This window comes from Arachis ipaensis, chromosome B3, assembly GCF_059453495.1.
Source record: "Arachis ipaensis isolate K30076 ecotype BB chromosome B3, ASM5945349v1, whole genome shotgun sequence".
NCBI lineage: Eukaryota > Viridiplantae > Streptophyta > Magnoliopsida > Fabales > Fabaceae > Arachis > Arachis ipaensis.
This window is the reverse complement of record NC_142438.1, coordinates 131,329,970-131,601,015: the sequence shown is the minus strand read 5'-3', so window position 1 is coordinate 131,601,015 and position 271,046 is coordinate 131,329,970. Positions and strand designations below refer to the sequence as shown.

Here is a 271,046-nt window from a genome sequence, read left to right as displayed (position 1 = left end):
TGTGATCAAAGTTGGCTTGCCATTTTCTCCCCAAATTCTTCTCCTCTTCGCCAAAACCCTACTGCTTCTTTTCTTTCATTCAAAAACGAAGCTTCTGCTTTCTTTCAAAACATGAAGAAAGCTTCTCTCTCCCTCCGTGGCTTATACGCCACTTTCCTTTTATTTTTTTTCTTTTTAAAACTTGTGGGCCCCACTTGATTGGGGACCCACCAACAAATCTCCCCCTCACCAACTCAAGTGGGGATAGGCTGCTCTACCAAGCCCGCCTTCTCTTTGCAGGAATCAAACTTCACTGCAGGTAAACTCTTAGTCATCATATCTGAACCATTATCATCAGTATGGATCTTTTCAAGTGCATATGACTTCATTTCAAGCGCTTGACGTATCCAATGATACCTCACCTCTATGTGCTTCGATCTGGAATGAAACATCGGATTCTTGCTGAGATGAATAGCACTCTGACTGTCACAAAATAACACAAACTTCTCTTGATTGATGCCTAACTCTTGTAGAAATTTCTTCATCCACAAGAGTTCCTTAGAAGCTTCAACAACAGCAATATATTCTGCCTCTGTAGTAGACAAAGCAACACATTTCTGAAGTCGAGATTGCCACGACACAGCTCCCCCTGCAAAAGTCATCATATAACCAGAAGTAGACTTCCTTGAATCAAGATCCCCAGCCATATCTGCATCTGTGTAACCATCCAACACAGGTTGGCCACTTCCAAAGCATAAACAAACTCTGGAAGTACCATTAAGGTATCTGAGAATCCGCTTCACTGCTTGCCAGTGTTCCTTGCCAGAATTAGAAAGAAACCGACTAACAACTCCAACTGCATGAGCAATATCCGGCCTGGTGCAAACCATAGCATACATCAAACTACCAACTGTAGATGCATATAGAATCTTCTTCATTTCCGCTTTCTCTTTCTCACTTGTAGGACATTGCTACGAACTCAGCTTGAAATGACTAGCAAGTGGAGTACTAACAGGTTTGGAACTACTCATGCTAAACCTCTCTAAAACCTTCTCAATATACTTCTACTGTGACAACCACATTTTCTCATTCTTCCTGTCACGAGTGATACTCATGCCAATGATTTTCTTTGCAGGATCCAAATCTTTCATAGCAAAGGATCTGTTCAAGTCTTTCTTAAGACTTTCAATCTTCTTAGTGTCATGACCAACAATCAACATGTCATCAACATAAAGCAAGAGAATTATAAAATCACCATCAGAGAATTTCTTAACATATACACAATGATCAGAAGAAGTCTTACTGTACCCATGACCTTCCATGAAGGAATCAAACTTTGTGTACCACTGCCTTGGCGCTTGCTTCAACCCATATAAGCTCTTCTTCAACTTGCATACAAGGTGCTCCTTTCCTTTAACCTCGAAACCCTCTGGTTGCTCCATGTAAATTTCTTTATCTATGTCACCGTGAAGGAATGCAGTCTTCACATCAAGCTGCTCAACCTCTAAATTCAAGCTAGCTGCCAATCCAAGCACAACTCGAATAGAGGACATCTTCACAACTGGAGAGAAAATCTCCTCAAAATCAATACATTTCTTTTGCTCAAAGCCTTTCACAACCAATCGAGCTTTGTACCTTGGCCGTGAGACATTTTCATCCGCTTTCAATTTAAACACCCATTTATTCTTGAATGCTCTCTTACCCTTCGATAACTTCACCAATTCAAAAGTATGATTCTCATGCAAGGATTTTATTTCTTCTTGCATGGCCTTCAACCAATCTTCCTTATGCTCATCAGACATAGCTTCATGGTAGCTCTCTGGCTCCCCAGTCTCAGTGTTCATCACATACTCATGAGGAGAGTATTTTTCAGAAGGATGACGCTCTCTAGTGGATCTTCTCAATTCAGGCTCAACTGGTGGTTCAAGTGGAACTTCAACATCTGGCACCTCAGGTTGAGGTGTAGGTTCATCATGCAAATCATCACCATCATTATCAACTTGTACATCTCCCCCATCAACAGGAGGTCTAGTGGAAGGACCAGGTTCATCATCAACAGAACGTCTAACAGTTACTGTTGGCTTATCTGTCTTCTCAAGATCTTCAATAGTTTGGTCTTCAAGAAAAATCACATCTCGACTTCTAATTATCTTCTTGCTCACCGGATCCCATAATTTGTAACCAAAGTCTTCGTGACCATAACCCATGAAGATACACTGCTTTGACTTTCCATCAAGTTTAGACCTTTCATATCTCTTTCATATCTTGGAATGTGAACAAAAGCTCTGCAGCCGAACACTCTCAAGTGACTATAGGAGACATCTTTCCCTCTCCAAACTTTCTCTGGAACATCACCATTTAGTGGAACTGAAGGAGAAAGGTTGATCAAATCTACTGCAGTCCTCATTGCTTCACCCCAAAAGGATTTAGGCAACTTTGCATGAGAGAGCATACACCTGACTCTATCATTGATAGTGCGATTCATTCTCTCTGCAACTCCATTATGTTAAGGAGTCTTAGGAACCATCTTCTCAAGCTTGATCCCATGTCCTTTACAATACTTTTCAAACGGACCCCTGTATTCACCACCATTATCTGCTCGAACACATTTCAATTTCCTTCCTGTTTCTCTTTCAACACTTGCATGAAAGTGTTTGAAGATTCCGAGCACCTGGTCTTTAGATTTCAAAACAAAAGCCCACACTTTTCGAGAATAATCATCAATAAAAGTAACAAAATATGATGCACCACCTAGTGTCTTAGCATCCATAGTGCAAACATCAGTGTGAACTAAATCTAGAACATGTGATCTCCTATGAGGTCCAGAACTATGAAATGATACTCTAGCATGCTTTCCAACAAAACAATGAGTGCAAGTATTTAAAGTTGTACCTTTCACTGGAAGTGAGTGCTTCTTGGCCAAGACGCTTAGTCATTTATCGCTTAAGTGACCAAGACGTATATGCCACAAGTCAGAAGAGGAATCATCAGCTACATTCACATCTTCTTTGCACAACTTTGCTTGCAACTGGTAGAGAGTAGTGAGACTATTGTCTTCTCTAGCAACAATGAGAGCTCCTTTGGTAATCTTGCATTTTCCACTACCAAAAGAAGTGCAATACCCCTCTTGATCCAATTCCTTCACTGAAATAAGATTGAACCGCATATCTGGCGCATGCCTAACATTCTTCAACTGCAACTTGCATCCCATGTTGGTTTCAAGTCACAAATCACCCATACCAATGATATCACACACTCCTTTATCTCCCAATTTGATCTTGCCAAAATTTTCAGCAGTATAGGAAGTGAAAAATTCACGCCTCGGAGTGACATGACATGAGGCACCAGAGTCCATAATCCAAGTGGAATCATCACAGACAAGATTCACATAATTTTCATCATATGTGATAAGAACATCTTCATAAACAATAGCAGCAGTTTCTTTATCACTATCTTTACCTTTGTCTTCGTTTCTTCCTCTTGATTGTTCTCTTTTCAAGAACCTACAATACCTATTGATATGCCCCGGCTTGCCACAATGGTGACAAATGAACTCCTTTCTTGGCTTGTACTTTCCTCTTGACTTGCTTCGACTCTCTGACCTGTCAGAACTGTGAGGTTTTCTACTTTGACTTCTCCCCCGTGACTCTGAAACAAGTGCTTCTGACTGGGAGGAGGCATTAGTCAAACCTCGCTCTCTTCTTCTGGCTTCTTCATTCAACATGCTCTCTTTAACCATTGCTAACGTCAACTTTCCTTTTGGAGCTGAATTAGTCAGTGTCACAACCAGAACTTTCTAACTATCAGGCAAAGAGCTCAACAACAACAAAGCTTGCAACTCATCATTCAAAGTGATTTCATTATTTGTCAGTTGGTTCACCGTCTCCTGAAAAATGCTTAAGTGCTCCGGCATTGATTTACCTTCAACATACTTCATATTGACAAGCTTCCTGATCAAGAACGCTTTGTTTTGCACATTCTTCCTCTCATATAACTCCTTCAACTTCTTCCACATCTTCTCAGCATTCGTTTCGGTGTCAACATGTGGATACACACTAAGATCAAGCCATTGCCTAATCAAAGCAACTGCCTTCCGATTCAGCTTCTTCCATTCAGCATCGGATTTAGTACCTTTGGATTTATCCCCTTCCACAGGATCATACAAGTCCTTGCTATACAACATATCTTCCATGAGGGTCTTCCAAATTAAATAATTTTGGGAATTCAATTTGACCATATTCGGTCAATGAGTATTTTCCTCCATTTAATCAGCACAGAAATAAATAACCAAAGCTCTGATACCACTTTGTTGGGAAAATCTCAACAAAGGTTAAAAAACAAGAACCTGTCTAACAGCGGAAGCACCAAAAATAATTTTCCCACAACATGTGCGATTAAATAGGCAATACCAAAGATACTCCAAGCAACAATTATAATGGCAGAAATTAAATAATCAGACACCAGAATTTTAACGTGGGAAAACCCCCAAAAGAGGGACAAAAACCCACGGGACCTAGTCCAGTAAAATCTTCCACTATCAGAATAATGGATACACAAACAGTATTCCTAGTGACACTAGGGCATCTCAACAATCAACAAAATACATCATCAAAAGTGATGGAATCAACATAAATTCTCCACTAAGTAGGTATCTCAAAGCAAGCAAAAGAGAAGACAATATAGCTAGCAAGTTATATCCTAATGTTCATCTCTACACCAGGAATAACATATTAAAATTTCATAAGAAATGGAGCAAGTTTACCAAGTTATGTGATCAAAGTTGGCTTTCCCTTTCCCCCCCAAATTCTTCTCCTCTTCGCCGAAACCCTACTGCTTCTTTTCTTTCATTCAAAAACGAAGCTTCGGCTTTCTTTCAAAACATGAAGAAAGCTTCTCTCTCCCTCCATGGCTTATATGCCACTTTCCTTTTATTTCTTTTTTTTTTCTTTTTAAAACTTGTGGGCCCCACTTGATTGGGGACCCACCAACAATATTGTTATCAATATATATTTTCTTGATTTTTTAAACCCTAAAATCTGTACTTTTGTTATGTCAAAATACATTTGGTACATAATTCATACTTTATCTAATACACTTTATCAAATAGAGAGAGAAAAAGACAAATAGGTTTTTGATTTTTTGTTCCACGTACATTTTTATTTCTCATTATTTAAAAATATTTTTAAGTTTCTAATCTCTTTAAAAGTTGAACATATATATTCCTTCGTTCATGTGAGTCCGTCAGACAGAAAAGTCTGATATGATTTTCGTTGTGCTAACGTGGCCGTTATAGTCTTATAGATGCATGCGTAGAAGAAGAGTTTTTAAAACGGAACGACGTTTTGATGCAGGGATTCAAAACTTCTCCCAGCCTTTCTATGATTCTATGACTGGATCTCTCTCTGTTTCTCTCTCTCACTCAGCTGCCTTTTCCTTTCTCTCAGAATCTCGCTGTCTATCATCATCACTACCTCAAGTCTCCCTTTCTCTCTCCCGCTCAGCACTCTCGATGCTATCCTTCTCTCTCGCTCTCAAGGTAACAAGCCAGCAACGACATCCATGATAGTCGCTGCCGAGATCAGCCTTTCAAGCTCGCGTTTGTCGCCTCCCTTCTTTCAGTCTTTCAAGCTCGTACCGTCACCTCCCTTCTCTCTCTCTCACCCAGCCTCTCAGATCCCTTCTCTCAGCCTCTCAAGCTCGTTGTTTGTTGCGTCACTTTTCTCAACCTCTCAGCAGCAGCGACATCTCTAGAAATGGCAGGTCCCAACAGAGACTTCTGCGTTGATATGCTCCTCTTCTTTCAGCATTGATCTGCTGCTCTTCTCCTCTTTCTTTATGAAAAATTTTGAATCTTTGATTTAGGAATTAGGCTGGCATAAAGTCTCTCCTCCCTATTAGCCTTTTTTAAGGAATTCTTTTTTTTTCTTTTAATTTCAACTAATTAATTTATTCTTGAAATTAATGAATATATTTTGTGTTGATTAAATTTGATGTTGTTTGATAATAGAAAGATTCTGGTTTAATTTGATGTATTTTGTAGTATGTAGTTGTAACTTATTTTAAATTAGAAACAAATTTTATGGAGAACATTATTATTAAACCCTTTTGAACAAATTTTCAGCTAATTAATTAGTTATTGATATAGATAAATGTGTTTCATGTTAATTAAATTTGATGTTGCATCATGAATCATTCAGGATTTAATTCATAAAAAATCTCGCTAGGTAGTCAATAGAGTATTTGTACAATGTGTATAATGGTCTGTTTATTTGGCTCAATATGAATTAAAAAAATGAACATCCAAAGTAAAATACTACTAATTTCTCAAACACAATACACTCATATTATCTAGAATAACCATCCGAATATCAGGAATAATAAACATTTGATATCTTACTGAATCGAACATCTCTAAACTCTTATCGTATACATTATACATATACTCTATTGGTGAATCGAACATCTCTAAACTCTTATCGTATACATTATACATATGCTCTATTGGTTCCTATACTTCCTGATTGTGTATATCCTCCCAGCTCCCCATCCAAGCGAAAGTTCAAGAGCCCAACTCAGTTTTTCTTGTACTGTTTTATTCTCTTGTCTTTTCATAAGACAATTCTACAATAAAAAATATTTTGTGAAAATTTTTTTTTTTGAAAGTAAGAGCTCAACACTTAAGTGGATTATTGTAAAACAAATACAAAAACGATAAAAACATGATAACTTTTATGTCATTTTTGATATAACTATCAACAATATGAATTATTTATAATACCATTCCGTACCACATGAGAATGATTGTTTCACACAGTTATCAATTTCTATTGTCTTGCAGTGAAATATAGCATCATTTCTGCGTAGCCAAATAATCCATAAAACTGAAAAGAATCTAACTAGCCAATACTTATTCCTCTTTTTTTTTATTGGCACTGATCTCCAATACTATTTTATTCTCTTGTCTTTTCATATGACAATTCTACAATAAAAAATATTCTTTGAAGAGGATTAATATATATATATAATCAACTTCAAAAAATTAATAAAATAAAATAGTACACTTTTGTAAATAGAAATTTAATTATCTATAAAAAAAAAATTTAGTTCTTCACCATTTCTCCTCTGTAGCGTAACATGCACCCTTCTTTTATGTGTGAAGCTAGAGACTGAAATCTTTTGCATAAAAAACCCCGAATGAAAATAAACGGTTATTCATATTTTCTATTTTATATGCACACAAAATGGATATAGAATTTCTCAATGGCGATTATTCTTAAATGCTAGAAGCATCTAAGGCTCATTCTTAAATGCTCCTTATTAAGTATGGAGTGCCGCACACCTTGTGAATTTATTAAATCTAAACTTTTTATTTATTATATTTTATTTGAATGGTCTGAGTTTAAAAAGATAATCTGTTAATGAGGTTAATCATTTTTTGTACAAGTTTTAGATTTTTTTTTATAAGTCTTAGATATTGGGCTGAAGTTCAAAATAAAAAATAATATATAAATATTAAAAACAACATATCTATACAAAAAAAAGTTATTGGACTTTAAAATTAAAATAAATAATACATAAAAAAAATTAAAAATTCATGTACAAAATCCAGAAAAAAAAGATATATTAGAATCTTAAAAAATAATATTAAATATATATTATGTATATAATATTAAAATTTAAATAAATTTTGTTTTGTGTATAATAAAATTATAATATAATATATAAACACAATGATAAAAAATTTTGTGTTATATATATATATATATATATATATTAAAATTTAAATAAATTTTATTTTATGTGAAATAAAATTATAATATTAAATATAAATACAATGATAATATATATATATATATATATATATATATATATATATATATATATATATATTACAATTTTATTTTGTATGAAACAAAATTAAAACATTAAATATGAACAGAATGATAAAAGATTTGTATTATATAAATTTAATTAGAAAAATATATATACAACGTAAAGAACAAACAAACACATAATAATTTTATTTTGTGCGAAACAAAAATCCATATAAAAAATATTTATATAATTTTTTATTAACAATTTTTTTTATTAAAATATGTTATTTTACTATATTTATAATATATTATTTGGAATAATTATATTATTTTAGTTAATATATATTATTTAAAAAAATATTTAAAATTTATTATTTTGTATTAAGAATATTATTAAAAATATATTATTAGTTTTTTCTTAAATTAACATTTTTTTCTTTGGTTTAAATACTATGACAACAAAAAAATTTTACGTAACTGCGTCTACTCAATAAATATTATATTCATTTATTTTTATATTGCATGTAAAATAAATAATTAATGTTTAAAAAAGTTAATAAAAGAAAGAAATATATTTTTTTTTACCAACTCTTAGGCTATGAAGCACGGATTCTCCCCTATGGTGCCGGCGTATCCGTGTCGGACACGAATCCGACACTGACACTCGACGGATACTTCAAACGAGCGTATCGTGACATGTCTTCTTGTGGTGCAGAATTTTGGTGAAGCTGTCACGAATCCAAACGAGTCCGATCCAATTTAGAGCTGAAAATTTGGTATATGTTCATACTAATCTCCGACTTTTATCTAGAATGAGTGAAGATTATAGAAAATGAGATACCAACATGTGGGACTTCAGAGTTGATGACAACAGTCCAGATCTAAGTGAAATTTCGTATTTATCTTTAGATGAACCAAACATAGAAGCTGTGGTATTTGCGGATGATGGACTTGGAGGAGAAGAAATTGATACATTTTCTGTTAGCGAGATGGCAATAGTAGATTAAAATTTTTTATTTTTTTTAATAATTACATAATTTTTAGACTTTTTTATGCAACTATATTTCCTCTTATATTTACAATATGATATTTTATTAATTTAATATATTATTTAAATTTTAATTCACAACGTATCCTAAACGTGTCGTATCCAATTTTTTATAAAAAGAACGTGTTGGCGTATCCGTGTCGTGTCGTGTCCGTATCGCGTGTCGTATGGTGCTTCCTAGCTCTTAGGTGAATATAGAGAGACTATGTCATTTGAATTATAACTCGTTGGCAAAGAAAGAAATATTCTTAATTATATATTAAATAGAATAATTATTTATTAGGCTCATTTTTATACAAAATTTTTTTTCTTAGTTTTATATCTGTAATATTTTATACCAATTAGTTTCAAAATTTAATTATTTTTTGAATAAATTAATAAAAAAATAATACAAATAATTGTTTAAATATAATTGTATTTTAATTTTTTATTCTATTACGTACACGTTGAGGATAATTTGAAATAAAAGATAATGGACTTGTTGTAACCACCATATATTTTGTGCTTTTGACTGAGTCGTCATCTGAGAATCATGGCGTCTTCATGGAGACCGAAATTCTTCTACAGAATTGCTTTTGGAGTTAGACAACTAGCAGCGGCTACAGATATACGTCTTCTTTTTCTATGACAGTAATTTTCGGATTTTAAAGGTCATTTATGGTAGAAATGGAATGTGATGAGTTCAAGAGCGTTAAAATCTATGGTTAGCCAGAACAATAGTGGAAGCACCTGCCAGCAAAAAAACAGTAAAAATGTTTGAAGACATCACATCGACAATAACAGAATAATTGAGGAATTCAATCAAAATTTCCTGAGTACTTTTGTGGTGTAAAAGTCGTAATGTGTTAAATGAGGGAATTAATTTTTTTTGTTAGTGCATGTTTGTTTGTTTAGCTCATAACAAAAAAAATAATAACAATAATAAATAAATTTAATTTACCTGATAACTTTTAATAATATATTAATTTTTAAAAAGTGCTACACTCCCTATTTTACCTGGAGTGCACTAGCTTTAGCCAGCATCTAAGGTAAAACATAAAAAGGATCGTCCAAGAAAAAAAAAATTCTGTAACGTAAATATTAGAAGCATTTAGCATCCAAGTGTAAGAGGCACAAAATATTGAAAGGTGTTTGTTACGGTACAATAATAAATTTATACGTACCGATATAATAAAAACATGGATAAATAACAAAATGCCACGTGAATTATATTATCTCCGTCAGCATTTAATTTTTATTTGTTTAAAATATATATCTTAACATTATTTTTACTAAAATGCCCTCATAATTTAATAAAAATAAAAAATATTTTTTATATAAATATATGAAAAAGACTTAAATGTCCTTTTTTATGTTAAATAAAAATTATCATTTTAAATTAATTAAATTTTAATATTCAACTAACTTTAATCTTATATTTTAAAATCTTAAATAATTTAAAAAAATAAAACAAAAACACATGAAAAAAAACAAAAAAATAAAAAAAAGTTGTTCATCTAGCTGCTTCGTGTTCTTCGTCTCCTCCCTCCTCTTCCTTCTCTCTGCTAAAGGAGAAGAAGAAGAAGCCCTCTAACCCTAAACATTTTTTCTCGAGCTTCAATTAGTACTGTTTCTGTTGGATCCACAGAGACGGCGACACCGGGGTCTTCTGCTTCCTCTCTTTTGTCAGAGCTGCTCACCATCTCCTCTAGTTGTGCGTGGTTCGAATCTGTTGCAGCTGCGAGAGACGAAGCCCGTCATGTACCACTGCTTACTGCTTGCCTGAAGTTTTTCTCTGCTCTGCTCTGCTCCGTTGCACTGAAGCGCAACAAGTCCATCGCCGTACCAAGAAGATCCCGCTCTCTCCTCGACCCCGCTATCTCTTCTGACTCCATGATTGCAAATTGGTGGCAGGGAAGCAAATTGGGGCTGGGATTTTGTTAAATATTAGCATGCTTTAGCCTTGCTCATGCAATTATTAATTGGAATTTCTTTGAACGGAACATGATTTTAATCACATGATTGTCTGAATTTTAATAACTTTTTTGTCTGAATTTTAATCACTTTTTTTTTCTATTTGATTCAATCTCTTTATTTTGTTTCTTTGTTCTTGTCAATATAATGTATCAATGCCTCTGTTATTGGGATTTCTCTGTTTTGCCAAAAATCTGTAGTATGGTGAACTTTTTGGTTTCATGGATGCTTACTTTTTTTCATATTTTAATAAGTATTTATGTGCTTAGAAGAGCAATTGACTCTGGTTACAAATTCGGATTGTTGGTGGAATGAATGCAAATTGGGACTGGTTTTCTAGTTGTTGGTGGACTAGCCTAGCTTGCTGAATTGATTAATTCATTAATAGAAGGGAGTGGTGTCATAATCTGCATTGACTCTGAAACAAGAAGTGATGTCTCGATTCCTTCAGATGAAGTTTCACTCTTCATCATACATTATTTTATATTTTTCAACATTAAAGTCTGATTGTATTTCAATCATTTTGCACATATACATTACACGTATATTCAAAAGAAAACACTGTCAAATCAAATTTTATAAACCACACTAGTAGTTAATTTATATTACGAAAAGAAAGTTAAATTTGAATACGTTTAGTTTCATTTCATATTGGAATTATATATTTTGAGAACATTATACCAAATACGAGGCATATTTAATTTTATTTTAAGTAACTTTAATTATTCTCTGTGAAATGTGAAGAAGGGCAAAAGAAAAAAATGATAAAGGAGTACTTACCCCCCCTATTTTGAGGAAATAACAAATTTAGTGAAAATTTTGAAGAGTAAACAAAATTTCTAAAATGATTTCGTCCCAAATAAGATTCTTCTTAAATTTTAAATAAAAGTCATGCATTTTCACGCTACAAAACCCCTTGTAGGAACCAAGACTTGTGGAGTGTCATCGAATTTAAAATTTCATTACTAAGACTATAGCGCAACTATAGAATTACATGTAATGTAACCAAAATAAAAGTCTTAAATAAAATAAAACCATAACTATCGAAATTAAGATAGGTCAAATGAAATCTCCATGTAAGATTTCTTCTTATCTTTGATTTCCAGTTTCCTTGAATCCAAAGGCATGGTCTCCAATGTAACAAGTCCCTTCTATTTTTAATTCCGAGTACCTTGGCCTCAACCAAGACTAGGAAACTATTCACTTTTTCTTAGCTTGTTAACATTGTTGGATTTCAAGCAGAAAACCATTAGGTTTAATTACTATGTTAGTCCCTATAGTTTCGCAAAATTTTCAATTAGGTCCCTATACTTTTTTTCCTTTTAATTGAGTCCTTGCACCAAATTTTTTTTTTTAATTGGGTCCATACACTTTTTTTTCCTTTTATTTAGGTCCCTATACCAATTCTTTTTTTTTTAGTTAGGTCCCTATAAAATTCAGCCAATTACTACTAAGAAGAACTTAATTGAAAAAAAAATTTAGTGCAGGAACTCAATTATAAAGAAAAAAGTATAGGGACCTAATTGAAAATTTCACGAAACTATAGGGACCAACAGAGTAATTAAACCAAACCATTATAAATGCATACTCATCATAGCCATTGTTACTGCTTCACAGTTTCCTGCTAGAATCAAAGCTTCAAGCTAAGATCAAGGCCGTAGCGTCCTGCTTTGTGCCGCCCGTGATGTGATCCAGGTGCATCCCTCCCCAACTCTGGATCCTTAACTTCTAAGAAGTTATAGAAAGGCTTATTGTCTGATGCATTTGATCCTGAACGATAGTTTGAGTCATCAGTACTATCCGATAAAGTTTCAAAACCAAATGTATAGTTAGACACACAAACTATAATTAAGAAAAATTGTCCTTCATTGTTCTAAATCTTTGGATAGATAAAAAATGTACAAATTTTATCTTATGAGAGGAGCATTTGTTTAATTATTTGCTTCATTCCTCAAAAATATTGATACAATTACTAAACGGAACCAAAGAGTTAAGAATATTGACCTTCTGAAATTTCTTGTAACTTACTTCCATGACTTGATTGTAAGTTAGCATATTGCCCTTGGAAAGAACACCTTGAAACAAATGCATAGGTAGTGGTGGTGGATGAACATCATGATGAGTCGCAAATGATGAAAAATTTGCTTGGCCATGTACGCCAATGTCAGAATTGAATCTTTTGTTGTTGAGATCCAACAACAAAAATCAATAGCCAAGAACTGAATCAATAGCTCGGCAAAGAAATTTGGCCGGTAATTTCTTTTTGAAAAATCAATAGCTAAGAACTGAATTAATCATTGACCTTAATAGCATCAAGGCATCAACTATAACAAATCAAATGCCTATATGGAATTAAAGTAAAATATGCATTACAAAACCTACTCAACTAGAAGAAAAGATACCTGTTCTGAAAGAAAAGTGATTCCACCATGGTTAACCATTTCATAGGTCTCTCCAAGGATTGGATTAAAAGGCTTCCATGTTCTTTGGTATGCATAGTGAACAGATACAGCCCATGATGCTGTGATGATTAATGAATTACAAAAGGTAAAGAAACAGTCGTAAAACACATGCATAAGTCATATCAATAAAATGTTTAAGCTCAAATGATTTACATTGTTGATTGATCACATGTCAACACTAGTTAAAATGCTACATAGAGGTTCTTGATTTCATTCGCCTAAATCTTTAACTATTCCTCCACTATCTCCAAATAAAATAAAATTATTGTATAGAAGGATTAAAAGGAGAGAAAACACTCACATGCATACACAAGCCGCATGTATAGATCCTCACACTCATCTGCTTTATCAAGCAAGTGGGAGTACTCCATCAACTAGTCCAAACACTTTGAAGTTCAATGAAGCAGCAAAAAAGAAAAGAAAAAGAAGCAATTGAATGATGGTAAAAATTGAAGCTTTCACAAACCTCGGCCATTTTCTAAAGCATAGTCATAGGTTCAAATTAACTATGATAGCATCTAATTAACTCTTTTTTCTGTCCATACAGGAAGATTGGGTGTTGTGTAGGGTGTTCTACAAGAATAGAGAAGTTGGTGGCAAACCTAATAGCATGCGAAGCTGCTATGATGACACAGAGAAACTGAAGGAACCGAGACATCACTTCTTGTTTCAGAGTCAATGCAGATTATGACACCACTCCCTTCTATTAATGAATTAATCAATTCAGCAAGCTAGGCTAGTCCACCAACAACTAGAAAACCAGTCCCAATTTGCATTCATTCCACCAACAATCCGAATTTGCAACCAGAGTCAATTGCTCTTCTAAGCACATAAATACTTATTAAAATATGAAAAAGGGTAAGCATCCATGAAACCAAAAAGTTCACCATACTACAGATTTTTGGCAAAACAGAGAAATCCCAATAACAGAGGCATTGATACATTATATTGACAAGAACAAAAAAACAAAATAAAGAGATTGAATCAAATAGAAAAAAAAAAGTGATTAAAATTCAGACAAAAAAAAGTTATTAAAATTCAGACAATCATGTGATTAAAATCATGTTCCGTTCGAAGAAATTCCAATTAATAATGGCATGAGCAAGGCTAAAGCATGCTAATATTTAACAAAATCCCAGCCCCAATTTGCTTTCCTGCCACCAATTTGCAATCATGGAGTCAGAAGAGATAGCGGGGTCGAGGAGAGAGCGGGATCTTCTTGGTACGGCGATGGACTTGCTGCGCTTCAGTGCAGCGGAGCAGAGCAGAGCAAAGAAAAGCTTCAGGCAAGCAGTAAGCAGTGGTACATGACGGGCTTCGTCTCTCGCAGCTGCAACAGATTCGAACCACGCACAACTAGAGGAGATGGTGAGTAGCTCTGACAAAAGAGAGGAAGCAGAAGATCCCGGTGTCGCCGTCTCTGTGGATCCAACAGAAACAGTACTGATTGAAGCTCGAGAAAAAAGGTTTAGGGTTAGAGGGCTTCTTCTTCTTCTCCTTTAGCAGAGAGAAGGAAGAGGAGGGAGGAGACGAAGAACACGAAGCAGCTAGATGAACAACTTTTTTTATTTTTTTGTTTTCTTTTCATGTGTTTTTGTCAGAAATTATTTTAAATATAGAAATGGAGATGGTGTTTTGGTTGAATATTGATATTTGAAGTGTATTACAATATTGTGGAACTCATTCAACACGCCTCCCACGTGTTGCACTACGCCCCCCACGTGTTGGCCAATACGCTGCCACGTGTCCAACACGCCCCCACGTGTTGACTTTTCACCTACAAAATCCACCCATCTGTAATTACACCAAATACTCCCATTTCCCAAAAAAACACCAATATTTCTTCAAATTATTTAAGATTTTAAAATATAAGATTAAAGTTAGTTGAATGTTAAAATTTAATTAATTTAAAATGATAATTTTTATTTAACATAAAAAAAAGGATATTTAAGTCTTTTTCATATATTTATATAAAAAATATTTTTTATTTTTATTAAATTATGAGAGTATTTTAATAAAAATAATGTTAAGATATATATTTTAAAAAAATAAAAATTAAATGCTGACGGAGATAATATAATTTATGTAGTGTTTTGTTATTTGTCCACATTTTTATTATCATTCTACCGTAGTTGGTACGTTGGAGAGAAAAACGAAGAGGGATAAAAATTGCTGACGTGGCAATGATGATAGCATGCATAAAGTCGACATCTCATTGCATCACTGTATGGATTCTATTATAAATAGTTCGTGAGTTACTGTTCATTGTGGTTGGTATCTTCATCGCAGAGAGTTCAAGAACAAGCGCTACCTCCCGTAGCACAGGTCACTCATCTTCTTCCCTTATCTCACTTCTTTTCTTCTAATTAAAATTAATTTTCTTACGCCTGATAATCTAAATATGCGTGATGATAATAATAGGGGAAATCAAAAGAACAAGCTTATTCCTTTTTTTCTCTTCTGGAATATCTGTTTAGTTTTTTTAACTTAAAATTAGCTGTTTAATCGTTACCAGCATTTCACGTTTCTATGATGGAACTCTATGTTCTCAACTGTTCGAAGAGCGTAATGACCTGTATTTTTTGTATAGTTTTTCCTCATGTTAGTTTGAGATTGATGATGTTTAATTGCATGTGATGGATTTGAAAGATAATGAGTGCTGAAGGAGCCAATAAAGATTGCCTAGCGTGGGCTGCAAGAGATTCATCTGGAGTCCTATCACCTTACAAATTCAGTCGCAGGCATGTTCATCTTATATTTTGTTCAATCAAAGTCCAATTTCCTCCTTTCCCCCCTTTATTATTTAATATCCCCAATTCAACCAAAAATGGAGGGACAAAATAGTTCCTTAAGATTTGATAGACACGAATTTGTTCCTCAGTAGACAAGAGCTTCCCTCTTGATTTTAGCGGGTATATTAGTCTTTCGTATATATGTACGCATTTTGTATGGAACGACTAATCTTTCACCTTTTATTTATTTTTTTCAAATAATAAGCATAAATTTGTTATTTTGAAATCTTGAGGGGAGTTTTTTCTTTTTTCCTCTCTGTTTTCTGGTCAGGAACGAGATTTAGGGTTTACTCTATTCTTTTTTGGCTCTTTATTTTCATTTTTATTGTGGGTTAGGGGTGATGATTGATCAGGTTTGCTTTTGGTTTGAAGAAGTACCAACTAATTATTTGCTTGATTTCTTGATCACATGGCAAATGATGGTTGCTCAGGGATCTTGGGAATGATGATGTTCACATAAAAATTACCCACTGTGGGGTTTGTTATGCTGATGTTGTTTGGACTAGGAATAAACATGGTGATTCCAAATATCCTGTAGTACCTGGGTAAGTTGGCTGATTTTGCTGTATGTAGAAATGAATAGCCTATTTATTTAGACTAATCTTTTTGCAATATTTTGTTTGTCAGACATGAGATTGCCGGGGTTGTGGAAAAAGTTGGTTCTAGTGTCCAGCGTTTCAAAGTTGGTGACCATGTTGGAGTAGGGACTTATGTCAACTCATGCAGGGATTGTGAGTATTGTAATGACAGACAAGAAGTTCATTGTGTGAAGGGAGCAGTTTATACCTTCAATGGCGTTGATGTTGATGGAACAATTACAAAAGGAGGATATTCAAGTTACATAGTAGTCCATGAAAGGTGAATTTAGAAGATGCTAGTTACTTGTTATATCTGTTATGAATTATTGAATTTTGTCTTTGGCTTCCTGAAATCTCTTTCAATGATGTATACATGTTTGGTCTTCTGTCGACAGGTACTGTTATGTGATACCTAAGAATTACCCATTGGCTTCAGCTGCTCCCCTGCTATGTGCTGGAATTACTGTTTACAGTCCCATGATGCGCCACAAAATGAATCAACCTGGCAAGTCTCTAGCAGTGATTGGTCTTGGTGGTCTTGGTCATATGGCAGTGAAATTTGGAAAGGCATTCGGGTTGAATGTAACAGTTATCAGCACCAGTGTATCCAAGAAAGAAGAGGCCCTGAGCCTACTCGGTGCAGATAAATTTGTTGTTTCAACTGATAAAGAGCAAATGGCGGTAAGAATTTCACCGAACATGTATCAAGTAACCTTTTCCTTAGATCATGAAGACACTATTGAGTTATCAATTCTGCTGCTTCATTTTTCTGTAAAAAATCAACACGGATGAGAATTATTATTTCCTATGCAGGCACTGGCCAAGTCTTTTGACTTTATAATTGATGCGGCTTCCGGTGATCATCCGTTTGATCCTTACATGGCACTGTTGAAGATATCTGGTGCTATGGTCCTGGTTGGGTTCCCTAGTGAAGTCAAATTCAGCCCTGCTAACCTTATTCTTGGTATGTATAGCTTTTCAGAGTATAGAAAATTCTTTGTTAGAATGGTGCAATATTTTGTTTATGCATACTCTCACTTAAATAAATAAGCTTATCTTGGTAGCTTACAGCAGTGTTAGGAACCGGTGTAAATGCATAATCTTGTTGGCAGGTATGAGAACCATATCAGGGAGTGTTACTGGTGGCACAAAAGAGACACAAGAGATGATTGACTTCTGCGCCGCAAATGGAATTCACCCAAGCATAGAAGTGGTTCCAATAGAGTATGCAAATCAAGCTCTTGAGAGAATGATAAATAGGGATGTGAAATATCGGTTTGTTATAGATATTCAAAACTCCCTAAAATAGGTCCAAAGAAATGAGTATACATGGTTGTGGACCGACCTCTTTTTATATACATGTTGGAAGATTTGGATAAATAATAAAAATACTGCCCATATCATATTTTCTAGTCGGCTTTTGAGTTTCTATTTCTCCGCTCCTCACATGGTTTCAAATCAGTAAGGACTGAAGTTGAGGACTGCGAATTTTGAATGTCTGGGACATGTTGAGAACTAGAAAAATAATTCGTGTGGTTTTATTATCATATCTCATAAGTAAAAGATTCTAACTATTTTCTGCCAACTTTTATTATTATTATTATTATTATTTGAAGGCGGTCTCATTTGATACGTCTGTATACAGTTGTGCTTGTGCAGATTGGCTACCCAAGCAGAGTATGGGTTCACCTTCTTAGATAATCCACCACTAGAGAATAGAGCTAGCCAAGATGTAACCCCTTCAACCTTAGATTTTCTTTTCTCTTGGGCCTAGGCCCGGTTAGGTCACCAAGACAAAAAATATGCTGGCATGGGATCCACGTTGATTAATAATACTACAACCGTTATTCGTCAACGTCAACGCCGTATAGCTATTAACAGGTAAGAATGGGTGGCTTGCAATCTCCAAGGGTAATGTGTGTGTTGAGTTTCCAGAATCTAAGTAACTCGTTACATAAACTTGCTAACGATGCTGTTATCGATCTTGTTGATATTGATAATCCCTTATGGATCCTCCTTATCATTCAACTTCACCAGTTTTGATCCCAACAACAAGGACATAGTGTATGAGCAATCTGCATCACCAGTGACACCATCAATCCAACTCACAAGAAACCGGCAAGACGCTACCCAGGGTAGCAGCACTGGTCGTGCCACTTACTACCAACCCATGCACCTGTGGGACAAAGCTTCAAGGAATCTCACACACTTCACAACCCATTTCTCCTTCATCATTGATTCCCAGAATCGAACTAACTATGCAGATGGCTTCGCATTCTTTCTTGCCCCTAACGGCTCGAAGCTCCCGAATGCGGGGGGAGGCACCTTGGGTCTCGTACCGAATAACCAGACACTCAACGCAACTGAAAACCCCTTTGTGGCTGTGGAGTTTGATATCTTCTCAAATGTTGAATGGGATCCACCAGCAGAACATGTCGGCATTGACATCAACTCAATGAGGTCTGCAGCTAACGTCACATGGTTCGCTGCGGATAGCATCAAGCAAGGGAAGCTCAATCAGGCTTGGATCAGTTACGATGCTACTTCCCTCAATCTGAGTGTCACCTTCACTGGCTCTAGCAATGGCACCACACTGCTGCAACATCTATCTGCCATAGTGGACTTGAGAACTTATCTTCCGGAATATGTTACCTTTGGGTTCTCAGGTGCCACGGGAACTTCATTTGCTATACATCAAATTCTTTCATGGGATTTCAACTCGACTTTGCAAGAACTACAAGTCATTGCAAATCCCCCAGCAATGACTCCAAGCTACCCACCTGTAGTTACCGAAAAGAAGAAAGGGGCCAACAACACAGGACTAGCAGTGGGATTGGCTATGGGCGGGGTGGTTGTGGTTTTGGGTTTGGGCTTGGTTTCGTTTAAATTGTGGAAGAAAGGAAGTGATGATGAAGAGGAAGATGATCAAGATTTTGAGGAGCATATGGGGGACGATTTTGGAAGGGGAACCGGGCCTAAGAGGTATTCATATGCTGAATTAGCACGTGCAGCGGATAATTTCAAAGATGAGAACGAGCTTGGTCAGGGTGGATTTGGAGGTGTCTATAGAGGGTACCTTAAAGATATCAACTCGTACGTTGCTATCAAGAGGATATCAGAACATTCTCATCAAGGAATAAAGGAATTCGCGTCGGAAGTAAAGATCATTAGCCGGCTTAGGCACCGAAATCTTGTCCAACTGATTGGTTGGTGTCCGAAAAGGAAGAAGCTCTTGCTTGTATATGAGTACATGCCTAATGGAAGCTTAGATGTTCATCTTTTCAACAAGCAGAATCTGCTGAGATGGACAGTTAGATACAACATAGCTCGAGGCTTGGCGGCCGCACTGCTATACTTGCACGAAGAATGGGAACAATGTGTTGTGCATAGGGACATCAAATCAAGCAACATCATGCTGGATTCAGAGTTCAATGCCAAACTTGGGGATTTTGGGCTAGCAAGGCTTGTTGACCATGCAAAAGGCGCGCAAACCACGGCTCTAGCCGGTACTCTGGGCTACATGGCTCCCGAATGCAATACCACATTCAGGGCTACTAAAGAATCAGATGTGTACAGTTTTGGAGTTGTGGCATTGGAGATAGCGTGTGGAAGGAAACCCATCAAATATAATGCTCCGGAAAGGGAAATCAATATTGTAGAATGGGTGTGGGGTCTCTATGGAAGTGGAAGAATTCTTGAAGCAGCGGATGAAAGGCTAGATGGAGATTTTGTGGAGGAACAAATGAAATGCTTGATGGTTGTTGGGCTGTGGTGTGCTCACCCTGATCATAGAAGCAGGCCTTCAATGAGGCAAGCAATTCAAGTGCTTAACTTTGAAGCTCCATTACCCACTCTTCCATTGAGTTTGCCTGTCCCTACCTATGTTCACTCGTCTTCTAATTTAGCTCCATTCAGCATAGACAATTCTTCAGGGGATGTCCAATACCAGACCATGAGCTCCACCTCAAACTCAAACACAACCTCCTCCGGTGTCACCACAACTTCTGATGATGTATCTCCCTCTAAGTCACTTCTACACTCGCGGCAACATACATTAATGAAGTAAAGTGAATGTTTCTTCTGTCTTTTCTTTCTTTCTTTGCATAGAGGATTTTTCACTTGCTTTCTTTTTTTGGGTTTGTGATGATACTCATCTAATAATTAAGGCCCTATGAACCATGTAACTTGAAATAATTGTGATTTAATTTCTATACAGAAATTTATGAAAGAATGTTATATGAATATTTTAAGGAAATCAACTAAAACTCTACGAATACAAATAATACAGAGACACTTAACTGTTAAGTCTTGAAACGTAAATGATAAGGATAGGTGGTTAAGTGGTTATGTGGTTTGATTGAAGGAGGATGTCCCTTTAGGTGATTAAGTATAATAGGCGTTTAAGGGATAGTCTTCTTGAGATTATGTGTTGTTTGTAATTTGTCTAAACAATTCTCCCCTTTGGATCGAGAGTCCTAACAATAATCGAAAAAAAAAAAAAAAATCTAACTTTATTAAAGACGGATGAGAACAAAAGGTCATATACAAATTATATACTCAACATAATTAACTAATTAAATGAAAGTTAAATATTGACACAGAAAGTTAATAAATCATGTCCAAATTAACAGTAGAATAGAATATGGACGTTTTAAAAAAATGTTTCTTCATAACATATTATCATCACCTTCAAGTTTTATCCTCATCTAAACAGATTAGTAGAATAAACAATGAAGAAGAAAGTTCTTGGGATAGGATATATATACTGAAAGAACTGTTCAATCTAACTATCTAAGTGCATTCGGCAAGAGTCTATTCATCCCTAAGACTTTGGCAGTTCTTGGCACAACAATGGTTGGAGAAGGGAAACAATCACGGAGCAAACTATATCATACTTAGGTGTTAGGTACTAAAACTATATATCCAAAGCATAAATATTTGAACCTTCATTATTGTAGTCGCGTCATGGATGATGTAGTCTAAGAATAGAGGGTGGAATCTTCTTGCAAAAGTATTAAGTTGACAGAAATGAACATATTTTGCACTCGGCTTATATAGCTAATTGTTAAGAATATAACGATATATAAGACCAATTCAGAATTGGAAATTCTAATGAGATCATAGTAAGATGGTTTCATTTCGATGGAATTAGAGTAATATTTTAGCGAATTGTGTGTAAAGGAAAATACTTTGCTATGGAACCTGAGAATCTGGCGGAAACATATTGGTCATCACGAAAAGTATCTGTCAACTAGTGCAGATAGATTCGCAACACTTTGGTACCGTTACTGTAACTAGCAGTGAAGGCAAGTTACCTCTGGAAACTCAACCTTCATCCAAGGATCATGAACTTTGTGTGGAGATTGATGAGGAACTCCCTCCCAACAAAGCTTAATCTTCAAAGGAGAGGTATGAATTGTCTAGCTCTTTGTCCTAGATGTTATCAGAGAGAGGAATCTGATTTGCACTTGTTTAGAGATTGTGATTTCGCCCAAAGATTTTGGTTTTTGACATCCCTTTCTTTAAGGCCAGAGATGGGGAACCAGGTGAGTCTTCAAGCATGGGTTGAAGATATGCTAAAGGTTCTAGATAGAGACCCAAGAGGTTTTTTTTGCACGTGTTTGCATGCTATCTGGAAAGCTAGAAATGCCTTAGTTTTTGAGTATAAACACATTGATTTGGCCGAGTTAGTAGAGCTAGCAAAAAAGAATTTTGTAGATTATGGCCTGGCTATTTCAGCTGCAACTCTTGGAACCACAATCTCAAGTAGAGAAAATAAGGGCGGAAACTCCTCGTGGTTGGCTCCTCCAAATTCTCTGAAGATTAATACAGATGCTGCACTTGTGGCAAACAAGATGGCTGGTGCAGGGGCTGTGGTGAGGGATTCGGATGGTATCATTCTTGCTGCAGCAACTTGGAGAATCGATTCGAGTGTGGAACCTCATGAAGTCGAAGCTCAAGCTTGTTTTTTAGGTATGCAATTAGAGAAAGACTGCTGTTTTTTGGATATTGTGCTTGAATGTGATAACTCTGAAGTGATTCTAGCTCGAAAGAATGCAAGGGTGGGGGACAATTATTTTGGTTCTTGTATAGCTGATTGTTTCAGCTTGATTAGCAGCTTTAGATCAGTGAGTTTTTTGCATGTAAAGAGAGAGAGAAATAGAGTGCCACATACTTTAGCTAACCTTGCTCTTACCAGTCCTAATTTGTTAGGAAAGCACTCTTAATATATAAACGTAGATACATAAGTTTACTCATATTATTTTTAAAATATTTTTTTTATTAATACTATGTCAACAACATCGCTTACTTGGCAAAATATTAGAATCAACCACTTAATTTTTGTCAAATCAACTATTATTTCCAAATAAAAAAAAAATATACAAAAATTTGTAATCAAATTTGTAACCTACAAAGACATTGAATCCATATCCATATATTTATTATATCTTACCGTTATAAACAATACAATAAATTTATAACTCCAATAATTAATTTATTAATTCCTATAAATAACTCATTAAATATAATAAATATTCACATTACAAATGTAATAATAATATTATTAATCATAATAAATCTTACGTTATAAATATTCAAATTTTATACTATTTGAACTACTTATATAAGTTTCTTGTCACTATTTCTTCAAATGACATCAAATTTAGCACAAAAAATTTATTTCTGAACTACACAACATCTCAAACTTACTCAATGGAGCATTATTTTTGGACAATATCACCAAACAAAAAGACAATTTGTTTATCAAAGCTCGCGTGGTTCATTTATGGGAAACATTAACACCCACAAATGAAGAAGAGTCTCTTTGCTTAGAAATGATTATATTAGATGAAAATGTACAAAATAAACATATTTATTATATTTTTAAATTGAATTTACGAAAAAATACTTTAACTATTTTTGCTTTTTATACTTTTTATATTATTTTATAATACTTTATATATAATTGTATTTTAATATGTTAAAATTATACCTCTTTTAATATGCTATTCATTATTCTTTTATAACTAATTATGAACTATGATTTACTAACACAGTAGGGAAGGGAAAGTCTATACTATAAAAAATTTAAAAATAAAAAATACAAATAATTTGTATAGGCTAATTAAAGGTATAATAAAAGCAAATTTTTTACTCACAATTGTTGTGAAAGAAATTAAAGATCCAATTTTGAACATTTTTTAATACTGTTTTGAATTTGCATCACTTGAGACATTATCTGACAGAGTGGGTCAAAAAAAAATACTAACAGGTAATTTTATTTTATACTATTTCAATTATTCTTATTAAAAATAACTTATTAAAAAAAATCTACACATTTTTGTTCTCTTTATTGTAGATGTCATTGAAAAACTACATCAAGAGATTAAGAAGAAAGAGAACCATACAAATTCAAGACACATCTTCGGAAGAAAGATATACATGCAAAGATGGAACAAACAACATAATAGAAGAACATGCCTTCACAAGAATCTCGACAGAAAGAAGAAAGCAACAATTCTAACAATAACTAATAAAGAAAAATGAGGACGAGTGCCACATAAGAAGACTAAATCCATCAACTAAAACAAATGCAAAAATCAACCTACCAAATAAAAATGTCACTTTATAATTTATACAACTCCAACATCCAAATATTTTGTACTACAAATTGATGAGTTTGGAAAACTCTAATTTGATTTTACGATGAACAAACATTATTAACTTAATTAAATTACAAAATTGTCAATATGATTCTTAATTCATATGTATTAATTGATAATTTTGTTATGCAGGATATATGTACTCTAAAGCCAAAAAGAAAAGAAAAATTGTTGCAAGCCCAAAATGAATTTTACATTCAGCATTGGTTCAAAAATTATTTAAAGTGTGGCTGATTTATTATTCTTTATTGGGCCAGATTCAATCATTACTAGTATTAGCCCAATTCAAATTTTAACCTAAGGCTTGGTCCGAAACCAATCTTAAGAGAAAAACAAATGCTTTGCTTCATGCTTCCAACGGATCTCATTTCTTTATCATGTGATGGAATTCAAATTTTATTAAGTAGGGTTAATGCAGTCTTTGGAACCATGAGAGAGAAATTATGATTGATTAGATGGTTGGCCTTAATGAAGGCACGCTACTCAGCAAAGAGGGAAGCAAAAGTAACTCATTTTTAATTATTTTTGTTCAAACTCATTTAATTACTTTTCTTTCTACTCTCTCCTCTCTCTCATCCCTCTTCTCTATTCGGTCATATCACAGAGGAAACCATAGAAGCTATGGCAAGCTACCGTAGAAAAGAAGAAGCAAGCAACAAGACCATTGTAATGATGGCAAGAAAAAGAAGACAAAAAGTATGTTGTGGCTGAGATTTTCATCACATATGGTAAAATTTGGTGAAGAGATCTCAGCTTCTCCAAACCAAAAATGGAAGAAGAAGATTTTGGTCAGAGAAAGAAGATCTCAGAAGGATGGCTCGTCTCTACTTTTGTGTTCACTCATCACAGATGGTAGCTAGGGCGGCTACGTGAGGAAGGAAGCAAAAGTGGAGTAGGAGGAGCTGTCATACATCAAGAAGCATCAAGGGTTAGGAGTCCTTCTTGGAGAGCACGTCAAGTTGGATGGCTCAGATTGATGAAGCTTGATGTAAAGAGAAGACTCAGAGGTAATTGCATGTTGGTTCTAGCATTCGATTATCTCTCCTCTCTCTCTGACCGAACCGGTTTGCATGAAGAAGAAGAAGTTTAGCTTGGTTCATTTGGTTTCAACCGTGGAGTCTTTCCCTCTATATATAAGGGAGAACAGCCAGGGTTTGAAGCAAGAAAAAGAGTGAAAGCACAGTGTTTCTATAGCTACCTAAGCTAACATATGTTCTTCTCCTTCAATGCGTTTCATGTTATATTTTTCTGTTTAATTTTGTCTGTCTTGAGTCTCATGCAAAAAAGCAAACAGTGAGGTTTGTATGAAAAAGCCATAGAGCGGAAAAAGGCAGAGAATGTAAAATTAAAATAAAAAAGTCATAGATGTCCTTAGAGGTCATTTGTACATCTGTGTTGTGTTTCATGATTCTGTGGGAATCTCCTTGCAAGTTGGGTTAGCACTTAGCAGTTGAAAGCTTGGCTGTGACCAAGTCAAGTTTAGGATTGGGGTTTGGATTCTGGACTTGTCCCGGATAGGAAGGGTAGTTCCTAGGGAGAATTGGTGTTTGTAATCAAGAATGATTATAGTGAAATTCCATCATTGTTGTGATGGAGACTGGATGTAGGCTGCATTGCACTAGGCAGCTGAACCAGGATATATCTTGGTGTGATTCTCTCTTTTTCTTCTACTCCATTTCTATTTCTGCTACATAGGAGATAAAACCAAAAATATCTCGTGCCGGGTGACGAGATAAAAAGAAAAAGTCTCGTGGCTGGGTACGAGACAAAAATAAAAAAGTCTCCAGAAGTTGTTTCAAGGACTAGCAAGTTACTAAGCAAAAAAAAGGGGCTAAGATTCAACCACTCTTCTCTTAGCCACTAAAAACCATCACAAATGATTTAAAATAAAACACCTTTCAAATTTAACTTTAATTTACACATATTTAATTTAATTCTACAAAATGTAGCCATTTTTAATATTTTTTTTAACCAAAAGAGCTCAAGCCATTTTTAATATTTATTATATACTATCATTAATTTACCGTCCGCGCATTGAGCGGGTCTCATCTTAGTATTTATAATTTGGCATATTTGGATTGTCTTAGTCCAATGATGGTTAATTAGTAAAGAATTACCATTATTACTTCTTATTGAAACCAAGAAATACTTGGTACTTAATACTGGTTATTTTAAACTGACTTGCAAAAAATAAAATTCATTCTGGGCAAATCACCCATATAAACTAAGTTGGGAAAAAATTTACGTGATTCAACCAAATCAATAATTGTTACAGAGTTTAACCAAAAGGACATTTCTATATAATTCGAATTAGTCTAATTCGAATTTCACATTCACGGTAATTCGAATTTACACACATGCACACAAGCACTAATTCGAATCATGGTGATTCGAATTACACACACGCTATCCATAGTAATTTAAATAGGACAGCTTCGAATTACTCAAGAGTTGGTGCCCATAGTAATTCAAAAGAGAGTGATTCGAACTACACACATTTTGTGATATAATTTGCAATACCTTTCTGTCTATTCTTTTTTTTTTTTTTGAATCAAAACAAGCTCAACACATTAGAGTGGAGCAAACAGATAAACATATCATAGTTGCATACAAAAGAAACTCTATCCTATGGCATCTCCTCATAGCCATCAACCACCAATAGAATGACATGCATTCCACTCGTTATAGCTCGACAACGCCCTCATTTGAATGATCTCAACACCTGCTCTTGTATTATTAAAAATTCTGGCATTTGGTTCCAACCAGACGTTCCAGATTACTGCAAAGAACGCTACCATCCACGGCTGCTGATCTTGCTTCTTATTGCGCAAACCAACCCAACTCTCAAACAGGTCTTTCATGGTTCCAGGAAACTACCCATGGTCTACCAAAAGACCTCAACCAAGTGCACCACACCTGCCATGTGAACTCGCAAAGAAAAAATAAATGCTCAACAGATTCAACCTCCTTGGCACACAAGACACAAATATTATCACTATGGATAGAAACTCCCAGTCTAGTCAATCGCTCCTTAGTATTAACTCTGCCAACTAGCACAAACTGTCCGAAAAGCTCAACTCTCGGAGGTACAAAACCTTTGTCTATTCTTTTATTAAAAAATTAATAATTTATTAAAAAAATTAATAATTTAAAAATTAAAAAATATATATTTTATTTCATGCATTAAAAAAAAGCTAACAAAATATTTAATTACGAGACTTCTTTAAAATATTAATGAGCTATCAATTCGAATTTCATACAATACTTTGTTGCCCATTTTTAATAGCTCATGAATATTTTTTAATAAATTATTTTAATAAATTTATTTAAATTATATGGTGAGATATTACATGATTCAAATTACGCATGGGGAAGTTCGAATCACTCTCATTCGAATTATACGATGAGCAATTCGAATTCTATATAATACTCTTCTGTCCATTCTTGATAGCTCATGAATATTTTTTAATAAATTTATTTAAATTATACCACAAAAATATATTTTATTCTATACAAAATAATTTAAAAAAATGGCTTAAAAGATGTTAGGAGTACTATAAAAATTTGTAATGTCCTAATGACTTAGGACATTAAAAAAATACTCTACATAGTCAATAATAATTTAGAAATTAAAGAAAAAATATTTTTATCATGTATTTACCTAAATCACTAGAATATTACAAACTTTTATAATACTCATAACATCTTTTAAGCCATTTTTTTAAATTATTTTGTATGGAATAAAATATATTTTTTTAATTATTTTGTATGAAATAAAATATTTTCTTTAATTTTTAAATTATTATTGACTATGTAGAGTATTTTATTTAAAATTTGAGTACATGCATGTATTTACCTAAGTTATTAGAACATTACAAATTTTTATAGTACTCCTAATATTTTTTAAGCTATTTTTTTAAATTGTTTTGCATAGAATAAAATATTTTTTGTAGTATAATTTAAATAAATTTATTAAAACAATTTATTAAAAAATATTCATGAGCTATTAAAAATGGGCAACAGAGCATTGTATGAAATTCGAATTGATAGCTCATTAATATTTTATAGAAGTCTCGTAATTAAATATTTTGTTAGTTTTTTTTAATGCATGAAATAAAATATATATTTTTTAATTTTTAAATTATTAATTTTTTTAATAAATTATTAATTTTTTAATAAAAGAATGAGCAGAAAAGTATTGCAAATTATATCACAAAATGTGTGTCACTCTCTTTCGAATTACTATGGACACCAACTCTTGAGTAATTCGAAGTTGCCCAATTCGAATTACTATGGATAGCGTGTGTAATTCGAATCACCCTAATTCGAATTAGACAGCACTAATTCGAATCACCCTAATTCGAATTAGACAGCACTAATTCGAATCAACCTGATTCGAATTACATGCACACTAATTAGTTGATTTGAATTACTGTAAATGTAAAATTTGAATTAGACTAGTTCTAATTACATAAAAATGTCTTTTTGGTTGAACTCTGTAACGATTATTGGTTTGGTTGAATCACGTAAATTTTTTTTCAACTTAGTTTACATGGATGATTTGCCCGTTCATTATCAAAAGAAATAAAGGCAGGATAAAGACCTCAGTCGGATGAACTTTCTTTGTTGTGGTACATAAATATTTTGTAGAATGGGTGTGGGGTCTCTATGGAAGTGTAAGAATTCTTGAAGCAGCAGATGAAAGGCTCGATGGAGATTTTGTGGAGGAAGAAATGAAATGCTTGATGGTTGTTGGGTCTTCAATAAGACATGCCATTCAAGTTCTCAACTCTGAAGCTTCCTTACCCACTCTTCCATCCAAATTGCCAGTACAAACCTATCTTGATGATTTCACAGTGCATTCATCATCATCATCTCTTATAGCTCCTTCTTCCATTATTTACAAATTTTTTTTTGTCTTGGTGATGTTTATTTCTTTCTTTCTTTTGCATATGTTTCCACTGCCCTTTGTGGACACTATTAATGGCATTTGTCTGTTGCTATAATTTGGTAGCCGTATCTGAATAAGAACAACTGTTTCAAATTTGTGCACAATTGTTATCCAAGAGTATAGGGTTTATAATGCAATTCAAAAAACTGTCATGATTTGAATATTCAATATCCCCAAAGGAACTAAATTAACACCGTCGGTCTCATTAGCCATATGTCACAACCACCTTAACTAAGTAGCTGGGTAGGATAGAACACGCAGCCAATAAAGTAGTCTCAACTATGGCAGCGAGCCTATATTTCTGGGGTCTCTTCTATGGTGCCTAAAAAATTCAAGCACCAAAGAATTTCCAATATTTTTGTAATGCTTCTCATTTATCCTTGGTTAGCCATAGCAGTAGTCAGTAGAAGGGGACATAAGGGACATTGGAAAATAAATATACGTAGACACATCTCGTCAAAGATGAAGGGCCATGCAGCGTTTGTTTTCAAAGACTGGAATTATATTTGATAGTCAATTTCGGAATACAAAATTTCAGTAGTTTATTTAATTTTTTAAATTCTAAATTTACTGATAAATTTTTATATTTATTTTAAACTAAATATAATATTGAGATATAACTCAATCAAGTATATTATACATCAAATACAATACAAAAATTTAATTTAGTCAATCTTAATATCTCTTCCAAATGCATGTGCCATCAAAGGAGTTAATAAGACAGAGGAGGATGGTTGGTAGACACAATGATGCTTGAATCTATCTTGAAGCACTCACTACCCCATTGTACGAGTTCCTTATCTTTTACGGGTTCTCCAATCTGCCCCTTAAGCCATAGCTTCTTTATTTTTTAGAGTAAAATAACAAATAAATTTCTAAAAATTTACACTTCGAATATATTAGTCTTTAAAAAAAATATCAATAAATTTTTTTAAGATAATAGATAAAGACACACTACCTTTAAATTAGCCTTTATGATTAAAGTAGAAGATTTTAATTTAAACTAACTTGTTCACATTTGTTATCGTAGAGAGTTTTATTGGTACTTTTTTTTCTTTCGGGAACCAATCTGCCCAAAATATAAACTCTGGGGTTTTATTTATCACTTTATTAAATTTCTTATTACAAACTCAGTAATAAATGCTCACTGTCACTGAGTCAATCAACAATAACGTGGAAGCTTATGCATTGCAAAAGAAAAAGAAAACCCATTCAAAGCTACAGCAGAAAATTAAGAGGGAAAGACCACAACACCAAGAAACCAAGTCTTCTCAACCACCGGACAATTCTAAATTGTTCATACCACAACTCCCTCTAAGTCGCTTCTCTACTCGCGTCTGTCTTTCTTTCTTCTTCTATGCATTCCCTTGCCCATTGCAGCTTTCTTAGAGGGTTCTTGCATTCACTAGCTTCAACCAAGATACAATTGAACGAGTCTCCTTAGCCATGGCAGCATCTCATCAACACTACTGTGATAACAAAAGTTATCTTCTTTCTTGTTTCACCTTATTCTTTCTAGCTGTAGCATCAAGTGCAGCTCCAATAGCATTCAACTACAAGACATTTAGAAACATGGGAAACACCTTAAATCTTACAGGAGGAGATGCCTCTCTGGACATTAATAATGGAGCACTCAACCTTACTTATTATGGGACTGATAGCCTTGGCAGAGTCAAATATCACAAACTGCTGCATCTTTGGGACAAGAAAACAAGCAAGGCCACAGATTTCACCACACACTTCACCTTCTCCATCAATACACCAAACAAAACCTACAATTCGGATGGCATCACTTTCTATCTTGCTCAGCCCAACTTTCCTCTTCCAACTCCAAGATTTGGCGGCGGCATTGGTCTCCTGTCACGTGCTCAGATGCTTACTCCAAACTACACAAGCAAAGATCATTTTGTGGCAGTAGAATTTGACACCTTTGGCAATGTCGAATGGGATCCCATTCTTGGATATGATCATGTAGGTGTTGATATTAATAGTATGGCCACTCCTTACACTCGAGAATGGTTCACTAGCCAGGATGAGAGAAAATATGATGTTGATATCACTTATAATGCTACTTCAAATGTTCTGGCTGTGTTTTTCACTGGATACAAAGATAACATCACAAGGATTAAGCAGCAATTATCCGCTGATGTGGATCTGAGAGAGAAACCACCAGAATGGGTTGAATTTGGCTTCTCTTCCGCAACCGGTATGTATTATGAGTATCATACTCTTTTCTCGTGGTCCTTCAACTCTACTATGAACTTGGACTTGGACTTGGAAGCACACAGCAGGGACAATAATGAAAGAGCAACACACAAGGACAACAAGGGTAATCAAACAAAAACCGGAACAATCATAGGGGTTACTATTGGTGCATGTGCTTTAATTGGTGTTTTTGGGCTAGCTTTTCTTATGGGATGGAAGCTGAGGAGGAAAAGAGGAGTGGAGAATGTAATTAACCTTGCAATGGACAGAGATTTTGAGAGAAGCACTGGACCAAGGAGGTTTTCCTATGCAGAACTTTCTAGAGCAACTTATAACTTTGCAAATGAGCATAAAATTGGTAAGGGGGGTTTTGGGGAAGTCTACAGAGGATTTTTGAGAGACCTTAACATGCATGTTGCCATCAAGAGGATATCTCAGGGATCTCAACAAGGTGTGAGGGAGTATGCATCTGAAGTCAAGATCATTAGTCAACTGAGGCATAGGAATTTGGTTCAACTCGTTGGTTGGTGTCATGAGCAGAATGAGCTTCTACTGGTTTATGAGTTTGAGGAAAATGGAAGTTTAGATTCTTATCTGTTCAAAGGTGGGGGGTTATTAAAATGGGAAGTAAGATACAACATTGCTAGAGGCTTGGCTTCAGCTTTATTTTACTTGCATGAAGAGTGGGAGCAGTGCGTGCTTCATAGGGACATCAAACCCAGCAATGTTATGTTGGATTCCAATTTCAATGCAAAGCTTGGAGATTTTGGGTTAGCCAGATTGATGGACCATGAAGCAAGTTCGAAAACAACGAATTTAGCAGGAACATTTGGTTACTTGTCACCGGAAGCTGCAACGAGAGGGAAGACTAGTAAAGAGTCAGATGTATACAGTTATGGAATTGTTGCATTGGAGATAGCATGTGGAAGAAGGGTGGTTGAACAAAATGTGAATGAAGAGCAGATATACTTGGTGGATTGGGTTTGGGAACTGTATGGCAAAGGTGATATACTTAAAGCAGCAGATCCAGGATTAGAGTTGGGAGCATTTGAGGAAGAGGAAATGAAGAGGCTAATGACAGTTGGGCTTTGGTGTACTCACAGTGATTACCTTAAAAGGCCATCAATGAGACAAACACTTCAAGTACTCTATTTTGAAGTTCCATTGCCAAATCTCCCATCACAGGGTACTGATGCACCTAACTCTGTCAGATCTTTGCTTCCTGAGAATAATAGCCAAACACAGCCTTCAACTTCTTCAAGCAGTAGCACCTTCACTGTTGGGTCTACACACTCCAACAATAAGGCTTCTTCTCAACCTCTACGTACATTCTAAGTTGATATCAATATATCACCTTCAGTTTTTGCTTTTTGATGTTTTAATTTCCAATTTAAAGTAAAATTCTACACTTGTGCTTGTCTTTCGTACTGAACCAGTTCTCTTTCTCTCTACTCTTATTATTTTCCTTCTCTTGCAACATTGCATTGGAAACTCAAAATGCCATTATCGCATAAAGAATTCTTAACTCACAAGCATAATAATGATTTATGAATTCATAAAGATGGATTTATATTATATTTGTTTTTGTTGTGAATCCATTTTGCAAGCTCATTCAGATATGATTACTCTTCTTTTTATCATGTTTTTGGCTTATTTGACCTGAAATGAGACTCACTTATTGGTGGTAATTGCTAATTCATAGAAAAGCACGTTCCATTGACTCCCAGGTCTTGGTCTTTGTACCTGCTATAATAATTTAATAATAACTGCCAATGGCCAGTTGCCATATTTGATGGAAGGGGTGTTTCGAATGCTAAACAGTGACATCAACTTGCGGTTTAATAATGCTTTATCTAACCAATTGTTAAAAAAAAATCAGAAATATCTACATCACAGCATTTCGGTTCAAAGAAATTGCTTTTTCTCGTAGAGGGAACTAAATTTTCTTTCTTGGTTACTATTATCCTCCAACATCTACATCAATCTATCAAAGTAAAATTTGTGCTTCTAGAAAAAAAAACCTATAAAATATTACGAAACTTAAGATACTGATTAAGAAGAATTAAGAAAAACTAATTATTGTTCATGCAGGGAAAACTTGCAGCAAAGCAAGTTGGCCTCGTTGAGGGTCCTTACACCTTATATTGTCTCTCTTCCTTTCATAATGAATCTTCCATGAAGCTTCTATTATATGGGTATATATTTTAGTTATGGAAATGTTATGTGTGTAAATGCAAAGAAAAGAAGGAAAGTTTTTATTGGTAAGCTGTGATTTTTCTTTTCCACCATATACACTGGTCATTCACATGTGTGAACACTCTTTTGGCACAAAACTTGGTTCAGCAGCCACCGAACCTCACTATTCAAAGTACTGTCCTAGAGATTGAGATCATCCATTTTGTTCCTAAACATGGCGGTTTCATCCATTTTGTTCCTCTACGTAGTCATCTTCCCTTATTATGCATCATCCTTAACCTTCAACTTTACCAGTTTTGATTCCAACAACAATAACACCCTAAGATATGAAGCATGGGCAGAAGCAGAGGAAGAAACTATCCAGCTGATAGGAAAAGCGCACTTGAATAACAGCATTGGTCGTGCAGTGTACTACAAACCCATGCACCTGTGGGACAAAGCTTCAAGGAACCTCACACACTTCACAACCCATTTCTCATTCATCATTGATTCCCAGAATAGAACTAACTATGCAGATGGACTTGCATTCTTCCTCCGCCCCAACGGTTCCACTGTCCCCAGTGCCACGGCCGGAAGAACTCTGGGCCTCACTGTTGACAACCAAGACACATTCAACATAACTGCAGACCCCTTTGTGGCCGTGGAATTCGATATCTTTAAGAATTATTTCGATCCGCCCAATGAACATGTGGGTATTGATGTTAACTCCTTGAGGTCTGTTGCTAATACCACATGGTTTTCTAAGGCTAACATTAGGGGAGGGAAAGTCAATGAGGCTTGGATCAGTTACAATGCTACTTCCATGAATCTTAGTGTTGTCTTCACTGGTTTCAACTCAGCCACCAACACTACCATGCTGCAGAATCTGTTTGCTGTGGTTGACTTGAGAGAATATCTTCCTGAATATGTTGCAGTTGGATTCTCAGCTGCCACAGGAACTTCTTTTGCTTTGCACAAAATTCTCTCTTGGGATTTAAACTCAACTTTGGGAGACGACATAGCGAAAGCAGAATCCCCTGTTGCAATGAATCCATCTTCCAGTGCAGCTCCCAATCAGAAGAAAAAGGCCAGCAACACAGGACTAGCAGTGGGATTGGGAATTGGTGGAGTTGTTGTGTTTGTTGGGTTGTGTTTGGTTTTGGTTGGATTGTGGAAAAAGTGGAAGAAAGGAAGTGATGAAGAGGAAGACGATGATCAAGATTTTGAGGAGTATATGGGGGAGGATTTCGGAAGAGAAGCAGGACCCAAAAAGTATTCATTTTCTGAATTAGCGTTTGCAGCTGATAACTTCAAAGATGAGAATAAGCTTGGTCAAGGTGGATTTGGAGGTGTTTATAGAGGGTATCTCAAAGATATCAACTCCTACGTTGCCATCAAGAGGGTTTCAGAACATTCTCATCAAGGAATAAAGGAATTCGCATCGGAAGTAAAGATCATTAGCCGGCTTAGGCACCGAAATCTTGTCCAACTGATTGGTTGGTGTCCGGAAAGCAAGAAGCTCTTGCTTGTATATGAGTACATGCCTAATGGAAGTTTAGATGTTCATCTTTTCAAGAAGCAGAATCTGCTGGGTTGGACAGTTAGATACAACATAGCTCGAGGCTTGGCGGCCGCACTGCTATACTTGCACGAAGAATGGGAACAATGTGTTGTGCATAGGGACATCAAATCAAGCAACATCATGCTGGATTCAGAGTTCAATGCCAAACTTGGGGATTTTGGGCTAGCAAGGCTTGTTGACCATGCAAAAGGCGCGCAAACCACGGCTCTAGCCGGTACTCCGGGCTACATGGCTCCAGAATGCAATACTACATTCAGGGCTACTAAAGAATCAGATGTCTACAGTTTTGGAGTGGTGGCATTGGAGATAGCGTGTGGAAGGAAACCCATCACATATAAGGCTCCGGAAAGTGAAATCAATATTGTAGAATGGGTGTGGGGTCTTTATGGAAGTGGAAGGATTCTTGAAGCAGCAGATGAAAGGCTAGATGGAGATTTTGTAAAGGAACAAATGAAATGCTTGATGGTTGTTGGGCTGTGGTGTGCTCACCCATATCACAACAATAGGCCTTCAATAAGACAAGCCATTCAAGTTCTCAACTTTGAAGCTCCCTTACCCACTCTTCCAGCGAAGTTGCCAGTACCAACCTATCTTGATGGGTGAACAGTGCATATCAGAGCATAAGTTCTAGTTCAAACACAAACACAAGTTCTTCTGGTATCATCCCAGCTTCTAATGATGTGCCTCCCTCTAAATTGCTTCTGATAAATTCAGTGTTTCCTTTAGCGTATGTTTTCATTCACATTATTTGAGTTTGTTATTAAACTTTGATTCAATTCGGTCTTATGAACCATAACTTGATATAATTGCCATTTGTAATAAAAACTTATGTGTAGCAGAAGTGGAATTGTTTGTTTTCTCTGAGTACTTGAATGAACCAACCCTTTCTGGGAACGTTCTTGCCTTGTGGCTGGTAGAGTTGAGCCACATCCTTTAGCTATATATAAATAAATAAAAAAGAAGAATATTAGTAACTTTTTGGGCACCAAGTAGTCCTTTTCTTGGCCTTGGTTTTCTTGTGAGGTTTAAATACGTACGAAAGGATCTACTAATGCAATGGAATATAACTGAAGGAGTTTTAGGATGTGTACATCAAGAATAATGGAAAACATTTCTCACATTTTATTTTGTCAATGTGATCGAGAAAGGCTTTCTAAATTGGAGTAGTTGACAAATCCATGTTCGGGGTCATTAATATCTGCCACGGATTGGAAGTCATTGTAAAAGAAATAGTCAACTATTATTAAGAACAAAGTGTCTTTGATTGCCATTTGTCACAAAACCAAATCTACCTGAAAAAGTTTATGAATTATATACAAGTTACTGAAGAAGATCAAGTAAAAGCCAAGTCTTTAATTTGTTTAGCCGGCAGCAAGCAGCCCCTAACGGTTTTATACCCACCAAGATCACAACTGTCATACTCACACATCACTTGTCCTGCTGCAACATATATCTGCCATGGTGGACTTGAGAACTTAACTTCCCGAATATGTTACCTTTGGATTCTCGGCTGCACAGGACATTTGTTTGCTATACATCAAATTCTTTCATGGGATTTCAACTCGACTTTGTACAATCAAGAAATACGTACTCATTGGCAAAAAATTTGGAAAAATAGGAGACTCGAACCCACAACCTCTTAATTAAGTATGGAAAATTTATGCCATTTGAACTATTATTTATAGGCAAAAATATGTGGTCCTTGATACTAATTATTTTAAGAATTTTACCATCTTATATTGATTAAACATATCATAAAAAAAAAAATTATTTTTTCAAAAAATAATATTAAAACATTTTTTTATAATATACTCAACCAATACCCTTGGATACAGGATATCAAAACCCTTGTTTAAAACACTTCCAAAGCTTAAGATTCATTATCAAACAAAAGACCCTCAATGAAACGAGGTTTCTTCTTGTGATACATAAATTTTTTTGTTCCACCGTCACAAAGTAAAATAAAAACTAACGTGGAAGCTTACACTTACGTCTGGAAATAAAGTTGTTATTTATTTATATTACTTTTTCAAGTACATTTTTTATATATGCCTTTTATTTTTTAATATAAAAATAAATATAATAAGAAAATTCAATGGATATGCATAATTTAAAAAAAAAAAAAAAAGTGTAGAGTTTAAGGTAAATCGCAAATCTTGTTTCTAGAGTTACAAGAAACTAAATCGAGCGGTGAGAATTAATTATGAGGAAAGAATTATCCAAGTCCATCAAAGTCAATAATGGATGCTCACACATTCGCCTAAAGTCAAATCTGGCAAAAACGATGTTGAACTGTTGAAGATTATAAGAAATATCTAATCTATTCAGAATTAGCCACAAACATGACATCCCCAGAAGCAACATTCATAATCCTGTTGGCTCTTATATCTAATGCAACACCATTAGCATTCAACTACAAGCGATTCAGTGACACCATAAACACCTTAAACATTGTCGGAGATGTGTATCAAGATAACGGAGCCCTCCAACTCACTGAATACAAGAAAGACAGCCTCGGCAGAGTTACCTATTACAAACCTCTCCATCTTTGGGACAACAAAACCGGCAAGGTCACAGATTTCACCACCCATTTCAGCTTCTCCATCAACACTCCAAACAAATCCTACGATGGCGACGGCATCACCTTCTATCTAGCAGAGCCCAATTTCCCACTTCCAGTTCCAAGAGACGGTAGCGGCATTGGTCTCCTCAGCCGTTATGAGCTGAGTAATCCAAACTACACAAACGAACACCCGTTTGTGGCGGTGGAGTTTGACACCTTTGGCAACGATTGGGATCCTCCCTATGATCATGTTGGCATCGATGTTAAATCTATTGCCACTGCTTTCACTGCAGAATGGTTCAGTAGCAGGGATGAGAGAGGATATGATGCGGTTATCACTTACAATGCAGCTACCAACAATCTAAGCGTGACATTCACTGGGTACAAGGATAACGTGACAAAGATCAACCAGAATTTATGGAGTAAAGTGGATATGAGAGATGTGTTACCAGAATGGGTTGAATTTGGGTTCACTTCTGCAACTGGGTTGTTCTATGAGTATCATACTCTTTTCTCATGGTCCTTTAGTTCCAGTTTGGACTAGGAAGAAGCATTCAGAATTTATCACGGAAACATGCCTATATACACATAGCAATAGCATATAGGGAGGGAGTTAAATGATTTCACAAAATAAAATGAAGGTAAATGTCTTGTTCTGTTCTGATGGTTTGCTTCTTCATGTATCATAGTAGAATTGCAGTAAGATAATGTTCAGATTAACACCTTTAGCACTTAGCAGGAAAAAACAAACATATATTAAAGAATGGCTTCTTCTCAACTTTTTTAGGGCCTTGCTGAAAACTTTGCTTCCATTGACATCCCTTACTAAGTTGGTATTTTGGCTTTGGACTTTCGCCAATTTTGTTAAGGCGAGTATTTACAAGAAATTGGTTAGAGTAATTTTCATACAAAAAGCATAGCTAAACATTATTGGATAAAGTAATACGTTTAACTACATTATTTAGAGTTTAATTTTGATGTAAACTGTTTTACACAATCATGCAATTACATGTGAAGGGTAATTATTTTTATTGATGTGACATTATATAATTAAATATACGTGTAAAATTATTTTACAATGACAATGGATCAAAATTAAATTCAATTATATAACATGATATGTTTCATATCTCAATTATCATATTTATATAAAAATTAATTTAATCATGTTCATTAATACCATAAAAAAGTCCTGATGGCCATTGGTTTCTTTCTTCTCCTCTCTACCTCAGCACGAAACGACCTTTCAAGTCCTTACGTTGAAGAGTCATCGCTACCGCTAGACAATAGTAGTTGAATCATAAAATAAAGCAAAACAAGGTAACAATAATAAAAATATATTTAATTAATATCAGGTCAAAAGTGACACAGTATGTAATAGCAAAGACTTTATATGCTAAACAAGAAGATACTGATAAAAAGAACACGGTTGGTTTATTAGTGGTCCTTTTCAGCTTTTGCGTGTGGACTATGTAGGTAGCTGCTTGGTAATTGGTATGAATAACCCTTCTGTCTTGGACTGAAGAAGGCCAAGAAGGTGGGTAAAGAGTGAAGACTTTAATTAGTAGTAGTTGCTGAGGACGGTGGATAACTTAAAAAGACATTATATCACCAATATAAATGTGCTATATCAAGATCTTAACCCCTTACCCTGAAATACCAAAAAACTTTCTTTTAAAAAAAGATCCATGGTTCAGTACTATTGTGAAAAGAGTTTCTTGCTTGCTTCTTTTCATGTAATATTAGTTGCAAGTATTGCAACTATATCACATGCACAAGAACCACTGGCCTTCAACTACGATCAATTCGCCGACAGAGGAGATACCTTGTATACTTCCGGTGATGTCTATGATGATAATGGATCCCTTCAACTCACGGAGCAGAAGAAAGATAGCTTCGGCAGAGTCACATATTACAAACAGTTTCACCTTTGGGACAACAACACAGGCAAGGTCACAGATTTCACAACCCATTTCACTTTTTCCATCAACACCCCAAACAAATCCTACGATGGCGATGGCATCACCTTCTACCTAGCACAGCCCAGTTTGCCAGTCCCTGATCCAAGAGATGGCAGTGGCATTGGTCTCCTGAGCCGTGATCAACTCTATACTCCAAACTACACAAAAGAACATCCCTTTGTGGCAGTGGAATTTGACACTTTTTCCAATGATTGGGATCCTCCGTTTGACCATGTTGGTATTGATATAAGAGATATCAGGGGTACTTACACAACACAATGGTTCAGTAGCAGGGATGAGAGAGGTTATGATGCTGTTATCACTTACAATTCTAGTTCCAACAATCTGAGTGTGGCTTTCACAGGGTACAAGGATAATGTCACAAAAATTGAGCAGCACTTATCTTGTGAAGTTAATCTGAGAAATGTTCTGCCAGAATGGGTTGAGTTTGGATTCACTTCAGCAACGGGGTTCTACTTTGAGTATCACACCCTCAGCTCATGGTCCTTCAACACTAGTTTGAGCACTCATGAAGCAAATGACCAGAATAGAAGCAAGAAAGGCTTGGTGATAGGGCTAGGTGCTGGTGCAGGTGTTTTAATATGTGTTTTAATGCTGGCTTGTTTTATGGGATGGAAGCTGAGGAGCAGAAAAAGGAGAGACAGTTTTGATGTTGCTATGGACAGAGATTTTGAAAGAGGCACTGGACCCAGGAGGTTTTCTTATGAAGAACTTTCTAGAGCAACTAATAATTTTGCAAAGGGACATAAAATTGGAGAGGGAGGTTTTGGTGGAGTTTACAAAGGATTCTTAAGAGATTTGAACATCCATGTTGCCATTAAGAGGATATCTCAGGGATCACAACAAGGGGTGAGAGAGTATGCATCGGAAGTCAAGATTATTAGCCAACTGAGGCACAAGAATTTGGTTCAGCTCATTGGATGGTGTCACCAGAAGAATGACCTGCTGTTGATTTATGAGTTCATGGAAAATGGAAGCTTAGATTCCTATATATTCAAAGGTAAAAGCTTGTTGACATGGGAAGTAAGATATAACATTGCTAGAGGCTTGGCTTCATCTTTATTGTACTTGCATGAAGAGTGGGAACAATGTGTGCTTCATAGGGACATCAAACCCAGCAATGTTATGTTGGATCCTAATTTCAATGTGAAGCTTGGAGATTTCGGGTTAGCAAGACTGATGGACCACGGGACAGAATCGAAAACGGCGAGTTTAGCTGGAACAATGGGATATCTGGCTCCTGAAGCTGCCACACGAGGCAAGGCAAGCAAAGAGTCAGATGTGTACAGTTTTGGAGTTGTTGCATTGGAGATAGCTTGTGGAAGAAGGATCATTGAACAAAATCTAATCGCAAATCAGATCCACTTGGTGGATTGGGTTTGGGAACTGTATCCCACAGGTAATCTTCAAGAAGCAGCGGATCCAAGATTATATGGTGTTTTTGATAAACAAGAAATGGAGAGGTTAATGATTGTTGGACTTTGGTGTACTCTAACTGATTACACTATGAGGCCTACGATAAGGCAAGTGGTTCTTGTGCTTAACTCTGAAGTTCCATTGCCCACTCTCCCATCACAACTTCATTCTTCCAACTATTTCGTCCCAAGGACAAGTTCTGCTTCTGGAAATAACCAAAGCCATCCTTCAACTTCAAGCAATAGCTCTCTCACCACGGCGTCTTCACAGTCTAGCACCACTGCAACTTCAGAATCCTCTAAACTTCTAGGAACATGATGTTCATATTCTTAGCAATTTTATGATTATAATTATTTCTTTCTTTTCAACATGAAATTGTAAATAAATGTTTGACATTTGCTGCTTTTATATATTTTACCCAATTCATTTCTTCAATCGCTTGTATGTCATCCAGTCATTCTCCTAAAACGAAATTTGGCTCTAGGGTGTTGAAAATTCCGGAAATTCTTTACATATGTTTAATCCAATGCTCTGTTTTTTATTTCTTTTTTCTTTTTTTTTTTTGTTTTTCCTACGACATAAAAGTGTATTTAGTTTGTGTTTTTATTTTCTGTTTTTATTTTTAATATTTTTTATTTTTTTAAAATTTTGTAAAAAAAAGTGAAAACAGTAAAAAATATAAAATCCTGTTTTCTATTTTTATTTTTTTTCTTCACAAAATTTAAAAAATAAAAAATATTAAAAATAAAAACGCAAACTAAATGTAGCCTAAAGATTTAGACTCTTATTGCCATATATCATTAGCCTAAACTCATTGCAACACAATCCTTTTGCCAATTGTTATTTGCTACCCTATGCATGGGTGTAAATATATCATTTGTCAATTTACGAAAATAAGATATTTGACTTTTAAAATTACGAAAATATAATTTTTGCAGTTTGGATACGAAAATATCTACAAACCGTAGAAGTTGCATTTTCGTAATTTTAAAAGCCAAATATTTTATTTTCGTAAATTGTCCAATAAATAATATACAAATAATGTATTTAATATAATCATTAAATTCATAAAAAAGAATACATTTGTCTTTGATTTTTATTAGAATATACCTAATAAATTAAAATAATTATATTTTATATAACTATAAAAATTTAATATAAGAAATTATATTATAAAAAATATTATGTTCAAAAATATTATACTCAATTATTAAAAAAATTATTTATTTAGTGTTATAAATGGATATAAATTATTTTTAATATTTTCAATAATAAATTAAGATACATATGTTTTACTATGCATATTCTTGAAAATAAATTCATAATTTCTAAAATATATTATTAAATCACTAAATCAACTATTTATATATATATATATATATATATATATATATATATATATATTATTTTATGTATTTTTTATTAAAATAATCAAAATTATCGTAATAATATAATTAATTTTTTTTACCGCACTGTAGTCAAACTCTTATTACGCATACCAGCAAATGAAATGCTCTCTTTAATTATTGCAAGCCACTTTCATTTAACATCTCTATAAAAATAATTATTAAAACATATCAAATAAATAAATTAAAATAATTATATTTCACATAATTATAAAAAATATAAGAATTTCATTCTCATGAGAAGATACATTTTATATGTATATATAATTGATTCATTTGAGGTGATGATATGGATTGTGGAGGTTCCGTGGGAGTAGAAGACTTTAGAATTCTTGGATGTGGGGATGATGAACTTTTCCCTTTATAAAATCAGTTAATCTGTGCCCTACAAGTCCTATATATCCTCCACCTAAACACACTACTTTGGACCATCTTATCTTAGATAATAACAGCAGCAATAGGATGAGGACAAAGAAATTAACGGATGAAGTCAAACTAGTGATAGAAAGAAGACGATTCATTTGCAAATTCAGGGAGGAATATGTTAACCAATTGGCTTTGGCAACGTGAAGAGCTGAAATCCTCCTCCGTGGAGATCTTACGCGTCTCGCAATAAACAGAATTGTATATTTAATGTCCCGCTTCACCTTTTGCTCTTCACCTTTCTAGCATTCTCAAGCCTGAAGCCACTACCCATGGCCACAACATGTCATCAGTGTTATCACAAAAGTTACTTGCATCTTTCTTTTCACGTAACATTGTTCACACTCGTGATATATTATCATCACCATGCACAAGTAGAGGCAGAACCCTTATCCTTCAACTACCCGGATTTCAGTAACCCGGGATACACCTTGACCCTTTCAGGAGAGGCCTATCAGGACAACGGAGTCCTCCAACTCACCAAGTTCCATACCAAAGATAGTCTCGGCAGAGTCGTCTACAGCAAACTACTACATCTCACAGACTTCACTACCACTTTCTCCTTTTCCACCAACACCCCAAATAGATCCTTTTACGGTGATGGGATCACCTTCTTTCTTGCAAAGCCAGATTTCCCACTTCCTGATCCTAGAGATGGCAGTGGAATTGGCCTCATGAGTCGTGCCCAAGCGGGTAACTCAACCTACATAAACCAACATCCATTTGTGGCCGTGGAATTTGATACCTTTTCCAATGACTGGGATCCTCCGTATGCCCACGTGGGTGTGGATGTTGGTTCTTTGCACAGTATTTGCTCTAGACAATGGTTCCAGGTTTGGGACGAAAGAGGATATGATGTTGTTGTCACTTACAAGTCTAGCACAAACAATTTGAGTGTCACCTTCACCGGGTATAAAGATAACATCACAAAAATTGAACAACACTTGTCTTGCGATGAAGTTAATCTGAGGGAAATCTTAACAACAGAATGGGTTGAATTTGGTTTCACTTCAGCAACAGGATATGCACCAGGGAAGGATTTTTCATACGAGTATCATACCCTTAAATCATGGTCCTTCAACTCTACGGACTTAGAGGCGCAACATCACAAGGGTAGAAGCAAGAAAGGTCTAATTATAGGAGTGACCATTGGCGGTGCATGTATTTTGGGGCTACTAGCTTGTCTTTTCAGTTGGAAACTGATGAGGGGGAATAGCGGCTTGGAGAATGCTGATGAGGTTGCTATGGACAGAGATTTTGAACGACGCACTGGTCCTAGGAGGTTCTCCTATCAAGAACTTTCTAGAGCAACTAGCAACTTTGCAAACGGACATAAAATTGGAGAGGGAGGTTTTGGTGGAGTTTACAGAGGATTCCTAAGAGACTTGAACATCCATGTTGCCATCAAGAAGGTTTCCCAGGGATCTCAACAAGGTGTGAGGGAGTATGCATCTGAAGTCAAGATCATTAGTCAACTGAGGCATAAGAATTTGGTTCAACTCATTGGTTGGTGTCACGAGCAGAATGATCTGCTACTGGTTTATGAGTATGTCGAAAATGGGAGCTTAGATTCTTATCTGTTCAAAGGTAAAGGCCTATTAACATGGGAAGTAAGATATAAGATTGCTAGAGGCTTGGCTTCAGCATTGTTATATTTACATGAAGAGTGGGACCATTGTGTGCTTCATAGGGACATCAAACCCAGCAATGTTATGTTGGATTCTAATTTCAATGCGAAGCTCGGAGATTTCGGGTTAGCAAGACTAATGGAGCACGGGACAAGTTCGAAAACAACGGATTTAGCAGGAACATTGGGATATCTAGCTCCTGAAGCTGCAACTAGAGGGAAGGCTAGTAAAGAATCTGATGTATTCAGTTTTGGAGTAGTTATTTTGGAGATAGCATGCGGAAGAAAAGTGATTGAACAAAATAAAATTGAAAATCAGATATACTTGGTGGATTGGGTTTGGGAACTGTATGGCACAGGTATTGTTCTAGAAGCAGGTGATCCAAGATTGTATGGTGTGTTTGATAAAGAAGAAATGGAGAGGTTAATGATTGTTGGCCTTTGGTGTACTCACTCTAATTACGTTATGAGGCCCAAGATTAGTGAAGCTGCTCGTGTGCTTAACCATGAAGCTGCATTGCCCACTCTGTCATCTCAAGAACATGATGGCTCTACGTTGCTCTCAAGGATTCCTGCTTTTTCTGGGAATAACCAAACACAGCCTTCTACTTCAAGTAGCTCTGTCACTGCTGGATCTTCACAATCGGGCAGTGCAACTTCACAACTCATTTCTCCATCGTCTAAGATATTGCACACACGCTAATTATGTTGAAATTCATGTACTAATCTAACTAAATTCTAATGTGTTTCTCTCCTTCTTGTACTTTTCACAAATGATATATGCATTATTGTGTGTGATGTGTGGGTAATTTCAATCTTCCGACATGTCCTAAAGCTAAATTAAATTGAGAATTCAAAGACAGACGACTAAAGATTTTTCAATCGAGAGTTCATACCTTTAACGTCAATTCTTGAATCTTCTATGGTGGAAACTCAGGGGTTAGCATGCAGTCATAATTAAACAAGAAGCTAAAACTACTAGATTTTAATTGGATGGTCATCATACCCCAAATATTCAATATTGAAGAAGGAGAATGTGCAATCGTAATCATTTAAGAACATCTATTCAATAAATAAAATTGCTTTCAATATAAAATGGTACAATAAACAAGAGTTACACAAATACCACATCATTCTTCTCCTATTGGTTCCATCCAAAGTTTAGAATATCCAAGGGATATGGTTTCTGATTCCATGTCATATACACACCATTCATCAGCTCTAAAGGCCCTAAAATAGATGCAGTTCTTCCTGCATCCTACTTCACTTGCCAACACAGACATGCTACAATTACTCCCTACAAACAGTGTTCTTTCCCCAAGGCTCTCCAACTTCAACCAATAGAGTCTAGCCAAACTGAGTTTATAAACCTCAACATGATCCACAGTATGCACTGAAGATTTTCTTGATACAAGATACACAAGCAAGATGTCTCCATCAGATTCAAGTAGATACTCTCTGAAATGGTTTGAGGAAACAGAAGGAATTGCCCTTGTTGCACTCAAACTAGTTATTTTAAAAACAGAATCAACCTCCTCTAAAATTGCAAGAGTACCCTGCAAACTCAGAGCATAAAACTTACCTTTAAATCCAATGGCATTAGTGAATTGCATAATAGTCCCTGACCTTCCTTTTGAATGTGGCTCAGTAACGGTGCAATCTTGTTTAGTCCATTGAGGCTCCTGTGTATTCCAAGCACCAGATCCTCTGTCTAATTTGTAGAATGCAAAAGCTGGGTGACTGATTCCAGTTAGCACCATAACCGTACACTTTCGATCTTCTGGCGATGAAGAAAGCACAGAAAGTATTATTGGTACCCTAGCATCCCAGAATGGTAGATGATACCACTCTCTATGTATAGGATTCCACAGATTGTATATAAAAAGCGGTTCTGACTCAGCCACCAAGATGCCATTGGAACACCCTACATAATTTTTCCATGGATACCTTTTGGGTTTAAAGAAGAGCCTACACCAACACCCCCAGACAAAATGTGAATATGAAGTACTGATGCAGTCGCGGCGAGCAACATGCTGACGGTACTTCTCAATGTTTTCTCTGTGGTGATTAGAGAGGTGGAGCCAGGGGAGTGTGGATTCTGGATTACAGTTTCTTGGTGCTGTTCTCCATGACTTAGTTACACCCCCAAAATGGATGTTATTCTCTAGATTTGGGAACTTTACTTCTACTATGTTGAAAATATGTTTTGGAAGATCTGGCCATGGTGTGGAATTGTTGGATTCTTTGCCACCTGAATTTTGTTGCTTCTTATTCATCCCCTTAGGAGCCATTGGAATTATAATGATAGGATGATTGTTATGACTTGAGAACTCAGATTGAACATAAGGTTTGTGTCCCTAAATAACAAGCACATAGACTTGATCTCCAAGAACACTAAGATATTCTAATCATTAGAAAAGAGATTTACACTTCATCAACAAGAAAGAGGTGTAGACTGTAAAGATCTTCCTTGGGCAATACGTTTGGCGATATAAGTCAAAGATGATGGAATTCTCATTTTATATTATAATACTATAATATTATTTATTACTTGCTTGGTTTAGAGATAAGGACAGTGTATTACTATTCATGCCATAAAAAAAAAAGACTTCATATCTTTGAAAGCATGTTGATTTTCTGAGTCTGTCAAGATATAATTAATAATTAATCTGGTTAAAAGAGGAGCATAGTTTCAGGGATCTGTCTCTTACGGGTCGTAGCACATTGCCACATTCGTTATTGTAAATTATGACTCAGTAGGAGTTAACTAGGAATTGTGTCGTTAGTAAATTGTATCTTCCAAGATTGAGGTCTGAATTTTATAAAAATTTTTGTATAAGGCTATAAGCAGTCCAAATTTTACTGTCTATTCTAAAAAAAAAGAAAGAGTATAATATGATTAATACAAGAATTTTTATTGGAAAAATAGTTAAAATTTTGGTAACTATTTACTTAAAAATAATTAAAACAATCTTTGTAAGTATCATATCAAATATCGAGTTTGATACATTAATGGTATAAATTATTTTATAGTATCATCTAATTACATTTATTCATTTAGAAAATTATTTATATATTAATTGTTGAAAATTAGTTATTTTTGATTTAGTAATACATCATTAAACACACATAAATTTGTGTTTGACCACATTGTCCTAACATTTTATATTCTCATATAATCATATCTAACTGCATTTAATGCATTACTTTTATAATTAAAGGGTTTATCTGTTAAAATTATAAATTGAACATTTTTTATTAAAAATATAAAAAAAATTAAATTTTTAATATATTTATTTTGTATATATTAAATAAAAAATTTAAAATTTTTCACTAATAATAAACTAATTATAAAAAATATTATTTGTACACTAAAATTAGCTACCAATGTATTTGTATATAAATAGATGTGTAATTTAATTTATTTTCAATGTGTATTTATATTTTAGCATATATTTTATAATAGTGACTGATTTTAATAACTACTTTTAGTGTATATGTAGCATAACTCACTAATCATATATCCTTAAAACATATATTAATTAAACCCATAATTAAATTATTACAATATTTATTACTTTAATGCATGTTTTAAAAATTAATTTCACTGCCACTACAATTTATAATGTCACAATTCAATTGTTTTTTTTATATGTCGGTATGTTGGTATATATAAAAACAAAATGTTATTTTGTATACCTGTATTGTTTAATTCTATTGGTAATATGTATTTTATATTATAAAAATGTTATTTATATTAAAATTAGATACTAAAATTAATTTTATATATATATATATAATTTAATTTATTTTTAATATGTATTTTATATTAATAATTTTGGTGTACCCACGATGTATATAAAAATGATGTAATCTTATATGATAATGTTTCTAATAAAATTATAAAAGTAAAAGAAAAATAAAGATGGAGGATAAGAAATGTATTGTAAGAGTATGTTAGAAAAAAAATGATGATTAAATAAAGAAAAAAGAAGATGGGAAATGCATGGGATAACGAAGAAAGGCATGACCAAGAGAATCTCTGAAATGGTCCAAGAAGTAACCATAAAGAGAAGACCACCCATCGATTTGTCCGCCAACTGATCACCATCACCATCACCACCACCGATTCACGATTCACCCAATTCAGCCTCAGATGCTGACTCTTGGGCTGATTCCACCCTCATGACTTTCGCTCCCGCCTTCAGCTTTCTCACCGAACTCGGATGCGGCTACGTCCTCCTCTCCTGCTTCTCGCGCCTCCTCAACCTCCTCGGCATGTTCCTCATGCTCACCTTCTGCATTAAGTTTCTCCGCTTCGCTTGGCACGCGAAGAACCACTTTCGCTTCTTCTGCGATTCCGGTGGCATCCCCAGATACCGTATCATCCTCGATTACGACACTCTTCCAGAACCTCCCAAGTCCAAGGTCGCCGAAATTGACCCTGCCAAATCCCCTTCCATCACCGGCCTTTCTCCCTCCAAGAGAGGCAGTCGAGGCAACGCCTATTCCGAAGAGGCATCGGACACCGAGAGCTTGATTGTTGATGAGGACGACGTGTTCGACGTAATCTCTCTCAGGAGATTGGTCAAGATGGAGCGCCGCAAGGCCAATGTCGCCTGGTCCGACCTCGAGAAGGAGCGCACTGCGGCTGCCTCCTCCGCCGAGGAGGCCATGGCCATGATCCTCCGCCTCCAGAACGAGAAGAGCTCTGCCGAGATCGAATCCAACCAGTTCCGGAGAATGGCGGATGAGAGGCAGGGGTACGAACAGGAATTGATTGAGGAGCTGCAGTGGACCATCAACCAGCATGAGATTCAGAAGAACATTCTCGAAGATCAGATGGGAGTTTACAAGGAGGAGCTGAAGCTATACATCACCGAAGAGGAGCTAAGGGAGCTTGAGCGGCAGCTTGAGGTTGAGTTTGGTTTCGATAATGATGATGTTGGACCACCCCATGACATATACGAGCATGAAGCTGAAGGTGATGCTGATGATGAAAACTCCGGCAATTTTAATGGTGATGAAAACAGCGGTGATGTTGATGTTGATGAGAATAGTGACCGCGGTAGTGTTATTATTGCAGATGATGATGATGATGGTGACTATGATGGTGGTAGTGTCGTTGCAGATGATGACGATGGTGGCAGTGTTGTTGCAGATGATGACGATGGTGGTAGTGTTGTTGCTGCAGATGATGACGATGGTGGCAGTGTTGTTGCAGGTAATGACGATGGTGGCAGTGTTGTTGCAGATAATGACGATGGTGGTAGTGTTACTGCAGATGATGACCATGGTGGTAGTGCTGCTGCAGATGATGACCATGGTGGTAGTGTTATAGCAGATGATGACGATGGTGGTAGTGCTGCTGCAGATGATGATGATGATGGTGGTAGTGTTACTGCAGATGATGACCATCGTGGTAGTGTTACTGCAGATGATGACGATGGTGGTAGTGTTGGCTCAGGTGATGACGACCCAGAACCAGAGGATCGTTCGGATCATGCAGTAGTTAGCTCTCCTAAAACCCAATCACGGGAATTGTAAGTTTTTTTTTGGAAAAGATAGATACAGAGAAAATGCTTTTTTGCATTAGTTTTTGTTTTGAACTGTTTTGGTTTCTCAACTGTAAATTGTATTTACACATAATTGAGTTCATCAATAATAATGCTGAAGGCGGCTTACATAGATAGATATACATTTAATGTGTGTGTATATTTGCATGCTCAACTTTAAGGTTTACATATAAATTTAGTGGGGCACTTTAGGATCTGATGCTTTGGGGGTATGTAATCAAGTACTGTGCATGCAATGGGTGTGGTGGGTTAGTCTCTCTTACCTTACTGGAGTATCTGCCAATCGGGATTTTGGAGGGGAACTGGGAAAGGACGAGTAAAAGGGATGTCCCTTTACACTTCAAACAACACTTTAAGCCTTTGATTTTGGCTCTTCTTGCTCTAGATGTCCTCACAAGATTGCTAACTAGGATCTCAAAGTTCTTACTTTGTTCTCGAGTACACTCTACAAAGATAGTTTCATATCACAGTTTAACTATGATGACTGAATTGCGTTGATCAACTTGTGTCGCAAGAATCTAAATGCTTATAGGCTGGGATATGCTGTTGACAATGATGTATTCGCCCAAAGTTTCAGGTTTACTTGTCTAACTTTGTTTCATGAATTGCATATTTTTAACACTATGCTGCACGGATTATTTCATTATTTGAAGTAGACATATTAAATTAGTAAATTAGCCTCAACTGCCAGGTTTATTGGTTTGTGTGTGATGAATTTCATAGAGCACTTAAAATTGCAAGGGGCAGCATATCTATTGGTTTAATTGCCGGCAACCAGTACTGTGTATGCCGTGGCTATATTTACTCTATATGGAAGGACCTTTTATTCAGTTTGTGTTCTCTCTTTTGCCCGGGGAGAAAAGAGCACAAATAGGGGAGGGTTAATCACACGCATACTTTGGGGAAATAACTGCAGCATGGATGCCAGTGTTTTTTGCATACGTTATTTTCCTTGTACAAAGTTCTTTATGCCAGATGATATAAGCTGCTTCTCTTAATATCAAAAGCAGTACAACCAAGAATCATGAAATGGGGTTCTTCCAAAAATACATGGTAACAATAATAATGCAATACCATTAAGTGTGTGTTTGGATTACCGTCCCGTTTACATAAAATTGATTTTGCAAACTTGATTTTGATAAAAAGTAAGTTTGTGTTAAAGTGATTTATGTTTGGTAATTTTTGTATCAAAATTGATTATAGTAAAATAAATGTTGTTGGCTTATAACATTCAAAATCACTTTTAGATAAAAAATTACTAAAATAGACCTCAACTTAAATAATTTTTTTTATATTATCCTATCATTCTAATTTAGATATTTAAATAGATCTTATTAATCAATTTTATAATAAAATTAATATTTATTTACTAAAATAAAAATAACATATAAAAATAGATAAAATATATTTTTAAATAAAAATAAAATAATATAAATTTTATATATATATATATATTACTAGAATAAGAGTACGATGTAAAAAAATATAACATATTTGATATAATCAAATATGTTATATTTTTTTACATCGTACTCTTATTCTAGTACTCTCAATAATCTTATTCTTAATATTAATTTGGAATCCAACGTTTATGATTTTATTATTATCTATGATTAATTTTTTATTTTATTTATTTATTTAATAGAATCATAATCTATGTTATAAAAAATTACACTAAAACATAGTATATGAGAATTACAATTATAACAGAGAGTACTAATAATAATAAAAAAATTAAATATTTACTTTATAGTAATTGAAACAAATCTGAAAATTTTTTATGATCTTTTTATATAGTATATTTTTAGTATTTTTAGTACTATTTTTTTAGTATGCTATAATTTTTTACTATTATTATTATTTATAGTTAATTTTTTGTTTAATTTACTTTACCTAATAGAATCAATAAATCATATTATAAAAAGATAATAACAAACATAATACACAAAAATCACAATTATAAAAGTGTATAATATCAAGCAAACAGTTGAAAAAAATAAAAATAATAAATAATAGAAAAATAGAGCTTATATAAATAGAAATAACAAGAATTTTATAAATAATATAATAACATACATGAAGTATAAAATTGGTAAAAGATAAATAAATGGTTAGTATTTATGGCTAAAAGCTCGTTAGGAACACGCAAAAGTTAAAAATAGTTGCTTCTTGTAAATGTTGGTTTTGGTAGCAAAATCACTTCTGCGTTCATGAAAAAAAATTTGCCAAACTAAAAGTTGAAGCTTTCAAGAAGTCTAAACGTGTTTCTTCTCTTCCAATGAGTTTCCAAACACACCCTAAGAAGTTGTGTTTACACCCGCTGTACGATTTCAAAGACTATGTTCCTGTCCTTCCAAATCTCCCAATCGTGAGATCCAATAGGAAGAGGTATTGTGTTGAAGGCTGGAGCTATGCCTGCCATCCAAATCAACAAATGCCCAAAATGATGAGGTTGCAGGTACACAAGCAGTGACCCTAAATAACACTGCGGATAGATCATAGATGCGACCCGAGACATACTGCATGCAAAGTACAATCAAGACCCATCTTTTGAAATTATATTCAAGTTTTTGGGCTAGTGCTAATTTTATCAACAAAAGAAAAAGTATATATGAATGTTTTATATCAATCATCAAATTATACACCAATAAAGCCTTCTAAAAATATTTGTGCCTGGTGTTACCAAGTTACAATATGAACATACTTGGCAAAATTAATTGCTAACCTATAGTATAATCGAATCAATTTGTAACAGCATAAGATTAATATATAATTTATAATTTATAAGATTTAAATTTTTTAATTGACGACGATAAGTAATAATTAACAAATCATTAAACCTAATACTAGGTATACATCAAAATTACTTACTAGTATAAAATATATGTTAGAATATAAAATAATGTGTAACACGTATTAAAAGTGAATTAAACAACATATATATTTAAATATAATATATCATGATTAATTTTAATAACTGATTTTGATGTATATATAATATTTTTTAACATTTTAAATATAATAACAGATAATTATATATTCAGATAACAAAAAACCATTATGTTACATTAAGGAGAAAACATGCAATGAGCGGAGGAGAGAGCGGGAGAGAGAGTTCGAGGAAGAAACACAATGAAGAAGCCGGCAATGCTGGCGGCAGAGATAAGGGGGAGAGTGCAGGGGTTGTATCTGGGGACAAGGAGGGATTAACTTGGGAGAGATGATCAGACTCTTAAAGGTGTCTTTTAGAGATAAAGTGGTGGGCGCTATGACAGCTAAGACTTTCACATGGGCAGAATCTCTTTCTGGAGATAGCATGGTTGTGGTAATTGGAAAGCAGGGAGACTCCACACCACCACGTGTAACTTTTTTGGAAAAAAGCTAGGTCTTCTTTGACTGAACCATATATGGATGCAGTGGTTATTAAGGTGTTAGGAAAGTATTTCAATTACATAGCGCTTCTCCACAAGCTGAAGGTCATATGGCGCCTCAAAGGTGATTTTTAATTGTTAGATGTTGGGTTTGAATATTTCATGTTTAAGTTTGATCTCTTCGAAGATAGGAAGAGAGTGCTCTTAGGTGGTCCTTGACTGATTGCGGAGTTTTATGTGGGTGTAAAACCTTGGTCCTATGATTTCAGACCATGTGAGGCCTCTTTTGGATCCACCATGGTCTAGATCCGCATCTCTGGACTTCCTATATGGTACTACCAGGAGGAGGCAATGATGCGCATAGCAGCGACAGTAGGGAAGCCAATTAAAGTTGACTTGGCTACAAAATCGGCAGAGAGAGACAAGTTTGCGCGGGCATGCGTTCAGATTGACCTCGATATGGCAGTGATAAAGAAAATAATTGTTGATGACTATGAATATGAGGTAGAATACGAGAGTCTCCATCTTATTTGTGGGACGTGTTCATGCTATGGTCATGTAGCAAGGGAGTGCAAGAGTGCTTTTTCTTCCATTGATGAGGATGTGGAAGTAACTATTTTGAATGAGAATTATGGGAAGGAGTCGCCGAAAACCGACAAATTGCCGGAGATGAGGAATGTAACGGGTGATAAAAAAGGGCAAGTTTTTGAATTTTAAAATAATAATGGTGAGGAGCAAAAGGATAGGGAAGGTCCGGATTCTTTGGAGACAATTTCTCATGCAAATCACGTTGCTTTGGCAACAAGTGATGAAGAGGAGGGGTGGACCAAGGTGATTAAAAAAGGAAAAGGTAAATTGGGTTTTAAAAAGGGTGGAGCTTCATATGGGCCATCTTCCAGCAAGGTCCACAAAACTAAGAAAGGAATTACCTTGAATTTGGGCTAAAATAAACAACTGCATGCACCCAAAAAAAATATTGCCAAGAAAGATAAAAGTGAAGAATCCTCTGTACTAACTAGTACGGAACAAAACCTGAAGAAGGGCACAACCTCTCGAGTGTATACTTCTCATTTCGGAATTGATAGAAAAAGATTAAGACCGGCGTCCCTCCAAGCATCCCCGGCGGACAATGACCGAGTTGATGTGGGGTCTAAGAATGGCGAGAAGCAAACCGTGGTGGAACAAAGAGATATTCAGATTGGGGCGAAGGCTGAGAATTAGAACCCCTTTTCTCTATTTTTCTTTGATATTATTGTTTATGGATAGTCTTAATATAATAGTTTAGAATATTAGAGGTGCTTCTAACAAATTGGCACGGGTTCATTGCAAGGAGCTGGTGAGAAAATACCGTCCTACTTTTTTCATTATTGTGGAAACACATTCACCTTTTCAGAATCTTAAAGTGTTTTGGAAGAAGCTGAATTTTTATTCTATTGTTATAGTGGAGGCTACAGGTCACAAAGGAGGTATTTGGTTTCTCTCTTCTATTCTAAATATTCCTTGTAAGTTTATTAGTAGTTTTGATCAATGTCTTACTTTTGAATTTTGCAGAGGCAATATAAATTGGAGATGCAGTGCGGTGTATGCTAATCCCCATTTTAATAGTATAGTCCTATTGTGGGATCATCTTTTATCTTTGGATTCTTTTTTTGATGGTCTGAGGCTTGTGCTTGGAGATTTTAATGAAATTTTAAGAGAAGATGAGGTCAGAGGTGGCTCCTTTTCTGTTCAAAGGGCTGAGATCTTTGCCTCTGTCCTAGAAGATTGTGGCTTACTTGATTTTCGTATGATTGGTAGGAGCTTCACTTGGTATAGAAGAATCCAAAATTATAGAGACATAGCAAAGAAGTTGGACAGGACTCTTATTAATAGTTCTTAGCTTTCATTGTTTCCAGAAGCTTATGCAGAAATTCTCAGTAGACTTCATTCAGACCACTGTCCAATCTTAGTGAGATGTGAAGGTTCTCCTCAACTCAAAGGTGCTCGTCCTTTTAGATTCCAAGCTACTTGGGCTACTCACCCAGCATATAGACAGGATGTGCAGCAAAATTAGAGGCATGGATCTTGGTGGGTAGCTGAAAATCTTCACAAGGTGCAAGAAGGTTCTTTGGATTTTAATTCCAAGATTTTTGGTAATATTTTTGTGAAAAAAAGAAATCTAGAGAAGCAAATTGAATCCATCCAAAAGAGGCTTGAGTCGGTTGATTCTCTTTCTCTTAGAAACAAAGAAAGGAGCTTACAGATGAGTATAATTGCATTCTTTTTCAAGAAGAAATATTTTGGTTTCAAAAGTCCCGAGAATAGTGGGTGCGTTTTGGAGACAGGAATACAAAAGAAGCTGTTTTTGGTATGAATTCCTTCAAGGCTCCAGGCCCGAATGGTTTTCAAGCTTTTTCCTTTAAAGAGTATTGGCCTATTGGGAGATTCTTGGTTTGGATATTTGGAGGCTTGTTCAAAATGTCTTCACAGGTGGTTACATTGACCCTTTATTTATAGAAATCCTCATAGTGCTTATTCCCAAAGTGGAGGTACCTAATTACATGAAAGATTTCATGGCGATTAGCCTGTGTAATGTGGTGTATAAGATGATCACCAAGGTTTTGGTAAACCGGCAACGACCTTTTTTGACAGATATCATTGGACCTCTTCAAGGCGGTTTCATCCAAGGCAGGGGTGCACCAGAGAACATCATCATTGCTCAGGAGATTCTCCATTTCATGAAGAAAACAAAATCGCGCAAAGGAACATTGGCCTTTAAAATCGATTTAGAGAAGGTTTATGATAGGGTTGATTGGAGGTTCCTTGAACATTCCCTTAGGGGTTTCCCACTACTACTATCAAACTAATCATGTCTTGTGTCCAAGCTTCTTCTCTCTCAATTCTTTGGAATGGCAGCAGGTTAGATAAGTTAGTCCTAAGATGGGTCTCCGGCAAGGAGATCCTATGTCCCCTTATTTGTTTGTTATCTGTATGGAACGTTTAGCTTGCTATATTGCTAATCAGGTTGATATGGGTATATGGGATCCTGTGGCTGTTTCTAAAAGGGGACCTAGGGTCTCCCATCTTATATTTGCTGATGATTTGCTACTTTTCTGCAAAGGCAGGAAATCCCAAGTCCAAGTTGTCATGAATTCTCCCAACTTATTTTGCAAAGCTTCCGGGATGAGAATTAATTTGGATAAATCTAAAGCTCTTTGTTCCAAGAATGTTTCTAATCAAAGGAAAGAGATGTTTACCGGAGTTTCTGCCATCAGAGTCACCCAGGATCTTGGGAAGTATCTCGGCATCAATCGTAATCACTCCAGGGTGTCCAGAGCTTCCTTTAATAGTGTCGTGGATAAAATAAAGTGTCGGCTTGCTAATTGGAAATGGCGCCTCTTGAATAGGGCTGGGCGGCTCTGTTTAATTAATTCAGTAGTGGCCTCTTTACCAGTTTACCAAATGCAGGTTTCGTTCTTTTCTATCAATGTCACTAATAAGATATCTTTGTTAATGCGCCGATTTCTTTGGAAGGGCCAGGTTGAAGGAAGGTATATGAGTCTTGTTAATTGGAGGACAGTAGTCACCCCGAAGAAGTTTGGTGGACTTGGGATTAGAGACCCTACTTGCGCCAATATAGCACTATTAGGCAAACTTGTCTGGCAGTTTTTTCAGTGTCCAGAAAAACTTTGGGTTCAAATGCTTTCTACGAAATATAAGAGTAGAGGCTTGTCCTCCTATAAGAATGCTTCCTATGCTTGGACAAGTATGGTGAAGGCTTATCAAGATCTAAAAGAGGGTTTTTCTTGGTGTATTGGTTCTCTAGATGGTTCCTTTTGGTTTGATTCTTAGAGAAGAGAATGTGCTGTTACAAATGAGTTGTCATATGTCCACATCGCAGATACTGACCTTGCTATTGGTGACCTTTGGAGAGATGGTTGTTGGAATTTCAATGGAATTTACACTACTATACCTGATGTTTTGTCTCTAAATATAAATTCTTACATTCCTGATGTGGAATCTGGAGACATAACAGGTTGGAGATGGGATGCATCAAATTCAAAAATTTACTCTTTTAGTAGTGGTTACTCATGGCTTTGCAAGCACAAATATGGATGGGAGGAGACTGAAGAGTAGCTCTGGCTTTGGAGAACCCGGTACCTGAGAAATTCAAATTTCTTGTTTGGCTTTGCCTCTATAATGCTCTTCCAACTGCTGTTTTTAGACATCATCGTGGATTTTCTTCTTCTGATTTATGCCCACGTTGCTCTCTAGCTTTAGAAACTATTCTTCATTGTTTATGTGATTGTCCAAAAGCTAGTGCAATTTGGCAAACTTTACAACTTAATGATGTTCACGGTTCATCCTTTAAACAATGGATATCTGAATGGAAAAATGTCAATGTTACTCTTTTTTTTTCTCTGGTCTCTGGTGGATTTGGAAAGACAAGAATAATGATGTTTTCAATCCTATGAATTCTTGGCCTTTCAATAAAGTGTTATCATTAATCTCAGCATCTGATAAGGAATTAAAGTCTTTGTTTTCTAAGCTTAACGGTGTTCATTTATCTTGTCCGAGCTCATCTTGGTCTCCTCCTCCTGGGGGGATGTTTAAGATTAACAGTGATGCTAGTATCTATGGCAATTGTGCTGGCTTTGGCTGTATTATCCGAAACTCCGATGGTGCCTGGCAAGGTGATCGTATTGGGGTTCTGCCGCTAGGAACGGTTCTTCGTTGTGAGATTTTTGCTATTTGGAGGGGATTACTTTTGGCTTGGGAGGCAGGGTACAGACAGGTTTCTTGTGAGACAGACAGTTTGAAAGTTTTTCTCCTAGTCCAAAACCGTTTTACTAACATTCAAAGTATTAATCATGATTTGGTTTTTAAAATCCATGATATTTTGACTTGGAATTGGAGAGCTGATGCCAAGGTAAAGTGAGACAGACAGTTTGAAAGTTTTTCTCCTAGTCCAAGACCGTTTTACTAACATTCAAAGTATTAATCATGATTTGGTTTTTAAAATCCATGATATTTTGACTTGGAATTGGAGAGCTGATGCCAAGGTAATTCAGAGATCAGCCAACCATGTTGCAGATGCTATGGCAAAGTTTGCAGCAGTGAATAATATTCCCTAAGCTGAGTTGTTGGAGCCTTGGGATGAGTTTCGCATCTTACCTACAAAGGACATAGCTGCTGGTTTTTAGGGAGTTTTCCTCTCCTTTTTGTTTCTTTTGTTTTCTTTGTTTTCTTTTCTTTCTTGTCTAGTCACAAAAAAAATATAATAACATATGATTTTATAATTAATTATATTAAGTGTACATCAAAACTAGTTATCAATTTAAAATACATATTAAAATAAAAATATACATAATAATTGATTTGATAACTAATTTTGGATGTGTATATAACATTTTTATTATATAAAATAATACAAACTTTTAATATTAATGTTAGATCTTGCTAATATGTATGTTAACAATATAATTTAAAAACACTAAAAATTATTAAAAATACTTTCTTTTTTACATTGTTAATATAATAAACATATAAAAAATAAAAAATTTCTATTATTATGATGTTAAAATATACTTTTAATACGCACAAACTTAAATTCATTAACCTTATATAATAGTATATAAAGACATTTGATACTTATTTATGGATTTCAATATTTCAGTAATCATTACTTATTTTCGCTTTTCGCTTTTCTCTTTCCATTTTTTTCTCAATCCAATAATAATTGAGTAGTTATAATAGTTGGAATTTCAATTTAATTTTTAAAAATTGTTTATATTACAATTTTAAATAAATTGATTAATTTTACAAAACTTATATTTAGACTCGATAATTTTATTTAGGAAAAAGTATAGGTAGATAATGAAAATATTAAATAATGTGAATAATAAATATACCGAATGTTTAATTTAATAGATATATAAATGATTATATTCATTATTTTTAATTGAATAGTTATTTTTTTATTTGATTTACTCATATACAATTAACAATGGCTAAATATTCAATTCACTAGGTATACAGACTTATTCTAATATTAAAATTTAAGAGATAATTTAAAAGTGGAATATTTTTTTATTTTATTAAATAAGTCATTGTTTATCTAACAAAACCCATCTATTTAAACTTTGTTGCGATCTCTTGTTTTGCATATTTAATTTACTTTTTAAATTTTTAGAAAATCTTTGAATAAAATTATATTTAATACTCCTACTTGTTATGTGATTGAATCTGATTTGGATGCTTATCAGTTTATTTTGTCGTTTCTGGTTTCTATAAGTTGAAACAGCTTCGCGATTAGCATCACTTGGGACTCGAGAGGGTCGAGTGTGACCAGTTTTAGCTTCGTTTATCGCTTCTCACTCCCAACTCTCAAATTCTCATATCCTTGATTTCTTCTTCAAACACCAAAGCACGATTCACAGCAAGAAAATCCCGATGTTGCGGCTTTCTATTCAACGAGGTAAGTGAAACCATTTCCTGCTCTTTTGTCTGGTTGCCCGATATAAATTGTTGATCAATCATTAAACTCTGGATTCTGATCAGGAAAATGTTTGATTTTTCATATTTGTGCAGTGAAGAAGTTGAACATTTTGAGGCCTCAGATCTTTGCTTTGGGAAGTTCATATATGTCAACGGTTGCTCAGCCATCTGCCAGTAAGCGCAATCCCCAGGTAACCTCAACTTTCCATTCCCCATCAATAAAGTTGTATGCTTTTGTTCATTTTCAATCACATATAATTAGTGACCTATAATATTTAATATTACCCTACTGTATTATTTGATTTAGGTCCCATGTTAAGTTCATGTTGTATTATGGCATAAGGAATTTCTGAGTGAAATTTAACAGTTTGTTAGAAGTGGATTTCACATAATAAACATTAAGCTCCTGTACTGTCGGTATATTTTGTTTTACATCTCATTCCCCTTTCCTCTATTAATTGCGTTTTATCAGAGGGTTCCAAATCTTATTGGAGGCAGTTTTGTTGACTCCAAATCATCATCTTTCATTGATGTCATAAACCCAGTAAGTGTGGTTTCGAAGATAAATTTACAGTTGAATATTTGTTTATGGTTTTGAGCAATGCAGACTTATAATGTTTCTATAATCTGATCACAGGCAACCCAAGAAGTTGTTTCAAAACTTCCTTTGACTACAAATGAAGAGTTTAAAGCTGCTGTATCTGCAGCAAAGAAAGCATTTCCATCATGGCGTAACACTCCTATTACAACACGCCAGCGTGTGATGCTGAAACTTCAGGAGCTTATTCGTAGAGATATGGTAGGCATTTTAGAGTGTGATTGGGTTCTCACATTTGTTTTCAAACATATAGACACCAATGGCAGCACAACAGCTACCATGAACGATTTATTAAGTATAAATGCTTACTTTTTAACTGCTTTAGGATAAACTTGCACTGAGTGTGACCACTGAACAAGGAAAGACATTAAAGGATGCACAAGGAGATGTATTTCGTGGTTTAGGTTGGTTTTTCTATATTTTATAGTGAGATAATGGTTGATCTGAGTGATAGTTTTGGTGATGGAGTTCTCTGAATATTTTAATTTATGTTTTCTAGAGGTTGTGGAACATGCTTGTGGGATGGCAACTCTACAAATGGGGGAATATGTTTCAAATGTCGCACATGGAATTGATACTTACAGCATTAGAGAACCACTTGGTGTCTGTGCTGGTATTTGTCCTTTCAACTTCCCTGCAATGATTCCCTTGTGGGTAAGTGTCTTCTACTTTTGATGTTGATTGTGCTTTTGTCTTAATTCATCATTTCATCTTTGACCTTGTAGTTATTCAGTACTCCTTTATAGTTTATTTGGTTGACGGTCGAATTCATAAAAATGTTTAATCTATAGGAATATCTAGAAACTTTTAGCCGTGACAATCTTGTATTTGTATATCCATATTATTGTATAGAAACATAGCATATGTATTATGTAGTACTATATTGTGCATGATAACAGATTCCAAATCTCTACGATCTATCTGCAGATGTTCCCAATTGCTGTTACATGTGGTAATACCTATGTTCTAAAGCCATCAGAGAAAGATCCAGGTGATTCTTGCTACTTCTTTCTACTCCCATTGGAGACAGTTTTTGGTACAATATAGAAGTGCACATTCATCTGTCTGCTTTCATAATTCATCACCTTTGGTTATAAGGTGGTGATGATTAAATTTCATTGTAGTTGGATGCTACCATGCTGTGGAATATAGTGAGATTAGTATTGGTTGTTATTTGAAATTTTGTTTTTCCAGGTGCTTCTATAATGCTAGCTGAATTGGCATTGGAGGCTGGTTTGCCGGAAGGTGTCCTAAATATAGTCCATGGAACGCATGTATGCATCAGTTTTTTTTTTTTTTATTATTACTAAACGATCTTACTTTATCTCTGTCTTGTGATATTTACCTGGTAAAGTTACTTAGGGTCTCATTTCGGTATTTGACAATCTTACCATATATTCAACAAATCCGATATGAAACTGTGCAGAATCATGAATGTTTATGCTATTATGATATATTCAAGTGCAAACCACCTGTTATTTTTTTATCTTTCTTACTGATTGATGTTCTTAATCATGCATTTGCTGCAGGATATTGTGAATGCTATTTGTGATGATGATGACATCAAAGCCATATCCTTTGTTGGTTCAAATGTTGTAAGTCATCTAGTAATGTATATTTTTCCAGCTCATACTTTTTGTCTACCTACTTTTTTGGACCCTAAAGAAAATATTGAGCCAAAGTCAACTATGTTGCATGTTTGATAAAATTGAACCATTTTGATGGTTTGACTGTTCTTAGATAGAAAGAGTGATAGAAGAGGTCAATTGATTTAGACACTGAAATTTTGCAAATGACAGCTCCTTTATATTATTTGTGCTTGTTTGATGATATTATTTTGTGTGGAAGGCTGGAATGCACATATATTCAAGAGCAGCAGCTAAAGGGAAACGTGTTCAAGTAGGTGCATTTCACTTTTACTCCCCTTTGTAAAATTATTGGTTTATGCCCCCCATGCAATGATAGGAAGTTGGACACCTAACAAACTTTTATCTTCAGTCTAATATGGGGGCCAAGAATCATGCCATTGTCTTGCCAGATGCAAATGTTGATGCTACTTTAAATGCTTTAGTTGCTGCTGGTTTTGGTGCTGCTGGACAAAGGTGCATGGCTCTCAGTACAGTTATTTTTGTTGGAGGCTCAAAACCTTGGTAACATACACTATTCTCTTTCGATTAATTTTTTTTTTTTTTTTTACAATTTCTGTGATAGCATCTAACACTGACACAATATTTGAAGCTCCTTCTCTGGTTAGGATTTTTTTTCAAAATGTGCTGTATATATCTGTCGTGTGCCGAACTGAATAATCACTCTTATTTTACTACAGCATAAGCCAGCTTCTCTATAGAGAAGGTTTTTTTTTTTTTTCTGTGATCAAAATTCTGAATATTTTTACTTTAACTCAAATCTTAGTGTGATCAGTTCATTGTTCGCTAGAGAAAAGACTTACTGATGATGCAGATGTATGAGGAGATCAGTATTTTTTTTTTTTTTGGTTTTCAGAAATCAACTTTAATGATGTACTTGAAATATATATTCAAATGATTACATCCTTCACATATTTTTCCAGGGAAACTAAACTTGTTGAGCGTGCCAAAGCCCTTAAAGTAAATGCTGGAACTGAGCATGATACTGACCTTGGTCCAGTCATCAGCAAACAGGTTTTCTTTATGATTCTGCGTTTACTCTTCTCTGGGATGTGGGTTTGAACTTTGAAGTAAAAATCACAGTGGCTGATCTTCATAGTATCGTTTCCGCACCAACATCTTTGTATACTTGGTTTCACAGGCAAAGGAGCGGATACACAGATTAGTTCAATCTGGGGTTGACAGTGGTGCCAGACTACTGCTTGATGGAAGAAATATAGTGGTAGCTTTTCTGCCTTTATATTGTTATTTTTTTCAAGTACTCCACATCCTTATTGGAAATAGAGAATAGGTAGAAAAGCATAAAGGGGGCGAAACAAATATAATTTGATTTGGTAGGTAGCTAAATTCATGTGTCAGTTAACCATTTAAATACCGGGAAGAGAAATAGAGCCTTTTATGCATGTATCTCTTTTGCCACAACCTTTCCAAAAATTTCCAAGGTTGTCGTGCTTGGAAGAAAATAATAAATATGATGCCAAAGTGACTTAGCACACCAACAGAACTCTTGGCTTAACTTTGATATCCAGATTTCTGTTGCTTATTGATTTTTGTAGCTTGTTTTCCCCTGATTTGACTATATTCTCATTAGCAATAAAGCACCGTCAAATGGATAGTATAATGGAAAATGTAAAGAAATATATTTTGGTTCATTATTATAATTTATATTCCATTGGCTGTTTGTATAAAGATAGAGCAGTGCTTGCCTAGGCCTCTGTTTCACCTATACGTGTTAGGTTCTTTTTTAACTCATTATTTTTTCTCCCTTTTTTTTTGGAAAAAAAAAAAAATCCTAATGCTTATCCATTCATATATGCATGATAAGTAGGTACCTGGATATGAGTCTGGAAATTTTGTTGGCCCAACCCTCCTATCGGATGTTAATGCCAACATGGAGTGCTACCAGGTATTTTCTTATCAATCTCTAAAGCTTCTACTGAAATGAATTTCATAGAGACCTGAAGTTTTAATTTATATCCAAGTATTCAACTTGACTGTATGTACCATGGTCTGTGCAGGAGGAAATTTTTGGCCCAGTTCTTCTTGCGATGGAGGTAGGTCTATTTGTCACTCTCACCCTTCTTATAATGGGAAAATAACAAAAATTCAATTCTTGTAAAAGTTTCCCTGATTCAAAGCAATTGACCTCCCAACTGATTATTGATGTTCAAATTGTGGATAAATGTTTCTAAACCAAAATATTTTCAATTAAAATAATTTTTTATTTTTTCTTTAGTTTTATCTTTTCCTTTTCGTTTAACAGATTCATTTATCTTGAATATTTTATTCTTGTTTCCATATAAGGATGTACTGATTCGGTGTATTTCTGCTGTCTTTTTATCATCAGGCTGAGCGCTTGGATGACGCCATAAACATTGTCAACCAAAACAAGTATTTGGTTTTACAACACCTTGTTTGCCTTTGGTTAAACTGCTTTGTTCCTCGTTCTGAAATCTGAACTTGACAACAGGTATGGTAATGGTGCTTCAATATTTACTACCTCGGGTGTTGCTGCAAGGAAATTTCAGACTGAGATTGAGGCTGGACAGGTAATGTTACATAAGTGGTTCTTAGAAGTTCGAATTACAGTGTAAATGAATTTCAATTATTAGTATACACATTGGAGTCTGCTATTGCCTACTTCACCAATTGATGACTTTCCCTTCTACCACATTAAGAAATGCATATAGCAATGTTATGGATCACGATCCGTTACTGTATTTGCACCAGGTTGGCATCAATGTCCCTATTCCAGTTCCTTTGCCCTTTTTCTCATTTACTGGCAACAAGGCATCATTTGCAGGGGATCTCAATTTCTATGGTAGAGTGATTTATCTCAAAGCTGGCCCTTCCGTGCTTATTTATTTAGGAGGATTACATTTTGTCATTTTACTCGTGATATAGGCTTGAATTTGAATTTGATATTGTTTGTTGCAGGCAAGGCAGGAGTTAACTTCTATACACAGATCAAAACAATAACTCAGCAATGGAAGGATTCTGCAGCTGGTGGTGGCAAGGTTAACTTGGCAATGCCTACCTCTCAAAAATCTTGAGAACCTGAGCATGAAGAAGTACATATTGTTTCTGAAACACTTGAATAAAATCAATGTTAAGGTCTCATGCTCTTCATTTTCCTTGTTTTTTCTACTTCTCATCTCACATATCTCTCGTTTCTGCGTGTGGACTACATGATTTTATGGTCCATGATAACAAATCCGTTTCTTTTTACTGATCGGAATCAAATCTAGCAAGTTTGATCCAAAAGTAATTGAGCTTGAAGGAAGAGGGGGAAAAATAAAAAGCGCTTCCAAGATGATGATAAAATCACAGTAACATGCATGTCATTAACCTTAATCATGTCTAAATGACGAATCAAATGCTAAGATGTAAACACAAGGAAGCGGTTAAGGTGATAAGTAGCATTTATCAATGGGATGTGGAAAAGAAGTGAAGTAAAGAACTACATTTATAAAACCAACTTGATGAAACACTGCATTCTTGATTTCTTGTTCCCAAACCACCCACTTTAATAGTTTATTGGTGACATCTCATTATCTATAGTGATTGCAGGGCTAGAGCTAATAATAACTTGCGCCATCTTTAGTTAAGTAGAAATTATTTCCACCAAAGTGTTGAAATCCTGAGCTGCTTTCCCATCTGGCTTAGCTGCAACTTCCACAATCTTCTTCACCTTAATTGCATTCTCCCTAATCTTGTTGCCTTCTTTATCCACCAGAATCAGATTCATGCTTTTAACCAACCTATTCTTGGTGATCACCCTACCTTCGACCAGGACCCCAATCTCCCAAGCATCCTGCACCATTCTACCAGTTATTCCTTGATCTCCAAAGAATGGTCTGCATATCATAGGAACACCATTGCAAATGCTCTGAATCACAGAGTTACAACCACAGTGAGTCACAAACACTCCCACGGAACTGTGTGCCAAGACTTCAGTTTGAGGAACCCAAGGCACTATTTTCCCCCGCATGCTTGTCCTCTCAATAAACCCATTTGGCAAGACACTCTTGACATTGTCCTTCAGCGACCATAGAAATGGAAAGCCACTTTCCTCCAATGCCTCCGCCACCGCCATCAACTCATGAGGTGGTGGTGCCACCACTGTCCCAAAGGAAACATACACCACTGATCTAGCACCTTGTTTATCCAACCATGACAAGCACCCAGTTGCGTCTTCTTCAGCTGATGATGGTGATGATGCCAACAAAGGTGCAAGGTAGAGCAAAGACTGCAGCTTGGATCTCATGTCTTGAACAAACAATGGTGGGTCTAATTCCTCAAAGAAGTTCATGATCACTGCCTTAGCTTGAGGCAGCATGCTACCAAGTGAAGCTAATGTTTTCGAAAACAGCGTCTCATTCTCACCACCATCGATAACATCCTGTGGCAAATCTTCAACGCGGACCATCGACAAACCAGGTAGAAAATTCCCCAAGGAGATTGTTTCTCCGACAGTGGCATTGGCACAGTGGTCCCTTATGGCGTGAGTGTAAAAATGAGATGAGAGTGTGCATGACATGGCAAGCCAAACGGGAATCCAAGGAACATGAAGGTTCTGTGCAACAATGAGAGAATCAGGGACAAAAGCATTAGAAATGATGCAAGTGACTCTCTGCTTTGTGTCAGCAACTGCCAAGTCTATGCCCTGTTGCAAGTTGTGTGGGCCAGTTTTGAGAAAAAGATCAATCTTTTCAACTGGGTGGGAGCCCAGAATGTGACCCTCTGGGATTCCATCACTGATGCTATAGGCCTTTATGTTATCCGGGATATTGTTGTTGGGGTTTGAGAAAAGAATTTCATTGGATTTATGAGTGCCAATGAATGAGAATGAACAGTTTGGGGCTGCATGAGCTAGCTTGATAACAAGGTTTAAGAGAGGCTCAAGGTGGCTGCCAAAGGGGAAAGCAAAGACCGCTACATGTTTGTTTTCATCACCTCTTGAGTTTGTCATCATAAATGTGTATGTGGGTTTAATCAATCCTTAAGATGTTGCTGTTAATAGGGGGCATTTTATTTATATATACATTTCATTTGATGGGGGAATAGTTCAGTTGTAGAGGTTGGTGGTTGAGCACTCTCCACTCTCCAGTCTCCGCAGCATTCGACCGTTAACTTGAGCTCCTTTGGAGGTTACATACTTACCATCGATGCCATTGGTTACTTGGCTAATATTGATTGATTTCTTATATATATATTTGCCATATCTCGCAGTTTGAAAGGCTAAAAACTAATTCGCTGCAGATTTAAACTCTATTTAAGGGTCTGTCGCGACTAATGAGTTGTTGTATACATAAGACGAGATTTGAACTCCCGCACTTGTTTGAGTAGATAAGTGAGCTCATCATGGATAATTTAGCGTAATAGGATATTAGAACAAAGCTAAAAATTAAAGGTCAGCTAACGTGCGCCTTAAACACAATTGTTAAAGTTATTAATTAAAAAAATTTATAAAAAATATAAAATTTAAGTTTTTAATATACTATTTATAGATTTATTAAAATAAAATAAAAAACTAAGATTTCTGCGAATAAATCTTATTTGTCCATTTAAGAGTTTAGCTAAAACCCTAAAAATTATTCCTTGAATTCGTACACAAATCTAAATTTAAACAAAATGTATCTATTTAGTCCTGAATATGGAAAGGTGTACCCGCAACAACTTCTTGCTCCCAAGTTGATCAATAGTATTTGAACCCATCTATAATCCAAGTTAGACATAAATGATAAAACAGCAACTAACCCAACTCCCAATAAGTAATTCAGATCCAGAATTTGGGAAACACTTCGCTATTTTATATAGTATTTTTTTTTCTGGTTTTATGTGTGTAATAAATAACATGAAATTAAGAGTAATTATCTAAATTAGTTTTTAAAATTTTTTAAAATCAAATATTTAGTCTCTTATATTTTAAAAATAAAATAATCTTTAACAATTTTAAAAATAAAATAATTTTTAATGTTTATTCTTATTAGACAATATAGTTTTTCTTTGTTAGTTATTAATAGTGATTATTGGCGTAAAATGTTAACTCATATACGTGGTTGTTAATTGTTATATATGTGAGTTGGACAAATTAGTTTTCAGAATAAAATACAAAACAGTATCCAAAAATTTTAAAAAATTTCAAAACAGTTCTTGCAAAATTTTAACAATTTCAAAACAATCTCTTTAAATATTTTTAATGTTTTTCAAAAATTAATGTCTTATAATATATTTATTAATTAGAACAATAAAATATTATTCAAAAATATATAATAAATAAATAATAAAAAAACAAAATATATAGTAAAAAATTATTTTATTTATTAACGCTAAAATATCATAAAAATAACATTATTTAATTATTAACTTATGTATCTATATTGAGGTAATATAAAAACAATAATAATAACAACTAAATCTAACAAATAATTGCATTATGAAGACTATTATTTATATATCTAAACTCCTAAGATATTAACACTAAATAAACTTAAAAAAAATCATAAGTGAAAAAAAATCTAATTTTTCTTGGTATAATTGTTAATAACTGAATAGCAAAAATAGTTTTAACTACAAACCTATTTTATGCAATATTGCAACTTCTAAAGTATTATCTTAAATATTTGCACAAATATTATCAATTGTTTATGTAATAAATTTTATATTAAATAAAAATTCTCTTATCTCTTTAAATTTTAAACAATACTAGCTCATTCTTTTTTTCATCATTAAAAAATAATCATAGAATATAATACATACAAATTAAATTAAATGAATATCTTGTATGATAAAAAATAAATATAGATTTATTTATTTTAAATTATTTTTAAAATAATATATTTTCAAAATTAATTTATAATTTAGAATTTAAAAATACATAAAAAAAATTTGTATATATAAATAATTAAATTTAAGATAAATAGACCAAAAATTAAAATTTATTAATATAAAAATAATTATATATAAATAATTTAAAAAGATTATTTTAAAATTTTTTAGAAATTATTTTTTAAATTTTTAAAAAATTATTTTATACTTCATTTTTAAAAACTAATTTGTCTATATCGCTGGGTTAGGTAATTATCCTGAAATTAATCAGTGGAGCATAAGAGAAAGCACCATAGCCTTCTGCTATTTTGTTGGTACACGTCATAGTCTACCGCACACTCTGTCCTCTTTTTTTTTTTTTTGGTGACTACTCTGTCCTCTAAGATAGAAGAAATCATTTTCTTCTCCATTATTAATTGCTTGCATGTTGGGATCCACCATTCTCACATCTACCAAAATTCTTGATTCATGGTGAAGAGCCTACTTCCATGGATAAAATTGACAAAATATTTTTCCTCCTCAATCCATGGTTGTTATGAGTTATCACACAAAGTCACTATCCGTGGAAATTAATAGAATCAAAACTTGTTTATTAATGTAATTTAAAATAATAAACTATATTTCTAAAGGAACTCATTATCAAAAAAGTGTTTTAATGCTCGATCACATCATCATCTGAACTAATTACTGTTAGCGAGTTTAACGTCACATTATCTTAATCACCTGTTGACTAGTTTTGATAAGCCTCATATTCTCAAAAATGTCATCTGTGCCATATTTTTGGATTTCGTTCCTTTAAATTACCATAAGATAGAAAACCCCTCAAACTAGCTTTATTTTAAGTTTAAAATGAATATCATACCCTTCAAAAATTAAATAAATTAAATAGAATATTTTCTTGAAAAAAAAAGTGAATTGAATCTGGCCATTATATATCGAGTCTTCCTAGAGAGTCAATAGAATATTTGTACAATGTGTACAACAGAAAAGTGATATTTTAAGATAGTCACCCATATTAGTGCAGCTGAACTGCTACGTGCCGCTGGATTATAGATAGGAAAGCGATGCTCTTTTTTAATCACGTTTTAAATAAACATTATGGTTCCACCATTATTTTTTATTTTTTTACTTCTTAAATGATAGATGTAGTACAAAATATTTTTAGTGTTTTAATTTAGTGTTTGTGATAATTGCTACTACTCCTACTTTTTAACAACTAATTTTGTTGGGATAAATAGTTAAATTAGTTTTTAAATAATTATTTATTTTTTAAATTAATTCTTGAATATTTTTTTAATTGAATTTATTATTAAAAAAATGTAAGATATGTTGGGATAAACATGAAATGAATGTCCATTTATCAATTGGGTGGCTAATAATCTTTTCCATGCAAAGAGATTTATTTTCAAGGCAAAATGAAAGTAAATGAAAGTTGAAATCAAAGGCTTGTCACCAGTATAAATAGGTGAAGTCTCGCTTGTTTTATACACAGCAATAAAGCATTCCTCTCTCCTCTTTTACTATAATATTCTTCTTATACACTAATAACAATTCTCTCTCTATATTTATATTGACTTTTCTTCTCTCTTTCTTTCATACGTTACTACATATATATATATCATCTCTTTTATATTAAAATAGTAATTATGGTGAATATTACTAGAATTATTTAATTATATTTCATATTTATATTTGTTACCTCTTTCTTATTTATTTATTTAGTTATTTTACAACACGTTATCAGCACGAGACTCTGATCAAATTTTTAGGAAGACTCAGGTAACAAATTTTTATTATGTCAAAACTCTCTCATCTTGAATTTAATGCTCTTGATATATCTGGAAACAATTATTTATCATGGATATTAGATGCTGAAATCCATCTTGATTCAATGGATCTTGGAGATACCATTAAGGCTGAAAATAATGCATCCCAGAAGGATAAAGCCAAAGCCATGATTTTTCTTCGTCGTCATCTTGACGAAGGATTGAAAAATGAATATCTCACATTAAAAGATCCTGCAGATCTTTGGAAGGACCTTGAAGAAAGGTATAATCATCAAAAAACAGTGATACTTCCTCAAGCCCGATATGAATGGACGCATTTGCGTTTACAAGATTTTAAATCTATAAATGAATATAATTCTGCAATGTTTCGAATCACCTCACGAATGAAATTGTGTGGGAAAAAAATAACTGATCATGATATGTTGGAAAAAACTTTCTCAACCTTCCATGTCTCGAATGTGCTCCTACAGCAGCAGTATCGAGAGAAAGGGTTTAAAAAATATTCTGAGTTAATTTCTTGCCTTCTTGTTGCTGAACGCAACAATGAGTTGTTATTGAAAAATCATGAAGCGCGCCCAGCTGGCGCTGCCCCATTTCCTGAAGTAAATGTGGCAAATTACCCCAGAAGAGGTAAATGACAAGGTTTTAATAATAAGAAAAATTATGGAAGGAAAAAGAATTATGTTCAAAAGAGAGGATCTCACCAGAAGTGGGATAAAGAAAGGAATATCGGGCAGAATAAATCAACAGAGGATAAGTGTTTCCGTTGTGGTGGAAAGGGCCATTGGTCACGTACCTTTCGTACCCCAAGGCACCTAGTCGATCTTTATCAGGCATCTTTGAAAAAGGACGACAAAGGAAAGAAAACAAATTTTGTTTCAAATGATGCTGAGAACTCCACCACTCATTCTGACGTATCTGGTTTCTTTGAGGACCCTGAAGGAAATATTGGCCATTTGACCAATGATGGAATAGTTTAATATGTGAGATTGTGAAGTATCTATGTAAATAAATAATGTAAGGAACTTATTGTTAAGTTTTATTTTCTATGTATTTAAGTTTCAAATGTGATGTACATAAATAATGAAATATTAATGTTTATGAATTTTGAAATTATTAAATGTGTCAAATTTTAAAATAAAATTTCAGTATATGACATTATTTTATGTATAGTGTTTTTTTTAGAAAAATGATTCTGATCAAATATTCAATTTAACTGTGCATACTGCTCATTTTATTATTATTTGTTTTTGAAGAAAATGGCAAGGATATGTAATGAAGATGTATGCCTTGCGGATAGTGCAAGTTCGCACACCATTCTCAAAAGTGATATATATTTTACCCATCTTGTGCCAAAAGAAGAATGTGTTAATACTATTATTGGCTCAGGCAATGTGATAGAAGGCTCCGGAAGAGCTATAATTTTGTTTCCTGGAGGAACAAAATTTATAATAAATAATGCACTATTATCTACCAAGTCTCGAAGAAACTTGTTGAGCTTTAAAGATATTCGCCGAAATGGATATCATATTGAGACTATGAATGAGGGAAGTCACGAGTACTTATGTATCACAACTCATGATTCAAATAAGAAAGTTATATTAGAAAAGTTTCCCTCACTTTCATCTGGGTTATATTATACCAAGATTAGTGCAATTGAATCACATGCCATTGTAAACCAGAAGTTTACTAGCCCAAATGAATTCATAACTTGGCATGATAGATTGGGTCATCCGGGAACAACCATGATGAGGAGAATTATTGAAAACTCTCATGGACATTCACTAAAGAACCAGAAGATTCTTAAAACTGGTGAATTTTGTTGTGCTGCATGTTCTCAAGGGAAGTTAATTTTAAGGCCATCACCAGTAAAGATTGGATTTGAATCCCCTGAATTCCTAGAAATGATTCAAGGTGATATATGTGGACCTATTCATCCACCATGTGGATCTTTTAGATATTTTATGGTCCTAATAGACGCATCTTCAAGATGGTCACATGTGTGCTTATTATCTTCTCGCAACCTGGCATTTGCGAGACTACTGGCTCAAATTATTCGATTAAAAATATAATTTTCAGAAAATCCAATCAAAACAATTCGTCTTGATAATGCTGGTGAATTTACTTCCCAAGCTTTTGATGCTTATTGTATGGCTAATGGAATAAGTGTTGAACATCCAGTAGCTTATGTTCACACACAAAATGGGTTAGCAGAATCACTTATTAAGCGCCTCCAATTAATTGCTAGACCCTTGCTTATGAGAACAAATCTCCCAACCTCAGTTTGGGGGCATGCTGTTTTACATGCCGCAGCACTTATTCGTTTGAGGCCAACGAGTTATCATCAATTCTCTCCTATGCAATTAGCTTTTGGCCAGCAGCCAAATGTCTCCCATTTAAGAATATTTGGGTGTGCGATATATGTTCCCATTGCACCACCTAATCGCACCAAAATGGGACCCCAAAGAAAATTGGGGATATATGTTAGATATGATTCTCCCTCTATAGTGAGGTATCTTGAGATACAAACTGGTGATGTGTTTAATGCCCGGTTTGCGGATTGTCATTTTGATGAATCAAAATTTCCAACATTAGGGGAAGAGAATAAGCTTCCTGAAAAGGAGCTTAACTGGAATGCATCATCATTGATGCATCTAGATCCTCGATCAGGGCAATGTGAACTGGAAGTTCAAAAGATTATACATTTGCAAAGAATAGCAAATGAATTGCCTGATGCATTTTCTGATACAAAGAGGATAACCAAATCTTATATACCAGCGGAAAATGCCCCAATTCGAATTAATGTTCCAGTAGGACAAGTAGCCACTGAAGCAAATTCACGCCAGAAGCGTGGCAGAACGGAAAATGCCCCAATTCGAATTGATGTCCCAGTAGGACAAATAGCCACGGAAGCAAATACACGCCAGAAGCGTGGCAGGCCTGTCGGTTCCAAAGATAAAAATCCTCGAAAGAGAAAAGAGGTAAATACTATTCCTATTGAAAAAGACATAGTAAAGACACCTGCAGTTGTCCAAAATTCTGATATAACGCCAGAAGGCGTTCAGGTACCTGAAAATTGTGAAAATGATGAGATCTCGATAAATTATGTCTTTACAGGAGAGAAATGGGATCGAAATAAGACAATTGTCAATGAAATATTTGCATATAATGTGGCATTAAATATCATGCATGAAAGTAAGGATCTTGAGCCAAGATCAGTCGAAAAATGTCGACAAAGGAATGATTGGCCAAAATGGGAAGAAACCATGAAGGCTGAATTAGAGTCACTTGCAAAGCGTGAAGTCTTTGGACCTGTAGTCTGTACACCTGAAGATGTAAAACCTGTTGGATATAAGTGGATATTTGTGAGAAAACGAAATGAGAAAAATGAAGTTGTGCGCTATAAAGCCCGACTTGTGGCACAAGGTTTTTCACAAAGGCCCGGTATAGATTATGAAGAAACGTATTTCCCTGTAGTGGATGCGATAACATTGCGCTATTTGGTCAGTTTATCTGCATATCATAAACTGCATATGCATTTAATGGATGTGGTAACAGCCTACTTATACGGCTCATTAGATCGGGATATCTATATGAAAATCCATGAAGGACTAAAGATATCTAAACCATCTAGTAAATATTCGCAAGGGTTATACTCAGTCAAATTGCAAAGATCTTTATATGGTCTGAAACAATCTGGACGAATGTAGTATAATCGTCTTACTGAGTATTTGGCCAAAAACAGATTCAAGAATGATGATATCTGCCCATGTGTTTTCATAAAGAAAACTACATCTGGGTTTATTATAATTGCTGTGTAAGTTGATGATTTAAATATCATTGGGACTCCTGAAGAGATTCCAACAAATTATAAAAACTCTAAAAGAAGAGTTTGAGATGAAAGATCTTGGAAAGACTAAGTTTTGTCTCGGCCTGCAGATCGAGCATATAAAAAGTGGGATCTTTATTCATTAAACAACATACACAGAAAAGATCTTGAAAAGATTTTATATGGATAAGTCACATCCCTTGAGTACCCCAATGATTGTAAGATCTTTGGATGTGGAAAAGGATCAATTCTGTCCTAAAGAAGAGAATGAAGATATCCTTGGTCCTGAAGTACCATATCTTAGTGCCATTGGAGTGCTAATGTATCTTGCTAATAATACGCGACCTGACATATCATTTGCGGTGAATTTACTAGCAAGATATAGTTCATCTCCAACCAGAAGACATTGGAGTGGAATCAAACAAATTTTTCGATATCTTCATGGAACGGTTGATATGGGATTATTTTATCCCTATAGATCCAAGTCACAAATAGTTGGCTATGCAGATGTTGGATACCTGTCTGATCCACATAAAGGGAGATCTCAAACAGGATACTTATTCACATATGGTGGTACAGCTATATCATGGAGGTCCACGAAACAAACGATAGCAGCAACCTCCTCTAATCATGCTGAAATACTGGCGATTCATGAAGCTAGTCGCGAGTGTTTTTGGCTGAGGAGTCTGATTCAATATATTCTGTCATCATGTGGACTGATTGATCATAAGATAGCTCCAACTGTCCTGTTTGAAGATAATACAGCATGCATTGCTCAACTTAAAGGCGGATACATCAAAGGTGATAGAACTAAGCATATTTCTCCCAAATTCTTCTTCACCCATGATCTTCAAAATCAAGGGACAATTGATGTCCAACAGATTCGCTCAAGTGACAATCTGGCAGATTTATTCACAAAATCACTCCCAAAATCCTCCTTTGAAAGATTGGTACATGAGATTGGAATGCGCCGATTTCGAGACATTAAATGATGTCGGCTAGAGGGGGAGACTGTACTCTTTTTCCCTTGGTCAGGTTTTTTTCCCATTGGGTTTTTCTTGACAAAGTTTTTTAATGAGGCAGTCCCCATCACTAAAGGATATTGTACTCTTTTTCCTTCACTAAGGTTTTTTCCCACTGGGTTTTCTTTAGTAAGGTTTTAACGAGGCATAATCCTTAATGGGCATTCAAGGGGGAGTGTTGGGATAAACATGAAATGAATGCCCATTTATCAATTGGGCGGCTAATAATCTTTCCCATGCAAAGAGATTTATTTTCAAGGCAAAATGAAAGTAAATGAAAGTTGAAACCAAAGGCTTGTTACCAGTATAAATAGGTGAAGCCTCGCTTGTTTTATACACATCAATAAAGCATTCCTCTCTCTTCTTTTACTATAATATTCTTCTTATACACTAATAACAATTCTCTCTCTTTATTTATATTGACTTTTCTTCGCTCTTTCTTTCATACGTTACTACATATATATATATATATATATATATATATATATATATATATATATATATATATATATATCATCTCTTTTATATTAAAATAGTAATTGTGGTGAATATTACTAGAGTTATTTAATTATATTTCATATTTATATTTGTTACTTCTTTCTTATTTATTTATTTAGTTATTTTACAACAAGATAGTCATGTTTATTTTTTTTTATTTTTATTGTTAATGGCATCAAAATTTATTGATGTAACACATTAAATAATATTATACTAATAATTTTAATTGACAGCTAATATAATAAATTTATAAAATTAAATTTAATCAATTCAAATTAAAATATTCCAATATTTTAAGATTTTTTTTTCAATTAGATTTTAATTTATCTAATTCACAATAGATAATTTCAGCATTGACAAAAACAAAACTAATTTTTTTTTTACCTAAACAAATTAAACATGGTGGCCTACAAGATTTAATTTTCAACGGTAAGATAGTTTTCTTCTTCTCCTTTAAGATAATAATGTTAGTTAGAATGTTCATGGTCCGGTCCAAATGTTCGATCTAAAGATTTGGTCCAGTCTCAAATATTTTAAGGATTAATTTTATATGATTTTACCGGGTCTATGATCGAATAAGGATCTCAAAAATAAAATCGGTCGTTATTTTGGACCGAATACAAGTCAATGCGAATCCGACTTTACTCGACTCATGTGCACCCTAAGGGAACTAAAAAAGATATATATGTTTTAAATTAATTTTAATATTATGTTATATTAATTATAAGATTATTGTTTTATTTTTAATTATACTTGTTGAATTAGAAAATAGATCAAAGAAGTATCAAATTAGAATTTATGAAGAAATTCAAGTTCAAATATAGATATCAACTTTTCAGTAACAAGTTTCTTCTTTATAAATAAGTGCATCATAAATAAATTTTTTTATAAATAAATTTCTTTATAAATTATTGTTAAAGCTTTAAATACCCCGTTTTCATCCACTTTGAACCCAGTATAATTGTAGCCTGAAAATATTTATGTTTCATCGGATTTAGAATCGATTTAAGGTCTAAAAATAGACCCGGTGTATATTTAAGGTCGGATTTAAATCAGGACAAATCCAATTTTATCCGACTTATGAACACCTTTAATGTTAGTTTCTTTTTAGTTATATTATTAATGACGTCAGAATTTGTTAATATAGTATATTAAATGACATTATAATAATAGTTTTAATTAGTGGCTAATATAATGAATTTATGAAATTAAATTAAATTAATTTAAATTAAAAAATTTTAATATTTCAATATTTTTTTAATTAAGTTTTGATTTGATCTAATTATTTTTATCATGTTAACAATTAATTTAAATTTTTAGATGTGTATTATAATATTACTTAATATATAATATGAATAAATTTTCACACCGTCAATAAAAAATAATAAAAAGACTAATATAATTAATTTAAAATTTTTTAAAATAAATTTAATAAATTTTTTTAAATAACCAATTTAAAAAATAAAAACGATTAATTTTTCAATAACGAATTTGGCTATTTTATTAATTTTGTAGTGTATAGTAAAACATTTTTGTGCATCCATATTGCTGGAAAATCCACATAAGACGTGTTCGAATATGGACCAACAAGATGGTTTATTATTCTACGAGAGACAAAGTCATTAACACACAATAATAGTATGAATTTTCATCTTCTAAATTTTAAATTTTATTTTAAAGAGTAAAATTTGATCTCTTATCATTTATTTTATAAATGGAATAAAAAAAATATGAGAGAGAAACCATCTATGAAGCACGGACACTTCGCTGAGTTATCGTGTCCGCGTGTCAGACACATTTCGGACACGACACTCACCGACACTCGTCCGACACGCGTGTCTGCTGTGTCCAACCGTGTCTTAATAAAAAATAAAAAATTCTTCTCCAGACACGTCTGGACACACCTAAATACCATCACGTGTCCGTATATCCAGTCTTATTCTTAACATATATTCCTAAAATAAATTTAGATATAGTATATATTATTATTTATTAAAACAAAAAATATTTTAAATACTTAATATAATTAAAATAAGATATTAAAAATAATTAAAATTTTTAATTTATATTTTAATATCAATAAAATATCAAAATATCATTACAATTTATCTAAAAAATACTTTATATTTTATATATATGCGTGTCCCCGTATCATGTAAGATTTTAAAATTCGTGTGTCGGCGTGTCCCGTGTCGTGTCGTGTCCCGTGTCCGTGTCAGTATCCATGCATCATAGGAAACATTCAAAGATAAAAGATCAAACTTTATTTTTTAAACTAAAATTCAAAATTTAGAGAATCCAAATCCATAATAATACTATCATATAAATCAAATTAAATGCCAAGAAAATGCAAATATCTCGATCATCACAACTCACAAGCTCTTTAAATGTACAGGTTCCTTCTTTTGGCTTTTAAAGTAAAAAAATTAATAAAATAATAAATTAAAAAGTTAATTATTTTTAAATTAAAATTAAAAAATATATCTTATAAAAATTATAAAATTAATAATAATTAATTTTTTATTTTATTATTTTATTAATTTTTTATTTTAAAAGATTTAGTTTTTTTTATATGTGTTTTAATAATTTTTAACGAGTGTTGACTTTTTATTATTCGAAATGAAAGAATTTAAAATTTTTAAATTTTAATTTATTTAAATATTCTAATTTAAATTTACTTTATTCAAAGCTATTATTTGATTTATAAAATGTTTTATTTGAATAACGAAAAGGTAAAAAGAGTTAAAAACGAAAAGAAAAATCTAATGGACCAACAGGTGTATCTTGCTTTAATTAAATTAAATTTTATTTCGCTTTATATTAAAAGTATAAATTAAAATTCTTTCTTTCGCAGAAGTCTTTTTAAGAAAAAAATATACTGATAGCATCTTCATATTTTATTATTATTGCATATGTATTTTTTTTGAAATAGAGAAAGTTTAACACATTAAAATGGAGCAAAACAAACAAACATAAAAACATAAACGCTACAGACAAAGCAACCAATCTCCTTACACCTTCGACTCAGCTAACAACTCCCGAAAATATCACAGTCATACCACTCTTTGTAACTCAGCACCGTCTTTGTTTGAATGGAGTCGATACTTGCCCGTACATTCTTGAAAATTCTGGCATTACGTTCCAACCAGATGTTCCAGATCACTGCAAAGAACGCCACCATCCACAGCTTCTGTCCTTGTCTTCTGCCGTGCATGCCAATCCAACTCCCAAAAAGATCTTTCATGGTTCCAGGGATAACCCAAACACTACTAAAGGATCGCAACCAGTAACACCACACCTGCCATGTTACCTCACATCGAAGAAATAGATGCTCAACATTTTCTACCCCCTTGTGGCACAGGACGCAAATATTATCACTATGAATATCAACTCCTAATCTAGTCAATCGCTCCTTAGTATTAATTCGACCAACTAGCACAAACCATCCAAACAATTCAATTCTTGGGGGTACCAAGCCTTTCCATAGTGCACTGGTGAAGTTATAGCTCGTGATCTCCTCTGACAACGTCTCCGTTTGGATTACCTGCATAAAGGACTTCATGGAAAAGACACCTATGTTATCAAATTTCCATACCACAGTATCCTCGTTTTCAGGTGACATCCTCACTGGCCTTAGTCGCTTATGCAGTTGATGTACCAGTTCTAGCTCCCATTGGAACAGCTCCCTCCTCCATTGAAAGTTCCATATCCACTCTAATCCATCCCAAAAACCACAATCCCCAATCACAAAATTTTGTTGGCTTGAAATAGAGAAGAGTCTTGGGAAGTTCACTCTCAGTGGACCACCCTGAACCTAATTATCTTCCCAAAATTGGATTTTCCTACCGTTGCCGACTTCCATTGCCAAACCACTAACCATTTTATCCTGCACCCTTTGCTCTTTGATATTTAGCTGGCAGATGTCCTTCCAAGGCCCCCTTTGACCGGTACAGACTGATTTGCTAGCATTACATTAGGGGACAACTTGTTGCAAGAACAGACAATCTTTTTCCACAGCGGGCATTCTTCCTTCGAAAACCTCCACCATCATTTAAACAATAGTGCTGTGTTCCTAAGCACCACATCCCCCACCCCCAAGCCCCCAGCCTTTTTTCGGAGCCTAGACCAACTCCCACTTGACCAACGAGATGCCATAGGTACCGTCCTCCTTACACCACATAAAATGCCTTTGTAAAGCAATCAGCTTGGTCGCCACTACCCGTGGCATTTTATACAAGCTAAGGTAATAATTGGGCAAGCTATTCAGGACTGATTTGATAAGAACAAGCTTACCTGCTTTATTCAACACCTTCGCTTTCCATAAGATGAGCTTCTGTTCCACCTTATCTATTAAACCACTCTTCCACCTTAGTCCATGACAACAATAAAGATGTCTCACGGCCCACAAATTCAGCCCAACAGAATACACAAATTAAATTATAATTTAGTCTTTATCTTATCTTTATCTTTATCTTTATCTTTATCTTATCTTTATCTACTTTTATCTTTCATAGGCCAATACTCTATATATACTTAGTTTTACCTTCATAATTTACAATTCATTCAATCAACAATCAATAAAATTTCATCTTTTCTTTTTCACAATTCTTTTATTTTCCCATTCTTTCACAATTTTATTATGGTATCAGAGCTCCTCTTGAGCTCTGCTGACATCCATGGATCAAGGAGAAAGGGCACACCAGTAACTTCATCCGGAGCCTCTTTTGGACCTTTCGTCGGCCCAACACTTTTCTTTCATGGCACTTCCTTTCAATGAAGAAGCTCGTCCTTCAAACCAACTTGAGTTTTTGCCAAGCCCAACTACTCATTATCTTTGTTCTTTCAATACCTTTTCTACTGTTAACAATTCTTCAAATCGAGATTCATTCTTGAATACTTGGATCATTGATTCTGGTGCCACAGATCACATTGCATCAAATTTGTCTTGGTTTATTTCTTACACACAAATTTCTCCTATTATTGTTCATTTACCAAATGGTTCTCGAACTACTGTTTCTTATAAAGGCATCGTTCAATTTTCACCATCTTTGGTTCTTCATGATGTTCTTTATTTACCTCATTTCAACTTTAATATTATCTCTATTTCAAAAATTACTTCAGCACTCATATGTGAACTCACTTTTTCATCTTCTTCTTGCACTCTACAGAGCAACAATTTGGGGACAATTGATTTGGCCAGAATGAGAGAGGGATTATATGTCTTTGAACCCAATTTCAGTAAAAATTCATCCACTACACACTCCATAAATTCTATCCAATCTCCACCCATTACACCTTCCAATATATGGCATTTTCGTTTAGGACACCTTTCTGGACAAAGACTTAATCATTTACATAAATAATTTCCTTTTATCTCTATGCATCATGACGAGGCTTGTGACATTTGTCATCTTTCTAAACAAAAGAAACTTTCATTTTCTCAAAGTTTTAACAAAGCCAATGCAAGTTTTGATTTATTACACTTTGATATTTGGGGTCTGTTTCGACAAAATTCTATTCATAATCATAAATATTTTTTTACAATTGTTGATAATTTTAGCCGCTTTACATGGGTTACTTTATTAAAATCAAAAGGAGAAGTACAAAATCAAATAAAAAATTTTATTACTTTAATTGAAACACAATTCAACTCCAAAGTCAAAACTATTCGTTCCGATAATGAACCAGAATTTATTTTACCTGATTTTTATGCTTCAAAGGGCATTATTCATCAACGTAGTCGTGTTGAAACTCCTCAACAAAATGGAAGGGTAGAACGCAAGCATCAACATATTTTGAATATAGCTCGTGCTCTTATGTTTCAATCTAATTTACCATCATCTTTTTGGTCTTATGCTGTTAGACATGCTGTTTATTTACTTAATAGAGTTCCATCATCCGCAATTAATTTTAAAACACCATTTGAAATTTTATTTAATCATCCACCAAATTATCATGACATTAAATTTTTTGGATGCTTATGTTTTGTTTCTACCCAAATGGCAAACAGATCAAAATTTGATCCAAGAGCCAAAAAGGCTGTATTTATTGGCTTTCAATCTGGTTTTAAAGGGTATATTGTTTATGTTTTAGAAGATAAAATAATTGAGATTTCTAGAAACGTGATTTTTTATGAAAAGATCTTGCCCTTAGTCACAAAAAATGTCCAATTTCAGACACTCAGCCCAACATTGCCAAACACACCTTCTCAAAAACAAGATTCAGTTAGTCTTCCAGTTGAACCCTCACCTATACCCATTGACCCAATTCCACCTAGTTCTTTATTTTCTCCAACAACCTCTCCTTCTTTCTCACTATCGTTTCCTAACCAAGTTGAACCCATGACCACCGAATCACTTTCAACACTAGACACCAGTCCACCATCACCTTCTCATCCCCCGTCACCTTCTTCACCACCTGAGCAACCCCATCCTCGTCATTCCGACCGGCCTCACCGACCTCCAGCATATCTCTCTGATTACTTGTGTAATTCCTCTCTTATCTCTACAAATCAATCTCCCTCAAAGTGCAAGTATCCTTTGTCTTCAGTCATGTCTTTTTCTTCTCTTTCATCTTCACATAAAAAGTTTCTTTTATCTCTACATTCTGATATTGAGCCAAAATCTTTTAAGGACGCCAATCAACACTCTAATTGGTGTAGTGCTATGAAAGATGAGTTGGATGCTCTTGAGCTGAACAAAACTTGGCGTCTTGTTGATTGCCCTGCAGGGGTTAAGCCGGTTGGCTGTAAATGGGTCTATCGCATCAAACGTAAGCCTGATGGTTCAGTTGATCGATATAAAGCACGCCTTGTGGCTAAAGGGTTCACTCAAACTGAAGGTGTTGATTTCTTGGAAACTTTCTCCCCCGTTGTCAAGCCTGCCACTATCAGATTAGTTTTGGCATTGGCCTCTATGAAGCATTGGCCTATACATCAGTTGGATGTCAATAATGCTTTCTTACATGGGGATCTTTTTGAGGATGTTTATATGACTCTGCCACCCGGATTTATATCTCCTCAACCGAATCAATGCTGTAAGCTACTAAAGTCACTGTATGGTTTACGACAATCTAGTCGTATGTGGTATGAGAAACTTTCTCATCTTTTGCTATCTCATGGATATCAGCAGACCTCATATGATTATAGTTTATTTGTCAAATTCATTGGTGATCAAATTTCTATCCTTTTAGTCTATATTGACGACATTGTTCTCACTGGTAATTCCATTTCTGAACTTGCTGCCATTAAGTCTATTTTGCACCAACACTTTCGAATTAAAGACTTGGGCCCATTAAAATATTTTTTGGGTATTGAAGTTGCTCAATCAGAGAAGGAAATTTGCTTATCTCAGAGAAAATATTGTCTTGATCTTTTGGAGGATTCTGGTTTATTAGGTGCTAAACCTGCCTCTGTTCCAATGGATAGTACCACAAGACTATATCAAGACAAAAGTCCCCTGCTATCCGACCCTTTTGTATATCGTCGTTTGGTTGGCCGTCTTATCTATCTCACCACTACTCGACCGGACATCATGTATGCTACTCAACAATTAAGTCAATTCATGGCATCTCCTACTGAATCTCATCTTCAAACTGCCAAGCATGTGTTACGACATCTGAAAACTAGTCCCGACAAAGGACTTTTCTTTCCAAGGGAATCAGAAATTTAGCTTCTCGGCTTCAGTGACTCTGATTGGGCCGGATGTCCTGACACTCGATGATCTTTAACAGGTTATTGTTTCTTCTTAGGCAGTTCTTTAGTCTCTTGGAAGACCAAGAAACAAACCACCGTTGCCCGCTCTTTCACGGAAGCAGAATATCGTGCACTTGCCAACACAACTTGTGAACTTCAATGGATACTAAATGTGTTACAATTTTTACGCATCTCTCCTATCCGCCCACCAGTTTTATATTGTGATAATCAGAGTGCTCTTCATATTGCTGCTAACCTGATTTTTCATGAACAGACCAAACATTTAGAGGTTGATTGTCACTTGGTTCGACAAAAAGCTCAAGCTGGAGTGATGAAACTTCTCCCGATTCCCTCTTCTGGACAACTAGCTGACATCTTCACCAAGCCTTTGTCTCCTCAACTCTTCCATTTTAATCTGAATAAGCTTAGTGTTCTTGACATCTTTCATCCTCCAGCTTGCGGGGGCGTATTAAATCACTCTTCCACCTTAGCCCATGACAACAATAAAGACGTCTCACGGCCCACAAATTCAGCCCAACAAAATACACAAATTAAATTATAATTTAGTCTTTATCTTATCTTATAATTATCTTTATCTTTATCTTTATCTTTATCTTTATCTTATCTTTATCTACTTTTATCTTTCATAGGCCAATACTCTATATATACTTAGTTTTACCTTCATAATTTACAATTCATTCAATCAACAATTAATAAAATTTCATCTTTTCTTTTTCACAATTCTTTTATTTTTCTATTCTTTCACAAATTTATTATTATCAATGATTGGTTTTCACGTCTTCACTGCATATGTATTAAACAAAAGATCTGATTCAAGTTCAAACCGTTAAGGAAATATTCAACATATTGTGAATGAGATCAAAATCTCACTTCAATCTTTAAAAAACAAAAGAAATCAATCATAAACAACGTTTATTCCATGTTTTGTTTGTTACAATATATAATTGCAAAATATGATGTGACTCTTTCTTCTTTCGTTAGAATAACGAGCACAAAGTAGAATCATCAATAATATACCCAGTGTATTCTAAAAATTCTTATTTATTTTAACGAGAAAAAAAAATTCTTCACATTTTATTTCCTTTTTACTTTTCACTTTCTCTTCTCTTACTTTTTAAAATAAATGGCCAAGATCATTTCTTAGAATAAAAAAAATTAATATTCCGTATAATATATAAATAAGAATTTATCTGTGTATTTCCTCACTTTTGATCGAGAATATTTGTGCTTTTGCGTTGAAGAAACAAAAGAAATAATTGTTAACTTATTATGCACTTTGTGTAACAAAAGTTTTACATATTCTTTGTACTTTATTGTACAAACTTCTTCTCGTTATCACACTATTGCAACGATAAAAAAAAATAGTGACTATATATTTATGGCCAGAATTGTGTTTACGTAAAGAAACAGCCATACAGGCTCAACTATTGAGATATGTTTAACTAAAAAATCAATTTGTTTTTAATATAAAGAAAAAAACAGGTTGGTTTTGATTTGATTCAAATAAACTATTTTTTTAAGGGATTTGAAAACAAATCAATTTTTTTGAACCACAACACAATACATGATTACATGTTGGTCATTAATCCTGCATGAGTTGATGTGAAAACAACTCTATTTTACTCTTGAGTTTCTGAAAATAATAATAATAAGTTAATCGTTATTCCTAAATTATAAAGAGCGTTACCTTTAATTTCGCCAATAATAGACAGCACTACAGCAGTGATAAGATTATAATAAGGTGAAAGCAATGAAAAACCAAAAGATTCGGAACTCTTGAAACAATTGGTACACTTGATTATACCATGGAATCGGATCCCATTTATTACTACGAATTTATATCTCTATCAAGAACAGATTCATTATTAGGTATTTTACCCCTTATCCATAATTCCGGCCACATTCATGTTGCCGCTTAATCAAAACTATATGCTGTTGTTGTTGTTGAGTATCAAGTATCAACTATCGACTACGGAAAAAAAAAATAAAAAAATAACGGCGTTTACAAATGCAGTCTTGGGGTCAAAACCACGACTCGCAAGGCAAGGGTCGTTTTCCTTTTTCATTCCTTCTTGGAGTAAGGATAAAAATGTAATAAAGTGAAAAAAGCATGGGCAGTTTGGTAACACCGGCACTGGCTTTTAAAAAGAGGCTTGCCATTGGCAAGAGCTCAGCATAAATACACCTGACGAGAGAAAGAGAGAGAGAGAGAGAGAGAGAGAGATGGAGGGAGATGAGGAGAAGAGGTACGCGGTGTTGCTGTGCGCAGAGGATTCGGAGTACGTGAGGAAGAAGCACGGAGGGTATTTTGGGGTTTTCGTAAGAATGCTGGCGGAGGCAGGGGAGACATGGGACGTTTACAGGGTGGCCATGGGTGAATTTCCAGACGAGCATGAGTTGCCTCTCTACCATGGCTTCGTTATCACTGGCAGCTGTAACGATGCCTATGCTAATGACACGTGGATCCATGACCTCATCAATTTGCTCCACAAACTCAACTCCATGAACAAGAAGATCCTCGGCATTTGCTTTGGCCACCAGGTAAGTGCCAACTTGTTCCTTTCATTCCACCCGCATATTACATATTGCCACGTCCAAACTGCAAGAATCGCTACTTTCATATACATAACCAATCAATTACTCAATTATTCTTTTAACCTTTATTTAGAATAAATTACCATTTATATCTATGAAAGATAGAAACGCTCACAAATGTATTTATATAAGAATAAAACGACAATTGTATTCATGGAAGATAATTTTTGTGTACCAAGAATATGCTAACAGACCAATTGTGTAACCAACATGCGAGTACAAATAGTAATTTATTCTCTTTATTTATTAAACAAGTTAGGATTTAGAGATTCAAATTTATGATAACAAAATAATGTTAAAAAAATTAGTGAATATTGGTTGAAAAAAAAATTGGCTTTTTAGTTAAACTAAGTATAAGTATATGTTTGCGTGGTTATCCTTTTGGGCCTCCTTTTTAACTTTGTTTCATTATAATTTCACATGTTGCTGTTCATACCCAAGTTAGTTAGTGACGAGACATGTATATTTTGATTTTTTGTTTAAATAAGTACATTTGTACATATCCAACCTCATGGCCCACTAGTTAGTGTCATATTTAGTTAATGAATTTAGCTCAAATGAATTATGGATATATTTTAAAGAAATTTTAATTAAAATACATCCTTAATCTGCAGACGTTACTTTCAAAGAAAATGTATCTTTTACTATATGGTAATATACATAATGCATATTACATCAACATCTATTTATCTTAATTCTGAATAATATTTCCGAAATGAAACTGGCCAGAATTCCATACATGATACATCGCCTTTATTTTTTTAAATTGAAGATTGCTTTATAGATTGGACGGGTATATATTATGACGTATATGATAATGTTTGCCAATGTATATATAAATCAAATTGTTTTTTAGCTTTTGCTTGTGAAGGTTTTTATATTTGTATTTAACTATTTATGTACCAAAATCGCATCAGATACTTGGGCGTGCATTGGGAGGGAAGGTGAGTCGTTCTCCGACTGGTTGGGACATCGGTGTCAGAACCATAACCTTGTCTTCTTCTTCACCATTGGCACTGACATCTCTCGACATTCCATTAAAGCTTTCTATTATTGAGTGCCACAGGGACGAGGTGTGTGCATGCATAGTGCATATGTGTCTAAATTATTCAACTATATTACGTATACACTAAAATCAGTTACTAATATAAAATATATGTTGAAATACAAAATATATATTGAAAATAAGCTACCTAACACATATATTTATACACAAATACACTATGACTAATTTTAATATACAAATAGTATTGTTATACATTATTATTATTATTATTTCCATCAAAATTAAATAATTATTGTCTCATGTATATGTCTACCCTAAGATTTTATAATATAATTACGTGATGATAATATGGGATTTAATTATTTTAGGTAAGAGAGCTGCCAGCTAAGGCAGAGGTGATTGCTTGGTCAGAGAAAACTGGAATTGAAATGTTTAGATATGGAGATCACATTATGGGAATCCAAGGTCACCCTGAATACTCTAAAGACATTCTTTTGCACCTTATTGATCGCCTTCTTAATAAAGATTACATTATGGTATGTTACCAGTGCCATCTTCTATATATTTTAATTCTATATACACACTTCTCTGGCTACAAAACAAAAATTAATGTGGAGACTATTTGAAAAATTAAATTTGTTAGTGACTAAAATATTCTACAAATTCTAAGTATGATTTGTAATATGACAGGATGATTTGGCTGTAGAAGTAAGGGAGAAAATTGCATTTTGGGAGCCAGACAAAGAAGCATGGAAGAGGATCTGCGTTAGTTTTCTCAAGGGTCGGTTGTGATAAATAATTAACGAAACAATAATGCATACTTAATTAAGGAAAGGGCGGGTTTTGTAAATAAATGATATATTAATGTGGAAGAGAGATGAGATCTATCATATAGGAGTAATTAATTTAAGAAAGGGAAATTATGTCAATTTCCACTAATGCAAGCACAGCTACTCTTGCATATTACAGAAATTATGTAATTGCACATCAATGTGAAATTAATTAACTAGGGGAATAAAACTACCTTTACTATTATCAATCTTGAATTGGACTAGTTGGTGAAAAGTAGAAATGCGTGCTACTTATGAAATCATACCCATTGTTTGAAACTTGAAAGCCTTATTGCACATGCATAATAATACTAGCTATGATACAACTGTGTGAGGTGATAAGCCACACTTTGCCAAAACGAAAAACTCTCAGGGAAGTTTTCTTAATTAGGAAACGCAAAATTAATTAAGAATACAATGTGCGTCTTTTATTTTATTAACCACACATGTTTTCTCTTACTATGAAATAAAAATCATTTTCTTCCTGATGCCGTCTATAAAAGTTGAATGAGTGAATGAATCTAGAGGCTACATATATAATATATATAACTAACTATACCAAAATACCATCCAGTATAAAGTTTCATTCTCTCCTTTATCTAAATCTAAAAAAATTCACAAAAGGAATTTAATAAACGGTAATGCAAATTATGGTTATTTTTGACTAATTTTCTTTGGTTACCAAACATTTTTTTGATACATCTCATCTAAACCAATCTATTAAATTCATTGGATACATCTTATCTAAACCAACCTGTGTGGATGGATAGAATAATATAATTACACCAACCATGTGAAGACTTAGGCACCACTTAAATAAAGATCCCAAAAATGACTTTATGGTAAAGACGCCTACGTGGCAAAATTTAAACCATACATTCTAAAATCACACTTTTCACTTAAAACCGTAACTTTTCACAAAGAAAAGCGTCACCTAATAAAAAAAAAGTAAATTAGAAGATTTAAGAGAAGAAATAATTAAATTATCAAAATTAATAGATCAAAAATTAATGATTTTAACTAATGTTAATTGTAATGACACCGAATTCTTAAAATCAATACAAAATGATTTTTCTCAAAATCTTTATTTTACTATAAGTTTTATTGAAGGACATCAAAAACCCGAAAAAACTTATTTTTCACACGGAATTTCAAAAAAATGTTACCATGAAAATGACTCCCCACATCTTTATCATACTTTTAACCCACAATTAAATTCTATAGTAGATATGCTTGAAGAAATATTAGTATCCATAAAATTTCAAAGAAATAAGGAAAAAGAGAATCCCAAAGAAGAAAAGTTTCAAAATATAATCAACGTAACAGATTTAAAAGTAAAACCACCACTGAAATTATGAATATTGAAGAAAAATTAGAAGAAGTTACAATGCTTTTTAAACAATTAAAAATGGCTCAAGAAAATAATATTATGGAACAGGGATTTCAAATAGAAGAAGAATTAGTAAATTCTGAAAATATAGAAAATGAAGAACACATCCTAGATTATTCAAGTGATGAAGAACCAGCAATTCCAATACAAGTAAAAAATGAAGCTGGAACATCTAAGAATAATCAATCTCAATTTAAATGGGAAACGGGTTTTGATAATTATGCTTTTAAAAAAGGGTTTATAAATAAAGATTCAAAATATACAAAAATACCATCAAAATACGTTCCTAAAATCCAGGAAATGGAAGGAAAAAGAATGCTTGACTTAGACTGTAAAAAGAATGAAAAAGAAATTTTCGAAAATTGGTTGAATTCCTTCTTATTAGAAGCCTTTACTAATCCAAAACTTAGTGAATTATCTGGAAGAGATATTTGGAATTACATAGGGTTTCATACTAAAGGAACTATAAGAGATTATATGACATCAATAGAAAACCAAATAATAGAAGAATTAGCAACAAAAACAACAGCTTATGATAAGATATTATATATAATGATGATTCTATATAAAGAATTTTTTGGAAAAAATATTATAGATCATAGACAAGAAGTCTATAATAAAGAATATCAAGAAGCAAAAAACCATTTAGCTAATATTCAGATATATGATCTATGTAATGTGGAGTCTTATATATGTGAATATAGAATACATTATTACAAATTAAAAGAAGAAGATAAAAATCATTATCTTAGTATGTATATAACAAAACTTCCATATCCTGCTAATGAATTTATAATGGGAAGATTTATAAGAGAAATAAATAGAGGGACAATTGAAAATAATTTTGGTGGAGCAACCTCTGCAATAAGAGAGGAAATAAAAGAACGTTGTATGCAAGAAGCAACTCAAAAAAGATTTACAAATATAATTAGAATTTGCTCTCAGGATAATGAAGAGATACCCCAAAAATATGGTCTTAGTAAAAATTTTCAAAGAAAAAAAAAATATCAATTTAGAAAAAGAAAATACTATCCAAACTGGAGAAAAAAAAAGGTATTTTAGAAAAAGAAATAACAATAAAAATAAAAGACAAAAAAATGACTATTGCCCCAATAAAAAAGAAAATTGTAAGTGTTGGTATTGCCAAGAAGAAGGACACTATGCAAATGAATGTCCAAAAAAGAAGGATAAAAAGGATCTTACTAAACAAATAGAAATTGCTAAATCTTGTTTCATGGAACCATTAGAAGAATCTGATGATAACTTAGACTATATTTTTGAATATGTCTCAGAAACAGACTCAGAGGCTGAGTAATAATGCCACATTTATTACTATAAAAATAACAGAAAAGTTTATAAATGCTTTCATAGATACTGGAGCAACACAATGCTTTGCTAGTACAAATATAAAACTTGATTGGAAAAAATTAAAGAAACCATTAAGAGTTAGAATAGCTGACAAATCAATATATAAAATTGACCAAAAAGCAGAGATGGCTGAAATTTTTATTCAAAATTATAGGTTCATTGTTCCATCTATATATATGTTAGATTTTGGAATGGATTTTATCATAGGAAATAACTTTTTAAAGCTATATCATCCATTCATTCAAGAATTAACATATATAGTTTTAAAAGCTCCACACGATTCTTCAATAAATCAAAAATCAAAACGTATAAAAATACCAACTACTACTATAGATAAGATCTTAAAATTTAAAATATTTTCTATATTAGAGACATGTTATTTAAATTTATACTTTCAGATAAATATTCCAAAAAATAATCTTGAAATAAGGATAGAAGAACTTTTGGATGAAATTTGTGCTGAAAATCCTTTAGATATTAAAAATACAAATAACGAATTAGTAAGCATTAAATTAAAAGATCCTACAAAAGAGATAAATGTTCCAAATAAAATTCCTTATTCCGCAAGAGATAGATAAGAGTTCTCATTAGAATGTAGAGATCTTTTGGAAAAAGGAATTATAAGATTAAGTAAAAGTCCTCATGCGGCTCCAGCCTTTTATGTCGAAAACAATAATAAAATTAAAAGGGGAAAACGAAGAATGGTTATTAACTATAAGAAGATGAATGAAGCAACTATTGGTGATGCTCATAAACTTCCAAGAAAAGATTCTATTTTAGAAAAAATCAAAGGAGCAACTTGGTTTTCATCTCTTGATGCAAAATCAGGATATTGGTAACTTCGTTTAGACGAAGAAACAAAGAAATTAACTGCTTTTACTTGCCCAACAAAAGAATCAACAAGTGTGTTGCTCTATGAATGGAATGTATTACCATTCGGATTAAAACAAGCCCCAGATATTTATCAAAGATTTATGGAAGAAAATCTAAAAGAGTTAAATGAATTTGTTTTAGTATAGATTGATGATATACTAATTTTTACAAAACAGGATAAAGAAGATCATCTTAAAAAATTATTAATAGTTTTAGAAAGATGTAAAGAAAAAGGATTAGTTCTTAGCAAAAAGAAAGCAAGAATAGCAAAACAAGAAATAGAGTTTCTTGGATTAATTCTATCCACTCAAGGAAAACTAAAACTTCAACCAAATGTTCTAGAAAAGGTAAATTTATTTCCTAATAAAATAGAAGATAGAAAATAATTACAAAGATTTTTAGGGTGTATAAATTATATTTTTGATCAAGGATTTCTAAAGAATATAACAGAATACACTAAAAACTTATTTCCAAAAATAAGTACTAAAAAAGAATGGAAATGGGATGAAAAAGATAGTATGCAAATTCAAAGAGTTAAAGAATTATGTGAAAAACTTCCAGAACTTTATATTCCAGAAGAAAACGACTACTTAATAGTAGAAACAGATGCTTCAGACATAACCTGGTCAGGATGTCTAAAAGCTAAGAAAGCTATAAAAAGTTTGGAACAAGAAAAAGAATCACTAGATTCTAAATATTCCCCAAAGGAATTACTTTGCAGGTATATTTCAGGGACTTTTACTCCAACAGAACAGAGATATACCACTCATGAAAAGAAAACTCTAGCAGCAATTAAATCTCTTAAGAAATAGAAAATTGATTTACTACCCAGAGAATTTACATTAAGGACAGATTCAAGTTACCTAACAGGTTTCATACGATATAATTTAAAAGTTGATTATAATCATGGACGATTGGTAAGATGACAATTATTTTTGTTACAATATCCAATAAAAAATGAATATATTAAGGGTGACAAAAATGTTATTGCAGATACATTAACAAGAGAATGGAGTTCGTCTACAACGCATTAGATCAAGAAATTCAAAAATATGAGCAAGAACTCGAAAAATGCAAGCATTGTCAGCAAATAAGGACACAGATCCAATCCCTCAAGAAGGCCATTGAAGCAATGAAATCAACACAACAAGCAAAACCATCAGAGTTCAGCCAGCTAAGCATGGTGGACAAATCAGGTGAAGAAAAAATTTCAGAAAATAAAACAATTGCTGAAATTATTAAAAAATCCACCCAAGATAAAAAATATTATGTAATTTATAATGGCCCCATGAAAGGAGTATATGATGCCTGGGAAAAAGCAGCACCATTCACACATCAATCAAGGATAATTCATAAAGGAGGATTTTTAACACTGGAAGAGGCAAATGAATCCTTCAGGGAATATGAAGCTCTTCATCCAGAGCAAACCCTAAAAAGAGCGGATAAAGCTCCAATTCAAACCCAGAGAACAAGGATAATAAGAAACATTCCTACAAAGGCTGAAATCAAGGAAAAGAAAAGGGTCTGTAGATCAAATCTCAGAGAAACCCTTAACATAGTCCTGAATTGGACTGAAGAAAAAAGGGTAATTTTGGGATATTATCCTATTGCCAAAGAACAGCTAACAAAGCTGGTTATATTTCCAGATGCTTCCCCATCTGATACCTATCAGTTTTTCCAGTATGGATTAATTGATATAATTTTAATTTTTAATGATCTAAAAATTATTAGTGAGTTTCCTGCAGGATTCGTTGATGCAGTAAAGAGATTTAAAAATATGATTGACAATATAAATCTAAGGGATATATCCCTAAAATTTACAAACAGTCAACCTATTTTTAATGAAGAAGAAGAATGCTTGGTTCCAGCACACCAAGTAATATTCATGTCCGTCTTTCCAGGAAATTTTCAGCCAATTGATCAGATTCAAGATTTAACAATTTACAGTCATGAAGGAAGGCTAGCCAGCACATTAGCAAGGGTCTTTGAAAGAACTCAAAAAATAACGAAGGAATCTCACACAAGGATTAATTATAAAAGTAGAAATACTCTGCTTGTGTCTAGTAAAAGAAATGAAATTGAAGAAAGAGAGATGAGACTCCTGGTGGACTTTGAATCAGCATTCTACAACCTATCTGGACTTTTAGAAAAACTCTCTGAAGGGATAAAGAGGAATCTCTGCTATTTGATAAAAGACAGAGAAGACCACAAATGCCAGCTATGTGCCTCAGAAATATATGAAGAAAGCAATAATGAAACGGAATCAACCCACATGATAAAAAAAGATGACAATGCATCTGAAGCCCACATGATAAAAGAAGAGGACAGTGCATCTGAAGCATCCCTCAATATTATTGTATAAATGACGTAAGTGCTTAGGTCATAAGGCACCAACAATGTAGCTGGTGCAAGATAATAAACAATGACGTAAGCAATGACGTCATAAGAAGGGTAAGGATGGGAATTGTCCATCAGACCCAACCATTATAAATAGATTGCTTAGGCAGTTGTAAGAGGTATCAGACAATAGAAAGCAGAAGGCTAAGAGTACTCATATGCTAGGAGAGCAAGGAGGAAGCTGCCGAGGCGATTCTATAGTCTGAGGAAGAATTCCCTTAGGAAAAAATAGTTCTAAACTCCCCTCTGGAGTTAGTATCTACAATCTCCCCTCTGGAGATAAAAACACCTTATGTAAAATATACTAAATAAAGGAAGTTTTTCTCCAGAAAGGTACATCTTCATCCTAGTCTTTCAATTATGAATTATTTAGAAAGTTTAGAATTAACAGAAGAATCTGATTATTATAGATTAACTGCTTTATTAGATAATGAAAAACAGGCTGTTCTAAAAACAGAATTAAATCTCAAATCAAATGAAAATTTTAATAAACAAAATCCTTTAAAAGAAGTTTTTAATAGAAAAAATATAATATACTATAGAAAAATTCAACTTGAAGCCCCTATAAAGATAAAATTCGCCAATGGAGAACTTGAAATAGCTTTGATAAATGATGAAGAATTGAGTAAACAGATTGAGAAAATTAAGGATCAACAAAAAAGATCTAAAATTGGATGGATTCATATTAGTACTATACAAGTCTTAATCAAATCTACATATATGAAAGGAATTAATTCTCCAATAAGCCTAGCAATCTATGACAAAAGAATTACTGATGACCCAATAGATCAAATAATTGGAATTGTTCATGGAAACTTGGCAAACGTAAATGTTAAATTCAATGCCCATCTTGGATACGCTATACCTTTATCAACTGAAAATCTTGGAAGATCTATAAGTTTGACTTATAAATTTCACAGAAAGAATCTAATGGAACAAGATGATGAACCATTTTCAATTACATATGCAATAAATTATACTTTAACAAATAGCCATCATAGTATAATATTTAAAAACAGAGAAAAAATTTATGTCGATGAATTATTTCAGAAAATTATAAAAACAGAAATACCAAAATATAAAGCTATTGAAAACCCAGTTCTATTATTAAAAGAACCATCATAAAAATTAGTTTCATCGAATTTTCAAATAAGAGAATCTAAAATTAATAGCCCTTTAAGTTTATCTAAGTTGAAGATTAAAGAAGAAAATTCTGAAATAAACGAATTAACAAAAAAGGTCGAAAAATTAAATGAAACCCTAAACACTAAATTATGACAATAAATAAAGAAGAAATATATGTAACTTATCAAGACAAGAAACAAGAGCTCTTTGAAAGAGAAAATCGTTTGGATTATTTACAGCTTTCTGAAATAAATCAAAGATCATTTGAAGCTCTAAAAATAATTTATGACAAGTTGAAAAGAGAAGTTGAAGAACTAGAAAAATTAATAGAATCTCTAGAAAATAGTGATGAATCGATGATAGAGTTTGCAGAAATTCTAAAATAAATAATGAAGCATAAAAAGGTTAAAAAATCAAAAAATAAAATAAAAAGAAAAAGGGCGGAAAAATTAAAAAGTAAAATAAAGGAGTATAAAAGGGAATTAAATAATCTTCAGATCGAAATTGATGACCTTATAATAAAAAGGATAGAAATAAGAATAAATATAAACAAGTTGGAATTAAACTTAAAAAATTTATAAATGCCTAGAAAATCATATTATGACTTAAAAGAATTAAAGCTGTTGAAAGAAAAAATGGAGAATGAAGTTGAAAAATTAAAAAGATATTTAGAAACAACAGAAAGTGTAGAAATAAAAGAAGTTTTTGAGGATTTGAGAAATTATATTAAAGAAAAAGACAAACAGATAAAAGATTTTATATATAATAATCCATGCAAAAAAGAATATTATAAACTAAAACAATATTGAAAAACTATAAAAATGAAATCAAAATTATAAATATACATCAAGGACTAATAATAAATAATCATACAAGAGAAATAGTAGAAATGGTCAATACTTTAGATTATAAATTTGTAAATTATTTTTATCAAAATCCTTTAAATAAAGCACCACCAATTGAATCTATACAAATTATAAACTTATTTGAAGTAAAATATGAAGAGTTAATAGAAATTTCGAAAAAGAAATTAAAAGAAAAATTGACTTTAAAAAATTGGTATCAGAGCCAAGTTAACGATTAAAGGTAACACTTTCTCTTTAAGCAACACTTTTAGTGATACGCTTTTAAATCAATAACAACCACAAAATAAAAAACGTCTTTACAAAAAGATGAAAATGGCATCTTTATCGTAACATCCCCAAATAATTTAGCCTTAATATAGATATGTTGTACATATATTATAGCGCGGTGGTTTTAGGTATAGATTCATCATGTATGCGTGTTTAAGATCCATGTGTTATGGATCTTGATTTTATACGCGACATGATGATATGGAGTACTAGTGGGACACATCTCAGACGATATGTTTTTAGTTAGTTTGTACTTTTGATTTATCGAATATATTAATTTATTAGGTAAAATGTATTTTTTGTCCTTAAACGCAAAAGTTTTAAAAATATTTTTAAGTTTTATTTTATTTCAATTTTGTCCCAAAAATTTTTAATTTGCATCAAATATACACTCGACGCTAAATTTTCAAAAAATTTAAAACCAATTTAACAATAATGTATGAAAATTATACTTGATTTGTTTGTATTGAAGGTTGTTCTTATGAAATTGTTGTTGAATTGGTCTTAAATTTTTTAGAAAATTAGCCGTTAGAGGTATATTTAGGGATGGTAAACGGGCCTAAACCCGTCGGGCTGGCCCGCGTAATCCGCCAAAAAAGATGGGCCGGGCTAGAAAATTGGGACCGCCAAATAGCAAAAGCCCGCCTAACTCGCACCGCTTAAACCACGGGCTTTGGCGGGGCGGGGTGGGCTTTCCCGCCGGGCTTAGTGTTTTTTTAGTGAGGGAGTATTTTTACATTCTTTTTGCCAAAACCTAACTTACAAGAGTATGAAGATAAAAATTGAGTGGTTTGGATTATGTTTATGTTACTTTGGAGACAATATTTATAATTATGTTTTGAATTATGTTTATTTTGTTTTGGAGAGAATATTTATACTTATGTTTTGGATAAAAACTTGGTTTATAATTATGTTTATTAGATATTTATAATTAAAAATATTTTAATATTTATGAATATAAAAAATATAATTTTTTTTACCTTTAAAAATTATAAATTTATTAATATGATTGTGAAATTAAATATATTATTTAGTAGTTAATAGTAAAAAAAAAAAAGAGGAGCTTTGGCGAGCTTAGTCCGCCAGCCTGTAGTTAGGCGGGGCGGGGTGGGATTCTAGGACCGCCTCACTAGGTGGGGCGGGGCGGGCTTCCCCGCTTGCCACCGCTAGGTATATTTGATGCAAATCGAAAATTTTTGGGACAAAATTGAAATAAAATAAAACTTATGGGTATTTTTGAAACTTTTTTCAAACTTCAGAGACAAAAAATATACTTTAACCTAATTTATTTTGGTGGATAAAAAAAGAGTTAAGTACGATTTTGGTCCCTAACATAGAGGTCGAAAATTTATTTCATCCCTGACCTTTTTTTCGCAACAAAATGATTTCAAAAGTTTCAGTTTGTTTTAAAATCGTCATTTCCTTTCCTTTCTTCTTTCCTTTCCTTCCCCTTCTTCTTCCCGAATCCCCCCTCTCCCTTCCCGTTTTTCCTTTCCCCTTTTTTCTTTACACGTTTTCTTTCTTAACTTTTTAAAAAATTTTTTATTAAGGATAATTTGATAATAAAAATAAAAAATTTGATAAAAAATGACGATTTTAAAACAAACTGAAACCTTCGGGATCATTTTATTGCAAAAAAAAGGCTAAAGACAAAATAAATTTTCGACCTCTACGTTAGGGACCAAAATCATACTTAACCCATAAAAAAAACTATAATAATAGCAAAAAATATCACATTTACATCAAAATTATGGACAAAAGATCTCTCACTTTTTAATATATATATATATATATATATAATCAATTTATAATTATTAATTATCAATATAAATTTGAAACATTAATTAGAAATAATAATTCACATATGAATATATATTAAGTGATCACATGCAATGCTACTCTTTTAAAAAATTAGATATAATCTTCGTTATATTCACTCAACTTCCTTTTGCATTAAATTTTTTTTCCAAAATATCAAGGTTGTCACCGAAAGAAAAAATTTATCGTACATTCCCTTACCTTATTATTGGAGGATTATATTAATCATGGAACATTGGATACTAAAGATTTATCTATATCAATAATCCAAAAGAATTTAGAAATTATAAAATTAAAAACACAATCAGAGGTACATTTTCTTAAATTTACGTATCTCTTTATTTTAAGTTTTAAAAATGCAATTTACACATTAAAATTAATTATTAAAATTAATCATAATAAATATATTTATATATAAATACATATATATTTTAATTTATTTTTAATATATATTGTATATCGATAATTAATTTTAGTGACTGATTTTAGTGTGCATTTAGCGTCATTGTTTTAATTTTAATAAACAACTCACCTCTAACTAACCTTAGGTTATACTATGATCTTCCCATCTAAATGATTACTTGAAAATGTCCTTTTCGACTTCAACTTATCCCATCCAATTTTTATATTTTATTGGAATATTTGATGTCCAAGGATTCTTACCGGAACATTTTAAATGCGTTTATTTGTACTAGTGTGTCATGTACCAAATTGTTTTAAGGTTTTGTTTTTATGGCTTATTATCTTATGACAGTAGTGAAATTCTCTTGAGCCTATTATAGTTCAATTATCGAATTAAAAACAGTTTTTGATAGTTTTCTAATTAACATAGGTTAAACAATACGATAATAACTATGACGGTGACAGATATAAAAAAAAAAAAAATTTAGAAAATCAGCAATTTTATTAAAATTTGACTAATATTTAATCATTAAAAAAATAAATAATTTCACACCATTAAATATAATCTCACACTATCAAAAATACTAATAATAACTAATTAATAGCTATAAATTACAAAATTAATTGTCCTTAACGGTCCTCCTAAAAAAATATAGATGATAGGAACGATTATAAACACAACAATTTTTTTTTTATTATTATCTTGATGTTGGGGAGCCAAACTAAATAAATAATGAAGAAATATACACATAAGTATAACTATAAATTATATGCGAGGATCATCCGTATGAATATTGAATACTATTAATGATTATTGCCTTAAATTAGGCTTTGGGCTATTCCGATTTCTAACTTCATTTCATGTATGCTGCGTGCTTTTCCATTATTGGATGAGTTGTCATCAAATGTTTATTTTGTCACATATTTAGCCAGAAAAAAAGAAAAAGCATGGTGTGGTTCTCCCAATGGATCGGTTGGCAAAGTCAGCAATGATCAGAGACTCGTACCTTATAATAACGCGACTTTGATTATTGTTATCAACAACTTCTTTTAGTGGATAATTACATAGATTCCTTAATTTAATGTAAATTTATGTTTCTGTCTTTGATTATAATAACGCGACTTTGACTATTGCTGCTATCAACAACTTTTTTTTAGTGGACAATTACATAGTGTCTTTAATTTAATGTAAATCTATGTCTCTGTCTTTGATTATAATAACGCGACTTTGACTATTGTTGCTATCAACTTCTTTTTTTTAGTGGACATAATTACATAGATTCTTTAATTTAATGTAAATCTATGTCTCTGAACAATGAGAACATGAGATGCTCTCTATATAAGTATATATAGACTTTCAAAATTTAATTATAATCGTATATTCTATAAAAAAAATGAAAGGGAACCAGCGGAAGCAGAGATCAATTGGACAAAATAAATAAAATAAAGGAGAATCATGGAATGACGAAGAAAAGCATTAGTGTATGTTGGAGGCCGATAAACATGCATGTTATCAATTATATACATTTATGGTTTATTTTTTTATATTATTAATAAAAAAGTTTTTAAACAGTTAGTTAGTCATCTATTATCACATTTAAAATGTTTAATTTTTGGAACAGATAATGTAATGAGATTATTTTTATAATTAACGGTTCACCTACCAGGATATATTAAATTAGAATCTCGCTATTCGGAGTGTGTATGGACCGACCCGATCCCGAATAATTTAGAGGTTATTTTAGTGTGATTTCACTGGGTCTATGGCCGGATAAGAGTCTCAAAAATAGACCCGGTCATTATTTTGGGTTGGGTCCGGACCATGGCTCGGGTCACCCGAGTTTGGCCCGGTGGTCCGGTCATTATACACAATTAATATTTTGTGTTATTAGTGATGGATGATGGCTATTCTTATGTGAAATTTAAGTATTGTAAACCTTAATATTTTGTATTATTAGTTATTATAAGACTATAAGTTAATATTTTATGTTTAAAATGCATAAGATTTTAGACTAATGCATAATATTGTGTTATTTGTATTGATTTAAATATTTGGTGTTATTAGACAATATTAGTATTGATTATGGTTATGCTTTAATTTTAGAGAAGAGTTGGTTCTTGTTATATTTTTCTAAGTGAATTTTACCATGTCAAATAATGGTTGGAGTCTTAGAAATTTGGATATTTTCACATGTTAGCTTATAAGAAGGTATCAAGGTAATGTAATGTTAACGACCCAGTTTTCACCCGATATAATCGTGGCCCGAAAGTGTATAGGTTTCATCGGGTCTAGGGTCGGGTTCGAGTCTAATAAATATTCTCGGTATATATTTCGGGTCGGGTATGAGTCACATCAAACCCGGTTTCACTCGGCCCATGCACACCCCTACCTACTAGGGAGGGAGCCAATAAAATATTTGTACAATATGTACAATGGGCTATTTATTTGGCCCAATATGAGTTAAAAAATAAACAACTAGGATAAAATACTACTAATTTCTCAAACACAATATACTCATATCCAGAATAACCAGAGTACCAGAGATAATAAACATCTGTTATCCTACTGATCGAACATTTTTAAACCCCATTATACACATTGTACAGATATTCTATTGGTCCTATATTTTCTCATTAATTAATTAACCATTATTTTGGTTATATCTCAAGGTAGATCTTCTTATCTTTAATTTTCCCAACATCAACTACCATAAAGCTAAGAAATGTGAGAATAAGTAGTTTGCATCTGATGGTCTTATTTTAGTGATAAATAAAAAGTACGGTATACATTAGAGTATGATAATAATTATGATAAAATAAATGCAACATATGTGTTGGAAACTTGGAATAGTATATTTCTTATTTTCTTCAAAGAAAACAAAAGAATGGGCTTAACATGAATTAAAAAAACAAAGTGCTACATAGGTAGGCAAATATATAAGATAACAAGATCCTTTGTGAAAGGAGAGCACCACAAAATAAAGAAAGACAATCGCGTAAGGAAAAACGTTGATTGAGTGTATATATGTCTCTCCGCACAAAGAAGACACAATAACATAAGAGAAATCTGATCCTAAACAATCAGAATTCACAAAGTAGAGTGCATAGTCCACAAAGAAACAATAATTAAAGGAAAACAAATCAACCACTTCCAAATCACTACGCATTAGAGAGAAAAGGAAGAGGAAAAAAAAGGCCTCTTTCTAATAAGGCTATTTGACCTAACTGAGCCTTACTTTGATTCATGTGTGTATGTATATAGACAAAAATTTCGTAATGGTTCAGTTTGATGGGCGCTTTAATTTCCGCTGAGTAGTAAAATGCACGTAATTTATGATCTCGCTGTGTAGTCCAATATAATTTAAGACCAATGCTATATAATCGTAAATATTATTATTTTTAGTTAACACTTAATAAGTAATAATTTGTATTCATGTTTATAAGAGTTTTATAAAAAAGTTATATAATTTATATTTATATTTATTAAAACTAAAATTTATACACATTAATCAATATAATTTATATTTATATTTTTTAAAATTTATACACATTAATTAATGTATTTTATACTAAGAATTTTTCATCATTTAAAGGAGCAAGAGAAAACCACGAGAAATGGAGATAGAAAGAAAAGGGTTTTTTATTCGTTTGAGGCTTTCATAATGTATGGGCAAAGTGCTATCAATAATTTAGTGTAAAAAGGAAGTGCTCTCCTCTTCCTCCAAAAGAAGCATATAGGTTTGTCCACAAATTGCCGAGACATAGTATGGGAAGGAAGGAAAAATTGCCAAGTTTGGTAAATTAACCCAATCAAAGTTGTAACGGTGGCAAAACTTTATGATCATAAAAGGCATGCATCAATCATTTTTGGCTTCATATAAGATTGCAAATCAGGAACTCTTGAATTTTTTTTCCATCGTTAAAATAAAATAGAATTTAATTAGAATACATTATCAATCATATCTCAAGGTAAATATTTGCAATGATATCCTCGCCAAAGTTGGCCAACAACAAAATGAAGATTCAAAACTTATTACACATTGTAGGTGAGTCCAATCAAATATTTCTTTTTCTTGTGTTTTTTCTTTCTTTTTTTTAACTAAAATTTTTTATAATTAATCCTGAAGTCGTTGGACTAACTTGCAAAGACGAATCCAGAAATTTGATAAAAAAAAATTGAAAATTAAAATATTATATAATTAAATATAATATTATATATTTAGTAATATATACTCATGCTTAATGTTTTTTAATTAAAAAATACTAATAAATGCTCGTTATATAAAAAAGTTATCTCAGTTCTTATTATAATTTTTTTATTTTGAATTTGATAAAATATAAAAATTATTTATTTTTTTAATTAGTTTATTTTGTTGAGTATTGTTTACCTAAAAGTGGGTTGTTTTTTGGACTTAACATGCTAAGTTCCTTTGGGGCAGCGTTCAACGTCTCTTGGTGCCGCTGTTTTAAATTTTTTGTGAGGAGATGGAGAAGGTATCCGCAAGGAATTTCGATACTTAAATTAGTAAGAGTTTTAAGCAAGTTTTTAGTGGGAGTGGATCCTCTCCAGTGGAAACAAAATAATTGGATGGTGTCCAGTGTTTAATCTCACCCTTCATTGTTCTCTCTCTCCTATTTATTTTTTATCCCACTTATAGAATTAAAGGTGAGAGATCACACTTTATTCTCTTAAGTGTTAAAAAAAATAGAGAGAATCCATTTCCGTTTTTAGTAGGTTGGGTTCTCCATATATCTAAGAGTGTTTGTTTATTTATAGTAGAAAAGATAATTATCTTTTGAGAGTAGTTCCACCTTTAACAGTGGATAACTGTTCCTTTTTTTCTAGAAAAGTTATTGAGATTTCTCTTCTAAATAAATGAGAGATATCTTAGAAATTAATTACCTATCAAAATAAGTAGAGATGAGCTGCCGTCGTCGCGCCCGACTTCTATGAAGTCGGATAGGTATAGTAGTAGTTGAATTTACTGAGTGTGCCTCTATTCATTTAGGCCTGTCTATATTTTTTGAGATAGAATATAAACAAATATTATTATGACTGTACGCTATATTTTTATACTTCAAATCATAAAATAACATGCTACAAAATAATATAAATAAGTTATTCTAATAACTTTGTTATATGTATTTAAAATATATTAATAATAAAATATATAAAATATAATATTTTAATAAATTTACTTAATATATTATAATTTTATTATCATAAATAAATAAATAAATTTTAAAATAATTTACTTTTATGCATGTACTATAATATATAAAGATTTTTCTAACATCTAATTAGATGTTGATAATATTAAAGTATTTTTATATGATAATAGATGTGAGAATTAAGAGAAAAAATATTTAAAAAAAAGTGTAAATATTTAAAGATTTAAAAATTTATTTAATCGAAAAGTAATTGAAAATAATATTTTTTTAATCTAAGGATTGTTACTTGTTTTTGAATTTAATAATTTAATTATTTATATAAGATAATTATTTATTCTATTTTTTAAATAAAAAATAAAATTATATAATATATAATAACTTTATATAATTAAAATTGTGAACTTCTGTTAAAAAAAAATTAGGAGGGCCAAGGCCCTATGCTCTTGGATCCGATCTTGCTAAACTTAGTTGAGGCCTCAGTTGGTAGAAAAAAACTCGCAACTCCTTGGGATTATTCTGCACTTGAAAGAAGAAGTAGAAAAAGAAATAAATATAGTGATAATTTGATTCTTCATTGTCGTAGTAAATAGTAGAATAGAGAAAATCGAATTTGTTTCTTCGTCTTTACAAGAAATATGAGAAATTCACTATTTAATTAATTAAAATAAGTAGATTAGATTGATGGGCGAACGAGGGAAATTGAACTCGCGCATGGTGGATTCACAATCCACGGCCTTGATCCACTTAGCTACATCCGGCCGAAAGAAAAACTTTTCTAGACTACTTTTTTTCAAAATGACTTGGTCATGTCACGGATATATTTATACCATCCCATTTTTTTTTCTTTCTTTAGCTGTTGAGTTTATTTTAGGGGTGTGCATCGTCCTAAGATTGTTTCATTATAGTTTTTTTCTGTTTTGCATTTTGGGGCCCGTTGTCTATAAAAACAAATCAATATGTTATATTTCTTTCACCTACTGTTTAAAAAGTTATTCAAAATCTTATGTGATTAACAGACAGTATAAATTAGTTTTATAACAGTAATCAGTGAAAAATTGACATGTCATTTATCAACTAGTTTTTATAATTAAAAAAATAATCTAAAAATAGATTATATGACATTATAAATTTATGTCAAATAGTTTTTTTTATCTAACAATAACTTTTTCAGCTAAATACATTCCCTGTATGCAGCAACTAGTTATTGTCTCTTGAGTTTTACATGCATTTATATTGCACTGCACTTACTTTTCTTATTGACGAAAATAGAAGTTATTCATAAGAGATGAATCCCAGAATAAATCACTAATGATAGTCAACATGAGACTCTCTCAAAAGGGAAAAAAAAAAACGAAAAAAGAAAAAAAGAAGAAGAAAATATTCTAAATCTGAGAGAAGATTACTCCTAAAACAATAACAGTAGTCTTAAAAGTTTTAAAAACAGAAGTTACAGCAAAAGAGGATTAAAATAGTCTGAATTTGCAAGCCGTCTAACAGTTAATATTTCTGCTATATATATTGTACCGAACAACATCCATACATACTCTAAAGGACACTATGAACAATTTCTGACTATTTAACAAAAAGGATAATGGTATTATTAATATACATTATCATGGATGTTTAATGAAAACGATAGTGGAAACTGTGCAAGGTCATATACGCTCCCCTTATTCTTTGCAGGAGCCTGGAACATTGGAAAAAAGGAAAACTCTAATGTAAAAATGAGCAGTGACCAACATTCAATAACCATTTTATTCAGAAACGGTAATTGAATGTAAGTCTAGCTTCGGCAGTCAAGGGTTCCAAAACCCAAAAAATTGCCACAGCTTAAACAAATGAAAAAATAAAAATGGCTCAAGTCAAATTCCTTTGAGATACTACCTACAAGGGCTTCAGCTAGCTTCATACGTCACACATGCGGGAGGGAAAAACTTACATATATGCTCCCCAACTTCCATTTGAATCTAAACTTGATCTAAGTTCCCCAGAATGTGAAGATTTCTTAAACTTCTGGTTATTGGTTGAAGCTGAATAGTAATCTCCCGAACTATACATTGATGAAGTTGGCAGTCCATGAATTTTAGGCATGCCAGCTGATTCAGCCAAACTGTATCCTCTTTCTACTGTTTCGGCTTCAAGTGGTAGTTCGTCCAAGTCCTGCCAATAGAAAGTACAGTCATCAGACAACAGAAAACCATGGCCAACGATTAAGGGGAAATCAAGGCTAGCCATTATTATGGCCTAGAATATAAAGTGAAACAACATTCAACAACTTGAATCAACGAGAACCAAACTAATTTTATGAAACAATATATGAACCCAGTATGGATGCGAAGTTCATGTTTACACCAAAGAACATGAACACCTTCACAGAAATCAAAGAGACCAACCATTAGAGAGAATCAAATATGTTGTAAAACAGCACACAAACAGACCAACGCTGACCAAATTATGAAAATCACCCACCCTAAAAGCCTGTTGAAAGGCACGGAGAAGCTCTTGGCATCGTTTTCTTTTCTTGGCAATCTCCTCAGGTTCTTGCAACATCTCTTCAAACAGATCCTCTCTGGTACGTATGTAACACGCCAAACACAATCAGCATACAAGAGACAATTTTTAGATGGACACCAGAATCAATCTGAGTTAGCAGGACAAAATCACCATCAGTTACCTGTACAGCTTTTGAATGAACACATTGTGTAGCTCTCTCTTGGTATTATTTACCTAATCAACATTATGTTATGTTACTTCATACACTTCAAAAGAACTAGCAAATAGAATCTCATAGGATGCTATGAAAGTCCATAGGCTCCTGGCCCAAAATAATTCCACACAAATGATATACTGATATCAACAAGAGATGTTACAAGAATTACAACATTTATAGCCATGCTAAAGACAAGGCTGCCTACAAGCAGTAAGCTTTAGGAGAAATCATCTAATGGGTTTTAAATTTAAAACCTTCTATCAAATATCACCAACTTTGATAGGAGAGAGATGCCTTAACGTGGTATGCTTGTGCACTGGGCTGTCCCATTTTATTAGGAAAATTGGGAATATGTATAATTTTGTATTTGTGTACTAACATCCTTTTCTATTAGAAAGCAGATCACAAATTTCTCACATTTTTATTCCAACATCTAATTTGAAAACAAAATTTTGCAAACATTGAAATAAAAATATGAAGTACCAAGAAGTGCATAATTGCTTTAGGAACAAGATCCTCGACATTTTTCCTGACAATGTCATAGTATGATGTCAAAAGCAACTTTGTTACTGTGATTTCCATAGCTTCTGTCTCCGAACTGCTCTCAGATGGCCTCAAGACAGGAGGGGGCTACAGAAACCAAAGCACATTGAGAATAAACAAAATATGTGTGCCTGTGTGTGTCTGCATGGAAGGTATTGATATAGCTAAAGATGATATGCCAATACATATCTGCATACCTCTCTCAATTGAATGATGGAGAATGATAGCTCCATACCATGAACTGGTTCAATATGTTGCTTACTAGCTGTATTCTCCTTCACAACTGGACGATTGTCACCATCACCAAACACGAATGGGAGCCTCCAACCCAATCCACCACCACTAGCGTTTCCTGGAGATAAAAAGCCTCAAGCATAAAAAAATTTAACACGTCTACTAGACAAATTCAACCATCAAATAGAAAAACGAATTACCGGAAGGTATCACTTTTTCAACATCTGAATGAACACGGTTGCCCTGTGTTTTATCAAAGATGTTCCAGAACAAGAAACTAATTTAGCATACCTTGGTTTCTAACTAAAGAAACACATACATATCTTGGTTTAGGGTTTAGGTACATATATATAACAGGATAAAGTTACACACCGGATCAATCACAACTCCATTAGGTTGTCGTGGAAGAGGAAGCATACCTCGTGACTTCCCATTTCTTTCGGATGCTGGTCCCTTATCAGAGTCCAGAGCATCCTATTGAAAATTAATAGGAAAATTTTAGAACAAGGAAAAGAGCATAAATTTTTGTTCACAGCTAGCATGAAAAGCATGTAGCATAACTGGATAAGAGTCCATAATAAGAATTATACCTTCACTTGAGCAACTGACAGAGAAACTCTAGAATTCTTCATCTGTTGCGCTGCAAGTTCTAATGCCTTGCTTCCACCAATAAAATTTGGGTGGGAAGTGTTTATGTAATCCATCTGTATATTCAAGTAGTTGGAACATGGACTAAGACATGATGAACATGGAATAAGAAGTATTCACTCATGGGGCATGGAGTGTTAAATTGTTCTTGTAAGTTCCAGAACATAATCAATATTCATTCTTAGAATTTTCAAGCAAAAGAATACAAATCATCAATACTTTGAGATGGCACACCAAGCCATGACTGACCAAGCAAGCAAGCAAAGGGTAAAACTCATTCCAATAGAGATGAAATTTATGAATCCCATCAATTTAAAATCTTAAGTGAGACATATCTGAATAAATGAAGGCTTCACTTTACACCCAAACTACTTCATTAAGAATTAATTAATAAATGACTCATTCTGTTCAGCAAATATCGAGGATTATGGAAAACAGGAACTGTTTTCAACAAAAATCAGAGATACATGAAATAACCAAAGTTGAAATTTAGAAGTACATCAACAGTGAAACTACTATAATTTCCATTCCAACATTTGCCTTCAATATCAATTATGACATAAATCACTTTTAGTCGGGTATATTTAAGTTATGGCATGAATAACGCAAAGGTTATGATTTATGACATCAGCAATCAAGGATGATGACATAGTGAAATCATATCTAAAATGGATTGCATAACTGAATTTGAGCATCTACTATTTTTAATTGCAATAGAAGGTAGAGATAGTATGCATTTATCCATCATAGTTAAATATCTTGGCGAACCTCCATTTCTATCAGATGTGCAATCATTGTCTCTGAGGGAGCAAGTCCTTCTCTTAAGAAGTTCCCAATAACTTCATCAATGCGCTTTCTCAGGAAAGGAAACCGCTGCAGTTCAGTGACCATACAGCGGTGGCTGATCTGGAGAAATAATTTTAATTTGGTGCATGCTTGTAAGATAGTAATGAGAGAGAGACAATGGCAAACATCAAACATACCTTCATTAATTCATCATATATAAACCTGGCACACTGAAGGCCTGGATCCAATAGACGAGATATTTGCCTTTTTATGAGGACTTCAAATGGGACCTAATTAGTTGAATATAATTGATAAGTATGTTCTCAAAATTGAAGGAAAGAAAAAATTATAGGATAGAAATGTAGTCTCAACTAAACAAATGCGAAACAAGAATCAATAAAAATCAGCTTTAACTCCGGAAATTTTGAAGATTAACATCAATAAAATAACAGAGTTTAAAGACCTACTTCTGGAACAAACAATGCCGATCTAGGTCCAGTTGCATTGTGTATGGCAGTACGAATATCATCATCCGACAGATCTTCACATGGATCCACCTCCTGCAGGATAACACAAAGTCACATAACATAATAGGACTGAGCAACTAGCTCTCAAGATATAATTTCTCAAGGATCAAAGGCCACATGAGGCTGTCACCCCTGATGTGTGTGTTATGTGTGGAGCAAAGAAGTTGAACAATTTATGGACACTACTAGACATTATTAACTACAAGTTTTCACACTTAATTTTAAAGCTAGATAGATGGAAAATAGTATCTAGATAAATACAAACATTTTTATAATAACTAACTAACTTCAGAATTCTGTTTTTAAGTTAATTTCATACTAATTTGTCACGCGGTGCCATAAAACTTAGAAATATCCATATCCTCGTCTTTGTGTCACTTTATACCTATATCTCATTTCCTATTAGAGCTTTATGCCATATGTAAATACCAGATTATACCTCTAAACTATTCACAAAGATGGATTGGAAAATATAGTGAATCCTTGCCCCACCAGATAGCTCGGAAGTGGACATCTCTTCGTTCTTCCCGTCCACCATGGAGGAAAATGCTGTTTTCAACAAGGAAACAAAATATTGATAAGATTGAAGGAGCTAAGAAATGTGAAGGTTGAAGAAAGGATAAAAAGTCAAACAGTAGAGATAATTAGGTACCGTCACAATATTTTGAAAGGATGTTCAGGAGAAGAGCACCCTGACCAGCCTATTGGAGATAAAGAAATACAAGATAACATAAGATAAATTTCCCAGTGAAAGAAGAAAGCATGTTGCTTTTATTTACAAGGACTTTATACAGTATATTTAAGAAGTCATAGGAACACTTCTGTAATTTTGTATATTGACACATGCCTTGGACTCTGTGAGATCTCCATAGCTTGCATGCTCTTTGGCAAGTGCAACCAACGAAGTGCTTATACGAGCTCTCAGACCTGGTAAAACAGTCTTTATATGCTGTGCAAGAATCTGCAGAGATATGTAAAGAGAAAATATAACAAGTTTAAGTCCAGAAATCACAATCTTATAAGAATTTATGGTTTGGTCTTGCAGGATCGGTCTTTCAGTAAGAAGATAGACACAAATAAATAACAAAGCTGATTTGTGCTTTCAAGGTTGCAGATATTCTACCTGGTTCAATTTCTTTGCCAATTGAGGAATTCCACAGCTGTCTGCTAGACCACTGTATACCTACAAACAGAATAAGAAAAATAAGTGACTGAAGAAACAACAGCATCAACAACAACAATAATAATAAGTGGTGCATCCTTACAGGACGACTGCGGAAAAACTTCTCTTCAGCAACAAGAGCATCCTTTATACTTCGATTCAAGAGAATATCCTGGTTTGATGAGAGAACATAGACAACTAGATTTCAGCAAGACCAGCATGCTAATCAAGGAATTTACTAGGGCCTTCTTTTTTTCTCTAAGGAAGATCAATGCTCGTGTGCACAAGTGTATTTAGTCACTTATTTGAACAGTTAGAATATATGCACGGGACAAATGTACCAAAATCAAACACTCTCTTCACCATAGTATGATTGTGTCATTACCTCCTGACAACGATTTACAACACCCACATAACCAAGTCGAAGAGGAACAACTTTTCCTAGTAACAGATTCCGGGCATCAGTACCCCTGTCCATGATATCTAACTGCAGGACAGGCCATACGAGCGCCTAAGCTTGTTAGAACTTGGAAATAACATTATATATTTCACAAATGTATGTTGGAAGAGTATACTGGACCTTTGTGATTACACCAATCGTTCTATTTCCTGCAACAGAACAACAAACAGTTTAAAGCAATCACAGAGATGTGAAAAGAATAGAGCTTAAGGCATTAGGAAGCAAAAGCACACCATCTGGATCAGCAATTCCTGCCATCTGAAGAGCATCTGAATTAGCCAAATCCGAATTAGCTGGTGTGACAGCTAGAATGAGACAGGAGGGAACTTTGATATATGACATGATCATTGTTCTGATTCGGGCTTCGATATCAGATGGCTGGTCACCAACAGGAACCTTTGTTATGCCTGGAAGATCAACAAGTGTGATATCCAAAACATTTGGAGAAAAAATCTTTAGACGAATCTGCTTATCTGAGACTCCTTTATTATCTCCTGCTTCTTTATCGGTTTCAGCCTATAGATAATAATAATATAAAACAAAGTTAATCAAGGAAAATATACAAGTTAAAAGAAGCAGCAAAGAAAAGACACTTAATGGACATTTATCGCACAGTCAATACCTTACCAATCCATCAAGAGTAATGCACACTAGACAATAATTAGTTTATCATGGCATAAGAAATTCAAAAGTTGATAAACGGAAATACACAAGTTAAAAGAAGCTGTAAAGGAAAGACAATTAATCAACAGAAAGCGCATCATCTGTGCCTCATCAATCCATCAAGAGCATTACACAGTAGAGAACATCCAAAATCACAGGCATTCCAAATTCAGCTGTTTCTATTTCACGAGCTTAAACCCGGTTAAAAAGAGCAGCTAGAGAAAGTAACAAACCTTCAAGCAAAGACAGCAATAAGCCGCCAAAAGTACCGATATCATAGTAACTAACAGTGATCATCCACCAAACATCACATTCAAAACCCACACACACTCATTTTCCTCTAGTTTGAAACTGTGCATTCACTCAACCATTTGTTTGCTCCATTTCATTGTTTATAAACCCAGAAAACTACAGAACATCATCATCATTAATTCATTACAACTTCATCTCATAATCACAGATTCAAAATTCAGCAAGAAATAGAAAACATAGAATAAAATAAATTTTAAACAAGAAAGAAAGATTCATTCCAACTCAAAGATAATGATGAAAATGAAAATACCTGAATCTCCCTGCGAATCTGTGAGAAATCATGGAACCTCCTGCCAGGAAGGTGGAGAAACTCTCCAAACTCCTCTTCGGTGCCGTCGGGATGGCGTTTGGTCTGGACAAGCTGAAGAACGAGGGGCCGCCGGGTGCAGATGTCGTTGCCGCGGGGAAGGAAGTCGCGTCCGACCAACGCCTCTAGAACGCTCGACTTACCGCTGCTTTGGCTCCCTACCACCGCCACCTGCGGCAGCTCGATGGTGTTCTGTATCCCAACGCGCGAGAAAATATCCTGCAGCCTGTTCACCAGAGATATCACCGACGAGCCAAGCGGAGCCGGTGATGACGAGGAGGACGACGACGGAGGAGAAAAGGGAACACCGTGATGGTCTTCGGCCATGATAGGAGGATGATGATCGAAAGCAAAGGGTTAGGATTTCCGAGAGAACGGAATGGTGGTTGTTGTAGAGTGAGTTCTGAGCTGTGAGGGGGTTTTTTGAATGATACGAGTTTGATTTCAGAGGAAATTTCTTGCACACGAGGTAAGAAATGCGTGCAGTGAACGTTTTTTTTTTTTTAATTTTCTTTTTCTTGCATTTTATTTTATTTTTTTAGAAGACACATCTATTTTATTTTATTTTTACAATTATTTTTAGATATTTAAATTTTATTTTATATTATCACATAAGAATTTTTTTTAGATGGTATAATCTTTTATTTTTGTATTATGTCATAAAATTTTTATTATATTTTCATCTCTTCGTAATAATTCATCTTTATATAATATCATATGATGTTTTTTAATATTATTTTTTTTAATAGTCATAATTGAGTTATAAAAATGGTTTCATTCTCTATTATCAAGTTTATTGCTTTTTATGATAGATGTTGGGATAAATATAATTAGTGCATTAGTCATTTTTAGTTTTTTACTATTGATCGTGTATAGTTAATTAGGTACGTCCACCATGCATTTTATGTTTTACTAACAAAGTGCATATTCAAGTATAAAATAGTGCGAGGCTGAAGAGAATGTTCACCCGGTGAAAAAGGATAATTTCTTGTGTGTGTAGTGGTGATCCTAAATCCTAAGCTGAGGAGAAGATATTGTTGTTGCAATCATGAATGTAGAAGAAGAGGTTCAACGCCTCAGAGAAGAGATCAAGAGGCTCGGTCAGGTCCAAACAGATGGTTCTTACAAGGTCTACAATTCGGATCTTCTTTTCTTTTGATCTTCCTTATCCATATATATAATAATATGGAATTCCAATATCAAAATATTAGTCATTTCATCATACTTATGTATGCAAGCATTCTAGATCTTCTGGTGATATAAATGGGATCTTAAATTCTTAATAATTTTAATTCGCTAATAGATGTTCATGTTCATTCATTTGTATATCTAACTATGGATCTAGGTCTACCACTCGAAATGAAAACAGAAGGGGTGATAATCAGTTCTGGTTGTGCCAAATGCATGAATTTTACTTGATAGTAATAGCCAAGAAGATAGTTTTATTTTTCTTGGGAAAGCTATCATTTCAAGTCTCCGACGTATAGATTTGATTCATTATGTCTTATGAAATTTTGAAGCTGACAATGAAGTTGAAATATCCAATGACAAAAATAAATAAATGAAAAGGACTGCATAAGTAGTGCATAACTGTAATCGAAGTCTTGACAGAGACCTGAAATTTGTTCTGTTTGAATGCTATAAACTGTCTCACACAGTAATTCACTAGAAAATATAGTAATCAACAAGTGCATTGTGATATTTTAGTTGGACAAGTCCATGACGATGTCAGAGCAAATAGCAGTGAATTTATTTGCCTGTATATGAGCATGTATCATGTATGTGTAAGTTTCATGTCATATACCCTAATGCATTGCATAATCTAAATGACCACAGTATGGCTTGTATTATGAAGGTTACATTTGGAACACTATTTAACGATGATCAATGCGCAAATATATTTGAAGCACTTGTGGGAACGCTAAGGGCAGCCAAAAAACGGAAAGTGGTATCGTATGACGGAGAGTTACTCCTGCAAGGAGTCCATGATAATGTGGAGATCACTCTTAATCCTACCCCTTAAGCTGCAGCTGTTCAATTGTTACACTTTGGCCTTGAATGCTTTTTCCGATTGGGTCACCAACTTGTTTTAATGATTCATTTAACACTAATTTACATGATTGTGGATATGCGTTGAGATGTTTATCTCTGGTTCACTATACGTGGGTGATCTTTTTGACATGCAATAATTCTCAACATCGATTTCCTTGATTTTATGGAACTATTAGGAAGCCTTCCATTGAGTATTCACAGTGCAAAACTGCTATATTACTTTTTTTTCTATTTAAAAGAACACTCAAATTTTAAAATTAGTGTTTTGACAAATCACCGCTCACAGCGTTTAAGGATTGGCGAAGAACAATTGACATATGCTTTTTTGCTTTCCTGAGATGTGAGAGATCATTAAAATATTCATCGAGATATGTTCACGCACATTAAAATGTGGGGTAATTAAGCCAGTTCAACTAGATCAACGAAAGATGCGGCAAATGTTGATTAATGGAAGGCTTGTTGTTACTGACTACTGAGGTAGATATACCCCAAACGTTAACGAGGTTCCAGTCAGTACACTACCCTTCAGTGAACTGCATCAGACATTAATTTAGCAAATGTTTACTGTAGTATACATGGCCTCCCTATTTTCCTAATGTAGTAGTGTACATTGCTTCTTTTAGGTGGGGTAAAAAAAATAATTTAAAAAAAATGCTAAAATAACTAAATCAATTTGAAAATTAATGGGATATTAATGAGATAGTCATCATGAGGGTGATCCATTGAGAATAAAAGCTTGGAGAAGGCTTTCTGCTGCTCGAGTTTCGTCAAGCGTACCAGATATCACGACAGTCCTGTCCCTTGTACTGTGACGCGGTTCCTGGACAGTAACCTTAGCACCTGAAATCTGATAAAAGAACAGAACACATTTAAGAAAAAGATGGTGGGGGTTGGTAAAAATAGTCTACACACCAAGTATAGAGAAGAAACACGACATATACTTCTACCATAAATATCAAGTGATTTAAGAACCATAACTTACTTTTTCTCTATTGAAGGCTAAACAAAAACCAATTATGAAATCAAATTAGTGATATAAAAAAAACACCCTAGTAAGTAAAAGAACAAATCAAACATATGCCCATCATATATCTCAGGGTAGGTACCTGTCTCAGTTGATCCAAATTGCTCCCATTTTCCCCGTATACAGAGCCAAAAACATCATCAGGAACCGGAATTTCCACAGTTCTCTTGGTCACCGTGGTGGCTTTACTCCCACTGCAGAGGAAAGATGAGTATTAATAACCACTTCCATTACTCTATCAGAAATTGCTTCCTCTTGTTCGTTTATTTATGTTTTCTTCAAACATATATTTTTGCTAGTAAAATGTTTAGAGTGAGGAGAAGCCTCTTCCTATTCCATAGGCCACAGCAAATAATCAACCTAGGCAAGCATTTATAGAGGGATGATCACCTATCAATCACATTCTTAGATGGGAACCTAAATATTTAAATATGCATTAGGTCTACTAAGTGAATTAATTCACTATCAACACAATAAAATGTTATAGTAGTCCACGACTTACCTCAATGCCAGGGTTCAAAATTATGCAAATGACCAATGATAACAGAATAGTCAATATTGAAGTTTTTTAACAGAACAATAGAGAGTTAGAGACTAATTCCATGTAATGGTTTGCCACCAGAAAGAAGGGGACATGACACCAGAAAACTGGTTTTCTAAGAACATATGACAATATGAGCTCATCAACAAAAACCAGCAATCTCATACAAGTACATGAACTGATCATATTTTAAGGGTTGTGTATGCCACCAAAAACAAGAGGGAGCATACTGATCCATAAATAGCACTTCATACTAATCAAAAATATATGCAACTACAGTGTGCATCAAGTGACATCACCAACCTGCCATGTTCTAAGCCACCTTTTCGAGAAGTCAACCCCTTGACAACATCATTGGTGCCTCTAGAATTTATTCCAGCCACTCTCTGCAAACATATTTAATCATATACTAAAAGGAGATCTTGAAATGGAACAGAAGCCAGCAGAGAAAAAGCAATATACCTGTTGTGGCCATGACCCTGGTGAAGGATGATCTAAATTTGGATTCAGTGAAAGATGATCTAAGCTTTGGGACAGAGAATGTGTACCTAGACTATGAGGAACACCAAGAACTGGTGGACCTCCAAGAGGAATATGATCCCTCGGTCTCCCATAGAGATTGGTCTCAGCTGGTACAGAGGAAAGATTCCGTACTCCAGCACTGTTTCGCACACTAACAAAAAGATTATCCCGCAGTCGACTAGTTACATTATGTAATGCATCCTTAACATTTGAAAACTCTCCTGATATCTGGCAACAAAACACAAATATAGTAATTAACAAATCCATAAACATCATTGCAAGATTTGTCCTGATGAATTCACTGCAAAAAGATATTATAAGTTTTTTATGTAAATAGAAATACTCTATGAAATACGATGTTTCTCTTGTCAACTCCAAATATGCTAAGCCATATAAGTGAAACTGAATGACACTGGAGACCATGGGGTATCAATCAAGTCACCTTTATCTCTTTTGGGAGTCCAAAGATTAGATGAAACATGAAACTGAAATATGAATACTATTATGGTTGGTCGGTCAATGATAGTTGGGCTGCAAGCTAAGGGGAATGGAGAATAAACAGCTCCTACTCTAAGATCAAACCCTCATTCTCCATGAGAGACAAATTTGGCACTCAAAGGAAAATGTTTTGTTTAAGGAAAGGAAAGAGGTGTAACTGGAAGTAAAAGGAAATGGTCGGAAGATGTATGGCTTACATTTTCTTTTTGAAGATAAGTCAAGGTATAACTGGCACCATTTAAGTACACAAAATAGCAGAAAGAGTGATGAGAAAAAGAAAACTGTTCAGGCCTAGGGAGGAGTTGGTTTCTTTGCATTATAAGTTACACAGAATAATGTAGTGAAGAAATAAGAACCATTCTTCAGCAACTCTTGATTGAGCAATGCCAAATAAAGAATCATCTCCGCACCTGAACAACATCGTTATCTGATACACACTTTGGAACTTGGTTGCCACCAATTATTCTTATGCTAGTCCCTGTTGCCTTCCGCATTTCCGATACTATTGCTCCTCCTTTCCCTATCAAACAGCCCACGTGGTTTGATGGGACTACAAGACGTGCAGTAACAGACAACTCCTTTTTAAATCCCAAGTCTAGCCCTTTCTCAACAATGCCTTCTACTGACTTGGAGAAAACAAGCACAACAGCCTTCTGTGCTGGGGAATATCTCGTTTCAGGATTCTGCAAAGAATGGAGCCATCAGGAAAAGAAAAGTTAATAACTATAGAAAATATGATAGAATACAAGCATACAACTACAAGATGCAAGAAAAAGTAAAATAAAAGCAATTGCATTTAACAAACCTCCATAGCAGTAATAGTAATTAATCTATCCTCGCAATCAGGGAACGGAGGAAAAATATTTATATTGGCTCCTGTATCACTCTGAAGAGCTCTTACAATACTGCCACCTTTTCCAATCACAGCACCAACCCTGTCATCCGAACAAAGAATTCTAAACATAACTTCCTGCTGAGTTGCTTTTGGATCCAAGACTGGTGCTCTATTGACTTCAGGGTGCCACGTATGAACTCCATTGGAATTGAAGTTAGAGCCTCCTGACAAATTCGATAATGCCGATGTCCTTTGCCGCAGATCAGTCGAAGTCTCATGCAGAACTCCGGAAGCTCCATGCTGAACTACTTCATAAGGTCTGCTTCCCATCGTCTTCATTGTTTTATCGACTGAGGGAGAATCTTGAAGCCGACGAGAGACTGCGAGAAGGGCCTTCTTTACGGATGAGGCACAGCCTTCTACCTAAAACAACTCAAAAAGGTATTTTCTCAGCATAAATAGCATACAATCCTCATTAATCCTCCATCCTAGTGGTTTATCTTTACAGCATTCATAATCCTAAACAATCAAATCCAATAATCCAAAAGCCCTACTCACACTTCAAAAACGCTGCTCACAATCAAATCCAGTAATCCAAAAACCCTACTCACATGCAGAATCTCACAATTCAGCACAGCAACGCTACTCAGACACAATGTACCATCATGCAACAAAAAGGAAAACTCACTGACCTCAACAATCTCATCGGAGGGCGCAGCGCACGCCGGCAAACGGTCGTTCAAAACCCTAATCTTGCATCCGGTGTCCCTCCTGATCTTCTCCACCACCTTCCCACCCTTCCCGATCACGGACCCCACCTGCGCCGCCTCCGCCAGAAGACGGCACGACACAACCCTCTCGTCGTCCAAACACGAGCTATCACCCTCGGCTGCGACGTCAAGTATCCTCTCGAACACCTTCACCAGCGCCTCCTGCGCCTGCGAGACCTCCTCCGAACCGTCTCCAGCATCGCCGTCACCGCCATTTCCGCCGGCGGAGGAAGAGACTGGCGCCACCACGAATATGACCCGGTCGGGGGACTCTTGCGGGGCGTCTTCGACCCGGATCTTGGCGCCGGTGGCCTGCTGGAGCGCCTTGATGACGTTGCCGGACTTACCAATGATGCCGCCGATGCGTGACGCGTGGCAGAGTATACGGAAGGTGGCGTGGCGGGGAGGCGGTGTAGGCTTGGACTTGGGGGCTCTGTAAGGCCCGTTAGAGTAGCTAGGTTTCGGATTGGAATTGGGGTCGGCCATCGGAGCGATACTATGTCGTTTTGGTGATGGAGACGGATAGCATGTTGCCATAATCGCCTCTCTCAACTTCACAATATAAAATATCTGCCTGCCACTAGCTACCAATTCTTCATGTTCTTCTTCCTTCTAGAACTCCTCACTGTTACTTTTTATTGCATGGTTTTGTATTTATTTGCATATTTTCTTTTATTATTTTTATATATTTTCTCCCTAGTTGGTCAGCTGGTGGCAGTGGAAACAGATGACGATTGACGAGAGCTGCAGAGATTAGATTACTCATTAGAGCAAAACAAAGGGAGAGTGACACCGAGATTCATGCTAAAATGCGCGCGGTGAAAAAGCAATTACTGCGGTTAGTGCCACTTATGGAATATTTGATGAATATCCATTGTGTTTTGCCCCTTTTTTAGTTGTAATCTTTTTTGGCGGTCAGGATGTAAATATTGATATGCTCAAAGCCATTTCCACTATTAGTATTATTCTATATATGTGTACAATGACGACGCATTCATTTAGATTACTAGGTTTTTTTCTGAATATTGTAAGTTCTCTGCTAAATATACCATACCATGCAATATTTATGCTATTGCTGAATGATATAGTTTCACCAAACTCTGCTACTTAAACCAGCCAAAGACCCAAACAGATCAAAATAAGATGATAGATGACATATTAATTTATATCCCTACAGTGTTGTAAGCAGTGTCCATAGTCATCTCAAGGAAGCAGAGTCAAGAAAAGTGAATAGCAAGAGAAGGGAAAAATATATTTGCATCACAATTCCTGAAGCAGATCGGATTTACACCAATGTTGAAAACTTTTGTGCCACATTATCAAACCTCATAACCTGGATTCACTCTTTGTTGAACATCGTCATAACTTTCTAGCTCTTCCATATCCTCCAAACTCCCCAAGAATAGAGGAAGCCTTTGGTGCAATTTAACTGGTTGAAGGGAAAGAATTCTATTTTTGCCATCAGATCCTCTTCCACCAGCCTGCTCTACAATGAAACTAAGAGGGTTTGCTTCGTACACAAGCCGGAGATGATCCCTCGGATTCATCGCCACGCCCCCATACATCAAAGTTCGGTGGAGATCAGCCACCAGGGAACATATATACCTAGCTGAATACTTCTTTGGATATTTACCTTTTCCTTGTCTAATTGTGTCTATATACCGCCTTAATCCTTCAGGCCAATCAAAATACCGAGCATCATTCACCGAATAAATTTGCCCTGTCAAGAACATAATTTATCAAGCATTAAATCTTTAAGCTATATACCTCAAGTTTTATACAGAAGTATAGAAGAAGAGATAGCAATGAACAATGATACTCAACAGCAAACCAAAGAAAGTAAAGTTGATACATAATAAGGGAGAATCAAATGTTAAGTTATAAACAACTAGCAAATTAGTAAGGACACTATCTACACTTGTTACCACGGCGAGGAATTTCGATGCTTGGATTCGTGAGGATAAAGTCTCCTGTTGAATGATCAAGAGTGAATGTCTGAGATCCGGAACCAAAGGTGGTACACAGTATAGTTGCAGATGAATATAAAACATATCCAGCAGCAACCAGCCTACTTCCACTTTGGAGCGAATTCAGCATAGCTTTCTCCTCAGTGGGTAGATCATCTAGTTCCTCAAGGCGCTTATAAATACCAAAGATTGTACCAGTTGGAATTGATGCATCAATGTTTCGTGAACCATCAAGGGGATCTGTTACCACCACGTATGGACCATCGTCACTTATCCAAATTGGTGCATCGTTTTCTTCCGAAGCCATAACAGCAACTTTTCCAGACTTTTGGAGTGATGATAAGATAATTTCATTCTGTAGTAATACATGATGGAAGTACTGATTAATAAACTAACTTCTTAATTCCTTGATATCCTGTTAGTAAACGAAATTGCATAGCTATGAACAAGATAAAATGGCAAGAACAGAACTTAAAACTGAATTACTTTACAGGATGTAATCCAAAGAACACAATAGCTTTAAAAGATTTAAGTATATCTCTCTATCAGCATTCAAAAGATTGGCAATTTGGCTGCAATTCTTGTGAACTATATTGGAATTAATTATGCACATGGCAAAAGTCATGAATTGAAACTTGCAAGTTCCGAGACCTGGAAGCATATAGTTATGTTTCCACTTCCATCTCATGTCTATCTTAATTGGAAAACACATAATTTTTTATCCAAAAGATGAATGCAAATGATGATTAACTCCGTATCCGTTCGGTTCTTTTTTAGCCCTCTCATTTTCAAGCATACCATATTCAACCCAATTAATCAACTACACTCTCAGAAACAGAAACCACACAGCAGTATCAATCCCCCAAACCAAATTTGGCACCAAGTCAATCACGTGAAACTGAAGGATTATAAAATGACATTCGATTTAACTATTTAAGTAGTAGTAATCACAGAAGGAAGACTTACCGAGACAATATCAAGAGGCTTAGGAGCATCCCTATCTGAACCAGCAGCAGCACCAATACCCTCTTGCTTGCCAAGGCTGGAATTGAAAGGAGAAGCCACAAGAGTTGCAATTCTCTTGCAAGCATATTGTATGTGATCGAGCAACACCACCAAACCATCTTCCACATTTATTCCTCTTTTGCCCACATATTCGATCAGTGTAACAAACCCATCATCAACTGCATACGAAGAAGAAGAACCACTTAAGGCAATCACTGATCTCATCCCCGACCCAGAAACTGAAGGCCTTGTTCTTGGTCTGCAAAAATAGCTCACTGGAAAAAGTTGAGCTTTTGATAACAAAGTTTGAAACTTTCCCCGGAGACTGGGAAGTTGGTACAAGGTTGTTGATGCTGACTGCATATTATGTACGGTTATCTGAGCTTCATCAAAGTGTTATCCTTTGATACAGTTTCGGTGGTAGATAAATCACTACACTGGAAAATGAATTATTTTATGGATATCACTAACATGTGTCGTGGTATATGATATTATTATTAGAGTAAAGTATTGTTTTTGTCCTAATGTTTGGGGTAAATTTTATTTGTGTCTCTAACGTTTAAATCGTCCTATTTGTTTCCATAACATTTATAAAAGTAATTCAATGTTATCCTACTATCAATTATACTAACAAATCAGATTATATTTTTCAATTATTCTCACTTGGATTATTCATTCTCAATTAAGTCTCACTTGGATGTGTTCGATTTTAATATTATACCCACTATTTATGTTTAGATTCAAATATGTCCCTAGAAAAATGAATTATGTAAATGTTGTAGGAATTAGTTTTAACATTTGATGAGCTATTTTTCGGAGTAGATCATCAATTCTATCTTAGACATTTATATTCTAATTTCAAGAAGAGATTTTTAAAACTCAAACTAAAGCGCTCATGATGTGTAATTGATGGCAGAATAACATTGAATCACTTTTACAAACGTTAGGGATACAAATAGGACGATTTAAACGTTAGGGACACAAATAGGATTTACCACAAATATTAAGGACAAAAACGATACTTTACTCTTATTATTATTAGTAAAAAATTTTAAATTATTTTTAATAAATATAAAATAAATATATTAAAATTTTAAATTTTTTATATTTTTAATATTTTTTAATTTATAATTTTAATACATATTTTTTATATTTTTAATAAAAAAATTTTAAATTATAATTTTAATATATTTTTAAAATATAAAATAGATATTTTTTATTTAAAGAAAAAACATATTTTACTTTTTAAGTAAATTTAATGTACAAAATACGAGTATAGGCGAAATTTGAGTGTAATTATCATATAAAATTTTATTATATATTTTAGTATTTTTATTAGTTAAGTTTAATTAAATTCATTTAAATTCAACAAAAATTGTTGAGAAATATACACGTAAAATTACATTTTTTTACGAGAAAAATAATGCCAAAATTTTTAACTGTAATATAAAAATTGTTTAACTTTAACATAAAAGTTTTTTTAATTTTGATATTAAAATTTTTTAATTTAATGCTGCAATTTTTTTTATTCTTTTTTTAGTGCAGAATTTTTGTATACGTTTTTTTTTATTTTTTTGTATATTGTAAAAAAAATAAATCAAATTGCATAATTCCTTTTATTTATTCTTTTTTTTTATTTTTTTAGAGAATAAAATAATAATAATTATATGAGTATAAAACAAAAAAAAAACTGAAAATAAGGAGGAAAATGAGTTGATTGAAAAAAATATATAACAGAAAAATAATATCAAAATTATTAACCGTGAGTTCATATCATAGAAATTTTTTAATTTTGACATCAAAATTTTTTAATCGTGCCACACAAAATAGAAAAAGAAGAAGACGACGATAACAATGACGCCGACGTTGAAGATGAATTGTACAGAAAGAAGAAAAAGAAATAAAAGAGAGAAAAACGTGACATAAAATAAAAGAAGATGATGACAATGACAATGACGATGACGACAATATTAAAAAAGAATTGCACACAAAAAAAAAGAAGAAGAAAAGGAAGAAGAGGAGTGGAGAAAGAAGTGATGATAATGATGGAAGAAAAAGAAGACTGTGATAATGATAACGAAATAAAAAGAGAGGAGAAGAAAGTGGAAGAAAAGTAGGTGATAATGAATTAATGATGATGATCACGATAATAACACAATAAAAGAAGAAGAAAAAGATAAGAAAAAAAATATTAAAAAAATGCACATACGTAAAATTAACTTTGTTAGATTTAGTTAAGAAAAAATTTGGTTGTTTAATATTTCTGCTAATATATATGCTAAATATTAATAATACAATTGGCGTAATAAATTTTTTTTTGGTAATTGTTAGGGTTAAGTATGATTTTGGTCTTGAAGTTTAGCGCCAGAATCGAAACCGTCCCTCATCTAATTTTCGATTTAAAATCGTCATTAACGTTTTTTTTCGTATTAAAATCGTCCTTTTAATTTTTTTAGACAAAAATACCACCACCACCACCACCACCACCATGGATAATGGAATCATAAGAACTCAGAACCAAAACCCACCACCATCACCACCACCCACTGCTACTCCATCATCATCTGCATCACACCAACCAAAACTCAAAAAATCAACATCATCATTGTCATCCTCATCAGAACTCAGATCTAAAACTCAAATTTAGAAAAATAACCCCAGAATTCAAACTCAAAAAATCAAGAACTCAACTCAAAAAATCATCATCATCATCAGAACCCATAACTCAAAATCTAGAATTCAAACTCAGAAAAACAAACACAAAACTCAAACTCAAGCAAACTCAGAAGAAGCAGAAGACGAAGCAGAAACAAAGATCGAAACAAGAAGCTGAAGCGGCGAGGCGGCGAGGAGCAGTGGCGAGGCGACAAGAAGCAGCAGCGCGAGTCCTTTTCCCTCTTCGAGTCTCTCTTTGTCCGATCTCTCTCCTATGGTGTGGGTGGCTGGCGCGACGGTGAAGGTTGGGCGAAGAGATGAGGGCTGGGCGGTGAGGCGGTGAGGGCTGGGCCTGGCGGTGAGGCGCTGGGCGCGGCAGTGAGAGCTGGGCACCGCGGTGAGGGGCTGGCTTCCCTTTTCCCTTTCCCTCCCCTCCCCTCCCCTCCCCTCCCCCTTACCCTTTTCCTCCCCCCCCCCCCACAACACTTTTTTTTTTTAATTTTAGAGAAAAGGACAAATAGGTACCTGACCTTTTGTCCCGCAGACATTTTTGTCCTTGACTATTGAAAAATACTTTTAAGTCTCTGACCTTCACAAAACTTGGACGGATCAGTCCCTCCGTCCAAATGCCTCCGTCAGGGACTAATCCGTCCAAATGCCTCCGTCAAGGACTGATCCGTCCAAATTTTGTGAAGGTCAAGGACTTAAAAGTATTTTTCAATGGTTAGAGACGAAAATGTCCGCGGGATAAAAGGTCAGGGACCTATTTATCCTTTTCTCTAAATTTTATAATTTTTTTTATTAAATCAGGGGGTAGTTTAGGAATAATATGAAAAAATTTATTAAAAAAGACGATTTTAATACGAAAAAAACGTTAAGGATGATTCTAAATCGAAAATTAGAAGAGGGACGATTTCGATTCTGGCGCAAAACTTTTGGGACCAAAACCATACTTAACTCTAATTGTTATAATGATTAAAAGGTTGTGTTTAACTTGTTAAAAATATTAAAATTAATATTTAATTTAAAAATATAAAAATAAATTATTTTTAAATATTTAAAATTTATTATAATAAATAAATTAAACAAAAATTAGCTTTTTTTATTTTTGGTAAGCATTGATTTCTTTACGTACATTTATTTGTGTGTTTAGATCACTAATTTGTTATCCAAAGTGAAAAATGAAAAGTGATGGGGTTTTATATGGATTTCATTGAGGGAAAAAAAAAGGTTCCTTATTTAATTTGGTAATTTTAGAAGTCATGTTAAACGGATGTGTTATCTCCAAAATATTATTAGAAAAAAAATTAACAAATATATTTGTGAGATTATCTCATGATAAATTCAACATATAACTTCTTAAGTATATTCAAACAAAATATAATAAAACTAACTAATTTTTTATTTTATATTTTAAGATACATCCATCATTATGAATTTATTAACTTTTATCTGAGTATGCCAACATAAAATTTCTCAGTATATACACCCATGCAATCAGATTTGTTAAACAATTTTTTTTTTAAATATTGAAACTTATAAGAATTTTTTGAGTAAACAAGATATATTTAAATAAATTTTATTCAACTACATGTACAAAAAAAAACTATGAATCTGTACGTATTTAACATTTCACAAAAAAATTTATTATATTATTATAAATAAATTTAGTTATTCATTTATTATAAATTTGACTATTTATTATGACAATTTTAATTATTTTGATAGTTAATTATTTAATTAAAAAATATGTAAATTAATATGAATAAATATACGTAAACACATTGAAGTTAATTTAGTGTACGATTTTTAGTCTATATGAAAATTTTTATTTTTGTACCATAATATAAAAAAGTATATAATGATTAAATATCAATAAAGGGTAAGGCAATATAGATATGAAAAAATCTAGAGAGTTAGCAACTTTGTTAAATTTTTGCCAACATATAACCAGTAAAAAAAAATGAGTTATTGGATGAAATCTCACATCAATCTCACATCATTAAAATCATCATTAATAATTATTTAATAACTATAAATCACAAAAGTTGGTGACCTAGCATTCCCTATAGATAGTGTGAAATGAATCACGTTATGCCAATAATGATACTAAAGAAGAAAAAGTGTGTGGAAATGCGGATCAAAAGAAAGATATTTATCGTCCTTATCAAGGTTGGAAAACTTGTTTTGACTCTTCTAATGTATTGAGTCACGGTCACGGTCTCACGGATTACACTGAGAGTGAAGGAGACTTGAAGCCACACGACACTCTCTAACAGGGGTATTGGCAGTGCAGTTTGATTCAATTATTTAAAAATTAAAAAGTCGTCCCGATCCAATTTTATATTAATTATTATATATGAAGTTATATACGAAGAGACGTATCTGATTTTTTTTTTTAATACGGTAAGAGACATATCTGATTCTGATGTTAGTGTTACAGTAAACTGAATACAAGTGCAGGAAAGGGGAGTATGGTGTCACAAACAGTTGAGCTCCTCAAGAATGAGATTCCTCTGGAGCAGGAGTCAGTGGTATTAACCGAAGCCACTGTCAATGGTCTTGTTCTTGTGGACATCATAAATGGATTCTGTACTGTTGGTTCTGGAAATCTGGTACTCTTTATTAACTAGTATTCAGATTTGAGACCCTGCATGTGTGTTTGTGATTGATTTACTTGCTTTTCAGGCTCCAAGAGAAGCCAACAGACAGATATCAGGGATGATCAATGAATCAGAAAGGCTAGCAAGATTGTTCTGTGAGAAGAAATTGCCAGTCATGGCTTTCCTGGATTCTCACCACCCTAACAAGTCAGAGGACCCTTATCCTCCTCACTGTATTGTTGGAACTGACGAATCAAATCTTGTTCCAGGTTTACCAATTGTCAAATCTTGTTTAGCTTTCTCTCAATAGTCCAAATGATTCAGGCATGACATGACATGGCATGATCTATATAATTTTGCATTGAATTGCAGCTTTAAGATGGTTAGAGAATGAAAGCAACGTTACAATCAGACGAAAGGATTGTTTTGATGGATACTTGGGGTCGATAGAAGAGGACGGTTCCAATGTTTTTGTAGATTGGGTGAAGAAAAATAAGATCAACACAGTGAGTAATTTGTGATTGTTTCTGGCAAAGTAAACTGCTGATTTTTTATATCATATCATTACAAGTTATAACCACTGATGTAATGCATTTTATTTTGTTGCTTGGATTGGGAAGCTGGTGGTTGTAGGCGTATGCACAGATATCTGCGTGCTGGATTTCGTGTGCTCAACCATGTCTGCTAAAAACCGCGGCTTTCTGGAGCCTCTAGAGAGCGTGGTGGTGTATTCGCGTGGCTGCGCAACCTTTGATATCCCACTTGAAGTAGCCTATGACACCAAAGGAACTCTAGCTCATCCTCAGGTTTGTATATAGAGTAATGCTACACATCTAAATCTTTTTATGAACAAAGTCCAACCAAGTTACATAATAAAACTTAGAATAATGCTAGCCATAACTGATTTTTTTTATGTTAGATTAACTTGATTGGACTTGATTAACAAAAAGACTTAGATATATAACATTATTTATGTATATATTATACAAACAATAGAAAATAGACATGATAATTGTAAAAGCTAGGGCATGAGTTTAAATTTTGATGGCAGGAGTTTATGCATCACGTGGGTCTGTATATGGCCAAAGAAAGGGGAGCCAGGGTAGCAAACCAGCTGCTGTTTGGTGTGGCAGAGAAGATATGATTTGGTGTGTGCCTTTCCCTGGATAAAAATCTCAAATACACTTATCTAAGGTTGGTGAGATTTATAAAACGTGCAATGTAATTTAAGCAGTATGAAGTTGAGTCAGGAAGCTCCCCTAAGGTTGAGATGTAAAATATGTTGGCAGTCTCAGGAGACCTTTTGTTGTGAAATCAAATAAATTTCTGTAAAATAATATGAAATGAGAAGGCTTCTCAATTGTCACTTAGCATGAAATATAAAGAAACTTGACAAGGATCGAAGTAAACTCATACAGCAGCAGTTATTAAAACCGAATTAGAACAACTGAAAACTGGTGAAGCAATCAACAGTTTGATTTGACTTGGTTAAACTCAATCAAACTCGTACCAATGTTCTTGCTAGCTAACTCTGATTCCACAGACATGGATGCTCTCCAAGGTGTAAAAATAATGCTATTTGGATAACCAAAGATTTCAATCATCCCAACAGAACTACGATATCAACCATGCATACATTAACTAAGCATGATTATTTATAAATTAATGATACATGGCTGTATTATAATTTTTAAGAAAAATTAGAAATAATATACAAAGTTGATGAAAGATACCCTGTGAAAACAGCACTTCCATAACACATGGAATGAATAGTGACTAGTGCTGATACTTTGAACCCCTTGTTTTTCATTCTATAGTTAGTAAAGGTTCAGCAGCCATGCTTACTATAACCAGAGTTAGTGCAGTTAGAGCTAGAAAGGTCCTCAAATGCCCAAATTTCAATGCTGCTTGGAAGGAGGTTAATAGTGAAAATCTTCTAAACCTGTAAGAAAAGGAAAAAGAAGGAAAATCAACACTGAATAAAACTGGTATCCAGTATCCACCGGAGAAACGAAAAATCCATGAAATAGCTATTAAATAATTGAACACTAGATACCTTAACAGCAGACGCTGTATTGATCAGTATATCTGCCATTAAAGGCATAAGATCTCACCAACAATACTCCCGAATATGGTGGCGCAAAACTCGGACCAGTTAGCAACTCAGAAAGGGAGCTTGGTCACTGGTTTAGCCAGTGAATCACTGGTCAAACAACATAAGAAACAAACAATTTAATAAAAGATATTTGTATATTGGAATGGAAATTCATGTTTCTTTTTAATATAACATATTAAAAAAATATCAGTTTATAGATATGTAGTAGCAGTAAAGATCTGCCTTTGATACAAGGAAATTAACGTATTTAATAACTCAAATCACTTTTGACAGCAAACACAAATTAAGTTATACCAGTTAAACTTCATGAGCTATCTACTATACCAGTCAGGATGCTTGATTATCCAGTTCATCGGCTCATTAGACCAGTATAATAAAAAAGGAGAAAGAAGAAGTTGCAGAAGATGAATTGATATCAGTGAATGCTTTCATGACACATAAACCTTAAATGTAAAGAACTTACACCAAAAAATCAGAATTATTTACATGTCTCTGACATAATGACAAAGCCCTATTGTTGAAGCCTAAGCCGATTGAAGAATACCAGAAAATGATATTCAGGGGCCCAATACACAAATCCAACAACAGGCCCAGCTTTTATGTGCTGCAAAAATCAACGAAAGACAAGTTGAAAATACAAGTTTGTTACATCAAAGTAATAAAGAATAATTTCACAATGGAATTACAGTAACAAATATTGAACAAATGTCACAGCTGTGATAAAGACAAACCTTTCCATCTAGAATTACAAGTTCACCATCAACCCACCGAGGATTCTTAAACCCTGGCTCAGCCAGCCTCCCTTGGCCTTTATAGCGAGCAACCTATAGTGTCAACAACATCAGAGAAGACTACAGAACAACAATCATTTTATCTCTTCCTTTAAAACTGGAAAGTAAATAAAAAGTTTGGAGAGTTTTGTTTTGTGGGATTGGGGGGTGTAGAAAGCAGTGAGACTTAATATGATCCCCTTGTAACTGGGAAACAACCGTACCACTCCAAACTCTTCAGGAATTATTCCTCTATGAGGAAGTTGATACCTCTTTCCAACTTTTGCGCGAAAGGCGACCTAAAGTGATCATAGAACACAAGCAATCAGGTGTATAATATAAATGACATGTTAGCAACATAAGTGAAGCTGTTTGAACTCATCTTCCTACTATACAAATCATCACCAGCATCACCAATTCACAGTGAGGGTATGAAATTTTTACTTATTTATTTTATTTTATACACAATTAGTTCAATACTACATTACACTTATCAAGGAATATTTCTTATTTATTGAGGAAAAAATGTAATTATAATAAGATTGCAAATACTTCATTACACTTATCAAGGAATATCTCTTCATTACACTTAAATAATATTAGATTTTGTTAATGCTAAATGTATATTTTAGAAACAGTTTAAACCGAGATTCAGATGTCAGCATATTTCAAAGCACCAACATTCATCATTCAGGTTGACAGTCAAACATTACATTTTCTACACATGCAGGAGCTTTAATATCACAAAATTGAGAAAAAAAAAAAGATATATACAAAAGAATTTCAAATTTGTATATGCAATGAAATAAAATTTCCAATATTACCTGACCAGCTGGTACATAAGGATCCCCAGTTAGTTTCAAAGCCTCAACATACTCATAAAATTCAAGATCTGAAGGCTCCTTAGACCCACTTTCCTCTTGCCATTGACCAACTCTACGCCTAAGTTGAATAACTTCAGAGGAGAAAGGTCCATGTGCACCAATGTAAAGACCTGATCAAAATGAAAATATTTGTTCCTCAGTACAGATTAGAAACCCATTTCTGGCAGCTAATTTTTAGCACCTCATAACAATCAAATTGACAAGTGCTCTAGTAAATCACCATTTAGAGGATCCAAAGAAGCTGGTATTTCAATACGATTGAAAGTTGTTGTCCCAGATAATGGCTGATGATTTTGTGCCTGACTTAAAGTGAGATTTATCAAGTCTCCCACCTCTTTGAGCACCTAGAAGATTGAACGGAAGAATTATGGTCTACGAAGCTTTTGGATGAATTTAACAACAGAATGCTGACACAACGAAACCAAATGTGGCAAATAATTAGAAATTGCAGTTCCACTTCTACTACTTAGACCTACCTTTGAAGGTACCTTTCCCTTCCCAATGAATTTAGCAAGGTCAAACATAACATGATCAACTTTTCGTGGACCTTGCATCCTGGTTGATTTATCTGATAAAGATTTCCCTTTGTCATGGTCACCCTGCTGATTGACTTCCTTTTCAACAGTAAAGGAAAATGAACCACGTCCCTTCATCTCCAACTTAGCAGGAACTCGAAGCAAATCCCTAGTGGGAAAACTGCTGGAAAGTTTCTGAACAAGACCACGAACGACAATTTTGACTGCAATTTCATTTTGTTCTTCACGTTCAAAAGTTCCCAGATCATCATTTATTTCAATCTCATCATCTCCCTCTTGGTCAGTTTCAGACTTAACATCTGCCAGTTCCAGACTTCCTGTATCATTGTCTTGCTCCTCATCTTCATCTTCATCTTCATCTTCTTCTTCATCTTCTTCTTCTTCTTCTTCTTCTTCTTCTTCTTCTTCTTCATCATCATCTTCATCATTATCCTCATCCTCTTCTTCCTCAATTATCTGCTCAATCACCTTAGATATAATATCCTTGTCTACTTTCTCTGGGTGTGTAACCTTGAAAATCTTCACCTTTACGCCAGGAATCATATCTTTCATGACATTTTGAAATCCAGGCATTCCCTCGGCTGGATCAGAGCCATCATTTCTATCATCAGCTGGATCTTCAGTACTCACAACAAAGAGTTCACTTCTATCATCAGTTGACTCCACAGAACCCAATCTCTCAGAAGCGCTCAATGCTTTAGGGGAGGTTGTTGGGGGACCATGGAAGGCCCCTCCTCTTCTCTTCAAGTACACAGCCTGAAAATTAAAATAAAACCCTGCTGCATTACTGCAAATGGACAATAACCTTTGAATACAGTAAATTAAAAAAAACAAGGTATCAGCAAAAACTTAAAACAGCAAAATCGAAACAGAACAGAGAACGATGATTTGGTTTGAATGCTTAACAAAAGAAAATGAATTGGAACCATTTAGTTATTATGGATGCCGTTAACTAAGTGGACTCTACATTCATTTATACCTATAGAAGACATATCAAGATATCGAGATCTCTATCTAACTGAGAGGTGAAATGAGCAAATTAGGATGTTTCAACACTGCAATATGGTCAAGATACAATTTTCCCATGAAATCAATCTTCAGTAAATCCCTGAATTTATAGTGATAAGTTGAGAAGGGATGACTTACTACTATTTACATTATAATGATCCAAGGAGAAATTGATGGAAATTATAGTGATAAGTTGAGAAGTGATACCTGAGACTTGAATTCACCTTTCTTATCCATAGTAAGAAAAAATTCAAATAGAGGAACACCAGCACCAGATGTTGCAAGTTGCCTAGAAAAATATGTGACAGGGTCAACACTAGAAGACACACCGGGTAATAGTAAGACTGCCTAAAATATACCATTTCAAGCAACACCTCAGAACACATCAAGAAGTAAACTGTTTGAAGATAATAGATTATTTGCATAAGTTATAAGATAGATTTCATATAAGTGAAACACATGGCACTAAAAATGGATGTAAAACACGCAGAGAACAGCTGAATACAGCTTTATCTAATTACAACCTTGGAATAAGACTCCTAATCTATCAGCTTCACACATTTCAGAACCTACCCTCCCCAAATAACAGTTTTTCATGTTATTTAGGGAAATCCCGTTTCCTAGATAATTACTTCATTCAAAACTGGATCATTTTGTAACTAACCTGAAGTGTTCATTAATATGAACAATCATGACAATAAATTGCTGGCTCATCCAAATGGTCAAAGCTTATAGCTACAGAACCTCATAGCAATTTAGATAATACTAGGTTATAAATTTCACACAACAGTCAATGTTAGCAAAGAAATACAACATATATTATGAATTTTCACTACTAAAAGACAATTAGAAAAAGAGGGAGTTGAAGTCGCAGAGTTAGAGGAAAAAACAGCAGACAGAAATAGAGCAGAAAGGAAGTGTATAGAGTCTGATAAATTTTGAATGAGACTCGGTGATAATAGAGTACACCCATGTCTATATTATAATACAAAGGGAAGGAAGAGACTGGTGGGAAAATTAGGTACAGTATGGTTAGTCAATTACACATAACAGCTGTTACATAGGGTATGATTCTTAACATCCTAGCTCAATGAAGTTGAAGAAGCGTAGAGTTAGAGGTACAGGAATACTGCCCCAAATATTTTGACACATTTCCTTGGCCAAAAAAGTATTTTTATACTCTTTATCAATGAAAGATAACAAAATTCCTAACATGGTTATAATCATCAATATAAAGAAAACTACCTAGGACTATAGCTCCTTGCAACATATCTTCCGTGCTCTGGAGTAATGCGTATAATTAGACCGTGTGGATCATTAAAGTCTTTTGAACTACCAGCCCACCAACCCACCTGTGAAGGAAAATACATAAACTTTGAATAATTTTACAGGTTAAAGAGACATTACAACATTACTGGTGAAAAAATAAGATGCTAACAATAACATTGCAAAATATTGCAGTACATAAAAAAAGTCAAAATTTGAAGGGGGAAAAAAGGACAATACGCCAATTCATAAGTGAGTGAAATTTGAAACGTAATAGATCCAAGTAGTAAAAGAATTGCACCACTAGAACATTGGAAACCAATAATAAGCAACCCAAATATACTCACAATTCATAGTCAGTAAAGGATCAAGGGAAGTAAGGCTTTGTGGTGAAAACAAAGTTTAAATCAAACTACCACCAGTTTAAACAACTACTAGTATTAACATGGTCACACTTTGAAATCACAATCGACATTCTATTCTATTCTCATGATGAAGTAAAGATGTATTCGAGTTGTCATTAAACAAATTCCATGAGAACTCACAAGTCCAGCACCAGCTTCATCTCTTAAAAAGGCAGCATCACTGTATCGCTCTTCCTTTATGGCACTCTGAGAGATTAGAAAATAAATGTTATGCATTAACAAATGGTGTATTAGAAAATATGTTATAATAAAGATTTTACTTGTCAGAAAAGCATCATTGAATTAAAATTTCTTACATTGAGATAAGACATCACTCTTCCAACACTGTCATTGGTTGAGGCAGCTGCAATTGCCACCTTAAGCCTGGCAGCATCTTCATAATCCTCCAAATACACTGCATCTCTTAACCGAGCCTGTGGAGCACAAACCAAAGTAGCAATTAAACATTATTAAACCAGACAGCACATGATCGAATTACAAGGGGGATTCAAAGAAATCCTCTTTAGTATTGCGTGGGAGTTCGTGCACTAACAATTAATAATAGGCCTCTTCATTGAACATCATGGCTTTGCCATTCAAAACAAAATCCTTCACGACTGTTATTAAATAGACGATTGCTTAGAAGTAAATGATTTCCCATTTTGATCAGTCTCTAGCAAACTAAAGTAAAGGGCTAAAAAATCGTATGGTAATGGAAGCAATCATTGACATGATTGACTCTATTCTAAGCTTACAATAGCAGCTGACTGCTATGCATAATGCATTACTTGGTTGCACCTCTATTCCACAGAAGGGTCTCATATTAAAGAAAAAAGCATCTCCATTCATTACTTGGAACCCAGATATTAAAGCCTTGAAGAATACTTTAGTTTAAATGATACAATAATAAGCAATGCTGGTACACTATAGTCTAGCTTTAGGATTTTGTGCACATGCTATTAACCAGCTCTCCTTTCATATTAACCCTAATTCTACACAAGACCATTCCTCGCAGCTAAATTAAAAAAGTCCAAAAGAACATATTTTTAACACAAAATTTTGTTTTTACCCAACACACACTAAAAATCAAAACCACCCTCTTTTTTCTAATAATCGACAGACACATCAAAATTGATTTGGGCACCTTAAGAATGGTGAGGAGACGCTCCTGCTCATCGACCTCCTCGAAATACTGCCGCCATCGATCCCAATCCCACTCTTTCTCCTTCTCACTACCACCCTCAACCGCCGCCATCGCGGCATCGTCTTTCAAGAGCGAGCTGATGAGAGAATCGAACTGCTTGATGGCGTTACTGACGAAGTCCTGGACCATGGAGTCCCATCGGATGTTGTTTCCACCGCCGCCGGAGGTGCTGTTAGCATCGTCGGAAGCGGAGGCGTTGAGGCAGCGGCAGAGGGAATGGGAATTGGAAGAAGGAAAAGGAATGAGCGAGGGCCTTCTGAGAGTGAAAGGGATTGAAGATTGCTTCTTGTGGTTTGGGAAACTCAGCTTCGGAGCTGTGGGTGCATACATGGAAGCCATGACCATGACACAATTTCTTCTTTGCTTCGCTTTGGTTTCAGTTTGAGGGTGAAATAACAGTGAATATGTGAATGTGAATATTTTCTGATATTTCTTTTTTTTTCCTCCTTTTAAGTAGTTTTGAGAGTAACCACTTAATAATATTAATATTAGTGGAGGAAAAAATTGGAAATATCTAATACCGGAAAAGAGAAAAAATTGTGATTGTGGGAGAAACTCAAAACATGAGGCTATGAAGCTGACTGTGAAAATTTTGTTTATAGATGAGAAAAGATTTGTTTTAGGATAAGGATGAAACTGCAACTGCTGCTGGGATAGCTGTTTTTCTTCTCTCTAAATTCCAAAACATATTTGTTTTCCATATGGCCCCTGAAGTGTTTGGTGTGTTAAATTGGAAATCTTTGAGTTAACAGGTGGCAATATGGAATTAATATTGTATTCAGATATAAGTTGTGCTAAGACCATTGATTAGGTAGGCTAATTTTTTTTATATGGAAGAAGATGGTGTGTAATTCATTATTATAGATAATTGGTGTGTTCTTTTTAATATGAACTTTTTTTTTTAATTTTAAGTAATAAATTTGACCTTTAAATTTAAAGAAGTATAGAAATTTGAGGGTCAGATTTTATAGTGTTACAAATTTGAGAAAATCTGATTCTTAGATTTATATATTTAAAAAAATTTAAAATAAAAAATTCAAATCTGATCCTCAAATTTGTATTTAAAAAAAAATAAAACCACAAATTTAAAAGATTTGTAGCATCAAAAGAAAAAAAATTAATATTCACAAAACTGTTCTTCAAATTTATAACCATCCACATAAAAAAACACACCAACTCTCCACATTATTTAAAAATATCACCACAATCCCAATAATAAAAATAAAAAGTTCTAATTAGGTAGGCCTTATGTTATTTGTCACACTCATCATATAATTCATATTCATTTAAAAGGGCGAATTTTGATAAAATTTTCTTGCACCCATTATAGAACATAATTTACAACTAATATTTTTTTACAACAAAAAGATTTGGTTTTTGAGTCCTTCAAAAATAGTGTATCATTAGCTATTTTCTTAATATCCTTACTTTAATTAATTCAGTTGATATTATTGGGAATTGCCGAATTGGATTGAATTGGTTTACATTTTATATAAATTTTAAATATTAATAATTTGTAATTTAAAAATTTTGAAATTTTGTAATTTAAATTATATATTATCTAAATCATTCTAGTTTAAATTAGATTGAATTAAAAAAAACAAATTCAAATCAATACAATACAAATTATAATATTTTGAATAAAATTAGCTTGAAAAATAAAAAACATCAATTTATTTAAAAAGAAAAAGATCTTCACTCATGAAAAGTATCCAATTCTAGGTTCTAGCAACTTTTTTTTTGTCATAAGTTTTTTTAGCAAGCCTCGTAGACTTTAAGATTTGGGCTGTGTGAGTTGAGTTAACACAAAACAAGGACCACAAGTCCACAACTATTACCCCGAGGTCCACAAACCCCCCCTATAACAAACCTTGTACGTAGCCAGAAATGGAAATTCTTTTGTTTCCTTCTCTCTATCTTTTCCTGTTTCCAATTTCATGCTTTTGAAATTCTTTCTGGGAACTGGTTTTATTATTCCAATATGCAACATAGAAATTTTATTTGGAGTTGCCGCACTTGGCAATCTCACGGCAGACCACAATCTAAAGAACTAAAAAAAGCAGTGAAACACATAATAATTTGTAGTTTAGGACCATATTACATAGATTACAATTACAAGGACTTCTTGTGCAACAAGGGGTCACTGATTATCTGAGGCTCAAAGTCTGGTTTGACATAGTGAGCTAGTGTATCGGCATACATATCGTACCTAGCAGTCATTCTAAAGCCCCACCGGTCTTTCACCTGTCTGCACAAGTTGAGATCCATGTCTGTGATTAATAAGCCATCCCTGTTCCGGGACAGAGATGGCGTGCAGGATGAATCTGGTGCTGAAACATGGCTTGATCCATAAAAGTGCCCGAAATCGGCGTGCGCTGGCTTCCCGTCACCAGAAGTAAATGCATTAGGGAATGTCTCAGTCCCAACACGATTGATTGAAGCAACAAAATAACTATTTGCTATTGCAGCATTTCGTGCCTGAAAAACAGTAACACCTTTTTAAACCAAATCTCTACTGAAAAAACAGTACAAAATCAAAATAGAAGGTTAGGCAGCATCTTTGACGTAAGCTAATTATCTCATTCATTAGTCATTTAAGAACTGATTTCGTTCTGATTATTGACTTATAGGCATTAGCATCAGATCATAGCTATTGCCACATTATGCCACAAAAATGTGCCAGATTCAATTTAAGAACCAGAGAGGTTTAGAGTAGTTTAGTTAATTATAGAGCAACTGACCTCTATTGGCCACATTGGTTCACTGAGTTCACCCACAGTGGCAGAAGGGTTGAAAACAATCTCTGCACCATTTAGGCCAAAGGCTAACCAGTTTAATGGATGGTGCCTACCATAGCATATGTTAATGGCAATCTTTCCAAATGCTGTTTCAAATACAGGGTGGCCAGTATTTCCTTCCATATAGTATGTGCTTTCATTGAAGTCTCCAACTCTTGGTATATGGTTCTGCCAAGATGTTACGTGTTCATGACATAGCCACAACAGATGCATTAGCAATAAAATTAGAAACATAAAGTTTATGCAGTTACCTTTCTATGCTTTCCTATTACATTGCCGTGATTTCCAATTACAACAGCAGTGTTCCAAATAACCTCTCCATGGTTAATATCCCTCTCAAGGATTGGACTTATAATAACCATGTTATATTTGAGGGCAAAGCATTGCAAAAATTCGGTTGATTCCCCATCAACAGGTTCTGCAAATTCACACCACCTCTTCTCTCGTGTACAGAAGGCAAATGGCATCATCCATGCTTCCTGCAACGAAAGTATATAAAACTATTTAAGACTTCATATCACAGTATAAATCAAACAGTAAACATTCATAGTCATGAAACTTACTTGCAAGCATAATATGTTGACTCCTGAAGAACCAGCAGCTTCAATGATTGGCCTTAGTTTATCAAAGATAGCCTTCTTTTGGTTTGTAAAATGAGCAGTTGTTGGAAGGGCAATGGAGTTCTGAATCAAGCCAACCCTCACTACACGAGGTTCTCTTAATAGTTCTTTGTCAGCTTGAAAGCAGAAAGCCTGAAAGATTCAACTTAAAATCATCAGAGCAACCACTAGTACAGCAGAAATAGCCAACAGAGTCTCTACTTTCTATTCTGACAAAAAAGCCGTAGTTAATTAATGCATTAATCTAAAACCATCTCACAACAGCCAGAGAAGAAACAAAAGACTAGTCATTCCCATGTTCATAGTCCATGGAGTGAGTACACACGACAGTGGTGAAAACTGGATAGATAAAATGTTCAACAAGTTGACAAAAGTAAGTACAACTAACACATCTCTTATGTGAAAGAATCCAACATTGTCTTATGCACTCATTTTGTGTATTCTGCATAAATGAAAGAATCCAACATTCCATTCATACCTGGAGGTCAAAACCATGCTCAGCAGAGAGAGTGGAAGCTAATTCAGGGAGAACAACTGTTTCAAGTGGTTTTCCACAATTAAGACCAGTAAGCAAACGGCTCACTTCCTGCAAGTATATGTATGATCCATTTTGAAGAAGCATGAACAAAGATTAAAATGCAAGAAAATACAAATCATCAATCGAATTTTCCAAATTGACGATGGATTTAGGGAACCAACAAGAAATGCAAATTTGGTCGATTTAACTAAGGGAAAAAGAAAGGAATGGTAAGGGTATTACGTGGAAGAGATGGGGTTTGAGATTATCCTTGAGAAGCCGGTGAAGTGAGTCGTAGCCACAGATTGAACCCTTCGAATCATCTTCATTGCTCATCACTTGTTCTTCTTCTCTGTGTTTGGTGTCGTCCATATCTGCTGCACGCTCTCAAATCTCAATCAGCGTTGGTCAAAGATTAGAGTGAGAGCTGATTACGCATCTTCTTCGTTGGCAACACTCATCATAATTCATACACATACAATTGAATAATTCTCCTAATGAATTAGAAAAGAAAAAATATGGGGTGACAATCATTTTAGAATATAATATATATAATAAAATTTAAAAAAATAAAAATTAAATTAAAAATTAAATTATTAATTATTTAATTTTTAATTTTTAATTTTAAAAAATTAGGATGAGTATTTATGTTTTTTTGTTAAGTTTTTATTTGTTTTTTCAGTTACATTAAATCATAAGACTTATGTGTTAAATTATATATATATTTTTTAATAAAAATTAAATTATTAGATGATCATAGTTATTTTTTCTATTTATTTATTTTTTTTTTATTTTAATGGTCAATTTAGTATGATCATTTTAGTAAGTATGCGAATGGTTATTTTAATTTTTATGTAGATGATTATTTTGATTAGATTGGATTTAGTTATATATAATTAAAATATGTTGGAGGTTCAATTTACTAGATACGCGAATAATTATTTTTGGAATACTGATAGGGAGATAATAAAAAATCTTGACAATATGTGCAATGTGTTGGTTATTTAGTCCAGTAGAAATAAATAATAAAAACCCATGCACATCCAATTTCAAATTTCAAATTTTTAAAAATTTCAGTTAGTTATTTTAAAAAAATAACCATCCGAAATCCTAATTTACCCCATTTCATTCCAATATTCTCTTCTTTTTCAACCGGCGGCCACCCCACATTTATCAATAATCATTCCACTTTATAATCGCTACTTGGCTTGTCACATGCCATTCACCCTTAATAAAAATAATCATCTGGAATAAAAATAAAAAAAAAATATAGGTAGACAATAAAAATACTAAACAATGTGAACAATAGATATATCGGATGTTCAATTTACTAGGTGTGCGGATGATTATCCTAATATTAAAATTTATGTTGGTAATTTAGAAATATAATGTGTTTTTTTTATTGGACTAATTTTAGAGTTTATTGTTTATATTATTCACAAAAGTTATCGTCTATCTAATAAAGTCCTTTTCAAAAATACGGTGGTATACGATTACACACAATAAACATATATTTTGTCTCTTCAAAAAGTTGATACACGAATTTTTTTATATTGGACACAAATTTTTTTATTTATTTTTACCTTTAATATTTTGTAAATTTTTCAAATCTACCATTCTTCCGCCAACTGTTCCTTTCTTATCCTTCACTCTCACCAATATGTTGTTTTTTAATATAAGTAGGATTTATGTATTCTGTTATGTATTATTTACCAAACAAATAAAATATATATATATATATATATATATATATATATATATATATATTATGTCTATATCTATTTATATATTTGTGTTTATATTTCATTTTCTTTCACTCATTACCAAAACTGCCTAACAGAACTATTCTCATGCTACTACTGAAAGGCTGGTCATAAAAATAAAACTCTTGTTGCATCTTCAAGCTTTCTTTTGACATCCAAAATTGACCGAGAAAAAAATCATATGTACTCTTCAAATCGAAGGAACACTCACTTTATTTAGCTGGTCATTAAGTGTTATGTTGACGAACTGGAGTTTGGATAGAAGTGATTTTATAGAATTAATTTTGGGTAGAAGTGAGTTTGTGTTAATATGATTTATGTTTGGCAATTTTTACTAAAATTGATTTTGATAAAATAAATATTGTTTGAATAATATTAGTTAAAATCACTTTTAAATAAATAATTAATTAATTACTAAAAAATATAATATTAAATTATAATATTATTTTTTAAATATATTTAATCTTTTTATATATATTTTTAGTATTTTTTATATAATATTTTTGTATAGTACTCTATTTTAATATTTATTTATAGAATTAAAAATAACATATAAAAATTGACAACTTTTTAAGTATTCTTTTATAGTAAAAATTAATATTTATTTATTAAATTAAAAATAATATATAAAATAACATATTTTAGTACTCTTTTTAAGTACTTTTAATAATCTTATTTTTATTATTATTTTAGATTCTAATTTTTTACAAGTTATATTTTTATTATTATTTATAATTAATTTTTTATTTAATTTATCATTTATAATAAGAACAATAATACATATTATAAAAAATTAAAATAGTAAACAGTGCACAAAAATTAAAATAATTATTTTAATATTTTCAGTATTTATTTAAAAAAAATAATGGAATAATCAATAATAACTAGTAACAAACCTAAACGTACTACACTTGATATGAGGATATGAGGATATGAGGTACTAGATGTCGGTTTTGGCTATTTCTTAGTCAAATTTGATCTTTTGGAGGATAGAGAAAAAGTTATCCTTGGAGGACCATAGATGATTATTGGTAATTATGTTGCCGTTAAACCTTGGAGTTCTTCATTCAGACCTTGTGAAAACACTTTTGGATCTACCATGATTTGGATAAGAATCACAGGTTTAAACATTAATTATTATCAAGAGAGAGCCATGAAAATGATTGCGTCAGCTGTTGGTAAACCGATCTACATCAACTTAGCCAGACGAGGGGAAAGTATGCAAGAGCATGTGTGCAAATTAACTTGGGACTTCCAGTCATAAAAAAAGATTCAAGTTGATGGTCATATGTATGACATAGAATATGAGCACTTGAATTTAATTTGTAAAAAATGTAGCTGCTTTGGGCATGTAACAAGAGAATGTGCGAAAGAGAACAACAATGGCATTGGGAAGGAAACCATGGTGAAGGAGAAAAATTTGCCGTCACTATTTCCGGTGGATAACAACGAGAAAACGGCAGAAGGTAGTCAAATCCCAGTAAAAAATCAAAATTCAACTTTTGAATTTGGAATTAATGCCAAATCAATTCCAATTATGGAGAAGCATGGAGCAGCGGGTCTTGTGCATGATAATTTACAAAAATCACGCATGGATAGGGATACTCAAGCAAAAGAGGGTGAATGGGTTACAGTTAGTAGAAAAGGCAAGAAAAATGTGAGTAAAGGCCCCAATGTGGTGCCAAAAAAAGCCAATGTAGCAATATGCTCCAATTTGGTGAGTAAGAAATTTTCTTTTGGGTCTAATAAAATGCATGTTGGATCCTCATCAAATGCAAAGGTAAAGCCTTTATCAAATGTAAAGGTGGAGCCTAAGGAAAAGAAAGATCCTCCATCCACGCTTGGCTCTTTGGGAACAACTCAGGTGGCTTTCAAGGATCAGAGTACTCCTTTCTTTAAAGCAGGGCACAAAAGGCAGCGTCCTATTTCGCTTCAAAACTCATCTACTGAAGCATTGTCAACAGATTCTCGAGTACAAAAAGAGCTTGATAAAGCTAGTGCAACAACAAACTTGGAGAACCAACCTCAACAGAAGAATGATGGTTCTGCGACGCAAGTCCACCAGAAGACAATTGGAGACAGGGGTCCATCCACGTGAGGTAGAATGATTATAAATTCCAATTATTTAATTTATTTTTATGGATTGTGACCATTTAAATATTATTAGTTGGAATGTAAGGGGGGCGTCAAATAAGATGTCTCGGGTGCACTGTAAGGAGTTAGTACGAAAATTTCAACCAACTTTTTTTATTTTGGTGGAAACTCATATTGTGTTTGAAACTATGAAATAATTTTGGGGGAGATTAGGCTATTATCCTGTAGGGATTGTAGATGTTGTTGGACATAAGGGAGAAATTTGGTTCCTCTCTGCTAATTTAAATTTTTTTTGTAAAATTCTTTGGGCTATGAATCAATGTGTAACTTTGTAAATTGATGGTGGTGGGCGAAGATGGATTTGCAGTGCGGTTTATGGCAGCCCTCAAGCCACTAATAGAGTAGAATTATGGAGTCATCTGCTTGATATTGGTTTGTGCATTCGGGACCATGGGTGGTGGTTGGGGATTTTAATGATATTTTGAGTGTTCATGAGGTGAAGGGGGGGTAATTACTATTTGACTCGCAGTAGTGTCTTTGCAAGTACTCTAGATTCTTGTGGTCTTTTTGATCTGACAACCTCTGGAAGACGGTTTACTTGGTTCCGTAAAATTCAAGGAAACAGAAAAATTGCAAAGAGATTGGATAGAGCTTGCTGTACTGTAGAATGGCGTCTTCTTTTTCTAGAAGCTTTTGTTGAAGTTCTCAACCGTTCTCACTCTGATCATTGTCCCCTACTTATCCGATGTCAAGGAGTTCCTATCAAGAAAGGAAACCGGCCTTTTAGATTCCAAGCGGCATGAGCAACGCATCCTGATTACAAGGCCATTGTTCAGAAATCTTGGAATAGTACAGACTTTGGCATCCATAGAAAGTTGTTGGGGGTTCAAGAAGCTTCGTTGGAATTCAAATCTACGGTCTTCAGCAATATTTTTATTAAAAAGAGGGAATTGGAGGCTTATTTGAATTGTATTCAACAAAAAATGGAAGCTGACGATGATCCGATTTTGAAGCACAAAGAGGAAGAATTGAGAGCTGAGTATAATCTAGTTTTGGCCCAGGAAGAATTGCTTTGGTACCAGAAGTCAAGAGATCAATGGGTTCGGTATGGTGATAGAAATACTAGCTTTTTCCATATGCAAACCATCATTAGAAGAAAATATAACAAGGTTCTTGGGTTGCTGGTCAGTGATGGGTCCTGGTCTGATGATCCGGAAGTTTTGCAAAGAGAGGTTGTTCATTTTCTTAAAAATATTTTTTGCTCAACTGAGCCTGTTGAGGTTAATTGCATGGGAGAAATTTCTATGCCATCTCTTAGCCAGGATGCTTGTGATAATTTGTCTAAACTAGTAACAATGTTGGAGGTTAAAGAAGCTCTGGATAATATGAGCTCGTTCAAAGCTCCTCGACCAGATGGTTTTCAAGTTTTTTTTCTTCAAGGAATATTGGGATGTGGTGGGTCACGAGGTGTGGCGTACTGTTCAGAAAGCATTCTTAGGGGAGACTTTAAGCCATTCTTTGTTGGAAACTTTGATTGTTCTTATCCCTAAATGCGACCCTCCAACTAGATTGAAGGATTTTCGGCCAATAAGCCTTTGTAATGTAATTTATATGCTAGTGACTAAAGTGCTGGTTAATAGATTACGACCTTTTTTGGATAAGATTGTTAGCCCAACTCAGGGAGGGTTTATACATGGTAGAGAAGCGCCTGATAATATTATTGTAGCCCAAGAAGTTCTTCACTTTCTTAAGCGGACAAAGTCTAGAAAAGGAGTTATGGCTTTTAAGATTGATTTAGAAAAGGCTTATGATAGAGTTGATTGGAATTTTCTTGAGCACACTCTTGAATCTTTTGGATTTCCTTCTCTAATTATTCGGCTTGTAATGAATTGTGTTCAGGCTTCAAATCTTTCCATCCTTTGGAATGGGAATAGATTGGACAGCTTCCAACTTCGCAGAGGGCTCAGGCAAGGAGATCCAATTTCTCCTTATTTATTTGTTTTGTGCATGGAGAGATTGGCATGCTTCATTTTCAAACAAGTTGACGAGGGTATTTGGGATGGTGTGGCTGTTTCTAGAGGAGGACCTAGAGTTTCTCACTTGATGTTTGCAGATGACCTCCTCCTTTTTTGTAAAGCGAAGAAAAATCAAGTTCAGAATGTTGTGCACACCTTGGAGTTGTTCTACAAAGCTTCAGGTATGAAGGTTAACATTGAAAAATCTAAAGCTATTTGTTCTAGAAATATCTCTAATAGAAGGAAGAAAATGTTGTCTGGTGTTTCTCATATTCCTTTTACTAGTGACCTAGGCAAATACTTGGGGGTGAACCTTAATCATCCTCGAGCTGTTAGGTCTATTTTTTTCGGACTCTTTAGAGAAGATCAAGAATAGGCTGGCTAGTTGGAAAGGCCGGCTCCTTAACAGAGCAGGCAGGCTTTGCTTAATTAAATCTGTTGCTTCTTCTCTTCCTATTTATCAGATGCAAGTGACTCTTTTTCCTACTTCGGTTTGTCAAAAGATTGATTCTATGCTTAGACAATTCTTGTGAAAGGAAAAGGTGGGGGAGCGTTGCTTAAATTATGTCAAGTGGAGCAAAGTTGTCACTCCAAGAAAATATGGAGGCTTGGGAATTAGAGATACACAGTGTGTAAATTTTGCTTTATTAGGAAAGCTTGTTTGGCAATTACTGCATAATAATGATAAGCTTTGGGTAAGAATTATGTTGGCAAAATATTTATCTGGGAGGTCTTGCTTTTCACCTAATTTTTCTAATAATGTTTCAAGCACTTGGCGAGCGATTTATAAGACAATAGAAAAGCTTCGTGTTGGTTTTAATTGGTATACAGGCAGGATGTTTCAATCCTTTTGGTATCATGCTTGGCGACCATGTGGAACGCTAGCTCCTTTGGTTCCTTTTGTGCACATCTCTGATTCTCACTTGAAGCTAGAAGATGTCTGGTACCATGGACATTGGCGGTGGGATATTCTTTGCACAATGATTCTGGAAGAAGTTAAACTTGATTTGATGTTCTCTGATCCTATCAAGCAGGCAGGAGATAAAACAGGTTGGTTTTGGACAAACTCAAATACTCTCACCTACTCGACTAAAAGCGGGTATGAATGGCTATTGAAGAAGAAATTTGGCTGGAACGATAATGAAAATTGGCTTTGGCTTTGGCGCTTGAGAATACCGGAGAAGATAAAGTGTCTGCTCTGGCTTTGTCTCAACAACGGAGTTCCCACAGCTAGTTACCAGTTTCAAAGAGGTCTTGCTACTTTTGATTTTTGTCAGCGATGTTATCTTGCTCTAGAAGATATTAACCACTGCTTTAGGACTTGCCAAAAAGCTCGTCAGATTTAGATTAGATTAAATTTGGGAATGACCGCTGAGGACTCTAGTTTGGATTTTGTGTCTTGGATTCGTTCTAACCTCAACAAAAATGAGTTTCTCTTTGCAGCGGCCTTTTGGTGGATTTGGAGGGATAGGAACAATGACATCTTCCATCAAGATGATCCATGGAATAAGGAGAAAATTGTTCACTTAGTTCAACATGCTGCTCGCGATTTCTCTAAGGTTGTTACCAACCAAAAACATATTATTCCTTCCTCTTTGCAATATAACTGGGAACCACCTCCAATGAATGTCTGTAAAGTAAACTGCGATGCAAGTGTTTTTGAAAATGGGCAATTAGCTGGCTTTGGATGTATTATTAGAGACAGCATGGGAATTTGGATGAAAGGTTGTTCTGCCAGTATACCTCTTTCTAGTGTTCTCTCTTGTGAGCTTCATGCTATTTGGAGAGGGCTTGTTATGGTTTGGGATTGCGAGTGTAAAGAGGTCATATATGAAACTGATAATCTTGATGTGTTTCTTCTTGTTTCGCGAGGCACAACCAGCATGATTACGAATGACTCTGATCTGCTTGACAAAATCAAAGAGATGCTTCAGCACAATTGAACAGCCACTTTAGTGCTCATCCAGCGTACAGCAAACAGAGCGGCTGATTTAATGGCTAAGACTGCTACTTTAAACAAGCAGGTGTACCTAGAGTGGTTACAGCCCCCTAATAATTTAGACATTATTATTAGAGAGGAGTGCTACTCTTTCTCTTAGGTGTTTTTTCTTTGTGTTATGTTCAGTCACAAAAAAAAAAACTAAACGTACGTTGAGTAAACGTAGAAGCTATAATTTCTTTCTTCTGGTGAACGAGCTTTTGGGATGCAGAATCACGTTGGCGTTCAGAGAAGAAAAGTTGCCAAACATCAAAGAACAACGTTCAAAGTACTGAAACACACTTTTATCCTCTCCAGCATGTTTCACAAACACACCCTAACTCATTATAGAGAAAGCACTTCACGACCCCAAGAGCCAACAGGGACATATTCGTCCATACATACTTCACTAGTCATTACAAAACAAATACAACCTTGACAAATTGTTCGGATTAGGAATATTAGGTGTTACGCAAAATACAAGTTAAACCCCAAAATGGTCCCTGAGATTGACGTCGTGCACTAAAATCATCTCTAAGATTCTAATTGCACCAATTACGTCTCTAAGATTGAAAAAAGTGCACCATATTAGTCCCTAACCCATTTTCCATTAACGACGTGATGACATGGCATGATAACGTGGACTGTAAGTGACACGTGTCACTTCATGATTTGGCAACATGTAATGGTATAATGATGTGGTGACCAGTGACATGTGGCATGCTTACGTGGATGGTTGTGCCACGTGTCACAATGTTATTTGGCCACGTGTCCATTTGTGCCACGTGTCGCAACAGTATTCGTCCACGTGTCATCCATTATGTCATCGTTGTATATGCACCAAATTAGTCCATCACTTTGCATTAAGTGACTCATTTTAGTCCCTGAAATTGAATGTCATGCACCAAACTAGTTCCTTCACCAGTTTTTTCTCATTTTTTTCTATAAATTCAAAATTCTCAATATTTTTGAATGCATTAATTTCAATTCTATTTTTTCACATGTTCTTCAAATAAAAGTTTTTTTATAAAATATTTTTTCTCTTGCGAATACCCTAACCGCCAACTTGAAGTTAACGTGAAGGCTTTTCAAGCACCTTCACTACCATCTCCGACCTCTTTCAGTACTTTTATAAAATATTTTTTTTCTTGCGGATACCCCTAATAACTGCCGTCTTGGAGTTGACGTGAAGGTATTTCAAGCTTCCCTCATTACCATCTCCGACCTCTTTCGTCTAGACTGCAGAGGTCAAAGATGGTAGAGAGGGTGCTTGAAGTGCATTCAATCTAGCTCATTTACACATAACGAAAATATGTATTTCATAAGGAAAAAAATGTTTATTTTAATTATGAATTTCTTGTTAAAAATACATATTTTTTTATGAAAAAAATGTGTCTAATCAATCATATAATTATTTTTTTATAATAACATACTTATATATTACAAAATTTACCAATGTTAAATTATTAAAAAAATTATATAATTAAAACTAAAATCTTAAAAATTTTTATGAAAGCACTTGTATTTAAATGATATATAAAAAAATAGAATTGAAATTAGTGTATCCAAGAAATTAAAATTTTAAATTTAAAAAAGTTGAGAAAAAACTAGTGAAGGGACTAGTTTGGTGCACGACATTCAATTTCAGGGACTAAAATGAGCCACTTAATGCAAAGTGATGGACTAATTTGGTGCATATACAACGATGACATAATGGATGACACGTGGGCGAATACTATTGCGACACGTGGCACAAACGGATACGTGGCCAAATATTATTGTGACACGTGGCACAACCATCCACGTAAGCATGCCACGTATCACTGGTCACCACATCATCATACCATTACACGTGGCCAAATTATGAAGTGACGCATGTCACTTACAGTCCACGTCATCATGCCATGTCATCACATCGTTAACGAAAAATGGGTCAGGGACTAATATGGTGCACTTTTTTCAATCTCAGGGACGTAACTGGTGCAATTAGAATCTCAGGGACGATTTTAATGCACGACGCCAATATCAAGGACCATTTTGGGGTTTAACTCCGCAAAATACAAAGGAACACCTGATAATTTTTCTAAATTATTAAGTCTAAATAAAATAGAAAGAAGTTTCAGAAGATAAAAACATGGGGTTAAGTACTTTTTTTCGTCCCTAAGGTATGAGGTCAAAATCAAAATCGTCCCCGACTTTTTTTTCTTATTAAAATCATCTCTAACGTTACAAAACGTTATAAAATCATCCTTTTTTAATTTTTGACTAAACTGCCCTTAGTAAAAAAAATTAAAAAACCCTTCTTCTCTTCACCCAAATCCCACCCATCCCTGTTTAGCTTTTTGCCCTTAATCCACCCACACGAAGAAAACAAAAATCAGAAGGGGAACACGAGGGAGAGAGGAGAGAAAAGAAAGGGGGGAGGAGGGACGAAGACGCCGGCGTAGATAAAGAGAGCTTGTTGGCTAGGTGCAGCACTAGCCTTCGTTCAGCCTCTTCACAGTGCTGCGCCTCCAGTCTTCCTTCTCTTCGTGCCGCATCGTGCCTCCTAGTTCTACCTCCTCGCAGTGCCGGCTTGCGTTCTTCCTCCTTGCAGCGTCGTGCCTCCGTTCTGCCTCCTGTAGTGTCGCCCCTCCATTCTTCTTCTTCGTCGTGCTACACCCCTTTTCTACTTCCATTCTGCTCTTTTTCTCTTTCGTTGAATTTCTGATTTTTTTTAAAACAAAAAATTGGTTTATTTTTAAATTTTTTTTGTTGTAATTGATTCTGCTGTTATTGAATTTGTGTTGTTATTTCATTGTAATTACTAATTTGTAATCGTATAATTTTTGTTGTTGCTTATTTCGAATCTGAAACTGTGGTAATGATTGCTGAATTATTGTTTAGTTTGAAACTTCTGTTGATTTATTGTGGTTGTTGCTATTGCTGAATTGTTACTAGTGAGTTGTTTAAGTATCAAAAAAAAAATAAATAAGAGAGGGTTCAGGTAGAAAGAAAATGGTTGGAAACAGTGGGTGGGTGGATGGTAGTGATTTGGGTAGAGTTAAGATTAGGCTTGTGATGGTTTTGTTGCGGTAAGAAAAGAGAAGATCAAGGCAGTTGTGTGATGAAGATGGCCAAGACTTCCTTCTCTTTCTCTGTTCTTCGTTCTTCCTATTTTTCTTTTTTTTTTTTTAATTTTTGAAGAACATATACATACTTGATGCTGGATTGTTGCTAATTTCGTGATTGTTGATGTTAGATTGTTGATTTATTTTGTGATTGATGTTGTTGCTGAATTTTTTTATTTATTTTGTGGTTAGGGGGTAAACGATGAAGGAGAGTAAAAGTCTTGGAGAGAGAGAGAGAGAAAGAAGCTTGGTGATGAAGAAGGGGGTAAGAGGTTCGGTGATGAAGAAGGGGATTGGGGGTTACTGGGTTAGTGGTGAGGGAGAAGGTTTTTTTTAAGAGTAAAATTGTCTAAAAAATATTGTTTATGGACAAAAGGATGATTTTTTAACATTTTGTAACGTTGAGGATGATTTTAATAAAGAAAAAATGTTGGGGACGATTTTGATTTTGACCCAAGACCTTAGAGACGAAAAAAGTATTTATCCTTAAAAACATGCGTATTAATATACATAGAATTTGTTTAAGTGTCATTAATTTGTTCAAAAAAATAATAAAAAATATTTTTATATTTTAATATATTTAATAAAATTTTAATATATAAAAATAAAAATATTAAAAAATATTTTTAATATAATAAATAAACAATAAATATTTTTATATTATTATATTTAAATATAATTATTAAATAAAAAATATTTTTATATAAAATATCCAAATCATTCAAATATTTATTTATCGTTCATATCTTTAAAGATTATTTTCGTCTGCACAATAAATTGAGATAAAATTTTACTATTTTAATAGTTTATCCTTAATAAAAACTTTTAAATTCTTATTTTAATAAAGGCATAATAGATATATTAAAAATTTAAATTTTTTGATTTTTTTATAAAAATATTTTTATATATAAAAAAATATTAAGTACTAAATGTTTTTATTTTATCTGATATTTAAATTAATGTTAGTTAATTATTTGTTTTCTACTAAAATTATTAAGTATCTAAACATTTCTTTTATATATACTAGCAGCTCAACAGGCACTATCAGCCACTTTTCTATTGTTTTTAAAAAAATAATTTTATTTTTTGTTAATATATTATTTATTTTAAAATTTATTAGATAAATATTTTTTTATTATTTTAATATTAGCATGACCTTATTTATATCATATTTTGTTAAAATTAAAACTATTATAAAATATTTTTAAAATGTTAAATTATAAAAACACACAATAAAGAGGTATATATATATATATATATATATATATATATATATATTAAAAAATAATGATAATAATATTATTCTGATTAAAAAAATAGAGATTTTTTTGCATCTTTTATATGCTAATCAAATAATCAATACTATAAGCCAAACAAATAATATTAAATTAATTAATTTTTTTACAATTTAAATTATTTATTTTAATTTAATTATAAACAAATTTGCATGTATTTAAATGTCAGAACTCTACATCGTTAATAATTTAGGAAATAAGCATATCAATATTTTAACAAATCATTGGTAGTTGCAAATTTTTTTTGTGCGTCTCTTTTATGTCAATCAAATAAGAATTTAATTTTGATGTTCTATTAGTGTAAAATAGTTTTACACGTGCATCTAATTATGCAACGCCATCAAAATTAAATTCATCAAATAATCAGGGCTATATGCCAAACAAATAATACTGTGAAATACAAAATTACTAAATTTTTTGTTATATAATTTATTTAATTTAATTTAAAAATAAATATTTATGTACTCTAATTTTAATTACAATACTTTACATAATCAATAATTAAAAAAATAATATCATTAAATACAAAGTAGTTTAAAAAAATGAGATTTAACTAAAAGGTAAATATTGATGCACTCAAATTTTAAAAAAAATTCTACAAAATCAATAATTTAAAAATTTAAAAATAATTTTATCTTATACAAAACCGTTTAAAAAATAAAAATGAGTTAACAAAATAATTTATGAGTGTTCTTCAGTTCATTATTGATAGGTATATACATGTAAAAAAAATTAAAAAACAAATATCATATAAAAAATAATTTTTTTTATAAATTAAATTGATGAGAGAAAACTTTGTCTGTGAAAGACAAATTAAAAATATACAAGAATGAATACTGGTAAGTAAACTGAAGATAAAGGAAAATGAAGGTGGAAGTTATGCATGAAATTAATAACCGCAGTAAAACGGTATAAAATTTGTATTTGTAGTGAATGGAAGTGAAAAAATATGGAGATAATACAATCGTGATGTTGAAGGAAGGAGAATAATGACAACCGTAATAATATAGAAAGATGCACTTAATGGTGAGAGGAGAAGCACTAAAAATTGAATAATGAGATAAAAAAAATTATAACAGAATAATGAGATCAAACGGTTGGTATAAAGTACTCACAAAGAATATACCTAAAACAAAATGATAAGATCCATAAAAAATTATTTATCACCTCTAATTATTTTTTTCCTCCTTTCATACATGACGTCGAAAATCAACATTTGGCATAGTCGTTATCTAGTTAAGAAAATCACAAAAACTCATCCAAACAATTGTTACATAGAGAGAAGCACATTCAGAATTGGAAAGAGAAATAAGAAAAATTGAAAACGGAAAAAATTAATTAAAAGAATAAATTATTGGAATAAAGAATTGAAGGAGAGGTTACGGTTCTTACAACTATTAATGAAATACATAATAAAAATGAGATAGAAGAACATGCGTTGCTGTTAACGGTGGAAGGTCTTTTATTTAAAGTAACTAACGCATGTACGGGAGAATCTCTATTATTAAGGGCAATATTGAAAAGTAAATTTGGATACGAAAATTCTGTCTCGACATTATATATACTAGCGGCAGTGCCTGTTCAGCCGCTTTTTCTATGGGATTTAAAGTTGATTATTTTAATGATTTTTAAAATGTTAAATTTGAATAACTTAAAAATAATAATATAGAATAGCTTATGATAATATAGAGATGTTTAAATTAAAATAATCATATATTACCTATCTGTAAACAATAACAATATGAAAATGATTTAATTATAATGAACACATACGTCACTTATCTACAACTAACATAATCCATAAAATAGTAATTATTGTAACTAGCGGCTTAACAGGCACTGTCGTACTTGTTCAGCCGCTTTTTGTACGGGATTTAAAGTTGATTATTTTCATAATTTTTAAAATTTTAAATTTGAATAACTTAAAAATAATAATATAGAATAACTTATGATAATATAGAAATGTTTAAATTAAAATAATCATATATTACCTATCTATAAACAATAACAATATGAAAATGATTTAATTATAATAAACACATACGTCACTTATCTACAAATAACATAATTCATAAAATAGTAATTGTTATAAGGTGAATGTTATTTTACCCTCTCTAAAGTAACATGTAAGTTACCATCTTTGATGTGTCATATTTTAATTGGGTGTTATTTTAACCTGAGTTACTTTAATCTCATGAGAGTTAATAATATGTTGGAAGATGATGACAGAAGAAGAAAATGAAACAACCAATAAGACGATAATACTTAGGAGGCACAACGATGGCGACAAAGGAGTGGAAAGGAGTAAATGCAATTAGAGAGAGTTAGAGTACCTTTTCTGGAAGAATAATTTGGGAAGAAAAAATAAGACACCCAATGAGACGGTGATGTTTGGGAGGCGTAACGACGACGATGAAGGAGTACAATGGGAAGGAGTAAACGTAATTAGAGAAAGTTGGAGTACCTTTTCTGAAAGAATGATTTGGGAAGAGAAAATAAGACACCCAATGAGACGGTGATGCTTGGGAGGCGTAATGACCACGACGAAGGAGTGAGGAGGAGTAAACGCAATTAGAGAGAGTTGGAGTACCTTTTCTAGAAGAATGATTTAGGAAGAAAAAACAAAACACTAATGAGACAGTAATGCTTGGGAGGACGACGAAAGAGTAGCGAAGGTAACTCAGGTTATAATAAACACCTAATTAAAATATGACACATCAGATAGGGTAACTTACATGTTACTTTAGAGAGGGTAGGATAACATTCACCTATAATATATTATCTTCTTCTATCTAACTCAAAGTCATAAAAATAAATATAAAAATATGATTATTTACAAAAGATGAGCCATATTCAAAAGTCATATTTTCTTCTTTGTTTAGGGACTTTTTTTTTAAGTGGTAAGCTAAAGTACGGATTTGTATTTGAAGAATCTTTCATGTGCCTGCAAAAAGTGTAAAGAAGAAAAATAATTATGTCTTTTTTTGGAAATTATAGATCAAACTATAAGTAAAAACGTTAAGATAAACCTAAAGTAATTTCTGAATTTGTACCGAGTAAAAATTTTTAGCAATTCCTCATACATCTCCTTATCAATAAATTCTTGAGCCTTGAAGAACTACAAAATTTAGAAATCAATAAAATATACCATATGCCAATACAAATTTCATTATATTTGAACGACAATTTAACAATAAAAAAAGAAATAAATTTGAATAATTTGGGTCTTGTCTGCTTTAACCGTTTCTACCCAACCAATAGAATAAATTGAAAGGGAATTAACCTATTAGATAACATATGATTATGATTACTAACATAGAAATAGAAGTATGTATATTTAATGCAATTTTGACAGTAATTAATTTAAAAAATGGAAATGTTTGGTAACCAAAGAAAATCAGCCAAAAACAACCATAACTTGCCTTATTTAGCATTCATTAATTGTTGCGATAATTAATTAATGCTAAATAAGGCAAGTTCTGACTATTTTTTTTTGTTTACCTAGCATTACCCTTTAAAAAATTACTTTATTGTCAATTGGTTTGATTGATGCAATTGCTTGCTCATCTTTTCATGCACTCCAAAGACTTTGGAATCATTCTTCCTGTAATTGATATTTGTTAATATATTTTTAGTATATTTAGTATGTCTTAGCTAATGATAATTAGTACGTACCTGTTGCGTAAAACAGATGTTCAAGTTCGTTGTCTTTATTTCCTGGCATATATTGATGAGCTCCTTTGAAATCAAATTGTCTATTAAAAAAATATAAGTCGTTAGTCATCAATAAATTGAAGTTTGTATACAAAAATATCTATATCAATGAAAAAGATTTAAAGATTAAAATTATATGTAGACTGAATTGTACCAAGAAGTAACTACACACACTTACTAAGAACATAAATCACCTGTGGTGAAGGTAACAATATTTCTTTGAAAACTACATTTCTGGTAAATTCTCCACTTGTTCCATCTATTTTTCCTTCTTTAACTAAAATTTTTGTTGTTGACTGAGAAATACTTTGAGACATAGTAACATATAATTGGCCATGACTAAACACATGTTTAGGGAGATAAATCCCTACTTTATGAATGGTATGTCCTTGTGATTTATTTATTATTATTGCAAAACTCAACCTTACAGGAAATTGCTTCCGGATAAGTATAAAAGGCAATCCTGAATTCTCTGTGGTTTTGTGTTTTATCCGAGACAAGAAAGCTCTTCTTCCACAGTGATTAGCGGGTTAAAATTTCTACATCCAACATGTTTTGAAAAATTTCACGACACCTTGTACCATTGCATAAGTCAGCCTTATAGTCTATGTTTCTCAATAACATCAAAGGTGCTCCTTTTTTCACCTTCAACACATGAGGTAGCAACCCGCCTGTAAAAACTGAGTTAAGGTATTCTTGTTGATATAAATTATTAGCATCTCCTTCTACCTCATCAAATGAGACTAAATTTTGTTTTTCTCCTGAAAACTGGTTGATAATTATATCATTAAGTTGTTGCACATAATGATTTTTTGGCATCAATATTGCCCTTTCTACCATGTAAGAAGCGTCCCACCCATGAGATTGTAAGTTTGGAAATATTTCTTCTATTAACTTGTGTAATGATGTTTCACCCTCCTACGGAATTGCCATATTTTCTTGTATACAAAGTCTTTATGTATGTTGGGCTCAATTCCATCACCAATGCGCATAAGATACTCAGCAAAAATATGATTATTAGAAGATCGCATATTTTGTCGCAAATGGAGAATTTTAGTGGAAGCCCATAAATGAGACTTAACTATAGAAGCTGAAATCATTTGTGACTTACTACCTTTCGCTACGACAGGTAGTACTAGGCGAAAATCTCCTCCCATCACCATCACTTTTCCTCCAAATGGCATATCGTTTGCTAATATGTCTCTCAGAGTGCGGTCTAATGATTGCACCGATTCTTTATTTGCCATTGGTGCTTCATCCTAGATGATTGCCGTTGTTTGTCTAATCAGCTTTGCAATATCTGATTGTTTGCTTATGTTGCAAATAGATGATAGTTCTGCATTAATTGGGATCTTAAACCTAGAATGAGTTGTTCGACCCCCAGGCAATAATGTTGTAGCTATTCCTGATGATGCAGTTACCAAGACAATATGACCCTTATTTCTCAATTCTGCAATTATAGCTCTGTAAAAAAATGTTTTGCCTGCTCCTCCTGGCCCATCAACAAAGAACACTCCACTTTCTCTTCGATCAATTGTATTCATAATGCACTTGAAAGCTTTAGATTGGTCATTGTTCAATCTTTCTATGGAACACAAGTCTTCCCGGGGTACTTCGACCGACAGTTCTTCTTGTATAACTCTGGGTATCGAGTTTTCATTGTCATTTTCATGAGTTAGAGCTGGCAAATCATATTGTGTAATCTGTTTTCCATGCTACAGGAGTATATCATTTATATCTATGAGTAGCCGATTTGTGAACACTAAGGTTGTTGTAGTGCTGGATGACGGATAATCATCCACCATATATGAAAAAATTCATCCCATAAGCTTCTTACATCTGTAGGCTCACAAAATATTAAGATGGTTGCAAACAACCTTCGTAAAGCACATGGCAATCGTAAAACAGAAGCCTCAACCAAACACACACGGACGCTACTGTCACTCTCTAACAATCCTCGGTGTTGAGTAGATTGCTTGAAGGACGAATATTGGACCCCATTCACTGTTAGCAAGTCATCCCAACTGATTGGTCCTCTGACATTAGATAACAGAATACGCAAATAGAATTTTTCTCCTTCTAAAGGTAATACAGTATATGTAACACCCTAATTACCCTAAGCCTTACCTCTAGCCGTAAAGCAAAGGTTAATTAAAGGTTACGACTATTCTAAGGCTTATACATATTTATATATAGAAGGAAATAATATATTCTAGAAGCCCAATGAAGGATTAAGCTCAAAGACAGAATTACAAAAGCGCGAAACGTTCACACGAAGCTAACGCATAAGACACAAGTTATAGATGCAAGAGAAAATAACATATATAGATATAAGAATATCATAATCATAAGGAACTAGCCGCAGCTTGCGGAGTTTAAGTCGACTAGTTACAAATAACAAAATACAGAGTTTTAGAGTTAAAACAGTTTATACAATTTATCTCTCAAGTAAGCCTCTAAGGCCATAAAGTCTAAAACATAAAGGGTGAGAGAAAATACTACAACAAAATAAAACAGAAATAAATCGGAAAGAAACCATACTCCGCTCTGCCACCATGTCCGCAATTTCACTGAGGTGAGTTACGACATGCATCTGAAAAATAACAACAAAGTATGGAATGAGAACTGAAGGTTCTCATTATGGTAACAGTGCTCAATAATGTAAGATGTAAGGTTCCGGGACACCGAAGGCAATCCTAGAACTTCACACCAAACAGACATTCCAGCTTAAACGAAATAAATAACTTAAACCGTAAACAACAAACATGGTTTTCTAAAACTTAAGGGATTTCTAACTAAAACTAGCTACCGCTGTCCCACAGCGTTCACCAACCTACCCTCCGTGCGATCCCATCGCCATCGCCTGCCTAACCTCCTCAGCACCAGACAAACACAGATAAAGCAAGCGAGTAAAACACAAGTAGTAATCATATATAACAAGTAATTCAAGAAGCAAGTAGGCATATTATACAATTAGGCAAACTCAAGTAATCAAAGCAAACAAGCACATAAGAGATGCATATGATGAATGTCTATCCTATTGGCTCGTGATATCACTTGTCGGTCTGTAAATGCCAATCTGACACATCCTCCGGATGCAGCCTTTTCTGCCACGCCAGAGATATAGTGCCCTGCACACTCATGCAGTAGCGAGTCTGCTACGTCAGAGATATAGTGTCCTGCACACTCATGCAGTAGGGAATCTACTACGCCAGGGGTATAGGCCCCGCACACTTCCTGCAGCAAAGAAGGAAATAACCACAACAAATCATGCAGCAGAAAAATCTGCCACACCGGAGATATAGGCTCCGCACGCTTTCAACAACAACTCGTCATGCAGCAGAACATTCTACTACACCGGAGATATAGGCTCCGCACATTCTTAACAACAACTCGTCATGCAGCAGAACAATCTGCTACGCTGGAGATATAGGCTCCGCACACTCTCAACATTCATCAAGATCATCATTTCTCTTCGAGTCCTCGACTTATCACAACCATCATCAATTTATAATTTTCATTCCGAACTCATTAGTTCATCAGTTCCTCAATTCCAGTACCATCTTTCTTTTTCACTCCACTAAACCCATCCTCAGTACACCACAAACATAAACCTCTGTTTGCTAACTTTTCAAAATGACATCAAACTAAATCTCTAAAGTTCTTTCCCAAGTTCTCATACCCAAAATTATGTCCAAAAGTCTTAAAATGGTGTCATAGAAGCTTATAATCTTGTTAGAAAGGTGAAATAGTTGAAAACAAAATTTAAATTTGAGAAATAGGGCGTGTGCGTACGCACAGAAGTGTGCGCGCGCACGCCCAGGAAAAGTTTTAAAAAGTGTGCGTACGCACAAGTACAAAATTTCTCAATTCTGTTTGCTCGCACAAGATGTGCTAACGCCCTCAACAGACTGCCCTTCCCAACGTGTACATGCGCACAGGGCTGTGCATACGCACAGGTTGTAAATCCTCACTGGTTATGTGCGCGCACAAGCTGTGCTAGCACTCTAAACAGGAAGCCTTTCCCTGCCTATGCGTGCGCACAGGTTTAAAATTTCGCAGGGTTGTGCGTGTGCACAAGGCTGTTCGTGCGCACTTACCAGAAATCACAAAATTCTGCAACATTGCAGAATTTCAGATTTTCAACCCCAAACTTTGAATGATCATAACTCCCTCTACAAAATTTCAAATTTTACAAACTTTATATCGATTCGAAGAGTTTTCAATGAATTTCAATTCTAACCAAATTTCGACAACTTTTGAAAACTGAGGTATAAGTTATGATCAGATAAAGTTCACCAAAAACCAACTTTTACCAACACTCACAAAATCTCAATTTACCAACTTTCACAAACCACATTCAACCAAAACCATACCAAACTCCCAATTATAACACAATCTACCCTCTTGGGTCACCATTCATCATTCACATCAATTTTTCCATCACATTTCATCATTCTCAATCTCAATTATCAAACATATAACATTACAAATCATCAATTACCATACGACACTTTCATCAACATAATCAAATCTCATTAATTCATCATAATTCATCATACCTCAATATTCAACAACTCAATAACCATTTTAATTCAAACCTATCCTATGGGTCACTAGTCTAAGTATCCATGAATATTATATACTACATAGAGGAAACTGAAACCATACATTGGCCGATTTTCAATATGAACCAAAACTCCAAATGAGCACAAGCTAAGCTTTCAACTACAAGCAAGTCTCCAATCACTCCAACAAGCATCAACAATCACCAACAAGCTCCAATATTCAAGCTAATATCACACATGTTCCATAAATCAAACATAGGGTTTCATATATACACAAAACCACAAGAGATAAAGTGTGCTCATCTTACCAAAAGAGGACTGGGTCAAAACCCAATAGGAATCAAGTGCTAGAGTGTACCTAAACACCCAAAATCACAAGATTTCACTTAAAAGCAAACCAAAAACTCGAAATTCACAAGGGCATGAAAACTGGGCAGGGAATCTCGAGAAACTTACCACAAGACTTAGCTAGAAGTGACGGGCTCAGTGAGAGCTTTGCGTAACCGCCGACGGCACACGAATCGGAGCACCGTAGCTCGAGTTTTGGTCAAAAGAGTGAGGAGATGAATAGTGTTTCTTCTCTCCTTTCCCCTCTTCTCTTGCAGCTGTGTTCTGTGTGCGTTTGAAGAAGAATGAGCTGAATGGGGCTCATTAAAGAGGGTTTTTATATGTTGGGTTTAGACCCAACTTGGGACTGGTCTAACCCGTTAGCGTTTTTATCCCGTTTGGCCCAACTTTGGGCCAAACTTTTAAAATTAATGCCCATTTTTCAACTTCTAATATTTTTCTAAGGTTTTTTACTGTTCCCACTTTTCTCGCACGGCACCGGGCAGACTTGAACCGGTTCAACCGGTTCGACTGCTAGTTCGCAGTTTTTCACGGTTTTTTTAAAAAATACATTTTCTAACTCAGAAAAACCTACTGAGTCCAAAAATCATATTTAAATCCCCAAATTCTCATTCTAACTTTCCAGAACCTAATTTGGGCAATTAAATTATTCTATTCTAGTTAAACGATATTTTGTGAAAACTCCGGTTCTTACAGTATAAATTCGACCGATGAATCTCCTTGTTGTGCCAAGTGTAATACTCTGGAATTTTCCTGTACAGAAGATGCCTAGATTGTTGGTCCTCCTCATGATTTAGGGAAAAGAACTCAGTGAGCATTGTTCTAGAGAAATAATCATCATTAAGTATTTCAGGAATGGTTTGGTGATCATAGAAGCTCACTTAATGTTGATTTAGCAAATGAAGTTGTAACCTTTCCGCTGATGGATACATTCGGTAAAGGTTAAATTTAAATATTCTCCAACATGCCTCTGGAGCAGCGATCCATCTTGCATCAACAAACTGTTGGACCTTGTCAACATTAGAACTGTTGTGAACTTCCATTGCAACCCGGTCTGGACCCTTGTAGCAACACTTGTAGAGATACTTTATACTCTTGATACTACTATATATCTCAACATTAATATGGTAATTAGGGGTGGAAACAGGCCAGGCCAGGCCAAGCTTTACTCTTAACAGGCCAGGCCTGTAATATAGTATATTGGCCTTAACTTGGCCTGTAGCCTGGTATAGACTTTTTAATGAGTATTGAGCCTAGCCTGTTGTTAAATCTGGTCTGGCCTGAAGCCTGTTAATAAGCCTATTTTTTTTTAAATAATAATTAAATTTAAGATATAATTTAATTTTTAAAATTATAAAATATAAAATAATAAATTTATGAATAATATTGATACAAAATAAAGACAAAATATCAATAAATAACTACTATTAATTAAAAAAAGATAATATATATGAATATATTTCCACTTGACTACTTCCAAAATATGTAACATATCAAAATAAAAGAGTTTATCAATATCAAGAGTTGTAACAAACCAACTAAACATAACATCAAATAAAAGCTAATAACTACTTAAATCAAAATACAGTAAAGGAAATGTTGGCCAATTAATCGATTAACCCTCTAAGCTTGCAAGTGATTTAATCTTCATGTTCCAACACCTTGAAAAAAAAAAAGCAAACATACACATATCATTAGATTTTTAAATAATATAAATGCAACAAATACTTAGTCATATATCATGAAAATTCAACTTTATTATTCTAACTACTCACATCATACCAATATCAATGTTTTCACATTTAAAAAGAGAAAATATTCTCTATAACATAGATACTTAGTCAAAAAGAGAAATATTAGAAAGTTGATTTTTATCTTTGGTTTTTTCTTCAAACCATACTTGTTCCGAAGCCAATCTCCTCCACAAATGAGAGCTTCAATGGACTCTTGATTTAGTCGAGAACGATATTCATCAATAACTCTTCCTCCAGCACTAAATGAAGACTCTGAAGCCACCGTTGAGACAGGAATTGCTAGTATGTCCGTTGCCATTTTAGATAAAACCTTGAATTTCAAGCTATTATTTTTCCACCACTCCAAAGCACTAAAAGACTTAGAATTGCCTTCAGGAATGTAAGCACTCTCATCAAGATAAACTTCTAATTCTGATTTTGTTGGATGAATGGCTTCTTTTTCTCGAACCATATTCAACATTTCATCAATTCCACTAATTTCAGAACTAACCACGTAGAAGAAGCAACTAGACTATTAGTGTTAACTCCACTTATTATTGTCTCACCATGACACTTTTCAGCATATTCATCATATATTTCTTGCAATGTATTCTTCACTTTTTCAACATTTTCAGCAGCCACATGCTCAGGTTTGTAAATTAAAGGAAAACAGAATTTAATAACATGTAATTTGCACCTAGGATCCAAAACACAAGCAAGAGACATTACCATATTGCATTCTCCCCAATATTTGTCAAACTTTTCTTTCATTGAGGTTGCCATTTCTCTAATGAAGGAATCTCTATCTTCAATAGCATCATCAATTACTTGTTTCACTCTCCAAACTTCAGGAAGGTACAAGTTTGCAGTAGAATACTCACTACCAGAAATGACATGAGTAGTAAGATTAAAATTTTTTAAAAGTTTGCAAATCTTCTCAACTTTCCTCCAATCCTCTGATGATGGTTCGTAATTGTAGTGAGGTTCTCTTTCCTTATACACAGGAAACACAAATTTAAACTTCAAAGCCACAGATAATATGTTGTAAGTAGAATTCCATTTTGTGGGACAATCAATGATGAGTTTTTTCTCCTTCAAACGCTTGTTTTCAACAATCTCAATAAATGTTTTAAATCTTGAATCATTAAAATTGACATACTCTCACGAACTTTATGAATAATACCTTTAATTTTACCTAGCCCATCTTGTACCAACAAATTCAGAATGTGTGCACAGCACCTAACATGAAACAAACTACCACCAATAGGTAATGAGTTGTTATCTGAAATAGTATCCTTAAGAGCCCTTAGACATGAATCATTATAGGAAGCATTGTCAACAGATACTGAGAAGACTTTGTTTTCAATTCCCCAAGTCTTCAAACACTTGAAAATAGCATCCACAACATCAATGCCACGTCTAGGAGCAGGTACCTGAACAAAACTCAAAATCCTTTTTTGAAGATTCCATCCTACATCAATAAAGTGACATGTGATAACCATATATTCAACAATTTGATGGCTTGATCTCCACATGTCAGTTGTCAAACTTATCTTTCTAACACCTTGTAACAAAGCCTTCAATTGTTTCTTTTCAGCCTCATATATTGCCAAGCAATCACTTCGAGCAGTTTTGTGAGAAATTTCATGAGATTCAGAATTGGCATATTGGAAGCCCCACATCCAAACTTCATCCTCAATAATGCTGAAAAGATGCTCATGAACCATAATTGCTGTAGCAATTATTTGTCTCATCTTCTCTTGAGAATATCTTGCACCTGGTGTCACAAAGGGATTAACACTTGAATTGGAAGGTTGAAATGGAATCAATGGTTGCTTCTTTTGTGCAGCAACATGCAATCTCCTTTGTAAGCAACTACTAGAATGCCTCCATAAATGTGAAGTACTAGCTCCTTTTCCAGCGTAAGAAAACACTGATTTGCAATACTTGCAAATAACTTTTGTACCTTCAGAACTTTCAACTTAATCAAAATCGTCCCAACTTGGTGAAGTCTTCTTCCTTTTTTTGTAACAATAGTTTCATTACTACCATTTTCATCAATGACTGGTTGATTTGTAATAGTTGTTGTGTGTGTTGGTGCAATGCCAGTATCTATTGTTGGCATTGTTGGTACTGACGGATTAATTTCTTCTCCATTTAAAGAAATAGAATTTGCCAATGGATTACTTGGAGTTACAGATTCAGCCATTTCTAAAGCTTATTATAATACCTAAACAAAAATTAACAGACAACATTATCTCATAATTTTTTTTGCTTTCATCATATCAATGGCATAAAGTAAGAACCTTTTAATGAAGAAAATAATTGATAAAATTTTATATTAAAAAAAGTAGAAATAATATCACAACACAAATAAAAAAATCAAACTTAAAAAAAGATCTTTGACAGAATAAAATCCTAATTGATGAAAAATAATTAACATTATAACAATAAATATAAAAAATAATAAAATAAAAAATAATGACATGAGAAAGAAGAAAAAGTGCGTACAGTCAAAGGAAGAGAAGATGAAGAGGATGATAGATTGGTAGCTGGTAGGAGCGTGTAAAGTGGAGAAGAGAAAAGAAAATGACCGTGTTAACGTGTATTTCTTTATTAGTGTGGAGGAAAAGTTTTTAGAATTATTTTATTTGATTGACTTTTGATATTCCAACATCAAAGATTAAAGATATTAGGAAAATAAAAATACACTTATATAATTAAAGAGATAAATGGCTGAGTGGATAAAGGTCAGGCTAAACACAGGCCAGGTGCCACCTGGCCTATTTCCACCTCCTAATGGCAATCATACTTTAGTAGTAGCCAAGGGTTGTACGGAACTACCCATCTATTGTCAACTGTGACATTTTGGTTAATTGGTACTGGTGTGTCGAATCGTCGCTTATATTGCGGATATGAGTCGTCACCTCTTCGTGTTTCTGCTGTGAACTCTTTTGGGTAGTTGCGTTTACATTGGCCATTTTTCATACAGGGTGAAGATTGATCAAGTGTTCCGCAAGGACTATAAATCATATGTTTTAGCACTGTATCATGTAGGTGTGGTTCTACTTCTTTAGATGGTATCTCTGCACGTACCAAACTATCATAATGCTCCGGGTCAATTAACTTGTCATTGTTTTCTAAGATTAGCAACATATGTACATGTGGCAACCCTCTTTTTTTAAACTCAGTGACATAAATATAGCTCTTCACCTTTCCCAAGACACCCTTAGTAATTACATCATCTTTCAGTTGTTCAAATTTGGCTCAAAAAATTCTTGTTGTTAGATCTGGACGATCTTGTGGAGTTTGAACTGGGTTGAGTTCTGAAGTTATTTCAGTCCAAGATGGATTGCATGTCATTGTGAGAAAAATATCTGGCTTTCCCTCTTTAAGAACAATCGCCATTCCATCTTTATATCGTTGGGTCATGTCGCAATGGCTACCAATGAACGACGATGGTAATATTGTTCTTTTTCTTCCAACATTTTCTTGAGACAAATATAGAGAGAAATATTATTAGTTTTAATAATTATTTTAGGTAATTCTTAATGATTTACGAAGTAGCAATTAGATATAACAATATTTACCTGCATTGGTTTCTCTTGTGTGCAAGGCATCTTGTAAGCCTTGGTATAATTCAGCCTGTAATTTCTTCTGTCTAGTTCGAACCATCTTAACTTTCCGGTTTCAATTTTTACATAGTTATCAACAACATATTGTTGTAGTAGTCGCCCTGCTTGCAATACGGTGGAATGATCATCGAGACGGATCTACAAATTTTAAGAATTTGCAAAAAAGATTAGATACATTGAACAATTTTTTGGCAGAATTTTATTGAAGTCTATACTGTGTAGGAAATGGGGATTTGTACCTGGAGCATATAGCTATTATATATTCGGCATGATACTTTGACACCACTTTGACTTCGAGCATTGATATCCTATCCATGAGTTCCAAATGAAAAAAGAAAAGGATATTGTAGTGGATCGTAATAGCCAATGAATTCCTGAATCCTTCGTAGGCTACCAGTATGAGTTTGCACCTTAATATCTCGCCGACGAATCATTATTTCAATGTCATCGCCAACAATTATAGATGGTACCTGCGACGCAGTTGGAAGACTATATTGTGGCTGATTAGCAGGTCGCTCTCTAATGATCAAACTACACTCATGTACATCTGACCGTTGTGCAAGCTGGCGAAACTCATGGAGAAAAGGATTATACCAGTGTAGCAATTGTTGTAACTTGAAAACCAATGTTTCATGTAGTTGTGTATTCTTCAGCATCCTATTCTGCAACTCGTGCTCAGTATCATATATGTACAGTTACATAAAACGTGGTCGCGTGCCCTGATCCGAATAAAATCTCCCTATACTGTGATATATTGAGTCTTGAGCATGAAATGTATATATACCACAACCTGTTATAGCTAGTTGTTCGTATATGTGCACACCACACGAAGTGAAGGAAAATACATGATTGTATCCACGAATATGTTTTCTAAAATGATTTCCTTCTGCAAAGGGGTCCAAGAAGATTTCAAGTAATTCCTGAGGAGCATTTACTCGGGGAAAAAAGACTTTTTCCCCATTACAGCACATCTCGAACGTTTCATGGTGAAATAGGCGTGTGCTACAGTAATGAAATGTCCTTGGGATTGGTAGCACAGTTCGAATTATTGTTGCATTATCTTCTTGAAAATTTCGAGCACAATTGTGGGATGCTCGAACATTTTGTCTAATTTCTGTACTCGTATTAAATTTACATATATTTGGTTACATTCATAATGAAAATCAGAAAATGATTAATTTTGTAACAACTAAAAAAATAGTACTTTGTTGATTATAAATACAAAGAATTACTTCCATTATAGTGATCATAAAAAAGAGATAAGTAACTATCAAATATTTAAGTGATGTTTCAATAATTTTTTTTAATTTTGTTACACTGTATAATATTGTGATGTTGTTTGACTTTATTTTTTTCAAATTTTGTTATTTAGATGTATTTAACAACCTTAATTATAAAATATTTTATTTTATTCTTTATAAAGATTTTTTTATTCGTTAAATAAATGTTTTTATTCTTTTAATTATAAAAAAATATTATTTATTGTGTAGCAAAATAGTTTTATTCCTTTTTTAATAAAATCATTTTGTTTAAAACCTTTTATTCGAAACTGTTATAACCAAGTTAAAACCACATACGATCTATAACAACATTATAGTATTTTAAAAATTTATTATTTCCTTGTTCCATTATATGTTTTTGAGTTATATGTTAACATTATATTTGTTATGGACTATTTTTTTTTAGATTAAATAGTCAATACAATATAATTTGTGTCTGAAATAAATAAAATTTTTTTTAAAAATGCTATATTTATATATCATAATTTTTTTTGTATAAAGTTCTCAGTTGCATCAGTTGTCTTATATCATTTTTTAGTTAATTATCTTATATAGGGTATGATAATTTTTGTCTTTAGCTAAATTTTTTAGTTTGTATGTTTTGTTTCATATTTTAAATGTTTAGATATTACTGGTCAAAGTAATACAATTGAAGATAATATTGGTTTATATTTTATTTTTTCTATTACTTTTAATAATTTTTATTTTATATGCTTTCGCCTAGAGTTATCATTTTAACTTTTACTATTCATTTTATTTCCTAAAATATATTTTATTAAATTATTTTATTTTGTCATATTTGTGTGAATTATAACAAAACGATTCAACAAAATATAAAATTTTTTAAATTAACTATTTTTTATTTTTGCTAAAGTTTACATATTTTTTATTTTAATTGACAAATAAATATTTTAAGTATCATTTTGGTTTTTATAAAATTTTTGTATATAGATTTTAATTTTTTTTGTTAGGCACTGTCACTCTTTTTTTATAATTGGTTCTTGTAATGATTTTAAATAAATAAATTTTTTAACATCAATTATGCTCACACTTAATGTTTACTATGAATACAGTAATATGCTAACATATAAGGATAAAATAATAATTTTTTTATAAATTTATTTACCTATTAAAATTGTGTCACAATACTAAATATATAAAGAAAAAAAAGTAGAATACTAACTTGTTATTTTTTCTTCACGTCTACTGTTTTGATCAGATCTATTTCCATAAATTTCTGATAGTATGTAAAAAGAACACATTAACAAAATTATAAAATTGTTCAATGAATTAAGTTTGTACAGTATCAATAGTAATTGAGAAGTTACTTTATAAGAAACAAATTATACAAAATTAAATTGATTGAAAGTAATAGAATACATAGAATACCCATTAATATCATAATTATCCAAACTCTGAATAACTAAAAAAAATAGATAGTGAACGTAAAATATAAATACATGATAGGCCGTTTGAGTTCCTGTAAAAAGTTACCATTTGAAAAATGATTCAAGTGTAATTGTATAATAGATTTATTAAGTGAAGAAATTATCATTTATAATTTACAATGTTATATATATTGATTAAAAATATTTGAACCTTTTTTGTGTATTAAATAAAACGTTTAAAAGAATTGTAGAATATTAAAAAAGATATGAAATGTAAAATTCTATTAGATATTAATTGGACCACTATTATTATGAGCATCTGAATAATAGCAATTGTATTATTGAAATGACAATAATGTATTTTAAATGATTATATTTTACAGTGTATAATTATTCTTTAAGATAAGTAATTCGTAAATATAAAATTTTTATTAAACTGGTAACATAATACTTATATTAAAAATAGTAAATTTATCAATTTAAATTTATGTAGTGAAGAAATAGCCACTTCTGATATATCTATTTTTTAGAAGGAAAAGTATAAAAAAAATATCAAAATTATATGCAAATTTTTTTTGTTATACAATGAAAAAATTTAAGTTACAATTATATTATTAAACATATATCTAATATAATTTTTTTTAATGATACGGCAGGAATATTTTATTTATTCTTATAATAATATTATTTAGGACAATAATGAAAGGTTTATTGAATCAAAATTTAAAGAAAAATAAATTACTATTAATTAAATAAATATACAGGAGTCCTACCCATATTTATTACCATTCGGTCTATTACTTGAATCAGTTTCGCTTTTATTATGAGTATCTAAATATTTAAAAAATTTATTATTAAATTAAAAATAATGTATGTTGAGAACTTAAGAGTACATTCGATAGATAAATTATAGATAAATAGTACTAAGAGTACATTAACATAGAGATATTGTAGAAATAATTCAAATTAAATGGCAAACTAAATTGTAGAAAAAAAAAGTTTAAAAAAAAAACCAGAATTATCCACTAAGTTTTTTGTTACAGAGTCAGAAAATTTAATAATAAATATATTATTAAACATTGAACATATATATTTTTCTTATAATAATACAGTTATAAAAATTTTATATGTATATAATATTATATTAAAAAATTATTAAATTATCTAATAATTGAGATTATGATTATGTAAAGTACATTAAGACAATATAATAATATCTATAATAATATTATTTAGGCCAATAATAAAAGATTTATTGAATCAAAATTTAAAAAAATAAATTATTATTAATTAAATAAATATAAATATACAGGATTTCTACCCATATTTGGACCATTCGGTATATTACTTGAACCAGCTCTGTTGTTATTGTGAGTATTTGTATATTTAGAAAAATTATTATTAAGATAAAAATAATATAATTTGATAATTTAAGGGTACACTCAAGAGATAAATTATTCATAATTAGTACTAAGTACAGTAACATAGATATATCGTAAAAAATAATTCATATTAAATAATAGGGTAAAGTACTAAATTGGTCCCCTATGTTTGGGCGAAATTCTGTTTTAGTCCTTAAGGTTTAAAGTGTTCTATTTGAATCCAAAAAAGTTTCATATAGCATTAATTTAGTCCCGCAGTGAGGTCAAATATAAATAATTAACGGAATATCCTACATAACAACAGTACAAGAACAAAATCGATAATCTGAAGAACAAGTATAAGCTTCAGAGGCACAAAATCAACCGTTGATGCATCAATACATTTATTTATTATTTTTCTTAATATATAAATAAAATATTTTCTATAGAACTAAAGAGAATGATAAATAAATGTATTGATGCATCAACGATTGATTTTGTGTCTCTGGAGCTTGTACTTGTTCTCCAGATTATCGATTTTATTCTTGTACTGTTGTTATGTAGGACATTCCGTTAATTATTTAACTTTGACCTCATTGTGGGACTAAGTTGATGCTAAATGAAACTTTTTTTGGATTCAAATAGAACACTTTAAACCTTAAGGATCAAAACAAAATTACGCCTAAACATAGGGGACCAATTTAGTACTTTACCCTAAATAATAAACTACCAACATAAATTTATTAATGGGAAGTATAACTTAGAGTACCTGATACAGAATATTGATGAGCAGGTGTGTTTGTGATATCTTGTAATGGTGTTGTCATGTTAGTTCCACTCGATGTATCGATTTGTTTTCCTCATCTAATACTCTCTCGGTAACTGGCACGCCTTCTGGAAAGGTGTTGCTGCCTCTGTTCTTCGCTCATATTTTGTCTTTGTTGCCTGGCATAGTCTTGCCAAGTTTGTCGACCACTTCCACGTGAATCTTTCATTGGTATGTTGTTAACTGTAATTAATCAAAGAAACATATAAACATAATTTTACACTTTTATTTAATGACGAAAAGTAAATTACAGTAGGTTTTACGTTATATTTAAGTGAAGTGAGAAGGATGCAGGAGAAGATGGATGAGAAATGAAGGAAATTTTTTCTATTATGGAGTAACCAGTAATGTGAAGTGAGAGAGATTAAGAGGAGAAACTGGTATCCTATTAGTTATTATAGATGAAGATGAAGTAGTGAAAATTTTATAACTGACCTATACTGAAGTATTATGCAGTAACATGAAGTGAGAGAAATTAACGGGAGAAACTGGTATCCTATTAGTGAAATAATTATAGAAGTTACATTGACGTGAATGTGAACGTGAATGAAAATGAAGTAGTGAAAATTTTGTAACTAACAGTAGGAAGGATAAAAATGGAAAAAAATTTTGGACACTAAAATGAGTTTTAGCATTATATATTGTTATAGATATATGACTAATTAGTAGGGGTGTTCGCGGTGCGGTTTGGTTCGGTTTTTGAGAGAAAAATCATCCGATCCAATCGTTTAATTAAACTGCGGTTCGGTTTGGTTCGGTTTTTTTATCGAAGCCATCCGAACCAAACCAAACCAATTAAAATCGGTTTGGTTTGGTTCGGTTTGTTCGGTTTTTTCAGTCAATTCAAAAAAAATACTACCATACTATTTCACAAAGTCATAACATTGAAATTGACAAACACAAATACACAATAGCTAACCAAGTCTTGATCCAATGAAATTTAATGACAAAAAGAATTCAAATACAACAATTAAAGAAAATGTGAGATAAATTGCAGAGACCTTGCTAAATTCTATGGTGACTTGTGAAGAGATGATGCAATAGACCTACTTCTTGCAATTGAAAGAAAGGGAAGATTTTGCTAAACACTGCTTCTCGGTGGTTGTCCATCTGAAAGAATGAAGTCCATCAGATATAAAAAACTCGCAAGAAAATCTCTATACATAGCAAGGTACCAACTGCAAGCTACTAAAGCTATAAAGGAACAATAACTTGCATTTTTTACCCCATAACTCTTATTTGGTGAGCCAAGACAACTATCTTCCAAACAAAGAAATAAGATAGGAAATGGAAGGAATAAGAATTTAATTAGAATAAAAAAAAAGGCACTCACCATGAATTGAAGAAGCCCTGTGAGTATGCTGCATTCGTAAATTAGAAAGTTCAGTACAGACCATTAGAAAGCTGTATAGAAAAGTAACCAACATCTAGTCATCTACAACTACTCTCAGATATAGGTTACTTGTGTAAAAGCATATAACCACAATCCAAAAGTTAAATGAATAGATTAAAAAACAAATCACATAATGAAACATCATAACTAAAATCAATCTGACTTTGAAACAGACCACATAGGATTCCAACTTTCAGGATGAATTGCAGGAGCAGGAGCAGCAAAACACAGAAATATTAAATCAAAACCAGTATCTCATAATATTAACTGACTTGTGCTATACCAGATAAAAGAACTTACAATCACTGAACCAGCAATAATAAAATAACAAAAATATATGAATTAATTCAGAAGAAAAGCATGCTGCATAGGTCTTTAGTAGTAGAAACTTCAATATAAATTAAAAACTATATAACAAGGAACACCAGGCAAAAAGGGTAAACTACCCATAATCCAGAAAAGGGTGTTAAGATTTTTACAGTTGTGAAAATGAGCCAGTACCAAGCTCACATAACTGAGGAGCTCTAAAAAGTAGCCTTTGTAACTGTTCCAGTGTTATACTTTTATTAAGCTTCAAAGTCTTCAATGATTTGCACCTAGTAACAAGCTTCTCAAGTGCATCAAAATTTACATCATTGTGAAGGATGGAAAAGTTCAGTGCTTCCAGCCGATGTGAAGCTTTTCGGGAAGCAAGTCAACCAATTATCATTTTTAAATTTACAAAATCAAGAGCAGAAACACAACAGCAACTAAATTTACAATACATTGAATAATAAATTAAATACAACAATAATAATTAAAAAATCAGAAGCGAAAACACAACAACAAATACATGGAATATTGAACAATACATTGAACAATGAACAGTGAACAACAACCAGAAGCAATTTCAGTAATTTAACAACAAATAAAGTAAACAATGAACAACAACCAGCAACAAATATACACTGAAACGGACATTGAACAACAACGAACAACAATCAGCAATAATAAAACAGAAATTAGTCAAATTACATACCTAACTCGGAGGCTCCATATATGACTTGAATCAGTGGCTGGGTGGCTCGGTGTTGCGCTGTGTTGTGGGTGGCCAGAAACGCAGCTGTACTGCTATGGGTGGCCAGAAACGGTGCTTCGGGTGGTGGCGTCTCAACGGCGGCGGTGTGGTGCTGTGCTGCCGTGTCGAGTCGGTCGGTGGTGGCTTCGTATTGGCCTGATGTGCGACGGGCCGAAGGCTTCGCGGTGGTGGGTGGCTGGGTGCGCAGGTCGGCAGGTGTGGCTGAGTGCACAGGTTGGCAGGTGTGGAGATTTGGAGAAGAGGGAGCGATAAGTACTGACTAGGTTAGGGATTGGGGATTTGGGGGTTAGGGTAGACGCTCACACTGGGGATCTGGGTCGCGCAGTTTCGTTTGGGGGGTGGGGGTCTGGCCGTCTGTTGGGGGGAGGGGGTTTAGTAATGTTTAGGGTTTTTTTCCCTAACCGATTCAGTTAGAGTTTTCAGATTCAAAACCGAAAACCGAACCGAATCGCACAAAAAACAGCAAAATCAAATTTTTTTCGATTTTTTCGGTTATCGGTTAATTCAGTTTTTAATTTTTTCGGTTCGGTTAGTCGGTTTAGTTCGGTCCGGATCGGTTTTGAACACCCCTACTAATTAGGATGGCATTCTTGTGATTATATAAAATTGTATATATGTTTGGACTTGGTGCATGGAGTTTCAAACGGCCCAACAACGATTCGAATCTCAGAGTTTAAAAATATATCTACCTAATATTTAAATTAAGGACTTTGCTAGGTAGATAATGGCTTTTGTGAACAATGAACTCTAAAATTAGCCCAATAAAATAAAAATACACTACATTTTTTAAGTTACCCACTTAAATCTTAATATTAGGATAACCATCCGCACACCTAGTGAATTGAACATCCGATATATCTATTGTTCACATTATTTAATATTTTCATTGTCTACCTATATTTTTCCTTAAATTAAATACTTTTCTTATCTTAACCAATAAGATAAGATAAGATAAGATAATAACACAAAATAGATAGAGGAGAGTCAAAAGCTCTCTCAAATACGTGACACACTCATAACCCTCACTTATACCCCTTAAATTCGTTCTGACTCAAGTGTCAGTATATTTTTACTGTTATCACCTCCTATCATTTCAGAGGTCCAATCGTGTCATCACCAAAATTGACAACCGACGAGTCTTCGGTCCTTCCATCAATCGATATCAGCAAAATCTTGTATAATATTTAGAAATAGAAATAATGCATACATTACATATCTATCTGTAAGGTATACAACTATAAATTTTAATTTCCTTGTAAATATAACGGTATGACGCTGCCATGAAGAGATATTATTATAAGCAACTAAGCATTATAAAAATGTGTCCAATTAGTGAGCTAACAGAAGTTCTGTTCTTCATCCTTCCACTTTATCATATTAGAGATTTTTCATTTAATATTGTCATTTGTTATTAGAGTTTTCATTCAATTGATTTGTGGACTTTAGAAGTGAGTTTTTAATTGATTTGGAGATTTTGATTATATAACTCTGAAGTTGTTAAAATAAATAAGAATTTCACTTAATTATTGAGTTATTAAAATTTACTAACTCACCAAATTTGTTAATTAATTTGTTTTTTTTAAAGAAAAGATCAATTGACAATTAATCAATTAATTTGAGTTAGTCGAGTGGTTAATTTATTTATTTGTTTAAATGTTAGAAGTTCGAATCTCACCTTACGTATGTAGTAATTTATTGGTCAATGATGAGGTAAATACCAAATCGGTACCCGAAAGATTCTAGCGCTGACAAAAATGGTACCTGACTTTTGTTATTGACAAAATAGTCCCTAAAAGATTTTAAAATTTGACAAGTGTGTCCCCAAGCTCGCCGGAGCAAAACTCTGGCAAGCACAATACTAACATGGCCACCATATTTTGGTGACCTGGCAAACCATCCCCAAACCCTAATTCCTCCCTCCCCAACGTAGACTCACCCTCCATCTCCCTCCCCATCGCAGCCCATCCCCTACCCAACGCAACCCCCTCCCCCTTCCTCCTTATCGCAGCCCCCTTTCCTCTCCCTCCCCATCGTAGCCCCTCAACACAGACTCTCCCTTCACTTTCCCGCCCCATCATAGCCCCCTTCCCTCTCCCTCTCATCGCAAATCATATAAAGGCACAGATAGAAGCACGCACAACAGAACACAATATCACAATTCAAATTACAATCTACCAATACCATTTGCATTTCTTTCCAAATGTATTACACTATTCCATCAATTATATTAAAAAAAGAAAAAAAAAATAAAAAATTCAGTTACAAACCCCCTCCCCCAATTTCTTTCCCTTTGATCATACATCCAAATTCTCCATTTGAATGCTGCTCTTGAGGGGCACATACATTCTGCACCAACATAGTAGATGAACAAATTCACAATCTGACCAGATTCACAATGACCAACACACCCACAATAACAGCAAAAAACAACAGAGGAAGAGAAGGATATCGATTGCTATAATAAGCAAAACCAAAAAAATCACGAAGACAAAGTTATAGATGAACATCAAAAGAGTGACCCAGAGATAAGTGATTAACAAACGCTTGAAGACTTTGGGAATTGCAAAGACAGTGGAGGAAAAAGAAACAGCTTTATTGGTGTAGAGGGAAGTGACGGTGAAAATGACGACAGTGTGGAGAAGAGAGAGAAGGCGAAGAGGAAGAGAAGGTAGCAGAACTGGATTGTGAGGAGAAGAGTCCATTCATGGTTATCTTGGAAAGAGTCCTATAATATAGGTTCTGAAATTGAGCGAGGAGTGGGTGTGTGAAGAGTGAGTGTGCGAGGATTGCGAACGAGAGAGGAAAAATTAGGGTTAGGGTTATGAGGGAGAACGTCTTCGATGATCTCTTTGGAATTGAGATTGATTCTCTCAAGATTTTTGGGATGTTTAGGAATTGCAGCTCCTCTGGTGCTAGATCCATTATTCCTTCTTCTTCTTCTTCTTTTTCTCAGATTCTCGTTTTGGTTTGTGGTTGCTTTGAAGGGATGGGATTTTTTGGTTTGTGATTGCTTTGAAGGAATTGAATTTTGAAGTATCAGATTTTTGTTCTTTTTCATTGCAGAAATGAGATGAGATGAGATGAGATGATATGAGAGAGAGGGAGAGGAAAGGGGGCTGCGATGGGGAGGAAAAGAGAAGGGAAGAGTGTGCGTCAGGGGCTGCGATGAGGAGGGAGAGGAAAAATGGGCTGCAATGAGAGGGAGGGATTAGGGTTTGGGGGGTGATTTGCCAGGTCATCAAAATACGGTGGCCATGTCAGCATTGTGCTTGCCAGAGATTTGCTCCAGCAAGCTCGGAGACACGCTTGTCAAATTTTAAAATCTTTTAGGGACTCTTTTGTCAATAACAAAAGTCAAGCACCATTTTGTCAACGCCAAAATCTTTCGGGTACCGATTTGGTATTTACCTCGTCAATCATTAATATAGTGTGGATCTTAGCCACTAGACAATTGTTCGTTGGATGTAGAATTCGAATTTCCAACACTTCTTAAGTAGTCTAATGAACTAATGACTAGACCAACTCAAATTACTTTTCGGCCTAATTGTGTTAAGTGACTCATGAATTTTTTATTAAAATTAAATAAATATAGAATTTACAAAAATACATAAAATATAAAATAATTACTTAAATACACAACGTACCACATGTCGGATGCTGAGAGGATAATCCAATCATATACGTATTTTAGGTACTGAGACCTCAAACTACGACGTAATGAAAGGTTTATGGGTGCACCCGGGATACGTCTCACGTGGAGAAATGGGTACTGAGCACCCGAGATTCGTTCAAATGCTTATTAGGGTCTCATTACTCGAGATACGCTCAAATGCGAAAAACATGTCACAACACCCGAGATATAATCAGAGACAAATTAAGGCCACAGTACCCGAGATACGTGTATTATGGTCTACGTGTCTCTGCATGCACCTTATATATCTTGAAAAAAAACTCTACATATATATATATTCTATGATCCTCAACCATACCCTCACAATACATTATTTTCTCTCTTCTCTCTCTCTTTATCATTCAACTTTGTTCACATGGATAATAATAATTTTTTTGTTGTTGTAATTTATCCCAATAAAATAGTAAGAAAAGATGATGAAAGAGTGATTTTTTAGTCTAATTCAACTGTGATTGTGCACCAATCTTGTTGATACCCTACATGCGCTAAAGATTGTCATACTGAGCAACATGGAGGGAATAGGTTCCAAGGAGGTTGTACGGGTTACATATAGATTTTTGCACGCGCTTTCGAGCGGTGGATTTACCAACAGGTTATTCTAGCTTGAAGGGGATCAGCATGTGAGGGTAATGTCCGACATACATGCAAGGCTAATGCCACAACATGTGATAGAGTGGTATGTTTCACTTCGTGACGTGGTTGTTAGTGGTGGGTCGTCCTCTTCAAGTCCTCAAGTAGTCCTGCTGGATGCAAGACAGATCCTCAACTCGCTGATCATCTCCCTCAACCTGCCTCACGCGCTGATCATGTCCCTCCGAGTCGGTCTTTGAACATCATCTCGAGCACGTCTCCTAGCCCGTCGTCTCCAATCTGGGCATCTAGTGAGAGCTATAAGTCATATCTCTGTCTCGGGACAGTAGGGGGATATCAGCAGGTGATGCTATACTTTCGAATTAACTAGGATGCCCTCCCCAGATAGAAATTGAACTCTACGTGTTTGTTGTCACCATGTTCAGTACTCATGTGTCGAACGAAGATCAGAGATCCTATCAATGGTCACCAAATGATGTAGCTGGTAACATCCCCTAAACAAGTGGTACTAGTCATAATGCACGTCGGACTACCAGACATCATTTTTCCTCGTCATCTTGAACAGAAACTTGCCGACATTGACAGGATCTGCTAGCCTGTGCTGTTGCCTCCTGGGCTATCTTTTCACTTTGTCCACATGATGAAACTCTAAAAAGTGAAAGCAAACGAAGGAGACAACAGACCTCCAAATATAAATCTCTTCATCACTATTAAGTCAGTCAGGAGTAATCTAATGTAACTAGTGATCCTCATATGATGTCCATCGAAATTAGGTAAATCGCATAAGGTACAATAATTAGGAACGAATCACCAATGCCTGAAATAAAATAGAAAATAAAACATCTCGTACCTGATCAAAGGTAAGGCCATCGATACAACGATGTAAACTCTGGATCCTGCTATTGTGGCGACCACTGTTTTGTTGTCCTAGTCTTGTCAACCTACGCACAATAAAAATAATTAACAGCAAAAATTAATTATTTACAATAATTAACTTTTTTAACTATTTATAAGATGTTAAATTAAAATTTTAACAATAAGTACATATCTAGCTGCAAGTGAAAATCTAATGACATCATATCCCGGCGGACAAAATGATGGAAACCTATGGTAGATCCTGGAGACAACAAGCGGCATGCACCCCACAATGTCAGTCACATCACACCTAATAGCAGTGTAGAGTGAGTGATACGTGTGTACCAACAGTGCAGACCCCCCAAGACAACTGCCTGCAACGATCGAAATCTACCAGCAATGGTAGCCATCTCAAAAGAACAAGTGTAGTTGACTTGTTAAAAAAACCTGGCGTACTTACAAAGTGTATCCAGATCTGCCCCAGGTAGAATGTGTGAAACCTTGTTACTCAGCCAGGTCATACTCAAACTGAAAACCTGCTTTCTATCCTTTGATTGTGGTGGCAGCCTCTCGCCAAATAAATCATCGGCTCACTCCTACGTGGGGTTTCCATGGTACTGCTAGAAGTCTTTGGTACAGTCCCCAATCGGCTTACCCTCAGTGCGCAGACCAAGATGGTAAACAACATCTTGAAGCGTAATGCTGATCTCACTCCATAGAAGGTGGAAGCTGTGGGTCTCAATCCTCCACTGCTCGACAAATATAGAGATAAAAAGATTGTCAAACAAAAAATCCATCAACTCTACTCCATGTCCAAATTTCACCTCCCTAATATAAGGCAATAGGATGTTCGGCGCCGGGGGGGGGGAGGGAGGGGGGACCAAGGTCACATGGTATAGCAACAGCAACCAAGGCCTCTGCAAGTGTCACAACATTTACTCTTGCAAATTAATTTCGTCTAAAGTCTAAACCATTATATATGTTTAATAATTATTAAATATTGTAAATCTAATAGATAAATATCGTAAATAAAATATTATATTTCATACAACATTAATATTCATTACTAATATTCACAGTATTAAATAAAAAAAAAACATGAAACAAGATTAAAAAAATAAATTATTCATGTTGCACTATTTTAAGCTAACTAATAGTCTTCTAGATGATATGAATCCAACGATAAGTTTTAGTAAAAAAAAATGATCTAACAACTATTTTATTTGAATAATATATTTATTTAATTAACTAATGAGTTATGCTACACATACAAGTCTTTTTAACTTACAAGTCTTACAAGTTGGGTCAAATCTAACAAAAACTACATTCACCCACTGAAGCGTGATAACACACGCGTCACTCAACCATTTCCAAAGCGCGCTCTCACTCACCATTATGGAAGACACTTCTTCTTCTTCACGTTCCTCCTTCTCCTCCTCCTCTTCCTTCTTCTTATTCTCCTTTTTCGTTGCGTTTCTCCTCCTTTTTCTTCGCGTGTTTCATCTTCATCGTTGTTTTTTTTATTATCGTTGTTGTTGCTGCATTTTTTTCTCCTCCTCTATCTATTGATTTTGCAATATTATATTTTTTTCTTTGTTTGATTTTTTCTCCCAAAAAGAATTATAAGAAAACAAAATAAGAAGATGAGGAAGAAGAAACAGTAGAAGATGAAGAGGCAATAGAAGATGAAGAGGAGGAAGAGGAAGAGTTTTGAATTATGCAGAACTTATTAGAATAAAAATACACCCAAAAATTCTTAAAATATACCCAAATATCTTCGTATTACACCCAAATATCTTCGTGTTACACCCAAATTTGCTGCAAATACAGAAAAATATTTTCTCTAATACTGTGTTTTTTTCTTCTTCTTTTTTTCCTTATTTCTTTCTTTCTTTTAGTTAAATGAATGTAAGTTCATCATCTTTCAAGTAATTTTGCAGCATTATGTGTTTCTTCTTCTTCTTCTTTGTTTGATTTTTTTGTTTTTATTCTTGTTAAGAGAGTAAAACAAGAAGAAACTTGAGAAGGTAAAATAAAAAAGAAAAGATGAATAAGAAAAAAAAAAGAAGAAAAAGATTGTGATGATGATAAAAAAAAAAAGAAACAGTAGAAGATGAGAAGGAGGAAGAGGAAGAATTTTGAATTATGCAGAACTTATCAGAATTAAAATACACCCAAATATCTTCGTGCTACACCCAAATTTGCTGCAAATACAAAAAAATATTTTCTCTAATCCTGCGTTTTTTTTCTTCTTTTTTTCGTTATTTCTTTCTTTATTTTAGTTAAATGAATGTAAGTTCATCCTCTTTCAAGTAATTTTGCAACATTATGTGTTTCTTCTTCTTCTTTGTTTGATTTTTTTGTTTTTATTTTTGTTAAGAGAGTAAAACAAGAAGAAATTTAATAAGGTAATATAAAAAATATGAATAAGAAAAAAAAAAGAAGAAGATGGTGATGATGATAAAAAAAAAGAAGAAACAATAGAAGATGAGAAGGAAGAGGAAGAGTTTTGAACTATGCAGAAATTATCAGAATAAAAATACACCCAAAAATTCTTAAAGTACACCCAAATATCTTCGTGTTACACCTAAATATCTTCGTACTACACCCAAATTTGCTGCAAAAATTTTTTTTCCTCCAATGCTATATTTTTTCTTCTAAATTGAACCACACCTTAGCCTTGGATTCAAAACGATAACCAATTTTGTTCTGCTTCAATTGACAATCTGAACCTGAATTATTTATTATTTTCAACAAACGAGATAACTGATGATAAAGGAGAAAGAGAAAACGAAAAGAGGAGAAAAAATTTCAATGAAAAAAGAAGGAGGAAAAGAAGGAGGAGGAAGAGGTGGTGTTGACGACGATAACGATAGAGAAAAATTACGAAAAAGAAGAAGAAAAGGCACGTAGAAAGAAGAATAAGGAGAAGAAAAAGAGGAGGCACAGAGAAAGAAAAAGAAAAAGAAAAAAAGGCACAGAAAAACGTAAAAAACGCTTGAATATAAATGACTTGTATGAGAAAACGCTTGTACGTGGAGAATAACTCTTAACTAATATATTCATTTACGTTTGACTATTATATTTATTTAAGTTAACTTAAAATTATTTATAAAATGATTAAAACCTATTATACCTATATAAGTTAATAGAACTTCTAACTAATAAATTTAAAATACCTAACACATTAACTAAATTAATAAAGCCTAAATACATAAACTAATTATTTACCAAAAATAAAAGAAGAAAAAAAACTAACCTCAAAATCCAAAGCTCCAACTATGGCTCAAGTCGCGTCGATTAAATATATGAAAATTTAAAGACTCAAATATAAGGTGTTACAAAAATTTTTAAAACTCTTTAAATACATGAAAGTTTTGGGCTACAACCAATTTATATAGGTCTCTGACTATATTTCTGAGAATTGTGACTCGTTTTTTGCGTTTAAGCGTATTTCGAATATTAAGACCCTAATCAGCATTTAAACGTATTTCGAATGTTCAGTACTATTTTTCTACGTGATATATATCTTGAATACATCTAAGATATATCAGTCTTTTATTATGTCATAAATTCATAATCCAAGGTCTCAGTACCCAAAATTCGTCTATAGAAAAAATCCACTAACTCATTCATAGTTGAGTATTGTAAACTCGATTTTTTTAAAGGAAAAGTATAGGTAAACAATAAAAATATTAAATAATATAAATAATTGATATATCGAATATTCATTTTACTAAATGCATAAATAATTATTTTAATATTAAAATTTAGATAAATAAATTAAAAATATAATATATTTTAATTTAATTGATAATTATTCATACTGCTTACAAAAATTATAACATAACCTTTTTTTAAAATAGACGCAACGAAACTCCAAAGTAGGAGTAAGTAGTAACACTTTGACCATTTCCGTTGGATGACTCAACTAACCTAACTGTTCCAAAAATGTGGATTCAATAAGCTCTCACCGCCAAGTGGTGGGTAAATCGGTAAATCCAAAACAGCGCAACCACCACGTGTCGCTTCATCAGCTCATTGGCTGCTCAAGAATCAAGCAATCCCGCTTCCAATGCCATCCCATCCCCCATTCAACACGAAAACCATCTTCTACTTGTTTCCAACGGATTCCCTTCATTTTCTCGCTCGAGAAAAATGTCGAGAAACGGCGACGTAGAGCAGGAGAACGCTCCCACAGCTGAATCGAGCACGAGAACAAGACGCAGAGGAGACCCTTTCTTGATAGCGTGCAAGGGCTTCAGCTTAGTCACCTCTTTGGCTGCCATTCTCTGCATCGTCGCTAACGCCCTCTCCGCTGTGCTTTCCTTCAAACACGGATCAGATGTCAGCTTTCAACTTCCACTCTCTCCAAAGTTTCTCTCCTTATGTGCCAATCCATGTTTTCTTCTATTAATACCGTTCGCTTTTCTTTGCGTTTCAGTTTTTCGATGGAATTTTTCGGTGTTACGCCGTGCTCATAGCGTGCTTTGTGGTCCTGGCTGAAACCGAATGGAGTTTCATCATGAGGTTCTCCAAGGTGAGAGCTTTCTTTGTTAGCTTTGTTGTGCCCTGACTTCCATTCATCGTGTTGATGATTGAAATGGTTTTTGTATTATTGCTGATAACATTGTTTTTACAATCTAATTTGATTATTCTATTCAACCCCTTTTCAGGTTTTGGAGTATTGGGCTGGTAGGGGTATGCTGCAGATTTTGTATGTCTTCACACTTCTGTGACGATTGTCTTTTGATGCCCAGTTCCCATTACTTTCTAAGTTAGCTTTGGTTATGTTTATTTTGTTATATGCACTGGTCATGTTGGTTTTAAATTAAACAAGTTGTGTCACAATTGCAGCCGCTATGTTGCTGTTGCGGTGCCTTGAGCAACTCAGCAACTGCATCGCAGCGGCAGGGGGGGGGGGGGTTCTAATGTACATTTCTGGCAATTTCACACATTGCAATGCAACTGAAACCGCAATTTAACAATTAGTTAAGCAACTATGTTTTTAAGTTGTCACCTGGTAGAAGCTTATTAGCCTGATAAAACTTGTTGGTTTAAAACAGGAATGAATAATGATGTTAATTTAATTGTATTTTCCACTAATAATAAGTGTTATTTTTTTACCTTTGGTAAATAAAACGTTATTATTTATTGAATTACACTGGGTAAATTAGTGAGTACTGGAATTCATAAGCTTGGAAGATATTTATTTACTTCATCATACTTAAACTCAGTAGTTTGGTTTCTGAATGCTGATTTTGTGTTTGCAGTGTTGCAGTCATGACAAGGGCTTTCCCTGACTATTTTGGGGAGCGAAGGGATCTTGTTCTTTTTCAGAGCATAGCGAGTTATTTGCTTCTTGCATGTGGTCTGATTTATGTTGTTTCAGTAAGATCGTTGAACAGAGAAAACCAAGAGTGTATTTTTTTTCCCTTTTTTTTGTGCGATATGTGATTTATACCAAGCTGCTGCTCAGTAGTAAATTCTTGATAAGAGAAGTATGATTTATGGATTTTTACTAATTAGTTTGACAAGTTTTAAATTTTAATTGCAAGTTTAAATTCCTTTTAATCTATGCCTTTTCTGTTGATTTGACAAGAATATTTGATGGTCAATACGATATTATCATAGCGAAGTGCAATATTGTAGATTGCATGACCTAAACATGTCTGGTTCTTTATACTTCTGAAAATAGTATTTTCATTCTCAAATGTTCTAGATTGCATATTCAAAACTTCATTTCGTACTTTTGAAAGAAAAGCAAAGCTGATGTCACTCTTTTGTTCATTTTGTTTCCATTTGAAGGGAGCCCTATGCATTGGTTTTCTGAAACGCGCTCGCCAGAAGCAGCAGATCTCAAGAGAGCAAGCAGCAAAGGATTTAGAGGTAAACTTCTATGTTGAGATGTTATGGCCACAAAATATTTGCATGTCTGTAATACTTGCCTTTCCTTAGTCACAGTGTGTTGCACTAATTGAAACATGAAATTTGATACTAAAAGTATGATTTTTGAGTTGGAGGAAACATCGTTATGACATGCTTTACAGATCTTAGAATTTTCCTTCTACACGTCAGATCTGGATATTGAAGATTATTGCATATAATCCCTCCTGGAATTGATGCTTGGCATTTTCACATTTGAGAGTCTGGCTGTAAATAGTACACCCAATGAAATTGCTGCATTTGAAACTTGAAAGTAGTGCTCACAGGACTACATGTATAGTTCAAATAGATTTTATATGGAAGGCTTGCAAATTCGCTGTTAGTTTGTGGTGCTTACATTCTAATAGACTTGCTTTTGGAGTTTAGGCGCAATACTAATTCAATAGAATAGATTTAGTCTTCAATCTTATGTGAGAGTATTTGGATACTTTTACAAAGATATTTTCTTCTTCTTCTTACCTGTACTTGCTTGCTTTCATGAACATCTCCAGGAGTTGGAACGGCGCAAAGAGGAACTTGAACAACTGCTCCTTGCAGAAAGGGTGTAGTCTGAAATTGAGTCATAGTAAAGATACCTGTGCCGCAGACTTATCAATCTTTCATTTTTGTTATTGTTGTTGCTGACAGATGAATTGTTTTTGTTCATTATAACAATTGGATTATGTTCGTGAAGTGCGGGTTACTAATCTTTTCTATTGTGTGTAAATATGTAAAGTAACATGTATATTTTTGTTTCAACTTCCAACTTCTATTCATAAGTTTTAATCCAATGTTAACTGACGTTAGATAATAAACACCTCAATTTGTTCAAAAGAAGTTTGTTTTGTACATTACTTTCGAAGCTGTAATTGACTAAAGGAATATCGAGCATTTTGAGACATTCAACGAGATATATATGCAACTGTCATATTAAAATTCTCCAATTAATGGATGCAGAGTATTTTAATATATGTGTGGTTCACAAATCACAGTTAAATACACACAAGTTTCAACCGGACATTTCATTCATGAATTTGAATTATCTGCCTTGTGAGTTGATACTCAGATTACTATTTACCCCGTTTGTTTTTGTTCTTTGGTGCATTCCAGTTCTGAGAAAATCTTGTAAGTCCCTGTTTGAATGCCCCAAGGTTTACCCCATTTGTGACCAAGATGCTCGTTACTCCCAATTCCGAGACCTGTCATAGATGTCAAGAAAATCTTAGAAAGTTAATTGGTAAAAAAGAAAAGGATAGATGTGAATGTTACCCCTTGGATGTTGTTGTCATCATCATCAAAGAAGAGCATAGAGTTATACGGGACACCAGTCTTGGAATGAATATTCTGTAAATGATCTGTTTTGTTTCCCCAGTTGTAAAATATTTCCTGACATGAGAGAGAAAGAACACAAGAGTTAGACAACACAGGGAACATGAATGAGAAAGAGAAAGAGATAGAGATTGAAGAATAGAGACCTGGGCAACAAACATGGAAGTGATGTTGAGTTTGTTAAGATAAGTTCTGGCTATGTCGGGGGTTGGTGATTTAGATGCAATTGCAAGGTCAACCCGTTTGTGTTTGAGTGCATGCATGATGCCCTTAACTTGAGGAAACAGATAAGGTGTGTCACTCTTGGAGCGGCACTCACTGGACATCAATTTGATGTGAGGATGAATCAGAATATAATATAAATAGTCTTATAGTGATTCATACATACCAGTAGAAAGGCCAGAGAGTGTGATCAAGATCAAAAACAACCAGCTTAGGAATAACTTGGAACACTCCCATCAGCTGCACTGCCTCCGCCTTCACCTTCTCTATGTCCTCCATCTCCCCGAATTGTGATGATGCATGCCCTTCATACACCACTCTTTTATATGGATAGAGTAGCTATCCTTCGTCACATTTTTTTTCTAAGATTATCCGAATAGAATTTTTTATGCTTATTTCACCCCACTTTCACTATACCTTATGAACTTTGATTCTCAAAGATACTTTAATAGAGTTTTTTTTTTTTTCTTTTGGGCCACCATTTAATAATTTTAAAAGCTTAAATGTAAAATATACATAAGTGAAAGTTTTACCGCAAATTACATAATTTACTCTAAAATGTATATGAATATGTGAACATTTATATATTTTTTTTTTGGTGACTATATGAACATTTATATATAATTAAAAAAAAAAGCATTTTGAAGAACATTATTGTTAAGCAAAATCTTTAAAATATTGATTTCCTAAGTTTTGGAGAAGAACATTATTATTTTATTATTATATTATTGTGTTACCCAATCAGTGACAGTGGTTGCGGTTGTGGACTCCATGCACCTCCCCGGCGTCATCTTCTTCTTCCTTCTTCTCTCGATACAAACAGGGTAACGCTCTCTATTCCCTTTTTCTTCCTTCTTCTTCTTCCATGCCGCAACTACATACTTGCTTCTATTTTCTTCCTTGTTATTCCGCACCCAATTGCTTCTGCCTTCACTGTTATCCACTTCATTCCTCTTCCCTCTTCACCTTTCTGCAACCTTTTTTTCTTTTTCATTATTTTTTTATGATGATAACCATGTTTTCAACTAAGCAACTCAGGAAGCTTCTAATCTTTGTTTTATGTATTATTAGCTGCATTTTGGCTTATTCTTTATCTGCATTGTGTATTAGAAGGATAAAAGAAAAACAACATGATATCGAAACTCATTTTCATGTTTAACGCTCCAAATCTTGTTGATATTATGGTTTAATAAATGATGCTCATGTGAATCGAAGCTCCTTTTAATTAAGCATTTGAATTTTTGCAGATTAGGAAGAGACTGAGAATTTGTGCAGCTGGTTCACAATATCTGTGTTCATCTATTAAAAATGGCTTGCCAAATAGGATCTATGTGGAGGTTATCAATTACAGAGAATGGATGCATAGAAAAATCGTGTATGGCCCTCGCCAATTCTAGAGCACACTGCTGTCGCTGCGAGCCAAGCTGTGGTATTTTAGGTCTAAAACTTGGCCTAAAGTCAGCGCCATTTCACCAGAGCTGGTAAAATTTGAATGCCTATATCAAGTTTTAGTTTTCAGCTGTTAAGATTGTGCAACATTCTGTTACGAGGGTGATGAATTAGCAGGATAAATAATTTCTCTTTTCAAATTCGACACTTTACCATAAAATGTTCTTCGGTTTCATAATAATGGCTGCAAGAAAATTATATCACTTCGGGTGTTTCTCATCTTATTGAGGGATAAACTGGTTATTTCTGTAACCATGTGATAATGATTGTCTTTCAATTCATTGGCTCAGTTTCCTTGGAAGAAGAGCCCGCTGGAAAATAGCTTTTGCCTTGAACACAGGTGGAGTGCCTGGTGATGGTGATCAACAAGGCCTCGATGATTCCAGTTCCGGTTTCAGTGGTACTCGATTGAGTAGGATACTGAGTGCAGGTGGTAGACAACTTCTAGAAAAGCTGAACTCAGCTAGAAAGAACCTCCCCATGAAAGTATTCTTGCTACTTCTAGGTTTCTACACAGCAAATGCTCTTGCTACAATCCTTGGACAAACCGGTGATTGGGATGTTCTGGTTGCCGGTGTTGTGGTGGCTGCGATCGAGGGAATTGGTATGCTGATGTATAAAAAGCCGCCTAGTGTGAGGACAGGGAGGTTTCAGTCTTTTCTTATGATGATGAATTTCTGGAAGGCTGGCATATGTTTGGGCCTCTTTGTTGATGCTTTCAAGTTAGGCAGCTAAGGATACCCAAGGCCTATCCCTGTTGTTGTATCATGGCCCTTACGCAATATCTTCTGGTATGAAATTTTAGAATTCAATTGCCTGTGTACTGATTGGAAACTAGGATAAGGTAAAAGAAAATATCGCTGAAATGAACTGAGCAATCTAGGAGAAGTTGGTTAATCACATCCTCAATATCATAATGATCACATTATGTAGTTGTACAATTTTTGGAACTAAGTTATCATGTTAATAAGGCTAAACTGTTACTATAACTTTTCAATGATTAAATGAACCCAAATAAGAAAGCTAGTAATTTGCAAGATTCAGTTTGGTGAATAAGACTTATGAATTAGATGCTTTCATTGCATCTCTGGTTTTCTTGAAAGGAAAATTGTAATGTGCAGCACAATTCATCTTTGCTATGATCTTATTAAAGTATTATATATCACAAATTACATATTTAGTTAATAATGCCGAAAGACAGATTTATTGAAGGGATATGATCACAACTATGATTATCATGTCTAATAAACTGCTTGGTTGAGTACAAGGCAACTGTATATATGACTGTATCAGGCATATAATGCCTCCGATCAAAAGCTACACAGGTGTGGGTGTCTATGTAATTTTTCTCTTTGCATTAGAGCATCTAAAACAAAAACATGAAATTTAAAAGAAAAGTGATCGCTGTTTCTATGACTTAGGCATGTATATAAAAATTAGAGGCAAATCATTCTTCAGACGCAGCACTTGCAGCACTCAGGTCTACAGAAAGATCAAGAACCTGAAACAAAGAATAAGAACAATATTAAAATCAAGTAAAAATTTTCCAGAGCTCTCGAATCTCCATTGTTATTAAATATTTATATTCCTTTTGACATGAAGTTCTGTCATGTAACATTATATCTGGAACACAAAGGTGAGTGCAAGTGAATGCAAACTCGTCAGATAGAAAATCATATACAATCTAAATGAAAATAACAAATAGAAGATATCGTTAACTGAGAGAATATATAATTTCAAAGTGTAGAAATAAATATGCCACTTTGTTTTCATTCATTTTTCTTGCCTACTGTAATGTTTCTCTGATTTCTCAATGTTTTCATACTGCAGCTATAACTACTTCCAATTGTTTGAAATATCTAATTTCAGTAACTAGTAGTTACCTTTCCAGTGATCTTATTGTACATGTCGATCACATCTTGTACTGTGGTCTCAAAATGTGTGGTAGCATCATAGCTCTGCAAGGATTGAATTTTAGGTTAGTACAACCAATTTTCGAAGATAAAAGGGAAAAGGACGGAGATTCCCCAGGCTGATTAAGAAGCATGATAAAAATTTATATTCTTCTTGACATGAGTTGTCAATTACTTTGTTTTAAATTTAAACCATTCTGATTTTTAATTCTCTTTTCCTCCCACACATATTCAAGGCTTGTATTTATAGACTCAGAATTTTCCATCAGTTACATAAGATAGTCAACATGTTGTGTATTGGCATTGCTCTATATAATTTATTCAAGTGCCCTTCCACAAAGATCAGGAAACAAAAACAAGGAAAGAAAATTTTTAAAGAAAATGCTTATGGAGATTCTGCTTAGTAGTTACCTTAGAGATGAAACAGCTATCAGCTTCATGATCATTGATGGGATGATATCTGTCATAAATGTCATAGAATATCTCATCTACAGGTCCAAGAAGGTCAATACCGGGCTTCAACTCCACCTCAGGTTGATCAGTCTCTGCTTCTGTTGTAACAAAAGCAATAAATTTTCCTTTCGGGGCCACGTTGTGAGCATAAGAGCAGCAGAAGAGATACCTTCAATAACAGGGGAAAAATCAGAAAACTAGAACCTACAAAGTTGGAAGTTACAACACTCACAAGTAAAACTCCATTCTCTCACTCTTGTATAGATTTATATGTTTTTTAAGTTGTAACTAACAACAGAAGGATCCTAGTAAATGGAGTATATGTATAAAACCACTACAGTAGATCAATGCAAACTTACATATCTGATTTTCGACCAAGTTGCTTCTGTGGCAGAATGACCTGTGCAGAGTGACAATTATTTGTGTCTGGAATAGGATGGCTCATAATACATATTGCACGTGCAACTTTTCCAACCTTATGAACCTGTTAAATTAATTAAAATAATGTCAGACGAAGATCATACTGAAACATGCATGTGTTGTACTGCAATTTATACTTAACAACACAGTTGTGCAAACTACAACATTTCCAATACCTAAATAAAAACATACTCTTTATAACCTTGGAAAATTTAAGAGGATACCTTATCAGGCAGATATGATGGATCACACACCACTTTCTTGCACTTGGCTGTCTCTCCTTCGGAGGTCACACCGACGGCTTTGCCATCATCACCAAACTCTACCTGCATAGTAGAACAAAAATTGTGCAGAAAGAAATATATAGCATGTAACCTGACAGGGTAACTATATATGTCTAGTTGATTATTTTGTTTTATCAGTAACTTGTGAGGCAGAAAATAAATGAACTGCTATATAACATATCTCCAAGTGAAAGTATCAGAAAAAATTATCATTTCAAAGTTGAAGTTTAATTCCCTTGATGCAACTTTCCTTCCAATACATTTCATATGATTTTTCTGAATACATAGAAGTATAGCCACATGCTTACCTTGCATTCTGGCTTGTTGAGCATGTAAGTTCCACCATACACAGCACTCAAACGTGCAAATGCCTTTCGGCCATCAAAGAAGTCGAAATCAGCGTTAGTTCCTGAAGTATGCAAAGTCCAACAGAGAAAAGGAAAGAGAGAAGTGGAGGAGAACCTGAGGAAGCTCTCCAAGTCCATATAGTGGATATATGTAAGGTGAACCTCCTTGAAAACGTGCTAGGGACTCTGCATATAGCTGTAGAAAACAGACAACAAATAACAAATTACATTACTATAATTACAAAATATACGAAGTTACTCAATATTTTTAGATATATAATGTTATAGGGGAAAGAACTGATTCTTTTTTTCTGCATATATAGTACCTTTACTCTCTCTACAAATCCCTTGGCTGGCTCATCCAAGTAACTATCATCGAGATGAAGTGCCAAGGCATGACCAATAAAGTCAATTGTATCATCTTCCAACCCGTACTTGCTACATTTGCACAACCAAAAAAGAAAAGTTCATGATAGGACAGCACCAACTGATACAAAAGCTAAAAATGATGCACTCGATCTACTAGATGTAAAGCATAATTTGTCTCTTAATAGCTTTCATCTAAGTTTATTCTGCGTATGTAGTTACATCTTTGTTTCCATAATTTTATGAAGGAAAAAAGTCAGTGACATATCTAGTAATTTTGCTTTCGAAGGCAAGGAAGGAAGAAATTGCATACGATATGAGCTGTCTTGCTGTAACTTGATTCAAATCTAGTCCTTCATGAGATTTGGGATCATTTGAATCATAATCCTGGACATAAATAAAGAACTTTCTAGCACGGCGCTTCTCAAACAGTCCCATTAATGGTGATTTCAATGCTTCAACATCCGTGGCTGGAACTTTGTAAATCTGAAAAATGTAAATAAAATACGAAGTGCAAGTGTTCAACAGTTTGCAATACAGAAAGGTACCAAAATGTGAATAAGAAATTGATGAATATGTTGCATACCTTTCCCTTATTATACACAAAACTTCCATCTACAGCTTTGAAGTGTAAATACTTTGTAACATCCGTGTGGATGAGAACACGAACCAAAACTTCATTGGCCATCATAAACTGCCAAAAAAATTAAAAAATTAAAAAATAAAAATCCAGGATTCTGTTTTTGTCATAGATTGATGAGAAAAGAAGATATACAAGCAAAAAGCGTAGTAAATAGAAGAAAAGTAAAAGAATAAAAGAAAATAATTTATTTATTTACTTGAAGCAAGGTGCAATGTTTGTTTCAAATGCATTATTGATTGAGATTATATTACAAGAGAAGTTTTGTGATCAAACCTTAGGTATCATATCAACATTGAATTCCCTGCTGGAACCTAGGTTCTCAGGTGGCTTGTCCTCTCCCCTAAATCGCTTCCATAGCTATATATATCACAACAGAGAAACAAGTTTTGTATTAGTGAACGAAAAGAGTGCATGAAAAATCTAATAATAATTCTACTGTTGCAAATTTGCAATAGAGGAGTGTGACCTGTGTGAGATTAAGAGATGTAGATGCCCCTCCATAGTAGTCATTTCTATCCATATGCAATACCTGATTCAATTAGTCGATTAAGGAGGGAAAATGATAACAAGGCCTTGTTTGGAGCAAGTATTAATTCTTTCTATGAAGATGAACTTCCAAACATTTATTTGTGTGTAATTCCAATGACCTGTTAATTATACAGGCTAATATTCACATGGTTTGTTTAAGGTCATAATTAAGATCCTTTTAAGGTGCATTTATTCTAACTGTACGAGGAAAAACATAACATTCTTTTAATAAATAAATAAGAGAAGTGATTAGAGGATGTGTGGTGTTACTTTGAGGCCATCAACTGAGAGAAGGCCACTGAGGATGCATTCCTTGAGTCCAGTGCCAAGGACAATTACATCGTACTCTTCATCCATCGCACAATATTATTATTGTTATTATTATCAAGTTTGAAAGAGAAAAGCAAAAAAGGAATTGAAACAAGAGTTTCAATTTGAATTATATAAGAGCGAGGAATTGAAGGAATGTTAGTTTTTTGGTTGAAGCAGAAGAGGTCCTTAGCGGCAAAGTAACGACACTAACGCGAACCCAAAATAACTCTTCTTTCTCATCATTCACACACGTGTTTGCTCTTTTCAGGACTCATTACTATATATAACATCCAATCATTTTAAACTTATGTTTGCAAACTTCTTCTAGGATTTAGTATATTCACAACTTTAGAGATATTTGATTCTTGCAACACAATAAATAATTAAATAAGTTGAATGATTTTTTATCTTATTTAAAATATTTTCATATACATAAATATTCAATGATATGCATTACTATTTTAATAAAAGTGTTAATTTTAAATTTGTTATTTCAAATATCACATATAAAGTAACGCATAAATGAATCGTAACATAACTTATACTAATCTCTAGAGAAGTACAGAGAAAGCAAGATTTATTTATATACAAAAAGATTTAAGTATAGTTGGGTGCATCGTCTTTACTATGAGTTTGTCGACATAAATATATTACATAAATAAAAATATTTGGGGATCACTTATTCATCATTATATATAATATAGTTAAACTAATTTAAACAAATTAAACCTAAGACAATCAGTTCATCCCATCACTCTTAGTCTATCTTCTAAATCAACGTTTTTGCTTTATTTAAGGTAACCTGCAGGAGGACAAAAAGAGTAATGACTTTTCAAAACATGTAGTGAATCACTCATAGAAAAAAAGTTATAAAATATAATAATTTATGTGTTTATACTGTCAATATGTGTGTCCAGATTCCACGTAATATATATAAATACAAACTGTTCCGTCCTTATGTTGCCGAGGTATAACGACTCCTTAGTCTTGCAGATATGCTCGGGTGGGAGAGGTATACGTCAGCTGAGTTGGAACACCGCGGCGGGAGCACCTGCAAAAAGCACTCCGACGCTCAAGTAAGAATATGAGTTATGAATAAATAAGAGAAATAAATCAGAGTGAGTTCTGTGACCTGTCTATTCCGAGGTTGGGTATGTGTTTATATAGGTGTTCCTTGTGTGTTCGGTTATAGTAAATCTCGGGATTCTCCGTGCGTTCCGAGGTTATCCCAAGTGTTTCGGTTTTATTATGTTTGTTACATTCCGAGCTTATTCGCAATTCGCCCGGATTATGAGGGTTTGTTGGTTTTTGATTATGCTTTCTTGTTCCGTGGTGTTTTGCTTGGCCGAGATATTCGTTTGCTGAGCTGGCCGAGCTTATTTGCTTTACGTATCATAGTCCCCAAGCTTGCTTTGTTGTAAGAAAACAAAGGCGAGCTTTTTGAAAAAATTTTGTTTGGATACCTCGGACAAGAAAGTGTTTCTGATATGCTCTTCCGCTCCCCGAAGCTTGCCTTGGTTTTCTTGGAAATGAAATTAATTTATTTAGCGTTTTGGTTCCCGCGCTGGGGAAATGATTGACGTGATGTTATGGCTCTGTTTTCGGGGTTATTTGGACCGTTAGATTGTTAGTGTAATAAATGGATGGGAACGGTTACCAAAGGATAAAAAACCGTTCCTCTCATTTGCCTTTTTCTTGGTTTGTCTTAAAGTGAGCCCCTCCATTTTTTAACTTTTGTTGCTTTGCTCTGGGTTCAGAGATAATGAGTGAAAAAGGTAGGATTTGAAGCTTCTCTGGTCTCATCCTTTGCTTTTCTGTTTCTGTTTGTTGTCGTATAGTGATGGATAAGGGTAAAGTTGTAGTTTTAGATAGTGATCCCTGTAGCTGGCTTAGTGATCAAGTAAAATGTTGTGCTTCATGTTTTCAAGATTCTGAATCTGTTAGGGTGTTGGGGTCAGATGTGTGGGTCCGAGAGGGTTCTGGGGTTAGGATAGAGGTTTTGCCTTGTTCTGAGAGTGACCGTGTGTGTGAAAAGATTGATGGTTGGGCTTATTTTTACCTTTACACCTGTTTGTTGACCGAGTTGGGTGTTCGTCTTCCTTTTTCGGAATTCCAATGTGGAGTCTTGTTCTGGTTGAATTGTGCCCCCTCCCAGCTGCATCCCAATTCCTGGGGCTTCGTCCGGGCTTTTGAGGTTTTAATGGATGTGCTAGAGCGTCCTCCATCCCTTAGGGTTTTCTTTTCTTTATTTCAAGCAAAAGGTGTCAGGCGGGGTCTGTGGGTGAATCTTAGTAGTTACCCTCGGCGTTCTGTTTTTTCACTGTATAAGTCTTCGTATAAGGATTTTAAGACAATGTTTGTGAAGATTAGGAGTGTGGAAGAGGATTTTCCTTTTTACTTAAACCAATTCTTAGAGGAGAGGTTTCCTGTGTCGTGGTCTTCGGAACCTGCTCAAGTGCTTGATGTTGATGATAGAGTATATGAGGATGATGTTTTGCTGGAGTTTTTGTTAGAGATGTTGGGGAGTAGTGGGCTTTTGTCAGTAGCTGAACTCTTAAAGTGGGATTCGGATAAGGAAGCAGTTATGGACTATTTAGGTAATTTAACTTTGGTGAGGGTTTTGGGTGTTTTGAATGTTTGTTTTTGACATTTGTTGCTTTGTTTTGTAGCTGAGAAAGCTCCCACCATTACTACCGCGGGATTGAAGTCCTTTTTCAGCCAAAGAAAAAAGGCAGAGAAGGAGGGTTCAAGTAATGTGCAAAAGGATGCTCCTGTTAACCCCTCCGAGGCAAATCCTCGGCCGAAACGGAAACGGGCCAGAAAAGAGGCTGAAAAGGCTGAAAGCAAAGAGGGGGATTCTCCCATCTTGCCACTTGTTGAGGCTGCTTATGAGTCCCAGAAGCGACTTCACGCTTACCGTGAGGATGACAATATGAGATCTTTGTGGTCTAGATTCTTCCCTTTCGCCACCCTTGCTGACGAATTATGCCGCTTTCCTGAGGATTCGAAGATGATCGAGGAGGTTGGGCGAGCGGGAATGGGTCGCTTCCTTCAGGTATTGTTGTCGATGTTAATGTTATTTCTCCTTTTCTTGTTGTGTAACTTTTATTGGTTTTTGCTTGCAGGTGGTGGGTGCTAGGATAGTGGCTGTCGGAAGGGTGTAAGAACTTGCTGTTGAATCTGAGGAAAAAGAGTCTTTGAACACTGCTGAGCTGACTTTATCTCTTCAAGAGAAGGAGAAAATAATTAGAGAGCTGTCCTCCTCTCTTCAAGAGAAAGAGAAGGCGATTAGTGAAATATCCTCCTCTCTCCAAGAGAAAGAGAAAACGATTGGTGAGCTATCTTCGTCTCTGAAGAAGAAGGCTTCTGAATTGGATGAGGAAAAAAAGCTTTATGCTTCGGTTTCTGAAGAGGCTGGTAGCTTGAGGTCCGAGAATGGTCGGCTTGCTGCTCGTGTCAAAGAATTGGAGGGTGAGGTGTATGAGGGTTTTGCTCAGGGTTTCGATCGGGCTGCTGCACAAGTTCGTGTTTTGTTTCCTGATGTTGATGTGGGGAAGTTGGATGCCACTAAGATCATTGTGAATGGCGAGTTAGTTGATGATGAAGCTGATAAGGAGAGTGAGAGTTCCAGCATTAGGGATAGAATAGTATGATGACTCTGTTATGTTTATGTTGTTTTGAAATATTGTTAGACTTCTTGGTTGTTTTATTTTGTCGTTACTGTTTGTTGGGATTTGCCGAGTATGAAGCTCGGTTTGGTTTGTTTTGATATGCGCATATATATGATTATTTTTGAAATGTTTATTGAGTATATTGTTCGGCTGCCCTCAGGCCTTGTAAATATTTCCAGATTTTCTCAAGAATGCGTAGTATAGATAAGTATTTGAAAAAATTGTTTATGGCGTCCGGCCTCGTTAAAACCCTTTTGAGTAAAACCCTTGTTTGGGATAAAAACCTCAAATGGGAAAAAGAATACCTTCATCCGCTTTGTGTACATTATGATTGATATTTCCTCAAGGAGGATACATTCCAATTTCCTGATACTGGCCCTCCTAACAAGGTTTCTAGTTGATATGCCCCTTTGCCGAGGACTTTGCAAATTCGGAATGGTCCTTCCTAATTTGCAGCTAATTTCCCATGGGCTTTGGGCTTTCTTGCTTCCTCTGTTTTTCTGAGTATGAGCTCTCCAGTCTCGAATGTTCTGGGGATTATCATTTTGTTGTGCCGCTTTTGTAGGAACTGTTTCATTGCTAGTTGTTTTATCGTTGCTATTTCTCGTTCTTCATCCACAAGGTCTAGATCAGCTGCTCTTTCTTCCCTGTTTCTGTTCGGATCATATAGCTCGGCTCGGAGTGTTGGTACTCCGATTTCTACGGGTATGAGGGCTTCTGCCCCATATACCAATTTAAATGGGATTTCTCCCGTTGATGATTGAACTGTTGTGTTTTAGCCCCATAGGACTTCTGGGATAAGGTCGGCCCATTCTCCCTTAGCATTGTCCAGTTTTTTCTTCAAAGCCTGCAAAATGACTCGGTTAGCTGCCTCCACCTGGCCATTTGTTTGTGGGTGCTCTACTGAGCTAAAATGATGTTTTATATTGAAGTTTTGTAAAAATAAGGCGAGGTGTTGATCTGTAAACTGTCTTCCGTTGTCCGAGATTATTTCTCGAGGTAGACCGTAGCGGCAGATGATATTTTTCCAAAGGAAAGATCTCACCTTTTCTGCCGTGATTCGTGCCAATGGTTGTGCTTCGATCCATTTTGAAAAGTAATCTATTGATACCAAAAGGAATTTTACCTGTCCTGGCGCTTTCGGGAAGGGGCCGAGGATATCCAACCCCCATCTATCGAAAGGCCAACTTACCTCCAGAGTGTGTAGCTTTTATGCTGGTGTTGTGGATATTGTGGAGTGCTTTTGGCAATTGTCACATTTTTGTACTTTGGCTATACAGTCTCGTTTCATTGTTAGCCAATAATACCCTGCTCTTAGTATCTTTGTGGATAATGCTTGGCCTCCAATGTGATTTCCACAGATGCCTTCGTGCGTCTCTGCCATTACTGTTTCAGATTCGCTTTTGTTGAGGCATTTTAGGAGAGGTTGTGAAAGTCCTCTCCTGTACAGGTTTTCTCCGAGGATTGTATAATAGCTGGCTCTTCTTCGAATGAGTTTTTCATTTTGCTCGTCTGCCGGGATGACTCCTGTGGTGATGTATTCGATAAATGGTGTTCTCCAATCCTTTTCCTGTGTAATGCTCAATATGTCGTGAGTTTCAAAGCTCGGTTTTTCAAGCGTTAGTTGTGAAAGTGTTGGTGTGTGTAAGTGTGATCTAGTGGTAGCTAGTTTGGATAATATATCAGCTCGTGTGTTTTGTTCTCTGTTTATGTGTATTATGTCAAACTTATCAAACTTTTTAATAAGATCCTTCGTTAGAAGCCAATACCTTTCTAACGAAGGATCTTTTACCTGGAAATCGCCTTTGATCTGCTGAACGACGAGTAGTGAATCGCAGTATACTGTAAGATGGGGTATGTGTAAGTCCTGGGCGAGCTTTAGTCCGGCTAGAAGAGTTTCGTATTCTGCCTGGTTGTTGCTTGCTGCAAAAGTGAATTGTAGTGATTGCTCGGCTATAACATGTTCTCCTTCTTTTAGTGTTACACCAGCGCCACTTCCCTCCTTATTTGAAGCTCCATCTACGTATAGGCTCCAATTTTGTTCCGCTTGTATATCCTCGTTGGTTAGTTCGGAAAGGAAGTCGGCTAGTATTTGTAGTCTTGGGGATTTCCGAGGTTGATATTGTATGTCGTACTCGGAGAGTTCGATGGACCACTTGGTCAGACGTCCAGCTAGCTCGGGCTTGGTCAGGATTTGTCGCAGTGGTTGATTTGTTCTTACGATTATGACATGGCTTTGGAAATATTGCCTCAGTCTTCTTGCTGTTGTGACTAGGGCTAGTGCGAGTTGTTGTATTTTTGGGTATCTGGTCTCTGTTGGTTGTAGAATTTGGCTGACGAAATACACTGGGTTCTATGCTTTCCCTGTTTCAGAAACTAATACCGAGCTTATAGCATGGTTAGAAACTGATAAATACAAAATTAATGGTTTACCGAGCTCTGGCTTTCGAAGGATGGGTGGTGAAGATAGTATTTGTTTGAGCTCTGAAAATGATTGCTCGCATTCCTCTGTCCAGTTGAATTTTTTGTTCTTTGAAATTGTTCGAAAAAAGTGATATGATCGATTTGCTACTGCTGGAATGAACCTGGACAGGGCAGCAACTCGTCCTGCTAATTGCTGGACCTCCTTGACTGTCTTTGGGCTGTTCGTGTTAAGGATGGCTTCACATTTTTCTGGATTAGCCTCTATCCCTCGCGAGGTTAGCATAAATCCAAGGAATTTCCCTCCTCGGACTCCAAATGCGCATTTTTCTGGGTTGAGCCTCATATTATATGCTCGGATCTGTTGGAAAATTTCATGTAGGTCCTCGCAGTGTGATCCCTGTGATGGGGTTTTTGCCACCATGTCATCCACGTATATTTCTATATTCCGTCCTATTTGTTGTTGGAAAACTTTGTCCATTAGCCGTTGGTATGTTGCTCCTGCATTCTTAAGACCAAAAGGCATAACTTTATAACAAAAATTTCTGTGCTCTGTTATGAAAGCCGTTTTGCTTTGGTCCTCTGGATGCATCAGAATCTGGTTGTAACCAGAGTATGCATCCATGAAGCTCAGGCTTTTAAATCCAGAAGCACTATCCACTAATTTGTCTATGCATGGTAAATGATAAGCATCTTTTGGGCAGGCTTTGTTTAAATTTGTAAAGTCGACGCACATGCGCCATTTACCTGAGTTTTTCCTTACCATTACCACGTTTGAGAGCCATGTGGTGAAGCGGAGCTCTTTGATGAACCCTGCGTGTAGGAGCTTTTTGGTTTCCTCCAAAGCTGCTTTTGCTTTTTCGGCTCCGAGGTTTCGCTTCTTTTGTTTTACTGGCTTGCTTGCATTGTCTATGGCGAGCTTATGGCAGATTACATTTGGGTCTATTCCCGGCATGTCTGCTGGCTTCCAGGCGAATAGATCGGCGTTGTCCCGGAGCACTTTTATGAGCTTACTTTTCTCCTCTCCTTCTAATGCTCGTCCAATGTAGGTGAATTGCTCGGCTGTTGTTGTTAGTGGGACCTTTTGGAGTTCGTCTATTGGTTGCGGTCGTTCCATGAAATCCTCCCTAGGGTCTAGATCTGCAAGCATTAAGACCTCGGATGTTGTGGGTGTTATTGTCCCATTGCTTGTCCGTTGTTCTGTGCTGGTTTTCTTTAGGCTGGCATTGTAGCATTGCCGAGCTTGTTGTCGGTCTGAATGTACTGTTGCTATGTTATTTTGTACCTGAAACTTAACACACAAGTGTAATGTAGATATTATCGCTCTGAACTTATTCAGAGCGGGTCTACCTAAAATAATGTTATAAGGGCTGGGACAGTCGACCACGAGGTATTGGATGTCAATGGTCTTTTCCAGTGGGGAATTACCCAGGGTCGTTTTTAACCATATATATCCTTTTATTGGGACCCTTTCTCCGGAGAACCCAACTAGTTCTCCTGATGAGGGTTGCATGGCCTTTTCAGATAATTGTATTTTTATAAATGTTGAATAGAATAATACATCAGCACTACTACCTGGGTCCAACAGGACCTTTCTTACCAGTAGCTCTCCTATTTGGATGGATATTACCACTAGGTCATCGAGGTTTGGGCTTGCTAGATCGTTTTGGCAAAAAGTTATCTCCGGCTCGGTTGTGCTGTGTTTAGTTGTTCCTTCGATTGCTAGCATTGCTCGGTAGCTTCTTTTTCGTGCCGAGCTTGTTTCACCTCCTCCTGCGTATCCTCCTGATATGCAGTTTATAATCCCTCTGAGGGGTCCGCTGTTGTCCATTTCCCTTTCCCTTTGTCTGTTGCTCGTTCTTCTGGCTCCTTTTTGGTTTCTCTATTTGTCCGTCCTTCGACATATTTGTCTAGGAGTCCTTGCCGAGCTAATCTTTCTAACAAGTCCCTTGCTATGACGCATTCGTCCGTGGTGTGTCCGTACTTTTGATGGAATGCACAGTGTTTGCTTCTGTCCACGAACTGTTGATCTTGATAATTCCCTGCCCTGACGGGAGGCTTGACTATTTTAGCGTTGAGGATTTCCTTGATTATGTTCTCCCTCTTTGTATTGAATCTGGTGTACGTATCGTACTTGGGAGTGAGTTTGAATGGTTTATTTTAATCCTTTCTGGCTGGCGACTTAAATGATCTTTCTTCTTCCTTTTTGCTTGGCTGTTTGTCCGCTTTTTGTGCTTCACGCAATTCTTCAATTTCCATCTGTCCTGCTGCTCTCTCACGGAACTCCTCTAATGATCTCGGTTTGGTGATTGCGATTGTCTCTCTGAACTTCCCGGGCTTGAGTCCTGTCTTGAGAGCATGTAGGTGGACGTTAGGGTCCAAGTCTGGAATTTCCATCGTGGCTTCAGCAAATCAGGTTAGGTAATCTTTGAGACTCTCATGCTGCCCTTGCTTAATTGTCCCGAGATAATCAGATCCATGTACATATATCCTTGAGGCGGCGAAGTAGTCAATAAAGGATCTTGCCAAGTCCTCGAAGGATGAGATTGACCCTGCAGAAAGTTTAGAGAACCACAGTAAAGCAGCACCATCAAGGTAAGTTGGAAAGGAGCGACAAAGTATGGGCTCATTATTAGCGCCGTTAAAAAATATCATAGATTGAAATTTTTTTATGTGAGCTCGGGGGTCACCAATCCCCTTATACGGCTCTAGAGAGTTAGGTAAAACAAAATTCTTTGGCATTTTGAAGTTTGTGATTTCCTCGGAGAAGGGGTTATCTAGCGTCAGCTTTTCTTTAGGTGGGGTGACGCTCAATGGGTCCGAGCCTCCCAGAGCCGAGCTTTTAAAGCCTCCATCGTCATGTTTTCCAGAGTTATTCTTCGTGGAGAGCTCGGCAAGTCTTCGGACTTCTGCTTGAAGTTCGGCTATTTGGGCCAGGAGCTCGGCTTGATTGAGCTGTGACGCTCCGTTTTCAGCCATACCTGGGTGGTCAGAAAATCTCTGCACGCAAGGAAGCAAATAAAACGTGGAAATAAAAAGTGGGGTTAGATCAGATCGGGCCCCACGGTGAGCGCCAAATGTTTCGTCCTTATGTTGCCGAGGTATAACGACTCCTTAGTCTTGCAGATATGCTCGGGTGGGAGAGGTATACGTCGGCTGAGTTGGAACACCGCGGCGGGAGCACCTGCAAAAAGCACTCCGACGCTCAAGTAAGAATATGAGTTATGAATAAATAAGAGAAATAAATCAGAGTGAGTTCTGTGACCTGTCTATTCCGAGATTGGGTATGTGTTTATATAGGCGTTCCTTGTGTGTTCGATTATAGTAAATCTCGGGATTCTCCGTGCGTTCCGAGGTTATCCCAAGTGTTTCGGTTTTATTATGTTTGTTACATTCCGAGCTTATTCGCAATTCGCCCGAATTAGGAGGGTTTGTTGGTTTTTGATTATGCTTTCTTGTTCCGTGGTGTTTTGCTTGGCCGAGATATTTGTTTGCTGAGCTGGCCGAGCTTATTTGCTTTACGTATCACAAACTAAACTGAATTTTTATGTATATGTATGTGTATATGTATAAATACAAACTGTACTGAATTATATGCATTTGTCATGAAAACTAATTAACTAGACTGCGAAATACTCTTACCTTTTTCCTAAGGGTGCTGATCCGTAACTTGTGTTTTTCATCATGAAACGCAAATTAGTTAGTATTCTTTATTTGTCAGAACTCAGATGCGTGCACTCAACCATGCATAATTGATCATAAGAGTGAAGAAGATCGCAGTTATGGATTATTCATAGTCATATTATTAGAGTTGGCCTTACTAAATTCCTACTCTTATTTGGAAACAATAACAATAATAATAGCAGTTTTATGACATAATTTTTGTCAAATGTTACTTGAAAATTATAGACTCTAACTAAAGAATTAACTATTATCAGTCAATTTTAATCAATTTTTTAAAAATTCCATTTTTATAATTAAATTAACATTCTTTCTTCTCGCACTTTTTTTTTCCCCGCAGCGCAATGCAGCCAATGCTCTCTCACAGCCTCTCACTAAAAGATTAACACATTAGAGCACATTAAAAAATATCTAAAAATAGAATATTTTTATTATGTTGGAACATTTAAAATTAAACAAAATGAAAAAAACTAAATCTAATATAATCCAAAAGTTTTTAAAACATCTAAATAAACATCCGAAATTATTCATAAAAAGAACATCCAAAATTCTACTAAAAATAAATATTTAAAAATAGGATAAAACATCGATCCAAACTAAAAACAGATCAGATTCATTTGTTTTAGGTTAAATATCCAAAACTAAAAAATGTTAAATATAATATATACATAAAAAAATTCAAGTCAAGCCTTAAATTGATAAAAAATTTATTTCTTAAAAATAGCTTATCAAAACTAATATTACTTTGAAAACCAATAGAAGTAGTTTAATTTAGCAGGCCTTGGTGTCCGTACAAAAGGTCCATTATGCTTGGCAGCTATGAATCTATGATGGCCAAAACAGTAACACGTGACACATGACACATGACACATGACACATGACACATGACACATGAATTAAAGAAAACAAGCCTCGTACTCGGACCAGTCCCCTCGTTGCTGTACCCGCTTCTCGGTTCTCATCAGACACTCGCCATAAAGGTTAAATACATATATCACTCCATAATTAGTCCATATGGTAGCATTTTAGTTTCTTAATCAAGTTTCGAGAGACAATAAAAAATTAATTTATATAGTCTAAAATTATTTTACTTAATATTTATTAATTATTAGTAAAATAATGATATAATTTAGATGTAATAAATATACAACTATAAATATTTTATTATATAAAATAATTTTAAATATTGTACATGTCTTCCTAACATTATTATTAGATAATTATGGCAAAGCTTAACGACCATACTTTATTTAGCATCCTCTTAAAGTGACAGTTAAGAAGGGTGAGAGTTGCCAATGAGTAATAGCTCAAATGACATAGTCTCTCCATATTCAACTAAGAGGTTGCGAGTTCGAGTCTCATATCTTTGGTAAAAAAAAAAGGTGAGAGTTTGTGATCATTTATCTATACTAAAAAAACAGTTGATTTTTTTTATAGTATGCATTGTACTAATACATTTTTTGGGATAATTATAATTGTATTCCTTATTTAATTTTAACTAATTAGTAATGATGGAAATTGTATCCTGATTTGATATATTATTGTAGTATTTATTTAAAAAATTGTATGTACATACTTAAAAATTAATCATTAAATTAGTTATAATATATTTATATATTATTTAATTTATTTTTTGTGTATATTTTTATATTTTAATATATATTTTATATAGAATAAAGTATTAAATTAGTCCTCTATATTTGGGCGTAATTCTGTTTTGGTCCTTAAGATTTAAAGTGTTTTATTTGAATCCAAAAAAAATTTTATTTAGCTTTAATATAGTCCCACTGTAAGGTCAAAGTTAAATAATTAACGAAATGCTCTATTTGACAGCAATACAAGAACAAGGTTGATAATCTAGAAAACAAGTACAAGTTCCAGAGGCTAGAGGTGTTCATGAATCGGATCTGATCCGCATATCCGCGGTATTTATCCGAATCCGATCCAAAAATTGCGGATATGGATCTGATCCGCAAGGCTTTCGGATCGGATCCGCACACTAATCGGATCGGATTACGGATTTTGTGTTGGTATCCGCATATCCGATCTGCATATCCGCGTATCCGCAAAAATAAAGAAATAAATAAGTAAATATTCTTTTTATGTTTTATTTCAACTAATAATTATCATATATGTTGTATTATTTTAATTTATTATTTAAAAAAATATATTTAATATTATTTTAAGAGTAAACATATTTAAAAGAATAGAAAAATGAATTTTATTGATATTTTTTAATAAAAATAAGCTTTTAAAAATATTTTTGTGTTTTACGGATATATCCGATATCCGATCCGATCTGATCCACAAATATGATCCAACCTTAAAAACTACGGATATTTGATCCGATCCGATGATTTTAGTGCGGATCAAATCGAAAATTTGGCCATATCCGATCCGATCCGCGTGCACCCCTACCAGAGGCACAAAATCAACTGTAGATGTATCAATATATTTATTTATCATTCTTCTTACAATTTAAATAAAATATTTTCTGTAGAACTGAAGAGAATAATAAATAAACGTATTGATGCATCCACACTTGATTTTGTGCCTCTGGAACTTGTACTTGTTCTCCAGATTATCGACCTTGTTCTTGTACTGCTATTATGTAGGACATTTCGTTCATTATTTAACTTTGACCTCACGGTGGGACTATATTTAAGCTAAATGAAACTTTTTTGGATTCAAATGTGACACTTTAAACCTTAAAGACCAAAACAGGACAGATTACCCCCAAATATAGGGACCAATTTAGTACTTTACCCTTTTATATAAATAACTAATGTGGTGACTGATTTTTATAGAAATGTAATATAATTATATTTTTTATTGATTTATTTTCTATTTTCTTTTTTAATACCTTTAATTATTTATTATTGTAAATTTAAATATTTTTAAAGATTTTTTTATTTTTATTTTTAAATTTTAAGCCTTTTAATAAGATTATGGTCAATTCAAGTTTCACTACAAGAAATGCACTAAATACCATCAAATTTAGCGATAGATGTTATCGACGGATTTAGCGGCGGATTTTTTGACAGTTACGAGTGAAAATTCGTCCCTTGAATAATTTACCGTCTAATTTAAAATTCCGCTGCTAAATCCGACGGGAAATAGATGTGCGGAAATTAATTTTATTAGCGCATAGTTTATCGTCGAATTTTCTGTCGAAAAATTTCGATAATAATAAGATTTAGTGAAACACGTTGTTTAGGCAACGACGAACACTTTACCGTTGGATTTTTCTACTGGTAAATTCGACGGTAAATTTGTGATAAAATTCAAACGCAAAATTCTTCTCCCTCACTTCTGCAAACTCTCTCTCTTCTCTTCTTCATCTCCTCCTCCTCTTCTCTCCCTCCCTCCCTCCCTCCCTCCCTCTCTCACATCTCTCTTCCTTTAGTCCATTGAAAAAGGTTGCACCGCTACCACCTGGAGTTGCTGTCGCTTTTGGTAAGCCACATTGTCGTTGCAGATAAGCACGTCGTCGTCACTGTTATTGGAGCCTCTGCCATGCTGCTGCTGGAGCCTCCGCCGTGCCGTTGCTGTTGGTGTCCCTTGCCGTTGATCGGAGGTCGTCACCTTGTCGCTATCATCGTGGCTAAGTTACATCGTACCAACGTAAAGTTGTTGTCTATTTTTCTTTTTTGTTGTTTGTTATATTACTAAATCTAGTTCTACTACTGTAGGTTTCACTGCTGTCTCCTGTTATTGCTACGCTTTTACCATTATGTAGTCACCATCATAGATAATTTTTCTATAATTTTTTATTTTTTTGTTTGTTTAGATTTTGTTAGGTCTTTTATTAAATTATTGATTAAATTTTTTAATAAAATGTGTGATCAGAATTTGTTATATTAATTTAGTGTAATTAGAAATTAAATAAAGTTATGTAGGGTATAATTTAGGGTTTGTTTTGAGTTGATGGTGTTTTGAATAATTGTTAATTTTCTGAGTTTATTGTTGTCTGAGTTAATTAGTGTTGATTGTTGTTAATTCTCTGAGTTAATTTTACCTTGTTAATTTTCTAAGTTAATTATTGACTTATTGTTAATTGTTGTTAATTTTCTAAGTTTATTGTTATCTGAGTTAATTATTTTTTGAATTAATTTTGTTGAATTGATTATTGTTAGTTTTACTAAGTTTGTTGTAATTTACTCATTTGAATATATGAATTTTGATTTGTTTGTTTAATTATAATTTATGTGTTAGTTTTGTTTATAGTTTGTGTGTTGATTATGTTTATAGTTTGCAATTGAAGGTGTACAATCTACTATTTTATAAAATGCGACGGTAGACAGTAAGTTTATGATGCAAAACCTCAAACTAGATTTGAAAGTTTCTGAAACTGTATAAACTTAAATAGATATACCATTTGAGAGACATAAATATGCATGTCAGTGGATTACTTGAAATCTTAAATAGATATACTATTTGTATAATTAATTTTTCTTTTCAATATTTTATTGTCTAGAGAGTTTTAACTATGTAATTTACTTAGCCATCATATGAGGTATCTTATTTTTCATATCAAACCTTATGTAAGTTCATCTTTTCTGATTTAGAGTATATGTTTATAGTGCTACTTTTTTCCATATACGAGTAATTATTATTTTTCTTTTTATTCTTAAACTTTGATGTGTGAACTTATTTATGAATTTTTAACGAAAAATTATAGACAATTTATTATGAAAAATTGTAAAATTTTAAATATTGTTAGTTTAAAAATTATTAAATTTAAATATTTAAAATTATATATTGAATTTTTAAACAATTTTATTTTAAAAAAATTTTATATTATTATTGGATTTATTAGAGGATAAATCCAATGGTAACAAAATAAAAAATTTTACTAATTAAAAATTAATATCTACCACTAAATCTGTCGGTAATTAACGGCAGACGAAAAAAATTGCTAATAAATAATTATCGACGAAATTTATACGGTTGAATTTATTTCAACGATAATTCCAATAATAAATATATTAGTGACAGATTTTTTTGATAAATTTATCGATAAATTTAATAGTATTCGACAAATGCCCTAAACATAACTCTTAACATATTACCAAGTTGGATGTAGCCATAATTAACATCTGTCCTAACTTGATGAGGTACCTACCCTAAACATTACACTTAGTATACCACCCATGATGTAGCATTAATTAACAAATGATATGACATACTACCTAAATTATTAGTACAACCCTCATACATTATCCCACGTTTAAATACTAAATAGCTACGATATTGTTCAATAAAAGGTGACTAAGAAATTAAAATTTAACATAATTTGTACACCATACATTATTCGACAACATCAATGAATTATATCATCACATGATATAGTAACATATATATATATATGACTTGATTCCATTCAACTCAATCCATAAATAAAGCAAGTCTCTTTTCCAAAGCGCACTTATCAGGATCCACCATTCCATATAAGGCCACAATCAAGAGAACACCAGACTGATATACATTATTGAAAGAGGATATTATGCATCTTCTTTCATGCTCTTTATTTGCAAGCTCCACCTTTCTATCTTTTTGTTAGCAATGGTAAACAACAGTTGCTAGCTCTTCCTCCAACAGTAGTGGCAGATAGAGGCCGGGCTTCCAATTAATGTATGTTAATCAGTCCTCTCTTTCTTATTATATATGATTGGCTTGCACGCCTAGTTAATTATACATTTGGGTTCAATAATTATTTCCACGTATAGTACATTTTTTTTTAAACTTTCACGTAAAACGTCTTATAGTAATGCGTAATTAGAAAGTATTTATGTAATCTACCAGTTTCTTAAATAATAATATAACTTTTTAATTGAATTATATTCTACAATTCTAGAACTAAAATACTGTTACTCTATGTACCAAAAGAGAATCTATTTTTATTGGTAAGTTTGATCTAGAAATTCAATTGCAAAATCTAAAGGCTTAACTCTTAAATTTTAAATAATAAAACCTTATTTGGAATACTTGAATACTTTTACACTTGCACCAAAAAAGGGGGGAAAGGCCTCACTTTTATACAGTAAATAATAGTACAAGATTAAATTAGTTTTGACTTTTTGGATTGCATTGGCAGAAAGAAAGTGAATCCGTTCATTTCTTCCACATAATTTAATATTTTGTTTAAGGTAACCTGCATGACATATAGAGAAACGAACTCAAATGAGTTAAAGTAACCAAACAATCCACAGTTTTTGCAGAGATTTACTTTTGAATACATGTATGAAAACCATTATATCTAGCTAAAAGTCTTCTATCTTTACCAGCATGTATGGGATTAATTAGAAGTAGAAAAAATAATAATAATAATAAAAGAACCTATATGAAATGAAATGCTACAATATAATTTAATCTGTTTTCCTTTATGTCAATATTTAAAACACTGTGGAGCGGAATTATCAAAAGAACTTTAACATTACTTTCAATTAAGAGATTTCAAAAATGACATATATATTTATAGATTTTAATATGTTTCAGAAAAGTATTCGGATTGAAAATAATCTCTCAAATCATTATTCTTATTTTCTCAAAAAAGAAAAAACATATTATAACTACTGTAAACATCTTATAGTTAACCTATAATAATTCCTGTAAAAAAATAAAAAAGATAAATATTTAATCGAACCTTTTTATTTCTTTCCTTCTTTTACCAGAAATTTACATCCAAACTTTCCAAAAATTAAATAAACCTTAGAGGGTAATTAAAGTGCTTTTTGAGGATATAGTACTCACCCCAGCTTTAGATTTGTGTCTCTACCATGATCTTCTTCAGGAAGATAAGATGAATTGCAGACAATGGATTTAAATGAACTCCTTTGCTCATTTGCAATGCTTGATGATATCTATTCCATCATTATAATTCTTAATGAGATCATCATTTAATTTTAAAGGCAATATTAACAAATTAAATTAAAGCACGAGTTCGGAGAAACCTTTACCTGTTTCAATTTATGGTTCTCTTCGGTCAGTACTGCTCCCTGCAAATTACACTAGTGAGTTTGTGCTCCACTCAATAAAAGAATATGGCATTTAGAATGGAAAAAGTCCTCAGTATTTTAACTAGAACAATAATTTCTCTCTCATGATTAGACTATAAATGTATAGAACAAATTAAAATCATATCAACCATATGGGTTTGAATTTGAAATGTATGAGCTAGTGAGTTTGGTTTAGCTATATACTTTTACCTTTCTCTTAAGGGTGTAGATCTCTTGTGTAAATAATTCATCCTGATGAAACACATTAGCATTAATATTACATCAGCAAGATATATAAAATGATCATATATGTTAGTAATCTGCAAGTGCTAAAGCATAAGAAATTCGTCAAACCTTTACTTTTGAAGCATTAGAGAGACCTTTTATAAGTTGCTCTTCTAATTTGTTGAGTTCGTTTAGTGTCAATCCTTGAAGATCTTCACCATTTAACTGCCTATCTCACAGTTGCAAATTAGACCATATATTTCATAATCACTCATATGTATGTATAATTAAAATTGCATCCAACGTGTGTATCTCTAATTAATCAAATACCACTAGCAGCTAGCTAGGTTGTTGCATTGTATATATACCTGAGTTCACGAGCCTTTTGTTCTTCTTTCTTGCGCAGCATATCATAGTTGGAGGCAGCACCACTCTCAACCTATGCATAAAATTCCCAAAATATTCTTAATTTCATCATTAATGATATATTAAAGACAATAAATATATAATCCACGTACATATATTTCGCACCCGCTTTAATGTTTCCAATTCAGAATCCACAATACTTGTCAAGAAATTATTGCTGTCAAGAATTTAGACCAAGTATACATATTGTTTTTCATCACACAAAGCCTAAAAGTATAAAACCAACCCCTAGGTTTTTTTTTTTAAAATAATTGAATTATGCTTGACATTCAATCTACAAGAAATAAATAATTAAATAAAAATACTATTTATACACTAAAATCAGCCACCAATATAAATACATATGTAATTTAATTTTTAATATATATTTATATAACATGTATTTTATATTGATAATTAACTTTAATGGTTAATTTTAATATACATATAGTATAGTCTATAATTAAATAGGTATGTATGTATAGATAGCAACAATGCCTTCTAAACAAAGCCAAAACAAGCATGACGAAGATTTTATCATAGATAGATAATCCAACTTGGTATTAGGCCCACAAAGAGAGTGGTTCAATTCAAAGACACGAAGACAAACAGCTCTGGAGTTGCATTTGTGCAAGCCATGATGATGAACAATTATACCATTCTTACAAACAATCTGCAATTATACGACTTTATTACATAATCTATACAGTTTTCTATCTATCAAAAAGCTAAGATCAATGAGATAGGAGTAAAACTAAAGACAAAACGCAAATATTTCATATCTCTATATTTTGTGTCTCAAAATACTACCAAACTCAGTTTTGGATATTCTTCATCTACAGAAAGATAATATGCAGTTGCCTTTCTGATGTTATTATAAATTCATAATTGTGGCAAGTAGCTAGCTAGTACAAGAACTTGGTGCATACCTGCAGCACAGCGGATGGAGGATCCGATTTTTGAATTGGTGAATGCTGATTACGTCTTTCTATTAATTGTTGCATACTGAAAACAACAAATCCAACACATTACATACAACTACATCGCATGTTCTACATTGTTAACAATGCTCACAAAATTAAGACTTCACAAACATTACATACCTAAAATTTAGATGAACAACGAGATTAATAATTAGAGATGAAGATTTGGATATTCTAAAATAAAAAGTTACGGAAAGGTATGATATTAATATAATTCCTTAAAGACATACACAAGATATTAATTTAGTTTTTTGAAATATTCTTTTAGATCATTCTATCCCTAAAAGGTACATTAGTCCATTATATTTCGGGTTTTTAAAAAATGCATATGATATTTATCTGGATATATTATTTTTCATGAATTGAAATTGTTAATTCTTTGTATCTTTGAGAAATCAAATAATGCCGTGTACATCTTTGTTATTCAATCATCTTCTTGTTATTTTACCCTCTTCATGTATGTCCAACAAATCCCGTTCAGTTTGAGCATGAGAATGAGCACAAGAGTGTAAGAAATCCTCACACCACTTAAAATTAGGAAAATAATAAGGCTTAAACAACTACAAAAACACTTTATCACCTTGTTTATAATGTAGTTTTTGAATAAGAGCCATCCAATTCTAAAGTAAAATTAAAAAAGAAAAAAAGATGAGAGAGAATAAAAAAAACCAAACAAATCAATACTTTCTTTTTTAGAAAATACTAAATAATGAACAACTTTTTGTTGTACTTTTTATTCTCAAAAATAGTACTAAGATGATTCATTAATTTATATTTCCTAATGAAAAAAGTTTAGGTGACCAATTCTTTTTAGACAATATATAACTAATAATGCCATTTTTCACTCTTATTATTTAAAAAAAAAAAAAACCAAAAAACAAAAACCAAAAAGAAGCACACTTGATTTTCTTTCTCATATAAACTTATATATAGTGAACAAAAAATGTTCTTCATATAATAATATGTCTTCCCATTGGTGTAAGATAAATAAGAGTAGTGGATAGTGAGAATGCAGTTGTATATAGTATATAGTATATAGAATATACCTTGAAGTAGCATATTGAAAAAGCTTGCTGGTTGTGGAGAAGACAATGAGAGCAATTTCAGCATCACAGAGAGTGTTAAGCTCCTGAGCCTTCTTGAAGAGCCCTTTCCTCCTCTTTGAGAAGGTAACTTGCCTTGAACTTATGTTGTCGATCTTCTTTATCTCTATCTTCTTCCTTGTCATTCTTTAATTTCCCTATCTCAAAGTCCAAACCCCCATTATTATTAACTACATCTAAGATCAAGGGGTACTTTAAAGGGGACAAAGAGATTAGACATAATAGGAGAATCAACTACAAATTAAATAGTAATACCAGTAATAGTAGTTTCTTGAGAAAAGCAATGAAAAACATAAACTAATTAAATCTGATCAATCGATTAAATACCTTACCCTTCATTCAGTGAAGCAACTCATAATATAAATCTAACTTTTAGCGTTCTCCATGTTGATAATACATGTGAAAATATATATTACACTAAATTAAAGTAGAGAGAGAAATGAATTACAGATTTAAGATAGGAAAAACTAAGAACAGGTCTATCTGCTTCAATCACAAGGATATATTTGGTTGACAAAAAAAAAAAGAAGAAAAAACAGGTGGATATGAATTAAATGAAAGCACGGAATTTGAATGGCGAGAAAAGTGGAGCTTACAAGGGAGGTTGATGCGGTGGCAGGAATGAATGAAGAAAGTGAGGTGAGGGTATGAGATTTGAGAGTCCCGATTCCCAAACAATTTGAGTGCCGAATATGTATTCCGAATTCCTCAGAAATGTAAATGGTGGAGTGGGATGTGGGTGTGGGTGTGGGTGTGGGGTTCTGAGCTTTATTTTCATTGGCCACCACTCGATACTTGCTGTACGAATACTGCTACTATTGCCATTAATTTTTTTTCTTTATCTTTTTTGTTTTTCTATCTTGAACTCTCTCCTGCACTCCTGGTTTTTTATTTGGAAAAAAAGTAAAAGTTTAATGTTCCAATTTATTTAGGCGAAACATAGGTTCAGTTATCTTCGTCTGAAATTAATAGTAGTGGAGAATAGATGATAATTTAGTTAAATTTATTAAATTATTTAATAATTTTTTATTATCAATTTTATACAAAAACGACGACATAATTATATGTAAATTTTTATTATTTATTAATAAATAAATATTCATACACAATTATTTTTTTATAAAATTAATAAATAAATAATAATTTAATCAAATATATTAAATTATTTAAAAAAATTTAACTAATAATTTTAAATAAAAATAAATGTTTATTTTATTGACGAGACTATATTATGGTAATTTTATTTTCGCTTGTGCCTGGAGTTCCGTACAGCAAGTCGGCATCCATTGCATCGATGGGCACGACTGGGAAAGTGTAACCCTCGTACACACATCAATACCCTCGTACCCCTTACCTTCTTTCCATGACAGCTTTTTTTTTTTAAATACTATTTGTATATTAAAACCAACTACTAAAATTAATCACTAATATATTTGTGTATAAATATATATAATTTAATTTATTTTTAATATATATTTATATTTTAACATATATTTTATACTAATAATTAATTTTAGTGTCTAATTTTAGTGTATACATAATATAATCTTAAAAATTTAGTTTAAAGAATTTCTTGTTATTATAAAATATATGTTTTTTTTATTTTATAATTAAATATTCAAAAGTTTCCTATTCAGTTTTATTATTAGTTCTTTTTATTAAAAAGTGAAAGAAACTCTTTTATTTTATTGGATTAAAACTAAAAAAAATTGTAAGAATCAAAATAAAATATATTATAAAGATTAAAATTTTATTAAAGCGTATAATTTTTTACTAAAAATTTAATTGATTTTCAAATGTATGTTTATTAATTTATTAGTCTTTAAATTTATAAATTATAAGATAAACCAGTTTTTAACTTTATAATGGAAGACATTCTACTTTTTATTCTAAAATTAAATCTACACACACACAATAAGAAGGTTTACCTATGGGTTTACAAATTTAGATACTAATAGACTAATAATAAATAAAGATCAAAAGACTAAATCATTCACTTAAAAACATTTATATCCCAAAATGTCATTCATACCCTTTCTATATTTAAGTATGTAGTTGGTTTCTTTTTAAATAAATATTTTTAAATTAATTTATTTCTAAATCGTTGTTAATTATGTTATAGATAGCAAAAATGTTATATGCACATTGTATATAAATATATGTATTGTTTAAATTATTTTAATATATATTTTATATTTTAATATATATTTTATATAAATAATTTATTTTTTATGTATATCTAATATGATTATATATATAATGTCTATTTTTTATTTATTTAACTTTATTAATGAGAATAAATATTGTCACTCCTATTTTTATAATATCACTCATTTTTTTATGAAACATAAAAAAATTACGTATAGAGTGACATTTTAAAAAACAGAAGTGATATTATATATCAGGATTCGTTTTCTTTAAGAACAAATTCCATCTAATGAGAAGAGAATTACAAGATAAATCATTAAAGTCGTCAAATTATAAAGAAATGAAATTTTGTTTTACAAAATATAAGAAATTCAGCTAAAAACCGATTGTTAAGAAAAATAATGGTATATTCATATATTTCTTTTTATACTAATAACAACTGATATAAAGTTATTAGTACGTTAACTTCTTCAATTAATAAGAATATTGTATTTAATTATTGTCTAAATAAAAGAAAGAATATTAAGTTAAACCCTAGCCTGTGTATTATTTATAAAAAATATTATGTATATATTAAAATTAGTTATTATGTATTTGTATATAAATATATTTTATTTAATTTATTTTTATATTTTAATCTATTTTATATTAATAACTAATTTTAGTATAAATTTATATATATTTGGGATAAATTTTTCAATTGAATATTTCCTCTCGTGAATACGAAAAGCTTTTTTTTTTTTTTTTAATTAAGCAACTTAAGAAGATAATAACGTGATATAGATATTGAACGTAATAAATAAATAAGTAAATAATCCTTGAAAGCTTCTCTGCCTTCTCACACTCACTCATATATAGCAGCCTTTCTGTTACGCTACCTCATCGTTGCATCAAATAGTCATTTACAGTTTACACTTTACACCACAGATAAGGTTATTTTTTACACTAAAAAAGAAAGGATATGTATGGGATCATGTCAATAATAAGATATTAATTAGTAATTACCGTATATATTTAATTATTTATTGTTGATTTTCTGTTTTTGTAAGACTCATGTTGAAAACGAAAATATTTGATAAAAAAAATTAATAAAAAATCATTAAATTATTATAATAATTAATAAATACTAAATAAAATAAATTCTGGTTGTTTTTTATTTTTTTAAAAAATACATAATAAAACAAACTTTCAAATAGCTAAAATACTTTTTTTTGTATTGTTAAAATTTTACGTCTTTTTAAAAAATTTAAAATTTAATTTTAAAATTTAAAGTTATAATTCAGTATTTAACTTAGAATTTATGGTAGCCGATAACGATGGTGCTAGAGAATGATCACTAACCAGCCAAGAGGTGATTAATAGGTGAAATTGTAGTAATGTTAAGAGAGTGTTATTAGAGAGAAGTAGAAAAAAGGTGAGGATATTATTTTTATTATTAGTTTGATAAATATGATTTTTTATGTTATTATTATTATATTTTAAATTATTAATTTGTACTCAAATAAAAATCAACTAATATGTACTTTATAATAACACGCATACACTTTATCTTTGGTTTCCATAAATAAATTAAATATAGGTGTAGCCGTACGTGTACATGTAATTGTAAAATATATATATATAAAAATTATTAAGTATACTGATATAGTATTTTAGTAATTTTTAATTGTTAATTTTAATTATAAAAAATATATATAATATATATAAAATTAAGATCAACAATTAAAAATTATTAAAATATAAATATACTAATATACTTAAAAACTTTCTTATAATATAATGAGTGAAAATAATGGTTGGCGAACCCCTACCGTATATAAATAGGTAGGTAACTAGGCAAGTATTAATTAAGGTTGTGTTGGTTTAGGTAAGTTTGATATGTGGAAAAATGTCGAGTAGTTCTTCAGAGAAGAGGGTGATGGTGTTAGCCATGGATCAAACAGAGAATAGCCAGTATGCACTGGAGTGGGCTCTTGACCATTTCTTCACCCCATTTGGCTCAGATGCTCCTTTCGATCTTGTTATTGTCTATGCAAAACCCTTTCCTTCCGTTCCTATTGGTACCGTCGCAGGACCTACTCCTGGTAATTCATATCAAAAATATTAAATTATTATTAGAATTTATTATTGTTTTTATTCTGTTAATAAAAAAATAGAATTGTTGGTTAATAAATTAGTAAAAATTAAATAATAAAAATAATGTTATATATTTAAGTTTTTTTTATAAATTAAGTTCAATTAAATTAAATAATAATATTTAAAATAATTCTTAATAAGTTTGATTTTAAATTTAATTAACAAAAAGACTTAAATATATAAGATTATTCAAATAATAAATTATGATGTCTGACCTCATTGCCTCTAATATTTCTCAATTCAAATTATTCATCTTATATATATATATATATATATATACATAACATACACTTTAACATTGGTATACTATTACTATACATATATATAAATATTTATATTCTTCATGTTATATATATATAGCAGTGGCCATAGGGCCTGAAATTTTCCCTGCCGTAGATTTGGAGCTCAAATTGGTCGCTGATCAAGTTACAGAAAAAGCTAAGCAAATTTGCACTAGTAAATCGGTATTGTACATCTTCTATTTCTTTTTCCTTAGAACATTAACCATATTTTTTATCAATTAATTTTAAGTAGAATGAAAACAAATATGTTATTAAAAAAGGTCTTGTATAGTACATATATAATTTTGTGGTGATCCTATCCAAGTTAAAAAAAAAATGTCTATGCTCTAATTAATGTGACTCTCTTTGGCTCTCTCTTTCACACACATTTAAATGTTATTATGGTAGTTATAATTATGGTGACCACAATAATAACTATAAAATAATTTTGAAAACACCTAAAAATGTAACTAAAATTAACATCATATTTTTACTATTTGATTATACTTTTCAATTTATAAAAAATAAAAATAAAAAATGTGATCAAATTAAAAAGTGTTACCAAATAGAAAAATATTATTATATTAATTTTAGTTATACTTTTTAAGTATTATCGAGCTTAAAATTTATATTATCCTTTTTTACTATTTGATAATACTTTTCAATTTAAAAAAAATAAAAAATTTTGTCAAATAGTAGAAAAAATGTGATGTTAATTTTAGTTTCAAAATTAAAGTTGTATAGTCACCATAAGTAATTTGTGATGAAGAAACTGTTTTTTGTTTTAGTAGTAAACATAAACTTTAAATTTGTTTACGACAAGGACCTAATTGATTTATAAATCTGGCTGGTTATGTTAAATTTTAGGTTCACGGAGCTTTGGTGGAAATTGTTGAGGGTGATGCTAGGAATGTGTTGTGTGATGCTGTTGATAGGCACCGTGCATCCCTGTTGGTTTTAGGTAGTCGTGGTTATGGAGCTATCAAAAGGTATATATATATATATACGGATATCATTGATTAAACCAGAGAATATTTTTTACATCTAAAAGTTCTTTTATGAACAATTTTTTTTTTGTAGATATAGAAAAAAAAAAGATGTATCTTACTATTTTGTAGATATCATTGATTAAACCAGATATTTTTTTTCCTTATTTATTTTAACATAGAAAATGATCTAATATATTTTTAAATAAACTTAACGTATTTAATGAAACAAAATATTAAAGAGACAAATAAAGATTTGTGATAATTATTTTCAGTGTAGTTTAGTTTTAACCAATTTGTTGGTTTTTTTTTTAATTAGGAGTAAGATTTGAACAAAAAAATTTTAGAATAGAAAGAATATGTCATTTGAGCTATAATTCATTGACAATTTTAACCAATCTGTTTTTAATAAATTTATGTTCATTGTTAATAATTAATAATACGAGAATGTTAATTATTATACATTTTTGAACAAGTTATATTTATTGTTGCAGAGTTGTTCTAGGAAGTGTGAGTGACCACTGCACTCATCATGCTCACTGTTCGGTGATGATCGTGAAGAAGCCCAAGTCTAAAAAATAAGCACGCTCCCCTGCTCTGCTAGCTTTTCTATCATAGTTAATTAATAATAATTCCTATTAGACCCTAAAAATGTCCATTTATATATAAATGCATGTGTACTTTTATATTTGAATTTGATAATATAACTACGTCCTATATACTTTTAAGTATAACTTATTTTTGTCATACTGCGCTTTTACATATACGATGATATATGAATAAATTATGTGATGGCCAAAAAGAAATTCGTTGCATTGGTAAATATTTTGAGTCCAAAGAAGATGATAAGGAGGAGTTGCTTCCACGTACACCAAATATTGTAATGTTAAGATGTTAATCAAATAGGCTAGCCTTGCCTAGCAGTATTCATATATAAAATCATAACATTGTTAACCAAGCAAGTGAAACGTTACTTTGATTGTTGTTTCTCGTCTTTTTGCTTTCTTTATTCGAATCTAATCCAAAAATTACGAATATTAATCTAATTCATAAGATTATCAAATAGAATCTAATTTAATTCGTATATTAATAAAGTTAGATTACAAATTTTTAATAAGTATATGTATATTTGTAGATCTATAAAAATTAATAAATAAATATTTTTTATATTTTAATTAAATTAATAATTATTATATATTGTTGTTCATATTCTACCCTAAATAATTAGTCAGATTCAAATTAAACTAAAAGGTCTAATCTAGCAGGTTGGCATTCACTGCTTATCCGACCTCCTTCAAGAGGTTGGGCTTGACGTCACTTATCTAAATGAATAACTACCTCCGTAAATCTCTCTCCCACTTCTAGAAGAGAAATTTCAACAACCCTAAGATAAATGGACGGTTATCTACCATCAGAAGTGGAACTACTCCAACGGTAGTTACTGGCACGTCACCTATAAATACACTGACACCTCTCTGGTATCTAAAAGTTCCAATATTCTAAACTTGCTTAACCCCTTACTGACTTAGGCATCGGAGTGTCTTGCAGGTACCACCCCCTCCTATTCAAGCATACAAACAATTCGGAAGGCAGCTCACGGGCGCGAACCAGTCTAGGGCCCCCTCTTTCTAACGTTTGGGCCACACATTCGAGCCCAATCAGTCCGGTTTCAGATAACCTCCGGAACATTGGTGCTGTTGCCGGAGACTCGGAGATCAATGCACAATGGCAGATGACCAACATGAAGACGGACACACTACATCTAAGTTCAACCAAGAGCATCAGGATGCGGTCAATAACGACCAAGCAATAATACATCTAGCAGGAGCGGAGGGATCGCGTGGTGAATGCCCCTCGAATACCCAGGGATCAAAGAAAGTTTCCTCTGAGGTTCATCAGCCTGGAAAGGAGGGGCAACCTCATTCCACTGAACTCATGGGGCTACTATATGGCCACCAAGGTCGACTTGAGAAACTAGAATAAGAGCTGGAGCGACAGCGTGAAGTGGAGAGAAGCCTAAGGAGAGCAATCTAGCAACAAAAAGAGCTTGAAGAAAGGCTCTCGAGGCTGGAGTCCAATCTCCAAAATATGGATTCTAGCGTAGATCAAGAAGACACCCTATTGGGGGAAGAAGACCCATTCACTGAGGATATCATGAGGGATAAAGTTCCCAGAAACTTTAAAAGTCCTGACATGGAATTGTATGTTGGGACGACTGACCCAAAGAATCACCTCAGTAATTTCAAAAGTCAGATGTACTTGGCCGACGCCTCTGACGCTACCCGCTACAAAGCCTTCCCGACAACCACAGCAACTCTAATCTCGACACACAAGAATCAAAACTCAATCCTAAAGCATTAACGTTGCAAGGACCTTAGAAACATATAACAGAATAGCAACTATAGAGGTTCGGGACGAGGGACAGCTTACTGTACTTACAAATAAGCAAGAGAACAGAGCAATGGCAGCTCCGGTGACAACGCAGCAGCTTGATGTCCTATGCCACAGTCATAGAACTTAGCATGCAAGACCCAGAACTCGATCCTATGACACCAAAACCTCATATACTTAACAACTTAAAACAGAAAATACCAATTTCAAAGGTTCTGGAACGAGACGCTTACCCAGACAAGGAAGAACAACTGTACTGAATAGCGATACCTCCGATGTTGGTTTCGGTGATCACGGCCACGTTTCTGGTGACCCAAACGGCGGCAGAGCAGCTTCTGACGGCGACAAGAGCTTCGGCGACCGTGACGGTTCTCCACAGCGGCTCTGCTCGACGGTGACGGACCCAGAGGCGGCGGCGATCACACGTGCAGCAGCAGCAGCCCGCGATAATGATGATGGCGGCAGCTTTGCACAGAGACGACGGAAGCTTCGAGGACAGTGACCCACCGCCTCCTCTCCTTCGCGTTTCTGTTCTCGATGGCGACGCAGCGTAGTGGTGGCGCGACGGACGGTGCCGACGGCGCAGGTGACACGACGGTGGCGATGAGGGCAGCTCCTCCTCCTTTGGCGCTCTTCCTCTCTCACGGGTCTCCCTCTTCTCTCGCAACCTTCACTCTCTTGTTCCGTTTTTTTCTTTCCTTTCTTTTTTTTTTCTTTCTTTCTTTAATTTTTTTGAAGCTGCTAGTTATTGGGTTTTAGGAAAGAAGGGTTAGTGGCGGCGGGTAAAAAGAAACAAGGAAAAGAAAAGATAATGATGAGGTCAAAGAAGAGAATTGATATTCAAAAGAAGCATGCATAGTGAATTATGGTTTAATAGTTTATTAATCTTTACTTTCTCTTTAATAGTTTAAAGGTTAACAGTCTTTTTGTGTAATACACATAGCATATTGTATTTATATTAGATATTTGTTTAGTTAAAATTTATATAAATATATAGAAAAAAACAATTTTGGTATCCGTCATCTTATTAAGGTAGAAAAATTAGGATTTTTTTTTAGTTAGGGTTTGTTTTGGAAATTTTGGATTAAACTAGAGTTTGATAATTTTAATAAAATTAGAGTATATCGTATCAATTTGAAATCCAATTTAATCCCTTAAAATTACTTAAGAATATTATTTAACTATCAATTTGCTAACTGGGTTTTAATAAAGTATTCTAATTTAAAATTCTAGATAATATAATTAATGCTCTTTGTCTATAAAAGTTGAAGTATTAAATTTCAAAATCTCAATTATTTAAACTAAGTCATATAAAATTCTTATTCTTTTATAACTACTAAGTTTTATAGTTTAAATATAGAAAATTATTCAATAATTATAAAATTAAGTAAAAATTCTATTTTAATTATTAAAACTTGGTTTAATTACTTTAATAAAATAATTTCTGAAAATAAAGTCTTTAATGAATAAATAAATTGAAATTAGTTCATAATAAGATTTTTCTAAAAATTTTGGGTCTTACAGAGATTACATGGAAATGTTCAATAAAGCATGTTTAAAGATCCAGAACCTGCCCACTAAGACAGTAATAATGGGACTTGTCAACGGCCTTCGAGACGGACCATTCTCCCAGTCCATCTCAAAAAGGCATCCGACTTTCTTGAGCGATGTACAAGAGAGGGTTGAGAAGTACATCAACATGGAGAAAAACGCCAGGTTACGAGAATCAAATTGGCGACTTGAGAACCCTCAACAATCAAAAGAAAGGAAAAGGGAGTCCAAGAGAAAGGAAAAAGTCGGATCTGAAAAACCTAGAAGGTATCATTACTACACCCCGTTGAGAGTTTTCCTCGTGGATGTGTACAGGAAAATTTTCCACACCGAGAAGCTTCCTCCCCCACGCCCAATAAAAAATAAAAAGGAGGGAAGTCGTAATGAGTATTCTGAGTACCATAAGCTTTATGGGCACTCCACAAATGATTGCTACGACCTTAAAATGTGATAAAAAAAATTGGCCAGAGAAAGTCGGTTGGACAAATATCTCATGGAAAGGTCAGACGCTCATGGAAAAAGAAAGAGAGACGACGAAGGACATGAACAGAGAGGCTGCCTCCGCAGACTCCAGAGCGATATATTCATATGATATCTGGAGGATTTGCTGGAGGGGGGCTGACCAAATCATCTCGAAAAAGTCATCTCAAAGAATTCTATCAAGTCGGTAGTGACAGACCCGACCTCTCAACTATCTCTTTCACCAAAGAGGATGGGCAGGGAGTCATACTCGGGCATGATGATCCGGTGGTAATCACCATGATCCTCGCTAATGCCCATCTACACAGAACTTTGGTAGACCAAGCGAGCTCAGCCGACATATTATTCAAGTCGGCATTTAATAAGCTGGGACTGGATAAAAAGGAGCTAAAAGCCTACCCGGATACGCTCTTCGAGCTGGGAGACGCTCCTATCACACCACTAGGCTTCATCTCCCTGCACACAACTTTCATAAGGGGGTCGAAGTCTAAAACCTTGAGTATCGACTTCATTATTGTCGATGTAGCCTCTGCTTACAATGCCCTGATAAGTCGGACAACATTAAATCGGATGGGAGCGGTTGTTTTAACCCCTCACATCTGTATGAAGTTTCCAACACCAGAGGGGATCGAAACCATAAAGGGAGATCAGAAGTTGGCAAGGAAGTGTTACAATGAAAGCCTGAATCTAAGAGGAAAGGGCAAAGAAGTCAATACAGTAGAGCTCGGAGGAGTCCGAGCGAAAGAAGAGTTACGACCACAACCTAGAAGAAATACAGAAGAAGTCCAGATTGGACAAGAGGTCGGAAAGAACACTAGCATATGAGCCAATATAAGAGCAGAAATAAAGCAAGAGCTCGTAAAGCTCCTACGAGAAAATTCTGACCTATTTGCTTAGAAAGCCTCCGACATGCCTGGGGTAGACCCCGAACTCATGTCACACAGGCTGGCTGTCTACCCGGGATCCCGATATGTCCAGCAAAGGGGACGAAAGCTAGGCCCAGAATGAGCTCAAGTGGTTGAAGATCAAGTGCAAGCCTTACTAGAAGCCGGGTTCATCAGAGAAGTTAGGTACCTAGCATGGCTGGTGATGGTGGTAGAATCGTCGATAAAGAATTTCACAAAATTAGTCGCGTTGCAAGTATAGATCTAAACCGACAATTAAACCTCAATCAAATTTAATTTGTTTGTCATTTAAGCAAACCCAATAAAAATCAACCGAAATATTTAAACCTCAGGTCGTCTCTCAAGGAATTGTAGGGAAGTGTAGTTATTATTGGTTATGGAAAAGTATCTTTTGGGTTTTTAAATGTTGAACAAGGAATTTAAATGACACTGAAATAAACTAACAATTAAGAAAAGTCTTAGCAAGGATTGATAATTGGAATTCCTATCCCCATTATCATAGTCACTTGTGATGGTAATTGCCTTTTGCTATCACTTAGTTAACCTCTAACAATTGAAGGTAAGTCAAGTGAGAAAATCAACTTGAGTTCACAAGTCCTTATCAAAGACTAGAGTTAGTGAAGCTCAAGCCAACTAGCAAGTTTCAATCACCAACCAACAAGAGACTTTGACAATTCAAGAGTCTCTAATTACTCAATCTTAGCTAAGAACATAAAAAACTAATTTAAAATTCAACCAAGCATTTCATCAAAAACTACTAGGCTTCATCTCTCTGCACACAACTTTTGGAAGGGGGTAGAAGTCTAAAACCTTGAGTATCGACTTCATTATTGTCGATGTAGCCTCCGCTTACAATGCCCGGATAGGTCGGACAACATTAAATCGGTTGGGAGCGGTTGTTTCAACCCCTCACCTCTATATGAAGTTTCCAACACCAGAGGGGATCGCCACCATAAAGGGAGATCAGAAGTTGGCAAGGAAGTGCTACAATGAAAGCCTGAACCTAAGAGAAAAGGGCAAAGAAGTCAATACAGTGGAGCTCGGAGGAGTCCGAGCGAAAGAAGAGTTACGACCACAGCCTGGAAGAAAAACAGAAGAAGTCCAGATTGGACAAGAGGTCAAAAAGAACACCAGCATATGAGCCAATATAAGAACAGAAATAAAGCAAGAGCTCGTAAAGATCCTACGAGAAAATTCTGACCTATTTGCCTGGAAAGCCTCCGACATGTCTGGGATAGACCCCGAACTCATGTCACACAGGCTGGCTATCTGCTCAGGATCCCGACCTGTCCAGCAAAGGGGACAAAAGCTCGGCCCAGAACGAGCTCAAGTGGTTGAAGATCAAGTGCAAGCCTTACTAGAAGCTGGGTTCATCAGAGAAGTTAAGTACCCAGCATGGCTGGTGATGGTGGTAGAATCGTCGGTAAAGAATTTCACAAAAGTAGTCGCGTTGCAAGTATAGATCTAAACTGACAATTAAACCTCAATCAAATTTAATTTATTTGTCACTTAAGCAAACCCAATAAAAATCAACTGAAGTATTTAAACCTCGGGTCGTCTCTCAAGGAATTACAGGGAAATGTAGTTATTATTGGTTATGGAAAAGTATCTTTTGGGTTTTTAAATGTTGAAAAAGGAATTTAAATGACACTGAAATAAACTAACAATTAAGAAAAGTCTTAGCAAGGATTGATAATTGGAATTCCTATCCCCATTATCATAGTCACTTGTGATGGTAATTGCCTTTTGCTATCACTTAGTTAACCTCTAACAATTGAAGGTAAGTCACATGAGAAAATCAACTTGAGTTCACAAGTCCTTATCAAAGACTAGAGTTAGTGAAGCTCAAGCCAACTAGCAAGTTTTAATCACTAACCAACAAGAGACTTTGACAATTCAAGAGTCTCTAATTGCTCAATCTTAGCTAAGAACATAAAAGCTAATTTAAAATCCAACCAAGAATTTCATCAAACACTTGGTGGGCGTAAAATAAAAGCATAGAAAAATAATAGAGAATGTAAAATTTAAAACCAACAATTGCAAGCATCAATGATAACAAATAAAGGAAGAAGCAATAAAGATGAAATACCTCAAATTGCATTAAAAGGGAAATCAAATATAACATGAGAATTCATAAACTAAATTGGCAACATAAAGCAATCAACAAGAGAAATAAATAAACTAGAATGCTAGAGCAAATAAAAGTAGAAGAGAAACTAGATTTAACTAAGATAGAAATCTGAAATTGAAAAGAACTAAAACGAATCCTAAAACCTAGAGAGAGGAGAGAGCCTCTCTCTCTTTAGAAAACTACATCTAAAACCTAAAATTGTGTGAATGAATGTTGTATCCTTGATTTCTTCACTCTGAAGTCTCTAATCAGTGTTTTCGGGCTTGAAACTGGGCCAAAAATAGCCCAGAAATTGCCTCCAGCATTTTCTAATATGTGCAGCACTGGCTCTATCACGCGTACGCGTCGCTCGCTGAACTTTCGCAAGGTCATGCGTACGCGTGATTCACGCGTGCGCATTGCCTAACTACATGATAACTATGGCAAATTGCATATCATTTTGAAGCCCCGGATGTTAGATTTCCAACGCAACTAGAACCACCTCATTCGGACCTCTATAGCTCAAGTTATGATCGATTTAATACGAAGAGATCAGGCTTGACAGCTAAGCAATTCCTTCAATTTCTTGTATTTCTTCCACTTTTGTATGCTTCCTTTCCATCCTCTAAGTCATTCCTACCCTATAAACCCTGGAAACACTTAACAAACATATCACGACATCGAATGGTAATAAGAGAGGATTAAAGTTAGCAAATTTAAGGCCAAAGAAGCAGGTTTTCAATCATAGCACAAAATTAAGAAGGAAAATGTAAAACATGCGAATTATATGAATAAGTGTGAGTTTAGTGGATAAAATCTACTCAATTAAACACAAGATAAACCCTAAAAATGAGGTTTATCAATCTCCCCACACTTAAACATTAGCATGTCCTCATGCTAAGCTCAAGAGAAGCTATAAAGGAGTGAAGAGGAATGGTAAAACTTATGCAATGCAACCTATCTATGTGAATGCAACTAAATGCAAAATGCTCTTACGTACTTGGTTAAAAGTAAGCAAATCTTTCAAGAAGAAATATGAACTGGATCTCACTAATTCAAATCATAAAATAAAGTACAAGTAAACTTACAAAAGAAGATAGCTTATGAAAGCCGGGAACAAAGAATCGAGCATCGAACCCTCACCGGAAGTATATACACTCAGTGGACTAAAATCCGAATCCTTAATTAACTTAAACTTTTCCACCTAACTTAAGCCAATCCATGTAATCAGAATATAAAACTTAACTATCCATTAACTATGTTTTGCCATATATCCATGCATCCCAATTTGAGTACAACTCATATGCACTGCTAACACCATTTACTTTGGGACATTTTGTCCCCTTTTTATTATTTGCTCTCTTTTTTTTTCTTTTTTTATTTTTCTTTTCTTTTCTTTTGTTTTTCTCAATGCATATGATTAAATTATTGAATGCAATAATATGTGCTCAACTATTGTTTTGCACATTTTCACAAGAATATACAACACCCAATTCTCAAACCAAATGTTTCCAAACCCAATTTTTCCACACTTAAATCATGAGCACTCTCACTAGTCTAAGCTAACCAAGGATTCAAACTAGGGACATTATTGTTTTCTGCTTAGAGTTAGTGATTAGCTAAAGTAAAGAATAGATGGGGTTAAAAGGCTCAACATTGGTTTACAAAGGATAATGAAAAGGTTAAGGCCATATGGGTATGTAAGCTCAGTGAAACAAGGCCTCAATCATATAAGTGCATGCATACATCAAATAATAGAAATATAGAATTAAGCAAGACAAAGATCACAATTTTAGAGAGAACAACACACACCAAAATAAAACATTGGTTGATAAAATGTAACCAATAAAATAGGCTCAAAATCTTACTGGTTTTGTGTGTTCGAGCTCTAAACCATGTTCTAATATAATATTTCTTCAAACAAGTTCAATAAAAATTTTAATTCAAATTAGTGAAATGTTATAAAATAATTTCTTAGAAAAGAATTCATCACTTCAACCAAGCAGTGGTAGAATATGCACAAAATCAAACAAACATGCAAACGCAACAACTAATTTAACAAAGAAAATTAAACATTGGTGTTGAGACATGAGAGTAACTAACCCACGGAGATCGGTATCGACCTCCCCACACTTAAAGATTGCACCGTCCTCGGTGCATGCTAAGATGTGCAAGTGGACGGGTTGCTCCAACTGATGCTTTTCTCCAAAGGCTGTGCAGAGGGACTTGTTTGTTGCCCCATGTAACAGTCTTCCGTTTCCCTTCTTGATGGCCATCCTGAAAGAAGAGAAAAGGGAAGAAAAGTAACCCAGAAACAACGATAAAAAATAAATAAAATATGGGTGGGTTAATGCCAAATAATGAGGGTCTCAACTACAAGGTAGCTACAACATGCAAGTGAGAAAACAGTAGAAGCAAATGACATATCAATAGTGCAAAAATTGCAACAATGGGGGAGAGAGTGTGGGTAATGCAAGATAGTATAAGTGCATGTCAATGCAAATGAAATACAAGTGTCATAAAAATTAGCATTGACGTATAATTAATAATACCCAACAATTTAAAACAAGTCACGAAGCACCAAAATAATTCAAGAAAAGATGCAACAGTTGAATAAGAAAATTTAACACCAATGGAAAAATAATAAACTGAGAAAAGAAAATAAAAGTATACACAAGATTAAAATACAGTGAATGAAAGTATGCAAATAAATTAAGTAAAATAGAATGAAAGGGAATAAGGATGAGAAGGGAGGAGAAGAAACTGAGAAAGGAAGAAGAAAGAAGGAGAAAGGAGAGAAGAAAGAAGTAAAAAATGAAAAACAGGGCGCGACGCGTGCGCATACATCACACGTACACATGACAACTGAAATGGCCATGCGACGTGTAAGCGTCGTCCACGCGTACGCGTGGATGACGAAAAATGCATCCTGACACGTGAGTGTCGGTCACACGTACGCGTGACTACTCGCGCGAGTCCAGCACCACGGCCGCACAACTCTCTGTTCAATTTCACCTTTTACGCCGATTTGGATGTCCACGCGTATGCGTCGCTGATGCTTACGCGTGGATTGAAAAATTTGCAGGGGACGTGTACGTGTGGGTCACACGTACGCGTGGGGTGGCTTGTGCTCCAGGCACCCCTCTTGCACAGTTCCCGCATAACTATTAATTTCAATTGAGAGCGAACCTGCATATGACGCGTGCGTGTCATCGACGCTTACGCGTCGTGTGATTTTTTTTAAATCATGAAATATAAAGCAAAATAAGGGTAAACATGCATAATTGGAAATTGACACTGATAGAAATAAAATAAAACTAATAAAAAGGAAGATCATACCATTGTGGGTTGTCACCTACCTAGCACTTTTAGTTAAAGTCCTTAAGTTGGACATTTGGTGAGCTCCTTATCATGGTGGCTTATGCTTGAACTCTTCCTTGAATCCCCACCAATGTTTGTAATTCCAATATCCTCCGGGATCCCACACTAGTCGCATAAAGCCTTCAAGCAAGTTAAAGCAAGTGACAAGACCCCAAGAGTGTTGATTGGTGGAATGAATTCTGGGGTCCCAAACCTTGATTTTGCACCGTCTTCGTGTTGATCATTGATGAGCGGATAATTTACGCTTTTTGGCATTGTTTTTACATAGTATAATTTAGTTAGTTTTTAGTATATTTTTATTAGTTTTTAATTAAAATTCACATTTCTGGACTTTACTATGAGTTTGTGTGTTTTTCTGTGATTTCAGGTAATTTCTGGCTGAAATTGAGGGACTTGAGCAAAAATCAGATTCAGAGGTTGAAGAAGGACTGCAGATGCTGTTGGATTCTGACCTCCCTGCACTAAAAGTGGATTTTCTGGAGCTACAGAACTCCAAATGGCGCGCTCTCAATTGCGTTGGAAAGTAGACATCCAGGGATTTCCAGCAATATATAATAGTCCATACTTTGATTAAGGATAGATGACGTAAACTGGCGTTGAACGCCAGTTCCATGCTGCATTCTGGAGTCAAACGCCAGAAACAGGTTGCAAAGTGGAGTTAAACGCCAGAAACAAGTTACAAACTGGCGTTCAACTCCAAGAAAGACCTCTACATGTGTAAATCTCAATGCTCAGCCCAAGCACACACCAAGTGGGCCCCAGAAGTAGATTTCTGCATCATTTACTCATTTCTGTAAACCCTAGTAACTAGTTTAGTATAAATAGGACTTTTTACTATTGTATTTAAATCTTTGGATTATCTTTTGATCTTTTGATCACGTTTTAGGGGCTGGCCATTCAGCCATGCTTGGACCATTATCACTTATGTATTTTCAAACGGTAGAGTTTCTACACACCATATATTAAGGTGTGGAGCTCTGCTGTTCCTTAAAGATTAATGCAAAGTACTACTGTCTTTCTATTCAATTCAACTTATTCCGCTTCTAAGATATTCATTCGCACTTCAATATGATGGATGTAATGATCGTGACAGTCATCATCATTCTCAACTTATGAACGCTTGCCTGACAACCACTTCTGTTCTACCTTAGATTGAATGGATATCTCTTGGATATTTAATACAGGGGACCGAGTCCGAGTTATTAGTGTCGTCATGGTATAAGTTAGAACCCATGGACGGCCATTCTTGAGAATTCAAAAATTCTAAACCTTGTCTGTGGTATTCCGAGTAGGATTCAGGGATTGAATGACTGTGACGAGCTTCAGACTCGCGAGTGCTGGGCGTAGTGACAGACGCAAAAGGATAGTAAATCCTATTCCAGTATGATCAAGAACCGACAGATGATTAGCCATGCAGTGACAGCGCATTGGACAATTTTCACTGAGAGGACAGGTGGCCATTGACAACGGTGATGCCTAACATACAGCTTGCCATGGAAAGGAGTAGGAATGATTGGATGAAGACAACATGAAAGTAGAGGTTCAGAGGAACGAAAGGCATCTCTATACGCTTATCTGAAATTCTCACCAATGAATTACATAAGTATCTCTATCCTAGTTTATATTTTATTTTATATTCTATTTATCTTTTACTTATCAATTCATAAAATCAGTTGAATCCGCCTGACTGAGATTTACAAGGTGACCATAGCTTGCTTCAAGCCGACAATCTCCGTGGGATCGACCCTTACTCACGTAAGGTTTTTTACTTGGACGACCCAGTGCACTTGCTGGTTAGTTGTACGAAGTTGTGAAACAGAATTAAGAACATGAACGTGCGTATTGAGTTTTTAGCGCCGTTACCAAGGAAGAAATGATCACGATTTCGCACACCAAGTTTTTGGCGCCGTTGCCGGGGATTGTTCGAGTTTGGACAACTGACGGTTTATCTTGTTGCTCATATTAGGTAATTTTATTTTAATTTTAAGCTTTTTATTTCTTATTTTCGAAAAAAATACAAAAAAAATTTTCATCTTTTTCGTTTTTCCTAATTAAATTTCGAAAAAAAATAAAAAAAAAAGTTTAATAAATTTAATAAAACCAAAAATATTTTATGTTTCTTGTTTGAGTCTAGAGTCAAGTTTTAAGTCTGGTGTCAATTGCATCTTTTTAATTTTCTAAAAAAATTATTTTTGAAAATTTCATGCATTGCATTCTTCATGATCTTCAAGTCGTTCTTGGCCAGTCTTCTTGTTTGATCTTCATATTTTCTTATTTTGTGTCTTTCCTTGTTTTTCATATGCATTCTTGAATTATTAATGTCTAAAGAAAAAAAATTTTAAGTTTGGTGTCTTGCATGTTTTCTTTTCTTGAAAATTTTTCAAAAATAAGTTCTTGGTGTTCATCTTGACATTCAAAGTGTTCTTGGTGTTCATCTTGACATTCATAGTGTTCTTGCATGCATTAGTTTTTTTGATTCATAATTTTTATGTTTTTCTTTCACATCATTAAAAATTCAAAAATAAAAAATATCTTTCCCTTTTTCTCTCTAAAAATTTCAAAAATTTGGATTGACTCTTTCAAAAATTTTTAAAATTCAATTGTTTCTTATGAGTCAACTCAAATTTTCAATTTAAAAATCTTATCTTTTTCAAAATCTTTTTCAAAAATCAAATCCTTTTCATTTTTCTTCCATAATTTTCGAAAATTTCAAATTGATTTTCAAAAATCTTTTTCTTATTTTCATTTCATATTTTCGAAATTAATACCAACATTTAATATGATTGATTCAAAAATATTAAGTTGTTACTTGCCTATCAAGAAAGGTTCAATCTTTAAATTTTAAAATCATATCTTTTTGTTTCTTGTTAGTCAAATAATCAACTTTAGTGTTCAAAATTAAATCTTTTCAATTCCTTATCATATCTTTTCAATTTCAATCATATCTTTTTCAAAATCAATTTCAAAATCTTTTCTAATTTCTTATCTTTTTCAAAAATAATTCTCAAATCTTTTTCAATCAATCTTATCTTTTTGTTTCTATCATATCTTTTTCAATTTCAATCATATTTTTTTCAAAAACAAATTTCAAATCTCTTTTAATCAATCATATCTTTTTTCAAAACTACCCAACTAACTCTCTACCTTTAATTTTCGAAAATTCCTTCCCTCTTTTTCAAAATTTCGTTTTAATTAACTAATTGTTTTAATTTTAATTTAATTTCAAAGTTAATTTTCGAATTTTAAATTTAAATTTAAAATATTTTTATTTTATTTTGATTAAATTTTCGAATTCTTCTCTCATCTCTAATCTCCTTCTATTTATTTATTCATCCATTAACACTTCTATCCTTACCCTTGTGTTTGGATTCTCATCTTTTTCCTTCTTCTATTCTTACTTTCTTCTACTCACATAAAGAAATCTCTATACTGTGACATAGAGGATTCTATATTTTCTTTTCTACTTTTTTTTCTTTTTCATATGAGCAGGAACAAGGATAAGAACATTCTTGTTGAAGCTGATCCTGAACTTGAAAGGACTCTGAAGAGGAAGCTAAGGGAAGCCAAAGCATAACTCTCTGGAAAAAATCTGACAGAAATTTTTGAAAAAGAAGACAACATGGCTGAAAATAATAACAATGCAAGGAGGATGCTTGGTGACTTCACTGCACCTAATTCCAATTTACATGGAAGAAGCATCTCAATCCCTGCCATTGGAGCAAACAATTTTGAGCTTAAACCTCAATTAGTTTCTCTGATGCAATAGAACTGCAAGTTTCATGGACTTCCATCTGAAGATCCTTTTCAATTTTTAACTGAGTTCTTACAGATCTGTGATACTGTTATGACCAATGGGGTTGATCCCGAGGTCTACAGGCTTATGCTTTTCCCGTTTGCTATAAGAGACAGAGCTAGAGTATGGTTGGACTCTCAACCTAAAGACAGCCTGAACTCTTGGGATAAGCTGGTCACGACTTTCTTAGCCAAGTTCTTTCCTCCTCAAAAGCTTAGTAAGCTTAGAGTGGATGTTCAAACCTTCAGACAGAAAGAAGGTGAATCCCTCTATGAAGCTTGGGAGAGATATAAGCAACTGACCAAAAAGTGTCCTTCTGACATGCTTTCAGAATGGACCATTCTGGATATATTCTATGATGGTCTATCTGAACTATCAAAGATGTCATTGGACCATTCTGTAGGTGGATCCATTCACCTAAAGAAAACGCCTGCAGAAGCTCAAGAACTCATTGACATGGTTGTTAATAACCAGTTCATGTACACTTCTGAGAGGAATCCTGTAAGTAATGAGACACCTCAGAAGAAGAGAGTTCTTGAAATTGATACTCTGAATGCCATATTGGCTCAGAACAAAATATTGACTTAGCAAGTCAATATGATTTCTCAGAGTCTGAATGGAATGCAAGCTGCATCCAACAGTACTCAAGAGGCATCTTCTAAAGAAGAAGCTTATGATCCTAAGAACCCTGCAATAGCAGAGATGAATTACATGGGTGAACCCTATGGAAACACCTATAATCCCTCATGGAGAAATCACCCAAATCTCTCATGGAAGGATCAACAAAAGCCTCAACAAGGCTTTAATAATGGTGGAAGAAACAGGTTTAGCAATAGTAAGCCTTTTCCATCATCCACTCAGCAAAAGACAGAGAGTTCTGAGCAAACCCCATCTAGCTTGGCAAACATAGTCTCTAATCTATCTAAGGCCACTCTAAGTTTCATGAATGAAACAAGGTCCTCCATTAGAAATTTGGAAGCACAAGTGAGCCAGCTGAGTAAAAGAGTCACTGAAACCCCTCCTAGTACTCTCCCAAGCAATACAGAAGAGAATCCAAAAAGAGAGTGCAAGGCCATTGATTTAACCATCATGGCCGAACCTACAAGGGAGGGAGAGGACGTGAATCCCAGTGAGGAAGACCTCCTGGGACGTCCAGTGATCAACAAAGAGTTTCCCTCTAAGGAACCAAAGGAATCTGAGGCTCATCTAGAGACCATAGAGATTCCATTGAACCTCCTTATGCCATTCATGAGCTCTGATGAGTATTCTTCCTCTGAAGAGAATGAGGATGTTACTGAAGAGCAAGTTGCCAAGTACCTTGGTGCAATCATGCAGCTGAATGCCAAATTATTTGGTAATGAGACTTGGGAAGATGAACCTCCCTTGCTCATCAATGAACTCAGTGATCTGGATCAACTGACATTGCCTCAGAAGAAATAGGATCCTGAAAAGTTCTTAATACCTTGTACCATAGGCACCATGACCTTTGAGAAGGCTCTATGTGACCTTGGATCAGGGATAAACCTCATGCCACTCTCTGTAATGGAGAAACTGGGAATCTTTGAGGTGCAAGATGCCAGAATCTCATTAGAGATGGCAGACAACTCAAGAAAACAGGCTTATGGACAAGTAGAGGTCGTGTTAGTAAAGGTTGAAGGCCTTTACATCCCTGTTGATTTCATAATCCTAGACACTGGGAAGGATGAGGATGAATCCATCATCCTTGGAAGACCCTTCCTAGCCACAGTAAGAGCTGCGATTGATGTGGACAGAGGAGAGTTGGTCCTTCAACTGAATGAGGACTACCTTGTGTTCAAAACTCAAGGATCTCCTTCTGTAACCATGGAGAGGAAGCATGAAAAGCTTCTCTCACTGCAGAGTCAACCAAAGCCCCAACAGTCGAACTCTAAGTTTGGTGTTGGGAGGCCACAACCAAACTCTAAGTTTGGTGTTGAACCCCCATAACCAAACCCTAATTTTGGTGTTGGGAGGTTCCAACCTTGCTCTGATTATCTGTGAGGCTCCATGAGAGCTCACTGTCAAGCTATTGACATTAAAGAAGCGCTTGTTGGGAGGCAATCCAATGTTATTTAATCATTTTTATTTTATTTTCTCTTTGTTATTTCATGTTTTATTAGGTTGATGATCATGTGGAGTCACAAAAACTACTGAAAAATCGAAAACAGAATGAAAAATAGCATTGAAAATAGCACACCCTGCAGGAAGGGCTTACTGGCGTTTAAACGCCAGTAAGGAGCATCTGGCTGGCGTTTAATGCCAGAACAGAGCATGAAACTGGCGTTAAACGCCAGAAATAAGCAGCAGTCTGGCGTTTAAATGCCAGGATTGCACCCAGAGGAAAGCTGGCGTTAAACGCCAGAAACATGCTATAGACTGGCGTTGAACGCCCAAAACAAGCAAGGAAGTGGCGTTTAACGCCAGAAACATGCTGCAGTCTGGCGTTAAATGCCAGGATTGCATATATAGGGCGTTATACACGTCTAAAAGGTGCAGGGATGAAAAATCCTCAAACACCTCAGGATCTGTGGACTCCACAGGATTCCCACCTACTTCTTCTCTCCTCTTCACACCTTTCCATAACTCTCTTCCCCAACTACCCCTCACCAATCAACTCGATCACTCTTTCCCATCACCTCTTCACCAATCACATCCATCCTCTTTTCCCCAAAAACTCCACCTACCTTTAAATTCAAAATAATTTTCCTCCCAAATCTAACCCTAAATGGCCGAACCTTAAACCCCTCCCTACTCCTATATAAACCCCTCATTCCCTCTTCATTTTCCCACAACAAAACCCTCTCTTCTTCCCCTTGGCCGAAACCATCTCTCTCTCTCCTCCATTTTTCTTCTTCCTCTACTTCTTTCTTTCTTCTTTTGCTCGGGGACGAGCAACCATTTTAAGTTTGGTGTGGTAAAAGCATAGCTTTTTGTTTTTCCATAACCATTCATGGCACATAAGGCCAGAGAAACCTCTAGAAAGAGGAAAGGAAAGGCAATTGCTTCCACCTCTGAGTCATGGGAGATGGAGAGATTCATCTCTAAGGTCCATCAAGACCACTTCTATGAAGTTGTGGCCAAGAAGAAAGTGATCCCTGAGGTTCCTTTCAAACTCAAAAAGAATGAGTATCCGGAGATCCGACTTGAGATTCAAAGAAGAGGTTGGGAAGTTCTCACCAACCCCATTCAACAAGTCGTGATCTTAATGGTTCAAGAGTTCTATGCAAATGCATGGATCACTAGGAACCATGATCAAAGTGTGAACCCGAATCCAAAGAATTGGCTCACCATGGTTCGGGGGAATTACTTAGATTTTAGTCCAGAAAATGTAAGGTTGGCGTACAACTTACCAATGATGGAAGAAAATGCACGCCCCTACACTAGAAGAGTCAACTTTGATCAAAGGTTGGACCAAGTCCTCATGGACATATGTGTGAAAGGAGCTCAATGGAAAATTGACTCAAAGGGCAAACCGGTTCAACTAAGAAGGCTTGACCTCAAACCAGTAGCTAGAGGATGGTTGGAGTTCATTCAACGCTCAATCATTCCTACTAGCAACCGGCCTGAAGTTACTGTAGACCAGGCCATCATGATCCATAGTATCATGATTGGGGAGGAAGTGGAAGTTCATGAGATCATACCTCAATAACTCTACAAGGTGGCTGGCAAGTCCTATAATTTGGCAAGGTTAGCCTTTCCTCACCTCATTTGCCACCTCTGCAATTTGGCTGGAATTGACATAGAGGGAGACATCCTCATTGAAGAGGATACGCCCATCACTAAGAAAAGGATGGAGCAAACAAGAGAGCATGGACCTCAACATGAGCATGAGGAAATTCCTCACCATGAAATCCCTGAGATGCCTCAGGGGATGCACTTTCTTCCATAGAATTATTGGGAACAAATCAACACTTTCCTAGGAGAATTAAGTTCCAATATGGGACAACTAAGGGTGAAGCACTAAGAGCACTCCATTATCCTCCATGAAATTAGAGAAGATCAAAGAGCTATGAGGGAGGAGCAAGAAAGACAAGGAAGAGACATAGAGGAGCTCAAGAGCACCATTGGTTCTTCAAGAAGAGGAAGACACCACCCTCACTAAGGTGGACTCATTCCTTAATTTTCTTGTTTATTTATTTTCCTGTTTTTCGATTTCTGAGCTTTATGTTTATTTATATTTGTGTCTTATTACATGATCATTAGTGTCTAAGTGTCTATGCCTTAAAGTTATGAATATGAATCCATCACCTCTCTTGAATGAAAACTGTTCTAAAAACAAAAGAACAAGAAGTACATGGTTTCAAATTCATCCTTGAAACTAGTTTAATTATTTTGATGTGGTGGCAATACTTTTTGTTTTCTGAATGTATGCTTGAACAGTGTATATGTCTTTTGAAGTTGATGTTTATGAATGTTAAATATGTTGGCTCTTGAAGAATAAGGAAAAAGGAGAAATGTTATTTGATAATCTGAAAAATCATAAAAATGATTCTTGAAGCAAGAAAAAGCAGTGAATACAAAAGCTTGTAGAAAAAAAAAGAAAAAAATGCAAAAAAAAAAAAGAAAAAGAAAAAGAAAAAGCAAGCAGAAAAAGTCAAAAGCTCTTTAAACCAAAAGGCAAGAGTAAAAAGCTAATAGCCCTTAAAACTAAAAGGCAAGGGTAATAAAAAGGATCCAAGGCTTTGAGCATCAATGGATAGAAGGGCCTAAAGGAATAAAATCCTGGCCTAAGCGGCTAAACCAAGCTGTCTCTAACCATGTGCTTGTGGCGTGAAGGTGTCAAGTGAAAACTTGAGACTGAGCGGTTAAAGTCAAGGTCCAAAGCAAAAAAAGAGTGTGCTTAAGAACCCTGGACACCTCTAATTGGGGACTTTAGCAAAGCTGAGTCACAATCTGAAAAGGTTCACCTAGTTATGTGTCTGTGGCATTTATGTATCCGGTGGTAATACTGGAAAACAAAGTGCTTAGGGCCACAGCCAAGACTCATAAAGTAGCTGTGTTCAAGAATCAACATACTGAACTAGGAGAATCAATAACACTATCTGAATTCTAAGTTCCTATAGATGCTAATCATTCTGAACTTCAATGGACAAAGTGAGATGTCAAAACTATTCAAGAGGCAAAAAGCTACAAATCCCGCTCATCTGATTGGAGCTAAGTTTCATTGATATTTTGGAATTTATAGTATATTCTCTTCTTTTTATCCTATTTGATTTTCAGTTGCTTGGGGACAAGCAACAATTTAAGTTTGGTGTTGTGATGAGCGGATAATTTATACGCTTTTTGGCATTGTTTTTACATAGTAAGATTTAGTTAGTTTTTAGTATATTTTTATTAGTTTTTAATTAAAATTGACATTTCTGGACTTTACTATGAGTTTGTGTGTTTTTCTATGATTTCAGGTAATTTCTGGCTGAAATTGAGGGACTTGAGCAAAAATCAGATTCAGAGGTTGAAGAAGGACTACAGATGCTGTTGGATTCTGACCTCCCTACACTAAAAGTAGATTTTCTGGAGCTACAGAACTCCAAATGGCACGCTCTCAATTGCGTTGGAAAGTAGACATCCAGGGATTTCCAGCAATATATAATAGTCCATACTTTGATTAAGGATAGATGACGTAAACTGGCGTTGAACGCCAGTTCCATGCTGCATTCTGGAGTCAAACGCCAGAAACAGGTTGCAAAGTGGAGTTAAACGCCAGAAACAGGTTACAAACTGGCGTTCAACTCCAAGAAAGACCTCTACATGTGTAAATCTCAATGCTCAGCCCAAGCACACACCAAGTGGGCCCCATAAGTGGATTTCTGCATCATTTACTCATTTCTGTAAACCCTAGTAACTAGTTTAGTATAAATAGGACTTTTTACTATTGTATTTACATCTTTGGATTATCTTTTGATCTTTTGATCACGTTTTGGGGGCTAGCCATTCGGCCATGCCTGGACCATTATCACTTATGTATTTTCAAACGGTAGAGTTTCTACACACCATATATTAAGGTGTGGAGCTCTGCTGTTCCTCAAAGATTAATGCAAAGTACTACTGTTTTTCTATTCAATTCAACTTATTCCGCTTCTAAGATATTCATTCGCACTTCAATATGATGGATGTAATGATCGTGACAGTCATCATCATTCTTAACTTATGAACGCGTGCCTGACAACCACTTCCATTCTACCTTAGATTGAATGGATATCTCTTGGATATCTAATACAGGGGACTGAGTCCGAGTTATTATTGTCGTCGTGGTATAAGTTAGAACCCATGGACGGCCTTTCTTGAGAATTCGGAAATTCTAAACCTTGTCTGTGGTATTCCGAGTAGGATTCATGGATTGAATGACTGTGACGAGCTTCAAACTCGCGAGTGCTAGGCGTAGTGACAGACGCAAAAGGATAGTAAATCCTATTCCAGTATGATCGAGAATCGACAGGTGATTAGCCATGCAGTGACAGCGCATTGGACCATTTTCACTGAGAGGACAGGTGGCCATTGACAACGGTGATGCCTAATATACAGCTTGCCATGGAAAGGAGTAGGAATGATTGGATGAAGACAACATGAAAGTAGAGGTTTAGAGGAACGAAAGGCATCTCTATACGCTTATCTGAAATTCTCACCAATGAATTACATAAGTATCTCTATCCTAGTTTATATTTTATTTTATATTTTATTTATCTTTTACTTATCAATTCATAAAATTAGTTGAATCCGCCTGACTGAGATTTACAAGGTGACCATAGCTTACTTCAAACCGACAATCTCCATGGGATCGACCCTTACTCACGTAAGGTTTATTACTTGGACGACCCAGTGCACTTGCTGGTTAGTTGTACGAAGTTGTGAAACAGAATTAAGAACATGAACGTGTGTATTGAGTTTTTAGCGCTGTTACCAAGGAAGGAATGATCACGATTTCACACACCAATCATCATTGTTCCAACCGGGTGGCAAGCAATCTGAATTCTCACTAAGGCATCCAAACAACTTTCTAGACCCATTTAATCGAGCTCTACACCAATCCTGGCACTTCAACTTGGAGCATGCAACCATATTGAACCTTGTATTACAACTCTTACCACTAACCATCTCCCTCTTACTCTTAAAGTCACAAAGAGCTCTAAGTTGAACATCAGTCTCAAGTAAACCATACTCAACTAGGAAAGCAAAGGTTAAGGATAAGAATTTTACCCACTTGAATGTTGTATTGGATGGTAATGGCCTTGGGAGAGGTGTTTCTAATGATCTTGCAGGCTCCACTCCCTTGTGCTCCTCTTTGAATATTTTCACCTCTTTGTGAGCTTCTTCAATTTCAACCTCTTCCTCTTGGTAGTTTTTCTTCCAATTCGATCTCTTCTTCATTGCTTACCAAGGGCATGGGAGGTTGTGCCCCTTCTTCTTTAATCTCCATGTCAAGTCTAGTAGGAGAGGATTCAATTGTAGATAAGAATTCATCATTGATTGAATCTATCTCATGATCAACCTCCTCCAAGTCTTCAACTATGATATACCTTGGAGGTTGTATACCCTCCTGAACATCAAATTCAAATGTCCTGGAAGGAGGCTCTATGACTTGAGTTTCCCATGGAGGTTCTGCATCTCCTAAGTCTTCGACCACTTCTTCTTCTTCGATAATTTCAGCTTTTTCCACTTTCTCTAGTACGAAATCAAACTCCTCCTTGATGTCTTCCACCTTTTGATAGCTTTCTTCAAGGATTTTTACTACCTCCACCTTTTGCGCCTCCTCTTGCTTCTTTTGAAGTATGGATTTGTGAACCCGATCCATTAAGTCCCTAAGATGATCCCTTCTCTCTTGTTCCATGTCAATAGCATAATTGGGATCATTTTGCTCTTGGATTGATAGACATGGGTGAAAAGAAAGTTCACTAGAGCTTGAGGGTTGAGTATTGGGGGTAAAGGATGGATCCACACGAGATATAAGAGCTTGGAGAGTAGAGGTGAGACCAGTGAGAGTAGAGGTAAGTGTGGTTTGAAGCTCTCTTTGTCCTTAGCGAATAGCACTAAAGGTATCATCTATGGGAGCTTGGGGTGGATAGGTGATGAGCGGATAATTTATATGCTTTTTGGCAATGTTTTTAGTATGTTTTTAGTAGGATTTAGTTACTTTTAGGGATGTTTTTATTAGTTTTTATGTTAAATTCACATTTCTGGACTTTACTATGAGTTTGTGTGTTTTTCTGTGATTTCAGGTATTTTCTGGCTGAAATTGAGGGACTTGAGCAAAAATCATATTCAGAGGTTGAAGAAGGACTGCTAATGCTGTTGGATTCTGACCTCCCTGCACTCAAAGTGGATTTTCTGGAGCTACAGAACTCCAAATGGTGCGCTCTCAACGGTGTTGGAAAGTAGATATCCAGGGCTTTTCAGCAATATATAATAGTCCATACTTTGCACAAGTTTAGACGACGCAAAAGGGCGTTGAACGCCAGTTCTACGTTGCAGTCTGGAGTTAAACGCTAGAAACACGTCACGAACCAGAGTTGAACGCCAAAAACACGTTACAACTTGGCGTTCAACTCCAAAAGAAGCCTCCGCACGTGTAAACTTCAAGCTCCGCCCAAGCACACACCAAGTGGGCCCCGGAAGTGGATTTATGCATCAATTACTTACTTCTGTAAACCCTAGTAGCTAGTTTAGTATAAATAGAACTTTTTACTATTGTATTTACATGATCGGATGATCTTTAGTTTCATCTATTGATCACGTTTGGGGGCTGGCCATTCGGTCATGCCTGGACCTTCATTACTTATGTATTTTCAACGGTAGAGTTTCTGCACTCTATAGATTAAGGTGTGGAGCTCTGCTGTTCCTCATGATTTAATGCAAAGTACTACTATTTTTCTTTTCAATTCAACTTATTCCGCTTCTAAGATATCCATTCGCACCCAAGAACATGATGAATGTGATGATTATGTGACGCTCATCATCATTCTCACTTATGAACGCGTGCCTGACAAACACTTCCGTTCTACATGCAAACAAGCTAGAATGAGTATCTCTTAGATATCTAATACAGAGGACCGAGTCCGAGATATTAGAATCTTCGTGGTATAAGTTAGAACCCATGGATGGCCATTCCTGAGATCCGGAAAGTCTAAACCTTGTCTGTGGTATTCCGAGTAGGATCTGGGAAGGGATGGCTGTGACAAGCTTCAAACTCGCAAGTGCTGGGCGTAGTGACAGACGCAAAAGGAGGGTGAACCCTATTCCAGTATGATCGAGAACCTCCAGATGATTAGCCGTGCCGTGACAGAGCATTTGGACCTTTTTCACGAAGAGGATGGGATGTAGCCATTGACAACGGTGATGCCCTATATAAAGCTTGCCATGGAAAGGAGTAGGAATGATTGGATGAAGACAACAGGAAAGCAGAGGTTCAGAGGAACGAAAGTATCTCTATACGCTTATCTGAAATTCTCACCAATGAATTACATAAGTATTTCTATCTTTATTTTCTGTTTATTTATTATTATTATTCGAAAACTCCATAACCATTTGATATCCGCCTGACTGAGATTTACAAGATGACCATAGCTTGCTTCATACCAACAATCTCCGTGGGATCGACCCTTATTCACGTAAGGTTTTATTACTTGGACGACCCAGTGCACTTGCTGGTTAGTTATATCGAAGTTGTGACAAATTATGAATTAAGATTAGAGCACCAGGTTTTTGGAGCCATTACCAGGGATCACAATTTTGTGCACCAATAGGATGGTTCATTCGTTGGGAGAAAAGGTTCATAATATGGAGGTGGTTCTTCTTGATAAGGGTATGGAGATGGGGTATATTGAGGTGGTGGTTCTGGGTATGGTTCATATGGTTCGTATGGTGGTTGGTGTGGTGGATAAGGGTTAGGGTCATATGGAGGTGAATGGTGGAAAGGGGCTTGTGAGTATGGTGGTTCAAAGCTATGTTGAGGAGGGGGTTCATAGGCATATGATGGGGCTTGTTGGTAACTACAAGGGGGTCCACCATATCCATTGTCTTAGTATGCACCTTGGAATAACTCTTGCTCATAGTAAGTTGGAGGAGGTTGTTGCCAAGAGGGTTGATCAAATCCTTGTGGCTCCTCCCATCTCTGATTGTCCCAACCTTGATGCATGTTCTCATTATAGCTTCTATTCCCTACAACATAATTTGAACCAAACTCATAGCCAAATGAGTGAGAATTCATAGTAGCTAGTAAAAACAAAAGCTAATAGAAAATATGCAATAAAATCCTAAGACTAACAAAAACTAACAAATAAGCAAAAGGCAAATATATACAATAACTAATAATAAGGCACACGTTTGTAATTCCCCGGCAACGGCGTCGAAATTGATGGTGGTAGAATCGTCGGTAAAGAATTTCACAAAAGTAGTCGCGTTGCAAGTATAGATCTAAACCGACAATTAAACCTCAATCATATTTAATTTGTTTGTCACTTAAACAAACCCAATAAAAATCAACCGAAGTATTTAAACCTCGGGTCGTCTCTCAAGGAATTGCAGAGAAGTGTAGTTATTATTGGTTATGGAAAAGTATCTTTTGGGTTTTTAAATGTTGAACAAGGAATTTAAATGACACTAAAATAAACTAACAATTAAGAAAAGTCTTAGCAAGGATTGATAATTGAAATTCCTATCCCCATTATCATAGTCACTTGTGATGGTAATTGCCTTTTGCTATCACTTAGTTAACCTCTAACAATTGAAGGTAAGTCAAGTGAGAAAATCAACTTGAGTTCACAAGTCCTTATCAAAGACTAGAGTTAGTGAAGCTCAAGCCAACTAGCTAGTTTTAATCACTAACCAACAAGAGACTTTGACAATTCAAGAGTCTCTAATTGCTCAATCTTAGCTAAGAACAAAAAAGCTAATTTAAAATCCAACCAAGCATTTCATCAAACACTTGGTGGGCGCAAAATAAAAGCATAGAAAAATAATAGAGAATGTAAAATTTAAAATCAACAATTGCAAGCATCAATGATAACAAATAAAGGAAGAAGCAATAAACATGAAATACCTCAAATTGCATTAAAAGGGAAATCAAATCTAACATGAGAATTCATAAACTAAATTGGCAACATAAAGCAATCAACAAGGGAAATAAATAAACTAGAATGCTAGAGCAAATAAAAGTAGAAGAGAAACTAGATTAAACTAAGATAGAAATCTGAAATTGAAAAGAACTAAAAAGAATCCTAAAACCTAGAGAGAGGAGAGAGCCTCTCTCTCTAGAAAACTATATCTAAAACCTAAAATTGTGTGAATGAATGTTGTATCCTTGATTCATTCACTTTGAAGTCTCTAATCAGTGTTTTCAGGCTTGAAATTGGGCCAAAAACAGCCCAGAAATTGCCTCCAGCATTTTCTAATACGTGCAGCACGTGGCTCTGTCACGCGTACGTGTCGCTAAACTTTCGCAAGGTCACGTGTACGCGTGATTTACACGTGCGCGTCACCTAACTGCATGGCAACTATGAAAAATTGCATATCATTTTGAATCTCCGGATGTTAGCTTTCCAACGCAACTGGAACCGCCTCATTCGGATCTCTGTAGCTCAAGTTATGATCGATTTAGTTTGAAGAGGTCAGGCTTGACAGCTTAGCAATTCCTTCAATTTCTTGTATTCCTTCCACTTTTGCATGCTTCCTTTCCATCCTCTAAGCCATTCCTGCCCTATAAACCCTGAAAACACTTAACAAACATATCACGGCATCGAATGGTAATAAGAGAGGATTAAAGTTAGCAAATTTAAGGATAAAGAAGCATGTTTTCAATCATAGCACAAAATTAAGAAGGAAAATGTAAAACATACGAATTATATGAATAAGTGTGGGTTTAGTGGATAAAATCCATTCAATTAAGCACAAGATAAACCCTAAAAATGGGGTTTATCACCTGGCAAATATAGTGCTGGTCAAAAAACAGAATGGCAAGTGGAGGATGTGCGTCGATTATACCGACCTCAACAAAGCATGTCCAAAAGACCCATATCCTCTACCTAATATTAATGCCCTAGTAGACTCCATCTCGGGATATCAATATTTGTCATTCATGGATGCCTACTCAAGATACAACCAAAACCCGATGTATAAGTCAGATCAGGAAAAAACATCCTTCATCACGCCCAGAGCAAACTACTCCTACGTGGTCATGCCGTTTGGATTAAAAAATGCAGGAGCCACCTATCAAAGGTTGATGAATAAGGTGTTTGCACATCACCTTGAAAACTTAATGCAAATATACATAGATGACATGCTGGTAAAGACCAAGGATGAGGCTAGCCTCCTGACCGACCTCTCACAAGTCTTCAATACCATAAGAAGGCACGGGGTGAGATTAAATCCCACTAATTGTGCCTTTGCAGTGGAAGTAGGAAAATTTCTAGGATTTATGGTAACACAAAGGGGAATTGAAGCCAACCCCGATAAGTGTAGAGTAATCCTAGAAATGAAGATCCTAACCTGTTTAAAAGAAGTTCAGCAATTAAACGGAAGAAAGGTGAGACGAGTTGGGTTCTTTTGGCCGACCCTGCAAAAAGATGCCACCGACTTCGTAAAAAAGTGACAACCTTGCTAGATGCACGCAAACTTCTACGTCGCTCCCCCAGAAGAACTCATTAGTATAACTTCTCCATGGCCCTTTGCAAAATGGGGATTGGATCTGCTCGGACCTTTTCCTCAAGCACCTGGACATATAAAGTTCCTTATTGTAGGAGTGGACTACTTTACTAAGCGGATAGAAGCGGAGCCACTGGCTACCATAACAGCACAAAGAAGTCGGAGGTTTTTATAGAAAAATATCATCACCTGGTTTAGAGTCCCTCACTCTATAACTACTGATAATGGAACACAATTTACTGATTCTACATTCAGAAGCTTGGTGGCTAGCATGAAGATAAAACATCAGTTCACTTCGGTTGAGCATCCCCAAGCAAACGAACAAGCTGAGGCTACTAATAAGGTTATATTGGTAGGGATAAAAAAAAGACTCCATGAAGCAAAGAGAGCATGGGATGAAGAACTCCCTCAAGTATTATGGGCTTACAGAACTACACCTCAGTCAACCACGGGTGAAACACCTTTTCGACTTGCATATGGAGTAGAAGCCATGATCCCAATAGGGATCAATGAGCAGAGTCCAAGGGCGACATTCTACGATGAGGTTGATAACATCCAAGCCCTAAAAGAGGAACTCGAGCTACTTCCGGAGGTCCGAGAGCAAGCGCAAATAAGACAAGCAGCCTTAAAGTAAAGGATGGAAACATGGTATAACCAAAAAGTCATTCGAAGAAGTTTTGCCACAAACGACTTAGTTCTCCTTCGGAATGACATCAAAGTAGACAAGTCGGGCGAAGGAAAGCTAGCCGCAAACTGGAAGGGTCCATACAAGATAGTTGAGGTCCTGGGAAAAGGCTACTATAAAGTGTCAGACCTAGGAAGCTCCGAGCTTCCAAGGTCATGGCACGCTTGCAATATGAAGAGATATTACAGCTAGAAGCAAACCTCATCCTCGTTGTACTCTTTTTTCTGACTTCACGGTTTTTTCCCGAAGAGGGTTTTCCTGAAGGGAGTTTTAATGAGACATCAAAACGAGGGCTAGGGGATTAAAACTCTAAGTCCCTTAGTAGCCAAAAGCACTTTTGCAAATTTACTTCTTCATTAATGATAGTATTCATTTCTCTCTGAATTTCCATTACTACTACGATACACACCAACTTAAGCTAAAAAAAGTGCAAAAATCTGCTGCCCAACCTAGGTGGTCGGCAGGATAAAGTGATGAGGTACAAGTCGGTGTAAAGAGGTTGTAAAAGACGATCATGACAGCTCGGAAATAAAATAGCAAACGACTTGTAAGTCAGAAAAATCGAGCAGGACGAAATGAATCGCAAAATAATCTAAGTCACGAAAACGATTCCATAAGCAAAGCGAAGTTGAACGTAGGCAAATAAAATAATGGAAAGCAAGAATTACAAAATTGCTTAAAAGGATCAACGGTAGAAGTGTTCTCATAAAAACCTTACCAAAATTGAGTTTACTTAACAAAAAGTTTCTCAAAAACCTTACTAGATAGCAGCGAGATTATCTAATAAAAGTTTTTCAAAAGCTTTGCGAAACTCAAAAACAGTAAAAGGGTTTTGTCCCAAAAGACCTTATGAAACCTTCAACAAAAGGAATAATAAACGCCATCACAAGCGATTACTTCGTTAAATGTCCTATCCAAAAAGGACCAGAAAATGAAGGTTGTTGTTTAAAGATCCTATTAAAAAGGATCAAAAGTCAGCAGCCATCCACAAAATATACAAAATATAAAAAATTGTTTATCAAAAGGTCCCACAAGCCAGGCCTTAATAAGAATATCATATAGGGCCAATCAGAGGGTTGGAGTCATCAGTAGGAGAGGAGGCCAGTTCGGCTGTGGAAGTCGGAGGGGTAGGAGGAATCTCTCCTGCACCAGAAGTCGGGTCCGCCTCGGGAGGGGCTGAAGAGCTCGGTTGTGACCCCTCAGTTGGACCGGTGTCCCCAGGAGGGGATTCGATTATGCGCTGCCCCGCGGTCTTCAGCTCGGAGTCAGTCTCAGGACAAGGAAGAAAAACTATCTCTCCATTAATAACAACCTTGTCAGGATGAAGAGACAATAGGTCCAGGTCGGGAGCAATAATTCCGACCTGTTCTTTCAACACTCTAAACACCTCCTCAGTACCCGCGACAATGGAGTCCTCCAAGTCCTGGTAACCCTCCCGAAGCTGCTCCACCTCCCTTTTCAAGTTAAGATTGGCCGAAAAATATGCATACGTAATTCTACTCAGCCTTCTCCTTCAAACCCTCAGCCATAGCACAAGAACCCATTAACTGTTTCTCTCTTTTCTAGGCTTGGGAGAGTTCATCCTTCAGCCTAGCATTCTCCTCCTGCTACCTCTTCTCACCCTCTTGATACATAGCAATTCGCCCATGGAGATTCTCCAAAGAGTGATGGGTCGCACTCAAAGGGGTTTTTTCTAATATATCAAGAAGAGAGGTACAGACCCCGACAATCCAAATTCCTCCTCAGATTAAAATTTGAAGATGGTTATAGATAGCAGCATCATCCATAGCAATTTGGCTATGTGGAAGGATGTGCTTCCTAGAAAATTTTACTCCGTCAAAGCCGGTGTTTCCGACGTTAGAGGCACCGGCTTCCAAGATCTTGCGTTTCTTCTTCTTAGGTTCCGAGGAAGAAAGGACTGGGGAGACAGGGGTAGGAGGAGGAAGAGGAGGAGTAAGAATTGGATTTACCAAAATTGGCTGGGAGGAAGTCCCCAAATCCGAGCTTTGAAGCCAAGAAGGAGTGGCAGAAGTTCTGACCTCTTGGGCAGCAGCTCGGGCACGAGCATTTCTCTTGGCTTCCTGCCCCTTTTGATAAGCAGCTCTCTACCCACTCTTCATTTTTTCTGAAAAAAGGAAGCAAAAGCGATTGGCGCACAAGTCCAAAGTTCAAAAAGTCACCTACAAAATCAAACACAAATACTACCTAGCTCGGTCCTGACATAGCTCGGAGATTCAAGAAGAAATTTCTTAGTGTCCAGGTTTGGAGCCCGTCCCCAAGCCTCTCGAAAAAATTCTACCACAGCCTCCTCTACCTCATCCAAATCTACCAAGCCATATTTTCCTACGGGCAGTGATGGATCCAGAAAATTTTGACAGTGAGGTAAAATATATATAACATAATAATAATTTAAGTTTAGTTAATATGTATCTTAAAGACACATGACAAACTTATTATTAGTAGAATATTTTAAATTTTTTCATTTGATAACCGTAAAATAAATACATTAAAAAAATAAATTTTTTGTATTTCCAACAAAAATATTCTCAATTTGTAATCTTATAATATGTGCCTTTAGGACATAAGATAAATAAACTCTAATAATTTTTATAATAAAAATATTATATTGCATAAAAATCAATTATAAAATTATTCATTAATCATTATGTATTTGTGTATAAATATATTTATTGTTTAATTCATTTTCAATATATATTTTATATTTCAATATGTATTCTATACAGATAGTTACTTTTTATGTACATATAGCATAATTATTATTATAATTATATTTTATTATTATAAAATATTATTAGTCTTCAAAATATATAATTTATAAATTAAAATATTAAAATAATAATTTAAATAATAATATATAATTTATAATTCTATTTTTTAGGTTTCATATTTTTAAAAAAACTGAATAATTTTTTCTAACAATACAATCGAAATGCCTCTTATATATATATATATATATATATATATATATATATATATATATATATATATATCACCAAACAGTTATTAAAAATTCACTTTTCATACAATCAAAAGTCAACTCTCACTGATATTTATAGTTGGAAAATTTTTTTTCAATTAATGTAGTTGCTATAGAAAAAGCTAAAATTAATTTTAAAAAGAGATAAATAATATCTTTTGAGTTATTTCTAAGAAAGAACACCAATCTTATTTAAATTGAGAATTGGTCATTCTAATAAACATCTAATATAAAATTCTTAAACTGACTATTAAGTACCAAAAATTGAGTAAAAAATTATTGTGGGGTCAAATTCAATAATTTAAAGGGGGCAAATAAATATTATTATCATATACTACTCAAAAAATTTTTAAATTGTAGTGGGGCAATAGATCCGTCCCTGCCTACGGGAGAAGTCTCAATCTAGTATAAAGGAAATCAGGGCTCATTATTTTCATTTAGGAAAAAGGGATGATGACCTTCAATAGCTTGAACTTTAAAGAAGAAATTTTTGAAGTCATGGAAAGACTTATCAAAAATGAAAAAAACTTTCCGGCCTTGTATAGCTTGGAAGGAAACCCACCGCTGCTTGTTTTTAGCACTAAAAGGCTTTGTTAAATGAAAAAGATAGAAAAAAAGTCTTTAAAGAGATCAAAAAATCAAGTGCATAGCTGACAAGTTGGTAAATCTTGAGGAAACCCCAAGAATTGGGGTGACGCTGGGAAGGAGCTACCCCACAGTGGGATAACACCTCCATCTCAAAGTAGGAAAAGGAAAAAGTAACCCCTAAACGGGTGAACAGATAGTCGTACGCAAAAAAGAAGTGGGGTTCAGAATCGTTCATTCTCCCACAGCAAACCCGGTCCTCTGGGTCTGGGGCCACTAATTCATACTTTCCTTCATCGACATGAGAACTGTAGATCCTATGGTGTTTACGAGGTTTGGTAACAAAAACACTATCGACGATGGGGTGTTCATACAAGATAGAGGAATCTACCCATTTTAACAGAGCCTCCGTGATCCGAGAAGACATTTCAGAATTGGAAAAAAGATATACAAGAAGATATACCTACATTGCACAAAGAAAAAGCAACCGATCGCATTAAAGGAAACGATTTTTGTAAAAAGAAAAACACAAAAATCCCAAAGTTTCCTACAACAAATAGTAAAAGCACTACAAAAACCTACTTAGAACCTCTTCCTCCATTATTTAGCACACTCAATATAAACAACGAAGCTAGTTAAGAGTGAAAAGTAACGAAAGACTAACCTTTCTTGGAGGAAAACTGACAGCAAGAAGGAAGGGGATGCCGAAAGCGCTGAAAATTCCAGGAACGGAAACAACAAGCACCAAAGCGCGAAGATCTTTCGAACAAAGAAGAAAGTACAAAGAAAAAATTCTAAAAGAAGAAAGAGAAAGAGACGAAAGGTATTTATAACATACTAAGAGTATAATTGTAAAACGACGTAATCATTAAAAGAGCGTGTCATTACCAATGTAACTGCCCTCACGTGTAAATGCAAAAAGCCAACCGGATGCGACAGTTGACAAGACATGACGATTGATGATTTGAAATGTTTTCAACTTGAAATCATGTCGGTTCCTCAAACTCGGGAAGAGGATAACGACTTAGGCAGTTCCGAGCTCTATCGATACTCAAGTCCAATTCCTATTGAAGAGATCAGACTCTAGTAGGGACACTGTTCATATCCTGGCCCAAATAATTAGCCAGGCCCAAATTAAGCTAAAAGGCCCAATCCATCTGGTTGGCCTTCACCGCTTATCCAACCTCCTTCAAGAGGTCGGGCTCGACGTAAGCATGCCCTTAACACTTATCTAAGTGAATAACTGCCTCCGTAAATCTCTTTTCCAATTCTAGAAGGGAAATCTCGACAACCCTAAGATAAAGGGATGATTATCCACTATCAGAAGTGGAACTACTCCAACAGTGGTTATTGACACGTTACCTGTAAATACATTGACACCTCTCAGATATCTAAAAATTCCAATATTCTAAACCTGCTTAATCCCTTGCTGACTTAGGTATCGGAGTGTCTTGCAGGTACCACCCCCTTCCTATTCAAGCATACAAACAACTCGGAAGGCAGCTCACGGACGCAAACCAGTCTACGACCCCCTCTTTCTAACCTTTGGGCCACACATTTGAGTCCAATCAACCCGATTTTAAGTAACTTCCGGAATAATTGTATTATTTTATTTTTTATTATTTTAAAAATATATTTAATAATATTTTAATAATATATAATTATATGTATAAAAAAATAAAAAAAATTTATTCATATTTTTAATAAAAATAAAATTTTTAAAATATTTTTATATTTTATGAATATATTTAATATCTAATCCGCAAATATATATCGGATCAAAACTAAAAAAACACAAATATTAAATTCAATCTGATCCAATAATTTTATTGTCAAATCAAATCGAGATTTTGACTCATTCCGATTCAATATGCATCTACCCGTAGCCACGGCAGGTGCAATGGTGCATCCTGCCTCAGTTGAAAAACCAAGACGAGATGGAGAGTACTCCTGGGCCAACTTAGCAGTTTAATTCAATTTTCAAAATAATAGGTCATGTCATGTCACTAGACTCTATATAACACGTTTTCTTTATTGCCAAAGAAAGTAATAAATAGGAGAGTGGAGAGATATCTCTACACTTCAGACATGGATTTGTAGGTAGGTGCCTAGGTGGATCAATTGCTACTTCGTACGTATCCTATAAGAAGTTAATAATACAGCAAGCAATTTTCTCTTTCCTTCGGTCAAAAGTCAAATTATCCGATACCCAAACTACCTGTCCGGGTGGCTTGGGCCATTGTGTGTGTCTTCTTTTACACTATCTTGGCGAGTATCTAATTTAGGTTGTAATGTAATAATAACTCGCACCCATACCTTTATTGGCATAATGTACGTCTCAGCACGTTTTTGTCATGTGGAATCAAAAGCGATAAACTTATTTGCGAAAATTGATCTTTGTGCTATAATTTCTAATGTACATTATTTTGTTGACGAGAAGACCAAAATACAAAAAAGAAGTATATACAGAAAAGTTTATAAATATTATTTTCTCTTATTTACCCCCTCCTTCTTAGATTCATTCTGGCAGCTTCTTATATGGTGATACTCACAAATTTATAGGAAATGATATTTGTACAAAATTTATCTTTCTCAATTATCTAAAAAGAGTACTTCAATAAAAAAAACAAAAGAAAGCTATTTTATTTACCTTTCTTTTAGTTCAGGATAATTAATTATGGAATCACGGTTTTCGGTCATGAATTATAATATTAAAATTTTTTTAAATGTATCAATATACTGGTATTTTAGTAATTTTTAATTATTAATTTTAATTATAAAAAATATATAATATATATAATTAAATAAATCATTAGTTAAAATTTACTGAAATATCAGTATATTAATATATTTAAAAGCTTTCTTATAATATTATATGAAACAAAAATATTTAATAATAAAAAAAATTAATAGATAATAAATAAGATAAATTATAGCTATTTTTTTTTTGTTTTCTAATATTATCGGATTTAGATCTTCTAAAGTTTGAATTTCACTTTAAAAAATAAAGTTTGATCTCTCACAATTTATTTTATAGGTGGGACCAAAAGAAAATATGAGAGAGAAACTATTCAAAAATAAAAGATCAAACTTTACTCTCTAAAATAAAATTTAAACTTTAGAAAATCCAAATCCAATATTATCGTATGGAAATAGGTTCACTTGAACATGAGGCAACACATTATGGGCACAATCTTTTCTTTTTTTGGACTTGGGGCACAATCTTATTTTATCTTTAAGAAAAGCGAAAAGCCCATTACATCGTAGGCGAGACAAAAAGAAAGATAGAGCGCGACATGGATGATTTCTTTAATGGGACATGAATGTGTTGAGCACAAAAGAATCTTTCTTTTGGACAAGACACCATTTTTTCTTGATGCATTTGTCCAGATGGATATTGTTTAGATTTCACGTGAATAGACTTTCTTTGTAACTAACCTCTTTGGGTTTGAAAAGCTTCAATAGTTTTTAGGCAGCAAAAGCTGCTTGGGCTTGCATGAAATCCACCTACATATCTACGATGTATTGTCAATTTGTAATCACAGTAGTGTAGACGTTGGCATTCACCCAAAAAAAAAAAAAAGAAAATTTTAATAAATACTTTTATTAGAAAAATGAAATGCCAAAAGTATTTATTAAAATTTTTAGGAATTTTCAACTGAAAAGAATCAAGGTTTTAAATTTTTAAATACTTTAATGCATATATGACTAATTTTTCTTGAAATCTCGATAAATAAATATCTTAATTAAAATGGAGAGAACCGAAAGAATAAAAAATTACTGAAATGGTAGAGTGTAAATTTGATTGTTAGTGTTATGTATGTTAAAAGTGGTAAGAAAATGAAAATCAATAATAAAAAAAATAATCGAAGAATGTTAGAGAGAATTATCAAATTTGTTATTTTTGGTTATTAGTCATTATTAATATTTAAAAATATAAAATAAAATATATTATTAAATTATTAAATTAAAAAAATAAAATTAAAAACTAACTTTAATTGATCGAATAATCATAAAGATGGTGAATTCGAATTGCGTCCTACATTAAATGAAATTTATATAAAATAAAAATTATAAAAGTAGAAAAGTGTTAGTAAAGGATTGGGGTTTTATTACCTGAACACAGAGAGGAAAGAGTGAAGTCAAAGGTTGAAAAACAGTGGCGAAGCGAAGGCAGCAGACAACACTATCCCAAAACTCGCAAGTAGAAGTAGTGGGTTTATCTTACAACCATGCCACGAGGAACGCACCTCACTGCAATGACCAAACTACCCTCGTTTCCCAGCTCTCTTCTCCCCTAAGAATCCCAATCTAGTGTCCTTTTTCGTCCATTCGCACTTCCTACGACCCACCATGGACGGCGGAGGAGGCAACAGAGCGGAAGCCGAGCGCTGGCTCTACACGGCCAACAAGCTCCTGAGCGCACGTGACTTGCATGGGGCTCAGTCCTTCGCGATCCGGGCGCGTGAATCCGACCCAACGTTCGATGCGTCTGAGCTCCTCTTGACGGTGATTGACACGCTCCTCGCCGGCGAAACGCGGATCAACGACCAGCACCGCGACTGGTACGGGATCCTTCAGATCCTCCGTTACTCCACCAACATCGACCACATCGCAGCTCAGTACCACCGCCTCGCCCTACTCCTCGACCCGCACCGTAACCCCTTCGCCTTCGCCGCACACGCCTTCTCCCTCATCCACGATGCCTGGTCGGTCCTCTCCAACCCCGCCAAGAAGGCCATGTACGACGCAGACCTCCGGTTGCTCACCTCCACTCCTCCGCCGGCGCCGGCCGCGACACAGCACCACCATCACCAGCACCACCAGCATAATCCCCTGACGCAAGCTCAGCCTCAGTCTACGCCGAGGAGAAACCCTAGATCTAAGGACGCTGCGAGCGGGGCGAGCGATCCGAATGTGCAGAATCGGACAGCGGCCGAGTCAGCTCGGCAGACTCGGACGGCCGTCGCTGCGGCCTCGAACGACGCGGCGGCAACGGAGTCGAGTTTCTGGACCTCGTGTCCTTATTGTTACGTTCTGTATGAGTACCCTAGGGTTTACGAGGAGTGCACCCTGCGGTGCCAGAGCTGCCGCAGGGGGTTCCAGGCGGTGGTGATAAGGTCGCCGCCGCTGAACGGAAAGGACTCATCGTTCTGCAGCTGGGGTTTTTTCCCGTTGGGATTTTCGCAGGATTCAAAGGACATTAACGGGTTTTCTTCCAATTGGAACCCATTTTCGCCGCTGTTCCCCTGCCCCTTAAAGGGGTCCAATCGGAGGAAGGCGTCTTGGACTTACTATGACGACGAAGCCGCTGCGGCATTTGTGGAGCTTTCAGATCCCAGCGAGGATGATTCTGATGATGGAGATTGGAGAACTGGTTCTAAGAAGGCGAGGAAGAAGTCAAGAGTTTCTACAAGAGATCCCGGTTCTTCACCGAGGAAGGCTGGGAGACCTAGGAAGGTGATTCCGGGTAGTGCACAGCATCAGAATGTGGGGGGTGGGGCTGTGGATGGTGGCGGTGGAGGTGGTGGGGCTGCAGGGGCAAGTGGTGGAAGGCCAGAGTCTAGTAAGAAGGTTGCATTGGGTGGTTCGAGGAGGAGGGGTGGAGGGAACTTGGACTTGAATGTGGAGTTCAGTAATGACCCGGAAGAGCCTTCTCGTCGCGTAGGCGTCCGTGAAGGGAATGCTGCTGGGAATGCTGAGGATAACATGGAAGGGATTGGGTTCTTTGAGGGACTTGATGAGTTCCTCAGTAGCTTGCCCATTCTCAATGTTGTGGCAGATGATAAGGCTAAGGGTAATTAGTCTTATAGATGCATGTTTGTTGTAGAATGTAGATGTTACTTGTATGTTTGCACTTGTCGCACAAAATGATGCTGAGCCTGTTGCGAATTCATGTTATTGTTAAATTATATAATAATTTGCGGCAGCAACTCCTTTACTTTTGTTTACAACTATTTGAGGAGAATTGCTTAATGTAGATTGTGATCATAGTACTGCGTCTTAAGTTGAATGATATTTTGACAATGCTGATTGATGTTTTATTCAAATCACACACACTCATCATCTTGTTTAATTTGTTCAAATGCTCGGAAATTGAAAATGGTTAGAAAGAAGCTGAGATTTTCTCAATGAGAAGCCTTTATCATGGAGTGAAGTAGAACTTATCCTTTGTATTGGTGTTGCCTATGTGTAGTATTCTAATCTTATGATCGCATCCTTGGTGCTGAGTGTTGACCAAGGCTTATAAAACGTGATGAAAGGAAATTGTGTGTGTGAAGATACCTCTTTGGTCTGAGACTGTAGCTTCTCATGCATTGTAATGCTATTGATGATTTGCAAGAGAAACAAACTTTTGTAATGTTTGTCTATTTGCCTAAGAACTTTAATGCGGTTGTTGTTTAACGTGTGGTATCTTCACTTGTGGATCGAGTTTCTACTCTCTACTAGGTGCTGTGTATGAATGGTGGATAATGAACTAATGATTCTTGAAGCTTACATTTGTGTGATAAAGCATGATTCCAGGTGCTATGATAATTTTATTTAGAACCCTAAACTAGATCCCAAGTGGATTTGATCGGCATCCTTATACTGCAAAATCTTGATGGAAGCTAGTCATGAAGAGGAGTAATTTAGAAGTTGGTTAATGAAAATTTCGAAAGAGTTCCGATCTTTCACTTTCCTGAATGTGTTTAGGAAGATTTGACATGAAATAAAATTAGCCTCTTAACATTATATTTTCAAGTGTGGGACCTGTGAACTAGCCTCATTAGAATTTCTGCATTTGCAGTTCTGGTTTCGTGAGCTCTAAGCAAACTGTATATATACGTGGATAGAAGAAACATGGAAATCCTGAAATTACTAGTTGATACTTTTCCAATTGGTTATCTAGTGGATCCTTATGTCCAACATCAATAGTTATACCTAAATCCACTCCCTACACTAACCAAGTAAACTCACATAACCACATAAGAGGGAAATCTCATTTGCAATGTAATCTCGTCAAATCAAGATCTACTGGCTGGTGTTTGCAACATCATCGAATCCATCTTTGGATGGAAGAGCTCATAAGTCATAATCCTTTATGACTTGGAACAAGGGATGGAAAATTAGAAACTTAATTGAAAAAAAAAAAGGCACTGTTGTACAATTAAATTATTTTTTTTACTCTGACAACTCAAAACTGCAAACTTTTTTTTGAAAGATCAATACTATTCTGTTCTAATAGGCAGCGTTTGTTTTGAGGTATGAGACAGAGACTGGGAGATTGAGACTCAATATCATGTTTGTTGGTTCAGAGACTGGTACTAAAATTTTTGTCTCTATCCCTAAAATTTCAGTATTTCAGTACCTCTAAAAAGTAGGGATATAGGGAACTAAAATTTTAGAGATGGAGACTGAAACTTTAATAACATTTTATACCTAAAATATCCTCATTTCAATTAATTAATTTCAATTTTATCCTTTGTACAAATTAAATTAGAGTTTCATTCTTGTTTTAATTTCTGTCTCTCACTTTGCACCAAACAGAATACTGAAATTTATTTCAATCTCGGTCTCTTAGTCTCTGTCTCTCAATCTTAGTCTTTCCGTCTCTGTATCTCCACTAAACGCTACCTTATCGAAAGGTGAATTATAGAATACAGATCCAATTTTATAGATATTTCCAAACAATCACAAGTTGAGCAACACGTGTACAATATATCACAGGAGATGAAAACATGGTTAGCAAATGGTTATTATTTAGCACATGATAAAAACATTTTTCCAAAGGTATGTTAACGGTAATGTGTATTCAATTAATAGCTAAGAATTGTGATTAGTGTGTAATCATTGAGATATACTATGATGATCACATATGTAATATAGTAATTAAACACTCATTATATGATGATCGATTTAGAAGTGCAACTCTATTCTATAGATATATTTAGATAATCGAAAGAGTTAAATGTTTTTATTAATAATCTGCAGTATATAAATTAAACTACTTTATTTTCTTTTTATGTTAATAATACCCTAATGCAGAAAAAAAAAACAAAGAAATATATATATAGTCTGACATTTAAAGCTGGAGTTTCTTTCTCGGTTTCTCCGTGTTAATGGGAGTAGATTGATGTGCAGGTTTTCCCGATCCAAAAAACACTGGTTCACGTTATAACTGTTGAAGCATGGCTCTTTCCTTCAATCCCCAATTCTCAAAGAATCAAAACCCTTTTGAGATTGAGTTCCATAATGGCAGCTCCAGCACCATTGTCGGTTTCAGCAGGAGACCCCTTAGCCTCCAAGTCTCTCCCTTTATCCTCCTCCCATGGAGATGATGCATTCAGGGCTTCAACGGTATTTTGTTCACTTTTCTTTTCAGTTTTCACTCTCTCCCGAGATACCCCTTTTCTGTTTTGTATACTATACTGATCTTGACGCTGCTGTGTCAGATCTTTGGTCGATCCATCATAACAGCGAAAATCCAGCATACGCATTTGAAACTATTCACGGATTCAAGGTCTTTCCACCTTTCTCTGTTTCTCGCTTCCAATTTTTTTTGTGTTTCAATCATTCGAAAATCTTGATTTATCAAAACTTTGGACAAGTACTCAAATTTTTATCAAGTTTTGGATATTCCCTAGGCTTTGTGCAAATGACATAAATTCTAAAGCGTGATCGTGGATTGGATCTTGATGTCTTTCATTCTTCTCTTGTTCCGTTAGCTCCAAATCTTGTTTTTACTATTTTGAAAATGGAATTCCTTATCTTTTATGGCTTCCTATTCAATTCTCTAATATTTGCGGGGTGCAGGCAAGGGTTCTCTTTGAAGGCTTTTGCGCAGCGTCAAAGAATTGAGCAACATCCTAATAAGAGCAAGCTGCAGATTCTGCCTGAAGTGGAAAATAAGTGTGATATATTTAATGATCTAAAAGATAGGTTTTTGGGTTTTAAGAAGAATAAATATTTGTAAGCTTCAGAATATCCCTTTTCATAATGTTCGTTTCTGATGCCTAAAAATGTCAGAAACTTTAATTGATGTTTGTTCTGTTTTCTTCTAGGAAAAACATAGAACATTTCCAAGAACTTGCCCAGGCTCAAGCACCAAAGGTATTGTTCCCTCTCTTTCTTGGTTTTCCCTAAGTCCATTTCTTCAATTTATCTTATGAAACATTAGCAAAACCTAGTACTCCTGACTAACAATTCCAAGAGCAGTTCATGGTTATTGCCTGTGCAGATTCTAGGGTTTGCCCCTCTCATATTCTAGGATTTCATCCAGGAGAAGCATTCATGATCCGCAATGTTGGTAATTTGGTTCCTCCCTTTGAGGTATATCTCTATGTGCTAGTGATGTATTTAGATGTACATGTCTAACTATTCAATACCTAGTACTCCCTTCTAATTCAATTTACTGATACAGAGTGGGCCGTCTGAAACAAATGCTGCCCTAGAATTTGCTGTGAACACCCTTGAAGTAAGAAATTCCCTTACTATTTCGAAGTTTCTAATGTTATGATTCTAAACCATTGGCGATAAAATATTATTGTTATTTCAGGTTGAGCACATCTTAGTCATTGGCCACAGCTGCTGTGGGGGAATACGTGCCCTTATGAGTATGCAAGATGATGCCAATGAAAGGTTGAATTGCTGGATTCTAGTTGTTGACTTGTTGTCTGTCTATTTACTTTCTTTGATAGCATGTGTTTTTTTCTTGTTTGGATATTTATATATTTTTCCAGTAGTTCCAGTAGCTTTATAAATAGCTGGGTGGTAGTTGGAAAGAATGCCAGAATCAAAACTGAAGCTGCTGCTTCTCAGCTGAACTTTGATCAACAGTGCAGCCATTGTGAGAAGGTAACAAAATTTGCTAGTAGATTTAATCTTGAAGCCTTATCTGCATTCCACAGTATCAAAATTTGTTACTGCTATTGATTTTTATGCAGGAATCAGTTAACAATTCCTTGTTAAACCTACTTACGTATCCATGGATAGAAGAAAAGGTAGCAAATGGAAAACTAAATGTTCATGGTGGTTACTATGACTTTATCGACTGTTCTTTTGAGAAATGGACGATGAGTTACAGGGAAACCAAAATGGCTAAAAATAGCAGAATTGCAGCTGTAAACAAAATGTTTTGGTGCTGAGTGTTACTTCTATTTCCCTGTATAAATTATATTATTCTTTTCTTCTAATATTTGTAGCATGACTAAATCATAGGGTGACTTATGTGTATCAGTACAACTTATGAAATATTGAAATTCAATTGATTTGAAGTCTTGAACAAATCCTTTTTTTGTCACGTGTGCATTTATGAATTATGAATGGTTTCTGAGTAAAATTAATGTCTGAATCCTTCACCGGGCCACTTATAATAGTTATAACACCGAAAAACTCATCTCTTCCTGTGAAAAAGTCTCAACTCATCCATTTAAGTCTACACAACAAATTCATTGCTACACGCAGGAACGAAAGTGAAATTATTTGGGGATTCTACTTGCTCTGGATTGAACCACCTGAACAGCATTCTTGGTGCAATGGTGCTGCATATCTTACTTAGAACACTATATAACTGAAGTGTGTTGATCCGATGTCATTTTGATATGACAAGTAAAAACCGAAAATTTTAATTGGTTTCTCCAAAGAAGTTACCACTTTATTTATTTCTCAATCTTTTATTTTTCATTTTCCAACAAGGAAGTTTCTCAACTTAAGGGTGTGTTTGGTTAGGAAGTAATTACACATGGAGTGCATCCATGAAATATGATCTCCTAACCAAGCACATGTTCATGCTTCGCTTCTTGCGAACTAAGAGATTTGCCAACTTTTTGCAGTTCAAATTTTACAGATTTAAACTATTCCAATCAAATTGTTTGCTATTTGATTATTTTATACTTTTCCGATGCAAATTATCCATCAATTTGAAATTTTGGTGCAAATTATCCATACAAATAGGGCAGTATTGTTTTCCTGTGATTCTGTATGTGTAGCTTTATGCACACTCGCACTGTCGCACATGTCTGTTCATTACTGCCACTTTTCTGATTGTGCATCTGTTATAAATTGTTTACTTATATTTGCATTTCCATAATTCCATCCACGGGTTTCGAAACCAGGAGGAAGAAAATGTAGACTACCAGCGAAAGAATATAATCTTCAAGTTGTTGAAGCCGTTCACAGATCAAGCTAAGATAATGGAGGGAAAGAAATAGTTGACCATACCTTTAGAGATTATTTAAGGTGCAGAAAATGTTAAGGGCTCCTTGTGATCGAAAGGCAGCAAATTAAAACGGAGGAGGCATAGGTGGATCACGGGTGATATCGAAATCCTTCAAAGATCATTGCCATAATGATTTGTTCTGTGGTAGGTATGATTATTTTGGCCATTTTGTTATGAATATGTTAAATTATTTATATAATTAAAATGTTATATTGGTAAGAAGTTGAACTAACAATTCTCAAGGTTGTTCATGATACCTATTCAAGTAACACCATACTCACCACTCTATAATCCTATCTATAAAAGCACATATAACTCATGGAAAATGATCACAAGCCCAACAAAACCATTTGCATAGATTAATAACCACAACAGATTCAGAAGCCCCTTGCTATCTTATAGCTACTACCATGGGTTCTTGCCATTTCTTGTCATTCATTTTATCACTTGTGCTTCTTATTTCCTCATACAATGAGGTTGCAAATGCACGTAACCTTCTAGAATCAACATTACCAGAGCCAGCAATACCCAGCCTACCCATTCCTGAGTTGCCTACGCTACCAGAAATTCCTAAACCAGAATTGCCTACAATACCCGAGATTCCTAAACCGGAGTTGCCTCAACTGCCAGTGCCACCACTGCTTAAGCCTGAGCTGCCTGCTGTCCCGAAGGTAGAACTTCCTAAGGTTCCTGAAATTCCCAATCTCCATCCAGCCACTACTCCTTAGACTGAACTAGTATTTGTTCCTTTATTTCTTTGTATTGTGTGTGTGTGATGAGTGAATTATTTTTATATACCTTTGTCTGAAAGGGTCTCCATTGGGGTTTCATTTGTACTAAAGATATAATTATGTCACATGGTGTGCTCAGTAGTCACTAGTCAGTATTCAAGTTCTATGAGTCCTTTTATTCCTCCTCCTCTCTCTCTCTCTTGGGCCAGGGAGAGAGTGGTTGTAAAGTCAGTGTACAGCATATGATGCTGAATTTGTGATCATCATTTACCTAATATATATAATAATCTTCCATATATTGCAGTTCTAATGTTTCACGTAAAATCTTGGATTTCTGACTAATGATTACATGAATTCCAAATTAAACCTTAATTAAACCTAATATGCCAAGCCCACGCTTATTGTCTTTTATTTTTCCCAGATAATTCATATTATTATAGTATATGCCTAGAAAATCCGGAATAGATTATCACTTCAAGTGATTAAAACTTTGATGAAACACATGATCGCATGGCACTGTAAAGTGTAAAGGCACCTTCCATGCCACCATTATTAAGCATGATTCAAAATCAAATCTCACCAAGAAACTAATTAAATGGACCGACGATGGAGGGGGTTTATTATTGTTGGAAGAAGATCCCGCTTTGTCAAACCTAAAAGCTTGATATATACTATTGTATATATTGAGTTATGTTGGAATGAGATATAAAATTAACTTAAAATGAGTTAGTTTTTTAGAACTAGTCTTAATATATATCAAAATTGATTCCAAAAAAAAAAAAAAAAACTAATTTAAACATGAATGAGGTATTAATATCCTTTTGAAGTTTATTTGAGGGAGTAGTTGCCGCCATGACATAGATAATATCAATAGTCAATAATATAATGATCTTATTTCATCATCAAGATAGATATAGTATACTTAGCTTGTTGAAATAGAATCAAGGTTGTATTTAAATTCATTTAATGGGATACATTAATAAGGAAGGTAAGCTAACAAGAGAAAAATATCAACCACTAAAACGGTGCTGCAAATTAATATACTTTCTCTCTCTCTCTCTCTCTCTCTCTCTCTCTCTCTCTCTATATATATATATATATATATATAAGAGAGCTACTAGGTACTCTGATCAAGTGCATGGTGGTGATCAACAATGGCTTCCATGAGATGCATGATGATGTTGGCATTCTTCATTGCTATTTACTTATCAATGATGGAGATTGGCATGGCAGCTCGCCAGCTTCAGGAGACAACGGCACCACCAATAATGAACCCATCATACCCATTCCCGTTCTCATTCCCACCATTCTTTCCAAATTTTCCACCACAGGTTTCTCTGCCGCCACTACCCAGCAGCTTCCCCAACTTTCCCGGCATACCCTTCTTTATGCCACCACCACCTTGGGCTTCAACTTCTTCAACCTCCGCACCCTGAATACATGAACCCCTTTACTTCACCATTGCTCTCTGATGGTGTGTACTTGGATATATATATATATCTTTATCATGTTTTACGTATGCATGCATTATTACTTGTTTGTTTATTGTTCCGGTTGGGTTACCATCACTACATGCATGCATCATGCATGCACTTTCACACTAGCTTTTAGTCTTATGCTATACAATATTATCTTGTACTCCATGCTCTACTATAATGATAAATTAAATAACTCTCTTGTTTGTTATATATAAAAAAATAATATAAATTCTATTTCTTCTCCTCTTCTTTTAATTGTGTTATTTGCAAGGGTGTTTATATGTTGATGCCAATTAAATATTAACTAGGGTAAAAAAATTATTACTAATAAGATAAGAACTTAATGAAATACTTATTTGATATGCTACATGACTAACAATATTTATACTTTTTGTTAATATTTAGTCAATATTCTAATACTAAATACTAAATTTTAAATTTTAAATTCTAATAGTATTAACCCAAAATATTGACTAATATTGATAAAAAATATTGATTCCTATAACTTTTCATTAAATATTTAGAGATATATCTAAGTCATATTAATATTTTTTTTCTTGCTAAAATATATTTTTGCCCTTAATATTTAATTAAATATATTTAAAAAACATAAATAATGCTATTGATAAATATTAGGAATGATCTTAAAAAAAACTTAAATGTTAGAAACTATTATTATTATTATTATTATTATTATTATTATTATTATTATTATTATTATTATTATTATTATTATGCAAAATTTCATCACAATTTTTTTAAAAGCTAATTTAGTTTTCATTTTTTTATTAATTCCTTAGTCTCTAAATTTATAAAGTGAGATATTTTAATTCTCGTTCTAAGTCACCAAATCTTATAAGCAAAAATGACCAATATATATTTTATTCTATAAATTTAATAACCAACAGACTAAGAAGTAGCCCCTTAAAAAATTTTCGAGGCAAATTCAAAATAGTTTTACTAGTTTTTTTTTTTGTAATTAAAATGGTTGGTAACTTAAATGTAAAAGAACTGATAACAGTGTATAATAGTCGTTACAAATAGCAGCGGTGATTGGAAAAAAGACATTAGAATAACGAGTTAATAGAGTTAATAGTCAAAATCGTTTCTAAAAGATACCCTGATCTCCATTTTCGTTCTGAAAAAAAATTTAATCAAAATCGTCCTCAAAAGATTTAAAATTAATGATGTTAGTCCCTCTGTCTATTTTGTCACTAAAAACTTTAATTTTGCTGACGTGGCACGTTAGTTTTTTTTGTCAAGATTCAAACCATTAGAAAATTGGAGCCCCAACCCAACGACCTGACTTGGAGATTACAGACTCTCCTTCTCCTTTACGCGTCTCGGCCTCCAAGCCAATTCCAACAGTTGCTGGCTCCTCGTCGATGTCGTTTAATTTTTCTTGTCGTCACCTACATCGGCGCCTTTGCATAAGCTCCCATCAGTATCTATTTCCATACCCAAACCTCTCTCTCTCTGTTCAGGTTGAGTCAGCATCCAAAATTAGAGCAATCTTTAGCCCAGAAATAGAGACAGAAGTAATTAGAAATGCCATGATACCTGCGAACAATTTGGAGTTACAGAAAGTACTTATTGAGTCAGATAGCTTACCTCTAGTGCAGAATTTGAAATCGAAGAGCAGGGTTGGAGACATTGATCCAATATTGTTGGACATCTTACAGTTGACAGGGGAGGATAACAGGTTTGAGTTCACTTAGATGCCAAAGGAGGGAAATAGATTGGCGCACGAAATTACAGCCATGGAACTCGGTGGAGCGCTGGAGCAATCCTAGACCACTAACCCGCCCCCTGAACTCAGGGTAGTGATCCGACGCGACGTCGAGAGTCGCCAAGGAGCAAGGATCGAGCGGCGTCAACAGAACTAGCAGTAGGGGCAGCAACAGATGACGTCAGGAGCCACGGACAGAAGAGCATACGTCTGAGAAAGCTCAGATCAGGGACGGAGACCGAACGGGCATATCGTTCAGAAGACGATGACGACGGCAGAAGTTCGAAGTCGTCCTCCTTGGCGCAACGACGATCGCGTTTTGCAAGTAGTGTTCTGTGATGCGGCTAACCGAATTGGATTGAGGGTGGAAAGTGAGCACTATACCATTGATGCGATGGTGGTAGCAGCTGTAGAGCGGGGGCTCTAAGACGCTTGATAGGTGGCGGAGGTTGACGTTCAGGCAAGGTGTGGTATCTCTGCAACATCCGGCGACGACGGTGGTGGTTAATAGAGACAGTGCGCAGCATGAAGCTTGAAGAACCATCATTGCGGGGTCTGTGTTCCAGCGGGACGGGAATGGAGGCTCAAAGCTACTCAGATGGGTTGAGGAGAAATTTTCGGGGCGGATACGGGTGGGTCAGGATTCTGAGTAGTTAGGGTTCTGTTTTTGTTTCTTGGGCTTAACAACCCATGACCAAAAAAACAAAAAAAAAAAAAGAAACTAACATTCCACGTCAACAAAATTAACGTTGTTAATGACAGAATAGACGGAAGGATTAACGTGATTAATTTTAAATCTTTCAAAGACGATTTTGATTAAATTTATCTTTCACGAGTAAAAATAGAGATCCAAATATCTTTCAAAAACGATTTTGACTATAAACTCCTAGAATAACATATATCCAAGGCTAAATATTCCCTCTAGTTTTAAGAACCATGGGGTATGGGAGAAATGAATACAGGAAACAGGTAATTAAAAAAAATAAAAAAAACAATGTTATAATAATCTAGCTAGTAAGTGACTCTTAAAGTTCACCGAAGCATATATACATGCTGCTACAATCCCATTGTTTTTCATAATATATAAATCTCAAATAATGGCCAAAAGAAAAAAATAAAATAAAATAAAAAAAAATAAAAAAGCCATTATAATAATCTGAGGCGGGAATGAGTGATAAGTGAAAATTTTTGGCGAAATTAAAAGGTTTACATCTCAAAAACAGGCCGTTATTATCATCATTTACCATTTTAAGTTATGAGGATTCTTTAAGATTTTTTTACCTATCAAAATGAATTATATTGTATGTGAAAAATATTTATATATATTGTGCTATTTTTCGTATGGTATAAACTTATCTGTAATTGTATTCTTATGAAGTTAATAATTAAAAAAATAATAAATAATTTAATAAAATTAATTAAATTATTATTTAACAGTTATTAACTATTAATTTTATATAAAGATAATTGCATATAATTTTTGACCAATTTATATTACATTTTTATGTAGCATTAGTTAAAGTATGTATGGTTTATATATCAATCCTTTTTGTGATGAGTTGCGTGCAAAATGACTATAAGGTAATAAACTAATTAGTTATTACAATTACCGTAAAGTTAGTTATTATTACAATTAAGAAACAATTACTAAACAACCATGCTAGCCAGGTAAAAAAAATGAACAATTAATATAAAATATCTATATTAAAATATAAAATATAAAAATATATATATATATATATGATTGATTTAGTGATTGATTTTTAATGTGTGAATAATATTTTTGATTATTAAATTCACAAGTGAAATATGATTGTATGTACCATTGTATATATGTACCAACATACATATTTATAAAGTTAAAAATAATTAGATGAAAACAATTATATAAATTTAATAAATAAATGAATTCAACTAAAAAATTAACTTTTTTCCCATCTAATATCAGCTAATTTTTTCAAATGATTTTTGTTATTTTAAATTTAAAATCCCAAATTATAAATTAAGTTATAAGCAAAAAATATTAAGTGTAAAATATTGTTTTAGTTTTCAATTTTTGGGATGAATTTTATTTTGGTTTCTAACATTTTAATCGTCCTATTTTTATTCCAAAACGTTTAAATGACATCAATATTATTTTACTGTCAAATTATTCTTTACTAATAATTAACGGAATTGAATTGTTAAAACTACTTTGCTCAACCTCCTCATATTTTTACTCTCCCAACAAGTCTATATTCTATTTTTTTACTTTTTTTTTCTCTCCTTTTTACACTATTAATTCTTCGAAAGGGATTTGAAGAGGAAGAAAAAAGGGAGCGAGAAAATGAAATTTGGGCTTGTTGAAAGGATAAAACGGGAGAGAAAAATTGAGCAAATATAGCTTTAACAAAAGTATTATTAATAGTACATCAATTTCATTAAGTGTTATCGTTAAATGTTAGTGAAGAATTTAGCGGTCGGATAACATTGATGTTATTTTAAACATTTTGGAATAAAAATAGCACAATTAAAATGTTAAAAAATAAAATAAGATTCACTTCAAATGTTAAGGACCAAAGCAGTATTTTATCTCAAATATTAAATATGTGAAAGTTGATTTGGCCGCATGGAAGAGTTGAAAAGGCTTTCAAGCATGATGTTAAAAAAATTAAGAGAGGTATATATATGATATATCCCTGTCCTTAAAAGTATTTTCTGGCCTGTTGGTGGTTGTTTATGGATAACGGTTGAAATTTATAGAGGGAAATAATCTCATGCTTTTGCTTTGAAAATAAGTACATAATAAACAATTAAGTATAGAAAGATTAATGTTATGTAATAATAATAATAAAGGAGAAAATGGCTCTTTGTGTGGTCGAAATTAGATGGTGCAGGCAGGCATATGAGTGTATATAAGAGATGTAGAGAGTAGAAGATAATTAAGTGAGTGGGTATGAGTATGAGTATGAGTCTGAGTATGGATTGTGGGAAACGGTTGATGATAGGTTTGGCATTATCATTGTCAATGTTAATAGGGATGTGCTTGAGCCAACAAGTTAACAATGATGCTAATAATATTATTCCATTAATGCCCTCAGTACTTTGGATCGGCCGTCCACTTCCAACTACACCTCTACCTCTAAGGCAGCGTACTATTCCACCAATTGGAACTAGATTTGGACCACCTCCATTTCCATTTCCATTTCGATTTCCATTTCGATTTCCATTTCCACCCTTACCACCTCCTCGTCCTCCATTCTTTCTGGATCCCCTGCCTCCTCATGATCCCCTCCTCCAACCACCTCCTTTAGGCTTCTCCTCCCCTTCACCCCCTCCACCCTCTGCTCCCCCTTCTTCAGCCCCTACTCCACCCTCTGCACCCCCTTCTTCAGCCCCTACTCCACCCTCTACTCCTCCTTCCCCAGCCCCTACTCCTTCCTCTTCCCCCCCTACTCCCTCTATCATTTCCATCCCTTTACTACCTTGAATCGTCCTGTCTTTTAATTTAATTTAATTTGCAGGGTTAATTACTTCTTGTTTGCTGTCACAGACATGTTATCAATTGTGTTTCTTTTATAAATCATCACTTTGTTGCTCATATTAATATATATATCACTATGCCTTCCTTTCATCGCCTCTTTATTATCGATTGTACGTACCCAAGTGACATCCATTTATATCGATTTATATACCTGCACAAGCTGACACTCACCGACTTATGCTATTGCATCCAATAACTAAAAACAATAAACAAAAATAAAATAAATTAATTACGGGATTAGATTTTGAAATTACGATAAAAAGAAAGTTTACATTTTACAATGAGTATGTATATTTTTCAAATTAAATTTTCTGTATATTTTTAGAAATTTTATGCCACCATGCCAGCAGACGCATTCGAAGTCACAAATATCTACTATTAATCCACTATAACCGCAATTTAAAACTCTATATCTGCACAAAATATCACATATATGCAATATATAATATAACTAATTATTGAAGAGCATAATATCATTTAATTAATTATACACATTACATACATATAGAGTTCCTCGATCCAAAAAACGACAGAAAGAGCACGATACAAATATTGCATCATGTTAAACTCATGCAACTTTAATTTGCCATCATGCTATTATTACAAAATACAATATATGCATGGTTTACAACTTACTAGTGGTTAACTCAAGATACATCGCTGGCATACATATTGTTAGAAACTTGGAATATAACTAAAACGAGACACTATGATAAAGATAAAGATGCTTAAAACGTCTTTTTTTTTAAAATGTTTGTTATTAACTAAAATTTAATACATATAATTGATTAAACTATATTATTTTTGTCAAAATTAGATTAGACAAATTGATTTAGTCAAAAAAATCGGTAAACCAAATCTTGAACCGATTTAAATTAATATTCTTTTTTTTATAGAAAATGACTACAATAATCTTATTATAGAAAATGATTAAAATATTTTTATTATATATTTTTTTAATTATTAAAAATCTTAAATTCTAACCCTATAACAACACAAAAAAAAAAGTGTTAAAATTTAGAATTCTTAATATATATATATATATATATATATATATATATATATATATATATATATAAGAATATTTTAATCATTTTTATAATAGAAATATTATAATTATTTTTTATAACAAAATATTAATTATTTAAACCAGTTCAAAATATAGTTTATCGATTTTTTGGCCAAATCAATTTATTTGATCTAATTTTGATAAATATTAACATAGTTTAATTAGTTATATATATTAAATTTTAATTATTTAAAAATATTTAAAAAAAACGTTTTAAATATCTTTATCTAAATGGTTTCATAACTAAAATATTATAGAATATAGTATCCAAGCACATATATATTTCTAATTGGTTTATACTGACTCTTGATAAACTTTGCAACTATATTTAGCTTCATGTCCAAAATAAAAAATCGGATCCTAAGATACATACGAAAATACTCAAAACATCCAAAATAAAAGAAATTCTAGAATCTACTGAAAAACATAAAAATTATCTACTAAGAAACATCTAAAATAAATCGGTAGATCAAGAGAGGGATATGGAAGGACGACCGAGGAAGAACTAAACAAGTGGAGGCAAAAACAGAGACACGATATGGCGACAGAAAACAAAGGAGTAAAAGTAGAGGTGATAAAGGCGACGATCAATATTACAAAGAGTAAAGTGATCATTAGGTCTTCAAGATTTTGATTTTTAATTAATTTTATTTTTAAAAAAATATTAATTTAATCTTCTACGATAGTAAATAGTGAATACGTTATATTTTTTTATTAATTTATCACGTAAAATTTAATGATGATGTTTATATATACCATTAACTACTATGACGTGTTTATTTATGGAACTCCTATTACGTAGATAATAAGCGAAATTTTACCTGTTTTAGTAAGATTCATTATAAATAGAGAATAGTTGACGAAAATAGATTACACGAAAATTCAAAATAATGAATGTTTTATTGTCCAAAATTACATCGCTTTATTTCATACTTATGTGATAGCAACGGAACACACACTACTATAGATAATGAAATATATAAACAATTCTATTTTATTTCGTACTATCCATTAATAAAATGACATATATATTTATCGTTTATTATCGTCGAAGACCTAATTAATATCTTTTTTTCAAAAACTTATTTATTAGTCCTAAATCGAAATCTTCTGCTATCTAATTACTACTGTACTCTATTCTAAAATTGAGACCAAATAAACCGGTCAAAACGAGAACCATTTCATTATGCAATTTAGTTGATAAGCCAAAATTACCTGTTTAAGATCTGTCCATAAATTATTATACCAGTCGGAAATTGTTTGATTGGACCAAATTAAAAATTGGTTGATTTTTGTGTTGCTGTCTTCTTTTTTTTATGACTCTTGTGTTGGTATTTTTAATGGACTATTCATAACAAAAAGCCATATATATATATATTAAAAAATAATTTATTTAATTTAAATTAAATATATATATTAAAATTTAAAAGATATAAATATATTTATTTTTAAATAAGAATAAAAATTATGTATTAAGATATACCTAAATTAATAATTTTTTTGTTTGGTTATTTTTTTATTATTCTAAAATATAAAATATATAACACCGTGAATATTATACATACATAAACCTTAAAATTTGACCTTTTTTTATTAAACTCTTATGAAACTTTTAGTTGATTTTATATTTTTAATTTATATATTTTTAAAATTCATATTAGTATATATTTATATTTTTGTTTTTTTTATTTTATATATTATTTTATTATAATTCGATTATTTCAATTAAATTATAATTGTAATGTTTAAATTTTTAAATTGATAAACTAATAGCTAAAATGACTCAATAATCGATTCAGTTTGATGACAAAAAGATGATGACGATTTCAAATAATGAAAAAAGAAAAAGAGAAAATCAATTCTATAAAAGAGAAAAAAAATTAAAAAAAAATTAAAAAAAATTGCTGCATGTTCATAATTAGATTTTTAAATATATTAGCCGATATATGTTGACTTTTTAAATCAGAAATTTTTAATATGAATTTTATTATGAATTCTAAGACATATAATAATATAATATAATAAACACAAGAAAGCAATAGCTTTTGCAAGCTTTAATTAATTTAGATATTTTAATAGTTAATTAACTTATAAATTACATCAGCTCGTTGTAAGGCCACACAAATTAAATATATAATTTAGAAAAATGATATTAAGAAAGGCGTGGAGGAATAATGACTCTTGAAGTGCTTCAAAGCTTCCATGCTCTTCCATGAGCTCAATATCTATTACTTAGCCTTGAATCATTCTATATAAGGTCAACTGGTCAAGAGCACCATCCCGGACTTCTCTTCAATTCCAAAGAGAAAATTCAATTATATATTTTAGCCAAAATAATTACTTTCGAAAGATTAAACTGATTTGAAAAGTTAATGAAAGGTCGGAAAAGAAGTAGAGGTCGAAAAGACACATGTGCAAACGTTAAATAGAAATTATTTAACACAGACTCGATTTCAATACCTTAGCAATTACTCAAATGAAAAATCGAATCGGTTTTCGAATAGAGAATTGAGCAGTTATAAGAATAGAGAAGTCGAAGACTTTCTCTGAGTTAGGAATTTATTGGTAACGCTCATGGGTAAAAGAGCGGGAATAGTTACTTAGGAATTCGCATACAAGGCAGCATCGCAATTAATGATAGGTTATGGAGGTGAGTTATAAATATTAGTAAATTTTAGGAAATAGGGGTTGAAACTTCTTTTCAGAAATACACTCAAACACACTCATATCCCAGCGAATTTTTGAGTCTGCATTCGAGTTCGATTTCTGTAGGGTTCCTTCCATTGTCTTTACCTTTCATTTATGATTCTTGCAAA

General features: G+C 34.1%; 27 protein-coding genes, 1 long non-coding RNA gene, 1 other non-coding gene and 5 pseudogenes across 37 annotated transcripts; 18 read left to right on the top strand and 16 right to left on the bottom strand.

Annotated features, from left to right (window-relative positions):
• Positions 1–12,424: 12,424 nt before the first annotated feature.
• Positions 12,425–14,098, bottom strand: LOC107634643 (uncharacterized). Its single transcript, XM_088510048.1, has 5 exons — positions 13,723–14,098; positions 13,558–13,630; positions 13,197–13,315; positions 12,799–12,869; positions 12,425–12,564 (listed from the first exon to the last, which is right to left on the bottom strand). The coding sequence occupies exons 2-5, from the start codon at positions 13,594–13,596 to the stop codon at positions 12,425–12,427; spliced, it is 369 nt and encodes a 122-aa protein (XP_088366174.1). The 5' UTR covers positions 13,597–13,630; positions 13,723–14,098.
• Positions 14,099–15,446: 1,348 nt separating this feature from the next.
• LOC107631050 (putative cinnamyl alcohol dehydrogenase 1) lies at positions 15,447–18,211 on the top strand. Its single transcript, XM_016334368.3, has 7 exons — positions 15,447–15,581; positions 15,906–15,997; positions 16,480–16,593; positions 16,676–16,906; positions 17,022–17,307; positions 17,440–17,590; positions 17,739–18,211. The coding sequence occupies exons 2-7, from the start codon at positions 15,909–15,911 to the stop codon at positions 17,933–17,935; spliced, it is 1,068 nt and encodes a 355-aa protein (XP_016189854.1). The 5' UTR covers positions 15,447–15,581; positions 15,906–15,908; the 3' UTR covers positions 17,936–18,211.
• A 90-nt stretch (positions 18,212–18,301) lies between these two features.
• LOC107631049 (L-type lectin-domain containing receptor kinase IX.1-like) lies at positions 18,302–20,858 on the top strand. Its single transcript, XM_016334366.3, has 2 exons — positions 18,302–18,507; positions 18,664–20,858. Exons 1-2 carry the CDS (start codon positions 18,437–18,439, stop codon positions 20,690–20,692), a joined length of 2,100 nt encoding a protein of 699 aa, XP_016189852.1. The 5' UTR covers positions 18,302–18,436; the 3' UTR covers positions 20,693–20,858.
• Positions 20,859–22,160: 1,302 nt separating this feature from the next.
• On the top strand, positions 22,161–22,853 carry LOC110270337 (uncharacterized). Its single transcript, XM_021119415.2, has one exon. It carries the CDS (start codon positions 22,161–22,163, stop codon positions 22,851–22,853), a length of 693 nt encoding a protein of 230 aa, XP_020975074.2.
• A 7,563-nt stretch (positions 22,854–30,416) lies between these two features.
• Positions 30,417–33,023, top strand: LOC107633641 (L-type lectin-domain containing receptor kinase IX.1 pseudogene; annotated as a pseudogene).
• A 523-nt stretch (positions 33,024–33,546) lies between these two features.
• LOC107634644 (L-type lectin-domain containing receptor kinase IX.1 pseudogene) lies at positions 33,547–36,090 on the top strand (annotated as a pseudogene). The gene has a single exon (XR_015907126.1). The product of XR_015907126.1 is annotated as an L-type lectin-domain containing receptor kinase IX.1 pseudogene (transcript).
• Positions 36,091–37,468: 1,378 nt separating this feature from the next.
• LOC107631051 (L-type lectin-domain containing receptor kinase IX.1) lies at positions 37,469–41,599 on the top strand. The gene is made up of 2 exons (XM_016334369.3): positions 37,469–38,304; positions 39,422–41,599. Exons 1-2 carry the CDS (start codon positions 37,546–37,548, stop codon positions 41,480–41,482), a joined length of 2,820 nt encoding a protein of 939 aa, XP_016189855.2. The 5' UTR covers positions 37,469–37,545; the 3' UTR covers positions 41,483–41,599.
• Positions 41,600–43,045: 1,446 nt separating this feature from the next.
• LOC107631053 (L-type lectin-domain containing receptor kinase IX.1 pseudogene) lies at positions 43,046–45,429 on the top strand (annotated as a pseudogene). Its single transcript, XR_015907641.1, has one exon. The product of XR_015907641.1 is annotated as an L-type lectin-domain containing receptor kinase IX.1 pseudogene (transcript).
• A 321-nt stretch (positions 45,430–45,750) lies between these two features.
• Positions 45,751–46,911, bottom strand: LOC107633642 (putative F-box protein At1g44080). The gene has a single exon (XM_016337250.1). It carries the CDS (start codon positions 46,909–46,911, stop codon positions 45,751–45,753), a length of 1,161 nt encoding a protein of 386 aa, XP_016192736.1.
• A 1,671-nt stretch (positions 46,912–48,582) lies between these two features.
• LOC107631054 (uncharacterized) lies at positions 48,583–50,308 on the top strand. The gene has a single exon (XM_016334372.3). The coding sequence runs from the start codon at positions 48,806–48,808 to the stop codon at positions 50,165–50,167; it is 1,362 nt and encodes a 453-aa protein (XP_016189858.1). The 5' UTR covers positions 48,583–48,805; the 3' UTR covers positions 50,168–50,308.
• Positions 50,309–59,767: 9,459 nt separating this feature from the next.
• On the top strand, positions 59,768–65,417 carry ALDH6B2 (aldehyde dehydrogenase 6B2). Its single transcript, XM_016334373.2, has 19 exons — positions 59,768–60,024; positions 60,138–60,235; positions 60,517–60,588; positions 60,682–60,843; positions 60,968–61,046; positions 61,142–61,296; positions 61,570–61,633; positions 61,837–61,916; positions 62,172–62,237; positions 62,491–62,541; positions 62,641–62,792; positions 63,212–63,302; positions 63,430–63,510; positions 64,117–64,194; positions 64,307–64,342; positions 64,636–64,679; positions 64,759–64,837; positions 65,019–65,109; positions 65,226–65,417. The coding sequence occupies exons 1-19, from the start codon at positions 60,000–60,002 to the stop codon at positions 65,339–65,341; spliced, it is 1,620 nt and encodes a 539-aa protein (XP_016189859.1). The 5' UTR covers positions 59,768–59,999; the 3' UTR covers positions 65,342–65,417.
• Positions 65,418–65,601: 184 nt separating this feature from the next.
• LOC107631056 (anthocyanidin 3-O-glucosyltransferase 7 pseudogene) lies at positions 65,602–67,294 on the bottom strand (annotated as a pseudogene). Its single transcript, XR_015907565.1, has one exon. The product of XR_015907565.1 is annotated as an anthocyanidin 3-O-glucosyltransferase 7 pseudogene (transcript).
• An 11,989-nt stretch (positions 67,295–79,283) lies between these two features.
• Positions 79,284–79,877, bottom strand: LOC107633643 (uncharacterized). The gene has a single exon (XM_016337251.1). The coding sequence runs from the start codon at positions 79,875–79,877 to the stop codon at positions 79,284–79,286; it is 594 nt and encodes a 197-aa protein (XP_016192737.1).
• A 6,267-nt stretch (positions 79,878–86,144) lies between these two features.
• LOC107631057 (gamma-glutamyl peptidase 5) lies at positions 86,145–88,603 on the top strand. The gene is made up of 4 exons (XM_016334375.3): positions 86,145–86,510; positions 87,482–87,637; positions 87,939–88,106; positions 88,261–88,603. The coding sequence occupies exons 1-4, from the start codon at positions 86,193–86,195 to the stop codon at positions 88,360–88,362; spliced, it is 744 nt and encodes a 247-aa protein (XP_016189861.1). The 5' UTR covers positions 86,145–86,192; the 3' UTR covers positions 88,363–88,603.
• Positions 88,604–105,563: 16,960 nt separating this feature from the next.
• Positions 105,564–112,921, bottom strand: LOC107631058 (dynamin-related protein 3A). Its single transcript, XM_016334376.3, has 20 exons — positions 112,374–112,921; positions 111,382–111,664; positions 111,269–111,297; positions 111,074–111,175; positions 110,792–110,860; positions 110,650–110,709; positions 110,374–110,487; positions 110,179–110,227; positions 109,966–110,075; positions 109,467–109,559; positions 109,197–109,289; positions 108,982–109,119; positions 108,156–108,269; positions 107,938–108,039; positions 107,766–107,808; positions 107,529–107,683; positions 107,272–107,418; positions 106,753–106,805; positions 106,548–106,647; positions 105,564–106,238 (listed from the first exon to the last, which is right to left on the bottom strand). The coding sequence occupies exons 1-20, from the start codon at positions 112,755–112,757 to the stop codon at positions 106,014–106,016; spliced, it is 2,463 nt and encodes an 820-aa protein (XP_016189862.1). The 5' UTR covers positions 112,758–112,921; the 3' UTR covers positions 105,564–106,013.
• Positions 112,922–113,478: 557 nt separating this feature from the next.
• On the top strand, positions 113,479–124,291 carry LOC107631062 (costars family protein). The gene is made up of 3 exons (XM_016334379.3): positions 113,479–113,559; positions 114,286–114,448; positions 124,179–124,291. Exons 1-3 carry the CDS (start codon positions 113,479–113,481, stop codon positions 124,289–124,291), a joined length of 357 nt encoding a protein of 118 aa, XP_016189865.2.
• Positions 114,927–119,611, bottom strand: HEN4 (RNA-binding KH domain-containing protein). The gene is made up of 7 exons (XM_088507989.1): positions 118,595–119,611; positions 117,873–118,325; positions 117,478–117,750; positions 116,510–116,797; positions 116,351–116,433; positions 115,589–115,700; positions 114,927–115,329 (listed from the first exon to the last, which is right to left on the bottom strand). Exons 1-7 carry the CDS (start codon positions 119,207–119,209, stop codon positions 115,189–115,191), a joined length of 1,965 nt encoding a protein of 654 aa, XP_088364115.1. The 5' UTR covers positions 119,210–119,611; the 3' UTR covers positions 114,927–115,188.
• LOC107631061 (Inositol monophosphatase family protein) lies at positions 119,804–122,098 on the bottom strand. Its single transcript, XM_016334378.3, has 3 exons — positions 121,606–122,098; positions 120,598–120,994; positions 119,804–120,392 (listed from the first exon to the last, which is right to left on the bottom strand). Exons 1-3 carry the CDS (start codon positions 122,005–122,007, stop codon positions 119,992–119,994), a joined length of 1,200 nt encoding a protein of 399 aa, XP_016189864.1. The 5' UTR covers positions 122,008–122,098; the 3' UTR covers positions 119,804–119,991.
• Positions 124,292–126,439: 2,148 nt separating the features above from the next.
• Positions 126,440–128,262, top strand: LOC107631064 (nicotinamidase 1). Of its 2 annotated transcripts, XM_016334382.3 has the most exons (6): positions 126,440–126,580; positions 126,743–126,914; positions 126,988–127,171; positions 127,275–127,408; positions 127,523–127,708; positions 127,954–128,262. In XM_016334382.3, the coding sequence occupies exons 2-6, from the start codon at positions 126,774–126,776 to the stop codon at positions 128,044–128,046; spliced, it is 738 nt and encodes a 245-aa protein (XP_016189868.1). In that variant the 5' UTR covers positions 126,440–126,580; positions 126,743–126,773; the 3' UTR covers positions 128,047–128,262. The 2 variants fall into 2 exon arrangements, with proteins under 2 accessions (XP_016189868.1, XP_016189867.1); XM_016334381.3 differs by lacking the exon at positions 126,440–126,580 and having other exon boundaries at positions 126,632–126,914.
• Positions 128,263–128,464: 202 nt separating this feature from the next.
• On the bottom strand, positions 128,465–135,850 carry EX1 (UvrB/UvrC domain protein (DUF3506)). The gene is made up of 13 exons (XM_088507870.1): positions 135,031–135,850; positions 134,204–134,320; positions 134,028–134,093; positions 133,462–133,568; positions 132,424–132,505; positions 131,149–131,964; positions 130,893–131,016; positions 130,613–130,782; positions 130,013–130,087; positions 129,750–129,842; positions 129,482–129,622; positions 128,959–129,105; positions 128,465–128,844 (listed from the first exon to the last, which is right to left on the bottom strand). Exons 1-11 carry the CDS (start codon positions 135,433–135,435, stop codon positions 129,530–129,532), a joined length of 2,148 nt encoding a protein of 715 aa, XP_088363996.1. The 5' UTR covers positions 135,436–135,850; the 3' UTR covers positions 128,465–128,844; positions 128,959–129,105; positions 129,482–129,529.
• A 1,192-nt stretch (positions 135,851–137,042) lies between these two features.
• BETA-UP (beta-ureidopropionase) lies at positions 137,043–139,548 on the bottom strand. The gene is made up of 6 exons (XM_016334383.3): positions 139,269–139,548; positions 138,987–139,094; positions 138,452–138,640; positions 138,140–138,367; positions 137,832–138,056; positions 137,043–137,568 (listed from the first exon to the last, which is right to left on the bottom strand). The coding sequence occupies exons 1-6, from the start codon at positions 139,395–139,397 to the stop codon at positions 137,203–137,205; spliced, it is 1,245 nt and encodes a 414-aa protein (XP_016189869.1). The 5' UTR covers positions 139,398–139,548; the 3' UTR covers positions 137,043–137,202.
• A 9,804-nt stretch (positions 139,549–149,352) lies between these two features.
• Positions 149,353–162,115, bottom strand: LOC148572475 (uncharacterized; annotated as a pseudogene).
• Positions 162,116–162,117: 2 nt separating this feature from the next.
• LOC148572474 (zinc finger BED domain-containing protein RICESLEEPER 2-like) lies at positions 162,118–163,852 on the bottom strand. The gene is made up of 4 exons (XM_088507528.1): positions 163,531–163,852; positions 163,208–163,420; positions 162,883–163,114; positions 162,118–162,778 (listed from the first exon to the last, which is right to left on the bottom strand). The coding sequence occupies exons 1-4, from the start codon at positions 163,850–163,852 to the stop codon at positions 162,118–162,120; spliced, it is 1,428 nt and encodes a 475-aa protein (XP_088363654.1).
• A 17,784-nt stretch (positions 163,853–181,636) lies between these two features.
• LOC107631067 (vacuole protein) lies at positions 181,637–184,500 on the top strand. Of its 2 annotated transcripts, none has more exons than XM_016334385.3 (6): positions 181,637–182,088; positions 182,186–182,281; positions 182,418–182,458; positions 183,015–183,132; positions 183,550–183,630; positions 184,179–184,500. In XM_016334385.3, exons 1-6 carry the CDS (start codon positions 181,900–181,902, stop codon positions 184,233–184,235), a joined length of 582 nt encoding a protein of 193 aa, XP_016189871.1. In that variant the 5' UTR covers positions 181,637–181,899; the 3' UTR covers positions 184,236–184,500. The 2 variants fall into 2 exon arrangements, with proteins under 2 accessions (XP_016189871.1, XP_016189870.1); XM_016334384.3 differs by having other exon boundaries at positions 181,666–182,088; positions 183,015–183,163.
• Positions 184,501–184,579: 79 nt separating this feature from the next.
• LOC107631068 (uncharacterized) lies at positions 184,580–185,518 on the bottom strand. Its single transcript, XM_016334386.3, has 4 exons — positions 185,384–185,518; positions 185,142–185,313; positions 184,936–185,052; positions 184,580–184,865 (listed from the first exon to the last, which is right to left on the bottom strand). Exons 1-4 carry the CDS (start codon positions 185,494–185,496, stop codon positions 184,737–184,739), a joined length of 531 nt encoding a protein of 176 aa, XP_016189872.1. The 5' UTR covers positions 185,497–185,518; the 3' UTR covers positions 184,580–184,736.
• Positions 185,519–185,621: 103 nt separating this feature from the next.
• NPQ7 (antigen receptor-like protein (DUF565)) lies at positions 185,622–189,410 on the top strand. 2 transcript variants are annotated; one of them, XR_001618487.3, is made up of 4 exons: positions 185,622–186,041; positions 186,465–186,698; positions 186,957–187,457; positions 189,074–189,410. XR_001618487.3 is itself a non-coding variant. In XM_016334387.3 (3 exons), the coding sequence occupies exons 2-3, from the start codon at positions 186,526–186,528 to the stop codon at positions 187,399–187,401; spliced, it is 618 nt and encodes a 205-aa protein (XP_016189873.1). In that variant the 5' UTR covers positions 185,622–186,041; positions 186,465–186,525; the 3' UTR covers positions 187,402–187,563. The 2 variants fall into 2 exon arrangements, 1 of the variants encoding a protein (XP_016189873.1); XM_016334387.3 differs by lacking the exon at positions 189,074–189,410 and having other exon boundaries at positions 186,957–187,563.
• On the bottom strand, positions 187,851–192,049 carry LOC107631070 (guanosine nucleotide diphosphate dissociation inhibitor At5g09550). Its single transcript, XM_016334388.3, has 13 exons — positions 191,891–192,049; positions 191,559–191,621; positions 191,366–191,449; positions 191,036–191,143; positions 190,763–190,935; positions 190,410–190,521; positions 190,199–190,279; positions 190,045–190,107; positions 189,677–189,778; positions 189,392–189,516; positions 188,991–189,201; positions 188,550–188,624; positions 187,851–188,167 (listed from the first exon to the last, which is right to left on the bottom strand). The coding sequence occupies exons 1-13, from the start codon at positions 191,975–191,977 to the stop codon at positions 188,114–188,116; spliced, it is 1,338 nt and encodes a 445-aa protein (XP_016189874.1). The 5' UTR covers positions 191,978–192,049; the 3' UTR covers positions 187,851–188,113.
• On the top strand, positions 189,685–190,548 carry LOC148572473 (uncharacterized). Its single transcript, XR_015907390.1, has 2 exons — positions 189,685–190,239; positions 190,407–190,548. It is a non-coding gene; the product is annotated as an uncharacterized LOC148572473 (long non-coding RNA).
• A 4,764-nt stretch (positions 192,050–196,813) lies between the features above and the next one.
• LOC107633647 (uncharacterized) lies at positions 196,814–199,855 on the bottom strand. The gene is made up of 4 exons (XM_016337253.1): positions 199,625–199,855; positions 198,788–199,309; positions 198,037–198,622; positions 196,814–197,916 (listed from the first exon to the last, which is right to left on the bottom strand). The coding sequence occupies exons 1-4, from the start codon at positions 199,853–199,855 to the stop codon at positions 196,814–196,816; spliced, it is 2,442 nt and encodes an 813-aa protein (XP_016192739.1).
• A 7,728-nt stretch (positions 199,856–207,583) lies between these two features.
• Positions 207,584–212,313, bottom strand: LOC107631071 (MADS-box protein JOINTLESS). 2 transcript variants are annotated; one of them, XM_016334390.3, is made up of 9 exons: positions 212,016–212,313; positions 211,363–211,556; positions 210,263–210,338; positions 209,297–209,367; positions 209,058–209,157; positions 208,914–208,955; positions 208,665–208,703; positions 208,459–208,568; positions 207,584–207,859 (listed from the first exon to the last, which is right to left on the bottom strand). In XM_016334390.3, the coding sequence occupies exons 2-9, from the start codon at positions 211,542–211,544 to the stop codon at positions 207,850–207,852; spliced, it is 630 nt and encodes a 209-aa protein (XP_016189876.1). In that variant the 5' UTR covers positions 211,545–211,556; positions 212,016–212,313; the 3' UTR covers positions 207,584–207,849. The 2 variants fall into 2 exon arrangements, with proteins under 2 accessions (XP_016189876.1, XP_088363431.1); XM_088507305.1 differs by having other exon boundaries at positions 211,363–211,560; positions 212,016–212,148.
• Positions 212,314–215,455: 3,142 nt separating this feature from the next.
• Positions 215,456–217,552, top strand: LOC107634645 (universal stress protein PHOS34-like). Its single transcript, XM_088509588.1, has 4 exons — positions 215,456–215,651; positions 216,064–216,167; positions 216,852–216,973; positions 217,465–217,552. The coding sequence occupies exons 1-4, from the start codon at positions 215,456–215,458 to the stop codon at positions 217,550–217,552; spliced, it is 510 nt and encodes a 169-aa protein (XP_088365714.1).
• Positions 217,553–231,800: 14,248 nt separating this feature from the next.
• Positions 231,801–231,908, bottom strand: LOC148572472 (small nucleolar RNA R71). The gene has a single exon (XR_015908359.1). It is a non-coding gene; the product is annotated as a small nucleolar RNA R71 (small nucleolar RNA).
• A 20,687-nt stretch (positions 231,909–252,595) lies between these two features.
• LOC107631072 (uncharacterized) lies at positions 252,596–254,527 on the top strand. The gene has a single exon (XM_016334391.3). It carries the CDS (start codon positions 252,854–252,856, stop codon positions 254,303–254,305), a length of 1,452 nt encoding a protein of 483 aa, XP_016189877.1. The 5' UTR covers positions 252,596–252,853; the 3' UTR covers positions 254,306–254,527.
• Positions 254,528–256,537: 2,010 nt separating this feature from the next.
• Positions 256,538–258,768, top strand: LOC107631073 (beta carbonic anhydrase 5, chloroplastic). Of its 2 annotated transcripts, none has more exons than XM_016334392.3 (9): positions 256,538–256,840; positions 256,936–257,003; positions 257,297–257,452; positions 257,545–257,593; positions 257,699–257,812; positions 257,904–257,957; positions 258,039–258,121; positions 258,223–258,337; positions 258,427–258,768. In XM_016334392.3, the coding sequence occupies exons 1-9, from the start codon at positions 256,736–256,738 to the stop codon at positions 258,625–258,627; spliced, it is 945 nt and encodes a 314-aa protein (XP_016189878.1). In that variant the 5' UTR covers positions 256,538–256,735; the 3' UTR covers positions 258,628–258,768. The 2 variants fall into 2 exon arrangements, with proteins under 2 accessions (XP_016189878.1, XP_088364431.1); XM_088508305.1 differs by having other exon boundaries at positions 256,541–256,840; positions 258,226–258,337.
• The last annotated feature ends 12,278 nt before the right edge of the window (positions 258,769–271,046 follow it).

Coding starts and splice junctions, on each gene's coding strand:
- LOC107631073 (XM_016334392.3), top strand. CDS start 256,736: ATGGCAGCTCCAGCACCATTGTCGGTTTCAGCAGGAGACCCCTTAGCC. Junction 257,004..257,296: donor AAACTATTCACGGATTCAAG/GTCTTTCCACCT, acceptor TGCGGGGTGCAG/GCAAGGGTTCTCTTTGAAGG. Junction 257,813..257,903: donor ATTTGGTTCCTCCCTTTGAG/GTATATCTCTAT, acceptor TTACTGATACAG/AGTGGGCCGTCTGAAACAAA.
- HEN4 (XM_088507989.1), bottom strand. CDS start 119,209: ATGGCAACATGCTATCCGTCTCCATCACCAAAACGACATAGTATCGCT. Junction 116,798..117,477: donor CAGATAACGATGTTGTTCAG/GTGCGGAGATGA, acceptor TTTTGTTGCCAG/ATATCAGGAGAGTTTTCAAA. Junction 115,701..116,350: donor GGTGGCTTAGAACATGGCAG/GTTGGTGATGTC, acceptor TTTCCTCTGCAG/TGGGAGTAAAGCCACCACGG.
- LOC107631057 (XM_016334375.3), top strand. CDS start 86,193: ATGGAGGGAGATGAGGAGAAGAGGTACGCGGTGTTGCTGTGCGCAGAG. Junction 86,511..87,481: donor GCATTTGCTTTGGCCACCAG/GTAAGTGCCAAC, acceptor AAATCGCATCAG/ATACTTGGGCGTGCATTGGG. Junction 87,638..87,938: donor TTGAGTGCCACAGGGACGAG/GTGTGTGCATGC, acceptor TAATTATTTTAG/GTAAGAGAGCTGCCAGCTAA.
- LOC107631071 (XM_016334390.3), bottom strand. CDS start 211,544: ATGACAAGGAAGAAGATAGAGATAAAGAAGATCGACAACATAAGTTCA. Junction 209,368..210,262: donor CTCCATCCGCTGTGCTGCAG/GTATGCACCAAG, acceptor TTTTATGCATAG/GTTGAGAGTGGTGCTGCCTC. Junction 208,956..209,057: donor CTAATGCTTCAAAAGTAAAG/GTTTGACGAATT, acceptor GTGTTTCATCAG/GATGAATTATTTACACAAGA.
- LOC107633643 (XM_016337251.1), bottom strand. CDS start 79,877: ATGTCACCTGAAAACGAGGATACTGTGGTATGGAAATTTGATAACATA.
- BETA-UP (XM_016334383.3), bottom strand. CDS start 139,397: ATGGACGACACCAAACACAGAGAAGAAGAACAAGTGATGAGCAATGAA. Junction 139,095..139,268: donor TCAAACCCCATCTCTTCCAC/GTAATACCCTTA, acceptor ATATACTTGCAG/GAAGTGAGCCGTTTGCTTAC. Junction 138,641..138,986: donor AGCATGGTTTTGACCTCCAG/GTATGAATGGAA, acceptor TGAATCTTTCAG/GCTTTCTGCTTTCAAGCTGA.
- LOC107631061 (XM_016334378.3), bottom strand. CDS start 122,007: ATGCAGTCAGCATCAACAACCTTGTACCAACTTCCCAGTCTCCGGGGA. Junction 120,995..121,605: donor AGCCTCTTGATATTGTCTCG/GTAAGTCTTCCT, acceptor GTATTACTACAG/AATGAAATTATCTTATCATC. Junction 120,393..120,597: donor CATCGAAATTCCTCGCCGTG/GTAACAAGTGTA, acceptor TGTTCTTGACAG/GGCAAATTTATTCGGTGAAT.
- LOC107631049 (XM_016334366.3), top strand. CDS start 18,437: ATGGGATCCACGTTGATTAATAATACTACAACCGTTATTCGTCAACGT. Junction 18,508..18,663: donor CGCCGTATAGCTATTAACAG/GTAAGAATGGGT, acceptor CAACTTCACCAG/TTTTGATCCCAACAACAAGG.
- LOC110270337 (XM_021119415.2), top strand. CDS start 22,161: ATGGGGAACCAGGTGAGTCTTCAAGCATGGGTTGAAGATATGCTAAAG.
- LOC107631058 (XM_016334376.3), bottom strand. CDS start 112,757: ATGGCCGAAGACCATCACGGTGTTCCCTTTTCTCCTCCGTCGTCGTCC. Junction 111,176..111,268: donor CGATTGGTGTAATCACAAAG/GTCCAGTATACT, acceptor CCTGTCCTGCAG/TTAGATATCATGGACAGGGG. Junction 110,488..110,649: donor TGGCAAAGAAATTGAACCAG/GTAGAATATCTG, acceptor ATATCTCTGCAG/ATTCTTGCACAGCATATAAA.
- LOC107633642 (XM_016337250.1), bottom strand. CDS start 46,911: ATGGCTCCTAAGGGGATGAATAAGAAGCAACAAAATTCAGGTGGCAAA.
- LOC107631054 (XM_016334372.3), top strand. CDS start 48,806: ATGACTTTCGCTCCCGCCTTCAGCTTTCTCACCGAACTCGGATGCGGC.
- LOC148572474 (XM_088507528.1), bottom strand. CDS start 163,852: ATGGCTGAATCTGTAACTCCAAGTAATCCATTGGCAAATTCTATTTCT. Junction 163,421..163,530: donor AGTACTTCACATTTATGGAG/GCATTCTAGTAG, acceptor TTGTGACACCAG/GTGCAAGATATTCTCAAGAG. Junction 162,779..162,882: donor GGTAGTTTGTTTCATGTTAG/GTGCTGTGCACA, acceptor TAATGATTCAAG/ATTTAAAACATTTATTGAGA.
- LOC107631064 (XM_016334382.3), top strand. CDS start 126,774: ATGGTGTCACAAACAGTTGAGCTCCTCAAGAATGAGATTCCTCTGGAG. Junction 127,172..127,274: donor CGAATCAAATCTTGTTCCAG/GTTTACCAATTG, acceptor ATTGAATTGCAG/CTTTAAGATGGTTAGAGAAT. Junction 127,409..127,522: donor AGAAAAATAAGATCAACACA/GTGAGTAATTTG, acceptor TGGATTGGGAAG/CTGGTGGTTGTAGGCGTATG.
- LOC107634645 (XM_088509588.1), top strand. CDS start 215,456: ATGTCGAGTAGTTCTTCAGAGAAGAGGGTGATGGTGTTAGCCATGGAT. Junction 215,652..216,063: donor CGTCGCAGGACCTACTCCTG/GTAATTCATATC, acceptor ATATATATATAG/CAGTGGCCATAGGGCCTGAA. Junction 216,168..216,851: donor AAATTTGCACTAGTAAATCG/GTATTGTACATC, acceptor GTTAAATTTTAG/GTTCACGGAGCTTTGGTGGA.
- LOC107631062 (XM_016334379.3), top strand. CDS start 113,479: ATGAATGTAGAAGAAGAGGTTCAACGCCTCAGAGAAGAGATCAAGAGG. Junction 113,560..114,285: donor AAACAGATGGTTCTTACAAG/GTCTACAATTCG, acceptor TGTATTATGAAG/GTTACATTTGGAACACTATT. Junction 114,449..124,178: donor GATCACTCTTAATCCTACCC/CTTAAGCTGCAG, acceptor ACCCACCACCAT/CACCACCACCCACTGCTACT.
- LOC107631067 (XM_016334384.3), top strand. CDS start 181,900: ATGTCGAGAAACGGCGACGTAGAGCAGGAGAACGCTCCCACAGCTGAA. Junction 182,089..182,185: donor CCTTCAAACACGGATCAGAT/GTCAGCTTTCAA, acceptor TTTGCGTTTCAG/TTTTTCGATGGAATTTTTCG. Junction 183,631..184,178: donor AAGCAGCAAAGGATTTAGAG/GTAAACTTCTAT, acceptor GAACATCTCCAG/GAGTTGGAACGGCGCAAAGA.
- ALDH6B2 (XM_016334373.2), top strand. CDS start 60,000: ATGTTGCGGCTTTCTATTCAACGAG. Junction 60,589..60,681: donor TCATTGATGTCATAAACCCA/GTAAGTGTGGTT, acceptor ATCTGATCACAG/GCAACCCAAGAAGTTGTTTC. Junction 64,838..65,018: donor CTGAGATTGAGGCTGGACAG/GTAATGTTACAT, acceptor TATTTGCACCAG/GTTGGCATCAATGTCCCTAT.
- LOC107633647 (XM_016337253.1), bottom strand. CDS start 199,855: ATGGACAACAGCGGACCCCTCAGAGGGATTATAAACTGCATATCAGGA. Junction 198,623..198,787: donor GGCTCTCAAACGTGGTAATG/GTAAGGAAAAAC, acceptor GGTTACAACCAG/ATTCTGATGCATCCAGAGGA. Junction 197,917..198,036: donor CCTTCGAAAGCCAGAGCTCG/GTAAACCATTAA, acceptor TACAACCAACAG/AGACCAGATACCCAAAAATA.
- LOC107634643 (XM_088510048.1), bottom strand. CDS start 13,596: ATGAGTGTGAGGATCTATACATGCGGCTTGTGTATGCAT. Junction 12,870..13,196: donor TCACTTTTCTTTCAGAACAG/GTATCTTTTCTT, acceptor ATTTGTTTCAAG/GTGTTCTTTCCAAGGGCAAT. Junction 12,565..12,798: donor GTTACAAGAAATTTCAGAAG/GTCAATATTCTT, acceptor ACTATCGTTCAG/GATCAAATGCATCAGACAAT.
- LOC107631068 (XM_016334386.3), bottom strand. CDS start 185,496: ATGGAGGACATAGAGAAGGTGAAGGCGGAGGCAGTGCAGCTGATGGGA. Junction 185,314..185,383: donor ACTCTCTGGCCTTTCTACTG/GTATGTATGAAT, acceptor ATTGATGTCCAG/TGAGTGCCGCTCCAAGAGTG. Junction 185,053..185,141: donor CTTCCATGTTTGTTGCCCAG/GTCTCTATTCTT, acceptor CTCTCATGTCAG/GAAATATTTTACAACTGGGG.
- EX1 (XM_088507870.1), bottom strand. CDS start 135,435: ATGGTCATGGCTTCCATGTATGCACCCACAGCTCCGAAGCTGAGTTTC. Junction 132,506..133,461: donor GCAAGGAGCTATAGTCCTAG/GTAGTTTTCTTT, acceptor ATATTTTTCTAG/GCAACTTGCAACATCTGGTG. Junction 131,017..131,148: donor AGGGAAAGGTACCTTCAAAG/GTAGGTCTAAGT, acceptor TCAATCTTCTAG/GTGCTCAAAGAGGTGGGAGA.
- NPQ7 (XM_016334387.3), top strand. CDS start 186,526: ATGGCTTGCCAAATAGGATCTATGTGGAGGTTATCAATTACAGAGAAT. Junction 186,699..186,956: donor GCGCCATTTCACCAGAGCTG/GTAAAATTTGAA, acceptor TCATTGGCTCAG/TTTCCTTGGAAGAAGAGCCC.
- LOC107631070 (XM_016334388.3), bottom strand. CDS start 191,977: ATGGATGAAGAGTACGATGTAATTGTCCTTGGCACTGGACTCAAGGAA. Junction 190,522..190,762: donor ACAGCAAGACAGCTCATATC/GTATGCAATTTC, acceptor GTGCAAATGTAG/CAAGTACGGGTTGGAAGATG. Junction 189,202..189,391: donor CTTGGTCGAAAATCAGATAT/GTAAGTTTGCAT, acceptor CTGTTATTGAAG/GTATCTCTTCTGCTGCTCTT.
- LOC107631051 (XM_016334369.3), top strand. CDS start 37,546: ATGACATCCCCAGAAGCAACATTCATAATCCTGTTGGCTCTTATATCT. Junction 38,305..39,421: donor GGTCCTTTAGTTCCAGTTTG/GACTAGGAAGAA, acceptor CCCTTACCCTGA/AATACCAAAAAACTTTCTTT.
- LOC107631050 (XM_016334368.3), top strand. CDS start 15,909: ATGAGTGCTGAAGGAGCCAATAAAGATTGCCTAGCGTGGGCTGCAAGA. Junction 15,998..16,479: donor CCTTACAAATTCAGTCGCAG/GCATGTTCATCT, acceptor ATGGTTGCTCAG/GGATCTTGGGAATGATGATG. Junction 17,308..17,439: donor CTGATAAAGAGCAAATGGCG/GTAAGAATTTCA, acceptor TTTCCTATGCAG/GCACTGGCCAAGTCTTTTGA.
- LOC107631072 (XM_016334391.3), top strand. CDS start 252,854: ATGGACGGCGGAGGAGGCAACAGAGCGGAAGCCGAGCGCTGGCTCTAC.